At 40.9% G+C, this 288,358-nt stretch overlaps 11 protein-coding genes and 1 non-coding gene across 32 annotated transcripts in view; 6 read left to right on the forward strand and 6 right to left on the reverse strand.

Moving 5' to 3' along the window:
- The first annotated feature begins 13,687 nt into the window (after window positions 1-13,687).
- On the forward strand, window positions 13,688-61,648 carry rasgrf1 (Ras protein specific guanine nucleotide releasing factor 1). The gene is made up of 27 exons (XM_013138860.3): window positions 13,688-14,308; window positions 40,394-40,500; window positions 41,685-41,832; window positions 43,987-44,082; window positions 44,187-44,440; window positions 44,810-44,889; window positions 45,049-45,242; window positions 45,677-45,786; window positions 45,939-46,057; window positions 46,538-46,698; window positions 47,038-47,101; window positions 47,327-47,469; window positions 47,923-48,005; window positions 48,127-48,375; window positions 50,514-50,884; window positions 50,982-51,101; window positions 52,676-52,852; window positions 53,034-53,140; window positions 53,250-53,362; window positions 53,501-53,561; window positions 53,737-53,840; window positions 54,001-54,085; window positions 54,220-54,417; window positions 58,811-58,890; window positions 59,026-59,143; window positions 59,226-59,294; window positions 60,158-61,648. Exons 1-27 carry the CDS (start codon window positions 14,033-14,035, stop codon window positions 60,248-60,250), a joined length of 3,780 nt encoding a protein of 1,259 aa, XP_012994314.2. The 5' UTR covers window positions 13,688-14,032; the 3' UTR covers window positions 60,251-61,648.
- Window positions 61,649-65,900: 4,252 nt separating this feature from the next.
- Window positions 65,901-69,718, forward strand: ctsh (cathepsin H). The gene is made up of 12 exons (XM_010896517.3): window positions 65,901-66,096; window positions 66,242-66,273; window positions 67,006-67,111; window positions 67,207-67,277; window positions 67,358-67,462; window positions 67,577-67,663; window positions 67,807-67,862; window positions 67,981-68,062; window positions 68,162-68,230; window positions 68,311-68,417; window positions 68,536-68,661; window positions 68,798-69,718. Exons 1-12 carry the CDS (start codon window positions 66,027-66,029, stop codon window positions 68,871-68,873), a joined length of 987 nt encoding a protein of 328 aa, XP_010894819.1. The 5' UTR covers window positions 65,901-66,026; the 3' UTR covers window positions 68,874-69,718.
- A 271-nt stretch (window positions 69,719-69,989) lies between these two features.
- On the forward strand, window positions 69,990-84,199 carry blm (BLM RecQ like helicase). 3 transcript variants are annotated; one of them, XM_010896519.4, is made up of 22 exons: window positions 69,990-70,789; window positions 71,378-71,438; window positions 71,529-72,198; window positions 72,423-72,558; window positions 72,698-72,804; window positions 73,207-73,339; window positions 73,420-74,141; window positions 74,288-74,467; window positions 76,312-76,430; window positions 76,514-76,627; window positions 76,722-76,820; window positions 77,052-77,200; window positions 77,661-77,767; window positions 77,865-78,025; window positions 78,106-78,301; window positions 78,459-78,649; window positions 78,815-78,959; window positions 79,042-79,241; window positions 79,383-79,578; window positions 80,640-80,762; window positions 80,885-81,095; window positions 83,781-84,199. In XM_010896519.4, exons 1-22 carry the CDS (start codon window positions 70,695-70,697, stop codon window positions 83,977-83,979), a joined length of 4,314 nt encoding a protein of 1,437 aa, XP_010894821.2. In that variant the 5' UTR covers window positions 69,990-70,694; the 3' UTR covers window positions 83,980-84,199. The 3 variants fall into 3 exon arrangements, with proteins under 3 accessions (XP_010894821.2, XP_010894820.2, XP_019896125.2); XM_010896518.4 differs by having other exon boundaries at window positions 71,378-72,198; XM_020040566.2 differs by having other exon boundaries at window positions 71,378-72,198; window positions 74,291-74,467.
- Window positions 84,200-84,399: 200 nt separating this feature from the next.
- On the reverse strand, window positions 84,400-167,326 carry LOC105025676 (FERM domain-containing protein 5). 7 transcript variants are annotated; one of them, XM_034288317.1, is made up of 17 exons: window positions 166,955-167,326; window positions 109,877-109,981; window positions 107,238-107,280; window positions 106,557-106,635; window positions 104,802-104,899; window positions 102,836-102,959; window positions 101,148-101,235; window positions 100,644-100,732; window positions 99,744-99,807; window positions 99,428-99,519; window positions 98,391-98,465; window positions 98,077-98,139; window positions 97,779-97,847; window positions 97,589-97,695; window positions 92,237-92,580; window positions 85,787-92,057; window positions 84,883-85,729 (listed from the first exon to the last, which is right to left on the reverse strand). In XM_034288317.1, exons 1-16 carry the CDS (start codon window positions 167,054-167,056, stop codon window positions 92,010-92,012), a joined length of 1,590 nt encoding a protein of 529 aa, XP_034144208.1. In that variant the 5' UTR covers window positions 167,057-167,326; the 3' UTR covers window positions 84,883-85,729; window positions 85,787-92,009. The 7 variants fall into 7 exon arrangements, with proteins under 7 accessions (XP_034144206.1, XP_034144207.1, XP_034144208.1 ...); XM_034288313.1 differs by having other exon boundaries at window positions 85,787-92,580; window positions 99,428-99,510; XM_034288312.1 differs by having other exon boundaries at window positions 85,787-92,580.
- An 859-nt stretch (window positions 167,327-168,185) lies between these two features.
- trnah-gug lies at window positions 168,186-168,257 on the reverse strand. Its single transcript has one exon. It is a non-coding gene; the product is annotated as a tRNA-His (tRNA).
- A 369-nt stretch (window positions 168,258-168,626) lies between these two features.
- malt3 (MALT paracaspase 3) lies at window positions 168,627-187,531 on the reverse strand. 4 transcript variants are annotated; one of them, XM_010896524.3, is made up of 15 exons: window positions 187,422-187,531; window positions 183,381-183,464; window positions 182,725-182,849; window positions 182,492-182,630; window positions 182,206-182,381; window positions 181,909-182,005; window positions 178,112-178,147; window positions 177,016-177,219; window positions 174,989-175,166; window positions 174,802-174,876; window positions 174,595-174,722; window positions 171,434-171,583; window positions 170,637-170,791; window positions 169,680-169,796; window positions 168,627-169,324 (listed from the first exon to the last, which is right to left on the reverse strand). In XM_010896524.3, exons 2-15 carry the CDS (start codon window positions 183,397-183,399, stop codon window positions 168,992-168,994), a joined length of 1,932 nt encoding a protein of 643 aa, XP_010894826.1. In that variant the 5' UTR covers window positions 183,400-183,464; window positions 187,422-187,531; the 3' UTR covers window positions 168,627-168,991. The 4 variants fall into 4 exon arrangements, with proteins under 4 accessions (XP_010894826.1, XP_010894825.1, XP_010894828.1 ...); XM_010896523.3 differs by having other exon boundaries at window positions 187,306-187,520; XM_010896526.4 differs by lacking the exon at window positions 178,112-178,147 and having other exon boundaries at window positions 187,306-187,521.
- Window positions 187,532-190,992: 3,461 nt separating this feature from the next.
- alpk3a (alpha-kinase 3a) lies at window positions 190,993-214,483 on the forward strand. Of its 4 annotated transcripts, none has more exons than XM_010896528.3 (15): window positions 190,993-191,275; window positions 191,586-191,864; window positions 192,164-192,196; window positions 192,638-192,759; window positions 193,646-193,763; window positions 194,042-195,461; window positions 206,199-208,794; window positions 208,928-209,075; window positions 209,666-209,793; window positions 209,886-209,921; window positions 210,044-210,318; window positions 211,604-211,692; window positions 211,847-212,064; window positions 212,158-212,206; window positions 212,371-214,483. In XM_010896528.3, exons 2-15 carry the CDS (start codon window positions 191,725-191,727, stop codon window positions 212,804-212,806), a joined length of 5,808 nt encoding a protein of 1,935 aa, XP_010894830.2. In that variant the 5' UTR covers window positions 190,993-191,275; window positions 191,586-191,724; the 3' UTR covers window positions 212,807-214,483. The 4 variants fall into 4 exon arrangements, with proteins under 4 accessions (XP_010894830.2, XP_019896088.2, XP_019896089.2 ...); XM_020040529.2 differs by having other exon boundaries at window positions 191,591-191,864; XM_020040530.2 differs by having other exon boundaries at window positions 191,772-191,864.
- Window positions 214,484-215,318: 835 nt separating this feature from the next.
- slc28a1 (solute carrier family 28 member 1) lies at window positions 215,319-227,139 on the reverse strand. Of its 5 annotated transcripts, none has more exons than XM_020040533.2 (19): window positions 227,122-227,139; window positions 223,517-223,607; window positions 223,213-223,292; window positions 223,052-223,125; window positions 222,642-222,733; window positions 222,217-222,406; window positions 221,979-222,120; window positions 221,591-221,704; window positions 221,248-221,322; window positions 221,024-221,104; window positions 220,829-220,909; window positions 220,578-220,703; window positions 219,499-219,629; window positions 217,840-218,008; window positions 217,117-217,314; window positions 216,628-216,709; window positions 216,413-216,511; window positions 216,176-216,284; window positions 215,319-215,572 (listed from the first exon to the last, which is right to left on the reverse strand). In XM_020040533.2, the coding sequence occupies exons 2-19, from the start codon at window positions 223,518-223,520 to the stop codon at window positions 215,461-215,463; spliced, it is 1,959 nt and encodes a 652-aa protein (XP_019896092.2). In that variant the 5' UTR covers window positions 223,521-223,607; window positions 227,122-227,139; the 3' UTR covers window positions 215,319-215,460. The 5 variants fall into 5 exon arrangements, with proteins under 5 accessions (XP_019896092.2, XP_010894834.2, XP_019896091.2 ...); XM_010896532.3 differs by having other exon boundaries at window positions 215,319-215,575; XM_020040532.2 differs by lacking the exon at window positions 227,122-227,139 and having other exon boundaries at window positions 215,319-215,575; window positions 223,213-223,289; window positions 223,517-223,534.
- A 12,999-nt stretch (window positions 227,140-240,138) lies between these two features.
- znf592 (zinc finger protein 592) lies at window positions 240,139-254,321 on the forward strand. 2 transcript variants are annotated; one of them, XM_010896534.3, is made up of 10 exons: window positions 240,139-240,410; window positions 240,947-241,032; window positions 241,131-243,433; window positions 243,529-243,707; window positions 243,821-243,994; window positions 246,825-246,984; window positions 249,532-249,786; window positions 250,791-250,903; window positions 251,187-251,328; window positions 251,437-254,321. In XM_010896534.3, the coding sequence occupies exons 3-10, from the start codon at window positions 241,151-241,153 to the stop codon at window positions 251,917-251,919; spliced, it is 3,789 nt and encodes a 1,262-aa protein (XP_010894836.2). In that variant the 5' UTR covers window positions 240,139-240,410; window positions 240,947-241,032; window positions 241,131-241,150; the 3' UTR covers window positions 251,920-254,321. The 2 variants fall into 2 exon arrangements, with proteins under 2 accessions (XP_010894836.2, XP_019896036.2); XM_020040477.2 differs by lacking the exon at window positions 240,947-241,032.
- Window positions 254,322-255,093: 772 nt separating this feature from the next.
- On the forward strand, window positions 255,094-265,561 carry kti12 (KTI12 chromatin associated homolog). 2 transcript variants are annotated; one of them, XM_010896537.4, is made up of 9 exons: window positions 255,097-255,304; window positions 255,773-255,824; window positions 255,943-255,995; window positions 256,185-256,240; window positions 256,499-256,578; window positions 256,881-257,040; window positions 258,121-258,183; window positions 260,958-261,026; window positions 262,664-265,561. In XM_010896537.4, exons 1-9 carry the CDS (start codon window positions 255,154-255,156, stop codon window positions 262,805-262,807), a joined length of 828 nt encoding a protein of 275 aa, XP_010894839.2. In that variant the 5' UTR covers window positions 255,097-255,153; the 3' UTR covers window positions 262,808-265,561. The 2 variants fall into 2 exon arrangements, with proteins under 2 accessions (XP_028971008.2, XP_010894839.2); XM_029115175.2 differs by lacking the exon at window positions 260,958-261,026 and having other exon boundaries at window positions 255,094-255,304; window positions 262,668-262,745.
- si:dkey-24l11.2 (ZnF_C3H1 and zf-CHY domain-containing protein) lies at window positions 263,938-271,751 on the reverse strand. The gene is made up of 12 exons (XM_010896536.4): window positions 271,581-271,751; window positions 268,417-269,106; window positions 268,208-268,267; window positions 267,938-267,990; window positions 266,506-266,650; window positions 265,981-266,318; window positions 265,610-265,838; window positions 265,335-265,449; window positions 265,109-265,229; window positions 264,907-265,018; window positions 264,718-264,830; window positions 263,938-264,606 (listed from the first exon to the last, which is right to left on the reverse strand). Exons 1-12 carry the CDS (start codon window positions 271,608-271,610, stop codon window positions 264,537-264,539), a joined length of 2,076 nt encoding a protein of 691 aa, XP_010894838.2. The 5' UTR covers window positions 271,611-271,751; the 3' UTR covers window positions 263,938-264,536.
- Window positions 271,752-273,905: 2,154 nt separating this feature from the next.
- Window positions 273,906-288,358, reverse strand: part of pstpip1a (proline-serine-threonine phosphatase interacting protein 1a) — a 23,918-nt gene continuing 9,465 nt past the window's right edge. The window contains exons 6-15 of the mRNA XM_010896538.4: window positions 283,177-283,239; window positions 282,237-282,341; window positions 279,164-279,209; window positions 278,733-278,812; window positions 278,507-278,605; window positions 278,246-278,342; window positions 277,959-278,046; window positions 277,763-277,845; window positions 277,399-277,508; window positions 273,906-274,826 (exon numbers count right to left, since the gene is read on the reverse strand). Of these exons, the coding sequence (XP_010894840.1) occupies window positions 274,695-274,826; window positions 277,399-277,508; window positions 277,763-277,845; window positions 277,959-278,046; window positions 278,246-278,342; window positions 278,507-278,605; window positions 278,733-278,812; window positions 279,164-279,209; window positions 282,237-282,341; window positions 283,177-283,239 (903 nt within the window). The 3' untranslated portion in view covers window positions 273,906-274,694. The remainder of the gene's footprint in view (window positions 274,827-277,398; window positions 277,509-277,762; window positions 277,846-277,958; window positions 278,047-278,245; window positions 278,343-278,506; window positions 278,606-278,732; window positions 278,813-279,163; window positions 279,210-282,236; window positions 282,342-283,176; window positions 283,240-288,358) is intronic.

A 288,358-nucleotide genomic window follows, 5' to 3' on the forward strand; every position in this document is an offset into this window, starting at 1 on the left:
TCCCAAAGAGGCCGTGCTTCTTCATCACTGGCCTACAGTCTGTGTACAGTGGATATAAAAAAGTCTACACACCCCTGTGAAAATGCCATATTTTTATGATGTAAAAGAATGAGACAAAGATAAATCATGTCAGAACTTTTTTCCACTTTTATTGTGACCTATAAAGTGAACAATTCATTGAAAAATATTTGTGGGGGAAAAATGAAAAATAACAAGAAACCAGGCAAACCTAGTTCAGCCGGGCCACAATAAAATATGTAAACCGTGGCTGCCCTCTCGAGAATTGAACCCAGGTCACCCACGTGAAAGGCATTATCATTAACAACTACACCTCCAAACTGCACACACGCTGGGCTTTAGTATAGCCTCTTCACATTATATTATTTTCACTCATTAACGTCACGCCAAGTGATGAATATTTTGTTAGACACCATAAGCTAGCGTTAAACTGAGTAACGTTTCTTATTAAGTTTACTTCCACCACAAATAGTATCTATGAACTGTATGACTTTTGCTACTGGCCGTTTTAAAAGCTTATTAGCAAGTAATATGTAGCTAGATGCCAGGCATTATAATGTGTTAAACTGAGTAACATTTCTTATTAAGTTTACCTCCACCACAAATAGCATCTATGAACTTTATGGCTTTTGCCACTGGGCATTTTAACAGCTTATTAGCCATTCGTGAATGACATTGATACAATAACTACTGTATCAATAAAGGTGAAATTAACAGACTTTATCGTCAAGTGAAAAGATGAGAGAATCATGTAGCCAGTGCGGTTTTTGTCTATCCTGAACAAATCCTCTTTGGCCACTGGCTGTTTTAACAGCTAATTAGCCAATTGTGTATGAATTAGATAAAGTATCTATCAATATAGGTGACAATAACTAGTGATGCACATTTGAGGCTTCATTCACATTATTTTAGCAGCAGGATATTATGCTGGCAGCACTCAGATTTTCTTTATCACAATAAAAGCCATAATTTAAATGTATAAGGCAACATAGTTAACAATATAGTCTGTGAAAAAGAACAGATAGGAATTATATTGGAACGGACATTAAACATAAGATGTACAGACAAGACTGTTAACTATATTAACTTATATTGTTCAATGATGGCTTTTATTTTGAAAAAGATAATCTGAGTTAACACTGCTAGCATAATATCCTGCTGCTAGAAGAACAGTAATGAAGCCTTGAATGGCCATCAAGAACAATAACTGACTTTTTTGTCAAGTGAGTAGACGAGAGAATCGTGAAGTGAAGTGTTTGTCTATCCTGAACAAATCCCAATATCCACCAGAACCGTTTTATTTTAGGTTTCCTATTACGTAGCTACATAAAGTTGTAGCCAGCGAAGTTTTTTCTGTCCTGAAACTCAGGCATGATGCATTTTGACTGTTGTTCCGGAGCCTGTGTCTCTAACCACTACGCTATTTAACAAGGGGTAGTCGATCAGTCAGTCAGTCACTCAGTAAGAGACATTCGCTCTTCTTAGCAGGCTCTGCTTTACGCGGTCTGTCAAAAACCTTACAATAACCTGGTTGTGTAATTGTGCACACCCTCTTATAACTAGGGATGTGGGTGTTTTCAGAATTAACCAATCACATTCAAACTCATGTTATATAGAAGTCATTACACACCTGCTGTCATTTAAAGTGACTCTGATTAATCACAAATAAAGTTCAGCTGTTCTAGTAGGATTTTCCTGACATTTTCTTAGTTGCATCTCAGAGCAAAAGCCATGGTCCACAGAGAGTTTCCAAAGCATCAGAGGGATCTCATTGTTGAAAGATATCAGTCAGGAGAAGGGTACAAAAGAATTTCCAAAGCATTCGATATATCATGGAACACAGTGAAGACAGTCATAATCAAGTGGAGAAAATATGTCACAACAGAGATATTACCAAGAACTGGACTACCCTCCAAAATTGATGAAAAGACGAGAAGAAAACTGGTCTGGGAGGCTTCCAAGAGGCCTACAGCAACATTAAAGGAAGTGCAGGAAATTCTGGCAAGTACTGGCTGTGTGCTACATGTGACAACAATCCCTCGTATTCTTCATATGAATGGGCTATGGGGTAGAGTAGCAAGAAAGAAGCCTTTTCTTACAAAGAAAAACATTCAAGCCCGGCTGAAGTTTGCAAAAACAAACATCAAGTATCCCAAAAGCATGTGGGAAAATTTGTTATGGTCTGATGAAACCAAGGTTGAACTTTTTGGCCATAATTCCAAAAGCTATGTTTGGAGCAAAAACATTCACTGCTCAGACTGCATAGACTGCTTAGACTTTTTATATCCACAGTAGCTAGCCAAACACTCCGCGTTAGCAGAGCCGGCCAAGAAGAGTGAATGTCTCTTACTGACTGACTGACTGACATGCTTTTTGGGTCAGGATAGACAAAAACTTTCCCTGCTTCAACCTTCCGTAGCTACATTATAGTAAGCCTAAAACAAGACTGTTTATATTATGACTATTTCTGGCGGATTTTGGAAGTACGCAAATCCGTACATGATTTTTGGAGTAATATAGTCTAGATAAAAACACCATGGATAGTAAAAGAAAAGGGGTTTCCACGATTATCTCGTCTTTTCACTTTTGTCAGTTATCATCACCTATATTGATAGTTATTGTATTATTGTAATTCACATTTTGCACCATGAAATAGCTTTGGCTGTGTTAAGTTCAAGTAGTAAGTTAGATGCAAGTAAACCTATTACTGGCTAATAAACTGGTTAATAAACTGTTCAAAATCCATACATTTTTGGCAAAAGCCATAAAAAAGCCATACATAGATGCTACTTGTGGTGGAGGTAAACTGATATGTTAGTCAGTTTAACACATTGCTTAACGATGTGTAACGAAATATTAAAACTTGGCGTGATGGTAATGACTGAATGATCTAATGTCGAGATGCTATACCGACACTAGTTTTCATGCCGGACAAAGTGTTCTAGACCAGCTTTATGTGTTCATGTTAAACAGCTGATCTAGGGATATCATGTCACTTCTATGTTGACTAAAACTAACCGCATTTTTAACCAGTAATTTGTGGGGTCAGAAATTACAATGCTGTGGTATTTAACATTACTGATGTAAGGATGTAATTTTGCACTGACCAGGAAGAAGTCAATTTGGTTTTGTGTGCACGTTGAGTAGAAAATCTTTCTAAGAATTCCAGCCGGCAGTTAAGATTTTGGCGACCAGATTAGTCTGAGCTATCCAGTATTAGGACTAGCATCTTTTTGAATAAGATGGGTTTAACTTTTTCTGCCCATAAATATTCAGAAGAGTTACTGAGGTTAATTTGATCTCACCTACTGTGATCAAACAGTTTTAATTTGTTGCAAGGGAAAAGCTTTCCATATTAGAGTAGCAGTACCTCGCAACTTAGTGAAGAAAGTAGAATTTCTTACCTGCTTAACCAACCCACATATATTTAAAGCAAGTATAGTGTATGAATCATTCTTCATATAGTTTTTTTGTAATAATAATATCAGTGAATTTAGATGAGCCGTCTGCCCTTATTAGCTAATTGAAAAAGGTTCCAGTAGGTGATTGCAATCCCTCCCTCGCAAACTGTACCACCAAACATAGAAGGGCATACTGATGTGCTTACGAATGTCAAGGGGAACGCTGACTGTCCCATTCAGGATCCCCCAAGTATCCTGTTACATTTTTTTTTTATAAAGACTGTTTGTATCGGCTAAATTATAAAAATAGTAGACTGTGAAAAAGCTGAGAAAAACAATGAGAGAGCCAATGAGAGAGCCAATGAGAGAGCCAATGAGAGAGCCAATGAGAGAGCCAATGAGAGAGCCAATGAGAGAGACAATGAGAGAGACAATGAGAGAGACAATGAGAGAGACATTGATGAGTGTTCAGTAACACTGTGCATCACCAAGTATATTATTCCATGTAAATCAACATCTGTATTCAACATATCTGCATTCAAAATAACCAGTCCATGGAGCTATCTTTGCCCGGGGACGAGGCCCAGCGAGAAGGAAATCATCATATCACAAAGTAAATTGTGGTTGAAAGCTGCATCCTCACCAATAACCCATCATGTCCCCTCCATAGCTGTCCACTGCAAGCCCGAGAACACAGAGGAGAGAGAACAAGCCTCTTTAAAGAGGTTTTGTAGCATTGCTGTGTCTAGTCCTGTGGAGGTTGCATTGTGTCTGCAGCGGTTTGACACATAAAGACCTCGCCCTCAGACTAGAAAGGTTGACAAGGTTATCTTAACGTTTAAAAAATGGTCTGGTCCACGTCTAATCGTTGAACACTCCAATGTTTCCCTCCGAAAGGTAACGATGACCAGGAGGCCTCTTTTACCTGAAAGTTATCCAGTAGCACAGTAGGTAACTGCAAGGCAAAACAAATATTTCCTACACAGAGGGCTCATTTAATATGTGAGAGAGGGTCACACTCAATCCCAACTATATATGAGAGCAAGCTGCTCATGAAACCGATTAGTACGTGCCCTGTGTGCCAACTAAGAGATTCCAGTACACCACACATTGGAGGGGCAAGAGTACATTTCCATCTAATCAAGGGCTTTGGTGAGGGAGTGCGAAATGGATTTTAAGCAAGGCACTTCTTTTCTACAGCGCTTTGATAGTGTCACTGTACTGTAGGCTGTGGAGATCAATGATGGATTGCCGTTAAATATCGGTGATGGACAAAATGCAAGTTAGACAGTTTTCCAAAACGTTCAAAAGAACCTTGGGAAGACACTGAAGATTCGATCATTCTTTTGCCACGTGACATTATCAACGTGTATAGCATTTGTAGGCCTTTAAGTCGTTCTTTGACTAAGATTTCCGCCATTTGCTTTGAATCTGTCACTGATTTGTGTTTTTGTAATTATTTATCTCTTCTATTGTATTGTGATCCTAGCGACGCCTCTGGTTATATCCTTCAATGACAACTGTGTGTGGGTGGTTATTTTACGTGTTAATGTGGTCATATTGAATGAGCTAGCCTCCAGAAATCATGGCTGCCATTGTTGGATTCCCAGTGTAAGCTCCCAAATTGATGGGAGAGTTCAGATGGAATATGATGCCACAAAATCACTGCATTGCTGCTTCCTCTGTATTCCCTCATCCTCTGCACGGGCCTCTATACCTTCGACATTCTCTTCCTGATTCTTCAGAGGATAATCATGTTTCAGTGATGTTAATTTGTACGTTTTGCTTACTCAGTGCTCCATCCACTCTGGGTATGCATATGAAGAACCCACAATGGGCATTAGAAGGGGCTTGAAGGAAAAAAAAAACATCAGCCTGTTTCTAAAAAAGGAAAGTGTAATTAGAGAATGTCGTTGTAAAAGTGAATGGTAAATTAGAAGCCCTCTCAAGTAATTAGGAGCCAAAGGAAGAGAAGACTAGGGATACTGCAACCACAGCATTCTCTGGACATTCTCTGAACAATGTGGGAATATCACAGATACATAATCATGACTACTTTCATGCAAGTGGAAAACATGGAAATACATTCCCTCAAAATATTGGATTGTAAATGGCCGTGACTATTCTATTATAGCCTGTGAATCAATATATGCATTCAACATAGTTTTAAATGCGCCTTAACACCACAAGAGGTATGGATAACTAGCTATCCATGCATTGTATAGACTGACGACCAACGTGCCATCTCCCCCTCTGTAGGAAATGTGCGTGTGGGTATGCTACAGACAGGAGGGAGATCTCAATTGCTTATACACCTCACATCCTCTCTCCTCGTCTCCTTCTCAAAACCCATTTGATGAGAAACCCAGAGGTCCCTCCCCTCTGACCTTCTCCTCCAATGGATTTTTGAAAAGTAAAGAGAAGAGCAAGAAAACGAGGCGCATGCAATTGAGAATCTCCCAATGGGTTGGTGTATGGGGGGAAGGGGGTCTCCAGCAGAGTTGCAGAGCCATTCTTCTGCCTTAGAGCAGTCGGGGAGACAGCCCAATTGGAGCTCCAGCAGCACGTTGCCTTAGCTACCGGAGGAATGCTGAATCAGATTGACTCAAACAAATAGTGGCTTTTCTCTGCTCTGAATCTGTTGAAGAAAGGAGTCGAGAGGCGTCTCTAAATGGACAAGTGATGCATGTGTTGATTATCTGTGTTGTGTATGTTTTGTGTAGCCAGAGTCCACCCATTACAACAGTCCAGATGTTTGATGCTTTCCCCTTGGCTCTAGGAGAGCATAACAACAATAGACCCAATGTTATCAGCCTCTCACATGTGTTTCTATGCAAATGTTTTTTTAAATGGGCCGTAAAGATTAGTTGTTGATGGGTGGCTTAAGCTCACATTGGATACAATTACAGAAAAGAAAGACATCTGCTCCTATTTTTTCAAATCTAGATACTTTGTCCAGTTCATCCATTAGATTCGTTTTGGCTTTCATTCAATTGCTGCATCAGGTCATGTTTACACTACGATATATTTTCAGAGACATATCGAAGAAGTATCGATATGCTACATTATTTTGTGTGTAAACTTGCAGATATAGATAGCTCAAGACGCCACCTTCCGAGGAAGAGTGAGACACATTTTCAGTAGAGCCACCCCTGCCCCCCCCCCCCCCCCCCCCCGGAGTTTTGCACATGTGAAGACAATTGTGACAGAACGGCATGAAGTTTCTGCACCGTGCACACATATCGCTTGATTTTGACCCAACTGTCGGCCACGGTCCTTCGTGGTATGTCTCAAACGTGCCTGTGTAAATTCAAAAGTTATGGAAATAATAATGCAAAATAGAATAAATCTATCCAGAATTTTATTCGATCTAACATAATGTAAACATGAGGGTGAAAGAGGGATTGACAACAGTAGCCTGTGGATGGTAGAGAGAGCAGATAACAACAGGGATGAAGCCGTAAATAAATCTCATAAGAGAGAGAGCGAAGTAGCCAGAGGACTGACAGCAGCAGATCAAAGGGTGTGCCTTTTAAACAAATTGGGTGCTCAGCCTGTGTGCTGGAAGATTTATAGCCCGGCTGTATATCCACTGTGAAACATAACACTAGCACAGGACACAGGACATTATGCCATGAGATCCAACAACCCCATAACGGGTTCCTCAGCTGATAATAATAAAAATTGTGAGCCATTAAATAGTACCAGTACGTATTTCTGTAAATAGAGTAGTGTACATAAATGAATGATCAAGGTCAGATTGAATCGGCAGCACAATCTATTGATATTATGTTTTTACTTTTTTGGTGCCTCGCTTATAATGAACAATGAACAATGAAAACAATTTGAATTAGATCCAGAGCGCGATGACCTTAAAAACTTGAATCCAAACATACTAAGGTTTGACTGATCTAAAATATTTCAGAGATTTCTCAAAATATTTCAACAATTCTGTTAACTCAGGGTTGTTAAAATATCATTGATATTGCTTTCCTACACCTAAGTGAACTGGACGTGTCCTACGTTTGAGTGAACTTTATGTAATGTCACCTCCATCATATTTATTATTATATTTTACACCCTTATTCGGCCGTTCTTTTTCATGACGACCAGTTCATGGTTGTGGCCATGCCTCATCACAGCAACTCCCAGTGGGCTTGCTACAGGTGATCGGTACTTGTCCTCCTGAGCAAGTGTCCTCCTGAGTCCTCCTAAACGCACCCAACGTGTTTCTACTTCTTATTAAACTGTACAATTTGGACATTTCTGCAATAACCTACACACATTCTCAGGCCTATGTCCCCAATTGCCCAACCCACCACAAGAAGTCACTAGAGAAAGGAGGCAAACGTGTAGATAGTTAAACAGCACAACGTTTATTGTACTCTCTTTTGTAAATTTTTGAATACATGTGAAATGTAAAACTAATAATAACAGTATTTCTATTGCCAATTAAATTGCTTCATTGGCACCATTTTATGCGAGCTGTGAAGTGAGCTTACGATATATTGTTACTCTCACCCTTTCTAAACTCGCTACACAGCGAGCTACCCCTGCCGTTGAGCTGAGTTGACCATCCCCCACTGACAGTCTGCCTGGCTCCACACTGGGTGGGAAATTGTGCATGGTACATGACCGCCCTCCTTAACCGCTTTCCAACCTTACAAAAAATTATTGAATAGCCTCATAAGCAAAATGTCTAACTAACCACGGAGTGAACTATGCTACATGCAGAAAATGAACTGCACAGGTTGAATATGCAGCTATGGCCAAAAACAAACATTTACGAGTGAGTCGGTCTCCTTAAAGTTAACATTGGCCATCATGATAACTGATATAAGGTCCAGAAATGTGTTGGAGTTCATGTGTTTCTTACAAATCTAAAGGCATCATGTATTGTGTCTAGAGTGTGCATATAAGACCCTGAGTTGTTCATAAATAGAATAGAATTTCCTAAGTTTACACTTTTCGGTGAGTTGTTGAATGCACACAGTTCCTTGATAGCAAAGCCACCTTTATTTAATTAATTAAAGTCTTAGGATAACTAACTAAAAATCAAGAGTATCAGCAGCTTCACAAAATACAAAGTTCCTCCCTAAGTTTCTTCCCAAATAAAGGCCCCTCTGATGTTTATTTTTCCTAGCCACTGTGTGTCAACATGTTTGTTGCTTGCTCCTTGGGGTTTCAGGCTGGGTGTTTTGTAAATGCACTTTGTGACAACTGCTGATGTAAAAAGAGCTTTATAAATAAATGTGATTGATTGATTGATACCTGCATTGACCTTTTATGTATAGTGAATATCTGAGGCAATCTGTTTCTGCCTTTGAATGATAGCATTATCCAGCAACAAATTGTATTTTATGAGGCTCCATCGATTAAATTGCATGAAATATGTCATAAAGCCTATGTTGTATAGCTGTCGAGAATCTGCTACCCTGGGACTAATCAGTGTCATGAAATATAATACAGGAGAAGAGAGCTACCAAAGGGCAATAGCACCTAATTGCTCTGAAGAATGTGGTGATAGAAAGAGAGAGTAAAAAAGAGAAAGAGAGGGTGAAAGTTTTAGCTCTTGTTCGGTTTAGGAAAAGAGACAAATACGAAGAGAGAGATAATGGAGGACTGCAGCAATCTGTTTGGTGCAGACAGAGTAGAGAAGAACAGAGAGCCGTCAGTGGTCTGAATGAGTCTGTGCCACTCTTGTATGTGTGGGTCTGGCTGGCTGGAGGAAGAGAGCCATGGTAGGGATTGGTGGAAATGTGGCCAGACTCTGAAGGAGGCCAGGATCTTTGCCATAAGAGGAACTAAGCTACAGTTTCTTACTCTTTGAATAATGTGTGAAGTTAAGATAATGGATTTCCTTTTATTCTGCTAGATCAGGGGTGTCAAACCGGTTCCATGGAGGGCCGAGTGTCTGCAGGTTTTTGCTTTCACCTTGTACTTGATTGATTAATTAGGTCATTAATTGGTTAGTCTCTACCCTCACCTGGTTGTTTAGGTCTGAACTGGGAGCCAATTTAAAGGAAAAAACTAAAACCTGCAGACACTAGGCCCTCCATGGAATCGGTTTGATACCCCTGTGCTAGAGTAAAGCACTTTGATCTGCAATAAGTGTCAAATGACAGCCTATGTTAACATTTTGGGTTAGGCTTAAAGTGTTCAATTTACTTTACTTTCTTAATATAACATTTCTAAATACACTGAAGTGTGTTGAAACAATTAAGAAAGGACAAATGGATGTTTTATGTGAATAAAGTGTGGTATTCCTTACTGTCCTTTAATGATGACTGCTCTGGAAACATCTCACTGCATCCCAGAGGGCCAGTACAGAAAACAATTAATTCTATCCCAGAGGGCCAGCACAGGAAACATCTCCCTCCATCCCAGAGGGCCAGTACAGGAGACATCTCACTCCATCCCAGAAGGCCAGTACAGGAGATTTCTCACTCCATCCCAGAGGGCCAGTACAGGAGACATCTCACTCCATCCTAGAGGGCCAGTACAGGAGACATCTCACTCCATCCCAGAGGGCCAGTACAGTGCAGGAAATCTGCTTTTTGTTACTGGACCATAATTTTCTGCAGCCAAGTCTTTGTCAGGTAAAAAGTACAATATCCTAAAGCACCTCAAAAGAATAACCCTGGTGCCTAAAGAAAATAATCAACTGCATTCATATTTGTTTACTTAAAGATATAATTTCTGTTTAATAAATGTAATAATTACTTATAAGCATATTTCACTCAGAAACCTGGCTTAAGCAGGCCTATGTTTCACCTTTTGATTGTGCCCCTCAAAAGGCAAAAAACATAGTACTGTTAACCCCACACTGGAATTTCTGTTTCTGCTTAAGCTCAAAAAAGATACACGAGCACAGTAGATCCTGTCTGTGGTTCTTGAAAATATACTTAAGAATCAGTATGGGAGATGCTTTCTTCTTGGCCTTGCTGGCAATCAACTGCAAAAGAGACAAGACCCTAAATGTTCATTAAATAACAGAAGCCCTTGTCCCCCCAGCCTGTAAAACTTCTGTCACCTGCTGCTCCCGCCACTCTTGATTGGAAGGTTGTGTTCTTGTGAGTGTTGGTGGCTGAACTGCCCACTTGCAGACTTTGGTTCAGTCCGTCTCACAACCCAAAAAGAACAGGCATGGCCAAGGTTTTCCGCAGTCTCCTGGGATGTGGTGCAGCCTAAACTGGATGAATGGCAGTCTGACTTGCTCCAGGACAGCCTCTCTCTTCTTTGCCCTACAGAACGCGTCACACTGGTAGTGGTTCCGCTTCAGCTGTTTGCTGGAAAGTCACACCTTTTTGCCTGAGCTCATCTTGACAGAAAATATGACATTGCGTTAGGAAGAATGTCCCCCTGCCACATCACAGCAGAAGGCAAGTGTTGCCCGTTTAGGGGCGACCACATAACGGGTGAGGCTCCATCACGTGGACCCATCCAGGCACACAAGGTGCTCTCAGGAGTTTGCTGTCATGCCTAGGCGCTCCCATGAGTAAGCTGCTTCAGGCCGCCACATTCAGTGACCTGCCCCTCTGGGCTTAGTTCTACTGTTCTACTATCCCATAGTGTGTTGCACAGAGTGACCCACCGAAAAAAGACCATGGTTCTCTGAGTGGGGAGTATAATGTGGAGTAATAACTTGTGTGGCCTATGCAGTCCTAAGTTGCTGTGGAGAGCTGGCCTGAATAAGAGCGATAAGGTGTGAGTCGTACACTGACCTAAAGGATTATTAGGAACACCTGTTCAATTTCTCATTAATGCAATTATCTAATCAACCATTCACATGGCAGTTGCTTCAATGCATTTAGGGGTGTGGTCCTGGTCAAGACAATCTCCTGAACTCCAAACTGAATGTCAGAATGGGAAAGCAATTTTGTGCGTGGCATGGTTGTTGGTGCCAGACGGGCCGGTCTGAGTATTTCACAATCTGCTCAGTTACTGGGATTTTCACGCACAACCATTTCTAGGGTTTACAAAGAATGGTGTGAAAAGGGAAAAACATCCAGTATGCGGCAGTCCTGTGGGCGAAAATGCCTTGTTGATGCTAGAGGTCAGAGGAGAATGGGCCGACTGATTCAAGCAGATAGAAGAGCAACTTTGACTGAAATAACCAATTGTTACAACCGAGGTATGCAGCAAAGCATTTGTGAAGCCACAACACGCACAACAACAGCAGAAGACCCCACCGGGTACCACTCATCTCCACTACAAATAGGAAAAAGAGGCTACAATTTGCACGAGCTCACCAAAATTGGACAGTTGAAGACTGGAAGAATGTTGCCTGGTCTGATTAGTCTCGATTTCTGTTGAGATATTCAGATGGTAGAGTCAGAATTTGGCGTAAACAGAATGAGAACATGGATCCATCATGCCTTGTTACCACTGTGCATGCTGGTGGTGGTGGTGTAATGGTGTGGGGGATGTTTTCTTGGCACACTTTAGGCCCCTTAGTGCCAATTGGGCATCGTTTAAATGCCACGGCCTACCTGAGCATTGTTTCTGACCATGTCCATCCCTTTATGACCACCATGTACCCATCCTCTGATGGCTACTTCCAGCAGGATAATGCACCATGTCACAAAGCTCGAATCATTTCAAATTGGTTTCTTGAACATGACAATGAGTTCACTGTACTGAAATGGCCCCACAGTCACCAGATCTCAACCCAATAGAGCATCTTTGGGATGTGGTGGAACGGGAGCTTCGTGCCCTGGATGTGCATCCCACAAATCTCCATCAACTGCAAGATGCTATCCTATCAATATGGGCCAACATTTCTAAAGAATGCTTTCAGCACCTTGTTGAATCAATGCCACGTAGAATGATGAAGGCGAAAGGGGGACAAACACAGTATTAGTATGGAGTTCCTAATAATCCTTTAGGTGAGTGTATATATACCTTATTCCTACACCCTGGAAGGCAGGGCTAAACCCACACATTCCACTTGCCAGTATTATTAATTTGTGCCTTGCATGTTAAACAGAGCAAAGAAATTATACTTTAAATTTTTTTTGGAATGGATCACAGCGCCATTTGGCACTGTCCCTACTGAACAGTCAATCAGTACCCGCCAATGTCTTTAAAAGCATTATTGAATTGATGATCAGGCTGTGTTCGTGCATTTGAGCATGCTCCTCTAATGTGTTTCCTCTTGTTTTCACCATCAAGGAAACTGAGGTCATAACCATAAACCCTAGTTTATGTTGAAGGAACTGAAAAAAGTCAAATCTATGTTTATTTACATATTCAATGATTCTTCATTATTTGGTTTAGACATGTACTTTATTTCATTCCTGGTATGCAATCATTGGAATGTTAATGGTTACCAGATGCTTCTGTAAGGTGTGAATGCAGGGACAAAAGGTTTGCTTGTTATTGCCTAGCTGGCTTGCTTCTTGAGATAACTCTACGTTGTCTTATGAGATGGTCCCAGAACAGATCGGAATGTGTCCCTGATTGATAATGGTCAATTCTTTAGGACTTGTTGGTTATTCTTTGGTCAGTAAACTAACCCCCATGCCTTTTGTTTTGGGATATAAACCAGAGCGGGGTTTGGGGAAGCTCACTCTTGCATTTCCCTCCCTTCTGGCTGCATCTTTGTCCTTGCAAACATGTTAAATCCCCAGAGAATTTCATCTTCGATTCTTGTACTGCAATTGCAATACTCTCTTTATATATTAAATTCATTTGTTACATTAATTAACTATTAATTGACTATTTGGAAATAATCTAAAACTGGTCAAAATCTAGTTCCTTCAATTTATAAGTGACATAATCATCAACCAAATGTATAAAATGTATATATTTGAAATACAACCCCTTTTTGAAGTGTGTGGTGAATTATACTGAGCTTTACAGTTGTTTGTTATTATGTTGGTGAAGTCACATGGACTTCTGGGATATTCAAGACTAACTTTAACCCTTAAACCCTGTGGCCCCTTGCCTTATGCCTACTCTTTCCTATGGGTAGCCTAATGAGTTTTATCTACCTTATTTTCTGAGTAACATACCTTTTCTGAGTAACATTGACTTATCCTCATTCAAATTCAAACTTCAGTGTTTATAACTAACAATGCATCTTCAATTTTAATGGGGAATGTTTCTTTCAAAACACCTGAGGAGAAAAAGGTATTACCTTCATGAAGAAAAAAAACAGCTCACCAAATGTCTTCACTTTCAATTGTTTTGAATTCGCTGTCCAGGGTTCTGAAATGTGCTTTTCCCAATGATACGTCACGTGACTTTGCTGTCTGCCTTGCTCAGCACGGAGTCCGCTGGTTTCTTAAGATTTCACGTGAGAATACGAGAAATTTAATCCCGTGCGCTGTAATCTTCCTTAGCCAGTATTATTTTAAACTGACAGTCGGTTTGCATTGTCTTTTTTTGCGGAGGAATGTGGAAATCAAAGCACTGACAAGCGAATTTACGATGATAGACCAGTGTTCTTCGTTTTGTTTCTCTCTTTTTCACTTCATCCAAATACCGTGAATGCAGGGCACACAGCGGACGGCTTGTCCGCAGTCAGAAAGTGCTCGTATGTCTGGGGACCGGATTTAAGAGGATGTAAGGATCAAGTAGCTTTTTTCAACCCAAGTCTCCTTATCAAAATGCAGAAGGGAATACGACTTAATGATGGTCATGTTACCTACTTGGGTCTTTTGGCAAAGAAGGATGGTACGAGGCGAGGTTGCTTGAGCAAAAAGAGCTCAGACAACACAAAATGGCACACAAAGTGGTTCGCTTTATTACAAAATATGTTGTTTTACTTTGAAAGCGAGTCCAGCTCTCGACCCGCAGGATTGTACCTGTTGGAGGGCTGTCTGTGTGACAGGGCGCCGTCACCTAAACCCTCACAATCATCAAAGGAGTGTTTAGAAAAGCAGGTAGGAATAACACACATACAGACATAAGTTGTAAAATGTTTTTGCATGTGTCATTATTTTATCGAATTAACATAAATTATGCATCAGATAGATGCTACCGACGTGCATATCAATGAAGATGGTGAAAACAGCTGATAATGTGAATAAGACGGTTTAGTAGTGTCGTTTTTTAAATAAGTAACATAGACTGCTTGAAGCTCAGGTGTTGGGCCCATTAATTGTTTCTGTTCCTCTTGATACGGCGTAATTATTACAATCAAATTATAACCTACCTAATCTCAGATGAAACGTAGAGCAGTTTGCTTGCTCATTGTGCTTGAGTTGTGTAATCTGTGCATCGGATTAATGATTCTATAATCAACACCTTATTGAATACCAAGCAGTCTCACAGTTTTGCTGCATTGTGCCTTTATTTGGGTTACTTGTTTTGGACATGCATTAGGCAACTAATGGCCAATTAAGTAAAAATACAATTAATTCCTTAATCCATATGTATTGCCTACATGTTTTCTTTTTTTTCATTTTGATGTGGTTAATCGCTCTGTTCCTGCCAAACATACCCAATGTAACGTTATCTGAGAGTTTGCTGATACTGTTTTTCCCTATTTGTTTCCGGCAAGAAAATTGCGCTAAAGTGTAATGCATTGCTTCCCAGAGTCGCCATCTTGTGGACAATTGACGTAAAATCACTGTTTGACGTATTGATATAACTCTCACTGGTATTAATAGCATCCTACCTTGGCAACTGCGTCTGCAGCAAATTGTGTTAAACAACAAGTCTGTAGGTCTATTTCAAGCGAGAACGGGTGTCATCATAACTTGTTTTTATGTGTTGATACACTGTATTTTGCGTTTAGAGAATCCAGATTAGTTATTTCTTTACATTGGGATAATTGAATGGTAGCTGAGACTGTTAAAATCTGGTTGAAAGAAAACGTAAACATTTATCTTGGTTGGATAATGAAAATAATAGTAAATAGATAACGACAAAGCAGGGCAGACTTTAAACGAATGCAGCAAGGATTATTTTAAATGGGATATATAGTGTTAAAACTGTAGTAACAATTAAAAGTCTGCTTCTTCCAATGTTGGTTAACTGATACCCTTCACCTTATTATGGTTCAAACCATTACTTACAGATAACAGCCATTAACTAATATGGTGTTTTCTATTACTGAAATAAAAATATATTATAAGTGATTGGGAGATTGGATTGAGGTGATGCTAGTGTTTTTTTAATTTGTTGTGTTTTGCCTGCAGTCTATGTAACTGTACAGGGCTACAATCCAAAGTGAGCCCAGGCCTTTCCTGTGAACAGCTGTCACTGTGCTGACAAAGCAGTATGTGGCATAGTGGCTAGTATTTTGCTCTCCCAGTTCCCCTCATAAAATAATGAAACTACTAATTTCATGAACTTGTAAATTGCTAGAGAAATGTACTTGTTTTGATTTATTATGTTGAACACGATTATTCAATGGTTTACTAATAAAAAAAAAACAATAGACTATGATGTTGTTTTGTAAGTGTTTGTGAAGTATGCATTTGAAGGAATGATCACTTACCAGTCTCACTGTATAGTTGCTAGTCAACAGGCCCGGATCACAACTCAGTACAATGTCAGCGGCATACAGACTGTACTTGTCCTGCCCCTTTGCATCTTACTACAGTCTCCAAGCTAACATACATTCCTGCTCATAGCAAATAATTATTAGAAAATCAAACTCCCACTATACTCTCACATATACACTCACCTAAAGGATTATTAGGAACACCATACTAATACTGTGTTTGACCCCCTTTCGCCTCCAGAACTTCCTTAATTCTACATGGCATTGATTCAACAAGGTGCTGAAAGCATTCTTTAGAAATGTTGGCCCATATTGATAGGATAGCATCTTGCAGTTGATGGAGATTTGTGGGATGCACATCCAGGGCACGAAGCTCCCGTTCCACCACATCCCAAAGATGCTCTATTGGGTTGAGATCTGGTGACTGTGGGGGCCATTTCAGTACAGTGAACTTATTGTCATGTTCAAGAAACCAATTTGAAATGATTCAAGCTTTGTGACATGGTGCATTATCCTGCTGGATGTAGCCATCAGAGGATGGGTACATGGTGGTCATAAAGGGATGGACATGGTCAGAAACAATGCTCAGGTAGGCTGTGGCATTTAAACGATGCCCAATTGGCACTAAGGGGCCTAAAGTGTGCCAAGAAAACATCCCCCACACCATACCCGGTACCCGGTGGGGTCTTCTGCTGTTGTAGCCCGCCTCAAGGTTGTGCGTTTTGTGGCTTCACAAATGCTTTGCTGCATACCTCGGTTGTAACGAGTTGTTATTTCAGTCAAAGTTGCTCTTCTATCAGCTTGAATCAGTCGGCCCATTCTCCTCTGACCTCTAGCATCAACAAGGCATTTTTACCCACAGGACTGCCGCATACTGGATGTTTTTCCCTTTTCACACCATTCTTTGTAAACCCTAGAAATGGTTGTGCGTGAAAATCCCAGTAACTGAGCAGATTGTGAATTACTCAGACTGGCCCGTCTGGCACCAACAACCATGCCAGGCTCAAAATTGCTTAAATCACCTTTCTTTCCCATTCTGACATTCAGTTTAGAGTTCAGGAGATTGTCTTGACCAGGACCACACCCCTAAATGCATTGAAGCAACTTCCATGTGATTGGTTGATTAGATAATTGCATTAATGAGAAATTGAACAGGTGTTCCGAATAATCCTTTAGGTGAGTGTATACACGTGTGTGAGTGTTCATTGGTCAGTCAGTGTTCATTTGGTGTAATTACATATAGTATGTCATGATTTAATATAGGATAACTCTATATGTCTTAGTGTAAAACCAAAGTTCATGTACTTTTTTCACACAAGTATCACATTTTGTTTCTATACATATACAGTGGGGAGAACAAGTATTTGATACACTGCCGATTTTGCAGGTTTTCCCACTTACAAAGCATGTAGAAGTCTGTAATTTTTTATAATAGGTACTGTTCAACTGTGAGTGATGGAATCTAAAACAAAATCCAGAAAATCACACTGTATGATTTTTAAGTAATTAATTAGCATTTTATTGCATGACATAAGTATTTGATACATCAGAAAAGAAGAACTTAATATTTGGTACAGAAACCTTTGTTTGCAATTACAGAGATCATACGTTTCCTGTAGTTCTTGACCAGGTTTGCACACACTGCAGCAGGGATTTTGGTCCACTCCACTCCTCCATACAGACCTTCTCCAGATCCTTCAGGTTTTGGGGCTGTCACTGGGCAATATGGACTTTCAGCTCCCTCCAAAGATTTTCTATTGGGTTCAGGTCTGGAGACTGGCTAGGCCACTCCAGGACCTTGAGATGGTTCTTACGGAGCCACTCCTTAGTTGCCCTGGCTGTGTGTTTCGGGTCGTTGTCATGCTGGAAGACCCAGCCACGACCCATTTTCAATGCTCTTACGGAGGGAAGGAGGTTGTTGGCCAAGATCTCGCGATACATGGCCCCATCCATCCTCCCCTCAATACGGTGCAGTCGTCCGGTCCCCTTTGCAGAAAACATCCCCAAAGAATGATGTTTCCACCTCCATGCTTCACGGTTGGGATGGTGTTCTTGGGGTTATACTCATCCTTCTTCTTCCTTCAAACACAGCGAGTGGAGTTTAGACCAAAAAGCTAAATTTTTGTCTCATCAGACCACATGACCTTCTTCCATTCCTCCTCGGGATCATCCAGATGGTCATTGGCAAACTTTAGACGGGCCTGGACATGCGCTGGCTTGAGCAGGGGGACCTTGCGTGCGCTGCAGGAATTTTATCCATGACGGCGTAGTGTATTACTAATGGTTTCCTTTGGGACTGTGGTCCCAGCTCTCTTCAGGTCATTGACCAGGTCCTGCCGTGTAGTTCTGGGCTGATCCCTCACCCTCCTCATGATCATTGATGCCCCACTAGGTGAGATCTTGCATGAAACGCCAGACCACGGGAGATTGACAGTTATCTTGAACTTCTTCCATTTTCCAATAATTGCGCCAACAGTTGTTGCCTTTTCACCAAGCTGCTTGCCTATTGTCCTGTAGCCCAGCCCAGCTTTTTGTAGGTCTACAATTTTATCCCTGATGTCCTTACACAGCTCACTGGTCTTGGCCATTGTGGAGAGGTTGGAGTCTGTTTGATTGAGTGTGTGGACAGGTGTCTTTTATACAGGTAACGAGTTCAAACAGGTGCAGTTAAAACCGGTAATGAGTGGAGAACAGGAGGGCTTCTTAAAGAAAAACAAACAGGTCTGTGAGAGACGAAATTCTTACTGGTTGGTAGGTGAACAAATACTTATGTCATGCAATAAAATGCAAATTAATTATTTAAAAATCATACAATGTGATTTTCTGGATTTTTGTTTTAGTTGAAGTGTACCTATGATAAAAATTATAGACCTCTACATGCTTTGTAAATATGAAAACCTGCAAAATCGGCAGTGTATCAAATACTTGTTCTCCCTACTGTATATATACATTTATATATATTATATATCCATTGATTTTATATAATTTTTAGGAAACAGGGTTGTATACTATATATATATATATATATAGTATACAACCCTGTTTCCTAAAAATTTGGACGCAACATTAAATGCAAATAAAAACAGAATGCAATGATGTGCAAATCATTTATCCCTATATTTAATTGAAAATAGAACAAAGACAACATATCAAATGTTGGGACAGGGGCATGTTTATCATTGTGTTGCATCACCTCTTTTTGCAAAGAAGAGTGAATGGCTCTTATTGAGTGAGTGACTGACTGACTGACTGAGTGACTAACTGAGTACCCCTTGTTAAATAACGTAATGGTTAGAGAAGCTGACTTGCCAACTATAGGTCCCATGTTCGCATCTTCTCGCAGGCGAAGCGAAGTATGCATAATGAATTCTTCCATATAGACGATAACTTCTCGCTGGCTAAAACCTCCAGTGACTACATTATAGTAAGCCTGAAATAAAACAGTTTACGCTTATAGTGCGACTGTTTCCGGTGGATTTTCGAAGTATGCATCCGTGCATGCGTTTTTTGGTCAGGATAGGCAAACACATTTGCTAGCTACGACATAGGCTGCAGTTGTTACGTTACAGTGAGCCTTAACGAACACTGTATACGGTTATATTGCGACTGTTTCTTTCATGGAAAAGTTTGTCTTCAGTCTCGCTAGCAATTGCTCAATTCTTATGACTATTCCAGTAAATTAGTAGATACTGGTAATACCTATTACTGGCTAATAAGCTGTTCAAACGGCCAGTGGCAATAGCTAAACAGTTCATAGACTCTATTTGTGGTGGAGGTAAACTTAGTAAGAAATGTTAGTCAGTTTAACTGTATCAGTATCATTTACGAAGCTGTTAAAACGGCCAGTGGCAAAAGAGGATCTGTTCATAGAGGATAATACTTTCTATTGCGGTCCGGCTGAACTAGGCTTGCCTAGTTTTTTGTTTGAACAGTACTCTGTAAGTTTTTAGGAACTGAGGAGACCAGTTGCTGTAGTTTTGAAAGTGAAATGTTTTCCCATTCTTGCTTGATAGAGGGTTTCTACAGAGCCCCGGAGGAGACATGGAGAGAACAAAATTGCAAAAAGTGCATGCCCTCTCATGTCAGTGAGCATGACAGCATTTATGTGCTCAGTTAGTGCCTATAATATCCTACTTGTGTATTATATATTACAGGTTACAAATGTGTAGTCATCTAGCTATTATATTAAACTTTTGAACTGTTTTACTCATTGAAAGAACCGAAACCATTGCAAAGGATGTCTTACTAAAGCACGCGTACGACTTAATTAAAAAGCACAAGCGACTGAGTAAAGCATTTGCGAGTTATAAAACGCATGCAAGCTTTAAATAATTTTTCTCCTTCCATGTTACCTGCGTAGCTCCATTGATTTCAGTTGCTCAACAGTTTGGGGTCTCCTTTGTTGTATTTTTCGTTTCATAATGCGCCAAATGTTTTCAATAGGTGAGAGGTCTGGACTGCAGGCAGGCCAGTTTAGCACCCAGACTCTTTAACTATAGAGCCATGCTGTTGTAATACATGCTGAATGTGGTTTGGCATTTTCTTGCTGAAATAAACAAGGCCTCCCCTGAAAAAGACATGATCTGGATGGCAGCATATGTTACTCTAAAACCTACAGTTGTGCTCAAAATTATGCATACACTTGGAGAATTTGTGATTTGCACTAACTTAAAGGATTATTAGGAACACCTGTTCAATTTCTCATTAATGCAAATATCTAATCAACCAATCACATGGCAGTTGCTTCAATGCGTTTAGGGGTGTGGTCCTGGTCAAGACAATCTCCTGAACTCCAAACTGAATGTCAGAATGGGAAAGAAAGGTGATTTAAGCAATTTTGAGCGTGACATGGTTGTTGATGCCAGACGGGCCGGTCTGAGTATTTCACAATCTGCTCAGTTACTGGGATTTTCACGCACAACCATTTCTAGGGTTTACAAAGAATTGTGTGAAAAGGGAAAAACATCCAGTATGCGGCAGTCCTGTGGGCGAAAATGCCTTGTTGATGCTAGAGGTCAGAGGAGAATGGGCCGACTGATTCAAGCTGATAGAAGAGCAACTTTGACTGAAATAACCACTGGTCTGATTAGTCTCGATTTCTGTTGAGACATTCAGATGGTAGAGTCAGAATTTGGCGTAAACAGAATGAGAACATGGATCCATCATGCCTTGTTACCACTGTGCATGCTGGTGGTGGTGGTGTAATGGTGTGGGGGATGTTTTCTTGGCACACTTTAGGCCCCTTAGTGCCAATTGGGCATCGTTTAAATGCCACGGCCTACCTGAGTATTGTTTCTGACCATGTCCATCCCTTTATGACCACAATGTACCCATCCTCTGATGGCTACATCCAGCAGGATATGCACCATTTCACAAAGCTCGAATCATTTCAAATTGGTTTCTTGAACATGACAATGAGTTCACTGTACTGAAATGGCCCCACAGTCACCAGATCTCAACCCAATAGAGCATCTTTGGGATGAGGTGGAACGGGAGCTTCGTGCCCTGGATGTGCATCCCACAAATCTCCATGCTATCCTATCAATATGGGCCAACATTTCTAAAGAATGCTTTCAGCACCTTGTTGAATCAATGCCACGTAGAATTAAGGCAGTTCTGAAGGCGAAAGGGGGTCAAACACAGTATTAGTATGGTGTTCCTGATAATCCTTTAGGTGAGTGTATGTACCATTTGTAAAGAAAAAATGAGTGAGCAGGCAAAACACATGTCTTTTATTTCTTATGGGATTCACATTCAACTGTAGATCATAACAGAATGGCACAATCATAAAACAAAACATGGCAACAAAGAAAAAAAAATTCTGAATACCCTTAGTTCTTATACTGTGTATTGCCCTCCTTAAGTCTTTTGTAATAGTTGTCTATGAGGCCCCAAACTCTTGCAGGTGGTATAGCTGCCCATTAGTCTCTGCAAAATGCCTCCAGGTCATGCAAGGTCTTTGGTCGTCTTGGATGAATCGCATGGTTGAGATCTCCCCAGAGTGGCTCGATGATATTAAGGTCAAGAGACTGTGATTGCCACTCCAGAACCTTCAGATTTTTCTGCTGTAACCACTGGAGAGTCAACTTGGCCTTGTGCTTAGGGTCACTGTCGTGCTGGAAAGTCCAAGAACGTCCCAATGCGCAACTTTCATGCAGAAGAATGCAAATGGTCTGCCAGTATTTTCTGATAACATGATGCATTCATCTTGTTATCCATAAATTTTCACAAGATTCCCCATGCCTTTAGAGCTCACACACCCCCAAAACATCAGTGAGCCACCATCATGCTTCACAGTGGGGATGGTATTCTGTTCACTATAGGCCTTGTTGGCCCCTCCTTAAACATAGTGCTTATGGTTTTGACCGTAAAGCTCTATTTTTGGTGTTGTCGGGCATATTGTCTTGTTTGCTGCATTGGTGCAGTAAAGGCTTCTTTCTGGCAACTCGACCATACAGCTCATTTTTGTTAAAGTATTGTCGTATTGTTCTCCTTGAAACAACCACACCGCCTTTTTCCAGAGCAACATGTATTTCTCCCAAGGTTATCTGTGGGTTTTTCTTTGTATCCCGAACAATTTGTCTAGCAGTTTTGGCTGAAATCTTTCTTGGTCTATCTGACCTTGTCTTGGTATCAAGAGATCCCTGGATTTTCCACTTCTTAATAAGTGATTGAACAGTACTGACTGGCATTTGCAAGGGGTTGAATATCTTTTTATATCCTTTTCATTCTTTATAAAGTTCTATTACCTTGTTACGCAGGTCTTTGACAGTTATTTTCTGCTCCCCATGGCTCCGTATCTAGGCTGCAGTGCATCCACATGAGAGCTAAGAAACTAATGGACTATACACAGACACTAATTGCAATTTAAAAAGCCACAGGTTTGGGAAATTCATCTTTAATTGCCATTTTCTCCTGTGTGTGTCACCTTGTCTGTAACAAGGTCAAACATTCAAGGGTATGTAAACTTTTGATCAGGGCCATTTCGGTGATTTCTGTCATCATTATGATTTAAAAAGGAGCCAAACAACTATGTGATAATACATGGCTTCATTTGATCACCATCCTTAAAAAAAGGCTGTTTTTGCATGATCAGTCATATTTTCAAAATCAATGCCAAAACTTCAAATATTCTGCTAGGGTATGCAAATGGATGAGCACAGCTGTATGTATATATATATATATATATATATATATATATATATACTGTATAGGATGTTGCACAGTGACCATCAGTAATAAGGTGATAACCTTGGGATTTAAAGTGTATGTAGATTACCTTCAGTGTTCATGGTATGTTGGCTTGTTATCAATGTGCTTTATAACATTCATAACATTCATAACATTCATATTCACCTCGCAATACCATTTTTGCAATTCTCATTTCACCCTTTGGAAGCTTTACTTAAAATGTTACTGTGAAGTGAAATTCAATGAAGGTAAAATATCAGATCATTAGACATCTCTCCGTTCTTTAGTTTGCATCCCGTCGGGTATATATAGTTTTGTTGTTATGGTCCTGTTGTTATGGTTTTTAATCAAACATGTATTTCCACATTTATCTCCATCCCCAAATGCTGTATTGTAGAATGATAATGCATTTGAGTCCAAGGTTCCCATGGATTTATTTGAATCTTAAAGAATGATGTGCGGAAGGACTCAGGGACTGTAAAGAGTGTTTCTGTGTCATCGTCCCTCCCTTTCCTTCCCCTATTAATACAAGCAATGCAATCTGGGCTAAATTTGTTCCTTGCAGTACCTCAGAGTGGTCAGGGCCCATTTATGGGAAACACAGTCAATCCTCTTTAGGGAACAGCAGCATTTTACAGCATTCAGCAGCCGGTGGTGGTTGATGTATTTTTTCTGTTCGTTCTCACCCATTTTAAGGAATCTGACAACTCAAATTACCTATGTTTTCTTGCTATCAGCAAAAACATGTTTACTATAGGTTGCCTCTACAGTATAAAGATATGTTGCATAAATATCCATTTGGGAGCATTCAAAAAATAACATTGTGTGTGTAGTTTTATCTTTTAAAAGCCTTTGACACTGTTGTCCTTGCCTTGCTACTGTATTACTGTATGTTGCATTTGTTTAGGCAGTGAAGCACTGGAAGGTTTACAAATAGACTGGCAGAATTCAAAACATATTCATCCCCTCTCTTAATTTGCTTCTAATCTGAAGGTATATTTTCAGGAGTTTGTACTTTGTGGATCACGACAATGAGGAAACATAGTGAGTGTTTCCTGAAAGAGCTGTGTGCTGAATTCAAACTCCACCAGAGGTCACAAACCTGGAGCACCTGAGGGCACAGACTGCTTTTTATCGATAATCTTTTGTCGATTAATTTAATGCTGACTCTTCCTAATGGACTATTTAAGCCATGAACTATCCCTCTTTCCCTCTCCTACATAATGCTTTGAGAATTCTTATTCCTTAAGCTCTAGGACTTCTACATACAGTATAAGGTATGTAGAATATAATAATATAATGATTTTGTACTTAGTTTTAAAAGTTTTAAAAGTACTGGTTGCATATTGGAATTTTAGATTAACATTTTAACATACATATTTACTCCATAGGCTTCAAACAGGTCAAATATGATGTATATAACACATACAAAATATTACTTCACAATATATCTGTACATTAAAAAACAGTAAAAGTGCTGACAGGAGAGGTGTCATAGCACCATCTATACATTGTTAAAGGTTGCTACACTCGAAATATGAGGAGAACAGCTGCAAACGTCAGTGAAGCAACAGCAGAGATTTTCTTGAGAGTTTTACTTGTAAACAGTTACATTTTCTCATGAACTACACACAGCAACAGTTGAACGTAGGACTGTTCTTTCTCTCTGCTCTCCAAACTTAGTAGTCTAAACCATTTGAAACAATATATTAATAATACTCATTATGAAGCTAATTAATTATTTTATTACAAATACATTTGATTATCTCAAGAAGCTCTCAGGCAGTGAAAGCATGCAGCTCTAAGCAGCAGGTTATGTGGAGCAGTTCACTGAAGACAAACGTTGTAGGAAAACATTAAGAAAGATCTTCCAAATTATGATCTAACCACCCATAAAGGCCAAGGATATGAAAGGTTATGCCAGCCAGGTATTTAAAAAGTTATTGGGCCACTATGTAGAATTCTGCCTCTAAGGTTTACAAGACTGAATTTAAAACAATGACTCCACTAGTCTTCTCCTCCTGTTCCCTTACCAAACGAGACCTGAATAGTATTAGCTAGTCCAGTGGTTTAGGGTGGGGAAAGTGTCTACAGTGAATATGAGGAGACTACAAGTGAATTCAAACTAATTTCAATGGGGAATATCTCAGGCACTTGGAACAATTTTGCAGAAAGAAATATTTGAAACATTAGCAGAAAACATTCTCTGCAGAAGTGTTGTATTCATGTATGCCACTGGTACAGTAAAAATCGTACAAATGTCCTTTCAAAGTCTGTAAAACAGGTAAAACCGATGTCTTTTAGCAACATGTAAATGACAACAAAGCATTAATTATATCTATTCATGACAATATTCCGATAAACAGGGACAAAATTAATCATCCACTATCTCTTAAAAAAAATAAGAATCATATAACAAACCTTTCATTCTGTGGAGGTGAATTTGTTACTTTTTCAATGTGGTTTATGATTATTAATATTATTATATTACAAAGTTGTTTTGGTGCATGTCTTTTCTCAGCAACGCTGCTTGTCCTTTCTCAGCAATGATGCTGCCTCAAGCGAGTTTTGCTCTGCAGATGCAGCACATATGCTTGCAGTGTAGTCTGAATTGACCACTGAGTTCTTAAAATCCAACACGAGTTTCGGAGTGGTATTCAAGACGTTACGATGACGGGACGTGACATATCTAGTTCAGTTTAGCCGTGAGTAGTAAATACAAAGCAGGAAGCAGGCTGTGTTGAACAGGTCACTCTCCCTGCTCGTAAAGAGAGACTGAAGGCCACAACAACAAGACTGCATGCCCGATACAAAAATATTCTTTTTGTAGGATGAATACCTAAATGTAAAAATGGACAATAATTTAGCCATGAATAATGATGAGGTTTGATAGCTGCCGTTTGGACGTCTGCTGGGTAAAGATTAGGGCCAGCTTTCACTCAACATGACTGCTGCCAAACTTAACATAAGGAGGCTTTTAACCTTGAGTGTGATTCCCGTGTGTGAGATGTGATAATGTCGAGTGTTCTGTTGCAAAGCAGCACTGATCTTTTTCTATTTTGCCATGACATTCTTTGTGGGTTTTGGTGTTGTCAATGCATGATTTAACAATGAAAGGGCTCCAAGATTTGTATTTGAAAAAGGAAAAACTATTTTAGTCATAATAACTGTACAACAACAGTGTGATTTAAAAAAATTAAAGGAACAAAACGGAGTCTGGCATGGCCTGAAATGAACTTTTTGTCCGCCAGCTAATATGGATGGTCTATGATCGTTAAGTAACTGTGACTGTTCGTACACAGACTTAGTGCTGCTGGGAGAATTCAGCACAGAGAAAGCCTGCTTAGTTAAAATGGAGTAAGACAAGAAGCGCTAAGAGCCTATCCATTCACACAGAGTGGAGTTGCTAGGTAACAGGTAGCGCACAGTTATGTAATTGGCACTGCCTCCAGCTTCCATGTCTTATGGCTTTTCCTCCTGAGAGACTAAGCCATCCCAGGCAGTCAGGGGGAGGCTTCCTACTGAAAGCCCCATCGATCGAGGTGGTGGGTGAGGATGCGGGTTTCCCTTTCCCAGCCCCTGTGTGCTGTTTACACTCCAACTGTCAATAATGAGAAAGGGTAGATACACGTTTAAATTGCGAGATGGTTATAGTGATGTGTGTTTGCAGTATACAGCAATCCCTTTCAATCCCAGTTTCAGTATTCGTTTCCAATACCTTTCTTTAAAAAAACGCATTCTGGTAAAATGTTGTGGTTTGGGGCAATTGCTCATTTATGTTCTTTTTGTGGGTGTGTAAAACGCTGCTACTGGGAAAGTGGTAATTCCTATGTTACTGACATCTCTTATTATCAGACTGGCTCAGCTGAATACACTAAGTCAAAGATCAAGAACATCTTCCCAGCGGAGTTCCCCATTTCAACATTATGCCAAGGCCCAGCCTGTTCAGAGCCATACCAGATTCCTTGGCACTGGCTCTTGCCCATCCTGGCACTGGAGCCAGAGTCGCTGGATTCCAGGCAATGGAGGGAGAAAGGATGTCCAAGTGGTAGCTCATATAGGTCATTTGTCACTAATAATGTAAAAGTTTGCAAGCTGTCACCCAGAGACCCATTAATATATGACTTTTTATTGTTATATGCTGTATTCCAATGAAGCCATGCAGGCAATTTGGGGAAAGCATTTAGCCTGCAGGCGCTTTAGTAACAAGGAATCACCCATTGGCAGTTCACCATTCCATCACTACACTGCAGACTCGCCAGTCTGTTGTATTTGGAAAAAGAAAATAACACCAAAAACCAAACTGACTATTTGGATAACTAATTTACAAGGGTAATTCTGTCTCTCACTGCTAAATATTCACTGTGTCACCTGCTTTCAAAGTATGCCTTGAGATTAGAATGGAATACCTTTGTAAGGTGCCTTATTGTCACAAATGTAAATGGCAGTTAAACTGTTATTTGCAAGTCCCACTAGGTGCAAACTGCTTGAATCATCATTGTTTAAATGTAATATCTCAAGGTAATGTTATGTTAGTTCTGTGTTTGAAACTAAGAATCAATCATTGATTTGTAAAAAGACACCAATGTGTGTGTTTTTAGTTTTTTAGTGTAACCCATACAAGGATAAAATCTGAACATGATATTGCCATCATTGTAAAATAATTTTGAACATAGAGAACTTTAATGTTTACTTTTAAAATAATGTATTATCTTCCACGGAAAACCAAAAGCTTTGTAGTACCTCCTACTGAAGCGTTGTTCAACTTACATCTCTATACAGGGTTTTAACCATACCCAGCTCTGATAATAGTTTTGATATAAAAACAATTCTACAACTACCAATGGGCCACCATGACAACGAATGTTGAGTGGTCTCTAAATAATTTAATAAATTCACTGTTGCTATCATTCCAACAGGTAGTTTAAAGAGAACTAATATAAATATTATTTATATAACAATAAATATATTGTTTCAATTCAACCCAGGGTTAAACTGAAAATAGACAAAACATACAAGCCTAAGGGGGTTTCAAGCTTAGGTTAATGCAAATGTTCATCTTCAAGGTGATTGTTCTATGTGCTTGCTGCAAGCTCACTATTATTCTTCCACTGCAGCAACCTCCAGGGCCGAATTCATAGAAGTTCTGCTAATGTTTAAAACGTGCAAAGTGTGTTTTAAATAATTTACACTCACTAACATGTCTGACACTACAACTATGATGCTGCAAAACTTTGGTAATATGTTTTAGATGACAGTGGCAACCCCGTTGTCATCACTTGATAGGCGGGCACATCAGCTGTAGAGCTTAAATGACAGCATGCTCAGTCTCGTAATGGATAAAGAGTTAGGGTGTTTAGCTGTACAGTTGCTGACTAGTTGAATGTTTTCTCGTGTTTCTTCGGAATTTCATTTATATACGAAAATGACCCTGCTGCTTGCTGCAGGTACAGTAGCTAACTATCTGGTTTGTTTGTCAGGTTACTTAGTGATGTTGGACAGTGGCAAACGTGTGCTGTGCTCGCAGAGGGTGAGGAGGAAGAAACAAGGAGGAGGCAAATGGTGTGGAGGTGGAAGCTGAGGGTGAGGAACCGTAAGAGGAGGTGGAACAGAGATGTGGAGGAAGAGGTGGTTGAAGAAGTGCAGGTGTAGGAGCACAACAGAGAAGGGAACCTACATACCACATTTTTTGTTGTGATGAGGGTGAATCGTATTTGACCATCCTGTGTACTGAGAACATTTATTATGAATGTTCATCAATCAGGTTGAATATCTGGTCATATCACAAACAATACAGCTTCTATGGTTTAACATTTTATTATTACTTTTATGGATAATAAGAAACACTGTGCAGTCCCTTTTATTGTCACTTTGGATAACCTATTACTTACAGTCTTTTATCAGTTGGTCTGAACATGTAGCTAGTGTAAAAAATATAGAACAATTATCTCCCAAAAGGATTGATACTTGGTACAATTCTTTTCACTATTTACATAGATGATAGTGGTTTGGTAGTGAAAATGATGATGTTGCCCATGTACTCAGATGAAGGGTTTGACTATTGCCCTCATGGCAGAACAGGCTAAATTAGAGCTTAGAAAGTATTTACTGAATGCAAATTGTAAAGAATATGTTATTTTCCAAACCTTTTCAGATAAATACAGTACCAGTCAAAGGTTTGGACACAGAAACCCATTCACATATCTATTCGACTGGTATTATATGTATGGGAAGGTTCATGTAATTATCCCGTATGTACATTGGATGTTGATTTCATTAATCATGCCAGTGGTTTTAAATATCTAAGCATCGGGATTGATGATAAGCTTTTTCTTCAAAAAGCATTTTGATGACTAAGTTATGGAAAAAGAAAAAATATATTTTATTTTATAAGAATATAAAAAATATTTCATAGGATTTAGAATATATTTTATAGTTTATATATAACTTGCCTTTTGTTAATGAGTATATAAGAAATAATGCAGTTGACTTTCATTACGCTTTTAGGTCTATATCAATGCAGCTCTCATTGTGTTGAAGTATCATAGTGGGTAACATGTGACAGTTAGGGCACACATCCATACACTTTGTATCAGAAAGTCTCCTAGATTGATGCTTTGCATGCTTTTTATGTATAAAGCTCACCGCCCCTGTTTTCTTTCTTCACATATGTTATAGAAACCTTTTAGATTCTTCAAAGTAGCTATGCTTTGCATTGGTGACCGCTTTGCACATTCTTGGCATTCTCTCAACCAGCTGCAGGAGTTAGTCACCTGGAAGGCATTTCAATTAACAGGTATGCCCTTGAATGAGTAGGTGTTTCCAAATGTTTAACTGGTACTATACATTATAATAGATATGGTCTCAGGGATGGCTAAATCTGGATATTCCTAATCTTTAATGTTTAAGGTAAACTAGCTTTTATTTGTATTTCACCTCAGTTTTAAAATAAGATGTATTGCAGTTCGCTCATTGGGTGTTTTGTTTTGCACATTGTCTATTTTGAGTTGTGCTCGGATGTTTAAATTGCGCATTCTGTATTGTTATATATATATATATATGTGTGTTTTTCTGAGTTGAAATGTTTTTATGCTGGGCATCTGTAAAATAGACACTTGATCTCTAAATGCCCCTTTACTAAAAATAAAGGTAAAAGAAAATGTATACATTAATTTGTTTCAATAGCAGAATGCAATTTCCGATGTTCTACGCTGATCTCACGTTCACAGAACCTTCAGAAGGTTCAGACTGGTGGCCTGGCATGGAACAGTGGTCTAAACTGCTGTTTGCAGGGCACAAGTACTGTGGCAGCACGGGTTTGAAATGGCCTGCAGCTGTCCCCCTTTATGTGTCCCTGATGCCATCATCAGTACGTTGTAAATGTCTTATTACACTAAAACAGCTTAAAAACATAGAATATGGCTAATTATGATTCAGCATTCACTTTAGCTTACTACTGTATGCAAACACACTATAAAGAAATGGTCATGTAGTCTTAGAAAATCCTACTGCCGTCATGAATCCTGCCGCTACCATTGCTCATATCACCTGTCAACCATAAGTACTTCAAAGGCAGTACATTGCATCTTACGTCTTTGTGGTTTGTTATGTGAGAGGCACAATCAACATGACATTAGAAACTCCATTTTGTTTACAACAGGCATAAACTGTACTGTCTGATTCTGCCCTGCCTCAGTACCTGCTACTCTGGTCAATTTTGCCATTTTTGCAATCTAGTATCCACTACTTACACAGGTCTAAGATTTGTTTCTAGGTCTTCCAGGGATAATTCACCTGTAAGGCTCCAGGATGACATCCCTAATGGGACATGTTTAATCCATTGCAGGGGGCACGAACTGCATTGCTTTAGAGTGCTATTAAAGTTAGATTTCATAAATCAATGTGTAGTTCAGCCGAACATGAGGACAAACATATTGTTTACAGAAAGAAATCTATGCCGTACAGGTGTGACTAAAAGCAGCTGATTTTAAGGCAAGTTCATAAAAAGAGAGTTTGGTTACGCAAAGTGTTGGTTCTGCTGTTATATTCAAAATGTACAAAACATAGTACATTTGTTGGCTGAAATGTAGATTAATACATAACAACTGTCATCTTTTACAGAAGAAAGTAGGCAATGTTGAAAAGAAGGCACGGAGTGCAGTGTCAGGACTCAACTCACAAAAAGCCTACTACCTATAAAAACATTCGGGGAAACGAGGAAGGCAATGTTATAAAAGTTGTAGTTACCATTAGTTGCAACCTACTTGCTCATGCTGTGTTGAATCATATGACGTTTGAGGTCATTTAACTGTCCTGGAAAAATATACTTGTTAGGTTTCTTGTCAAATTCCAGCAGGACAAGTCACTTTTTGTTGGTAAAATATATTGTCTGTATTCACAGAATAGGCCTACATTCTTTATGGTGAAGGAATTTTATACATTGCTGTAGATGCCCTAAATGTCAATCCGTGTTGCAGTGCCAACAAGATACTGGCATTGCTGACAAAGGTCTTTCTTATCATTAAAGAACATTGAGTGGAATCCATTTGTTGTTGCTGGCTGTGGTTTTGATTTTGCTTTGCGAGAATGTGCAAGCCGCAATAAACTCTGCTCCCACAGGTTCGGTTTTGATTAGATTCAAAAAGAGGCTGTCTATTGCTTATTATTAGCTGTAGCTTTCTATATAAGAGAAAAACTGTTTTCCTTCTCCTCGAAAAAAGGTTCAATCTAACTGTACCCTAAGACCAATTAGCATCTTAAATGAAGTAACAAAAGCAGTACCTGATGCTTATCAGAATTCCTCTTTAAATGTTATTATATCACCCTCTGGAATGTATCAGGCAAACAGAGCATGGGGATAAACGCAACACATGCATGTGCAGCAGCTTGCGGTTGACAAAATATGATCTCAACAGATAACAGCATTTGTCTGTGCTCTCTCCTTTGTCATGATCAATAAATCACACCAAGCACACTGATGATGTAGTAATGTACTATTTAACATCTAGCTTCAGTGTTTTGTGGACAAGTGGGCATCATTTCTTAAATGTTTTGAGTAAAATGCCATGATGTAGCTCAGACAGCCAGTCAGTCAAAACAAAAGGGAACAGAGATGCCACTAACCAGAGCAGGACTATTTAAGGTGTTCTGTGCACCAATGCATGATTTGTCAACATCAGCTAGGCTATCTCGTCAGCTAAAACAGCCAACACAGTTGCCAGCCAGTCAAACTTCTTGTGAACTTGAAGGTAATAAGGTGAAAGTGATGCTGTTTTTAATGTTTCACAGAAATCTAGCTAGCAGATTTAGTAAGTAGCAAGCAGACATTAAATAAGAACACAACTACCTCCAGCCATGAGTCCTGTTAGAATCCATCAACTTGAATTAAACAAGGTATTGCAGAGACAAAATGCTGACACTGACATTTGATAACAGTCCCTTTCATTTATTTGTATGCTTGAAACTTTATAAAAGAAAATAAACAAGACCTTTGTGTCAGAATAGGTAGTGTTACAACCTACAGTATAATACTACATTTTATTTGCACTTTGTATGACACCAAACACGTTACTACAATACACCTGGTCCACAGAACGTATTCCCTCTGCTGTGATCCTTGGGGGACAGTAGCTGAAATGTTTATCTAAAAGAATGACCATTCCGTTTAGAAATTATACTTATATATACAGCTCCGGAAAGAATTAAGAGACCACTGCACCTTTTTCTTTCCTTTCCAAAAAAGTCAATAATGAAGGTTTTGAGTGAGGAACAGAAGGGTTAAAATTAAGAGACCACTGCAAATTGAATGCTTCTGTTCCACGCTTAAAACTTTCCTTTTCAACTTCTTTGGAAAGGCAAGAAAAAGGTGCAGTGGTCTCTTAATTCTTTCCGGAGCTGTATAATACATTTGACCATCTGAGTTAGTTCAAAGTTAGTTTAAGGTACATAAATTATAGTCTGGGCATTTCAGTCATACATACATACATACACACTTCATGATAATGAGCCTGGGGCTGTTTGCGTATGTATTTTTGTGTGTGTGCGGGTCGAGCTGTCAGCCAAATGGCTTTTAGTTACACCATTGTTTTGGTGTGACAGCCGTCATGGCGAAGCCGGGACTTTAAAAATGGCTGTGTTGAGACTTGCTTCAAATGCAGATGGATGAAAAAGGAACACATGTAGCTGAAATCTTCTTCCTCTTCTGCAACAACACACTGACTATCTTTGAGGAGATACAAATGAAATTCTATCCTGTTATGAAGAAGTGCACCCAGAGAAGAAGGATTGGTTTCATGGCTACCTGGTGAAGGTGTTAAAGCATTTCTGACAACTTTAGGATAAAATTGCAACTCAACATGGTTATGTGAGTGAACAGCAAGCAGCAAAGCTGTGTAGAAGGAGAGGGCTAAAGGTCAAAAGACAAAGCAGCTAGGTGGACCGTTGTATTCCAGGCCATTTTGTACTGTTAACATACCAGGTAATCATGACTAAGAACACATTCTTATTTTCACTGTACCTTTTTTGTCTTGTGGGTTTGATCTGGCAACCTTTCAGTCAATGGTCAGATAACCAAACTACAGTACAATGCTTTCCTATTGCCCCATTGATCTTTCCCACATGCAAGTGGTGCTCTCCTACATTTTGTTTGTACCACCATCCACTAGCTCCAGTATGTAGAAAGGATTTTCTCCCACATGCAGAACAAACAGGCTGAGATCAGGAACAGATGTTCATTTGAGGGAATGAAGGGTGAGCTACTCGTCACTCACAACTGGGCTGTCCTGTCTGTACTTCCACACAGCACTTGGAGGACAATAGGCTGCCTTACTGTAACCCAAAGTACCCTTACTAAGGCATCGACTCAAGCACAGCACCTTGGGTGACTAAATATGAAAAAAACATATATACATTTATATTCCTGTAGGTTTTTATTTTTGTTATATTTATTGTTAGGAAACTACATCAACTTTTCTGTTCCGTGTACATTCCATGGTCAATGTACATTTTTAAGACTGAATAATTTGATTTTATGGATTTTAATTATGCAGTTTTCCCCTGGACCCCCACCCTGCATTCTTTTAATTAAAACACGGCTGTTTGATAACGACATTGCTCCTTCTGCTGGCCCAGAAATGACATTCCTGCTGTCTCTTTTGATGGTGTCCTCCTTGCTGGCCCAATCACAGCCATCTTGTCCTCGTGCCCTCAGGTCATGGCCTTTGACCCAGCCCCAACAGCATTTATTTTTGACTGTTCTATACCTTGAAAAATGCCATTGTCTTGAATTATTCCTCATGACTGGATTTCTCTAGAAGTATACGATTTTTTCAGCAACCATGTTCACAGTGGCTAGTTCTTTGGCCACAGAAATCATGAATGGTCTACTACCATCAACAAATGTCTCTAAATTCTACAAAAATAAGAGAAAGTGTATGGCTACCATGTACATTTAGATGCGTTTTATAGAATATTCTCGTGTTTTAAGATCATGTAATGTTCTTATATTGTCCTGCTTTTGCTAAAGCATAGAGATTCAGAGTACAGAAAACAGAATAGTCAGCATGCAGTCTGATAAGTTTACATGTTCGGAAAGTCCAGACAATTGATGCAACAGTACAATGGCGCAGGCTTGGCAATACTCACAACCCAGCTTCCTTCACTGTCATTCCATGTACAAGAACATTGCCAAGTACAATGTCCTGAATGTCATTAGAGATCATGGTTCTTCTTCCTCTTCCCCCTCCACCTCCTTATTCTTACTTTTCCACCATGTCTCTCTTTCTCTGTGATGTCATCATCCATTATTCCAACCCACAGGTGGGCTTACTTTTGGGCCTTTTTATTCATCATCCTGATTGCTTGTTGACTAACTATATGTGTTGAGAGTGTTAGAATTGCGATGGTTTAAGTTTGGAATATTGAATGCCATTGTTTTATACCTGAAAACATTGTGACAGTTGTGCTTAACAAATAGAGTGTGTTGAATAAAACAGACGTGTGTGAAAACAGGTGAATAGTGCTTTTGGCCTGGGTAAAATTATCTTTGTTCTGGAACATCACAGTTCATCACAATGGGTTTGTGGGTGTTATTCATAGAACCAGTTTTAGTGTTTTAAAAATTGTGAAAAACAGGCACCCAGCCCCATCAGCCATCGACCCAGCCCATCAACTGTAGATTGTCTTGTACCCAGCTTCATCTGCATTCAACGGCAACCTGTCTGCGTTTATCTCCACACCATGCAACTCAGCCTCCAACACAACCCTGCAGCCTAAGGCCTGCTTCTGATCCAAAGTCTCTGACCTGCTCTACATTCCAATAGTCACAGTTCTGTGCCTCGAATTGATTAACTCGATTGAAAAATTGTGACTTAATGATTTGTTACAAAAACAGTGTGTCGATCCGCCACCTACACTCCTGCCCGGTACCAGGGACCAAATAGAAAATAAAACATCATTGGGGATTGATCATTGATCATATTCAGTTTACAGTTTCCTCTAAATTAGCCTCCACAGCCTCTCCTTGACCTGACCCTTCACTCCCTGGCCAACCCATCCAGGGCCCTGCTAGGTACGCCCCTTCACTCCCTGGCCAACCCATCCACGGCCCTGCTAGGTACGCCCCTTCACTCCCTGGCCAACCCATCCACGGCCCTGCTAGGTACGCCCCTTCACTCCCTGGCCAACCCATCCACGGCCCTGCTAGGTACGCCCCTTCACTCCCTGGCCAACCCATCCATGGCCTTGCTCATTAGCGTTATTTTACCAAAAGTCCTATGGGGAAACTCCCCAAAGGTAACTCTGTTGTTACTTGTAGACTATTTGGATTGTATGTCAGGGGTTCTGATATAGAATGACTACAAAACATATGGAATAATTACACAAAAGTCTCTATTTCTAAACTATTATAAAAGTGACATTTATTTGCACACAAAAAAAATAGGTACATGATTCCCCTTTACAAATATCCAAAAAAGAAATGCTGTGGAGAGAACTACACTATTGTTGAAGTAAAAGAGGACAGTACCTTGAAAACACATACCTTGGGCTAATGCCCTTTGTAAAGGACAGTTTTAGTTTCTGTCGCATGTTGTTGCTCTGTAAGCTGAGTTTTGTAATTCTGGCGATGTGGGGCAGCCTTAACTTAAAAAACAGGGACACAATTATTTCTAACAGCATGTGGTGGTGGCTGTCTATCCCATACTGGTCTCGCCGATGTGCTCCCCTAACATATACATCCTCTGAACCGATCCTTTTTCGGCCAATGTAAAAAACCTCAAGCAATTTGATGGGCTGTGATCGTCTGGTACTGCCTGATGACTGCCGAATGACCCACTCTGCTGCCCTGACGACCATCACGGTTCCCTCTGATGGAATCACCAGACCTCCATTGTTTTTTAAAGTCAGCAGGTGGTAGCTCTGGTCCTTGATGGCAGATGCAGCATCTGTCACCAGGCTGGCACGGCAGACATCACACGATAGCTTCTTCAGAGCCTGTCGCACAACAAATCCTGAAATTTGAGTTAGTAATATCATAACTTATAACAATAATCATTAATAAGCATGGAGATATTAAGGGAACACTCTTTTTGGACAATTGTGAGATTGTTTTTCCCCAGATTTTGACTATTGGCACTTTTGGTTATAGGGAAAATCGACTTTGTTAGCCTTTACACGAGAGTGTTGTCCACAAGACCATCTAAGTGGACGGGAAGGTAGCAGTGGTCATGTACTAGGGCAGGAATGTCAGCAAACGGGGATGGAAGATCTTCTCCTCCTGCTGCAGAGGACACATCTACAGCTGACAGGCTTGTAGAGGTATCGATGACAGCTGGTAGGGACTCTGTGTCATCCGGTGCCGTCACATTGCCTCTGCATGGTTTAACAACCCCACACTGGGCCATCAGCATTACATCCTAAAGATGTACTTGAACTGGTTGGCATTAGGGTTGTTATTCCAGCCACCGTAAAAAAAAAAAAAAAATAGATATACGAGTATAGTACACAGATATTCAATACATGCTTTAAAATGTTTTATGCTTACATTTTTTTTTATAAAAAAATATTTATTAGAACTAGCCATCCCTGAATGATCTTTCCACATAAAATAAGTTGAATGACATTATCATACAATTCAGACTGTATCAGTGATGATTAGTTCTGCAAACAAATAGACAAACACAGGCATTTTTCTAAATACTCAAAATGGTTTGTGACACTTCCAGGTATTGTGTATGTCTTAGGGTTAGGGTGTATGTCTGTCAGAAAACATGTTACCAAAAGTAAAAAAACATATGGACCGACAAACTGAAAACAATACAAGCATTTGCTGACACTGTGTCACTTAGTGTTGCAGCTGGTAAATATAAATTATGAACCCTACCAGATGCTCTGATGGAGTTGAAGAGAAGCTCCAAGTGGTCCTGGCTGAACCTGTAGGTCAGGACATATCGCTGTCCTTCAAGCAGCACAGGAACCAACCTAATTGAAAATCATGTGCAACTTTGCTGGTTAGCAGTTAAACTGTAACGTTAGCTGCCATAGGTCTCACTCAAAGCTTTTTGTTATTAGCCAGCAAATTACTACAACCACATCCACAAATATTGTAATTTAGACAAAAGATTAGTTGTCATAAAATCGTTATTGGTGTCAGTAAGACCTTTATAATCGAACAGCTCGATTGTGATATCTGCCTTGATATCTTGCACAAGTAGACCTGATACAACTATGCTGCACGATTAAGTAGTTTTTAGAAAAGAAAAGCTGCACTTTCAACATTTTCAAACATTCAGAATTATAGCCACATTAATAACGTTTGTAAGAAACCAAACCGTTTGTAAATCAGTCAAGGTTTCAGCGAGATGAGAGTATTTGTGTTCGTGCTGATCACTCGCCTTACATCCGGTACCACAGAGCCCGCCTGGAAGCCGGCCTGTGACAAGATGGCCGCTGGTGATGCCGGAAGTGACTGCGCCATGAGACTTCTAGCCTTTATATATGATGTCTATGCTAGTGATGGCCATTCAAGGCTTCATTACTGTTCTTCTAGCAGCAGGATATTATGCTAGCAGCACTAACTCAGGTTTTCTTTTTCTAAATAAAAGCGATCATTGAACTGTATTAGGCAGTATAGTTAACAATCTAGTCTGTACATTTTATGTTTAATGTCTGTTCTAGTATTGTTCTTGTCTGTTCTTTTTAACAGACTATATTGTTAACAATATTGCTTTATACATTTCTATTATGGCGTTTATTGTGATATAGAAAATCTGCCAATGATATGGTGCTGCCAGCATAATATCCTGCTACTAAAATAACGCTAATGAAGCCTTGTTTGGCCATCACTAGGTAGAACAGTTTAGCACTGTGTGGGATCCAGTGTTGCCAGATGGGGTGGTTTCCCACTCAATTGGGCTATTTTTAATGGCGGTGTGTGGGCAAAAATGGGCTTGGGTGGGTCGATTTACAGATAGGGTTTTATAGGTTCTGGAGTCTGCGGGTGATTTACAGTCAATCAAATCTGGCAACACGGGTGGGATCACTTGTGTTTCTCCTCTAAGATTTGTGGCAATAGGCTAATAAACGTCAAAGTCTTGTTTACAGAGTTGTAGTCCTATAGTCCTTCTTGCGACTACTGGCCTTACAGTAGCATGTATTCAAGCCCGTAGATCAGAGGTGTCAAACCGGTTCCACGGAGGGCCGAGTGTCTGCAGGTTTTTGCTCTCTCCTTGTACTTGATTGGTTAATTAGGTCACTGATTGGTTAGTTTCTACCCTCACCTGGTTGTGTAGGTATGAACTAGGAACCAATTTATAGGAAAAACCAAAAACCTGCAGACACTCGGCCCTTTGTGGAACCGGTTTGACACCTGTGCCGTAGATGGTAAACTTGGTCTCATATCGTACTCTTTGTTATGACAAAAACTCGCAAACCCTTGTGATCCATTACTTGCTCTTTCTAAGAGTCAGCAAAAAGATCCTAAATGTAGTTTGGTGGTAACTCCAACCTGACCTCTGATACCCTGAAATGTCCTGGTGTGGTGCATAGTTGAATTAGAAGTTGGTACTGCCCACACATTTTTGTCTCTAACTAGCTAGCAGCTATTATATTGTTATACACTTTATAAGTAGCTATCTGGCTATTAATCCGTATATATTTCTGTTGATTTACTTAGGTTTTGTGCATGTATCATGACTTACAACTCCAGCACAGCGAGCAGCGGGTCAGCCTCAGAATTGTTTTGTTGCTGATTAGCTTGGTCTCTGCTCAGAGGGATGACGTCACAATAAGTCTGAGAAGCATTGGACTGTCTCTGAAACACAAACACACAAACAGTATGACACCTTTAACAGTGACCTAGTCCGCAGTAGAGAGAGGGTGTATGTGTGTGCCTCTTACCTCCTCATCGCTCCCAGGGTGGATGAGCTCTATGAGCCTCTGGGCCAACGGCTCTTGATTCAACCCCTACACAGGGAGCACAAATACCCTATTACCTTTTTTACCACACAAGTTGTGTACAGGTTTTAATCTACTGTTGAGGACCCAAATCTAAATAAATCTAAAACAAGGAAAATGTGACCTATACAGAACATCTCGCTCGTCCCAGTGAGGTATCACTACTCCCCATTGAGGAGCACGATACTTAGCAAACAAATCGTTATGACCAAGAACAATGGAGCTACTGTGTTTGCACATTACACTATGGTGATGCCTTGGCAACCATCTTACATTTTCTATCCAGTGATGTCCATGGAACAAATACTACATTGTACCTCACAATTTAACCACCATAAGATGCATCACAGTCCAACCATCTCATACAACCTCACTATTCAACCGTCAATCCTTGGCAGCAGGTACAGTAAACTAGCGGTTAGAACACCTGACTTGTAACTGTAAGTTGCTCCCCAAAATATTTTCTTCTGTCCTTTAACAAGGCAGTTTTCCCTGGTTGCTGCCATACCCTTACATTAAAGGAGGATGTGTTCTTGCTAGGTAAAATTAGAAGAAAAAAATAGACACAATGTGAGACCACTGCAAATTGAACCCTTCTGTTCCTCACTCAAAACTTTCAACTTTTTTGGAAAGGAAAGAAAAGGTGCAGTGGTCTCTTTATTTTTTCCCAGAGCTGTATTTTGTTTGTGGGATGTGCCCAAAATGTGAATAAGAATGTGACATAAGCAGACATATTTCCTCTGTTCCAAACTAGTGTGATAGCAAATACAGTCATGTTAAGCAGGAAAACTGGAACATTGCAGGATGCACCCTGGATGTAAACAGACTATTTCCGAGCTAATTCAACCAACCCTTGTTTTTCTGTTTGTTTCAGTACTACTTCACCGTAAATTTCACCCATGAAAATCAGAAAGCCCTGGAGTTGCGTACGGAGGATGTAAAGGAATGCGATGAATGGGTGGCTGCAATAACACATGCCAGGTACCAGGCTTCTGCCTTTAAATTAAATTAAATAAGGTGAAGGGTGATGTACTGCTGTAATGTTGTAATGATTGGTGGTCTTTATGGAGCTGGGACATTAAACCACAATACAGCTCTGGAAAAAAATCTGAGACTACTGCACCTTTTTCTTTCCTTTCCAAAAAAATTGAAAAGGATGATTTTGGGTGAGGAACAGAAGGGTTGAAATCAAGAGACCACTGCAAATTGAACGCTTCTGTTCCTCACTCAAAACCTTCCTTTTCGACTTTTTTGGAAAGGAAAGAAAAAGGTGAAGTGGTCTCTTAATTTTTTCCGGAGCTGTATATATACAGTTGTGCTCATAAGTTTTACAATTTTGAGTGAGGAACAGAAGTGTTCAATTTGCAGTGGTCTCTTAATTTTAACCCTTCTGTTCCTCACTCAAAAAATTTCTTTTCAACTTTTTTGGAAAGGAAAGAAAAAGGTGGAGTGGTCTCTTAATTTTTTCCGGAGATGTATATATCGATTAGACCATACAGGCCATAGCAGATGTTTAGCTACTGTTGGTAATGAGGTATACAATATATTAGAAATGATAATATGGGTAATAACGAATGGGACCATTGATTGCCACAACAATCAAACTAGTAGAAATAGCTTAAAGTTGTTAGTGCACATTAATGTTAAAAACTTTTTGTGCTATTTAGTGTTATCACATCAATTCAGTCAAGTTATCACAGTGGGTGTCTTTTGTCCATATTGCCCAGCTCTAGTCAATTATGTCTTTGGGTTTGTAATTTTAAACACATTTGCCTGCTGTCTTTTGGTTGCCTGTCTGCCAAGACATGTAGTGAAGTTGGCCTTCTGTAGCTACACTTCAGTGAGCAGAACTGATATTAATATTTACTGCACTCCACTAAAAGACTATAAATAGATCTTCATACACTGTATGAGTGTAAGGGGCTGTGTGGATTCATGTGTCTGTGAGGAAGTCTTGCATAGAGTCCAGTCTTGAGTGTCTGGACCTCTGAGGGGAGGGAAACATAGTGAAGTGGTTATTGCAGTGTGTTCAAATGCATATCCTATATGGAGTGTAGGGTTGAATAGGGGTTGGATAAGAACAAGGTCCTGTGCACTCATATCCACAATGTACCCTTGATGTCCAACCAGTCCATGTTATGATTGGGTGTGTTTTTTGTCCACAGTTACAGAAACCTGGCCACGGAGCATGAGACGCTCATGCAAAAGTATCTCCATCTACTCCAGATTGTGGAGACAGAGAAAATGGTTGCTAAGCAACTTCGACAACAGATAGAGGATGGGGAAATAGAGATTGAACGGCTAAAATCTGAGGTAATATTAATAATAATGATTCTGTGGATGAGGAATGTGCTGATCGTATTTGCTGGTTTTGATTCTGTGGGTCATCTGAAAGAATCGTTGGGACCCAATGGGAATGCTTTGAAGTTTTTGACCCTGGTCATTTGGACTAAATTTGTTACATCACAAACATTTCTAAAAGGAGGACATTCTTCTCTGCAAACAAAGATGATGGAACTTCTTGTTTGTTTTAGCATTTTTTGATATCCCAAACTTAGTTGAGTAGCACAACAATTCAAAAATGATGACGATAAATCAGAATAAATTAATCAGAAACATAGTCAAACATTTGACTGTTTGGTGCATTAAGAACAGGAAAGATTACAGTGGTTAGCTCAGCAAACGAACTGTTAGACCAAGGAAGTCCTCTACAGTGGATATCCAAAGAATTCCCACCATAATAATGAAAAAAACATAGAACTGTCCCGCAGATCCGAAAACCTCTCCAGGAGAAGGGCATGGACATGTTAACCACTACCATTCCCAGATGATAAGAATTGAAGAAATAACAAATAGAGCCTTTAGAGTTCGGAAAAAAGGTATGGTGGAGAGATGAGACAAATATAACATGTAACCGAAGGATGGCAGGAGGAAAATGTGGAGGGAAAACAGAACTTATCTATGAAACATGGTGGAGGGGGTGTTCTGTTTTGGGCCTGTATGGCTGCCACTGGAACTGGCTCACTTGTCTTCATTGATGATGTGACTGCTGACGGCAGCTGCGGTATGAATTCTGTAGTGTAGCAGAAACATTTTGTCTGCTCCAATACCACCCAGTTCCCCTAAATTCACTTGACGGCCCTTCACCTTGCAGCAGGACAATGAACCCAGAATGGGAATGTTCTTGACTGGCCAAATCAATCACCCAACCTAAATCCAACTGAGCAAACCGGAAGCGAAGAAGGCTGCAGTACACGCCTGTCTGGCAGAGCATAACCAGAGAAGATACCCAGCATCTGGTAATGTCTATGGGTGGCAGACATCAGGCAGTCAAAGAATAGAAAGGGTCTGAAACCAAGTAGTAAATGGTGACTGTATTTATGATTAGGTTAATTCGTCCAATTACATTTGGTCCCATAAAATACGGTGGACAATGTATCAAATGGGCTGTAATTCTTTCCCTGTTCAAGGTTTATGGATGTACAGTTAATACCCTTAAATTAAACTTGACAGTCTGTGTTTAACTTCTCAGACCAGGGGAAACACAGAATGTGTCAAGCAATATTTGTTGTGGTGGAAGTCCTATCATTCCAATGGAGTGCTATGCGTACCGCCGCAACCCCTTTGCTGAACTAGATTTCAGTGTTGCACACATTGGATTTTTTCAATTTGTACATTCCTCTGCCATGCTCTATCAGAAAACAAATGGACATAGATCAATAGCAAAAGTTGATGCTGATGTGTAGCTTTCAGCTAAGTGTTTATGGGGTTGATCCCGTTTGTGTTCATTATAAACATCTGGCCGGTTATGAAAAGAAAATATTCAATATTTGAGTGGGACTTTTTAACGGCATTTGGAGTATATTTTTGGGGGGAACATTTTCCCATCATGATTTGCTGGCTGGAATGAATAAAAATCTTTACCAGTAATTCTGCTTTCTTCACCTTACATCACTGGTGTAGACCCACCATGCTTCACTTTGCATCTCAACTCAAAACAATCCCTCCAACAGCGCTATGCTCCCCTGCTGTAGTCTTCAGATCAAATAGTCATTTGACTTTAATGTGCAAATGTGGGGTTTGAAATGAAATGATGTGCTGAATATGCATGAACTGGTTTCATTATATAAAGTAAATGGGGGACACTTGCCTTCAGACAGTGGCAGCTCCTTTTGTGCGACACATTAATGGTTTTTCAAAGTACAGTACAGCAGCAGAGTAATGCCCCGTGTGAGGCTCCATGTCGAACCAATTGAAGTGAATGTTGATGTAGAGATACTAGCCAAGTGAAGAGTGTTAGTACTGCCGCCACCATCACATGTCAAAGCTGGCAGCTTGGATATATCTACTAGTCTCATTTGACTCAGTCACTTTGTAAATATGCTGGGAAGTGAGGAGAAAACCTGTGAGGAGATACCAGGTTGTTGATGATGATTGGTTTATCCTTGTGCATTCCTTCTCTGGCAGATTTCCGGGCTGCACAAAGACAATGAGAAGATTCAGTCAAGCCCAGCTACTGAGCCCAACGAAAACGATGACACTGAACTAAAGAAAATCAAAAAAGTGAATACCTTCAAAAAACATTTTCTGTTTGAGGGGTACATATTTTCCAGTGTCGCGGGGGAACAACTGCCATTCCAACCCAGGTGATTGCTCTGCTCCACTAGGTGCAGAGTTTTCTGCGGGGCTGGATGTGCAGGAGGAAGTGGAAGACCATCATCCAGGACTACATCCGGTCGCCCCACGCCGAGAGCATGAGGAAGAGGAACCAGGTTGTGTTCAGTATGCTGGATTCTGAGGCTGAGTATGTCCAGCAGCTCCACATCTTGGTGAACAACTTCCTTCGACCGCTCCGTATGGCTGCCAGCTCAAAGAAACCGCCCATCACCCATGATGATGTCAGCAGCATCTTCCTCAACAGGTTTGCTGCTGTGGATGATCACGCCCGATCACTCAGCTTCCTCTCACCTGTCTATCAGGGACAAGTGAAATGACTGTCCTGATGTGGTATGAGTTGTTTTTGCGTTACTGCATTAGTCACAAGGACCTAAGATGTTATGCTATTATGTTGGGTCAGAAACACACTTTTTAAAGTTTCTTCATTTACATTTTTAAGTGTGGTCTAGATAAGTGAATTTAGAACATTCCTCTTTGCAATAACATCTTGTCACCATACTTGTGAAGCACGCTTGGACGTGAAGACATTTACTGTTGAATCTTTTTCACATAGCTATGCTTGTTTGTCTTCCAGTGGACGCTTATAGTCTTGTTGATTTTTTGTTTTCTTTAGTGAGACCATCATGTTTCTGCATCAAATATTCTACCAAGGCTTGAAAGCAAGGATAGCAAGCTGGCCCACATTAGTTTTGGGTAAGCTGACTAAACTCAGACAATATTTTTTGGGGCTTACTCCAAAGCATCAATGTGTAATTATGATAATAATATGTCCCCATTGTCCTCAGTAACATTCATCAGTTATTGAAGTTCATCATTATCTCTCGCTCACTTTTTGTTCCTCTCTCTCCACAGCTGACCTGTTTGACATTCTCCTGCCCATGCTAAACATCTACCAGGAGTTTGTAAGGAACCACCAGTACAGTCTGCAGATCCTGGCCCACTGTAAGCAGAACCGAGACTTTGACAAGCTTTTGAAGCAGTATGAAGCCAAGCCTGACTGTGAGGAGAGGACTCTGGAGACCTTTCTCACTTACCCCATGTTCCAGGTGGGTTGTACAGAACACTGACGCCTTATGATTGACTGGCCGGGCCCCACATCTCAGCTCCAACAGCCCACTTTGTTCTGTCAACGGCTTCTCCACCGATCACCGACAACAGCGGCCATTTATCTCACGTGCCTTATCCCTGTGGTGTTTTTTAGAAGCACGTGAAGCGTTTGCTTGTGACTCTCAGGGTTTCGTAATGGCTTTTGTTCTGCCACGGCGTGCAGTTTCACTGCGTCCTGCCCCACCAGGGTCTGCTTTCGCCTCTGCTGTGTTGGTAATACATTTATGCTGATGACTGTGCATAGAGCTCCCCACTGATCTGCTCGCTATGAGTGTGTTTGTGTGTGTGTGTGTGTGTGTGTGTGTGTGCGCACACAATGTTGAATGCAAGTGTGTGTGACTCACCTGCCCCTATTCATAACCTGTCACTCCAGATTCCCCGATACATTCTCACTCTCCATGAGCTCCTGGCCCACACACCACATGAGCATGTGGAGAGGACTAGTTTGGACTACGCCAAGTCGAAGCTAGAGGAGCTGTCCAGGTATTCCCAACCACATTATAGCACAAATGCAGAACACTGGACCCCTTAGTTTATCGTCTTTTACGTGTTTTAACACAAAACACAGTATGACAAAATTTAATTTGAATTCAGTGACATTTCAAACATGAGAATGTGAACTTTCCTGCCCCCAGAATAATGCATGACGAGGTGAGCGAGACAGAGAACATCAGGAAGAACCTGGCTATTGAGCGCATGATCGTAGAGGGCTGTGAGATCCTGCTTGACACCAGCCAGACATTCGTCAGACAAGGTAAGCTCTCAGAAACCATCCACAAAGGAAGCCCAGATCCAGCTAAGAAACAAAATGATACAGTTGAACTTTTTCAACTGTCTGACCGCCAGCCACTTTGGGTTCTTAAACTTCAAACCTCAATATCCCGACTGAGCCTCTAAAAAGACGATTTGGGCCTTATAATCCCGTCTTCCTCTGACGAACAGCGAGTAATGAAAGTGGGTCGACTCTTTCATTTCCAAGGGTAATTAGACCGTTAGGAGGCCATCCAGTGGTGAGTCAGGGACTGTAAATGTCATACAACCCCAACGGTCACTGACGTGCAGAGACGAAGAGGCTAAGCATGGCTGAGCTCAACCCTAACCGCTCTGTATTCACCCCCCCCACCACCAGTTAGTGAACAGGGCAGGATGGACCTCGACCAATCTTACAGCAGATCTGTGGAAACTCATAGTCAACCGTGCCACCCACTGTGTCTCTCCCCCTCTGGCCGTGTAGGCTCTCTCATTCAGGTGCCAATGAGTGAGAAGGGCAAGATCACCCGTGGGCGACTGGGCTCTCTGTCTCTGAAGAAGGAGGGCGAGAGACAGTGCTTCCTCTTCTCCAAGCATGTCATCATCTGCACGAGGGGCTCTGGAGGGAAGCTGCATCTCACCAAGGTGGGCCTGCCATGAGCTGTAGTCTCTCTAGCCACACATCCTTCAACACACTCCCAGGTCGTAATGTACAGCCAGATTTCATTCATGGAGTCCGAGTTGCAGCTGATTTTTTTGTGCATCGCGATACATTTTATATTGGTCCTTTTAAAAAATCGGCTCATTCTTGAGGAAATCTTTTATTGCTGAAAATGTGGGTGTTGATTTAGTTAGTTTATTGACCTGTGGTGGAAGATGTTAAAAGGTGTTGTGCTACAGGATAATGTAAGTGATATTGTTATTGATTGTTCAGTGGTGATTGTGGTCATGAGCATGCTAATGCATATTGTATGTTGTTCTCAGAATGGCGTGCTCTCTCTTATTGACTGCACTCTTCTGGAAGACCCAGAGGGGACAGATGATGAGTGTAAGCACCGGTTCATTCCTAGCCCAGCGAAATGCTCTGCTGCATAATGTACAATTACTGTATGTAGGGTGTAACATAAGGTACGATTTTATGGAGTCTTACAACTACTTTCACCTGTTTATCCTAAGCACAATACACCTCTTATTTGTATAATAATAATAATAATAATAATAATTAATATCAAGTTCCCCTATTCATTTTTTTAATTATTTTTCTTGCCCAAAGCCAAACCAGATAAGGGTGTACAGGACATGGAGCACCTGGACTTTAAGATTGTGGTAGAGCCTAAGGAAGGCCAGTCGTTCACAGTTATCCTGGTGGCCTCTTCACGGCAAGAGAAATCTGCCTGGACCAGTGACATCAGCCAGGTATGTCAGCTCTGCTGTCCAGTACCTGCATCATGTCCGTTTATCTCCAACAGGGAGACACAGGGCTTGGGTGCCTGTCTGTCTCCAGCAGGGAGACGTGGGGCCTGGGTGTCTGTCTCCAGCAGGGAGGCGTGGGGCCTGGGTGTCTTGTCTCCAGCAGGGAGGCGTGGGGCCTGGGTGTCTTGTCTCCAGCTGGGATGCTTGGGGCCTGGGTCTCTGATTCCAGCAGGGAGGCGTGGGGCCTGGGTGTCTGTCTCCAGCAGGGAGGCTTGGGGCCTGGGTGTCTGTCTCCAGCAGGGAGGCTTGGGGCCTGGGTGTCTGTCTCCAGCAGGGAGGCGTGGGGCCTGGGTGTCTGTCTCCAGCAGGGAGGCGTGGGGCCTGGGTGTCTTGTCTCCAGCTGGGAGCCTGTAGAAGGCCTGTGCTCAGACCTTCCATGTCCCTTCTCTCTCACAGTGCATAGACAACATCCGCTGCAATGGGCTCATGATGAACGCATTCGAGGAGAACTCCAAAGTCACCGTGCCACAGATGATCAAGTAAGCCCCGTTCACCAGCACAGCCAAGCCCTCACATGAAACCTATGGATTGTGCTCACGTCCCCGGCTCCTCGGTGTTGTTTCAGGGCCGTTGTGTGTTTGTGTGTCTCCCTGTGAGCAGGTCAGACGCCAGCCTGTACTGCGACGACGTGGACATCCGCTTCAGTAAGATGATGAACTCGTGTAAGGTGCTGCAGATCCGCTACGCCAGTGTGGAGAGACTACTGGAGAGGCTGACCGACCTGCGGTTCCTCTCCATCGACTTCCTCAACACCTTCTTGCACTCCTACCGTGTGTTCACACGGGCCGACGTGGTGCTAGACAAACTCATCACCATCTACAAGAAGCCCATCAGTGCCATCCCAGCCCGGTAAAGCCATATGCAGTAGGAGCTGCTCGTGCTTTACAATTTAGACTCTGGCCAACATATGCATAGTGCTTTGGCAGTAACTGCCGAGTGTTGTTCGATTTTTTTAATGAAATGTGACCTATAATGACATAGTTATTGTTCCTAAATGTGTTAATTATGTGTGTTAAAGAGACGATTTACTGTGATGGAATGGTGCGGGGCACATCCAGCAGCAGAATGGTCTGGGTGTATGCTGGTCATAAAAATCTTTTTCGTAGTATATTGTATATTATGGAGAATCGTGGGAAAATGTGTCTGTGCGTTTCAAATTGCACTGTAATTCCTCCCCGTGGGACATTTAAAAAACGAAAAACCTTTCTGACCGCTAGTGGATGGATTTTATTCTTATCTCTTATGCCTCATGAAAATATTTTGTGTAGTAAGAGGCTATGTCACTGCACTATTTGTTGCTCTATTGAGTGAGAATTCTTGTTCATATGTGGTTATAGTCCCACATCTGTTTACATATTGGAGTGGCAGCAAGTCTGAAACCTTTCCGTAGTTGAGCATTATGACATGATCTTTTGTTCTGTTTTGACCCGTAGTTCCTGCCAATTCAGAAGCATTTGCTAAGGCCAAGAAATTCAAGTGATATAAAAGACCACATAACACCACGTAACGCCTTACTTAGCAGGCAACTTGCTTGAAGCAATCCACGTAAAATACTTCCATACATATCCCTCCTCTCAATTCATTTAAGTAATTCATCCACTGATTCATTCTGTAGTATTTTCCATTTTGCAGTGTGAAATGCAGTCAGTTTTACAGCATTATACTATATGTCATTACACAGTACTTGATACTGTATTCATATTACAGCAGGTGTACTGCAATATGAAACACAGCATGTTAGTGTTCTGCCTGTAAGCTACTGTCAGATTCATGATAAACCCTTGACAGGGAGTATGTTTCCATGCCATATCCCCGACACAGTAAAGAAGGCTGATGATTATAACATCCCCTGACAGGCCCAGCAGCCTCTGGCCTCTTCTCGCTGCCTCTTTTCCTGTAGCCCTCCACTGATTCCCTCACATCCCACAGTATTAAGTCTTTACTGTGTCCTGTGTGTGTGTGTGTGTGTGTGTGTGTGTGTGTGTGTGTGTGTGTGTGTGTGTGTGTGTGTGTGTGTGTGTGTGTGTGTGCACTATGCATGCGTGGGTATGTGTGCCTCCATGTGTGTGCGAGGGGAGGTGAGGTGAGGAGAGCTGGGGAGAGGTCATGTCAGTGTGGTGTGCGTTCTGTGTGAGAACACAGTAATTGGGCCCAGACTCTTCGCCTGCCTGCCCGAGAGTGTCTCAGCGGGGCTCTGTCACTGTCACCTTAGCAACCGGCCTCTCTGCTGCAGGACCACGCCCTCTCCTGTTCTGCAGAGGATCTATAGTATGAAATATTTATGGTGCCTGTTGTTGGCCAGAGCAGAGCAGACCCCGACTCTGGCCGGGGAGTGTGAGCCCAGCTCCCAGGCTCAGACCAGGGAGAACTGCCTCCCCATGCCCACGTCCCCATGCCCACGTCCCCATGCCCACGTCGCCATGCCCACGTCCCCATGCCCACGTCGCCATGCCCACCTCCCCATGCCCACGTTGCCATGCCCACGTCCCCATGCCCACGTTGCCATGCCCACGTCCCCATGCCCACGTCGCCATGCCCACATCCCCATGCCCACGTTGTCATGCCCACGTCCCCATGCCCACGTTGCCATGCCCACATCCCCATGCCCACGTTGCCATGCCCACATCCCCATGCCCACATCCCCATGCCCACGTTGCCATGCCCACGTCCCCATGCCCACGTTGCCATGCCCACATCCCCATGCCCACATCCCCATGCCCACATCCCCATGCCCACGTCCCCATGCCCACGTCGCCATGCCCACGTCCCCATTTCTGCAACGTAGTATCATATTCATAAAAGACGAGCAGAGTGGTGGGACCACCATGTTGGCTTGCATTGTCACTGTTGACGATACGTTGATTAATCAATACCAAATGTTTCTGATCTCTTTGTTCTTTGCAACATACCGAAGAGCTGCAGTACCTACAGTAGCTACAGTCAATTATTATGACTACAATAAAAGGAAATCTTTTTCCCATCGGTAGGTCTCTGGAGTTGTTTTTCGCCAGCAGTCAGAACAATAAGCTACTATACGGTGAGCCTCCCAAGTCTCCCCGAGCAAGCCGTAAGTTCTCCTCGCCCCCTCCCCTGGCCATCGCAAAGACGTCGTCCCCCAATCGCCGGCGTAAACTCTCCCTCAACATCCCCATCATCACTGGGGGCAAGGCTCTGGACTTGGCCGCCCTCAGCTGCTCCTCCAACGGCTATGCAAGCATGTACTCGTCCATGTCCCCCTTCAGCAAGACCACCCTGGACATCAATAAACTCTATGTCACCAGCCCCATCACCAGCAAGATCCCTGATGAGGAAGAGGGCAAGGCCGAGAAGGTAGAAGAGACAGTAATGTCCAAACAAGGTAAGCTAATCTTATTGTATGAATTTAAAACCAGGGTGTAAATCATGACAGCGGTCTAAAATATCCCATTAAATGAACTGTTTTGTTCTTGGAGCAGATATTTCGGTTCCAGAAGAACGTAACATTGACCCAAACCAGAGCGATGACCCAGACCCAGAAACATCTCCTGTCAAATCGCCAACCACCCCAAAAAGCGTGAAGGGCAAAAACTCTTCAGGTACGTTGTGTCCCAGACAGCCCAGTGGTGTCATTACCACTCAGTGCCATGATACCAGAGCACCTGGATCTCATGCTGGCAATCCACATGCATGCTCCTCTCGGCCAAAATACCATATGTATCAATGGCTCTTTTGTTTGACAAGAAAACACAGAATTAAGAAACCAAAGCACGCATTTTCAAGGCAATGTTACTTTTATATACATTTATATTATTTATTTGATCCCTGTTTGAAACAGTCCACAATCAGAGAATGTTTGTTTTGACAGTTTGCCCGGGTGCATACACCGAAGGCATGCTCAGTTTTCTGTGTAATGCCCTGCCACAGAGATACATTTTCTACAGTCTGTAATGTGGTAGAGAGAATATGAACATGCAGGGAAAGCCAATGCGAGGAATGAGTAGGTGTTTGGAATACTTGTCATCATAGCAACTACAGTATGAGCGTGTTTCCCTGCCTGCCGCTCCCTGTAACCAGCTTGTTTTAGTAAGCTAAAATACAGTCAGTGACTAAGGCTTTCCCAAAAAATATCTAATTTACTAAACCTACAATCTTAACAGAAACAATTTGACATACCTTTAGTGTATTTAATGTTAACTTTGTTAGTGTTGTATTAGTATATTCTGTTAAATACATTTAAACATTTCTAAATTGAGACACATATTATTCTTAATTAAAAAATCTATTACATCCCAATGTAGATGATATTATATGTATTGTATATAGTTTATACCAATATACATAATTCTATTTTAATAAAATACAATTACATTATTATTACTGTTTTAGTTAACAGCTTGCAATGTTGCTCAGAACAGAATATATACCCATTCAAAGATGAATACAAAACTGACATCATAAAGAGTACTTAGATCAGGGTTATATTACTCTCAGCATCTCAACTGATTTTAGTTAATTCTCACATTCCTTCCTCTATATTGTCAGTCAGTGTGTACAGTCTGTAGAAAAAAACAGTCCATTCCTCCATTATGCTGATATTAGTGGTTATATTTAGCAACACACATCATGATTATCAGAGCCTCATGTAAGGTCTCTGTTCTGAGAGAATGTGGGGCTCTTGTGTTCTACTTCCCCCTACTGGACACGAAAGGAACAAAACTATGTCCTGTTACACAATGAATTATACAAACAAAAAAAGACCCATTACGTATGGTTCATAAGAGGTTCAATATTGTTTATTGTTAAACATTGTTCGACACCTCTTAAATCTCAGCAAGCAGTTAGAGGTGCATTTATTTTGGCTCTCGGATTAGAACCAGCTTTTACTGGCCCCATGCTCTTGACCCCTAGGCCACCAGAATGAGTGTAAGGACATAACTTTATCTTTTACTGATAGAACATTTGGGGTGGGGTATGATTGTGAGACATTATGGTTTAGAGGATGTCTTAGAAAAGTCAAAATCAGCAGTTTCATTTATTTGGCATAGAATTACTTCTCCATTTTATAGCTACAGTACTATTAAAAGGTGTCAAGTTGCAGCAATCAAGTTCTCTAAAATGAATCCTGTGATATTTTACAGCTAGTATAATGCCGTGTTCCATCTGCCTGTAGAGTTCTCTCTGTTCTCCTACAACAATGGTACAGTGATGTCGTCATGCCGCCCTGAGATGGACAACAACAACCGCAGTGCCCTCTCTGCAGCCTCCGCCTTTGCCATCGCCACAGCTGGAGCCAATGAGGGCACGCCCACCAAGGAGAAGTACCGCCGCATGTCCCTGGTCAGCACAGGTAGACAGCCTTCATAACATCAGTACTGGCCACATTTAAGCTATTTCGGCATGTCTCATTTTCAACGCACGAGAAACCTTACGCATGTCATTTTCGTTACCCCAAGAGGAGGAAAGTCTATACAGGTGTTTAAACTGTAAGTGTGATTTCCACGGCATATTTGAACCCATGCTCACCACAGGGTTTCCAACCGATCAGAGGAATGGGGACAAAGAGTTTGTCATCCGAAGGGCTGCAACCAACAGAGTGCTAAATGTTCTGAGGCACTGGGTGTCTAAACACTCTCAGGTAATGCCTCCAGATACATAGTGACCAGAATTCACTCGTTCCTATGTCAAATAGTGTCCTAGTTTCCAGCCAATTAGCTTTTTTTGTGTGTGTGTTTGTGGGACACCAGGACTTTGAGAGTAACACTGAGCTGAAGCTGAAGGTGATAGCCTTTCTGGAGGAGGTCATGCACGACCCAGAACTGCTGACCCAGGAGAGGAAAGCAGCAGCCAATATCATCAGGTAAACATTACAAAACAACATTGCCATTGTCTCAACAGCTTTTGGAAAATGATTGAAAACTGTTGATTTTCATTGACGTATTGTGTATAGAGAAACACGCACATAATGCGAATGTGGCTCTGTTGCCTGCTCTGTTAGGACCCTGACACAAGAGGACCCTGGTGACAATCAGATCAGCCTGGAGGAGGTGACACAGCTGGTGAGTGGGATGACTGTGTGTCTGCCAGTAATGAAGAAGTAGAACTGTTTTGTACAAGTTCTGTAAATTGAGTTAATGGACCACAATCTCTGACATGTCTAGTGAATGTAAAACAGCGCTGAAGCTGTTGTGATACCTGTTAGAGAGAGGTGATGCTCTGTTGTGCGTGTAATAGGCGTCTGTAGGGAAGGCAGAACCGTTTGAGAGCCATTCTGCCCTGGAGATAGCAGAGCAGCTGACCCTGCTGGACCACCTGGTGTTTAAGGTCATCCCATATGAGTGAGTGTCAAAGGTTGTATTCTCAGCTGATGCTACATACAGACATAAAGCATAGTAGATAGACAATTTTGTTTATATATATATATATATAACATATGTATGTTGTATGAAAAGGAACAATATGTCTATCTACTTCTAATCTACTGATTTTGTTTAACAGAGAGTTCTTCGGTCAAGGTTGGATGAAGAATGACAAGAATGAAAGGACACCATACATCATGAAAACAACAAAGCACTTTAATGATGTAAGCAGCCAACAATGCCCACCCCACAACACAACATAACCAGTGAACATGTTTTACTTTGTGTTATAGTGCACAACTTCATCGGTTGTTATACATTAGGAACGTGGCTACTCCTTGTTTGTCTTGCCTGTTAGATCAGTAACCTGATTGCCACAGAAATCCTGCGCTGTGAGGACGTGACCACGCGTGTGGCAGTGATAGAAAAGTGGGTGGCGGTGGCGGACATCTGCCGTTGTCTCCATAACTACAACGCTGTTCTGGAGATCACCTCCTCCCTCAACCGCAGCTCTGTGTTCCGCCTCAAGAAAACCTGGCTCAAAGTGTCCAAGCAGGTGACCCCATTTCCCCACCACACACCCTATACACTGAGGGCTTGTAGCTTAGCTGTGTCACATTACGTTTTTCATAGCTCCTGGCACCAAGACTCCTGTAAGTTCTACCAGCAGTAAACATATCCTTTGCAGGTCCAAGATTAAGAAATCATGTCAGACTAACACATTTCCTAAGACACAAATTGATCTCTTTAATACAAACATCAATTCTTTAATCTTTAATGTTCTTCAGGATGAGTCCAGAAATGTGAACGTGCAGCCTAAACCAGTCACCATAGTGGAACAATTGGGGATCTTACCACCGCCCCCATGAATTGGATATTTAGCTCTTGGTTTATATGGATTTCAAACAGGGGGTTAAAAGGCTACTGTATCTGAATATGTATAATGATGTCAACCCCAATAAACGTTCTTGCCGTTGTAATACATCTATGCATAAATAGTCAGAAAAGCACTGATTTTAAAAGGAATCAGAAGGTTGGAAAACTGTAGTTCGTCTTCTTTGCCACACTAAATTAATTCAGCCACAGGTTTCAATACTGATAAAAAAATTATCACAACATTTTATTTCAGCTTGCTATATATTTGAAATAAAATCTGCTCCAACTTTCAAAGGGAGGGAGCAGGGTGCAGTTGCAAAATGGCACAGGGTCTCTCAGAAAACGATGGCCAATATTTTTGTTTTCACCAGTTTACAGTAAATGTAAAAGTCTTCAAAGCCTTCCTAGCATACACATAGGAAGTCCACTGGGGCAGATAAAGTGGAGCTGGGTTTACTTACATATGCACCTCCATTTAATACTGGCTCAGTGACCCATATTTTTTATTTGACTCTAGTCTCTGGATTTATTCCAAAAGTTAGGACAGCTGCTCATGTTCTTCCACTTGATAAGGGTGGAGACTCCAGCAATGTTGACAATTATTGCCCAAACTCTTAATTATCCTGTCTGGCAAGGATTCTACACTGCACAAAATATCTCACTTGTTTTCAGGTTAAAACATCTAACCATCCTTAAAATAAGGTAACATTTTATTAACAAGCTAGAGTATGCTGCTTGTTTTTAGTAAATATGCCTTGAATATTGTGTAATTTGTCTTGTTCCATTGGTAGATTATTTCACTTATTTCAAGCAAATATCACCTCAAAAATAGTTAAATTGTCTTGTTCCATTGGCCACATCTTTTGCAGTGTAGAATCACTGGTGAATACAGATCTTTTCTGACTCATAATTGTATTTTGAATATGCATCATTCAGGGTTTAGACCAGGATACTGCACAATGACTGCAACCACACTGACTGATTTTGCCAGGCCCAACTTGACACAGTTGCTCATTCCAAGCTGATGCATGCTTGTTTGCATCGTGAACCTTCCTTTTGGAGGGAATTGCATGTATTATATTTTATTATGTATTGAACTTTGTGTTTTTATTTCATGTATTTTATTGTTTATTTCTATTTCTATGTACAGGCCATTATTGTGAAAAAGGATTTGCCCTTAATGACGTAATGCTTGATTAAAAAAATAGATAAATAAAGCCATCAATAATCAACTGAATTACACTTAAAGACATTTAAATGGAAACCACAACTGTCCATTTCTTTATGCTCTCTTCAGCCATAGCAATGGATGATTTCAAGACTGTAATTTTCCGCAGATGCATTTTATAAAATAATGTCAATTTTTTCTTTCCCCACACTTTATGGCCATTTCATGTCATCTATTTATTTATATTAATTAAATATTGTGAGGTGTGGCATGACAAGTCAAAGGCCTTTATTTTTATAAGTGCACTGAATAACATGCATCATTCTGAACAAAGAAATTCTTGTGACATGAAAATTAAGAAATATATAAAGCAAACATAATAACAGAAAATACAAAATATACATAACAATATTGACTAGAAGACATTTCAAATAATGTAGAAATGGGAATATGGACAGTATGAATAGAAATCTTAAATATTATAAATATAAGTGTTGTATTGCCTATAAATGAATACATTAAAATTTACTAATTTGCACAAACATAGAAAGTGACCAGAGCATATGAAGTGTCCATGTGATCAATAGATCAGTGTTGCTGGTTGAGAAGCTTTATGGTCTGGGGGTAAAAACTGTTTGTGAGTCTGGAAGTGTGTGTCCTGATGCTCCGGTAACGTCTACCAGATGGCGGCAGTGTGAACAGACCATAACTTGGGTAGTTGTAGTTATTTATGATGTTCCGTGCTTTCCTAAGGCATCGTGTATGGTAGATGCCTTGCACGGAAGGAATATGGCAGCTGATGACACGTTGGAGCTGTGTGTGGCAGTCATGGGTGAACAGGGAGTACAGGAGGGGCCTGAGTACGCAGCCCTGGGGGGCTCCGGTGCTCAGGGTCAGTGTATAGGAGGTGAGGTTGCCCATTCCCACCACCTGGGGTCTGCTTGTGAGGTGCAAAGGGAGGGTTTAAGTCGCAGGGTCCTGAGCTTGGGAACCAGCTTATTCAACAGCCAGGCATGTTCTTATACAACATTTAGTCTGAACAGCTAATAACCCAGAACACTTATTTTAATCGTAATGAATGGGTTTTGTTATGCCTAGTCAGAGCAGTATCTATTCAGACAGCTCAGATGCACTGTATGCTCAGCTTTCCCAACATTCGCTTTTTGTAATCTGTGTTAATACAGTTCGTTCTTAGCTGCAATTCATTTGCATAATCCTTATTACATGTCATCAGCTACTACAAAACCCTTCAAGTACATTACTTTAAATATGTTTCATATCTTCTCCAAAATGTAGGGATTGTGCTATTTTTTTTTATCAAAACAAACATTCTTATCAATACAAATACCAAGATTGTTTTGTAAATGGTTCCAAATCATTAAAGGGTTGCAAAATTGAGACATAGGAGTGGACATTTCACCTTCTGAATTCTGCAATTACACTCACCTAAAGGATTATTAGGAACACCTGTTCAATTTCTCATTAATGCAATTATCTTATCAACCAATCACATGGCAGTTGCTTCAATGCATTTAGGGGTGTGGTCCTGGTCAAGACAATCTCCTGAACTCCAAACTGAATGTCAGAATGGGAAAGAAAGGTGCTTTAAGCAATTTTGATCGTGGCATGGTTGTTGGTGCCAGACGGGCCGGTCTGAGTATTTCACAATCTGCTCAGTTACTGGGATTTTCACGCACAACCATTTCTAGGGTATACAAAGAATGGTGTGAAAAGGGAAAAACATCCAGTATGCGGCAGTCCTGTGGGCGAAAATGCCTTGTTGATGCTAGAGGTCAGAGGAGAATGGGCCGACTGATTCAAGCTGATAGAAGAGCAACTTTGACTGAAATAACCACTCGTTACAAGCGAGGTATGCAGCAAAGCCTTTGTGAAGCCACAACACGCACAACAACAGCAGAAGACCCCACCGGGTACCATTCATCTCCACTACAAATAGGAAAAAGAGGCTACAATTTGCACGAGCTCACCAAAATTGGACAGTTGAAGACTGGAAGAATGTTGCCTGGTCTGATTAGTCTCGATTTCTGTTGAGACATTCAGATGGTAGAGTAGAATTTGGCATAAACAGAATGAGAACATGGATCCATCATGCCTTGTTACCACTGTGCAGTCTGGTGGTGGTGGTGTAATGGTGTGGGGGATGTTTTCTTGGCACACTTTAGGCCCCTTAGTGCCAATTGGGCATCGTTTAAATGCCACGGCCTACCTGAGCATTGTTTCTGACCATGTCCATCCCTTTATCACCACCATGTACCCATCCTCTGATGGCTACTTCCAGCAGGATAATGCACCATGTGACAAAGTTCGAATCATTTCAGATTGGTTTCTTGAACATGAAAATGAGTTCACTGTACTGAAATGGCCCCCACAGTCACCAGATCTCAACCCAATAGAGCATCTTTGGGATGTGGTGGAACGGGAGCATCGTGCCCTGGATGTGCATCCCACAAATCTCCATCAACTGCAAGATGCTATCCTATCAATATGGGCCAACATTTCTAAGGAATGCTTTCAGCACCTTGTTGAATCAATGCCACGTAGAATTAAGGCAGTTCTGAAGGCAAAAGGGGGTCAAACACAGTATTAGTATGGTGTTCCTAATAATCCTTTCGGTGAGTGTATATAAAATCCTTTAACAATAATATATACGTTCCGTTGGTGCATTTTTTGCAATGTTCCCAGAAAATTGTTCCACAAACTAAAACAACAAATTACTCACATAACCTGAGGCTTAAGTAATTCTGAAGGGTATATTTTTTGTCCTAATTTGGATGTATTTTCTGGTCAGAACAGATCATCCTTATGGTTATTACAGATTACACATTAGTAATGGTGATTAAGTTTTTGACATAACATTAAAAACTATTTTCATTTGATTCCTCAGACTAAAACAGTAATTGACAAACTTCAGAAGTTGGTTTCATCCGAAGGGAGGTTCAAAAACCTTAGGGAGGCTTTAAAGAAGTAAGTGTTTCTTCTGCTTGTTCTAATAATAACAAAATGTGTATCAGGAAATGAATATTGATCATTCATGCAATGGGCTGCTGTATTGAGTACTAATAAACTGGGGACATCATGCTCTTTTGTTTTCCCTTCCAGCTGTGACCCTCCCTGTGTGCCATACCTGGGGATGTACCTCACAGATTTAGCTTTCATTGAGGAGGGGACACCAAATTACACTGAGGACAAATTAGTCAACTTTTCAAAGATGAGGATGGTAAGCAATTTCTGTTGTGTTGTATGTTATATTCAAATGCATTGTGTGGTTTTGTATTTTATACATTTTTCACTCTCTACAGATATCCCATATCATCAGGGAAATTAGACAATTCCAGCAAACAGCATACAAGATTGATCATCAGCCAAAGGTAAAGCATGTAAATCTCTTCAAGCTAATTTATTTTACACCTTTCAGCCATAACATTATGACCACTGACAGGTGAAGTGAATAACCCAGATAATCTTCTTATCAAGGCACCTGTCAGTGGGTGGGATATATGGGGCAGCAAGTGAACATTATGTCCTCAAAGTTGATTTGTTAAAAGCAGGAAAAATGGGAAAGTGTAAGGATCTGAGTGACTTTGACAAGCGCCAAATTGTGATGGCTAGACGACTGGGTCAGATAATCTCCAAAACTGCAGCCCTTGCAGGGTGTTCCCGGTCTGCAGTGATCAGTAATTATCAAAAGTGGTCCAAGGAAGGAAAAGCAGTGAACCGCCAACAGGGTCATGGCTCATTGATGCACGTCGGGAGCGAAGGCTGGCCCGTGTGGTCCGATCCAACAGATGAGCAATTGTGGCTGAAATTGCTGAAAAGGTTAATGCTGGTGCTGACAGAAAGGTGTCAGAACACACAATGCATTGCAGTTTGTTGGGTATGGGGCTGCATAGCCGCAGACCAGTCAGGGTGCCCATGCGTGCCGAAAGCACCTACAATGGGCACATGAGTATCAGAACTGGACCACGGAGCCATGGATACCACAGCACAACTTCAGAGGTCTAGTGGAGTCCATGCCTCGACGGGTCAGGGCTGTTTTGGCGGCAAAAGGGGGACCTACACAATATAAGGCAGGTGGTCATAATGTTATGGCTGATCAGTGCATATTGTATAAGATAGAGAACAATAAAAGGAAGAAATGGAATTCAACGTGAGAATGTCTGTATTTGTCTCACCATACAAATGAAAGTAATAGTAGCCAACCTGCTAAAACGGTATATGTGTCCTGATTTAGGCAGCACAGTATTTGCTGGACAACAGCTCTGTCCTGGATGAAGAAAGCCTGTATGAAGCATCTCTCAGAATTGAGCCTAAAGTCAACAACTGAAGTGGATGGACGAAGGTTTCCCAAAGTGTATTCTGTTAAAAATGATATCATACATTGTAGTCAATAACTTGTGTTAAGTCACGTTTAACATTTTTGTGTATTGATTTGAGAAGTATCTTATGAACACAAACATGTTTACTTAATCATCACATTGTTGTCAAACTTTTTCTCCTTTGCAACAAGGACCATTTCACTGGGTTTGTGAAAGTGATAGCTAAAGTCACAATGATCATGTGTAAGGGTGTGTCCTTTGTAAGCAATTACATTTACTGGCATATTTTCATACTGTGGACTTTGCACTTCCTGTAAGCACACCTGCTGCCAGGGTTATACTGTATATAGAAAAGATTGTTCTCTTTACTCAATTGTTCTCTGATCATGTGTTGATCCACAGCTGATGTAGCATTGTAAAAATCAAACCAGGTAAAATAACATGGATATTTTTTAACCCAAAAATGGATGTGGCTAAACCAATGAGTGTTCCTTCAAATGTTTTATACCAACCCCACCTCAGCCCGGCTTTGTTTGTTTTATTCTACTTTTTGTATATCTTTCAACATTTGACTCATCTTATCACAGAGAGACACCAGTGCCGCTTTTTCATGCAGAGTGATTCTTCATAGCAAAATATTACACATACATGATACAGGAAACCCCTGCTCCTCTAGAAGATACAGACATGTAGTGCAATAGTCTGTCTGCTCTATTATCAAGGATCACTGGCTGATTCAGTATAAGGGCATGTTCACACCACAAGCTGTGTGTTCATACTGTGCATCCTAACATAGGACAGGATAAACATGTGTAGCTTTATTGTATTTCATTACTGTTACATGTTGCATTGTAACAGGTAGTTAAATCACAATCCTCTTGCTATATATTTGCAAAAGTAACTTACGTAGCCTAAATTCCACTTGAAGAATAAGCTCTAATAATACATAATGCAATTCAAAGGGCCAGTAATAAGCCAGTGTTTGTTATATCCCCAATACAAGTGTACTTCCAGTTTGACAATAATTATTTTGGGGTTACATCTTGTTTGACTATACGTTTGGGAAGAAAATGTTGAGACCATTTTGCTGCTATTTTTGAAGCATGCTATTGTCGAATGACTTATCTGTAGTGTAATATGTATTTCCCTTTTACAAATCACGTTCTTTCAATTCAAACTAATTGGAACACACATATTAATCAAAACAAACAAACATCCTTGAAAAAACCCCTAGAAATTGTAATATTTCCAGGCTTTGTGAAATTTCTGTACAGAACAAGTCCGTTCCGCTATTATACTGTATATAATTAAAAGACAATCTATGTCCTTTTGCTGTTCCCGTGATTGTGGAACGTGACCGTATATCACTCTGTTAAATGCATTGTTGTTTAAGAGTATGACACAAATAAGTATACCTTGCAGCATTCAAAAGGTATTTTTGTAGTACTAGTATAAAGAACGGGGTTAAAAGAACACAGGAAAGTATTTTGTACTTTGTTGTTGTTTATTCAAATTGCGGAAATGTATGCTGTACATTTTGTACATGCAGCCCTACATATTTATTGATGTGGAACTGTCAAGTACACCTCTGAAAAGCATTGTAATCCCAGCTTTAACACAACATGCTACAACAATTGTGATTATGAAACTATGACTTAGAGGTAGAAGACAACTTTAAAGTGTTTTGCGCATATACTGTAATCCTGTCTATAATCATTTTCGTAGCAGGAATATAGTAATGTAGTGCTTATTCTGTGAATATTTCTATGTATTTTTACCATGTACAGTCTTGAAACATTTAAAACTCATGTGGCAGGCATGCAACACTGTATCAGACAATATTAAAACGAAACAATATTTATACTTATATATACTGTATACACATACACGTGCACATACTCTTATAAATGATATATTAACAAAAACGTTTTGCTGTTAGCAATACCCAGTGGTATGAGAATTATCTTTCAACCCTTATGTTTATTTCCATGGCTTGAGAAATATTTCAATTTTTGTAAAAAAAAAAAAAAAAAAAAAAGGTAAATAAATAAAATGTCTGTTTCCTGATTACCTCTTGCTAATAAATCTATTCTATCTCAGGGGCATTGTTGTCTCAAGTGTGTTTATGAGAAAATGCTCTCTTCTTTCATTCTCAATACACAAACACACACACTACAGGCATTCATTTACATTATGCATCACACATGCTTCATACTATATACAGTATATTTAAAGAGATGGGACAAAATAAAAGAAATACCACAATGAAAAGTAATGTTACTTTTAAAAAACTAAATCAAAATTACCAACGCAGCTACAGAGGTCACATTTGGTTGATTGGATGTATGTGTCAGCTGTAAAAGAGGTCTATTAGCACTTTCATGTTTGAGTTTTCAAAACCATATGAAGACACAAACAGAGGCCAAATAACATGTGCCGAAATTCTAGATGCATCCATCATAAAAACTGTTTTAATAATTAAATGTGTCGAGGGGACCAGTCTCAGAAATCATGAGAGCATGCTGAACATGGACAAATTGCATCGGCATAGATCAATAGTGGTTGCAGGACAAACCTGATAGACAGAGATAGGGGGGAAATCTCTGGTTGCTCAATACTCCACAAGCACAGCCTAAAAAATGACCTTAGAATGAATCAGCACAGTACATAGTGAGCTTCATAATACTTCGGAAACTGTTTGCAAGGTCAATGAACAATACGCAAGCAAGCACGTTTATTTACATAGCACAATTCATACATACAAGCAATTCAATGTGCTTTACAAAGAAAAAGGAAAAATCTAAAATTACAATTGCATAAAAAAAAATACTAAAATGAAAACATCAAAACAACATCAAAACCACAGAATAAGATAATAGAAATAGAATAAAAATATAAAAACATAGGAAGCTATGAAAGCTGTAAGGCTAAACAGTGCGGTTATGTTTAAGCTGCTCAGTCATTGGTGCGTGAAAAGAGAAGTGTTTATAACTTGGATTTAAAAATGTATATGTTTGGGGCACGTCTAAGATCTTCTGGTAGTTTATTCCAGATGTGTGCAGCATAACTGATAAATGCAGCTTGAATTGCGAGGTGGGGCCTCCGTGGATCGGACCTGTTTGTCCAGCACATCCCACAGATGCTCAATTGGATTGAGATCTGTGGAACTTGGAGGCCAAGTCAACACCTTGAACTCGTTGTTGTGTTCATCAAACCATTCCTGAACCATTTTTGCTTTGGGGCAGGGCGCATTATCCTGCTGAAAGAGGCCAATGACATCAGGGAATACCGTTATCATGAAAGGGTGCACATGGTCTGCAACAATGCTCAGGTAGGTGGTACGTGTCAAAGTAACATCCACATGAATGGCAGGACCCAAGGTTTCCCAGCAGAAAATTGCCCAAAGCATCACATTGCCTCCGCCGGCTTGCCTCCTTCCCATAGTGCATCCTGGTGCTATGTGTTCTCCAGATAAGCAATGCACACGCATCCATCCATCCACATGATGTAAGAGAAAACATGATTCATCAGACCAGGTCACTTTCTTCCATTGCTCCGTGGTCCAGTTCTGATGCTCATGTGCCCATAGCAGGCGTTTGTGGCAGTGGACAGGGGTCATCATGGGCACCCTGACAGGCCTGCAACTACGCAGCATCATATGCAACAAACAGTGATCCACTGTGTGTTTTGACACCTTTTATCAGTGCCAGCATGAACCTTTTCAGCAATTTGAGCTATAGTAGCTCATCTGTTGGATCGGACCACAAATGTTTTCTCTTGATTAACGCACCAAGGACAATAACTATTATGTTAGGATACTGTAAAAAACACATATCAGCCCCTGTTATCTCGAGATCTGCAGGCATTTAACCCACTGAATCACGCCTAAGCTTGACAAGGTATTGTCCTTTCATATTTAGGCAAAATGGGATTAGAATGGGGTTCAGATGGGAACCTGTAAACATTACATTTCCTGAAAGATGGTTAGCCACATATATTCACTCTATAGAGTCTCCTGAACATTTCCTACAATAAATTCATATAATAGTTTTTTTTTGTATGAGTTAATAGGTCAATAGGTATTTCATATCCATTGACTAACATTGTGGTCAATGGCATGTGCGGAGTAAAATGCCAGCAACAATTGCAAATACTTAGTGCCCGTAGATTTTTTGCATATAATCACATTATCCACTCTCCTGAACATTTACTACAATACTATTGCTTATTATGCATACAAGGCATAGATTCATTTAATATTATTAATATCGCGTTTTACCGCGGATATTCCCAAAAAAAATACGGCATTAAGTATTTCAAATTAATTGCACAAATTAACGTGTTAACTTTGACAGCCCTAGTTTATATCCATTTTCATTACTTTCGAACGGGACTTTTGTTTTGAAAGTGATACTAGGAGAATCCAGGAATCAACTATTGTGGTTCACGGCAATTGTGGCTAGATTTATTTTGACATGTTCGGATCAAACTCCCCGAGGAACCCTGACCGCAGTGTGCAGTTCGGGGCCGGGCTCAATGTGGGTAGAGTGAAACGCCTTTAACCCGAACAAGTCTGTTGTTCACTGCAACAATAGCAGTAGCTTGTCTCAAATACAGCATAAAGCAAAAAGTGTTACAACACGTTCTGGTACTACTTACATAATTGCCTGATTGAGATTATTTGAGCAAAATCTAAATTATTCTTTTTCGCACAATATTTAGATTCCAAATGTGGCCGTATGTTTTCAATCTGAATAAGGGTTTTACACCGATATTAGAAACTTCTCAAAAAATAACATGTGAATTTTGTCTGTTTCAATCGGTTAGGATGTCTAGCCCAGTGGTGCCAGAGCGTTCGGGAAGTTATAGGTGCAGATAATTTACTGAAAGTAATTTTCTTCTTAATTTCAGTATTTTTAAATCCGGTTTAGAATTGTTTTGCAATGTTATGTTATTTCACAATATTAGTTTATAGAAAAACGCATTTCAGTAGCTTATTTGTCATATCAACTCTGATCGACAAAAGAAAATAACATAAGCGTGTGTAAAATATTTTTACTAATAACCATATTTTCTAATTAGTTATTGTGCATTAAATGCATATATAGAAATATCTGTTGTATATTGCATATATAGGCCTACGTTTGAAAATAAAATGTAGGCTACATGTTTAACTGAATTAATAAACTGAGCATTGAAGCACGTTGTTCCAAAGCCGAACATAACTCCACAGCTCTGGGTGCATTTTGGTTTTAAGCCAAATGAGGCAATTATTTGGAGGAGATGAATTGTTGGAATGCGGTCTAAAGCGCTAACACCTCATATCTGAAGAACCATCTTTGAGATCCACCATGTGTATACTTCCAATATTATTTCACTATAATAGTGGCATACAATTAACAATATAGACAATAAGATTGTTAATCGTCATCTAAAATGGCATAATCGTGACAGTACCTCCATATAATATTTCTTACAATCTTCACAAATGAAATATGCTTGTATTCAATGTGTGCCTTGCACAAACGTCTGTTTGTATTCAGTGTGTGACTGTCAATTGAGCCTCACATTGAGCAAAAACAAAAATCGGTGGGCAGGGTGAAACGTTTGACTCCGCCCACATTGAGCCCCAACCCAGACTACACACTGCAGTCTGAGACTTCTCATCATACTGGTGTAACCAGCAGGCATTATATAAAACACGTGACTTTGAACGGGCTCGTTTATTCTGCCAGCTCTGTTTTATTGTTTGCAACAAGATAATTGCTTACAGGAATTGGAACAATGAAGTTTTTAATTTTGTTGTTATTTACCTTGTACACGATTAGTGCTTTACATCCGTTTTCTGAGGAGGGTAAGTTGCAGTTGCACCGGTTAACATTCTGAGTTTTGATACCAACTTATAGTATGCGCTTTCACTTTCATGTTAAACATATCGATGTTTTTAGTTTAAGAATCAGTAAAATATCTCAAGTGTACCTTATATGTATTCTTTACAGACGAATATCACTTTAAGCTATGGATGTCACAGGTACGTTAAAACTGGATTTCATTCGAAACCAGGTGCTTTCCCAAAACAAGGAACTGTTTTTTTCTTGTGTAGCAGATGTGGAAGCATGTTACTTTTAGTTTCCACACTTTCCTTATAACAATTTCAATGAAAGAATAAACGTTCAGTTTGCAATATGTTACATTCAGGATTTTACAATATAGTGATCAGTCAGTTCAATATAGTACATACATTTTATTTTTTGTCCGTCAAAACGCAATTTTAATAGGTTAATATAAAACACAGAATTGCATGGGTCTGGTCATGTACCAGTGCGAGACTCATACCTGTATGATCCTGGCTGTAAGTGTGCGTACGTGCGTATGTGTATGAAGAACTGTCAACTTTGAGTGTCTGTCAACTGCTCTGTTGTCATGGTAACGATGAGGTGCAGGTCGGGAAAGATAGCAAAGGGGGATCGATTCATATGTGTGTGTACCTTGTATATGATATTATATTTTATAGATCAGAAAGTATAACCTGAGAGGTGGTGGACAGCTGGCTAACAGCCTCTGCAGCACTTCCTTAATTCAAGCAGCACTTCACTGCCTTTGGCATTAGCGCTGATTGCAATGCTTGTGTTGAGTTTCGCTGTTTGTGACTTCTGGAGGTGGTGACCCTAAGGCTGTAATAACCTATTGTAACACCGTATCAACAAAAAATATCACCATAATCTATGTAACTGACCATTTATTATGTGGGCTTTTCGTGCAGTTTGGAAAGGTGTATGACATAGACGAGTACTACCACCGTCTTCAGATCTTCTTTGAGAACAAGATGAGGATTGAATATCACAATAAAGGAAATCACAAGTTCACGAGTAAGAAGAATTGTGTTATGGTTGAGTTTCTCTTCAGTTGCTATAAGTTTATACTCAAAACTTGTTTGTTCTAATAATTGACCTCTTTACCTTAGTGGGACTGAATCAATTCTCTGACTTGACCTTTGATGAGTTCAAAAGATCATTCCTTTTGACTGAGCCTCAGGTATTCGTATTCCTGTTAGTATGTATATTTTAGTTGATCTATGCTTGAAACCCCATTTTCATTGATGGTGTCCTTCTTAGAACTGCTCTGCCACCAAAGGTAGTCATGTGAGCAGCAATGGACCATACCCAGACTCAATAGACTGGAGAAAGAAGGGGAACTATGTCACCGATGTGAAGAACCAGGTATTCTTACATTCATACCACATTAAATGTTTTCAGATCAATGAACAATGCATTATGTGGAAAAGTAAGGATGTTTATGTGGAATGACAGTAAATGTACCTTTGGGCTGTTAAGGGGCCCTGTGGTAGCTGCTGGACCTTTTCCACTACAGGCTGTTTGGAGTCAGTCACAGCTATAGCAACAAAGAAACTCCTACAACTGGTGAGCTACATTTTCATCTACTTCTGTTCTCTCAAATATAGGAGAATTATCCTGAAAGGAACTAAGCCTCTTTTTGCCAAAAACGATTCTAGAAATATTTTCCTATTGCGTTGAACTTGTGTTTTTACCTTTATATTATCTAGTCAGAGCAACAACTAGTGGACTGTGCCCAGGCGTTCAACAACCATGGATGTAAAGGGTTAGTGCCACCACTTAAAATTTTCTTTTTTTCTATTAAATATTCAAACAATCTTAGTTCAACTGGACAATTCATTTCTGAATTTTAACTTAGGTTTCTGAATAAATTATTTTTTTAGCGGTCTTCCGAGTCAAGCATTTGAGTACATCAAGTATAACAAGGGGCTCATGACAGAGGGTGATTATCCATACACAGCCAAAGTATGTAAACTGCAATGCCGTCTTTGTAGCAACTACAGTGCTAGCACTTCCAAAGGAGACACTCTATTAACATAATTTACACTGACACTATTTTTGAAGGATGGCACTTGCAAATTCAAGGCTGACTTGGCTGCTGCTTTTGTTAAGGATGTGATCAACATCACAAAGGTAAGTAAATGAAGAATACATTTTGGATTATTTTGTGCAATGAACTGCATTGGCAGTCACGTTTGTTTATTCCTTGGCAGTATGATGAAATGGGGATGCTTGATGCCGTGGCCAGACACAACCCAGTCAGCTTTGCCTATGAGGTGACTCCGGATTTCATGCTTTACGAAAGTGGTGTATACACCAGGTACGTTAATGTCTACCATAGTGTTGTCAAAACTAGAACAAGAATCAGATGTGTCTTTTGTTTATGTTAAAAACTGTAGCCGTAAATGTCATCCTCCCTTCCACTTGTGTTATTGTAGCAAGGTCTGCCACAATACAACAGACACAGTCAATCACGCAGTACTTGCTGTGGGATATGGTGAGGACAATGGAACGCCCTACTGGATTGTGAAGAACTCCTGGGGAACAAACTGGGGAATGAAGGGGTAAGGGTGAAATGTAAAGTGGCTCCTTACCAGAGCGGTTCAGTTGACTTATTGTAGAAGTTTCCTCTGAGGAAGACAATGGTGATTAACACGGTGATATAACGTTATCAAGATACAGTATTTTGTGTTTTCACAGATATTTCTTCATTGAGCGTGGGAAAAACATGTGCGGACTGGCTGCCTGCTCATCTTATCCACTTCCTATGGTGTGAACACTGCCTAATCCATCTCATAGGAAAAAAGAGCTGATAAAGGGAAATTGAGCCAAATACCTTTGGGGTTTTTACAGTACAATAGTTTTACAGAACACAATTTCATTTAAATAAAGTGAACATAAAATGTTAATACGTCTTTCGACTCACAATAGCAACAAGTTATTCTCACTGTGCCATAAGGCGAAACATGCATGTGCAGCACCATGGGCAGACCACTGACCTGGAAGGCGTAAACTCACTGACAGTGTTGTTTACCAAGACACTAACATGTTACTTTTTGTAGGACAAATGTTCTTGCTGGTCAGAATATTTGCCTGTGTGAATAGTTTTTTGTTCCCCCCCCAAAAAATCTGATTCTGTGTATACATGGAACCGGACCAGACTTCACTGGTCACCGATCATTCAACTACAAAACACACTGAGTAAGACATCGTCTTTAGAAGTCTGGAGCTGCAGGGAGTGTCTGTCAGGAAGGTTTACCGCGTACGGTATCCTCTGGAAGTAGCGTGCAACAATTAAGATTTTCACCTATTTACACCATTTCTTTTATAACTCTAATGTGAATCTGGCCACAAGGTTTTTTTCATCTAGATCAAACTATTGTAGTGGAATGACGCTCGATCTTGGTCCAATATGTTTGCTGTGTGCCCCAGGAATATATGATACATTCCTACTGCTCATCATTTTGTATATTGCATTACTTTGCTGACAATTGTTCTAATGATTTATGAAAAACATTTCTAAAATGTTTAATGTTTTGTTTCAAATTGTATCTAAAATAAGATTTTAGTGGTATTCACTATCACTATTGTTATAATGAATAAAAAAATATTTCAATGCTGGCTTTCATTTAGAAAAATATATCTGATTGTGCTGCAGGGTGCCCCCCCTTAATAATATCCTGCTTCTAGCAGAATGGTTATCTAACCGTTAGCGTGATCCGTTTCAACTAATGATGTTACTATATTCCAACACGCATATTTGAAGAAAATAAAAATAATAATCTGGAAGGATTCGCTGCCACGTTTTTATTGTATTCAAACAGAACAAATATACATGTAACTGTTACAAACATGTAACAATGGAAAACAAGTATATATGAAAAGTATGCAATACATTTAAATGCTAGGGTGAACAATGATTTATTACATACAAATCGTAAGGGACAAACAACAATTTATGACCCTAAACTTTTTATTTGGTAGTGTACTTGATTGTTTTAAAATATTGTTCAATTTCCTTTTGTAAAATGAGAAAACCTTGTTTTCTGTTCATAAATGTACTTTTATAAAAATGTACGTTAATGAATGTGAAATTTGGCCAATACAATAATTAAACTGATTACATAAAACTGCTTCCTTTTACGTCAAACATGTTATGCAGCTTTCCAGGGTAGGATAAAATCATTATAAATATTATTTATTATATATTTTGCCAAAAGGTTTTAACAAGAGCACAACGTCAAAACAATGCACCACGGTCGACGGGTGTCCCTCAATTCGATCTTCGCTCGCTGGACTTTGTACGTACAAGCCGGGTAGGCACGTTCGAGGAAAACATATTTCCAGCCAATGGGAAGCGTTCTGGTCGAAACGGCGCAAAATTAGACCCAAAGTGACATTGGGCTTGAGAAACTGGACACGGTTTTTTAGCTAATATATGAAAGCTTTATTAACGTCAAGAAAACCCCCGCTGGATGGATTTATGTGTAACATTAGTGTCTCACGAAATGACAACAATATTAGCCAGCTAGCTATTAGCTACGAATGCTTAAGTTTAATGTTTGCTTGCTAGCCTCTGTTAGCTAGCTTGTTTAGGATGTCCAGTCTTCCTCAAAACAATTTGAAGGAACAACTCGAGAGGTATAGCAATGCTGCTCAGAGCAAATTGTCGCTCTGTAAACCTAAACCAGGGTGAGTATGAGACCACATTTAGTATCTTGATTACGGAAATATATTGCTAAAGAGTTGTAGCTAGCTAGCTAATATTATGAACCCTTTGATGTACCACAAGCTATGCAAACCCTTTCTAATGCACAACATGGGTCAACAATGACCTATATTCATTCCCTATGATATTTCATGCATGGCTGAGTGTTTCTTTGCTGTATATTTAATGAAATGTATGTATTTAATATTCCAGTAATTAAATAAATATCTTGTTTTTGATTACCACAAATCATTAAATGTTTTTCTTTTTCTATTAACAAAACCAGTTTACACACATGGGTCACAAATGAACATAAACATAAAGAAATAGTATAATAATATTTTTTGTTAAAACCCAGTTAGAAAATACAATATACCCCTAATCGTTTTTTTTACTCTATACCATATGATAATGTAGTTTCTAACGCTGTGACTTGAGCTGCAGTACATACACATAATAATGACTTAAAGCATCATGATCATTTAAAACTACAGCACACATTTTCTCTGTTAAAACTTTTAATGGCATCATCATGATAGTTATTTGAGTTTTTATCTCACTTTCCCTTGCAGGATCTTTTGTTTTAAAAAGAAGTCCACATCAGGCATCACTAATGTGGAAGTTCCCACTAAGGTAAACAGCTCAAATGGTTTAACAAACAGGAGTGTAAATGTTCCGTGTGATATTGCAGTAACTAAACCTCCTTTGACATTTTCAACCAAGCCCAAAAGACCTCTTGCCAAAGTCAACTTCTCCTCAGTCATTCCCAAAAGCAAGTCGGAAGTCATCAGTCCTTTTCTAAACCCCTTTTCAGTGAGCAAACCCATTTCATCTGTTGGGTCTTCTGCGACACACTCCCCTGCGTTGACAAAATCTGCAAGTTTAATCACTGGTAACAATGGAAGCCAATCCACAGGACTTGATAGCTGTTTTGATAATCCCTCAGATGGATGGGATGATTTGGATGACTTTGAAACCCCTGTCAAGGGAAACTGTAAAACACCAAGCCCAGGGACATCTGGGAAGAGTGGCAAAGGGACGCCTGTTTCCACTGTTGACAAAGTTCATTCGAATACACATGGGTCTGACAAATATGTCCCTATACAAACGCTGAATGCGACGGAAAACATCCATATTGGGAAGAAGAATAGCCCTATTGGGACAGGACAATGTATCACAATAAAGGACTCACAAGGTTGCTTGGGGCCTATCAGTACTGTTCCAAGAGACTGTCCCAAACAGGACCCAGCTGAGTGGGAGGACTGGGAGGTGGACGATTCACCCATTCAAACGGTGAGGAGACGACGTCCTGCTGCTCGTGCTGCGCCTGTGCTGAATGACTGTAAAGGGAACATCACAGACCCGCATCTTGGTCCAGTTGGAAAAAACATCAGTGAGTAGTACTCTGACTGTCTATCCTAAAGCCAATGTCTCAGGTCCGCACGTTTTTAACATTTTTAGCATTTGTTATGAGAGAATGCAAAGCTGTCATCATTTCATAGTTTTGAGTGTTCGCTATTATTCGACAATGTGAAAAATAGTGAGAGAAAAAAAGATTCCCTTGAAATAAGTGTGTCCAAACTTTTGACTGGTACTATACATCCTGCCCCACCCCAGGTCATCAAAGTAAACGGAATGACACCGATGTCATAGACCTTGATGTCAATTCAGAATTAGATGAAGACCTAGATTTCATCCCCCCTTCCCCAAGCCTGGAGAACTCTAGTCATTCTATTTCTACAAAGGAGACAAGGTACTGCACGTGTTTACATTTTTGTGGTGTGTGATTGTAGTTAGCAGTGGTCATGTTTTTCTGGATATGGTTTGAATTCACATAATTATATGATCTTAAGCATGCTGTTAATCTATTCTTTGTTTTGTCATTCTAACAGCCTGAAGTCCTCTTGTTCTACAGTCAGTAGAGACATCCGCTCTGTATCAGCACGAGAGTCAGTTTCAAGCTTGCAAAAAGTGTCTGGTTGGCCTTTTAAAGGAAGAGGTGGGGAACATATCTTGATGATTTGTTGTTAATTGGCTATACAACTTTTGTTATTGTAATATATACTTTATATTTGTCTTTGGACACAAGCACAGATATTGTTTTGCACATTTCATGAAAAAAAAATTCTCAGTTTAACAGCTTGGTTTGGGCATTACAGTTAGATTTCTTATGAAAACAGTTTTGACTGTTATTTATTTATTTATTTTTTTAAATATAGATGACTGTGTTCTAAGTTCTTTCGCACCTCCCCTGAAGCTCTCTGTGGCCCTTTTAGAGAGGCTCACCTCACACTTTGAAAACCCCTGGTCTAGACACACTGTTGAATTTGGATTATTTCTGTGTATTATGTGTCTTATAATGCTCTCTTACTGCCCTTTTCATTAATTGTTCTCTTTTTAGTTACAAATTCAAAGTCAGAGGAGCAGCTCCTCAGCATCATGGAGTCAATCTGTGCTCTGGTGGATTCCATCCCGGAGCATGAACTGATTGGCCTTTCCTGTGGGACAGAGCTCTTACTGCTGCGGGCTCACAGGTATCTGCCTGATCTGAACCATTGTGCTTGTGTAATATAGACACTTTACATTTTTAATGGTATTGCTCTGTTACCCTCAGGAAAAGGATTATTGCTACCAGCAGCTGTGATCCTTCTGCAATGTCACAAGAGCCAGAGAGCACAGTCTTGGAACGTGGATTAAATGAAAAGCCTGGCTTTTCTTTTGCTACTCCCATGTCTTCCACCACTTGCCTGTCCAAGAATAAAGGCGAATCTTCCATTAAACCTCTTCCTTTTACAAGGTCCTCAGTCATATTTGGGGACTACGAAAGCAATGTGTTTGAGGACACTGACTGCATGATCAATGATGTTCAGGATACATGCAATTCTTGGAGACTTAACACTCCAGAAAATCCAATTTTCACCAGAGACAAGGACAAAGCATCCACTAGAGGCGAAAGGAATTGTAACTCTCCCTCTAATTATAGCATCTCCAAGAACCAAACAAGTGATGAGTCAAACCTTTTCTTCTCACCGAAGACACCAGCAGTAGCAGTACACAGTAATTTTGAGAGCAGTGCCCAAGCCTCTGTGGCTCCAGCCCCACTTGACGCAGAACCAGATGATTTTTTCATTGATGACTTTGACATAGATGACTTCAATGATTCAGATATCCCGGATTACTTTGAACCTCCAAACTCAAACGCAAACTCAGCATCAAGGCATGGCTCCATTGCTGTGACTAAAACTGCGTGTCAGGGTGGACCAAGTACATCAGCATTGCAGAAGGCACTAGCAACCCCAGCCCCTGTGGCAAAGCCTCCTAAAATAACCACTCCTGGCAAGTACATTCAAGTAATTGATTGTCAGGGCGGACCAAGTACATTGAAATTTGATTGTATTTCCCTTTTACCAAACAAATTGTTTTTACATTAATGTCTTGGACTGAAGCCCGGACAGACTTATAGTTATTTCTCATATCATTAGCAGAGCCCACATACAGAAACCCTGCTCACGATCGTTTCAGAGGCTTTAACTTCCCCCACTGTCCAGAGATGATGAAGATTTTCCACAAGCGCTTTGGTCTCCATCAGTTCCGATTCAATCAACTGGAGGCCATTAATGCTACAATGCTGGGTGAAGACACATTTATCCTAATGCCCACAGGTAGGTGGGAAATCACTGTAGATGTATACGACTAGTGTTTTAATGCTTTCATTTACAACCCTGTTTCCCAAAAAGTTGGGTCGCTGCGTAAAATGCAAATAAAAACACAATGCAATGATGTGCCAATCATTTATCCCTATATTTAATTGAAAACCGTACAAAAACAACTTATAAAATGTTCAAACTGAGAAATGTTATTGTTTATGGAAAAATACATGCCCATTTTGAATTCATGCCAGCAACACGTTTCAAAGTTGGGACAGGGGCGTGTTTACCATTTTCTTGCATGACCTCTTCTTTTAACAATGCTCTGTAAGTGTTTGGGAACTGAGGAGACCAATTGCTGTAGTTTAGAAAGCGAAATGTTTTTCGCATTCTTGCTTGATATAGGATTTCAGCTGCTCAACAGTTTGGGATCTCCTCTGTCATATTTTTCGCTTCATAATTTACCAAATTTTTTCAACGGGTGACAGGTCTGCACTGCAGGCAGGGAAGTTTAGCACCCAGACTATTACTACGAAGCCATGCTGTTGTAATACGTGCAGAATGTGGTTTGGAATTGTCTTTCTGAAATAAGCAAGGCCTTCCCTGAAAAAAACGCTGGCAGCATATATTGCTCCAAAACCTGTATATATTGTTTAGCATTAATGGTGCCTTAACAGATGTACAAGTCTCCCATGCTATGTGCTCTAATGCACCCCCATACCATCACAGATGCTGGCATTTGAACTGTGCACTGATAACAAGCTGGATGTTCGCGGCATCCATGATTCCAAAAAATCATTTCAAATTGTATTTGTCAGACCACAATACAGTTTTCCACTTTGCCTCGGTCCATCTTAAATGAGCTTGGGCCCAGAGAAGGCGGCGGTGGTTCTGGCTCTTGTTTATATATGGTTTCTTCTTTGCATGGGTTTTAACTTGCATTTGTGGATGTAGCGACGTACTGTGTTCACAGACAATGTTTCCGGAAGTGTTCCTGAGCCCATGCAGTGATTTCCACTACAAAATCATGTCTGTTTTTCATGCAGTGCCACCTGAGGCCCCGAAGACCACAGCGATCCAGTATTGTCACTTGCGTACAGAGGTTTCTCTGGATTCTTTGAGTCTTTTAATATATAATATATAATGTGTGTGTGTGTGTGTGTGTGTGTGTGTGTGTGTGTGTGTGTGTGTGTGTGTGTGTGTGTGTGTGTGTGTGTGTGTGTGTGTGTGTGTGTGTGTGTGTGTGTGTGTGTGTGTGTGTGTGTGTGTGTGTGTGTGTGTGTGTGTGTGTATATATATGTGTGTATATATATGTATCGTAGCTTATGAGATCCCCAAATTCCAAATTTACAATTTAATGCTGAGAAATGTTATTCTTAACTATTTGCCTGCACAGTCTTTCACAGAGTGGTGAACCCCGCCCCATCCTCACTTCTGACAGGCCCATCCTCTCTGGAATGATCTTTTAATAGCCAATCATGTTACTGACCTGTTGCCAATTGACCTAATTAGTTGTGATGTTCCACCAGGTTTACGTTTAGTTTTTTTGCTTGACACAACTTTTCCAGTCTTTTCCCTCTGTCACAACTTTTTTGAAACGTGTTACTGGTATCAATTCAAAATGGAAACATATTTTTCCAGAAACAATTATCTCTGTTTCAACATTTTCATAAGTTGCCATTTTACTATTTTCTATTGAATATAGGGTTTAAATGATTGGCACATCATTGCTTTCTCTTTTCATTAACACTTTACGCAGCGTCCCAAACCTTTTGGAAATGGGGTTGTAAATCAACACAAAACCGGATTAAAAACTGTAACGCGATGGATTTAATACTTCCTGTTTGTTCTCTTTGTAGGAGGGGGGAAAAGCCTTTGCTACCAGCTGCCAGCCTGTGTGTCTGCAGGGGTCACGGTGGTCATCTCACCGCTGAAATCCCTCATAGTCGACCAGATCCAGAAACTCACTACTCTGGATGTAAGTGTTCTTCATGCCGCTGACCGTGGTAAATATTTACCATCCTGGCATGCTGAGCGCTAAAGATCTTTCAACGTCCTTAGATTCCTGCCACAAGTTTGTCTGGTGAAAAGACTGACAGTGAAGCTGCCAGGATCTACTTGCAGCTGTCCAAAAAGGACCCCATCATTAAACTCCTTTATGCCACTCCAGAGAAGGTGAAGACAAAATAAATCAAGCGGTAATATTGGTTTGATACCCCTCCAGTTGGAGATCCTCTGTTCTAACCTGTGTATTTGGGTTTCTCCCCAGGTGTGTGCTAGTGGCAGGATGATCAGTGCCCTTAATAACCTCTATGAGAGAGGTCTTCTGGCACGCTTCGTCATTGATGAGGCTCACTGTGTCAGTCAGGTAAAAGACAACATGAAAGGCACTAGCATTGACTTTGCTGATTAATACTTTGTTGGCGGAAAATGTACTTGATATGGTTTTGCTATGTGGCGATCTTAAGATGAGTATAGTCATTGTAATTTGCTTTGGAGAAGAGTGCAAAACCCCTCGGACATAGGTAGGTTGTTGTATTTGATGTCCTGTACGGTCTACTGTGTTAGGGAAAGACAATGAGCCTGTTGTTTCTCTCAGTGGGGCCATGACTTCCGACCAGACTACAAGCGGATGTACGAGCTGAGGCAGAAGTTCCCCAAAGTGGCCATCATGGCCCTGACGGCCACAGCCACACCTCGTGTCCAGAAGGACATCCTCAACCAGCTTCAGATGACCCGGCCACAGGTGTACGTGCTCTGAGACAGGCTTGACTCTACATACGTCTGTTTGATTGTATATTCCTCACATTTTCCACAATGATTTCTGAAAACGTGGCCCGATCGCAGAATCCTGGAAAGACTAAAGTGTTTAATATGTATTTAAGAAAGTAAGGAATTAACAAAATATTTTGAGAAGGTATGCATTTTATATTTATTATAAAATTATCAGGATGAATCAGGGATTTGGGTTTTCTGGGACTTTCTGAAAATTTAGATTTTAGTGTCAAAGAGAATACCCCTGTCTGTGCGTGGTGTAAAAGTCTACCACTGTGTTGCTGTTAAAAGTAATTCTAAGGGATCAACAGGTTTTATAAGACTATTGAGAAAGTAAACTTTTAAGAGCAAAGCATGTGATAATGGGGAAGCCTGGGGAAAGGGGATGAAGTGATTTTATAAAGCTCTAGTAATAGTGAGCTTTTTCTTTCAGGTTTAACATGAGCTTCAACAGGAGCAACCTGAAGTATGCTGTGCTGCCAAAAAAACCCAAGAAGGTTGATGAGGATTGCATTGACTGGATCAAGAAGCATTATCCTCGTCAGTAGTGTCCCCTAAGTTTGTCTGAGGTTTCCTTTGCTGTTGAATGTTTTCAGGAATGTTTTTTTTATTTTGTACTGTTTGTCGGTCCTCGTAGGTGATTCTGGCATTGTGTACTGCCTGTCTCGTAATGACTGCGACACCATGGCCGACCGTCTTCAGAGAGCCGGGCTACTAGCATTAGCCTACCATGCCGGTCTCAACGACAAAGACCGAGAATATGTGCAGAGCAAGTGGATCAATCAGGATGGCTGCCAGGTGAGGTCCTACTAGATGTTACCACTGTGAAACTTTTGTACTACATGAGCCTTGGTCAATGTTGTGTCCCTGTTATCCAGGTCATATGTGCCACCATTGCCTTCGGCATGGGCATTGACAAGCCTGACGTGCGCTATGTGATCCACGCTAGTCTCCCTAAGTCAGTAGAGGGCTACTACCAGGAATCAGGGAGGGCAGGCAGGGATGGAGAGATCTCTCACTGCATCCTCTTCTACTCCTACACTGATGTCATCCGCATCAAGAGGATCATCAGCAGTACGTATCTGAAGGTTTTCTTCTGTTTAAAGGGCTGTATGCACATCGTATGCACCTATGTTTTGGAACACTGCATTGCATGCATTTAGATGAACGCTTCAATGTATTCTCTGATGACTTGAGTGATATTCAGAAATGTCTCCTGATTTGATCGCAGTGGACAAAGATGGCAACCACCTCACCAAAGCAACTCACATGAACAACCTGCATAGTATGGTGCATTTCTGTGAGAACGTCATGGACTGCCGAAGGCTACAGTTGCTAGCTTACTTTGGAGAACACACATTTAATGCAGACTTCTGCAAGGAACACCCTGACGTTATCTGTGACAACTGTTCCCGACCTAATGTAAGATCCTGGCATCTATTTTTGGTGTTGTTATGGACTGCAGTCATGGTATTCAAACCTTTTTTAAGGGATTGTGTTTGGGTTTTGGACAGAATTTCAGAATTATTTTTAGAAAATAACTTTCAATATACATTTCATATCAAATCAGTGTTTTTGTGCTTTCAGCAATACAAGTTAAGAAATGTGACTGAAGATGTGAAGAAGATTGTAAGATTTGTCCAGGAGAACTGTGAAAAACCTGGATCCAGATACAGCAATTCTGCAAACCAAAATCGTTTGACTCTGAACATGCTGGTAGAGATTTTCTTAGGTAAGCAGTAAATTGGAGCATCACCTAGTTTAATGATTGAAAATGATTATAGTTTTATTGAATCAACTATGCTTTCTGACAGGCTCTAAAAGTGCCCGGATCCAGTCAGGGATGTTTGGTATAGGGAAGGCCTACTCCAAACACAACGCTGAGCGTCTTTTCAAGAAGCTTGTGCTGGATCACCTTTTGGTGGAGGATCTGTACATTGCAGCCCACAGCCAGGCTGTAGCCTACATCTCCGCGGGACCCAAAGCCATGAATGTCCTGGCAGGGAACTTGCAGGTGACCTGGCACACATCAAATCCTGTCCTCAAGGACCACATTGTTCAGCCTTAGAGAATGGAGCTGTACCTGTGTCATGATTAAATGCTTGTAAGGTCAGAGTGAAAGAAAGGAGAACCTAGTTGTATTCCTCTGTTCCAGGTGGACTTCTATGAGACTGAGAGCGCCTCTAGCATCAGGAAGCACAAAGCTGCTGTGGCCAAGGATGTCTCCAAGAGAGAAGAGTTAGTCCAGAAGTGCCTACAGGAGCTCACTGATTTGTGCAAGAGGCTGGGCAAGGTGTTTGGAATTCACTATTATAACATCTTCTCCACTGCCACCCTGAAGAAAATAGCTGGTGAGTTCTGAGGGCGTATAGCCCAGTGTTCCCATTAGCTGGAAGTTGTTAATACATTTGTAGCTTTCAGCAGTGGCTTTACTCTGCTGCTTTTGAGGGAATAAAGTGAAGGAGGAACTGAAGATTGCTAAGGTTAAGGTCTTTTCATTGAAGTAATATGACTAGTTCATACAGTTGGCGACTCCCTGTTCCCTGCATGCAATTGTGTGTGTTAAGGTCATTTTCATTTAGTTAGTCACCCAATAGCAATAATCTATATTCATTCTTATATACAACAGTTTGCTAAATCCTTCCATTTTTCTCTCCTGCCTACACAATGCACTCCCTTTTGCAGCAGCATTATCGGTTCTTTAAAGTAAAATCCAACCAATTTTGTGATACACGCATCCTCCCATGCAACCCTGAGACAATTTCCACCCTGACCACTAATTAAATGTACCTAATTGAAATCAACTACACCCTAACCGTATTTAAATGTAACCAAAAGAAACCCCTGCTTCTCCCTTAATACTATCTAAATGTACCTAATAGATTCCTTGCTACACCCTAACCACTACTTAAATGTACCGCACAGAAATCCTGCTACACCCTAACCACTACTTAAATGTACCCAACAGAAACCCTGCTACACCCTGACCACTACTTAAATGTACCGCACAGAAATCCTGCTACACCCTAACCACTACTTAAATGTACCCAACAGAAACCCTGCTACACCCTGACCACTACTTAAATGTACCGCACAGAAACCCTGCTACACCCTGACCACTACTTAAATGTACCCAACAGAAACCCTGCTACACCCTGACCACTACTTAAATGTACCGCACAGAAACCCTGCTACACCCTGACCACTATTTAAATGTACCGCACAGAAACCCTGCTACACCCTAACCACTATTTAAATGTACCCAACAGAATCCCTGCTACACCCTAACTAGTAACTACTATTTAAATGTAACGGACACAAACCCTGCTACACCCTAACCACTACTTAAATGTACCCAACAGAAACCCTGCTACACCCTGACCACTATTTAAATTGATCTTTCCTCTTCCAGAGACTCTGTCGGCCGATGCTGATGTGCTGTTGACGATTGACGGTGTGACGGAGGACAAGCTTGAAAAGTACGGAGCAGAGGTCATCGAGCTGTTGCAGAAATACTCTGCATGGATGCTACCTGGTGAGTGAAGCATTTCACTTAGGACACCAATGTTCCTATCACAGTCATCTACTCTGCTGGGTTAAGGCCTGTAACATGGTTGGTTTGACATAGCATGTGTCTTTCTGAATAAAACTCTGCAGTGGAGCAGCAGTCTGACAGCACCGGTGGAGGCTCTACTATGGCATGGATAGACACAAGGCAAGACCGTGGAGACCTAGAGGATAACTATTGTGATGACGACACTGGATCATCCAATTATTTCAACAATAACCAGGGAAGAGGCGAGAAGAGGAAGAAAGCCCCTGCTTTCAAGAAATCAAGAAAGAGAAAAGTATCTACGAACACAAAAGGGTTAGTGTCATGTAGTATCAAATGTCTAAGAAATGTCTGGACAATGCCAAGTGAGTCTAGACACAGCAGCTGGAAATTTGATTTACTCAAACGTGTATTGGAGGCAGAAAGAAATGTGATTGGTTCAGTAGAGGATTTGGATTTAAAATGTGTGTAATACCCTGAAAATTTGACCTGGGATAGTGCTTGTCCCTTACCTTAAACCCGACCCGACCCAACCCTAACTCCAAGTCTTAACCCCTAACTCCAAGTCTTAACCCCTAACTCCAAGTCTTAACCCCTAACTCCAAGTCTTAACCCCTAACTCCAAGTCTTAACCCCTAACTCCAAGTCTTAACCCCTAACTCCAAGTCTTAACCCCTAACTCCAAGTCTTAACCCCTAACTCCAAGTCTTAACCCCTAACTCCAAGTCTTAACCCCTAACTCCAAGTCTTAACCCCTAACTCCAAGTCTTAACCCCTAACTCCAAGTCTTAACCCCTAACTCCAAGTCTTAACCCCTAACTCCAAGTCTTAACCCCTAACTCCAAGTCTTAACCCCTAACTCCAAGTCTTAACCCCTAACTCCAAGTCTTAACCCCTAACTCCAAGTCTTAACCCCTAACTCCAAGTCTTAACCCCTAACTCCAAGTCTTAACCCCTAACTCCAAGTCTTAACCCCTAACTCCAAGTCTTAACCCCTAACTCCAAGTCTTAACCCCTAACTCCAAGTCTTAACCCCTAACTCCAAGTCTTAACCCCTAACTCCAAGTCTTAACCCCTAACTCCAAGTCTTAACCCCTAACTCCAAGTCTTAACCCCTAACTCCAAGTCTTAACCCCTAACTCCAAGTCTTAACCCCTAACTCCAAGTCTTAACCCCTAACTCCAAGTCTTAACCCCTAACTCCAAGTCTTAACCCCTAACTCCAAGTCTTAACCCCTAACTCCAAGTCTTAACCCCTAACTCCAAGTCTTAACCCCTAACTCCAAGTCTTAACCCCTAACTCCAAGTCTTAACCCCTAACTCCAAGTCTTAACCCCTAACTCCAAGTCTTAACCCCTAACTCCAAGTCTTAACCCCTAACTCCAAGTCTTAACCCCTAACTCCAAGTCTTAACCCCTAACTCCAAGTCTTAACCCCTAACTCCAAGTCTTAACCCCTAACTCCAAGTCTTAACCCCTAACTCCAAGTCTTAACCCCTAACTCCAAGTCTTAACCCCTAACTCCAAGTCTTAACCCCTAACTCCAAGTCTTAACCCCTAACTCCAAGTCTTAACCCCTAACTCCAAGTCTTAACCCCTAACTCCAAGTCTTAACCCCTAACTCCAAGTCTTAACCCCTAACTCCAAGTCTTAACCCCTAACTCCAAGTCTTAACCCCTAACTCCAAGTCTTAACCCCTAACTCCAAGTCTTAACCCCTAACTCCAAGTCTTAACCCCTAACTCCAAGTCTTAACCCCTAACTCCAAGTCTTAACCCCTAACTCCAAGTCTTAACCCCTAACTCCAAGTCTTAACCCCTAACTCCAAGTCTTAACCCCTAACTCCAAGTCTTAACCCCTAACTCCAAGTCTTAACCCCTAACTCCAAGTCTTAACCCCTAACTCCAAGTCTTAACCCCTAAATCCAAGTCTTAACCCCTAACTCCAAGTCTTAACCCCTAACTCCAAGTCTTAACCCCTAACTCCAAGTCTTAACCCCTAACTCCAAGTCTTAACCCCTAACTCCAAGTCTTAACCCCTAACTCCAAGTCTTAACCCCTAACTCCAAGTCTTAACCCCTAACTCCAAGTCTTAACCCCTAACTCCAAGTCTTAACCCCTAACTCCAAGTCTTAACCCCTAACTCCAAGTCTTAACCCCTAACTCCAAGTCTTAACCCCTAACTCCAAGTCTTTACCCCTAACTCCAAGTCTTAACCCCTAACTCCAAGTCTTAACCCCTAACTCCAAGTCTTAACCCCTAACTCCAAGTCTTAACCCCTAACTCCAAGTCTTAACCCCTAACTCCAAGTCTTAACCCCTAACTCCAAGTCTTAACCCCTAACTCCAAGTCTTAACCCCTAACTCCAAGTCTTTACCCCTAACTCCAAGTCTTTACCCCTAACTCCAAGTCTTTACCCCTAACTCCAAGTCTTTACCCCTAACTCCAAGTCTTAACCCCTAACTCCAAGTCTTAACCCCTAACTCCAAGTCTTAACCCCTAACCGTTTTAAATGTACACTACAATTATGTGACTTAGGAGACGGGTTATAAGTTCTGCCCTATCCGTTGAGTCATTCAAAGACATACATTTCTGGCTTCAGGACAGATTTGCATCCAGTATTTATATCTTATATCTGAGTAAAACTCCCAACTAGGTCTGTCACGAATAATCACAAATAATTTTTAGTATTTGGCAAATGTTAAGGAAGGTCTAACTGCTCCACTACTATATGTTTGAACGTCATTATTTACTTTAGTGTCAAGGTTTTGACATTGTTTCTTATTGATGTCATTGTTTGAGAAATAGATAGTTTGACGATTTTTCATTCCCAAAGTCCTTTAAATTTACAAAAGTGGATTTCTTTCCTTCCTACGTTTATTTTTTGTTAACAAGTAATACTTAATATTACCAACTGTTTACTGTAGTTATCTGATTTGATCTCTGATTATCTCTGTTTGACCCTTTTTAAATGAATTATCCGCACTCCTGTCTCATGGGATAGGGGTTACAGCAGCAACGGGTCGTGGACCGGTTCGAACTCAAGAGGTGGATCTAAAGGCCGGGGTTTTGCAGGACGGGGCTCAAAGCCTTCAGCAGCAACAACAGGACCAGTGGGCAGGAGACCTGGCTTCATGGCCCTTCCCACGCCACAAACCTATAACCGGCCTTTCCTCAAACCAGCCTTCTCACTGTTGGAGTGAAGGTCCTGGCCATGACTGGAGTTTTCGGGGTAGCAAGGAACCATCTAGCTAGGCAGTGACTTGGAGACAGTCAGTTCTTTTTTTGTGCATATTTCTTGTAAATACCTGTAATTTATTTACTTGTTTCATTTCAACTGTTACTTTATTGTGTTGTTTTGTGTGATTGCTATTTTAGCAGTATTTCTTCAATGCTTTTATCAATTGTGAAACACTTTTTTAATAAAGGCTAATGTAGATATGATTCATGCGTGTAATGTGTCTTTCTCCGTTTTTAATCTGGACAAATATTGCTGCATTTCTTTATTTAATCCCACTGCTACACTGAACCAAAATATGAATGTCATGTTGGTCTTGTTTGGTGAGTAAAAGTAAAAGATCACAGATGTTTTTCATTTGTATATGAAGCTTATTTATCTCAAATGTTGTGCACAAATGTGTTTACATCCCTGTTAGCATATCTCCTTTGCCAACATCATCCATCCACCTGACCGGTGTATTACACTGGTACATTGTGTTCTGGGGACAATGACAGATCATCCACCAGACAGGTGTATTACACTGGTACATTGTGTTCTGGGGACAATGACAGATCATCCACCTGACAGGTGTATTACACTGGTACATTGTGTTCTGGGGACAATGACAGATCATCCACCTGACAGGTGTATTACACTGGTACATTGTGTTCTGGGGACAATGACAGATCATCCACCTGACAGGTGTATTACACAGGTACATTGTGTTCTGGGGACAATGACAGATCATCCACCTGACAGGTGTATTACACAGGTACATTGTGTTCTGGGGACAATGACAGATCATCCACCTGACAGGTGTATTACACTGGTACATTGTGTTCTGGGGCCAATGACAGATCATCCACCAGACAGGTGTGGTATTACACTGGTACATTGTGTTCTGGGGACAATGACAGATCATCCACCAGACAGGTGTGGTATTACACAGGTACATTGTGTTCTGGGGACAATGACAGATCATCCACCTGACAGGTGTATTACACAGGTACATTGTGTTCTGGGGCCAATGACAGATCATCCACCTGACAGGTGTATTACACTGGTACATTGTGTTCTGGGGACAATGACAGATCATCCACCTGACAGGTGTATTACACTGGTACATTGTGTTCTGGGGACAATGACAGATCATCCACCTGACAGGTGTATTACACAGGTACATTGTGTTCTGGGGACAATGACAGATCATCCACCTGACAGGTGTATTACACTGGTACATTGTGTTCTGGGGACAATGACAGATCATCCACCTGACAGGTGTATTACACAGGTACATTGTGTTCTGGGGCCAATGACAGATCATCCACCAGACAGGTGTGGTATTACACTGGTACATTGTGTTCTGGGGACAATGACAGATCATCCACCAGACAGGTGTGGTATTACACAGGTACATTGTGTTCTGGGGACAATGACAGATCATCCACCAGACAGGTGTATTACACAGGTACATTGTGTTCTGGGGCCAATGACAGATCATCCACCTGACAGGTGTATTACACTGGTACATTGTGTTCTGGGGACAATGACAGATCATCCACCTGACAGGTGTATTACACAGGTACATTGTTTTCTGGGGCCAATGACAGATCATCCACCTGACAGGTGTATTACACTGGTACATTGTGTTCTGGGGACAATGACAGATCATCCACCTGACAGGTGTATTACACTGGTACATTGTGTTCTGGGGACAATGACAGATCATCCACCTGACAGGTGTATTACACAGGTACATTGTGTTCTGGGGCCAATGGCAGATCATCCACCAGACAGGTGTGGTATTACACTGGTACATTGTGTTCTGGGGACAATGACAGATCATCCACCAGACAGGTGTGGTATTACACAGGTACATTGTGTTCTGGGGACAATGACAGATCATCCACCAGACAGGTGTGGTATTACACAGGTACATTGTGTTCTGGGGCCAATGACAGATCATCCACCTGACAGGTGTATTACACAGGTACATTGTGTTCTGGGGACAATGACAGATCATCCACCTGACAGGTGTATTACACTGGTACATTGTGTTCTGGGGACAATGACAGATCATCCACCTGACAGGTGTATTACACTGGTACATTGTGTTCTGGGGACAATGACAGATCATCCACCTGACAGGTGTATTACACAGGTACATTGTGTTCTGGGGACAATGACAGATCATCCACCTGACAGGTGTATTACACAGGTACATTGTGTTCTAGGGACAATGACAGTTCATCCACCAGACAGGTGTGATATTACACAGGTACATTGTGTTCTGGGGCCAATGACAGATCATCCACCAGACAGGTGTGGTATTACACAGGTACATTGTGTTCTAGGGAAATGACAGATCATCCACCAGAGAGGTGTGGTATTACACTGTGTTCTGGGAACAATATGAGGCCACATTATAATGGAGTTTCATCTCACAACATAATGCAACAGTGATTTCTAGATATGAGGTAGTGTGCATGTGGCATGCTGACAGCCGGAACATCTAACGTCTTTTTAAGAGAATTTAGCAGCTGGCCTCACAGCCATAAAGATGTAATAATTCCAGCCCAGACAAACATCCAGCTTCTTTATCTGCAGGATCTTTAATGACCAGCCAACTAGACAGCTGATAAAACTGGGTTTGCACAACTAAAGAATTTCTGCACAAACTGTAAGAAACCATCTCAGGGGATCTTCTCAATGTAGTTTATGCCAAGAATATGCAATGTATGATATTTCCTCTAGATGGTGGTATAGCTTGAGCTTTCACAGATAGAAGTTTGCAAATATTACACAATTGTAATTTTATTGTATTTATGTAAATTTCTACGGAAGAACCATAAACCAGAAGAAGACTTTTTCAAGTTTGAATTGTTTAATGGCACCAGTTACACAGATCTATCAGGGAGAAACAATATTGTATATAGTTTTTTTTCAGGTTTTATACGGTACAAACATGAGTTCGGAATGGATCAGACTGAACAAGAACTGGATTTGGCACATGGATTTGTATATAGTTGTATGTTCATATATTACGTAAATAAACAGCAACCTCAACTCCGAGATAGAAAGATGCAGAATACAGGAATACCTAAGACATGCCTACACACAGCTGATATGCATCTTGTATTTGCATGGATGTGTAAGTGTTTGTTTGGTAGCCGGCAAATAGGCAGACGCATATTACATCGACGATGACATTTTAATGACTGGTCTTCAGCTTTATAGGTCAAAGTCTGTCCTCAATCTACTTGTTCAGTAGCATTAATGTGAGGGTGAAGGGGACCTAAAGAAATAAAAGCGTGCAGAAAAACTAGCTCATTGCTTTTGAAGGAGTCCCTTTTGTCTGACCTGTGTTCAAGTCACAGGCAAACAACCATAAGTACATCAGACCCATGACCCGTGCTGACTTTGGCATAGACGCACAGTAGAATCTGCATGGGTTTGGAATCGGGGCCCTTGCCCTTTAACCTGCCCTCACCAATCTTCCAACCTTCTTTAACATAAAAACTAGTGGAACTGCCCCACTCCTTAACAATCCCTGAGAATGTATTCTCAGAATAATGGTCAAGTCATTTCCCGTATTTTCGTGTGGTTTCCAGTTAAGACTTCATGGCTACACTGCAAAAAACATGGACAATTTAACTATTTTTGAGGAGATATTTGCATTAAATAGGTGAAATAATCTGCCAATAGAACAAGACAAATTACACGATATTCAAGGCATATTTCTTAAAAACAAGCAGGATATTCTAGCTTGTTAAGAAAACCTTACCTTACTTTAAGGATGGTTAGATTTTTTAACCTGAAAACAAGTGAAATATACTAGATAAGACAATATTTTGTGCAGTGTAGGGGAAATGTATTAACATGTTAAATGAACAGCCTCAGAATTCCGCAAATTCAACTGACATCTAGTATCTGCAATGTGTATCCTACAGTCTGAAACATCTACAAAACAAATGTTTAAAGGAACTAATGTAAACATGACATCAGAACAAATGTACTGTATAGATTAAAGGGTTCTCAGATGTAACACCTGAACGGGTTCCGACAGACACAGATAAGCCCCGTTTCTACATGCGTCTAAGGCTGTGTAACATGACTCCATCCTGAGCTTGACATGATCTGAACCATGAACACACGAGGCCTGATCAAAATCAGATAACACCTTTAAATCCTCAACAACTCTCCATAGAAATGTGTGCCCTGCACAATCAGAATGTGGACAGGATCCAGACAGAGGATGCAGGTTAGAACCAGGCATAAACAGGGTTTTGGCAACAACTTTCCCCCAGATACCCAGATGACACCACTGTAAGTGCACACCGTGCAATATGACCTGGGATCAGTAACTAACTTGTGCTGACACAACATTACAGTATGGGAAGTCAAAGCCACACTGATAACAAGTATTTTGTATGTCTGAAATGAAAGAGCTGTCCATATTATGAGGAAGGTGCAATGTATTTGTCCTCGTTCATTCACTCATTTGCCCCTTCCAAAAAATGCAGAGCTGTTAGGTACTCAAGAGTCCAGGCACTGGGAAAGACGCTTCCGTGTCATGGATGTACTGTGAAACAAATGAAAGCCAACATCCTAACAAGAACTCTAACAATGGAAGGAACACCATGTATAACATGTGGTAAATGCTAAAGAATAATAACTGTCTTTTCATATTATTACTGCTTCTATATAAAGGATAATGAGCGTACCATGAGCACAGTCATTTGTTGGTATTGTGGAAATCATGACAGTAAACTGATTTGACACAGCAAAAAACAACAGCTCAAAGTCCAGTGCAACACATCTCTTTACATTGTTATGTCTGTTTGCTCTTCCAATTTGACATGTTATTGCTCATTGAATGATGCTGCCTTAATGCAAGCTTGGAGAAACAAATAGCACTGGAGCTACATAACGCTGATAAAGTGTCCCTAGACCATCAATTCACATGTCCTTCTTATTTGCTCTTCCAGGTTTCTGAAGTAAACTTAACACGTGAGTTCCATAGTGGTTCTGTTGACCTTGATTTCGCATTAGGCAAGTAATAAATAGGAAATATAAATGTATAAAATCATAAAACAGTGCTGTTTCTTATACATCAAAGCTAGACTCCCAATCCTAATAAAGACAAATTCACCATTTAAATTCGCTGTTCATGCTGCCCAGGTGTCTCTTTCATTTTAAATGCATGCATGATACCCTAGCACAATGGCATGAACTCAAGACTCAGGAATTTATACCTTTTTGCAATGTGTAATTTACCCGTCACTTCACCAGACAAAGGGCTGCTTTTACTACCCATGTGCCTTAAACACAGATATTTCCCACTCAGATGTCGGCTCAACTCTGTAGGAGGGTTTAGGGTTTAATGCAGTGAATACAGTAGACACCCGGCCATAGCACTGACATAGATGCAGTGAATACAGTAGACACCTGGGCATAGCACTGACATAGATGCAGTGAATACAGTAGACACCCGGCCATAGCACTGACATAGATGCAGTGAATACGGTAGACACCCGGCCATAGCACTAACATAGATGCAGTGAATACAGTAGACACCTGGCCATAGCACTGACATAGATGCAGTGAATACAGTAGACACCCGGCCATAGCACTGACATAGATGCAGTGAATACAGTAGACACCCGGCCATAGCACTGACATAGATGCAGTGAATACAGTAGACACCTGGGCATAGCACTGACATAGATGCAGTGAATACAGTAGACACCCGGCCATAGCACTGACATAGATGCAGTGAATACAGTAGACACCCGGCCATAGCACTGACATAGATACTCTGTATCCTGCCTTCCCTGCTGGGTCTACATGAGCTAGCAGGGTGCTACTGGGGGACAGATGAACCTGAGGAGCTGCAGTGCTCCAGTTACATGGGCCCAGGTTGGGCTCACCAGGGAAGCAGGCAAAAGCACCCCTGGGGATCAGAGCATGGAGTAGCATGGTGTAGAATAACATGCCAAAACAGGCATGGATGTCTAGCCAATGGGGTTTTGAGAACAAGTGCTGACATTTGCATTCCCAATTGACTATCCTTACACACTTTAATGTGAGGGTGGTCCTTCCCCCGTTCCTAATTATTTTAATCTCTTCAGGCGTCCTTTCTTCCTCTTCTCTCTCTCTCTCTCTCTCTCTCTATCTGTCTTTCTCATCATCACTTTCAATCTCTTTTCTTAATCGTCCTATGAAAAAAAGATGTAATCCCTTTTTAAAATTAGAGCACATTTTTTCCTGTCAACACTTCACAATATCAGCTTGAAGTTTGTTACATTCCTACATACAGAGACAAAAAACACACACTAAACCCTGCATTAGGTACAGTACAGGAGGTAGACAAAAACACAAAAACAGACTTTACCCAGGATCCAGCAGCCATGACAGCAAGCATATTGCTCCCTTGAGTTATGAGGCAGAAGATTGCACATCCACTTCTAAAACTCTGGAAAACTACTGAGCATTTGCATTTGTGAATTTTCTCTGAAATACAATTTTTTCGGTTGGCATTTTAGTCCGGTCCAGCTTTTTAAATATGTATTTTCTGGGGGAAATAAATGAGTCTTGACGCCAAAACATTTGCACACAGTGACTGCAGTGACATTGCTGGTGGAGTAAGAGAGGTGGAATCTGTGGAGTGGATCTGGATAAACGCCTTGTTTTTGAGTCAACCCCCCGTTTACAATATATTTCCATAAATTCTAGACCTCACTTGAAACAGCGCTAAAAAAGGTATAATTTAATCTTCGATAACAAAATAACATTTTAATTCTGTTAAAATATACATGGAAAAACTGTCAATATATTAGGAAACAAACTACTTTGTACAAAAAGTACATCATTGTTATTCTTATGCTAACAGTTAATTCTAGCGTGATATACACAAATTTAAGAGCAAGGTTGACATGGAACTGAACAAAACTGTACATTCTTTATACAAAGAAATCCTAAATCTTCTCCAGATCTTAACATAATCAATAAATGTTGACAAAACAAAATCAAGAAACATGACAAATACACACTTTCTAAAGTACTGAAGTATTTAAGCGTAAGGGTATTGCACATCTAACTGCACACCTACATACCTAGAAGGGTTCAGTTGGTGCTAGTGAGTGTTTTCAAGAGGTTGATTATCAACAATTCTACCAGTTACTGACACTATGGGGCCACATAACACCATGGTTACTGTACATACATCCTTTATAAAACTTCAAAAAACTAATTTCAACTTCACAGCTTCTACTTATACATAATTGGATTTTCACAAAAGTATAACTTCAAAACATTCTGCCAAATTCAATACGGTCTTCATTTCATTACATTTTTCTTCATAAAAGGCATTTTTTGTTAGCGTCTTCACTACATTTCATAACTTTATCATTTAACATTGCTTGAATTCCACACTGTGTTTTGATCAATGAACCTCTAATGAAAACCAATCATAGATGTATTGATGGGGATGACATGATCTACTCCAGTAAAAACTTCTCAAAACTGTATCTAGCTCACAACTTTATTAATTATTTTAATGACTTCCCTGATCTCTTTGCATCACATTATTTCCCTATGCTAATGCAATTTATGTTCCAAACAATAAATAGTAAATAAAGGCAACTTTCATTTGTTGCAAGAAAATGCATTGTCCCTAAAAAGGAACTGTTTTAAAATACTTCAGTTCTTTGATTTCAGTTTCATATTTTTTCGTTTATATTTTTTGAAAAAATAAAATACCTGAAATGACCTGATCTGAAATTAAATACAAATAAAAAAATTCTCCTGGCTTTGTAAAAAAACAAACAGACGTAACTAAAAGTGAAGGAAGAGAGAGAGAGAAATTCCTGGCATAGTGATTCCAGGAGTATCATGGGAGAAGCTGGGTTCATGGTTGGGACGGGGCTGCCCTCCATCACTCCGGAGCCTCAATCGTCTTCTCAAAAACCCCAATGGGCTTTTTCACTCTACGGCCTCACTGTCTTTCACTTGTTAATGAGCAAACTGCCCGCCCAGCGGAGCTTGCAGGCAAACCACCGCCTGAGGGGACAAAAGTATTCGTAATGGAACTGTTCAAATTCGGGGGTCCGACGGATATCACGTAAAAATGCGACGTCAAGGTCGGATTCGGTGAGAACGATGAGGAGGAGGAGCAAGACAAAGAGGAGTCCAATGGTCACAAGGAGCAAACGGAGGACACTTAAAACAAACTTATTCACCTGTTCCACTTCGCTGAGCGCCGCCGCCCCCCCAGAACCCTCTAACGCCGCTCTACTGTCTGCCAAGTCGCCCGAATCCCCCACCGAGGGAGTACCCGCTTCCGACTCCCTCTCTTCCTCAATGCTGCGGGGGGCTCCGTTGACCTGCCGCGCCACAGCCAGGTCCAGGTTGTGCTCCGACACCGGGGTGGGAAGCACGCTGTCCGAGGGGCTGTAGGCTTCATCGGAGATCACCGCCGAACCCTCGTCCGTGGCCAGGCTGCGGGAGCGCGGCATGAAGGAGTCTCCGTGTGACACGGAGCGTACAGGTGTGGAGTGAGCACTGTCACGCAGCGACTCCAGACCTGCCCAGGCCAGGGGGAGGGAAAGGGGTGAGGGGAGAAACAGACACACTCTTAGGAGGAATAGAAACATGGCAGCAGTTGGAAACATACCCCAGCTATCTACCCACTCTGCATGCACTGGAGATCATACTTATGTATACAAACAGTCTGGTGATTAAACTGGTACGGCAGGCAGAGGAGTTTAAAGAGGTCTGGTTTTAATCTGGTACGGTCGGTAAAGGGGAGAGTAAAGAGGTCTGGTTTTTAATCTGGTATGGTCAGTAGAGGGGAGAGTAAAGAGGTCTGGTTTTAATCTGGTATGGTCAGTAGAGGGGAGAGTAAAGAGGTCTGGTTTTAATCTGGTATGGTCAGTAGAGGGGAGGGTAAAGAGGTCTGGTTTTAATCTGGTATGGTCAGTAGAGGGGAGAGTAAAGAGGTCTGGTTTTAATCTGGTATGGTCAGTAGAAGGGAGAGTAAAGAGGTCTGGTTTTAATCTGGTATGGTCAGTAGAAGGGAGAGTAAAGAGGTTTGGGTTTTAATCTGGTATGGTCAGTAGAGGGGAGAGTAAAGAGGTCTGGTTTTAATCTGGTATGACAGGTAGGGAATTGTGTATAGATGTATTTTACAGGCAGAAGATACTCAGGCTCAAGTCAGATCAAACTGAGAGATGAAACCTGATCGTACATCTTGCCAGTCAGTGGGGGGGAGGGTGTATCAGTACACTTCAGTACTACAGTGCTGCTAACGTCTAACAAGAGAGATCTTCATATGTGTTGGTTAATACAGTAACACAGATCATATGACCATGAGTCTGGACTGGACCATTGATCTGCATTAATGCCTGATGGCTAGGTAATGTCAAGAAAAATGAACATACACTATCCAAATAAGCAGCTAGTTCAATCCCACAGCACTTGGAGCCCTACCAGGTCAAAACCTTAAAGGTCACAGTGGCTGTGGGTGTTATCTTTCAGTCCGAAGCAAATATAGGCCTGGGAACATATGTATATGGACACTTACAGCTCTTCTACATACAGCACAGTAATAAGATTACCGCAAGTATTGCTAATTTCCACCTTCCAGCAGAAAACAATATTTAACCGAAATAGTATAGAAAACAGGGTCCAATCAGTAACAGGGAGAGAATACAATAATCCACAATACAGTAATACAAATACATTTGTAATAAGATACAGCAGCATAAGAAAGTATTCAGAACCCTTCACTTTCTACAGATTTTGTTTTGTTATAGACTGATACTTGATTTTTTTTTTTAAACTGAAATAAATAAAATAAGAATGTTAGCATGTATCTACAAAATGTACCCTGAAATGAAAAAGTTATTTCTTTTTATGAATGTGTGTATATGTTTTGAAAATAAAAAAAGGAAATATCTCACATACAGAAGTATTCAGACCCCTAACACTCCAAATTGACCTTAGATGTATCCTGTGTCCTTTAATCTGCCTGTGGCAAATTCAAAAGATAGAACATTTTGTTTTATATGTTTAAATAAGGTCCCACATTTAATAGTGCGTGTCTAAGCAAAAACCAAGCCAAAGAAATCTACGTAGACCTCCGACATTTTGTTGATGCAAAGACCTGGGGAAGGTTATAAAAGAATCCCTAAAGCAGTTAAAGTTTTCAATGTCCAATGGAAGAAGTTTGGAACCACAAAGACTATTGAAGAACCTAGCAGAAGAACAATTAACTCTGTAGCATTGCATCAATCAAGCCTTTATGGTAGAGTGACTCATCAGAAGCCACACCTGAGTAAAAGGCATATGACATGCTACCTGGAGATTGTCAAAGGGCAATTAAAAGACTCTGAGAGTATGAGGAAAATATTCTCGGGTCTAATGACACCAAAATTTAACTATTAGATGCCAAGCGCTACCTCTGGCGAAAATAAAGTACCACTCATCACCTGGCTAATACAATCACTATTGTGAAGCATGGTGGTGAGAGCATCATGCTATGGGGGTGCTTATCAGCCGCAGGAATTAAGAGACTGATCAGGACTGAGGGAAAGATGAATGGAGCAGCACGGCAACGACCCAAATCTCCCAACCAATGACAACGCTGGAGTGGTGTAGCTGACATTTAGTTTTAGTGAGTAAGGTTTCTAGCTAGCTGATCCGTGAACACAAGCTTAACCTGCTAAAATGTCTTTGTATAATCAAAGTCATGCAAATGCTTCTACATTCTTTTTATACAAGCTACAGGTTAGACTTCACTGCAGGAGAGGAAAAATTTAGCTGATGGTTCCATTCCTCAGAAAGCCACCACAGGGATTAACACATCCTCAGATGATGAGGCGTCACTTAATTCTCATATGTCTGCTTTTTATCCATAGGTGGAAATATACAGAGATTAGGCAAACTCTGTTAATCCATGCTGACTGCTGAGATTCTGTCAAAGAAAAAGCAGGACAGCTCTGTAGTGGGTGGCAGTGAGAGGCAATATTCACTTATTGGTAATCTCCTTCAGCACATCCCAAGATATCCTCGGTTGCAGGACAGACTTCAAAATGCCTACTGGCTCTATTATAATATATATACAAAGTATCTTTCAAGGGACACAGCATAAAGCCATTCAAAAGCCAAAATTAGAAATCCAATCATTACTGCACAGAAAATCAACACTTGGCATCACTTGGCTAGTTTCAACCGGAAATAATAAGACCCATGAACTTAACTTTCCTCTAAACCGAATAAAGATTAAATTAAATCACATTTCAACAAGAAATAGGTCAAGAAATGTATCTCTTTACAAAGACCCATCAAGGATGTTGTAAAAGCTCGGACTACAACTCCATCGAAGACATGACGGCACTTTCATTCGGTCTGCAAGTTGGAAGTGAGGTAAACACAGACAGCGCTGGTCCCCGTGGAACACAAGCTGACCAGTTTACCTGTCGGTGTCCACGACTGGGCTCGACCATCAGCAAGCAGGACCGGCGGAGGCAGGGGGGAGAAGCTGCCGGATTCCTGCTGCCCAGTCAGGGACGGGTAGAGGGGCAGGACGCCCAGGGCCTTGCCTAGCATCCGGGGCCCCAAGCTCAGCACGCGCACCTTGACATCTCGGTAGCAGTGGTTAATCATCCGCAGGTGCACGTTCACCCGTGTGGTGATGCGTATCAGACACTTCACCATGGTGGCGGCTTCTATGGCTCAAACCGCGCGCGCGTGTTCACGGTCCTGGTGGTCCTGGTGATCCTGGTGGTCCTGGTGGTCCTGGTGGCCCCGGTACCAGCTCCCTGGCTGTGCGCTTGACCTGGCTGCGTTAGGCCAGTGGCTGCTGTATTGGCTGGAAGGGTGAGCGAGAGCGACTTCACGGCCGTAGCAGTGTTCAGTCGGCCAGCGCTGGACCTTTCCAGGCCCCGCCCACGGCCGTGACATACATGGAGAAGAAGGCCCTGGCTATTTTAAACTGGGTGTATTAATACTACAGTAAGACACTCAGTCAGCACCAGCCGGGGGCTAATGGCCGAGCGTTCATCATAGCTCTCTGACACTCCCTGTACGCTGACCTGCACCAGGTTACAAGCAGGCCCGCAGACAGCCAGAGGAACAATGAGGACGGACAACACGGGCAGCTGTGGGGAAAAGAGGTGCCGCGGCCTTTCAGTGTCAGCTTGCCAGGTTAGCTTCAGGGCCAGGCCGGTCAAAGCACATTGTGTGAGAGGACGACTAGGTTCACTTGGAGGCTCAGAGCAGGGGGGACTGACGGACGGGTACTCCAACTGCCCTTGTCGTACAACCCCCCTCCCCGCATACTGAGAGCTGGGACTGTAGCCCTCACACACACACACACACACACACACAGCTCCAAGGGGTGGTGCTGAAATAGAGCAGCCTGAGTGACACACGTATCTGCAGCTTGGTCCCCCACTCCCAACAGCAGGAACCGGACCAAGCTCAGGTTACAGAGTGTGTTCTGTACGTGTGTGTTCTGTACGTGTGTGTTCTGTATGTGTGTGTTCTATATGTGTGTGTTCTGTACGTGTGTGTTCTGTAGGTGTGTGTTCTGTAGGTGTGGGTTCTGTACATGTGTGTTCGGTATGTGTGTGTTCTGTACGTATGTAAGCTGCCTTGGGAGAGTATTCGGACCCCTTCATTTTCTCCACATTTGATTGCGTTATAGACTGCATATACAACTGATGATAAACATGTTGTGCCCTCATTCTACACACAATATAATTTTCTATTTATGAATGTGTCAATTTATTAAAATATCTCATGTACAGAACTATTCAGACCCCTTTAGAGTCACAGTTTAGAGTATTTTTGGGTATGCCTCTACCAGCTTTGCATACCTGGGTAGTTTCAGTTTCTTGGTCAGTTTTTCCCACACATGCGTGTAGACCTTCCATGTCAGATTTTAATGCAGAGTGTAAAAAACCTTGATGATCTTTAGGTCTCCCCACAGATGCTCAGCTTGCTTAGGCTGGGCCACTCAAGGACATAAGCCATTCAAGCGTTGCCTTAACTGTGTGCTTCAGGTCGTTGTCAGGCCAAAAGATGAATCTTCACCCCAGTCTGAGGCCTTATGCACTCGGTATCAGGTTTTCTTCAAGGACCTCTCTGTGTTTTGCTCCATTCATCTTTCCCTCAATCCGGACCGTTCCCCCAAACACTGAGGCCTTTCTAAATCCTGTCCAATCAATTGAATTTGCCACAGGTGTGCTGCATCCACCTTCTAGAGACACACAGGGATGTTCAAGGGCCACAGGATGCATTTGAGTCACGGAAAATGGTCTTTTTTTTTTTCAATAAACGGGCACAAATTTCTACAACATTTTCATTATGGTGTATTGTGTGTAGACTGATGGCAAATACATATTCAATCAATTTAAACATAAAATGCGGAGGAAGTGAAGAGGTCTGAATGCTTTCCGAAGTCACTCGGTGTGTGTGTAATCGTTATGTTAATGTTTAGTATGAGTGTGTGTGTTCTGTAAGTGTGTGTGTTCTGAACGTGTGTGTGTGTCGACGTGGGGGACTGGCGGGTTGGGGGGAACTCTTACCCTCCATAATGGATATGTGAACTGCCCTCCGCCGTGTGCGTGGAACACTAGTGAGACGTGGCCCGTGAGTGATGGACGGACAGCTTCTACTGGGAACCAGACCAGCCCTGGAAAGACACAAACTCTTTTATTTAGGATCTTATTCATCTGAGATGTTCCACTCTCATCTAGTGAATAGAACTGATGTTACCTGTGTATTTCTGGAGGCTCTCGCTTGATTTTGGCACTCTGTTCCATCACTTCTTTTGCCACTCGTCCACTACAATAAACCACAATAACAGAAGTGAGGCTTCTCCCCACACACACTCCCCAGTCCGCTTGATGGCACACTACATTGTGCTGTTCAGTGTGGTATAGAAGGGGAGTACAAGAGAACAGATATCAGATGAACCTGCTGAACTCAAGACTCTCTAACTAAATTAACCAGACAACGCAATGTCACAAGAACAAAGGCAACCTTTTATCATCACATACTGGGCAGACTCAACTGGAATTCTTGGAAACCATTTAGAAGCTCAGATATCCAGTTGATTTTGGGATGACATTTTCGACTGAAAACAGTTTGAAAGTTTTAAAGGTTAGTTTTTCTCTCTTCACAGATATGAAAACAACAAAATGGAACCGGAATGCTTGAGGACTGTTCTTTAAGCAACTAAAGCCACTGTTCTCCTTGCGGTCCCCTCCAGCCTACTGTGTGATGTGTCAGGTTTAGGCTGACGTCCCAGCAGGGCCATGCGGTCCATTCACCGGCACAGCTTTCAGTTACCTGCATGGCCCTCTACTCCGTCATCATTTACTGTACCTGTAGCGGAAACGACTCCCCTTGAAGAATAGGTTGCTGCTGGACACTGTCCGCACCTGACTGGACTTCTCAAGCCTGAATGAGTGGAAGAAAGAGTCATTACAGGATAATAAAGAATGAAAGGACAGGTGACATTTGGGAGGTGTTTTAAGGTGACATATGTTAATCATCATTGCCCCCCCCCCCCCCCCCCCACCCACCAACAACATCAAGAACTGCTCTGACTATCAGAACATTCACTTTTATTTCCTACTCCAAAGTGTCTGGTTCTCTAAGAATAGTTTGAAAACTAACAATGATATATTATGACTGTGCACTCTACATACTGTAGATTAATACATACTAACTTTGTTGTTACTGAGGGAAAATACCATCATTCAAAAACTGATACAGATTTATATATTTTAACTTTCAAAATACATTTTGAAAAGGTGCGTATTTATTCATCCTTCTCTTTCTGCAGGATTTATCCAACACAGACAGATGTGTTTAATTACAGCAGTATAACGCTATGTGCCAATCAGCCAGGCATCCATGAAAATCTCCCAGTCCCCAATGGGATTCATTTATAGCCCTTTAGCGGATATCTCCTACGACTTCCATCTGTTTGAGTGCTGAGCTGCCCTCAGTCTGCCCTCTCTTTTCTCATTGTCCCTCCCCTTTCCTCATTGTCCCTCCCCTTTCCTCATTGTCCCTCCCCTTTCTCTGTGTCCTTTAATAACCTTGAGCACTCTGTCAGCCCAAACACTCATGTGCAACCTTCCCCGTCACCGTTCTCCATTACCAGACTCTCCAGTCATTCTTTATATAGTCCACAGGGTGGTGGTCTTTGAACGTCTCCAAGAGGTGCGGAGAGAGAGGACACTGACAGTCATTCATCCCTGAGAAAGAAGGAGCCCTTATTTGTCTGGAGGAGCTGTTAAGTGTTCGGTAAAGGTCACAGTTGCAGTGAGGAACCGCCTGACAACGCTGCTCCCTGGACACTTGAGGGCGAGAGGACAGCATCCCTCACAGGCACGCTGGAGGAAAACACTCACTTGTAGAAGGCCTGGTTCTCCACTCCACATTTCCACAGGTGCTTGCAGGCCTCAGGAGTTGGCGCAAAATACGTCAAGATGATCTTTTTGTCCTGCACATTTGAAATAAACGTGCAGGAAAATGAACCAAACCGATGCTTTTTCTTAAAGTCAGGAATATCGAAAGGTATTTGATGTTACTGACTACTATGACAATCAGTGATCAGAACTAGGTACATTCAGCCACGTTATCAGAGGAGACTGCCATTACAACAGTCACAGTATACACTCACTCTGCTTGACTCCACCAAAATACACCAATTATGAACGCTCTCACCTCCTTCTGATTTGCATATATATGGAATGTCTTTCCCTCAAACTTCAGTTTGGTCACCTCGTTCCTGCCCACAAAGATGGGTATAGTTAGACGGGTATAGTTAGACAGGTATATTAAGACGGGTATAGTTAGACTGGTATAGTTAGACAGGTATATTAAGACGGGTATAGTTAGACTGGTATAGTTAGACGGGTATAGTTAGACATGCATCCAGTTGCAATGAGAGCCACGGGCTCTTTAAAAATGAATGACAACCACAGGCAGGTAACAGAAGCAGTAGCAGAGCTCCATGTTCGGCTGACAAAACGAAACAACACAGCTGTGGGATGGCCATCAGTCTAAGCACTTTGTGAGAGCTGCAGATATAAAGACGGCTTTATGAAATGCGATTCATTGAGCTGTAAAAATGCATGGAACTACATTTCTATCTGTAGAGATTATTTCAGCTAACGGCAGCTGTGGGCATTCAGGGCCAGTGGTTGAGAACGTGTCTTTTTCTATATATTAAATTTGAAATCGACATGCGTTGACTCAATAGACAGACCTGCATAATCATTTTATTAGGATGCTAAAGTTAGCTATGATGAGCTGCCCGTATGGATTCTGGCCTCTAGTGATGGATCGAAACAGACTGTTGGTACCCAAGCCAAAAACAGAAGTATACCTAGTGTATTGTTTTGGATCCATCTAAGCTGTATTTTAGTATAAATAGTATTAAAATAGTATTTAAGCACTATTTAAATAGCAATACTTAATATAATTTTAGTACACTTAAAATATACACACAATGTATTCTAAAATATACTGCTAATTTATTTTCATTAACTAAAGTAGGTTTGGGAAGATACAGTGTAACCAGCTGTGCTATGTCCAGGGCTAGAGGAAGAGTAATCCACTCACCACTTGAGGAAATGAACCCTCTTGTTTCCCTGAAGCACGACAAATCCAAATGGAGTAAAGGCAAGAAAAGCTGGATTTCCAGACACATCCTGTCAAAAACAGATATTTTTTTTACAAAAAGGCATTGTGCAATACTGAATAAACAGTTATCAAAAACAGACAATATTTAGTATAAAAACAATATCAACAATACCGAGTAACAAAAAACTCATAATATTGAATGCACATCTCAAATACATACAATACAGAATACACCAGTAACAAAAACAAACATTACTGGAAACACCTGCATCAAACACATACAAGACCAAATACACCAGTGTCAAATAAACACAATACTGTTCATTATAAATAGTTGCATTTGCTGGTATTTGTTTTTGACATATGTGTTGCTTGTTCTGCCAAGAGAAACTCCAAAGCTCAAGTAGATGCAAAAAGGGTTTCAAAATGAAAATGTATTTTGAGTGAATCTGATCAATAGTGTTTAAGAACTGTTCACCCAACCTTGCATGGATGAGGATCCACTCCATATGTATCCAGCATTTGGGCTTTCTGAAGGAAATTCAGCTCGGATGTTTCTGGTGTCTGGCCCCTGAGAGAGCATCCGCAAATATTTATATCAACACACGTCTTTGAAAAGACAGAAGCAAAGTTTAAATGCAGAATATTAATTGTGACAAATGTGACAATTCTTCCTCTTCCACCAGACTGAGGTAGCAGATGCTTATTGTGATACGTCTGAGAAAGGGGAACTCGTTTTTTAAGAAGCTTGGCCTTTTGAACAGGTTGGTAATTTAACTGTTGTTCGCTTCTAAGCAAGCCCCAAATATTCTACAATCATGGAGTAATTTATGCCTGACGCCCATGGAGAAAACGGGGAAAATTGAGAAAAAAATGCAGTACGAAATGCCTGTGACTCTTAGGTTTGAATTCATTTCAGATTTAAAAAATTTACCTGTCTAAACCTTCCAAGAATATTTCCCATTCCTACACACCCGGGCATATTGACAGGTGCTTTGTCGCACAACTCACTAGAGGGCAGCAGAGGATCTTAGCTGTGATGAACGTCTTCCAGCCCCTACATCTACCAACCTGGTTCAGACTCATTTTGGTTGGTGAGCTGTGGCTATGCTGTCCACAGGTAGCGTCATGTCGCACACCCATCACCACCGAGCTGGGTGACTGGACTATGTTAAAGGACCTTCAAATCCCCTCTGAATTCATCTGCAAATGGCTGCTCCATGTTCCAGTTAATGTAGAGGGCACATTATCTCACAGTCATTATGATTGAAACAAAGGAACAGTGCCTTGTGGGTTGATAAATAGCTCATCAATTATGGCTAAGCCATTATCCACTTGGCCTCAATCATACGGCCTTCAGAGGGCTGACTGGGAGCGTGAAGGATCAGTGTGTGGAAATGTCTTTTACAGCCTTTGTATCATCATGAAGAAACCCAGAGATGCTTCCTCAGCTACCCTGCTGGTGTGAGCGCGTGCATTACATTCCCTGCCAGCTCGTGGAGCTAAGAACTCCACACTAATGACTGTGCAAATGAAAGGTCAAAAGAGTCTCACCATCTCAGCCCTACTCTCTGCAACACCCTCAAATGACAGAGAACACTCGACAATCTACCTGTTTGTTTCTCTCTAAAACACCCTGAAATTACAAACAATAGACAATCTACCTGCTTGTTTCTCTCTAAAACACCCTGAAATTACAGAAAACAATAGACAATCTACCTGCTTGTTTCTCTCTAAAATACCCTGAAATTACAGAAAACAATAGACAATCTACCTGCTTGTTTCTCTCTAAAACACCCTGAAATTACAGAAAACAATAGACAATCTACCTGCTTGTTTCTCTCTAAAACACCCTGAAATTACAGAAAACAATAGACAATCTACCTGCTTGTTTCTCTCTAAAACACCCTGAAATTACAGAAAACAATAGACAATCTACCTTCTTGTTTCTCTCTAAAACACCCTGAAATTACAGAAAACAATAGACAATCTACCTGCTTGTTTCTCTCTAAAACACCATGAAATTACAGAAAACAATAGACAGTCAACCTGGCTGTTTTTGCTGATCACAGGTTTTAGAAAATGTCCCCCCAAAAATAAAAAAAAAGTGGTGGGGAAGAGCATGAAGGATCACGTTTCTAAGAGAATAAAGAATAAAATAGCTTCCTTACATCAGTTCTGTCTTGTGTATGTCGGCAATACGTCGCTCCAACTTCTCTGAATGTTTTGGGAAGAACTGGAATTTAGAGCTGTATCCTTCAGGATGTTTCCCAGGATCATAGTCCCCGATCTCAGCTGAAACACACGACTGGAAAATGTTAGTAAAGCACCTCAACCTGAACATGCATAGTAACAAAGTAATAGAATAAAAAAATATATAATGTGATCCTAATACAATATCAACAACCTACATTTGAAAATGCTTTCAAAGTTCTGATATACAAAGTTCTTGAAAAAATATATTTAAATTGTGGTTTTTCTCAATTATGGTTCCATAAATGTTTGCCGTATTGTGGCCTGAGGAATTTAACTGAGTAAATGCTCTACAAACTGAACCATACAAGACACAACCACGACATAGTAGATTAGCCTCCATAGGAGCAGTGAGCTGAGCCCTCCCACCCGTTCACACACTGTGGCACGGAGAGGACTGCTACAATTACAATTAGACATTTTATGTGAGTAGATTCTAATAAAATCATACACGTTGATGTAGAATCTCAGTTTGGCCTTTGGCTGCTGGGCTGACCCCTCCATTACACATAGCCAGCCTCCTGACCCCTCCATTACACATAGCCAGCCTCCTGACCCCTCCATTACACATAGCCAGCCTCCTGACCCCTCCATTACACATAGACAGCCTCCTGACCCCTCCATTACACATAGCCAGCCTCCTGACCCCTCCATTACACATAGACAGCCTCCTGACCCCTCCATTACACATAGCCAGCCTCCTGACCCCTCCATTACACATAGACAGCCTCCTGACCCCTCCATTACACATAGCCAGCCTCCTGACCCCTCCATTACACATAGCCAGCCTCCTGACCCCTCCATTACACATAGCCAGCCTCCTGACCCCTCCATTACACATAGCCAGCCTCCTGACCCCTCCATTACACATAGCCAGCCTCCTGACTCCTCCATTACACATTGGCAGCCTCCTGACCCCTCCATTACACATAGCCAGCCTCCTGACCCCTCCATTACACAGCCAGCCTCCTGGCCCCTCCATTACACAGCCAGCCTCCTGGCCCCTCCATTACACAGCCAGCCTCCTGACACCTCAATTACACAGTCAGCCTCCTGACCCCTCCATTACACAGCCAGCCTCCTGACCCCTCCAACATGCAGCCAGCCTCCTGACCCCTCCATTACACAGCCAGCCTCGTGGCCCCTCCTGGCCCCTCCATTACACAGCCAGCCTCCTGATCCCTCCATTACATAGCCAGCCTCCTGACCCCTCCAACATACAGCCATCCTCCAGACCCCTCCATAACACACAGCCAGCCTCCTGACCCCTCCATTACACAGCCAGCCTCCTGGCCCCTCCATTACACAGCCAGCCTCCTGGCCCCTCCTGGCCCCTCCATTACACAGCCAGCCTCCTGACCCCTCCATTACACACAGTCAGCCTCCTGACCCCTCCAACATAAAGCCAGCCTCCTGACCCCTCCAGCATACAGCCAGCCTCCTGATTCCTCCATTACACAGAGCCAGCCTCCAGACCCCACCCAACATAGAGCCAACCTCTGTGTAATGGAACAAGCTTCATGCGTAAACAGCTAACAATAGAGGTGATAGCAAAATTCCCGATAATCATCTTATAATCTACCACAGCCACATGCTTCTGCATTCAGGGCATTCATCTTACTTTGATCTTAGCCTTTTCATCTTTGTCAGATATGGTTTTACATTGTAAATTATTGTGGAGTTCTGTGTGTTGTGGGAATACATTCCTAATTTCGTGCTTGTTAGTTTACAGTAGAGATCAGTTAAGATGAGGTAAGCGAAACCTCAGGGCTTATCTGTAGCCAACTGATTATGCTATGCCTATTTAAGGAGATCCAAGTCCTTTTTAACTTAAGGCTGGTATTATCTCTATGGTGGGATCAGGGGTCATGTGAAATACTTTACCTTGCAGGATAAATGCAGCCAGCATGGCAGCATCTGATGTTTTACACAGGAGGCGGCCGTGATACAGATCCCTCTTGATCTGCAGGAAGACTAGATATCTGGACCGGAATAAAAAAGGGGAAGAAGGTCAGCGATCATGGAACTATGTCACCTGCCTACTTTCAATCATCAATGTTCCAGACCACAGTTGTTAATTTAGATCTCCTGCAAAAAAGTAAATAAATGTCAAGACATAGCTACTGACAAATGTCGAAATAATGTTGATTTTCAGATTCCCATTGGGTACCTGGAATATTTCATTTTCGTCACAACCTTTGAAGGCACTGAGGCAAACAGCTGCTACCGTGGATTGATTGTGATGCAGTTCAAGCCTCCAAAGATAGTGCTGAACCCTAACACCTATGAAACAATGATTACTGTACAGCCGAATACTGATCCTGAAAGTGAATGTGACATGATATAAACCATTCAATGGGCTGTGGAAGATCATCCTGAAAACCAATTTCCCACAGCCCATACCCTAATAGAATGCCACTCAAGAAGCCATGTGTTAAAACAGCTATTTCCCCTTTTGAGCGACCCAGTTAAATGACAGATGCAGTGATTGTCTTGTAAATTCCCTGGTTTATATCTCTTATTTTCTTCTCTCTATTTCTTTCACCTGTTTTTAAAGACTTTGCTCTCGGTAGATTTGGACAGCCATGAATAAAATGTTATTCTGGTTTAATCTAAAAACGTAATCCCCCTCTGGTTTGGTGCATCCTGTCAGTATTTGATTATTTCAGATATTGAACGAAGGTCTATCCCACCCTACTACTCACAGGCTCTACCACATTCTTGCTCCGTTCCTCAGCCATCATTCCCTTTCTCCCCTTCCATAACTCCGTCCCGTCACACATCCATAATCCACACCATTTATTATCCATGCTCTGCATTCTGTGTTCACGTAATCTCACCTGAGTGTATGGACTTCCAAGACAGTAATGACTATGACTTGATCGGATCGGCGCGTGTCCACATGGACGCAGTGTAAATGACAAACAAACGCACAGACACAAGAAACTCTCTCACTCTCAGTTGCACACATACTTGCGTCTGTGATGTCATCATCAGGTTTCAGAGCGTACTCTGAGGGTGTTTAACAGCCCTATTGAGGGCGCGGTGAGACTTTTCTGGGTGACCTCATTGCAAACTGCACGGGGGATGCGGGAGTCAGGAGGAGAAATGTGCAAAAGTGATACCAATCTGAACTTGCTGGGGGCTAATCATGTATCATTTAGAGGAGTCTGCTAACAGTCATTGACCCTCAGCCTGCCTCATTCCATCAGCAAGCAGCCATCCAGTCGGCCAGAAAGCCAAGTACAGCCCAGCTACCGAGCCTTTCAATTTAGCAGCAATTCTTATTCCAAAGAGTAGGCTCTCTTGCCAGCTTACTTCGAAAGGCTTTTTACATACATCTCAACTTTACTTCAAACAGCAGTGTCTCTTTTTAATATTTATCACACTGGTTTTAGACAAAAAATGCTAAGATTTATTTTTATTATGGAAGCCCCTCAATAATGTCTCGAAAAACTAAGAATGTCATCTGCCCTTTCATCACGCAAACATCTCTGGGCAGAAAGTGTGGGAGAATGTGATAAACAACAGAAACTGTTCTGAAACTGCTTTTGAAAAGGCAGTTGTAACTGAAAGCTTTCTACACACCAAACCTCAACAGACGCAGTCCCTGACATGCAGCATCACACCAAGTCCTACCTGGTGATTTCCTCTTTGAGAGCGGCGGGGTCGGGAGGGTAAAACTTGACTCTGAGACACATGGTGAATGGAGGCTGGGCTGTCACCAAGGCAGAATAAAATAGTCAGGAACATTTCATGGTAAGAGTTCAAGTGATTATTCGTAAAAGACACTCTCGGAAAGGATCACGATGCTTGCGAAAGCTTAGTGTGTGGTAACCTGAACTCTGTGCGATTCGTAGACGGAAATGGAGTCTGACAAAACCATTTCAGTGAACATAAAAGCATTAACAATGGTAACAAATGTTAGAAAACATCCATGAGGCACTGAAACTGAATTATAATAGATAAAAAATATTATCTTAACTTCATATCACAGTATTATACAGCATATTAGGCTAACATAATCTCATTTAAGCTCCGTATCCACAACAAGCAAGAAACAGCTTGGGATGATATACAAAGAGTGCGGGTGAGAGATCTTGTGTCTAGATTATCTTTTGTTAGGATTTATGTGAGTTTTTATTCGGTCTACTTTCATATCCTCTCCAATGTAAAACCTTGATCTGTTTATATTACATTAGAAACTGCATATAATATAAACTACATGACAGTAGTCAGACGCCATCAGAGACCCCATGGTGATTATAACAACTATTTACTCAATTAAAATCATGATCATAAGACACTGGAAATACTTACATTTCATCTGCTTGGCAATGCACTTTGTGACCTCCAACCAGTGCTGTGTCAAAAACAAACAAGTCACGATCAAAGTGTGACAAAAATGAAACATGTCTTAAAAGCCTGCCACTACCGCCTGGATTAAACATGAGCTGTTACTGATGCTGAAACCACGGTCAAATCAATTCATATTACTTTACAAAATAGGTTAAACGCAATAGACAGAAATGACAGTTACACTGAAGACGTGTGAAAGCCAGTGTCATGTCAGCTTCACGCCTAAAACACACATACAAACACACATACACAAAGACACACACACCCAACTCGTTGTTCAGATCAAACACCTCAAACATCTCTAATCTGTCAAGAATAAAATAATGAATTATGTTCTATTCATATATTACAATACTGAAGGGACACAGTGAGAGACAGACAGGCATGTGGACAGATAGACAAACAGACAGGAGGATAGATGGATGGAAAGACAGACAGATGTGTAGACAGACATAGGGATGAACACACAGACAGGGACAAAATGACACTGTGTTGAAGCAGTCCTCTCTGGACTCAGGGGGTTGAAGGTCATTTATTGTTCCGCCAGTATACCAAGCCTTGTCACTACAACAGTCAATTCATATCCTCCATGTTCCAGGCCCCAATCAATAGAGCTGTAGAACTCACCTTGTCATCATGAACGTTGGCTTATGTACTGTACCGGTTTTGCCTCTGGCTGAGGGAGGGAACACGGTGCAACATGGGAAGAATACGCATCCACATGCACATAAGCCTATGACAAACACATTCACTCCTTTTGAAAAGCCATGCTTGTGTGAAACCAGCCAGGAGCTCCACCACCCAGACTGGAGGAGCCCAGCGTAAACCATCGCAACATTGAGTTTAAGCCCGTTCTTTAGCACGACTGGAACAGCATGGGGCCCCAATGGTGTTGCACCTGGTTCCCCCCCTAAGGAATGATGGTTGCATACATAATCCAAGATTCCCGGTCAGTCAGTCACCTCAGTGCAACATGAGAAGATAGTACAACCACTCTGCTAATCCGAAGAGGTGGGAGACTTAATGTGAAAATGATGAGGCACCACATCCAAAGACTTGAAGGGAGTTGATCAGAGCAGGTTTAAAACATTGCACATCATTGTTGACAGGTTTTACGCTGAGCTCTTATACACTGGGAGGTTGGGCTCCTGGCTACAATAGTCATGCATGAGAGTCAAACCCCTGTGGGATCGGTAGAAATTCCCTCAAGATGAACCTTGACCGTGGAAAAGGAATGGGCCTTCTCCAGAAGCTCCTCGGCACCAGGAGCCCATCCTATATGCATACCTCTCAGGGGCCCGACCCACAAGTCCAACTCACAGGGGCTCGACCCATACGCATACCTCTCAGGCCAGACTCACAGGTCTAACTCTCAGGGACCAGACCCACAGGTCAAACTCTCAGAGGCCCAACCCAGAGGTCAAACTCTCAGGGGCCTGATCCAGAGGTCAAACTCTCAGGGGCCTGACTCACAGGTCAAACTCTCAGCTGAGGGAGCCAGCAGCTGGGCCGGGACAACAACTGGCCGAGGAGACAAGTATATGGAAACCACAGGCATTTGGGGCAGCAAGGAGCTGCAAGATGCAGGGACAGACGCCCCCAAGCAACAGACCATCTGAGATGAGATCTAGAGGGGGCAAATGGCAAAAGGTGAGTCGTAAGCCTGTGGTGCTTGAATGCCACTTAGAAAAACAGCGGACAATGTAGGTTTTCTCACAAGGGGAAGAGATCAATCTGGGCCTTGCTGTACTTCACCCAGAGCCCCCACTAACGGGAGGAAGGAGCTTTCGAGGCAACAGGAAGACGGAACAAGGCCAAAAGCACCAGGTCTCCAAATAAAACCGGAGGTACTTCTTGTCATGAGGATAAATGGGCACAATAATGAAGCTTACTTCATATCGGTTGAGGTAAAACACTTCTGGGGCAAATTGTAGGAAAGTAGGAAATGCTCCATTAGCATTGTGAATTTGAAGGTGCAAAGAAAACTATAGAGAATACATCAGTCCAAAATGGGACAATGTCCCTTCTCTCTGTTCTTCCCGACAAAGCAATGAAGTTCGCTCTTTAAACCGCCAGAACAGACAACATTATCAGTTCCTGGAACTGGGGAGGTCTTGTGGCAAACTGAAGTTTGTAACCGGTATGATTTCACCATTTATGAGTACATGTAGATGATAAAGGTGATTGTGATGCCAGTCCCAATGTCTTCATGGGAACATTTACTCCCTTAATGTACACTACCCCCCTCCACCACCACTTCACTTCAACGTCTTCCACTAAATAGTCCTATGGTAGCACCAGAGATGTATTGTCTCAGAGGGTAAAACACACTGTCTGAGTGTCATGTTCATTCCTCAAGCAATGCAGCAACAACACATTCCTGAGGCATAGCCCTCAGTTCTCCACTTCTGCTGCTGATGAAGTGAGTGCCACTCTAAAAAGGTGTGTTATGAAATAAATAACATAACATTAATCTTCAATCTGGCCCTGTATATCATTGAACTGTCTACTGCAATTTGCTTCACCAAATAAAGACACACACAGACACACAGAGACACACAGACGCACATATAAATACACACTCAAATGTACACACTCACCCGCTGCTTATCTGGGTCCACATATCTGATGCCAAAGTAGTCTTTCTCCAGCAGATTGAGGTGGTGGCAGATGAGGTCAAACAGATATTGTCCTTTTGCATCCCGCTACAAGACAAGGAGCAAACAATTACATGACGGACTGTAAGTCATCCCAAGAAATCAGCACAAAAACAGCAAACAGAAAACAAGAAACCAGGCAAGCCTAGTTCAGCCGGGCCGCGATAAGAAGGAATGAATGTTGTTGCCCTGGCTGGATTCGATACGCGGTGTCCCATTTAACAGACTGTGTCTTTAACCACAATGCTATTTAGACAGCGAGTGTTGTTGCATGTTATATGTGTGTAGATTTTGGGTGTGCTTGTTTACCTCCTGCTTTGTCAAACCAATTAGTTGAAACTCCTCGGTTCTCAAAACTAGTTCCCTAAATGACCTATTAACATCCAAACCAACAACAGGTATAATGGGATCGCAACACAGTGACTCTGAAATGGTCCTTGTCGGTGAAGTTCGTCCATCGCAATATAACCGTAAACAGTTTTACTTGAGGCTTACTATAACGTAGCCAGAAAAGTTTTAGCCTAACCTGAAGTAAACCAAATGCCTACTTTGTTTGATCCATGGTGAGGATCAAACCCTGGTCAACTGCATGGCACTCTGCATCTCTAACCAGTACGCTATTTAACAACGTATAGCCAATCAATCAGGCACTCAGTAAGAGATATTCACTCTTTTTGGCCAGCTCTGTTAACACAGTCTGGCAAAAATAGGGATACTAAAAAGGGAAAGTTTTAGGGGTGGCTTTTAATAATAGTCGAATGTGCAGATTGATAGGATAGGACTTCAATATTACTGAGTCATGTCAGTCATCTGCAGAGTCTGGGACAGAAGCCCTCCACAGCTAAACCCAGGTGCTTAGATCTGAAGGGGTTGGGCTGATAGACTGGCCTCATTGACAACCCTCCCTCTCTTACTAAGATGTGGGTACACGCACAGGGCTGGGAACAGAGGCAGGGCAGGGAACAGAGGCAAATCAGGGAACAGAGACAGAGCTAGGAACAGAGGCAGGGTTGGGAATAGAGGCAGGGCTAACCACAGGGCCTTTTTCTCCATAGAATCACTGTTGCATATCAGATATCCCTGTTGATCCCAATCTACAAAAGGGATTCCTAAATAGCCCATCCCAGCTTCATTAAGGATGCCAGTGCCTCTATATTGATCTGGCACCAAATCTTATTTTCTCTCCCAAGAATACGATTAATCGAGGCCTGCACATTTCAAGTTGAAATTATTGTTATATTCTAAAGTTTAATAAAGTGATAAGGAATGGCTAAACCTAGTGTAATATATGTAACACTACAGGAAAGTGTAGGGAGGGTGATATAATTCTGAACCTTGAAGACTTGATGATAACTAACCAAGCCTGTAATCCAACACACTGTATTGTAGCACCGTTGGTTGAAACATATGGATGTGTTCATGGTTTTGCGTCACAGGTGGTGGCGTTGCTTAAGCCGCGTTTCCGCAAAAAGTACCCGGAACCTTTAGTCCCAGGAAGTACTTTTCAAGGAACTAAAATGCTCCTTCAGCCCAATTGTTGCGAGGGTTTCCAGGGCGGTCTAAAGACCTGCGAAAATCAGGCAAATAATTTCAGCGGACGTATGTTCTTTGACGCCATACAAAGCCACAGACAGGCATCTTTATTATATATGCGACACTGCAACATCACCGTAACCATGGAGGAGATTCAAGTTGTGCTGCTGTTGGTCGTGATTGAATGGTTTGCAAATGTGGTCATTGAGCCAACGGTGGCAAAGGGACGGGCAGTAGAAGCAAAGTGGATTCAAAATGATTCAGAATGATTCAAAATGCTACACTTAAAGCAAGTGAACAGATTCTACCAGCTATTGTGGAGATTGAGACTGATTCACGCCATCGCGCATTAATTTTTTTGTTCTTTATCTGTTGTGATTTAATAAATATTTCAGCAGTAAGCGAGACAGAGTGTGGGAGTTCTTCTGTTTTCAGATTTATACATACAGCCACTATACAAACATATTTGGTTCCACAACTATTTATTTATCTGCAAGAATATAGGTGTTAAAAACGAATGTGAAAAACACTGGTATAAATAACAACTAATAACTTACATTCATCAACCTTCTCCCGGCACTGTTTTCCGGTGTGAATAATGTTCAGCTCACTTAAATTGGATATTTAACAGGAAATTTTCCAATATTTTAACAGGATAACAGGGTATTATCCCATACACTTTATCATTACGGATCGCCGTTTCCAATTCCCGCTGGATTTGGTCCTAAAAACTCAATAAGGCCTGGATTTCGTCATCGGTGGTGTTCATGTGAATGGATAATGCATGCTGGTTCTCATCACTTTGTAGTTAATCATATCAAATGTACTTTAGGTTGCTGTCTGAATAGAAGACAGTGTCTGTCTGCTACACATGAGAAACAAATGCACAATAAGTTCCCTGGTCACTTAAATTATCCACCCAGCTTTTGTGTCACAGCTCTAAATACAACACAAACAATAGGCTTTGGAGACCAATCACGTGTTGAAATTAGTGCAGAGTTAAAATGTAATTTGGAGCTCCAAGGAAATGATCAAGAATCATTTAACTGCTTGCACCTAATCTAGAAATGTTCAGAAGGCAATATCTGGGTAATCATAGTTGGCAGCTTTTTTTATTTCACGTTGGAGTAAAATTAAATTATTTTACACAAATAATGAATCGTTGGAGACAGGAGAAGAAGGCACATATACTGTGTGTGATTGACATTGGCTGCTCGAATAGTTATATAAATGTATACATGTTCAGGATTTACCATTAAAAACAAATATCCTAACAACATCAGTTGCATGATTGACATTACCATGCAACAGATCACGTGCCCCAGAACATGTAAATATATAGCTATGACATTAATTAACTTTTATAGTTACCACGAAATAATGCATATTTCGTGGTAACGAAATACCCCTACCGTATTGTGCCTGTGTCCTGCTACCCCTGCCTCCTCGTGACTGTGTCCTGCTACCCCTGCCTCCTCTTGACTGTGTCCTGCTACCCCTGCCTCCTCTTGACTGTGTCCTGCTACCCCTGCCTCCTCTTGACTGTGTCCTGCTACCCCTGCCTCCTCTTGACTGTGTCCTGCTACCCCTGCCTCCTCGTGACTGTGTCCTGCTACCCCTGCCTCCTCGTGACTGTGTCCTGCTACCCCTGCCTCCTCGTGACTGTGTCCTGCTACCCCTGCCTCCTCGTGACTGTGTCCTGCTACCCCTGCCTCCTCGTGACTGTGTCCTGCTACCCCTGCCTCCTCGTGACTGTGTCCTGCTACCCCTGCCTCCTCGTGACTGTGTCCTGCTACCCCTGCCTCCTCGTGACTGTGTCCTGCTACCCCTGCCTCCTTGTGACTGTGTCCTGCTACCCCTGACGTATTTTGCCTGTGTCCTGCTACCCCTGCCGCATCGTTACTGTGTCCTGCTACACCTGCCGCAACTAAAGTTCTGGTACTTCGGGAATGTACTACCCCCAACTTTTTTTTGTGATAAAATAAATTCCCCAGAACTTAATTTAGACCCTGGTTCCTGCGGTGGAAACGCAGTGAGTTCCTCAAAAGGTTCCTAGTTCCTGGGTAAAGTTCCTGCGCTGGAACTCACTAGAATCCATTACAATACTAATGCATTACACCTTAATCCATTACGATACTAATCCATTACACCTTAATCCATTAAACTGAAGAAATGCTTATAGACATCAGTTGTGGTATGAAGAGATTAAGGCACTGGAGATCAGAAATAAGGCGAGGCCCTGACACCACTGAGAGACGCATCACATTCACTCAGGCCAACACGTAGTCCAGAACTCTAGAAAGACAACGTATTTGTATTTCCTGAGAATGTTGCCCTGCACCACACGTTGTCTTCCCTCTGCTGAGGGCTGCAGATATTAGCATAAGCTCACACCAGAAATGATTACAGTTTATTGGAGCACGGTAGTGATCTATCCGGCAGGCAGCAAACACATTTGCCCCCCACCCAGCCTACAACTGGAGAGATTCATACTGCAACCTCAGTCAGTCAGCTTAAAACTGCCAGTCAACAAACTAGTACAGAAGTGATCTGAATCTGGATTCTTTTACACTTTCTATTCACTGTAACACAGGTAACTGTTCTTCTGTTACCTGACATATTACTGTGAAACGTCAGGAAAACCACAGACCAAATCACTCAAATAACAGAGATCCATTACAATTCAAGTAATCGCAGAAGCAGTGCTAAACATGAATATGCTATCAATAAATGTGAATGGCCTGTTTATCTCCGAATGCCATTCAATTCTAATAGCAGAAGATGTGGACTGCCATCATGTCTGCTGTTAAGAGGATTGCGTCATAACTGTGATGTGGATATAGAGTGATAAATCCATGGAAAGGACAGAGATTAATGGTGGAGCTGATCACTGTCCTCCCTCCCCACCCAAGGCCCGCTAGCTATGGGGGACGTTTAACGCTAAATGGAGCTCAGTAATGGGATCACTCACTCGTCTTCATGTAAACTTTCAAAGGAACACGCTTCAAGGTCAATGACATGATGTGTGTAGGCAAGTGCTCATGCTTCTATTAATAAGATGCCAGCTTCTTAAAGCTGTGTGGGGGTTAGTCCAAATGGAACTCTATAAAGGAGGGGGAGGACATCTCTGCTTGACTTCTACAAGCTGTGTCTCTCTAGCACTATGTACAGTGGATGACAGTGAATCCATTTAGTGGCCTTGGAGGTGATGGCAATATGGTTAACCAAACCTATCCCCATAGCACATCCATGTATCCACCACGTCCCACTGCCTTAACTAGCAAACCAACCAGAGATGTTTCACGATGCCCTCAGAGCAGTTGGAGCAGTCAGAGTTTGTTTTTTATAATCTGACAGATGGGGAGCAGTGGACCTTGAATGTATATGCTTGAGCCATGCCAAGCGTAATGTGATGTGTTGGTGAACAGCAGAGGATTTTCGAAATTAGCTCCTGACACAGAGTGGACAGAGGCCTGTCGGGAATAAGATCCTTCTGGCCAAGCGTGGGAAACATGCTGCTGTTGGCCTGGACACAAGCTAACGGCTGCTGCTGGACAACAAGACATTATTCCCCTAAAAACATTGCGATGGTTGAGCTGGGAGCGGAGGTCAGCTTAGATCTGACCAGGGCAGTCTGGACTGTCAGTCAGCCTCAGTGACTCTGTCCTCATTGGCCTTGTGATGCAGTAGGCATGTCCCTGGGGGCAGCAGTCCACTCCAAGTCATAATCCAATCTCCAGATAACACACTTCATTAAGACAGGACCCTATCAGGCTTCCCAATTGAATCTCCGGCCAAATGTCAGCACAAGCACTCCTGCAGGTATGACAGTCTGACCTTTACACAGTAAGACAGAGTTCACGGGCCTTCATTGCCACAGTCCCTTCTAGATGGCTCCCTCACAGCCAGATCACAACTCAACAAAGAGATAATGCATTGTGTAAAGAGACAGTTATGAATTTTGGATAACACATTGGTCAAGATCACTTGATAAGATAAACAGCATTTCACTGGCATGATGAAACATATCCTATCACATATCTTCAGAATTACACTATATTTTGTTCAGTGGCTTTTGTTCGGAGGAGATTTGAATAAGTAAATAAGAAGTTGTGGAAAAGTACATTTTTACCAGGAAAAACAGGAAAGATATGTCTGAAGAAACTTTTAGAATCAAGATCACAAATTATTTGAATTTTATTTTAAAAAATCCAGTCTGCCCAGAGAAGTCACAAAAATGTCAGTAGGTTGTTCTGAAGCCACATTGTTGCTTTTACCTTTGTATACCCCTCCAAAACAATGTCTTCGGTTCAAGATACATACAAGAAAACCTTGTCCCACAAAACATGAAAATCAGATAGCACGCCACACTGTCATGACAACCACAGTTCCAGGTCCAAGTTAACCAACCTCCTGATCTGAACTACCACCTGTTTCTGTTTTGCCCCAAATGGAAGGACAGAAGAGACACAAGCAACTTCACCTTGGAGCTATCTGCAGCTGTGTAACAGATAAGAATGTTTTAGGCCTGGCGCCTTTGGTTCACGTCTAAGAACAGGGCATGCTGACCAAGGTCATTGGCTATCCTTTTCGTCCTTGAACAGTCTAAAGCATTTTTGGGCCCACTCTAACACAGTCCATTCATTACACTGGATTCTGCGTAGCAATTAAGCAGGTTTCTAATCAATAAACAATACAATACAATACATGCAGATGCCTATTGGTGTTCATAATTCAAGTGATATATGGGTACATATTTTCTGAGAAAATTCTGTCCCTAACAAAGTACACAGTGATTCACTGGCTTCCAAAAGCATCACCGGACAGCAAACCATGCCAAGAAGCAGCAATGAGAAAGCAAAAAGGTCTGAGAGACAGTGATGCATATGGGCGGACAATGACGCATTGAGGCTGACATAAAGCCTGGCTTTTGTTGCAGACAGTGATTGTGTTAGTATTCCATAACACTCCTCTCTCACCTCTATGGCTCTTATCCCTGAGTCTCTCCCTTCACCATACAGAACTCAACTGCATTCTTCTTCTCTAACAGGCTGTAATTGTAGGATCTGTATAATTGTGTGGTGGGAATAAAGGCTCTAATGACACTGGTGAATTCCAAATTAAAACTAATGGAGTGTCTTCATCTGGGCTGGTCATGGGTGATTAAAGGGTTAAAGGGCGTCCGACCAAACTATCAATAGATTCCGACCAATTAAATATGTAATAAAATCATATCTCTGATAGGGACACTGGTTGTTTGGTGTCAGCAGGGATATGTAGTGCTTGTTGTTGTGGCCTCTAGTACAGAATAGCACAGCATTATTTTACCCTAGGAGACATTTTCTAGTTGCATAGTAAGGGAGTCCTCTTTCCATACTTACTGTAAACAGACAGCAAACTCATCTGGCATATGAAATTATCATTGTAGCGATATCCAGAGAATGATTCATGAATTGTAAACTGTACTGACTGTTCTGCCATGGGAGTACAACAATGAAAAGGTGGGAATGCTTTTATTAGGTGTCAAACTACTTCATATGCAGTGGCTGCATTAATGTATGCTGGCTGCATTCATTTTGTCATTCTACTGTAATGCAGGAGGAAATGCTGCACCAGCAATAACAAATCCTCCATGTGATTCGCTTAATATGTTCCATGAAAATGGTTGCGCTGCTTTAACTGACAAAAGATAAATAGCACCAGTGTCCATAACGTTTGGGTACTTCCAAAAAGACAGCCAGAGGTCAGGTAAAGCTTAAGTCTTCACAACATTTTGATGGAACCGCATCCAGATTTGAATGGAACTGATTCCCAGTGTAGTTTCTAGGCATATATATATATTTACAGGGAGTTGTTTGGAGTCACACTATATTATTTCCATAGTTATTTCCATCAGAGGATACTAGCAATTTTGAAATTTGGTAGTGCATCAGCATTTTTGCTCTTTTTACTGTATGCCAGTTACTCAATTAGACCATGTCAGCTAAATGCAAAATGTTTGTTCTGTCTCATAAAACATTTTGTAGAATTGCAGAATGTAGATTGTACAGCAGGTGGAATCATTTAGTGATTATATAGCAATATTATCCCAAGGCCCAAACCAGCCTAATTGCTTCCCTATTTTCTAAGGTTACCCTTGAGTGAAATGTCCAGTTTCAGATGAATCATAAAAATGGGCTCCATGACAACACAGCAAAACAGATCATTAATAAAACATGATATTGTTTAATAGTGAGGGGGAGAGAAGCACGCCGCTGTTGACTCATGTGTGACTGGTGATTGTGTGTAAGGGAGGGAGGGAGGGAAGGAGGTGCAGGGAGAGGACAAGGAGCGCTAAACCCCTGGAGTAATTCATCTGGTTTCATTAGCAGATGACTTGCGTTAGCTTTCAGACCAAAAATCCATATTGCAGTACTTTCCCTACGTTAAAGTCATAATGATAATATAATGATACATTTTTTGCCCTAAATTTCCCATTAAAAGAACAGATTTTTCTCGGCTGATTGACCAGTGTGATAAGAAGCGGGGATCTGTATGGGAGGGTATGTATCGGTGTTTGACTGTAACACACCTGCCGTGCTCTTGTTGCAACAAGGGCAGTCCATTAATATTCATTGGATGGTTAAAAGGTGGGTTGCAACAAAAATGATTGATTAAAAAAGGCCTTTGGTATTGATCATTTTCTGTTTCTGATCCCAGCTCTACTCCGGGGCCCAGGCAGTGTGAGTAGCTGGAGTGGTTAATGTAGCGGGGCCTCTGTGAGGTTCAAGCTCAGACCCAACAGTCTTGACCAGCTGCATCACATCCAGTGGGTTGGAGCCCAGAGCACACAACACCATGCAGGCACAGACACGGCAACTCATCCAGGGTGCATTAAATACACTACACACAGCTCTGCATGGAAGGGAAAAGTAGATATATTGTTCTTAAGCCAATATCAGTAACAGCTGTTTAATGTTGAAAACAATTTACCATCACCCAGAAAATCCATATGTAGTTTTTCAATAAAAAATATAACATCAGACAGTCGTGACGAGCAGGTAGATATATGAAATGAATCCTTGAGCACTTATCACATCAATCAAGCAGTTAAGCTGTATTGATCCAGTAGAGTACCCTCCAATAGGGATGAGGGAGTTGGAGGGGGATGTACTGAACTGGCCAACCCAGCACTGCAGGAATTATATTCATATACAACTAATTACAACTAATACAACTAACACCATTTTGTTGTTGGGGAATTACGTTTTATTTGATAAAATCTGACTATGGTGTGCTACATCTTAGGCTGTCTTGTTCACTGGTTCAGTCACTATTAGTGTGATTGAACCAAAGGTGGTACCCCACTCTACCAGACACCTCTCTGTGAAATACTTTATATAATGTGGCTACACACTTGAAAAAGACTATTATAGTGTTCAATCTGCCCTGTTGGCCATGTCCACTTGAGCAGCTAATGCACACTACAATGTCCTCCCTAATATCAACCAAAATATGCAAGCAATATATTTATTCTTAACATAACCTAGAACTATTGTCATGTTAATTAATAAGAAATATGAAATAATTCATCAGCTGTATAATTAATCACAGTCAATATTATTGTTGTCTATTATTGATAAGCTTTGTTCTTGTTAATATATGTTGTATTTATTACAGCCTTGTCAAGTTTTTTCCTCATCCTTGCTACATCGTTAATCTCTCTCAACTTCATTCAGCTGTACTAGGTTCTGCTGCTGTCGCTGATCCAGCATCTTCACATTCATATATTTACATTGTTAGTAACTTAAATGTGTTAATTATATATTTTTTTACTCTATATATTGCATATATAGCCTAATGTTTTTGGTGATAGTACATACCCTAATCTGATGGTCTTTTCACCAGTCATCTTTGTTTGCCTCGCGATCTCTCTTTAAAAACAAATCTGTAATTTTAGGCTACTAAAAGCCACCTGAAAAGTTAAAAACAATATGTTATGCGGATTAGATGTAGTTTGAGGTTATTACGTTTTAATGGAATATTTTGACATGCTTGGGTGTAAAAGAAAACTGGGATCCAGTTTGTTTTCCCAAGAAAAACTACACGCCCAAGCCCATGAAAAACACCCCAATTGCTTAGGAAACATACCCCACCTGGCTATATAAAAGCGAAACACTCAATATGGAAAAACTTTCCTCCTACCGTAATTTTAGCTGCAGTGTTTCGCTTTTATATATGAGCGCAAAATCATTTTTTACCAGGCCAACACACAGAGGCGGTGTGAGATTTTGGGAAGGCTGTTGCCTTTGAGCTTTGAATGCATGAAAAACTCTGTGTATTGATATATAGAATGCCACCCGCCAAAGTGGCTAGTAAGAGTGACTGTGTTACACGCCACAGCCGAATTCAGCAGTTGCCAATGTCAAGCCCTGTTGTCCTCCTACCACCACCATGGGTTCCCACCAGAAGTATGACGCTCTCTGGATGGAGAAACAGCAAGCTGTTCACACTTACCAGGCTGAAAGTGGGCCATCAAAACACAACAGGAATGAGGCAGATTTGGCCCAGAAACATGAAGCAAAGCAACAGTAAGCAGCTTGGGACACACATAATACATTTTAATGTAAAGCACACAAACGACCTTGCATGAGCATCCATAAAAGTTGTTGCATGCTCAATTAAGCAAAGTATTTAATGTAGTTGTAGAATGAGAGTAGGCATGGGCAGAGGACACATGATAAGTCAACCCTCCACGGAGGCTGGTACCACCAGTGAATATCAGAATAATATTACTTCAAAAAAATCCATGGATCATAGCTCTTTGTTCTCCATTTGTATAAACATGTCATTAATTAGACACCTTTTAATAGGTGTCGATTACGTTCGTAGGACATACCTTGTGTTGCATACGTGACTCCTGAAATCCACATTCTACCCAGATTATATCCAGTCCGGTCAAGACAGGAACATACATGGACATCTTCAATCAAGTTCTAATAACCTGTACCATCTTTAAACATCCACTCTGGATCGCCACACACATTTGGATAAAGGCCTGGATTTCAGTCAAGAAGAGGTACAGTACTTCTCTAACGTGTCATGACTCCGTGTCCTAGGTTCTGTGAGGGAGCTGGATCTTTCTGAATCATTCATCGAGGAGACCGCGGCTGCCCAGGGCCTCCATTACAACATTGACACGCGGCGCCAACAGTGCGCATATCACGCCTGCATGCACATGGAGACAGTCTCCAGGGCCTAACAGCTTTATGCATTTTCATGCCTGGATTCACCGGTGGTAAGTGATCTCTCCTGGGGGTTAGGAAACAATGGAGGGGGTGAAGTGGTAACGTGGGAAGCCCTGCATCTCCACACGGCAGAGTGAGGTAGCCAGAGGAACTCTGTTGAAGATTTCACAACAGGACAACAGCATGACCTTAGACTCAAAATATGAGAGAAGAAAAACTATTAATCAAGAAATATTGCCAGACTTTTCCTATATTTTGTGATGACATTGGAGTACAACTAACAAGGGATCTGTGGACTCTATACTTCAGCTCAACCAAAATGTTTTACTTCTTCAACTGAGTGACTTACAGTATATCGGAGTTAACCCTGTAGTGAATACACCGCTGGGTCTGATGAACCCACTAAGCACCCTCTTTCAATGGGCATTCCAGTGGTATCCTCAACTGTCAGAAATGCTTAAGATATTACACACCTTACAGTATCACTGGTATTGGGACTGCTGTATTCACACCAAAAAGAAACAAAAACAACATCCTTTGTGTGCATAAAGATAGAAACAAATTAATGTGTGTGGCACAAACACACACAGACACACACACAGTCTATTAAAGCCAAATGTAGCCTGGCCACACCTTGAGTCCATCACGCTCCGTTGAAGCCATTTATCAAACACCCCAGACTAGGTGCTGCCTCTGTCATCCCTCCTCTGTTCAGTGGCCGGGGCATGCTCTGGGCAGCTCTATTTTGGACAATGTGGCCACATGTTGAGACTGTACTGGATAACTTTATGTGACAAGGAGTAGGACAGTCCCCTAGAGAAAACTCTGTAGGAGGGAGGGACCGGAGACAGCATGCCTATTGAAGGGAACCAAACTGCCTCTGATATCCCACTGTAGGCTGGTTTTACATAACATCTGTCAGTCCTCTCTGCCTGGACTTCACATCAAGACCAATTATTTTAATAGGCTAAAATCAGTGTCTTTTTGTCTTGAATAAATATAAATTTTGACTTCCAACAGATTCCTTTTCCCTAGGTAATGCCACTGTTTTTCAGAAAAGCTCTTTTTGCTGCCCTACTTTGTTTTTTTTCTTTGTGAGATCTCAGTTTATTGAGGAACAAACAGAATATCTGACCAGCTAGTTAATAAAAAAAAAATCTTAAAGTTGCAAATTTTAAACATGCAAAACTAAAATTGTCAATAATTAAATAACATTTGCATAAGCGCCATATAAAAGATAATGTTTCTGAACAGGGCTCATGGACAATTCCAGTATTATGGACTCTAAAGTTACATGCAAAACCACATGTGATGTCTTCAAAGTTTCACAGAATGGATAAAGAAAATATAAAATAATTTCTGATGTATGTGTACATAGCACCCCAAGGTGTTGGAACAATTATTCTAATTAGAAATGGAAAAGTGTTTTGGGGAGACTGAACATATGACCAGAAGTCTAAAAGTCTTATTTCCAAATTTAGATGGCTATTTTCAACAAAAGGGTTGGCTGAACACAAGACTTACATTTTAGAGTGACTAAATAACCATTATGGATGGTACACCCTATATTATGGATGTCACTGAGTTTAATAACACATTTGTTGTCATTTGGAATATTTTTAAAAGATCAGCAGAATGACTAGTACCTAAGTAATGCATAATTCTAGTTAGGCTGATTACTACAACACACAGCATGGGATTTCACTTTTTATATTTAAAAATGTATGCCTTGAATGTACACATAAATATGCCAACTTTTAGTATTAAAAACAATTCAGAAATATTGAAACAAGAAATATGAAGAAAAAAAGACTTTATTGTCAACTTATATTTTGTGGGGCTTTAATCTGAAAAGAAGATGAGGCTACAAATATGGGGTTTTCTCCAGTTCCATCCCTGCCCATCCTTATGGAAATTAAAAGTTACAAATATTACACAATGTATAGAAGCAGTCACATGGCAAAACTATTATTGTGTTGTGTGATGATGATATCATATTCTTAGTAATTTTGCTGTATTACCAGAGGTGCCAAAAACAAAAGCGCTGTCTCCCAATAGTCAATGTTTGCTAATTAATTTACTATTGAATGCCTGTCTGTCTTGCTTGTTTGATATGTTGAATACTAAATAACTGCATGTAGGTTACTCCCATCTCTCCAGCCTAGCTTGGCTGGCCCACGATTACAAGGGTTAGCGTCTCGACATTAGATCATTTTGTCATGCATTAACATCATGCCAAGTTTGAATATTCCACTAGAGACCATTAAGCATTGTGGTAAACTGACTAACGTGTTTTATTAAGTTCACTTCCACCACAAATAGCATCCATGAACTGTCTGGCTTTTACCACTGGCTGTTTTAACAGCTTATTAGCCAGTAATAGGCTACCTAGTATCTACTAACTTACTTTTTGGAATAGTCATAAGAATAGAGCAATTTCTTGTGAGACTGAACATGAATGTTATGCTGCCAAAGCTATTTAATTTCATGGCACAACAACGCTAGTTGTTCTTTCATTAGCGAATAACAGTGATACAATCACTATCAATATATGTGATGATAACTGACTTTTTCATCAAATGAAAAGATGAGAGAATTGTGGAAACCCCTCCACTTTAACTGCTCAAGGGGTTGTGATCTACTGTATATTACCCCAAAAAACATGCACGGATGCATATTTCGAAAATGTAACAGAAATAGTCAGAATATACAGTTGTGCTCATAAGTTTGCATACCCTGGCAGAAATTGTGAAATTCTGGCATTGATTTTGCAAATATGACTGATCATGCAAAAAACCTGTCTTTAATTTAAGGATAGTTATCAAATGAAGCCATTAATTATATAGTTGTTAGGCTCCTTTTTAAATCAGATTGATAACGGAAATCACCCAAATGGCCCTGATCAAAGATTTACATACCCTTGAATATTTGGCCTTGTTACATATACACAAGGTGACACACACAGGTGAAAATGGCAATTAAAGGTGAATTTCCCACAACTGTTGCTTTTTAAATTGCAATCAGTGTCTGTGTATAAATAGTCAATAAGTTTGTCAACTCTGACGTGGATGCACTGAGCAGGCTAGATACTGAGCCACGGGGAGCAGAAAAGAACTGTCTAACAAGGTCATGGAACTTCATAAAGATGGTAAAGGATATGAAAAGATATCCAAAGCCTTGTAAATGCCAGTCATAACAGTTCAATCACTTATTAAGAAGTGTAAAATTTGGGGATCTCTTGATACTAAGCCAAGGTCAGGTAGACCAAGAAAGATTTCAGCCAAAACTGCCAGAAGAATTGTTCAGGATACAAAGAAAAACCCACAGGTAACCTCAGGAGAAATAAAGGCTGCTCGGGAAAAAGACGATGCAGTTGTTTCAAGGAGCACAATACGATAATACTTAAACAAAAACTTGCTGTATGGTCGAGCTGCCAGAAATAATTCTTTATGTGCCAATGCCACAAAAAAGCCTGGTACACACTGTAATTTTGAGTGATAAGTCCAAAATAGTTTTTTTGGTCGCAACCATGAGCGCTATGTTTGGGGAGGGGTCAACAAGGCCAATAGTGAACAGAATACCATCCCCACTGTGAAGCATGGTGGTGGCTCACTGATGTTGTGGGGATGTGTGAGCTCTAAAGGCACACGGAATCTTGTAAAAATGTATGGCAAAATGAATGCAGTATGTTAGCAGAAAATACTGGCAGACCATTTGCATTCTTCTGCACAAAAGCTGTGCATGGGACGCTCTTGGACTTTCAGAATGAAAAAGGTGAAGGTTCTGGAGTGACAATCACAGTCTCCTGGCCTTAGTATCATCGAGCCACCCTGGGGAGATCTCAGACGACCAAAGACTTTGTGTGACCTGGAGGCATTTTGCCAAGACTAATGGGCAGCTATACCACCTGCAAGAATTTGGGGCCTCATAGACAACTATTACAAAAGAATGCACGCTCTCATTGATGCTAAAGGGGGCAATACACAGTATTAAGAACTAATGGTATGCAGAATTTTAAACAGGGGCCATTTCATTTTTTCTTTGTTGCCATGTTTTGTTTTATGTGCCATTCTGTTATAACCTACAGTTGAATATGAATCCCATAAGAAATAAAATAAATGTGTTTTGCCTGCTGACTAATGTCTTCTTTAAAAATTATACATATATTACCAATTCTCCAAGGGTATGCAAACTTCTGAGCACATTTTAGGCTTACTATAACATAGCTTCTGAAGGTAGTGGCCGGCAAAGATTTTGTATATCCTGAACAAATCCTAATGCATAATTTGCTTTGACTGCGGCGATGCTCGAACATCGGTCCCCTGCATGGGAGTCTGCACCTCTAACCACTACACTTTTTAACAAATGGTAGTCAAGCAGGCAGTCAGTCAGTCACTCAGTAATTCAGTAAGAGACATTCGCTTTTCTTGGCCGGCTCTGCTTAAGCGGTCTGGCAAAAAAACATGAAGTTAAAAAAATTATGTTGCGTCATGCTCATATTTGCAATAGATTAGAATTACAAGAGACAAAAACGTTGTTTCTTGGAACTTCCTTTCATGTCTTAGACATGGAGTCATGGCGTGAACTCTGAGAGAAACAAAGATAAGGCAATTTCTTTGAAAGAAAATAACGGTCCAAAACTATTCAGAAATGGTGGATGAAAGCTATTAACATCGTTCTATAACAATTGCACTTTAACACTATAAAACCTGACATTTGTGAGCAATGCATATCAGCATATATTTTCTGAGAAAAAACTAGAACACCAAATTTCCAACATACCAACACTGAACTAGAAACCAATTATAGATAGCATATTTAGTAATACCTTGATAAAAGTTGGCTTTACAAAAAAATTTTAACAAAGAAATGTTTAGTACTGTTACATTATGCAAACATGTCATAAAGATGGTGGCATTCAACTGGCATAGAGCGTTGACAATTTAACTGGTGCAGTGACCCACTGGAAGTTCTTAGCTCAACGGCCGGGGTAGCTCACTGAGTAGTGTGTTTAGACATGGAAAGTGTAACAAAGTTAAAACTATATCCTAACCTTGGCTAGCTTCAAATGTCATTGATTGGGTTACCCAATTGATAGCTTCTTTATAGCGCAAACAGCTGGGATGTTGTCAAGGAGGGTGGTCACAAGTTGTGAAGCAGAGGACCACAGGGTTGTGGCTGGAGAAGTACCAGAGGAAGCTGTACTGTTAACAGTAGACTATTTTAAGACTTAGCCTCTTGTTCTTTAATCACCTTATTGAGGTTCCACACCCCGGTAAAATAAAAGCTGCAGACATCTCACTTATTATCTCTAATAAGAAACATGTTTTTATGCTCATGTTGACCTTCCAGTCGAATCCCCCTTATCAGCAAAGCCAGGCCACAGCAAGTCCACAAGAGGTAGGGAGAAAAATGATCAGTAATAGTGAAATGCAGGCACCTCTCACAGGGACATCTCACACTATCTGCTCAGTAAGTGGCAATTATGCAAAATAGAGGCCGCAATGGAACTGAAAGAATTAGCCACAGTGGGTGTCAACGCGTATTTTAGGAACAACAGGCAAAATTCAAAGGGCCGATGAAGAGGAGAGGCACTGTAGGCCACTACTGCTGCCATGGTGAAGAGCTTGATGCAGAGATGCAGGACTGAGCTAACAGCCAGCCCCAGCCTGGACAGGGTTAGCCATTGTTTCTAAACAGTGAAGGGCCCAGACAGACTGTAGGCTTAATCTGTACCCTGAGACCATCTGGATCCTGTACTGCCACTTATACAGTCTTCCACATGAAAAAAGTCGGATATAACCTTCTGGTGAGGTGTTCCTACTGGGGATATTTTAAAAGGCCAAATTAAATGAAATGAAGCAAGGCGAGAGAAAAAGAGCCCTCTTAAACAGTCTAGGGTTTCATAACATCCGCTTCAGGGAGAAATCCAATGATACAATAGTGTCTGCACTCTGCAGGATTATGGCTGTTGCACTGCTAAATGCCAAGGAAGCATTGTTCAGACCGTGAAAGAGATCTTGCCGGCAATAGTTATTTGCAAAACTGCTGATGAGAGGTCAATCTAAAATACATAATAAAGTCTTGAGGCCACGCATACAGTGGCAGATTGTAGTATGCATGCAGTGAGGTGTGGGACCTGTGCACTGGCTCTATAATAGCTGGAGCAAGCATTTACAGTCTCTGCTAAATGCACTGATTCAAAGTGCAACACTGAAAGCCCCTCCATGCATTGTATGGGCATGCAACTCATTTGCATAATACCTCATCGTGGTTATATTTAATTATTGTCATTTTTCACTTCATAACAGTCACTAAAATATTAAAATTTAATAATGAACATACACTTGTTTATTTAATAATAATAATAATATTTTGTTTGCATTTGTAAAGCACTTTTGACTATAGAGGAATAATCCCAAAATGCATGAAAAAGAAAATGAAAATAATATTTGTTTCACATAGGTCTGACTAGAATTTAAATTGATTTTGAATCATTGTTAAAGGACTATTGGGGAATAAGCAAATACTGTTGAATGATTACATTGCATTTGCCCTATCCTATTACTGGACATTTCATTCATCAGCTGAACTATGTAAATGCCCACAGGGAGAGCATCCATTTCTAGCTAGCAAAGTAAAAAAAAAAAAAGGAATTAAGAAATCATTAAGAATGTAACATGCATACATTCAAACAGTAAACATATGTGGCCATACACTTTAATAAAACAACACATTTGTCAACAAATCAGGTATATCCTAATTAGGTATTCCTATGCCACTGAGCAGAATGAGGCACGGATCCAGAAACATCATACATCGGTTTTAGTACAACACTAGAAGGTTGAGGAAGAGAGCAGACTTCTCTGAACTAGTTATAGTAATATAATATATGGAATCACCATCACACATTTGGGTAAACCTCCTGTTTCATCAATGTCAACTTGATTCTAATTTTATAAGCAGTTAAATATATTAAATATATTTACAATAATCTTAATTCGACACAGTACCAAAATATTTTATAGTGCTGAATGTATCTATTCAAACAACATGGGTGTCTCTTTCACAATGGGCATTCAGATAATTTTTTCTTGGGGGGAGGACGGGTTTATTATAATGTGCAGTGCGAGCTCCCAATTGAGTAAACCTTGGCAGGATAAAAGGCAATTACATAGAACAGAAGAAAAGTATTGAGGGTTGATGATGCCATCTAGAAACCCCAAGTCATTGCCACAGACTGCCAGACACTACGTTGTCAGGGTTCTGCAGATGCCAGATAATTAGTTATTGTTTTTATGCTAATCCTGCAAATGACATCAATTGTGTGGCATGTAATTCTGTTCTTAGGGTATTTGCTCCACATTTTTTCAGAGCAAAATTAACTATAATACAGTGAAAGCATAACTCCAACCCAAACTAATGCATTTAGTGTGGGTGATTTTAGTAGCAAGAGAAGGACTTAAGAATAGGCAACCAAAATGCGAATTTCCATAACAAGTGCTACGCAAGACCAGGGTTTCCCAACCACCGAAGTCACCACCACAACATACTCGACTGGACTGAACGGGCATCATGTCTCTGACCTTCTAATGTGAGTGATTTCTGACATTTTTCAACAAACAATGCAAGAGACCAGGGACAACATAGCAAGCTTACATGGATGTGATTGATAAGCAATGTTATTAACAACTATAGCACATTCGCTAACCACGATTTTACTGAGAAGTTTAAACATACTTGCACTTTTCTACCAACATAAGTACTTCAGTATTTCAGCAAGCTAGCATCAGAGAATGCTCCTAGGGATCCTAGTGACCATACCCAGAATGCTGTGCAGTGTCCGTCTAAGATAGCGGATGGCAAAAAGCTATTACAGCAGTGCTTGCAGGGAGATCCCTTGTGGATGGCTTCTGGGATTCAGAAATCATCTATGAAAAACATGTTAATTTATTTGAGCCCGTGGTTACGGGGGACTATTTAAGGAGATGTGACGCCTCCTCAGGAAACACTGTTTCCAGGCCATATTTGGTTGTGTCATTAAGGTTTGTCACTATGGTTACTGACAATAATGCTGTTTACTGTACATTGTAGATGGGGACCTGGAAACTGGAGACATTACAGAACAGGAATGTGTGTCATGTCATGTTGCTCCAGTCAGTGGCATCGGACTGACAATGTAACTGCACGTTTAAATCCCTTTGGAATGATGATACCTTTTCCTGGATCCCTGATCACTTTTGATTCCAACAGAAGTAATCTGCACATCTGACCATAACCATAAGCCTTTGTCGAGATCATTCTGACAAAACATACAGTGTACCGTAACAATACATCAATGGGACACAGAACACAAGTCGTAAGAAACTGCACGAGGAACGAGAGAGTACTTGAGTTCTGACAGTAATAGTGCAGCACTTCCATGTAGGACACTAAATGTGTCTTGAGAGGGTGTGTTCCCATTAATGAGATTTTTAGGGACGATGTAATCTTAAACCCTGTCTCGTGCCACTTCTGTGCAGAGTGTAGAAGACCATGGAAAATAACAACAGTAATAGTAAGTTGTAATTTGTAGGTGTGCAACATTTTGAAAATATATGTTGAGTTATTGGCATACAATGAAATATTTTGGGCAACCTGTTCTTGGTCCAAGGTAACACACAAGGTGAATGGAGAAGAACCTACCAAGGGAAACCACCCGTTGACTCTGAATGACAACGAACATGTTCCTGAACGGATTACTCTCATGGAGTGGGTCAGGCTTTTACGAACTGCTGCCTGGGGGTGAGGTTACATTACCACACATAAGGACAGCTGGATGAAACAGAGCTGAAGCCAGAATACTAGACTATAGAGTCTAAGATAGGGACATCGCTTCTGACCTTCAGACAGAACAGGGCACTAGTGCCTGGAGAGAACACACTTGCACACTCTAAACAAACACACAAACACTTGCTCATAAAACCACACAACACGCCACTGGGTGCACTCTGAATACAGCAAGGTGTCAAATGTCTCAATAGAAGGAAATGTCGCAGTAGATACATTACTACTGGCAAGCAAACAAAGCTAAGAAATTAATGGAATATCCTGAAAATTGCCAGTGTAGAAAACAGTTGGCTTTAATCTAATTTTGTCTGGTATATTCTGCTGCAACATTAACGGTTAGTTCAGTCTGGTTTGGGCTTGACTAGGGACACCGTGACCTTTAGCCATCCCGCACGCTCTATAAAGATTAGCTTTAGAATCATGTTGATTCTAACAAGCTGTAAAAATAAGAAAATACTGTATTGGTCACATGGGATTCACTGGTGTGATACAAAGGGCCACTTCAATGCCTTTTCCCAGGGCCCTCTAACTTTGCCCCTCTGATAACCACCAAAGGACATTTGTGTCGAGTCATTAAATCACAGGCGACAGGGTGGCCCAGTGAAAACCCTATATGATTTGTCATCTGCTTCATTACATTAGAACTCCCTAAATCACAAGTCTAGTCAGCTTAGCTTACAAGGTCAGTGTTGCTGTAAATAGAACAGCAACACTGATTTCATCGAACTATGCCCTAAAGAAATATTACTAATATTACCAAAAATATATAACATATTAGTGACCGTTCTATTAGCAACATTATATCACATTACTTTGCCTCATTTATAAAGGAATTAAAAAGTGAGATTCCATACCACAAACCTAGGGCAGAAACCAGGGAAATGCCTTTCAATATTAATCCATTTACATAATAAGGTTCAATACATCAAATCTGTATACCTTCCTAGTTTAATCTAATCTGAAATGACATAATCCTTACATAGTCTCCACAGACGTGATTGCATGCCTGTCTCTGACAGCTTGAGAGGGTTATGGACTTGGATTAGGAGCAACATTTCTTTTTGTCATTATTCCAAAACAACATTTTCTGCAAGCTTGAATGACCAAACTATGAGTAAATGTATTTATTTTGACTATCCTATTCATTAATGTTGTTGATGCAGTGTGTGACAGCCATCTTCAAGAAAGTAAGGGGACTAACTGCTCTCTTGCCAGGATGCCTTGTATAACTGTTGACGTCATAATCAAATGCCAAAGTTGGACAAGACTCTGAGTTGGTTGGTGGGCATTGGAATGACAGCCCATCTGAGAGAATTACTTTGATGTCAGTTGCAATGCATCTCTTTATATTATTTATTTCTGTCTGACACATAGATACACCTATTCTTGGGGGACTGGCGTTGCTATACAATTCTAGACTACATACTGTAGAACAATTACTGAATGGAATTCTTGATGTGCCAATTTCATTAACCTCACACAAAACTAAGCACATCTTACATCAACTAGCCAAATAAAATGTATCTAAGGTTATGCTAGACTCAAGGCATTTCCTTATCAGATTGCAATTACCTAGCCCAAAAGGAATGTCCCCTTTCACAGAAAAGCAATCTAATGATAGAAGAGAGAAAGCTTTATAAAACAGGCTTAGTATGTCGCAGGGAACAAACGATACTTCACCACTGAAAGGTGGAAACAAAACGGAATATACACTCACCTAAAGGATTATTAGGAACACCATACTAATACTGTGTTTGACCCCCTTTCGCCTTCAGAACTGTCTTAATTCTACGTGGCACTGATTCAACAAGGTGCTGAAAGCATTCTTTAGAAATGTTGGCCCATATTGATAGGATAGCATCTTGCAGTTGATGGAGATTTGTGGGATGCATATCCAGGGCACGATGCTCCCGTTCAACAACATCCCAAAGATGCTCTATTGGGTTGAGATCTGGTGACTGTGGGGGCCATTTCAGTACAGTGAACTCATTGTCATGTTCAAGAAACCAATTTGAAATGATTCGAGCTTTGTGACATGGTGCATTATCCTGCTGGAAGTAGCCATCAGAGGATGGGTACATGGTGGTCATAAAGGGATGGACATGGTCAGAAACAATGCTCAGGTAGGCCGTGGCATTTAAACGATGCCCAATTGGCACTAAGGGGCCTAAAGTGTGCCAAGAAAACATCCCCCACACCATTACACCACCAACACCTGATGAATCCATGTTCTCATTCTGTTTACGCCAAATTCTGACTCTACCATTTGAATGTCTCAACAGAAATCGAGACTCATCAGACCAGGCAACATTCTTCCAGTCTTCAACTGTCCAATTTTGGTGAGCTCGTCCAAATTGTAGCCTCTTTTTCCTATTTGTAGTGGAGATGAGTGGTACCCGGTGAGGTCTTCTGCTGTTGTAGCCCATCCGCCTCAAGGTTGTGCGTGTTGTGGCTTCACAAATGCTTTTGCTGCATACCTCGCTTGTAACGAGTGGTTATTTCAGTCAAAGTTGCTCTTCTATCAGCTTGAATCAGTCGGCCCATTCTCCTCTGACCTCTAGCATCAACAAGGCATTTTCTCCACAGGCCTGCGGCATACTGGATGTTTTTCCCTTTTCACACCATTTTTTGTAAACCCTAGAAATGGTTGTGCGTGAAAATCCCAGTAACTGAGCAGATTGTGAAATACCACCTTTCTTTCCCATTCTGACATTCAGTTTGGAGTTCAGGAGATTGTCTTGACCAGGACCACACCCCTAAATGCATTGAAGCAACTGCCATGTGATTGGTTGATTAGATAATTGCATTAATGAGAAATTTAACAGGTGTTCCTAATAATCCTTCAGGTGAGTGTATAGGGTGACTGAGTGGACACAGGTGTTAACAAACACAGCTGACTAGTATTCAGGTGATGGGAGGTGTGGTCGAACAGGTTGGTGAGGTGGTGAGCTGAATGAAGGTAGTGACCCAGTAGAGAGCGTGGTAGGAAGAGCTTCATCTGTATTAAAGAGTAGACAGCTTTCTGAAAACCAGTATCCTCAAATGGCTTCTGTGTTTTCCAAAGGGGTTTCTGTGACACAAACTGGGTTACGCAAACTTTTCCCCAAAATATATGTATTTATTAATTATGTGACATTTCTGCCTCGGCTAACTTAGAATTTTCTCATGCTGAAAAATATCCCAATGCAAATCACATTCAACTGAGCAGAATGTAATTTGAGATTTCACAGCTGTTTACAGCTCAGAGACAGCCAGTAACAAAGGCACAACAAAAATGCTTGACGGGAGTATCTAAAGGCATAGAAAGCAATCATGAAAACAGAGTAGCACAGAAAAATCCTTGTGGTACAAATTTGCTGGACAAATCCGAGTGGTCTATCAACCAGAGCAAGAGGAAAGAACAGCATGGGAGCCTGACGCCTCTGCTGGACGTGAGGTTAACATCAGAACATTGACTGTCTCCTCAACATAGTGGCACATAATTGGTTGATGTAGAAGCAAGTTATTCTGAGACCAATTTAATTACAGTGCTAATATAATTAAAGCCTCTTAAAACAGAATCCCAAAAAGGACAGTAAAAATAGATCTTTATGAGATAATTATTAACGAAAAAAACAATCCCTGGGATATTTCTCAGGAGAACAGTCATAACGAGAGTCTCATTGTCCTAAGGCCAAAATGAGTGTTCCTATCTTGAAATATAGGCTAAATGACACCATGGCATCAGCCCAAGTTAGGTACAGGCTGAATCCTAAAGGATCTCCGTCCCCTTAGCCCTCTGTCCACCCATGCATTGCCTCCACTATTTGCCAAAGTGTGCCATAGCTGGAGTTAAGATGATCTTGTGTGTAGGGTCTAATTATATAATTCAGTGGCTCATTGCAGGAGGCGTGCGGCGACGATGAGGCCATAATGAATAAAGTGGAATTCCACACAAAGAATAGTAACCAGTGGTCCTCACTACAAGGCCTCTTTCTCAGCACTGCTGTGTTCCTGGATGTCCTGTTTCGCTCACGCTTCAGGAAACTCCTCAAATAACGATTACCGAAAAGATCAGGAATTGGCAGCCATCAGGTGAAACAAAAGGCTGGCGGTGTGTTCAGACACGTTTATATATAGTGGTTTGAGAACGATGCTTGCATTTGTAATTATTTCTTCCTTCTAGCACTGACTTTGCTACTTCGTTAAGTGGAATGTACAGGCTACTTATGATTTGCGTGGTTGTTCTACCATGCGATTCTCCCTTTATTTCTCCTTGTCTCACAAACACACCTGTTCACATATAACAAAGACGACAATGCAGATTGCAAATACCATGCACATCAGTGCTCACTCGTTGCCATCTTCTGCTCTGAAGGGGATTCTAATTAGGCTAAACTATAGATGTGAATGTGACAGTTACAGCGTTTATTAGAACATTTACTAGAACATTCCTTATGAGTTGTACCCAAAGCACCAGCGTGTGTGTTCCCATCAGAGTGTGTTATATTTGCCCGTCAGAGACCCAGTGGTACACAGAGGCTCAGACAAAGGATAACCAGGGGTAATAAACAGGTGGGAAGACGACCTCACAACCCTGACTCATCGTCACATTGGCGACCCACAGTGTCTTCCTGTCTCCAGCAGAACCAGTCCAACAAACACACTCTGGCATGTGACCCCAGAGCTACGCCATTCCCACCAGAGTGGCTGAGACAAATCCAAAACAATCAGTGGAACCTTAAGCATGTCCCTTCAACTGCTTCTCTCAACCTCATGACAACCAACCACAAACCCAGAGGGACAGATCTGGCCTTTTCTCTCCCTGTTACACTCTCCGTTAAAAAAAAAAGATCTCTCCCTGATAAAGAGGAAAGGGGGACAAAGGGTGAGAGAGAGGGACAGACATTGAGGAGATCAAGAGAAAGCTGAGGAGGGAGAGAGGGAGATAGCTGGAGAGAGGGAGAGAGGGAGAGAGGGAGAGAGAGAGATAGCTGGAGAGAGGGAGAGAGGCTGACTCAACCCGGCCCGTAGAGAATCTCAAAAGAAACACACAAAGTATCTTCACTCATCAAAGCATAGCCTCCGAGCACACAGAACAACACAATGTATCTATAGTACTGAGGCTCAAAGGTTTAAAGACACCTGTACCAGTCTCCCACACAGTTCCTTTATATAAGTCATTGATTGAGAAGTATGCTAACTTGTTTGGTCAAGTTGTGCAACCATTGCTGGCTGACATGTTTGTCAAGTAATTTGTACAGAAGTATTTATATGTGAAGATGTAGAGTAACTATCAATTGAAAAACGGTAATTATAATCCTTATCATATCAGACTGACAGTTAAATACAGGGATTGTTTCTAGACAACACCGTTACAGGTAGCAGATTGTGCACATATAAACCCTCCAATTATTCCTTTCCAAATGAGTTTGGATTCTCTCCGGGGGTTTTTCTCATTCTATAATAACATGGCTAAATACATCTGTGCTCAGGCATTGTCTCAAGCTCCCCATTTGCCGCAGCAGGGATGGAGAGCTGCCACCACCACTCCAGTTGATGAAATGAAATGATGTGGATGCACGTCCACAGTATAAGCACACTGGAGTGGAGTTGGGGGATCAGACTCAATAGTCCTGACCTAGAGCGGCTTCCTATTCTGTGTCCACTTCCATCCTCCTCAAGTCTAATAGTAATACCACAGAAAGCTATGTACACCATAGTTCTTAATGTAACTATTACCCTGGCTCTTCATTATATATTATCTACATAGAAAACAAGAGGCTTTTGATCATGTTTTTTTTTCTTTAATCAGATGGGAACCTGTGGAAAGCAGCTTTAAATAAGCACCATCAAAAGTTAGCCAAGTACTGCATTATTGAGCTGTGCATGCTTTATTTAAATTCCTGGGGATTAATAACGTACATTAGCCTCCACAGACTTCAGTTATACAAATTGAAAAGCATTCATAACAAATTTATAACAGCGTCCATCATTACGTATCCACTTAAAATGGCGTCATTTACTTTCATTATCAATACTCAGCAAAAAACTCCTGGCTGAGCCAGGGCTTTTTCGAACTTGACCGTTGAATGCTATGATTCCATGCTGATGAAGGCAGAGAAAAATATATATGCAAGGTCAATACCCTCTGATAAAAATCTTACTCAGCTAATATATTAGCATAACCATAGAAGAGGATCTCAGACCTACTGGAACAGGACACATATACACACATTAAAATACCTCCCGGACCAGCACAACTGCATGGTCTCCCAAAGCAGAATGCAACCGTACACAAGGACATGGTATACAACTTATCATGGCTGTGCTGGGGTCGCTAAGTGCCATAGATCAGCACAGCCGTCATAAAAAATGCTGTTTACCACACCCCTCCAGCGTGCAGCTGCTTTCCTGAAATGGATTACCAACATTATTTTAAGACAATTTGTGACATATTACATTTTCATGAAAACAAGAAGGGAAAACTAGGCAAGCCTAGTTCAGCCAGCCCGTGGGCAGAAGTGACTGTGCTGAGCCAGGGAGAGGGCTTGAAGAGCAGCTATGTATGGGCCAAGTAGCCGGTGGACACATGTTTTGGGTAATTACCATGACTTTTTAACACAAGAACAGACAAGCATTTTAATGAAGTAATCCCATATTGGCAAACTCCCACATTCTATCCAAGTGTCATGAAATAGATTCAAGCTTTGTCAGTGGGGAACGATGCAGTAAACATGGCCCTGCACATTATCCTACAACACGTTGATTACCCAGGTTCATATGCAAGGGTCCTATTTGTGGATTTTAGCTCTGCATTTAACACCATCACACCAGATCCTATGGAAACCATTAAGCCATGACTTTCTGTTCATTTCTGGAACATCACTTTATTTCATAGCTACAATGAGATTGTCAATTATTGGATTCTAACTCTGTATTTCAAAGGCCTGTAAACAGGACCGAATTTGTGGTGAATTTCCTGTGTCCACAGATGCTTACAGCCAGCTAATCCTCAGCTAATCTTGTCCCTTCCCAGATTTCATACCCAGTCTACAGGGTGGCAGTCTGCATCTCTAATCAGCAAGTAGTCAGTCAGTCAGTCAGTCAGTCAGAGACATTTGTTCATCTTGGCTGGTTCTGCTTATGCATTCTGGCAAAAACATTAGTTTGTATGGCAATGATGACTAGATGGCAATTATGTCTCATCCATAGCAATACTCCCTTCTTTTGTAACAGATACTGGTAGTATGCTCTCTACCACTGAATCTCTAAATCCTCTGCATGAAAATGCATACTTTTGATGTTGAGTCTTTTTACACTAGAAAAACGCCATGAAGTTGGCTTTGAAGTCATGGGACATGTTCTTTTGGAAAGAGACCACAGTGAACTTCCTTCCCCCAATATCTCATATATTGTGGCATTGGTTTGAAGAGTACTCAAATATTTTGTTTCTAAATAATTTCTTATATCCAGACTCCTAGTTATGCTAATTTCTTTATTATTTAGACAATTATACTGAACTGCTTTAACTTTTAACCATCTAAAAATGTCCCAAATGTCTTAACATTATTTTTCCTGCTTAATGGATTTTGATGTATTTTCTGGTTATCACTCTCAAACTCTCTTCACTCTGATTCTCATGAATCAATTTCTCAAAAATGATAAGATATTAATAAAAAACATTTACTGTGGTAGATTTGTAGAGAGGCTTCCACTACAGAGTCAATTCAGTTAGATGGCATGGTTGTTATGTAGGTTGACAGTCTAGCTGGCCATTACAATACCCTGTGTGTGTTCAATAATATCCCATTTAAAAAAAAGCTGACCTTCAAAGATGAAGACAGCCTGTCGTTCAAAATGTTGCTCCTTATGTGTGCAGTAGAGAGACTTGAGTGAGGACGGTCACAGAGGTCCTTCGTTGATGCTGGGTGTCTCAAATCGGGAGGAAGTGCGATTCGCTAAGAAAGACAGTATGAAGGTGACGTCATTCCCACATGCAGGTCCAGGTAGCCCTTGCGGGCCCTCGTGGCCTTTAGCACTAGAACTCCCGGGACAGTCATGCAGCACTGTCATTGAGCTGCCTCAACCCTTCCAGCACACGTCTCCTCTGTGTGAGCATCAACATCACCGCATCCTCATTTTGACATGCCAAGGGGCCCCTTCCAATGGTTCTGAAGTGGTTCGGATCCTGTTGGGGTAGTTAACTCGCTACAGGATCTTTGGGACCCTGTTGTTCTCCACGCTACTATGAGGAATGTGGTCAATGATCACACTGAGCGCGGTTGATGCCTTGTCGCAGGACCTGCATTGTTCAGCTGTGCCAGTGCCCTTTTATAAGATGAGACGAGCAAGGAGGGAAATCAAATGGCGAATTGAACTTGGCTGGTTGAGTGCTGCACAAAGCAGTAACTCAACCAGCCAAGTTCAAGCAGTAGCATGGAAATACCGGATCACTTCACATGAAGCAGCCAAGAGGAACAGATTGCTTCTGTTCATGGTCACAGAAGAGAAGGACATGAAAGAGGGCTTTGTTTCCCCTGGCTCTGGCCTAGGCTGCATGTGGTCAGCCAGACTGGGATTCTCTCTGACTGGGTGGCGTGGGGAGGGAGAATGTGCTTTTCTCTGCAGGCCCTTCACCCTATCTTTCCAACCACCCCTTAGCCAATGCCATGGAGGTTTGGGCAGCTAAGATGTCATGTAATACCGCAGAGTGGATATGTTTAAAGGTCTATAATGTCATTTAATACTGCAGAGTGGGGATCCTCACAGGTCTATGATCTCATTTAATATTGCAGAGTGGGTATGCTCACAGGCCTACAGTATGATGTCATTAAATACTGCAGAGTGGGGATCCTCAAAGGTCTATGATGTCATGTAATACTGTGGGTATCCTCACAGGTCTATGATGTCACTTAATACTGCAAAGTAGGGACCCTCACAGGTCTATGATGTCACTTAATACTGCAAAGTAGGGACCCTCACAGGTTTATCTCACTTAATACTGCAAAGTAGGGACCCTCACAGGTCAATGATGTCATTTATTACTGCAGAATGGGTATCCTCAGAGATCTACAATGTCATATAATACTGTTGGGTGGGAAGCTTTACAAGTCTATGATGTCATGTAATACTGCAGATTGAGGATCCTCACAGGTCTATGATGTCATTTAATACCGTCGAGTGGGGATCCTAACACTTCTATGATGTCATGTAATACTGCAGATAGAAGATCCTCACCGGTCTATGATGTCATGTAATACTGCGGATTGAGGATCCTCACAGGTCTATGATGTCACTTAATATTGCAAACTAGGGACCCTCACAGGTCTATGATGTCATTTAATACTGTAGAGTGGGGAGCTTTACAAGTCTACTGTATGATGCCATGTAATACAGCACACTGAGAATCCTCACAAGTCTATGATGTTATTTAATACTGCAAATTGAGTATCCTCACAGGTCTATGATGTCATGTAATACTGCAGAATGGGTATCCTCACAGGTCTACGATGTCATATTATACTGCTGAGTGGGGAACTTTACAAGTCTATGATGTCATGTAATACTGCAGATTGAGGATCCTCACTGGTCTATGATGTCATGTAATACTGCAGATTGAGGATCCACACAGGTCTATGATGTCATGTAATACTGCAAATAGAGGATCCTCACCGGTCTATAATGTCATGTAATACTGCAGACTGAGTATCCTCACAGGTCTACAATGTCATATACTACTGCTGAGTGGGGAACTTTACAAGTCTATGATGTCATGTAATACTGTAGATAGAGGATCCTCACCGGTCTATGATGTCATGTAATACTGCGGATTGATGACCCTCACAGGTCTATGATGTCATGTAATACTGCAGATTGAGGATCTTCACTGGTCTATGATGTCATGTAATACTGCAGATTGAGGATCCTCACAGGTCTATGATGTCATGTAATACTGCAGATTGAGGATCCTCACAGGTCTATGATGTCATGTAATACTGCAGATTGAGGATCTTCACAGGTCTATGATGTCATGTAATCCTCACAGGTCTATCTCAGCAGTGATCTCTGAGCTCTGCATCCTGGGATTTAGGAAGAGTTAAACAAAATTTCAAAACTTGTATGTTTTTCAAAACAGCATATTCTTGGTATTCAATTATGTGAGCACTTCTCCTTTGCCGGGATAATCCATCCACCTCACAGGTGTGGCATATCAAGATGCTGATTAGACACAGGTGTGCCTAAAGCTGGCCACAATAACCCATCCACCTGTGCAATAATCACACTGTCTAATCAGCATCTTGATATGCCACACCTGTGAGGTGGATTGATTATCTCGGCAAAGGAGAAGTGCTCACTAAAACAGATTTAGACAGATTTGTGAACAATATTTGAGAGAAATAGGCCTTTTGTGTACATAGAGAAAGTCTTAGATCTTTGAGTTCAGCTCATGATAAATGGGGGCAAAAACAAAAGTGTTGCGTTTATAATTTTGTTCAGTGTAAATCACTGCCAGGAGGTCTGAGCGGGTAACTTCATATTCTATCAATTCCAGTCAAAATTGTCCAATCTTCGGACATTTTGAGTCTACAGAAATGATCCTCCCAAGGTACAGAAGATAAAGCCACATGTATTACAGTGGAATTGAAAAGCGGCCTTATTGGAAGCCATTGATCAGCATTGACACAAGAACAGAGAGACAGATCTCAGAAGGAATGTCTTATCACCATCAACTCCTCCTTCATGTTCTTCAGTAAAGTATGACATATATGGTTGTAAAATGAAAAGCGTGCCACCACTCACAGGGACTGGTAAATTAGGGTGCCCAGATAAAGGTGGAAAATACGTCTGACAAAAAATTGTTATTCTACTATATAAATCTTGAAATGCCAATAAGGAGAAGGGGCTGAGCTTAGCTTTTTGTCCCATGGGTTTGAACCTTCACCGGGGAGCTAAAATCTTACTATTGCTACTGATTTCCCAACTGAAAGATTGAGGCAGACAATATTAATATTCAATACTCCCCCCAAAAAATATGCATCATAGACTTGTAAAGATCCCCAACCATGTCTTTGATGAATCGAAGTTTGTTATTAGGCAACGACAAAATGTACCTGCAGTAACAAAACCTTGTGGCTAGCTTCTGCTTGGCCTGGATCAAGCCCAAACAGTCACATATTGGTCAATCATACAAATGCATTATGAAATGATAAAAGAAATACAGATGTTTATCATTTCATTGTCAACTAAATAATCATGATATCCTTTTATTCTGCTTGCAATATTTATTTCAACCGTCTTGTGGGCCTTTGTGATTGGCCCAGAAGATAATATTTAGATAGTGGCTCATGAAACAAGGTGTTTTCTCTTCATATATCATTCATTTCATAATGTATCCATGAGGTGCAGAGAAGGAATAAATCATGAGAGGGAAATGAATGGCCCAGCTCCAGATTTAAATCGAAGTGAAGAGGTCAGGCTGACAAAAAAAAAGCAATTAAAAATGTCTCTCTGTCTGCGTGTGTTCTGCCATTCATATAGACAGTGAGAAAATTTTTCAAAACTTCCAGTGAAATGTAGAGGCATAGTTACAGACACGGAGTAACCGAGACAGGGAGAGTTTAAGATGATATGACCGAGATAAGTTCAAGACTCCCTTCACCACATTACCTCAGTCCATTTCTAAATGGTTCATTTCTACTCTATGCACTGCTGAATACAGTCGTGAGTGCTGACACAGAGAGTTTTATTTTAAGATTCTGCAAAGGCAACAGTTTCAAGGCATAGTTAACAAGGTAGGGACGTGACAGATGCAGCCTCCAGGGTGTCTGTCTGGCCTCTCACCATCTCTAAGACCAATGTTACAATCACATCTGTGATCAGCTCCGGGATGCTCAGCCTGACTTTACTGTCCGGCAGAAAAAAGGCCCTTCACAGCCCGGTACCACTTAGTCTGTGTACATAGCTTACTACTATGTAACTAAATGTCTAGTCATGTTGTTTTTGCAGCTTCAATAGTAATATTGTTACTGACTGGAAAATATTCTCTACTGTCATGATTATATTGAATTATTGGTATGCCGTGTGTATGCCATTCGGAATCCCACGATATGTACTGTCGCATGCGATAACATCCTTTTCCCTATCCATGTATCCATTCATTTCTTCACTATTCTGGTCGTCTTACAATTAAAACAACAATTCACTATCACTAGGCTACTCAGGCCTTTGAGTGCAGTCTTTGCCAGCACAAGCCTACGAGTAAATCTGGTTTAATCCTGTTGCATGAAGACATTGTTCCATTTAACTTGCCCGTTCCATTCCCGAATTAAGAAATACTTCTTATTAAATATGAATCCCTCCACTTGGTCTAGTTTCATGGAGACTTCTTAAAGCTATCTTCATCATTAGAACCTCTGTAGGAGTGTGGAGCCTGGCTCAGAGGTGTCCATCCACTCTCCAAGGACAAATACTGTACAAGTCCCTGCTAGAGACCAACATTCAAAAGCCATCTCCTTCCGTCACCACTTTCTGTCACGCCCTCCACCTCCACCTCCTCAGAGTCCGGGCCAGGCTCTTCCTCTCTCCTGTCTGTCTGTGTGTGTTTGGGCACCGGATCCAGGCTCCTGCATTCCTCCACTACCCCTCAAGTCTCACCACCTGCCGTTCATCCCCTCATCAGCTTGACGTCAAATACCCTGGTTTCCCGTCCGCTCGTCGCTAGATTGTTGTTGTTCACTACTTGGTAGCTGCTCTATACCCTATTCTGAGTGAACCTGTTTGAGTTGTTCTTCCCTACTAACATTCTCCTCTGTTCAATGATCCACCTTATCCTGCCTCCGAACTTGTCCACCTGCCAGCCAGCCAGCCTACCTGCTCTGCCCACGCTGCCAGCCCACCCCGCTGCCCTGTCTGCCTCACCCTGCCTACCTACCAGCCCAGCCCTCACCCCTCCGGCCCTGCCTACCTACCAGCCCTCACCCCTCCAGCCCTGCCTACCAACCAGCCCTCACCCCTCCAGCCCTGCCTACCTACCAGCCCTCACCCCTCCAGCCCTGCCTACCAACCAGCCCTCACCCATCCGGCCCTGCCTACCTACCAGCCCTCACCCCTCCAGCCCTGCCTACCAACCAGCCCAGCCCTCACCCCTCCAGCCCTGCCTACCTACCAGCCCTCACCCCTCCAGCCCTGCCTACCTACCAGCCCAGCCCTCACCCCTCCAGCCCTGCCTACCTACCAGCCCTCACCCCTCCGGCCCTGCCTACCTACCAGCCCTCACCCCTCCAGCCCTGCCTACCTACCAGCCCAGCCCTCACCCCTCCAGCCCTGCCTACCTACCAGCCCAGCCCTCACCCCTCCAGCCCTGCCTACCTACCAGCCCTCACCCCTCCGGCCCTGCCTACCTACCAGCCCTCACCCCTCCAGCCCTGCCTACCTACCAGCCCAGCCCTCACCCCTCCAGCCCTGCCTACCTACCAGCCCTCACCCCTCCAGCCCTGCCTCAGTCCTTCCACTCCAACCTACATTAAAACACCCCTTGAGTTTCATTGCTTGTGTCTGATGTTGTGCGCTTGGGTCCGCTAGCGGCAGCCCCCGTAACACTTTCTCTCCTCTAAAAATATACATTAAAACAAATGAAGAGAGTGGTGTGAACATCAGATATTAAAAAAATTGGATAAAAGGAATTAGTTAAAAGTAAGAAAATAATAATAATAATTGTAATGTAAAATAAAAAGATGAGATGACTCACAGAACAGTTAGGTGGGTTGTACAATGCATTTCTGCACTTCTGTGTTGATTTATACGTATAATATTTATACACATCACACAAACATATATTTGGTCAATTTTGGTCATTGTTTATTCTCACGTGTTGAATGCTCATTGGCTAATGGCCATGTAGACACCACCACAAAAACTACAACCCAAATAAATCGGCACTTCCTCTACACACTGTTTTACATAGACAGGTACAAGTGGGTATCTGGCCATATGGATGTGTTGGGTTGACTGAAGATGCTGTATTACACACTGTATCTGCAGGGAGGAGGACCACTGCTGATTAACCTAGGCAAGACAAACTAGGCTAAAGACAGTGATTAAAGTGCAGATCATTTTGGTCTTACCTTACCCTAGGCAAGCCATACTAGGCTAAAGACTAAAGAGACATATCTGTAGAACGTTCCTGTCGTCCACCACAATTCCAACACCAGCTATAATTTCACACAAGGACGACAAGAAAATGTTTGTTTTTTAACCAGGAGTGTGTCTAAGATTTGAAGACATTGGTGCTTTAGCCCAAAGTCATTAGTGAGCCATCCTATCTCAGAAAAAAACCAAAGAATTGTTATAACTCAACTTTTCTTCTTAGGTGTTTGCTCAGATGAAAATAATAAAATGTGTTGTTTTTCTTATTACTAACCTCCCAGCTTCCCTTCCAGTCCCACCCATATATATATATATATATATATATATATATATATATATATATATATATATATATATATATATTTAGAGATCTCTTAGCCCCTACCAACTGTTTGACTAAAGAACATGGTGCCCCATCACCTGACAATCACACCTGATTCACAGGACAAACTGTTGAGTGGTGCATGACAGAAATAGATAGTGGTTAGACATTTCGGGTGCTGGTCATGTTTATATTAGTAATTAAGTGAAGGAGATCAACAATACTTTTGAGTCTATCCGAGGTGCAGAAACTGAAACAAATGCTTGTACTCAGTTATGGTAAGTTTGTGCTTTAGACAATAACTGGTAAGGAGTGAACCTTTTCATTCAAATGGGAATGTTTTAATTGTGACCCAGGGAGTATTGCCAAGGAACCACACAGAACCAAAATGAAACAAGGAGGTACCTGTCAGTTCAATAGATTTGTGTAAGCGCAAAACTTTTCTGGGGGATATGATGTAGAAAAAAGGCCATTTGCTAATGGTTTAACATATTATAAAGGTGAAGTTGGTAGGTAAAGAAAATTCAATTTCAAATTTCACAACACGTTTAAATTTAGATTTTATACATTTTTATGAGATTAGTCATTTTCAACTCTGACTTGAAACGACAACCCACTAGTGCTTTCCAGCTGCATTGAGTGCAATGTTCTGCTTTGTTAAACAAAGCAGCAGTGTGAGTAATCAGGTAATTATTATAAAGTATACTTTTTAAAAGGGTTAGATACATCATACCATGAAAAGATCCCAGGCTAAACCAAAATGATCTAGGGCTGAAGAACTGGAAGCCCAGGCCTAATGATGCCACTGATTTCCAAATCTCCATTGGGAACAAACACCCTTCAGCAAATGTCAGGACTCAGGAGGTCTTTGAGATTAAAGAATCCTCTAAGCTTCATAACCAATCTGCCAGCATAACAGAACAGCATAGAACAGAATGAGAGAAGCCAAACCACCAACCTTGAGACCAAAACACTGATCCCATTAGCAGTGTGCAATTAGCCTTTGAAATTAGCTGCAGTTCCTTTCAAACTGTCTACGATTATGTAACCTACCCTCCCCTTTGAAACCTAGCAGTGCAGTTTAGAGTTCTCAAATTCATCCCAAACCCGAACAACTGTCTTGGGCTGGGCCTGTATTCTAAAGAATGTATACTTAAAAGAGTCTTTATTAGAACATGGCAAGTATTTAAAAAAAGAGAGACAGTGTTTAGACAGTTGGCGGTTGCATGAGTCTGTTGGAGTTGGAACTGACGGAATCAAACAACACAGGCAACAGAGCCAGCGGCATCTGTTAGATTTCCGAAGATACACAAGCTGTTGATGATTTATAATCCCCACATCAGTTGTTGATTCATTTTTTAAGGTACTTTTCCCCTATTCAATTGTTCAAGGCAACGTTCCTCTGTCTCTTCTCACTTTTCTCACTGCACTCAGCAAAATGGGGAAATACTTTTATTTTGTTTTTGGACCGGGCCTGGGCTTGGGCTTCAGTTAATAGGACTTGAGTTGGACTGGGCTCATATTTTCCAGACATAACTCTAGCCCTGTTTTTCTCGTTTAGGCCCAGTTAGCCTCAGCAGCCTGACAGACACACACAGGCAGACAATGGCCCACTGGAGCGCGAGAACCCAGATTTGCAGGATGTGCTAGCAGAACACTAGGCTCTTCGAGCAGTAATTACCTCAGGCTGCACTGCTCACACTAAAGTGCATGCCACTTGCTGTTCTCCAGTGTTTATTGGAACTACAACTTGTAAATACAGAAACTGAAGCAGACAGCTTCTGAGGAAGTTGAGATGAGGACATTTGGTGTGACAGCTCCAATATCTTTCACAGGGGAAATGGCCACACTGGAAGCACTTGACTGCCTCAGTCAAATGTCTATCATCTAGTGTCTCAAAGCTGAGGATGACTCACACAAATAAGACAAGGTGAGAGACAACATCAGACATCATATTGAGACTGGGTTCTGAGTTGGGGTGTAACGTTGTGTTTATTTATGTTATTTTTATTCATGTTTTTTGAATTAATGTTCTGTTTATTTTGCATGGTCAGTGGTGTAACCACAGGTGTTTATTGGGGTGTCCAATGAGTTAACAGGGTTTATGATTATATTACCCAGACACGCCTGGGACGAATGAAACAATAAAGGTATTCCAATGAAGATTACATGGCACAGAATCACAAAAACCTAAAGATGGGGAACTGGCATCTTCCTAGACTGCTGTTAAGGGGGACAACTGACAAATGAGAGTGACCTCAGAGATTTACTTTCATTCACTGATTGTGGGCCAATTTCAATGAAACTCAGACTTTTTTGGTCTGTGGTTGACGTTAAAGTGATAATGGTGCTGTCTACTGCACAGAATTATTGTCTGGCCCAACGCATGATAAACAACTGCGTTCAACAAATTCATGGTGATACCTATGCCAGAGCAGTCACCGCGTGAAATCAAGATATGTAGACAGTTGTCATGGTTGCAGGTAGCCAGGAAACGTGGAGCAGAATGAGGTTTCGGTAAACATCCTTTACTTCTTTTTATACGTGGAAAACAAAAAGAAACCAAGGAGAGTCACAACCACGAACTGATGCGTAAAACCAAGCAAACAACAAACTAAAGATCCAAAAGGGCAACTTAAATAGGGTCCCCAATTAGAGGCAACACAGGAAAGCTGCCTCTAATTGGGGACAATCAAAAACGGAGCGCAGAGACGCCAAGAGGCACCTCTGTGATCAGGCCATGACTGTGGCCCCTAGGCCCCCAAACTATGATGGGCTGTATTTGGAAAACAGATTTCAATAAACCAAGATTGCTGTGATCACTTGTGCTGTTCTGTCCAGAGGCTTTCCCTTCACATACATAGAAACGGACATTTTCTTAACTGTCTAAGCTAATTACTTGGTTGTTTGAACCAGACTGGCCGAACGACCAATATATGATGAACGTAAGACCAGTTTTAAAACTCTTATTTCATCTGCCTGACGTGTCTTAATGTGATACATATTTCATGCTGTCTGACTTTTACGTCCCTTTCCAAAACTGACCTTCTGCTTTCATCCAGCTATTTTCAGGCATGTGTCAGTCTCCTCTGATGTCTACACCCTGACAGATTGTGGAAAGTTCCATGTTAATGTGCCACACTCTCTCCCACCAGGCGCATTTAGAAGTTGACGCATCAAAAATGGTTCTTTGCATAGGAAGTACCTCTTTGAGGAATGACCATGACCTTGGTCACTGCTATCAAAGTTGACAGACATCTGAAATGTATACAGCATTTTGGAACTGGCCGGTGTCCTGTCATACAGAGCTGCCATCGGTCACAGATATCAGAATATATTGCAGAACACCAAAAGGAATGCCCCTCGTCCATCTGGTATGCACACAGAAAGTCAAACAAATAAATACTGGTATGCATGGCACTCCCACACATCACATTACAACGTAGGACATTTTGAATTGATTGGTCTTTAAAATGCTCCTCCCCCAGGGCCTTGGTTCATCCTTCTATGCAACTTCAATCTCACTTCTGGTGTGTTCTGATTATGAGGGTCCCTGATAATTCAGCAATGAAAAAAGGTTCCTGGCTACAAAAGTTTGAGAACCCCTGTTTAGACACTGTACCTGTTGTTCTCATGTTCAATCAGATATCTCCAAGACAGGGAATCAAGTTAGGAAGGCTATCAGATGCTGTCTGTATAAACTTGGTTTGAAATTAATATTCTTTCAATGTCAGTCCGAATAAATACCAACAGCCCCACCACAGTAGCAGCCACAATCATGTACAGAGGAAAAGTAGAGCAGAGCAGACAACCTGTGTCCTGGGGGAAGAATACAACGTTCAGCATGGATTTCGCAATCAGAAAAAAACATAATCTACCCACTATGAATTAAAAAGAAAAAGAATGCTGATGTCAAACACAGCATGTAGTCTGGAGGGAGAGCGGCATTCACACAGTTTGTCGGCGGTTTGGAAGGAGGAAAATATCCTTTCTCCTTTAGAAGTGCTAAGCTGTCACTCAACTATGTGGTAAGCAAAATATTGGTATCCATGGAACTTCACCAAATGTAAATAGAAACTTAATACATCCTAAATTGCAGCTCAACACTGTAACTGAAGTTTGAACACAGCAAAAAAAGAAGCCAAGGTTCACACTGGGGCACAACCTCTGTGTTGCTGGAGCATTAAGCAGAGCAGAATGTCCCAGGCTGGATCAGAAGATGATGGGGCTGTGTCTCTACAAAGGTTGTCTACTTTTCGATGCAGCAGTGTTTTTAACGGGCCAAGTATACCAATACAGACAACACAGAGGGACTATGAACATACAGACCAGTGGAAACATTGTTTGAATTTTAGATTCACCTGACTTGTATTAGTAATCCAGATACAGTCCAGCTTGAGCATACAGAACACGTAGAGGTGGTCCTAAGGCTGCCCAAACACTTCATAACATCTCTCTGGAATGTGCCATGACTCGTTGTTCAGCAGACCCTCAGCTTATGTAGTGAACCAAAACTGCCACATCTCCAAATTTATATTGCCTGGCCCATCTACATTTTTCAAGGCATCGGTTTGATGGTGAATCAATGTTATGGCTAGCAAATCTCACTAACACATCATAAAACTGGAATAATAAAGAAAACCAACTGAGTACGCTCAGCTAAAGTTCCATTCATATTTTTCACAAGATCCGTAAATGATTCCGAAGTTAATGGCAATAGCATCACATAGGGCTCACCAAAATGTTATATTCCTAGGAAAATGCTCAAATCGTTAGTATACACGGACATTTCAAACGTGACCAATTATAAGACTATTGTTCATGACTGACATAAGTATGACAAGTCTCAGCCAGCCAAATTAAATGTTGTGCATATCCATATGTCATTTTGCTGCTACCCCGACAGACAGGCAGATAGGAGGCACCGGTCCTGTTCTTATGTTCTATGAAAATTTATCATTGTGTCAAGTAGCTGACAATGATTTTATCTGCAGGCTAGAACACTGACTGCATCATTCTGATTAAAGGGAAGTACAAAAAGACACAATGGCTTCCTGTTAAATGGGAATAAGGGCAAATATGGGAAATGTGTTTTATAATGTGGTTCATAAATATATTCTGTCACCAAACTAATGTCATTGAGGTCCGACGCCAACAAACATAAGAACATGTCAGCCATTGTTTACAAGTACACTTTTTGGAGTTTTTCTTTCCACTCATCAAATTCGGTGTGGAATGTTTGCAAGCACTTTTGTGAGTGGACAAACCATTTGTTGGGCAACAGCTGTAATAGAGGTGATTGAGGATGGTGTAAATGAACTGTCCAGTGGTGTATTATATTGCAGAGTGGCTCTAATCATCCAGAAAGTCCTTGACAGTTGCATTCGCTGCATCCATTGCTATGGCAAAACCACAGGTGCCACTTCTTGCTGAACACATGAATGGTATTTTCTTGGTACACAGTAAACACTCAGTCAGTTTAAAACACTATGGAGCTCTTGGTGCTACAGCCATTTCAAAGCGATTGGCTTATGCAAACTGACATTTTTAGCTATCTTGCATTAAGTGCCTATATCATAAAAATTATAATAATCAAAAAACAGTCAATCAATCAATCAAATGTATTTATAAAGCCCTTTTACATTAGCAGTTGTCACAAAGAGCTTTTACAAAAAAACTGTCAACCTTTAATAAGAGTTTTGACATCCACTATAATTACTGCATTCCAGACTGAATATGAAGGGCAAATCACTGACTGGAGACAACTCAAATGCTAATTGTCTGTACATCACTACAGCAGAATATGCCACACTTCACTAGAAATGGATCAACTCCATTGAGTTCTTGAATATTATAACATTTCTGAAAAGGGAGTATTCTGATGCAAATCAAAATAATTTGTGAATGTGAACCAGTGGGAGGCAAAACGAACCAACTTGTGCTATATTGACTGAATAGGAGATACGCAGTTCACAATCGTTTAATACTTCTGATATCTATTCACCGAGGTGAACGGACAGTGTAACAAACACAGCTCAGTTTCAGTACGTTTCGTTAGGGAATAGACTGGAACCTGAAAACAGGGGGAATGCCAGATTCCTGGAGACCATGAGTCAGAGAGAGGGACTGCCGTCTATGAGTCACCATGTCTCTACCCTCTATCTGTCCGCCATTCCGTTCAGGGCTCCCATTCTGAGGCTCGGAGTTTGAACAACACAATTCTCCTTTCATTCCCCATCGCCTCAGCGCACCTGACAGAATACACAGGTGCAGTGAGACATTTCTCAGTGAAATGACTCCGGTCTGCCTGTGAGGAGAGCTAACATTCATGTTTGGAAGCAATATGGCTGGAGAGGAACGGAAACAGCAAAAGAAAGGAAAACCAGCTGTAAAAAGGGAGGGCCTGAGGAAACCAACAGGGGATAAGACGGTCTGAGAGTTCAGGTGGAGGCAGCTTCTGAGGAAAATCAAAGACTAAGGGGGGGTGAGGGGAATTCACTAGCAAAGACTGAGCAACACGGAGCTAAATGAATAGTAACTAAGGTGTAGAATTTATTGTAAATGTATTAATTGCTATTCATGATATTGGCATTGAGGCAGCTTGCTGAATATGAATGAAGCATGGCTTTAAATAGTATAATCTCTACACTGGCAATGTGGTCAGACAAAATCTAGATCCCCACCATCCCAAGAGTACACACTGCCTTGACTAAACTGCCCAGGAACTATGGATGTCTGTATTGATAGGACTGAAATTGGAAGTGTCAGTGGCTTTCGGTATATATCAGAAAATAAGCTGATTTTAGAAATCGTGTTAGTGTATGCAAGTGCAACTTCATTGACAACTCACAGAAACGACCAATAAAGAAAGGCAAAGAAATATTGTATTTGTGCTATTTGACCTAAGAATCCTTAAATGCATTTTTACTGAATAGCTTTTCCCCAAATGGAATGACTCAACAGAAGGGCCTGAGGCAAACAATCACCCCTTTCCTCCAAATGATTGGAACATATTGTCATGCAGCAGAGAGGGTAGCTGTGCAAACAGTGTTTGTCCCCCAGCGGCATCTCTCTGCAGCCCTGGGGAGTTCTATTCACTGACAGGGGAGAGTGCTCTGGCTGCTCCTGAACCAATCCCAGCTGACTCCCTTTCTCCTGCCATATGGCTCACCTCTGTCCCCCTTCTCAGCCCAAGCCAGCTACCAGTCTCCACTGTACACAGCCTGACAACGCAAGCCAAGAACTATGTAAAAGGTACCAACAGTCTGGTGACGGTCCTCTGCAGCCCAATTGTGTGTATCTGTTCAATCCCCTGATTTCTTTTAGACATTTTTTAGACTTCATTGGGACACGGTCAGAACACACCCCAATAGATTTGATAGCAGGTGGATGCCTGAAAGCCATTTGTGGAGTAGGCTTAAATGTATATTTTAGCTGGAGTTTAGTTTGCCAATTTCTTTTAATAATGTTTTTAAAAAAAAGTTTTGGCCCAAGGGGATGTACGTAACGGTTGTTCAGCTGTTGCCATTCCTCTGTCAAAGTGAGCGGCCACAACCTTGGGAGCACAAAAACTAAGACAAACAAAGGAGGTTTCTTCTGCAGCAGTGTTTGCTGTCAAATATAACATGTTGTGGTGCTGCTTTATGCTATCAGAAGCAGTCATGCAACCCTGCATTCATCTGAGGGCTACTCCATTCAGAGACACAAAGACAGACATCTGTCCATCGGCTTCCTGCTAGCTAGGTTTCATCTGGAAATGAAATTGCGGTCAATAAATCCTCAAAGATGTGTACATATGATTACAATTTCACTAATGTCCAAAGTGTTTGACCGAAAACAATGCATTTCATTTCAACACACAGCGGCTCTAAAAGCCTCCCCTAGAAATCAATATTTAGCTTGCGAGTTAAAGGACAGCGCAGCTGGCTGCTTTTGTTCAGATTCCGATTCGAGGTCAGTGTTTCCTTTCAACAGCGGATGTGATAGTCTTGTGGTTTACAAACATGAAATAAATCACGTTACATCAACACTAGAAGAACCAGTGTCACAGAGTTAAAGAGATGAAGCACACAGTAACAGCCGGTGACACGTGCTTTGCAGACAGATGCCACTCCCCCCCCCCCCCCCACAACTCCCGCTACCTCTGAGGACAAAGGCGGCAGGCCGGGGGGAGACAGAGGGTGGAGGGGGAGGCAGGTGGAGAGGAGACTGGGGAAGAGGTGTGTGTGTGTGTGTGTGTGTCTCAGACGATGCCGAACACGCATCAGTAAATGAAACAAGGAGAGAGGAAAACCATGCGACACCAGGGCTGGTCTCAGGCCACTGTCAGTGACAGCCCGGTGTGCTGTTGGGTGTGTGTGTTGGGTTAAGGGTTGGGTGTGTGTGTTAGGTTAGGGTTGGGTGTGTGTGTTGGGTTAGTGTTGGGTGTGTGTGTAAGGTTAGGGTTGGGTGTGTGTGTTGGGTTAGGGTTGGGTGTGTGTCTGTTGGGTTAGGGGTTGGGTGTGTGTGTTAGGTTAGGGTTGGGTGTGTGTGTTGGGTTAGTGTTGGGTGTGTGTGTCAGGTTAGGGGTTGGGTGTGTGTGTTAGGTTAGGGTTGGGTGTGTGTGTTGGGTTAGGGTTGGGTGTGTGTGTTGGCTTAGTGTTGGGTGTGTGTGTTGGGTTAGGGGTTGGGTGTGTGTGTCAGGTTAGGGTTGGGTGTGTGTGTTGGCTTAGTGTTGGGTGTGTGTGTTGGGTTAGGGGTTGGGTGTGTGTGTCAGGTTAGGGTTGGGTGCGTGTCTGTCGGGTTAGGTTTGGGTGTGTGTGTGTTGGGTTAGTGTTGGGTGTGTGTGTCAGGTTAGGTTTGGGTGTGTGTGTGTTGGGTTAGTGTTGGGTGTGTTTGTCAGGTTAGGGTTGGGTGTGTGTGTCGGGTTAGGGTTGGGTGTGTGTGTGTGTGTCGGGTTAGAGTGTGTGTTGAGGGGTGGGGCGGGGCTAAATGTGATGGCTCATTGTCATGTCAGGTAAGTAGACAGATTTCTATCTTTATGTTAATTCCCTTAGATAATTGGGAACTGGGTAACAAAGCACTCAAACACACCAGCAGTACATACACCCATATTTGTTTACATGCGACTTTAACATGGCTGTTACTTTGATGATCATGTAACATACAGCATACATTGTTGGTCTTTGGACTAACGCCTCTCTTGGCTTCCTGGATTTTCTGATCCCCATCAGACACTCACCTCCCATGAATGCTGTGCTGACACACAATGGAAGGATACTGATTGCATGAATGCATTGCTGCCGGTGCAATCTCCAGGCCCAGCCACACGGGTGACAAGAGGAGGTATCCAATCAACTATCACTATGGGAGGCATCATTTGTTAGTCTGGAATAAATACATACCATCAGCCCATCCAGTCTCATGGGAGACCTTAACACACATACACAGACAGAGCCACATCAACTGGATTCTATCCACCGAAAACAGAAATTACAGAATAAACAAAGGAGACTTTCGGCATATGAATGAATCATTCATTGCATTACTGTGACTTCTAAAATCAAACCTGCCTTTTTATTGTGCAGAAACAAGACCTATCTTCATGCTTTCTCCTCTGCTCAATTGAATTTTTACAAGAGGATTTGCACACTTGAGAAAAAGAAAGTTTTGTCACTTCCATCAACAAGATGAAAGGGAGGGATAAAGGGATCCACAGAAAGCGAACAGACACGGTTCTCTCACATCAGCTCAAGCAGTCCTTTTTAATGGCTGGCATCTAGTTACATCTGCACAATTATGAGTATGACAGGGCAGTGTTGGTGACAAAGGGTGGGTAAAATCACTGGGGAAGCCAAGCCAGGACAAAAGCCTTATAACGCCCTATGTTGTTATAATAGTGTTTGCTCTATGCTGCTTTTCATAATCTACACAAACAGTTTGGGTCATCACAAAACCAGAGAGACAGTCTGTCTGGAGAAGTTCATGAAGACATTGTAGCATCATGTAACATAATCTTTTTAACATGGCAAAGAAGGTTAGCGTATCCAATGTTCGGACTACTAAACAAATAAATTAGGCTTGTGGATTTACACTCACTAACATTTTCGGTCATTTAAAAAAGAAAACAAAGTGACAACTATTTCAGAATAATTTCCACTTCCACAGTTCAGCACAAAACACCGCAAAAATCAACCCACTAATGAGCCAAATGATATAATGCTGTGGTCGTCTACTGTTGTGTGTGTGTGTCTCTGTGAGTGTGAGGTGAGCAAGGGAAAACAGTTCACACATTCATCACATTAATAGAGGAAAACTGAAACCATTTCCCAACTTACTACCATGTTCTGTAAAATATACCTGCCCCCTGCCCTTCACCTCTGCCAAGCATTGTCTGATTACCTACAACCCAACATGCTGCTTGCACAGTGAGCAGAGATCCAAAGCCATTCAGATGAATGGTCCCTCTCCAGCAGTACCTCTGACCTGGCCTGAGACACGACACCTCCACCAGGGAGCATTCAAACAGAGTAGAAATCACTACTGCTGACGCTGGCACTGTAATGCAACGAAGGGATGGCAATAAACAGATGGACAATGAGGAAGATATGAGGGCAGCTTGTACAGGCATCTCCACCATCCATCTCTACAATACTGGCTGTACTAGATCCTGAGGTAAAACACATACAGACCCACTGACCAGACGCACTGAGTGCAGTGGTACAAGGACCTCCCTGGGTTCCCTGATTAGTCCGCAGAGGCAAAGGGCTCTACGGGAGAGAGACGGGAAAAGGATGGAGTCTTTTATTTAGTGGAGAGCCTGAGGCCTAAAGATCAGCAGGGGCAGAGAGAGGAGTGAGGGGAGGGACATAGAAGAGAGAAGCAAAGAACTCCTTCAGCATTGTTCAACCATGTGCCCAATCATAACAGTTGTAGTATGTGTAAAATTACATTTACGTTATAATTCAGTTTAAAATCAGAGGCTATTCGCCTGTTATAGGTCAGCTTTTAAATTACAGGTTTTTACTCACCAAAGTAACAACAGAGCATATTCAAAAGTTTTGTTGTCTCAAACTAATTCCCTATAATTCCCAAAAGAGTTATTTTAGGTGGTTTTGAAAATAAGAAAACATTAAAAAAGTTTTATCTTAAATTAATGTGGTTTTTTAATGGTTTTAATATGCTCATACCAAGTGAGTCTACTCTATTTTACAGAGGATCCGCTTCACAGCTCCTCAAGCCTGTCCTCCCAGGTCTCTCCCAGATTTTTCCTCCCAAGCTTCTCCCAGTTTCTCCCAGGATCTCCCAGGGCCTCTCCAAAGCCATTTCTCCCACGTCTCATCCCGGCTGCTTGTGGTAGTGTGGAAAAAAGACTGCTCTCTCTATCTGCTCACAGCCTCAACAGACTGATGGAGTGCTCTGCCAGATCCTCATGTGTTCGCCGGCGATGGCAGCAGCTGACCAGCCCTTCAGACACTGTGTTTACAGATCATCACTCTGACTGGCACACTGTTGCTCCTCTGCCTTTCAAATATTCAAATGTGGGTTACGGGTGAATGTTTCATGAGGGCTAACCTCAGGAATACGTCACGCAGCCACTGTTTGCCAGCATCCTACCACAGCAGTCACCTGACTGGCTAGATACACGCTTGTGAAGCTGTCGCGCTCAGTTATGACATCACATCAAAGGGCCCGTACGGCAGAGTAGCAGAGAGAAGATTATGAGGGCTCCCCTTTATGTTGACATGAGCAGTGTTCCAGGGTTAAGATGCCGTCGGATTAACGTCTGTCTTTGGATGGGGGGCCTGACCTCCGTCATTACAGTTCCATGGCTTTGGTCATTTCGCTAGTCATATGAAACTTAGGGTCTGAACAGTAATGACTTGAAAAGAGCTGTCTCCCTGTGTTTGTGTGTGCTGGACATTGGACACATCGATGACTGTCTGCCATGTCCTCTTGCTGTGCTGTCTGGGGTGTGTTGTGTGAGAGAAATCTGAGAGGGGTCAGAGGTGAACATCTAGCCGGGGCTATGAATACTAACACCCAAAACCTCCTCTATGACCGCTTTGACCACTATATACTGACCTGTGGAGATCGAGCTAGGACCACAACAGGACCATACTGAACGTTGCTAAAGCTTTGTGTAGTGTAAATGGAGAGGGCCTGTGGCTATGGCAGGGCTAACGGATTGCACAGCTTGTTGGTGATGTTTATATGCTCCAGTGGCATCAGAAATGACTTAACATGGTGCCCTGCAAGCCTCTGGGGGGGAGGGAGAGCCAGAGCCACCGTCACCCGCAATGAACCACTGTGTGCAGAGAATCAGGCCTTCTGATGATTGGAAGTGAAAATGATAATCTTTCCTCATCTACCGTAAAATGTGAGCTAACTTTAACCAGATTGGACGTATTACTTTAACTAGTTTGGAGTAAATTGTAGCAGTGTACTCATCAAAGGTCTTAGTTCAGAATTACACCTTGGAAATAAATGAAAAAAGTTGTGTGGTGTCCTAAAGAATCCTGCAGCCAGCCAACTGCTTCAGTGAGTAATGTGTACTTGCTATTACTGGGTTATGCATTTGTCCCAATTATTTATCTAAATCCAATGTGTACACAGTTAGACAATTTCCTGGGATAATGCATCACTATGCAAGCTTTATTTACACTGGAAAATGGTCTAGAAGCATATAATTTGTAAATGTTGGGTTGAACATTTTGTTGAATAAACAAATTATATAATTTAACATTTGTCGAATACCACTGTGAATCAGGCAGCAGAATATCATATGAAAATGCAGCTGGAAAAAAGGCGCATATATTGGACTGCAGCAGGCCAATCAAAAAGTTTGGATTGAGTATAAAATATATTTAGTCTAACAAAAAACAACAATTAAAGGGATTAATAAACAGCCCCTTTCACAATATGCAGACTGTGTCCTCACTGTGGCACCAAACCCAAACACGCACTCTATGCTTCAATGTTAACCGGAACTGATAATTAGTTGGTTCTCATTGATGATAAAAGTTGTGTCACAGTAAGAACCAGCAGAGAGGAGAACACATTAGTACTTGTCATAGAGAACACCATTGTAGGGAGAGGGAAACTGGGGAACTAGGTCAGGGGAACAGTAGGACAGGACTGGGGGTAGAAGACAGTAGGATTAGCCACCTCATCACCAGAATGCTCCACTAACATCCAGGGAATACATAATCATATTCTCTTTCATACTGTGAAAATCAATGGGTTGTCCGCTGTTGGAGCTTCTCCATTACACTGGGATATCCTCACTGAAATTATCTCACATTTTGGCAGTGTTACTGGGAAGTCACCGTAGCAACAGCTGAGACCCTGGCTGCCAGTGGCCACAACGTTTAAATGTAAGCCCTTGTTCCCCTGCCTGCCATGTCACCAAGGAGACAGACCCTAGGCTGTACAGGCAGTACAGTACTCTTTCAGAAAATGTATCCAAACCTTTCTCAAGGGAGGTGCAGTGTTGGGGTCACTAGAAAAATGAATCAATTACCTATTACTCATTAATACAATTACAATTATTTGGTTTCAACGTGTTTCAACAACAAGAAACCAGGTAAGTCTCGTTCAGCCGGTCCGCGATAAGAAGGAAGGAATGTTGTTGCCCTGGCTGGATTCGATACGCGGTGTCCTATGCGACAGACTGCGTCTTTAACCATTATGCTGTTTAAACAGCGGGTGTTGTTGTTGTTATACATGAGTAGAGATGTGGTGTCTGTTTACAACCTGCATTGTCAAACCAATTAGTCGAAACCCCACGGTTCTCAAAACTAGTTCCCTAAATGACCTATTAACATCCAAACCAACAACAGGTATAATGGGATCGCAACACAGTGACTCCGAAATGGTCCTTGTCGGTGAAGTTCGTCCATCGCAATATAACCGTAAACAGTTTTACTTGAGGCTTACTATAATGCAGCCAGCAAAGTTTTAGCCTAACCTGAAGAAATCCAAATGCCTACTTTGTTTGGTCTGTGGTAAGGACCAATCCCCGGTCCAATGGGTGGCAGACCACATTTCTAACCAGTACGCTATTTAACAATGGGTAGTCAGTCAGCCTGTTAGTTAGTTTACCCATTCAAGTCCTCACTTAAACCGATCATGTCCTCACTTAAACCGATCATGTCCTCACTTAAACCGATCATGTCCTCACTTAAACCACTCATGCCCTCACTTAAACCACTCATGTCCTCACATAAACCACTCGTGTCCTCACATAAACCAATCATGCCCTCACATAAACCAATCATGCCCTCACATAAACCAATCAGGTCCTCACTTAAACCACTCAAAATTACAGTGACAAGCCATATAGCTTTAGGTCAGAGGATCTTTTACCGAAAGTTTGAATCCCCAGGTTGACAAAGTGGGGCGGTTGGACTGTTGCAATAGTCCATATGTAGACATGCCAAAACATCAATATTATTCAGTACACTGTTTAAGTAGTGCTTCATTGACTTTGTAAATACTGCACATCTCCCAAAACAGAATTACATTTGTCATGAGTGCAGGTAGATCAGCCAGGGAATCCGAGTGGGCATTGGCTCAGTGATGCATCAGCTGACCTTGGGACCTCTCCTACCTAATCTAATATGGAGGTCTATTTAAGTCAGTCAGGGTACTCACTCTGTCTGCTACTCTGCTGGTCGTCTTGTGTGGTCGCTAAACCCACCCACCACCCCAGCCTCCACCTGTTAGTTCTGTTTCCTTCCGCGGGGGGATTGGTACTGTGTACATTGCTCATCGCCATCGGTATTACTATTGTAATATTACAGTGTTAATGTTATTAGGAGTATTGTATGCACCATCATGTGATGGTGATGAGTTATTCCAAAGAAACAGAACCTAACGTCAAGATGTCGTATGACTATTGCTGAACATTGTTTCTTTAATAAATACGTAAACGAAGACATGGCAATTCCTGTCTGAACTCCTTGTTTTCTCTTCTACAATGTTGCAAACTAGCCTATGAAACAAACATCTCTGCAAAACATTTTCTTATTAGCTACCCTCTTGCCCATCTACTCAGAACCAAAACCTCAGAAAATAATTTTCAGGTTCTAAAGTATACATTGGACCGGTCCAATTAGAAAAAAGGCACTGCTTTAATTTTATTACAACGACACCCCAGGAATGTGTTTATTAACTGCAAAATAGCCCATTTGTGTCTAATACACCAATAAAAGGTGTTGTGAGATCAACACAACTACCGTAAACAGAAACAGGTATCAAATTAAATTAGAAAAACACCTTCAACACATCTCACTACACTCAAATGGGCCTCTAATGTAGCTGCAACATATGGAAACAAACAAACATGAAATGAAAACTCCTGGGGCTTGTGATGATAGGAGACATGACACGTGCATTCTAGACTTGTATTCATTACATTATGAATTAATGCATCAGAAAGTAGAAAGGTCCTGGATTACAACATCAGAAAGAGGCCTGCGATACTGCATCAGATAAAGGAAGAAGCCTGTGATACCACATCAGACATAGGAAGAAGTCTGTGATACCACATCAGAGAAAGGAAGAAGTCTATGATACTGCATCAGAGAAAGGAAGAAGTATGTGATACCACATCAGAGAAAGGAAGAAGCCTGTGATATTGCATCAGATAAAGGAAGAAGCCTGTGATACCACATCAGAGAAAGGAAGAAGTATGTGATACCACATCAGAGAAAGGAAGAAGCCTGTGATACTGCATCAGATAAAGGAAGAAGCCTGTGATACTGCATCAGAGAAAGGAAGAAGTCTGTGATACTGCATCAGATAAAGGAAGAAGTCTGTGATACCGCATCAGAGAAAGGAAGAAGTCTGTGATACTGCATCAGATAAAGGAAGAAGTCTGTGATACTGCATCAGAGAAAGGAAGAAGTCTGTGATACTGCATCAGATAAAGGAAGAAGTCTGTGATACCGCATCAGAGAAAGGAAGAAGTATGTGATACCGCATCAGAGAAAGGAAGAAGCCTGTGATACTGCATCAGATAAAGGAAGAAGTCTGTGATACTGCATCAGAGAAAGGAAGAAGTCTGTGATACTGCATCAGAGAAAGGAAGAAGTCTGTGATACTGCATCAGAGAAAGGAAGAAGTCTGTGATACTGCATCAGAGAAAGGAAGAAGTCTGTGATACTGCATCAGAGAAAGGAAGAAGTATGTGATACTGCATCAGAAAAAGGAAGAAGTCTGTGATACTGCATCAGAGAAAGGAAGAAGTCTGTGATACTGCATCAGAGAAAGGAAGAAACCTGTGATACAACTTCAGAGAGAGGAAGAAGGCTGTGATACTACTTCAGAGAGAGGAAAAGGCCTGTGATACTATTTCAGTGAGGAAGAGGTCTGTGATACTATTTCAGTGAGGAAGAGGCCTGTGATACTACTTCAGTGAGGAAGAGGCCTGTGATACTACTTCATTGAGGAAGAGGCCTGTGATACTACTTCAGTGAGGAAGAGGCCTGTGATACTACATCATTGAGGAAGAGGCCTGTGATACTACTTCAGTGAGGAAGAGGCCTGTGATACTACTTCAGAATGAAGAACAGGCCTGTGATACTACATCAGTGAGGAAGAGACATGTGATACTACTTACGTTTTAAGGATATAACTGGTTTTGGAATTATAATTTTAAGAATCTGATGATATTGATGATGAAAAATCATACTGTATTATTTTGGGGACTGAAGGCTTCAGTTGCCCACATGTCCTATCTGGATGTTGAAGGAGGCCAACCTGCACCAGAGGCAACCCTGAATTGGGTAGTTAAACAGTTTAGGGAAGTGATCAGATGCAGATGCAGATGAGACTGAATCCCAGCCAAATATTGGGAAAAGGATCTATGCAATAGTGAAAGAGACACAAAATCAGGTGAGAAAAGAATGAGAGAAGAGGACGTGCGAGGGAGTGAGATGAAGACAGAGGGAGAGATAAAGAGAGAAGAGAGAGATGGAAGATAAAGAGAGAAAGGAAGACAGTGGGAGAGAGAGTTGGTGACCTAGTTAGGCCTTTCACTGTTCTCTCCCTGATCCCCAGATTAGGTGTCCTGGAATCTCGGGTGTCTTTGGCAGACTAGCAGCCTGGGAGGATGGGCAGGAAAATTAAATGACGAACATGTTCTTTGGACCTCCACTGCCATGACAAGGCAGGTGTATAAATCCCCAGCCACATTATCATAAGGCCCACCGAAATCCAACAATATATACACCAAAAGCTGGCCTTTTTTATATTTTTCATTGGTTGAGATAGGTGGAGATCTAACCCCAAGGTACTGTTTGTTGAATGAAAACCTGTTTTCAAATAGCACTGGGGATACGTTGATAGCAAACATAATTCCATAATTTATGTTCATACTGAATGAAATCACATTTTTCAAATTAGTTGTATATTAAATTAATTCCTGAGAGATACAGTTGGTAAAAATAAAAATGCTATTTAATAAGGAGAGCTTTTTTTAAATGTTAAAAAACGTGCAACTAGCCATGGAGGTTTAAAAAACATGGGTATCTTCCAATTCAGGAATTGAAGAAGAATTAATTAATTATATTGGTGGAAAATTATGGTTGATATGCAGTATCTAAACTGCAACAGCGAATGGGCATCAAATTTACCTTTTACAATCTGTAAAAAAAAGACTGTAGCTACAACTCAGACTCCCAGAGCACAGAGTAAACAGAAACTCCTCATTCCCATGATGTCACCGAGGGCAGAACAAATAGTGCTACTGCAAATGTTAAACAGAGCACAACAGCAATGCATCTTATTTATTTTAATGTCTTAATAATGTTGAAAAAAAATGCTGCATTGACTTAAATCCAATTTAAAGTCCCCTCTGTTATGTCACTTAGCAGAAATTATCAAACTTCCTTTTTTATATCACACAAAGAATGGTCATAAACATAATCATGTATGTACATAGAGAGACTGTTCCAGTTATGTGTAGTCAATGACAAGTTACGTGTGAGTCATTATGTAGACTGTGGTTCAGAGAGGGTAAGTTGGTCATATGGAATCAGCCAGAAAGCGGGGATGTCCCCAGACTTGAAAAACACACTGGGCTCAGCTTGATGGTGATTGGGAAGGGGAGGAGGGCCTGGGCAATTGAAATAAAGTGCACATCGTAAAAACAAAGCAGCTGTCAGCTCTCCTTGTGCGTATTTAGTTGAAAACATCCCAGCAGCGTTAATGACAATTTGCTAAACGTCCGTGACTGGCCAGAACACATCCAGGACTAAAGACCTGATTTGTTGAGCTTCTGCCAGGAAGAGAAAGGGATATGATTTCTTGGCATTCAAAGCACAGCATTGACAGTGGCACAGAGAAGCAAGACACCGCATGCACTTCATCTGTCGGTAGTCCAAATTCATAGTTTTCAGTCACGTGGTTGCTCTGACAGCCTGGCGGGCAAAACATTGTTGAAATATTCTATGGAGCTACTGCACAAGCTGGGCAAATGTTCTACTTTTACAGCCCATGGGTGTTTAGATCACCTCACCAAACATGAAGAACAATGACAACAAAGGTACGCAAACAACCGTCAAGTCTTAGGCACTAGTGACCCATATACAGCAGCCGATGCGTTATTTACATTGTTAAAAACAGCTATATCCCTGTCGGGGCCGAAATTTGGGATGTGTACATATACCTTGTAGAGAATCCATCCCTTTACATTGTTACCAAAATGAAAGCGTACAAAAGTACAGACAGCTATCTGTACATTCGATCAGGGTGGGTCAATAATGGAATTGTTTGAGAGGAGAAGGAGAATAAATTACTCATTGTCAAAGCAAAGAGTGGGCCAAATTGTGATGGCTATCTCCAAAACTGCAGCCCTTGTGAAGTGTTCTGCCGGTATGCAGTGGTCAGTACCTATCAAAAGTGGTCCAAGGAAGGAAAAGTTGTTAACCGGCAACAGGGTAATGGGCGACCAAGGCTTTTTGATGCACGTGAGGAGCGAAGGCTGGCCCGTGTGGTCCGATCCAACAGATGAGCAATTGTAGCTGAAACTGCTGAAAAAGTTAATGCTGGTACTGATAGAAAGGTGTCAGAACACACAGTGCATCACAGTTTGCTGCATATGGGGCTGCGTAGATGCAGACCAGTCAGGGTGCCCATGCTGACCCCTGTCCACTGCCGAAACCGCCTATAATGGACACATGAGCATCAGAACTGGACCACGGAGCAATGGAAGAAGGTGGCCTGGTCTGATGAATCACGTAATATTTTACATCACGTGGATGATGGGTGCCTGTGTGTCGCTTCTCCTGGAGAACACATGACATCGCATCCAATGGAATTGCAACTATCTGGCATTTTCAATTATAACTAGTAAAAGTTATGGAGTTGTCAATGGAGGGCAATGGAAGGAGAGTTTGTTTTAACCACCAAGTGGGCTTTCCTTTATGCCGTAACATCACGTGAAAACTATCAATTGTGCTAACATATGGGTAGTACTGCAATGACGTGGATGCGGGCGTAACACAACTTGAATTTATAAATACTAGGCACTGTGAACATGATGCTAACCTATGGAATCATTTGTAATCTAATCCACATGAATCTATCGTCACACGAGCATTAATGTATTATTATCCCAATGTCATGTCATTGTGTGTTGCCTGATTCCATTATGTTTGTGCAAGCCACACCATTTTTCTTTTAATGCGTTTAGCATAATCTTGAGAAATAGGCGTTATAAGCCATTCCCAGAAACACAGAACTTTAGAAACAGTATAGCCAAATACGTCATCACTGGCAGTTGTCTTGAAACATACATAATCGCCAGTGTCCAAATGGTTGGAGCTACAAACTCATTCTAATCAGGAGTCTCAGGAACATTTGAATGTGTCTAGTTTTGACGTGAGACATCCACAAGACCAGCTATCAACCAAAAGCTAAGAAGTCAGTGGAAAATCACCGCCATGAGGTGCACTTAGAAATTACCAGTTAGAGCTAAAACATTATAAAATAAGTTCTATATTCAGTATAGTCCCTGGAACAAGGAGGTTGTTTTGGTTTTGCACTACAACACCCACAGGCTGATCTAAAATGGTAATGGTCAGCAAAGTAAGTTGTGAAAAAATTGACAATTAGGATTAAAAAAAATATCAAAAATGATGTAATACTTTTTTTTTTCTTTCTCATCTTTTGGATACTAAATAGGCAAAGCAGGAAATAATTAAAACTTGACTTATTTCCAGATTTTATGGAAAACTTGGTACATTTTGTAGAACCTGATTTTATGTGTAATTACACTCAAGGCACTTTCATTGTATCAAATAATTGTTCAATATTTTTCAGGAATGCTACATATATAGGTCCTACAACTCCCAATCAAAATACAAAATGGTTCATGCACACTAAATCTTTTGTAAACTTTGCACTCACAGAATGTAGTGCCTTGCCTGTATTAAATGCTTCCATTGGAACAATAGAACCTAACACATCCCAATATAACACGTCTCCCCCTTCACACCTAGTTGCCATATCACGCCATGTGTCCTCACGGGAGTAAATAAGCACCCTTCTCTCTCTCCCTCATATATCTCTTGGATGTTAGCCTCCCTCCGGGACCACTAAGCCCTGGGCTGTTTATGTTGCTATAATCTGTCACCCGGTCTACAGTGGTCAGAGATGGTTCAGGAGCATTGTAAACAGGAGGCTGAAGAACAGGTTTTCCTCCCATTCTAACAGACTGATAAATTGCTGGCTAACTTCCCTCCACACTGATCTAGGTTTTGAGCTCTTTGTGCTCACTCAAACAAAAATGTACTTTGTCTCGTTTACGCACGCTCACCATGCACATACTCAATTCTGCACACTCCCCATAGTTTTTATTATTATTTGTATTTATTGCCTTGTTCAGGATCCAAGACACAAGAGCTTTGCTACTCCCACAGTTTAAATGAGTTATGTTGTACTTCTATTTACCCCATTGTTTAGGAGCAGAGACACTAGAACGTTGCTACATCTGCTTTAATGTGTACTGTATGGGACTAATATCAAACGTAGAAACTTTAATCTGCTGCAGGTAAGGATTGTGATCCTCAGGCCTGCAAAGGGGCCTTTGCTTTCAAGGAAAGTACTAGTAACTGAACATTTTGGTAAATTAATAAATTCTGGGGAACCAGCATTTTTTAGTACAAGAGTTGAGAATCCATGTACAACATATAGAGCCATTTCAGAGAGTTGACATAAGACAGTGGTTCCCAACCAGGGGTACTAGGACTCCTGGGGGTACTTGGCCTCTCCACAGGAGGTACTTGAAAACATTAATGACACCATAGGCTTAATAGTGAAATTTACATGAAGGGGTACTTACGGGGTACCGAAAGCAGTGCAAAATATTTGGGGGTACAGTAACTGAAAGAGGTTGGGAGCCACTGACATAAGACATACAGAGTAGACAGAATGGTACCTTGAACAGGACTGTATGTAGAATATTCTCTGTGTGAAAACTAGTTAATTTGCAGGTTCACATTTGAAGCAACTACAGTATTCACATTACATATAGTCAGGTAGAATGAGTTTTACAAGAGACATTTAATATTTGCTTTCTCTGTACACTAGCGAAAGAAACTGAATCTCCACAATGTCCACTGACCATTTTGTCAATCAACTAACAAAAACAATTTATTAATTTTTATATATGTTAAAGATATTTCATAGGATGGCATAATGATTAGATGGCATAATGATTCCCTACACTATTCAACACTTGAACCGAGGCAAACAAATAGAGCAGCAAGGGACAAAATTTAAAGAAGGACCACTGCATTTCTTGTTATTCTGGTAAAAAACTAAAATATAAGGCTGTTCATCTGTCCTTTATACAACATGGAATCATTCTCATTGGAGCTGTGATATTCTATCATCTCATCAATTATATCAGGAAAACATGTACCTGTATGTCATAAAAAGGGAAATGTTTCAGCAGAATATCAGAAACCAGGACTGCTGCTTTAACATTTATTTGCTTCATATTGTTGTCATTACATCAATATATTTTTTACTTCTTAAAAAGTTGATCAATGTTGGAATGTGTTTAAAGTCGTTTGAATCCTCATGGGATTCCCTCAGTCCAGGAGAGAGCCGAATGACAATCAACGGATGAACAAAAACACATACACAAACTTAGAGTAATTAATTTTGATCGGCACTATGCCCTGCCGTTAATTCAGACTAAAGATAAAACGAAACATCAAAGTTAGACAAGCCGCAATGAAACTATAAGAAAAAGAAACCAGCCCTTAACCCCAGTTTCTTCCCTCAAAGGAAATTATTCAGGCTATGATTCAATCTACATTATTGAATTATATAAAGTATCACAACTTCGCAGTGAACAAATGGCTCTTGACCATCTATGTAATTTAAGCAGAAATAGCATATTACTGTATTGATTCTCTTGAATGGATTATAAAACCTGACTTATGTTTCATTCGAATACATTGTAACCAGCGCTGGCTAATCCCTCTATAAAACGACTAATATAGAAATTGAAAATAACCTAATAGCTAGGCCTATAACTCCAAAGTGCATTATTCTTTAAGAGATGGTTGGTCATTTTACAACATCAACTTCTAGCGTGCATGGTCATAGTGAATAATAACAACATCAGTGGTAGGCTAGCTGGGTTATTGTCTGTGGTTAAGCATTTTGTTTTTGCCTTGTTCAAGTCAGCCACAACGTCAATTTAAGGACAGCTTTGTAGTGGCTTGTCAAACAGGCTGGAGAATCAGTTCATTGTACGTTCAGTATATTATCGTCCATGTGAATGGAGTCATGGCAGAAATGTGTTAGAAAACAAATTATTAACACCACAATAGAGTCGACCGTGACTATCGCGGGACCTGCGGGATGCACTTGGTGTAGCATCAATGCTTTTCTATATGAAAAACACTTGCAGCATATATCTTCCTACATAATCACAGGCAATATAGTTAGGCTACTGTAGAAATATAGTAAAAGTGATCTGACCTGGATTGTGCATGTGTATTCCGTATCATCCAGCAGTCTGACGGTGCAGTCGTATTCTCTATCCAGATTCCTGATGCTGCCACTCATTATTCGGCTCAACATCTTTTTGCAGAATTGCTGGTCTGCGTCTAGGACCACAACAATAAACTGAACACAGCACAGAAGTAATGTCACATTAAATTACTACATTTTCCGACCAACCAGTCGAGCAGCAGCTGAAGATTCTACTGCCGATACACTGAGCATTGTCTATCCCATAAAAGTATACACAGCACAACCAAAAGCAACAGCACGGAATCATTGAAGGATGCCCGCATCTAGCTCCGGCAGCAATCCACCCTTGTGTACCCGTAGTCGAACGATTGGTGAACATTCACCATTCACCGCTTGCAACTTGAGCTAGAGGGGGCGGAACCTGTAAAAATAGACTGACGTCAATGAGAACCAACCGGAGCGATTTTCTAGACTAGACAGTCAAAAGTTGATTTCCAGGCTACAGATTCACAACCTATACATGCTTATGATAATCTGGTAATCCTATTTCATATTGATCAAGATCAAAGTAATACATGGTTGTCTATTCTATCCATATTGACTGACATTCTGACACATTTTGTTTAAAATGCATGTGTGTGTGTCTGTGTGTTTGTTTGTGTGTGTGTGTGTGTGTGTGTGTGTATGTGTGTGTGGGGGGGAGTAATTTCGATAAATGTCGCATTCCCATACAGGATTTTGTTCGTTTTCCATGCCTTTTTCGTGAAATTTTTATATCATGCATTTTATTTTTCTTTACAATTAAATGGTACCACAACACATGATAAAATAGTAGGCTAGTAGTGGCATTCTTCTCATCCTACACATGCCGAGTTGGTTACTTTTCTCAGACGATCTGTGGGTATTTATAATACATTATTTTCTTGCAGCCGACCACTCCCAATAACAAATAAATTCAATATTACTTGAATTATATTAATGAACATGGGATGGCTTTTCACGTCTCCCAACAACATATTTCAGAGACGCGTCCACCTCCTAGTGGACGTATCGGGTATGTATAACACCTGGGCCGTCTTCATTGATTTACTGTGTCCAGAAAATTGGTCAGAAAACTTTTGTAAGCGATGCAGAATAATGTAGAACATTATTTGGAGTGTATGTGATTGATAAATTCAAATTGAATTGAAAACATCGAAAAAAAACTGACCCTTGTGCCGTGACATTGTGTTCGCAATGCCGTGACCCGGATTCGAACCGGGGTTGCTGCGGCCACAACGCAGAGTACTAACCACTATACGATCACGGCGAGCTACCAGGGTATGTTGCTCAATTGAAGATTTTAGGTTTATAACCCAGATTGACATACACAATAAGTTAATAATTGGATGACGTTGCATGTACGTTCAAAAAAATATTTTCATACGTTTAGCGGTGAATACGACTATACAGTTTCACTAATTAAGTTAACGTTAGCTAGTTAGCCAGGAGTAACTCGGTCCTTAATGTAAATGGTTTACTCATTGATTTTTCAGTCCTACAACAGATTATTTAATTATTGTCTGCTTATATTTCTTTATGTAACTTTTAAATAGTCTCTTTATTAATATTTCAGTTGTTAACAAACTGTAAAAACCCTAAAAAACCGATACGCTCATCGACATAAATAACACAGTAATAGTTATGTAATTCATTTTATTGGTTACATACTGGTACATTATTGTTTTATTATTATTATTCACAAGCAGGTAGAAAAGTTGCCTTTTCTGGGGGATAATTTAAGAATAAATATTGCTTGAGTGTCATGATGAATGAGAACAAAAAGACATAGACAGACAAACAAACACACAGACACCTCATTACCACCATTAAACTGATGGAATTTAACCATAGAAATTGAATGTATCAGCGCTGACATTATTCTTGTACATTGATTAAAGCCTAAATAGAAAATAGGCTATAAACACTATTATAGAGGAACATATACAAGAGTTACACTGAACACAACTTAGAACACAACACATTTCCAAAGATAGAGGGAAGTCAAAGAGTAAAATCATGAAGCTCTGATTCATCATTCTCCTCTGGTTCATTGCCCTTTACAGTGGGGACTTTAGAAGCACACTCTGCCTTCCTGGTGAAGGGGCGGCCTGGCTTGTCCAGTGTCTGATGTGGGGGCTGTATGCTGTGTGATATGTGCCCCACATGCCGAGCAGGGTTTCCTTCTTGTCTTGGGGCCATCAATGTTTCCTGTCCCTTGTACAGATCAAAGGATGCTACCAAAGGCTTCCCTATATCCAGTTGTTTGCTCTCTTGGAGACGCAGCTTGTTGTCCATGTGGGTATAGTGTAGGTCCACCTTAATCACTAAGGATCCCTTCAAAGCCAGGAGAAAAAAATACATTTTAACAGCATACTGTAACATTAATGCTAGATGGCTAATTGTAAACCTTTGTACCACTGCCTAAAGACGCAGTCTGGGATTTATGGCCACTGGTAAGGAAAGTGGCAACGCCAAGGCATAAAGGGTCCCCAAAAATGGTGTTCTATGTCCTATGTGCTGATTTGTGCCCCATGTCATCAAAACCACTCACTTTAAAATGTGGAATATCATGACTAAATGAGGTATGTTAGTGAGTGTAATTATAGATTAGATTTAAAAAAAAACAACATATGAAATAAAGTAATACATTTTGTTCATGGCAAAAGCAATTTTACCATAATATACATACCTGGAGCTTTTGAAGGCCACAAAGTCTGAGGCTACAGTCAGAGGGTTCAGCAACCAAGTTGTTTAGCAGAGAATCCATTTCTCCTGATCTGCTCGGACTAAAGATATCCTCCATTACCTAGACAGGGGTGGGAAAAATAAGACACACAAGGCCACTTCAGATAACATGCCATACTCACTTGTTATTGAAAACAGTGTAGAAGTAATGTATGCTTTCTGTCATCTTACGAGTGAGTAGGGCATATCCTGCATCAAACCACTAGGTGTCAGTATGCTACAATACTTCATTATTTCTCAAAGGAAGAGGCTGATCTTTTTCAGATATTCTCCAGAATAATCAAGTCCTGCCGATTTGTATCACACTAAAAAGAAGTGCAAACTAGTTCAGCCATGCATGCTTATGCCATTCATGCTGTGCACTTGTGGCTAAGCCAATATCCGCCCCCAAAAAACAATGGGAATGAACAAATATCATCCTGGGCAAAATCCCCAAAAGCCTGGTCAGTCGACAGCCCTGTGCAGTTAAACAGCAATTTCGGTCTATTCTTTTTTTGTCACTACAGTCATCTTTAAAAGCAAGGACATTTGTGTAAAGGAATAACATTATTATGAATGGGATACATCAGCACAGCGCTTATGTAAGATATTTTGCCCCTATGTATGAAAAGTGATGTAATTTGTAATTGGTGGAACCAATAAAGAGCCAAAATAGTATTAATCAATATGGGTAAAAGTATAAATACTGTGCAATTTAATTATTAATGAGTTAGAGATGACATCCAGATACTGTAAAACGATAGCATGTTGAAAGGTTTTCAGTCATATTAAAGCCTGTGTTTTCATTGAGAGATCTCCCTAGTCTCATTCAGCCATCTTAAGATAAATGCACTAATTTAAGACACTATAAATAACAATAAGATTTAACAATAACAAAAGTGTAGAAATTTAAATCACTCACAGGTGTGGTCCTAAGTGTAACTGTGCAGTCCTGTGCTCTGGGACCAGTGGTTTTCACAGTACCAAAGACAACCATCACATTTGAGAACAAGGCTGAGAAGCTGACCTCCACCACAACCCCACATGGAAAAATAAGCTGCTTCTGACGTGGTAACTCTGTGTGGGAGGACAACACAGTTTTAGGATGGAAATCCTATTTCAAGAAAGAAATAAGTTAGGAACATTTGTGATGTGATGGTGGTGGAATGATAGGTGCATTACCTGCTCTAATGCTTACAACGTATTCAGTGTTAAGTTAAATACAATCTCTGTCTGCCACAAATAAACAGTTAGTTCTTGAATGGTGGTGTGCTGACTATGACTCATGCTAAACCACACTGTATGCACATGGAAACGGGAACAACTATGTCACATGCACAACTAAAGAGTTGTTGGGGGTGGTGAACATACTTTTTCTCTATTGTTAAAGCATACTTTTTCTCTTTAGTTCTCTTTTGTTAAAGCAGTCTATGGGCAGGAAACTGATTTGACACTAAAAAAGACACGTGTAATGGGTATTATGTACACACACACAGAAAGCACAATTTGACGTAGACAATACCTTACAAACACACATTTCCTGATTTAAAAGAATCATGGGGAGATCATCTATGAGATCGGGAACATGACAAGCTATCAATTATTTTGGTAAATCAAAATGAGCAAAATAAGAGATTTCCCGAACAATAGCTATTGATGTAAACCATAGCTGGCAACTTCATTCCAAGTGCCCACAGAGACTTTCCCTTTGAAGCTTACCGTTGGCCTGTTTCCAGCAGGCGTCTCTCACACGTAACTCCCTTGTATGGCCTCTGGTCCTGACCGGGTCTGTGAGGGAGCGAGGCTCCTTTAGCGTGTGTTTGATCTCCACCACCTGCTTTCCTGTGACCAGAGGGTCTCTGCCCAGATCTGAGGAAGAGGTTAAAGGTTAGCCAATGCTGCTGATGTAACACCTGTTCATGGGAGGATTCAGTGGTAGGACTGACAGGATGTATAGACATGTTTAGGTGACAGGCATGTTTAAGGCCAAAGGAGAAAAGGAACAACTGATACACTGAAACCATATTCAGGGACCTAGATACAGGTTCACTCTCAGGCCTTGTAGAGGATTTGGCTTGAGTACATATGTATTTTAAGCATGTTCCCATTACATTTGATCTTGACAGCAGTTCATCATCAACTTACTTTCCATGCACAAATAAGACAAGACAAACAAGGCAGATCGTAGTAGCTACAAGGAGACTCTAGGAACACTGTTCAGAAAATGGTCTTATGAAGTAATCATGACATGGTCACTTCAGGGTGAATGACTTCCTAGACATTCATACAGTTAAAGCAGTCTAGGTGCACTAGGTAAAACTAGGTAAGGCTAGTCAGCACTAGTCAGAAGTTAGGAGAGCCACATACATGATGGAGCACCATAAAACTTGTTTTTAACCTTGTATTTTAGAGATTTGTCTTTTTCTGTCCCACCAAAACGTTTCCACATAAGGGTTACCAGATTGTAAGAAGCGCTGCACAATGACCCAGACATATTTCTACCAAAGAAACTTAGTAGCTTTTTATTCAGTATACCCATCTACTGTGTTCAAGTCTTGGTTTCTGTGTTTTGGGTTACTGTGCTCTCAGACAGATCACTGACAGATGAAATTCATTATTGATTCTTCAACGATGGCACATCTTCCAACTCATTATGCAGCAAAGCAAATTGGCGACGCAGTATAAATCAAAACACTTGAGTGAACTGCTACAAATCATTATCTAATTAGAATGAAGATGTAATAGTTTGGTTAGTGTTTGACGTGATAAACTAAAAAGCCAGAAATGGCTATGACAGGTAGGGAAACAAAGTTTTGGTCAGTGTTTACCTTAATCCCATTTGAATAGATGCAACAAGTATGAACTAGGAAGATTTCAATGGCTTACTCTTTGCATCCCACATCACCGACTGGATTAGAAAACCAGTGAACCATCTGATTCCAAGGGATTTGAAGGGGAACAGTGCATTTAGCTAAACGCAATAGCAAGTAAGCAATTATTGTTATGTTAGGCACATGTTCATTTTGTTAGACTAACTGCAGTAACTTATATTTTGAGAGTACAATATACAATCTAACTGTATTACAGATTCATTTGTAGGGGCACCATGGAAGGCAGCATTTTTCATATTATAAGAATCTCAAGTTGATATATTGACAGGATGCGAAGGGAAACCGGGTGAAGGTCATGGAACGTGCACGGTCAATTTACTGACAGTAGGCGGGGCTTGGTGTAGACTGGCCAGGGAAATGGGAGCAAGTAGCCATGGAGAGAAGATTCGGAGGCTGTGGTGAACTAAAACCTTATCATTACAGCTATTACTATCTGGGGGGACTTTGACAGGCTATCTGGTTTGAGCAGAGTAGGGTTGTTACTCGGTGTCACCCTCGTGCTTCCACAATAAACCTCCAGGTCACACAGTATGCACGCACGCACACACACAGTACGCACGCACGCACCCAGCTGTCTTTAACTTCTGCTCTCAGGTTTCCTGCTGTGCTATAGCCAACAGTGTGAATTTTCAGAGAATGAGGTCACATGCTAATATAGCTCTGTACCACAAAGTTCTGTTACCAGAGAGACCCATCAAACAACAAAACAAGCACCTCCAAACTCCACCCACTGCTACCTACAGCGGGGTAAACACCAGGGGGAGTAGCTACTAACCAAAAAAAACTAAGACCAGTACACAGGACAAGACGTTCCACACTCACCCAGTATACAGACACTACAGTAAACGTCCTACAGGAGAGCAGATTTTTTTCAGTGACAGCTTAACTGTCGACTTTGCTACATCCCACCAGAAGTTGTCACTAAAAGTAGTCACATTGAGGTTTACCTTAAATTTCTCCCAGCAATGAGTATAATCCGTCCCAGAACAGATTGACTGAGGTCAGGTTCAGATTCTGAAGCGTTCTCCTTTCAGTAATATTCAGATTTGACAATATCTTAATTGGAAAAAATGTCAGCCTGCGTAATGCTTCGGCTGTCCTCGTCTGCCAAATTTTATGCCGTTACTGACAAAGACTGAGCTCGGTTACACTTAAGTGGACTGTGGTACTGCAAGAGTTGAAAACCAATGTGTATGGCTCCGCCTGGCCCTGCTTTCAATGTCGTCAGTCGTTACAGGCCGGAAGGTAAAGGGGCTGGTATTATGGCTCTGTCTTTGCAAAGGAGCTATTGCTCGGTTTACCTTAGGAGCAGAGGGCTACATGGTCGGAGCGGCATTCAGCCAGACTAGCTGGAGAAACAGTCTGTGGAACTGGAAGGTAAGGAGAAGGCGGAGCTGCATGACATGATGACAAGCTACCTACATTGTACTCCAAAATTATTGGGACCTGTCTCATTTTCTTTTTGTTTGGCTATTGGTTCCAGCAGATAGTTATGTGGTGAAAGTGGAGACCGTCAGCTTTGCATCCATATCTGATGAATCTGGAGAATCTGGAGAATATGGCTCCTCCGGGCCTGTAGCGCACCTTCAGTTCCTGCTGTATTTTGGCTTCGTATTCACATGGGAAAGAAATGCTCAGTTGGATTCAGATCAGGTGATTGACTTGGCAAGTCAAGGACTTTTTGGTGTTCATGGCAATGTGTTTAGGGTCATTACCCAGCAGCATGATCAAGCGTTATTTAATGACTTCAGCAGCATTTTGTTGCATCTGAGCAGACCAAGACTTCACGCACACTTCAGAATTCCTCCTGCTGCTGCCTTCATACCACGTTATACCACGCTCGTGCACGCACTAAGGACGCAAACAAACGCATCTGCCTAATAAAAGAACGCTGCGAATCCAATTGTTTAAATGCTTTTGCAGCCGTAAATGTGGGGACTATGTAAAAAACCTGCTACTTCATGAGGCTAATCACACCGTAACACTGACCCTCAGAGACCTGCTCCAGGATGTGCGTGACCTTCTCTGGCTGAAGGATGTGCTTGTTCAGGTACTTAGTGAAGATCCCAGTGCTCTTCCCCCCGTCCTGCACCTCAAAGGCCTCTGCATCCTCACATCTGTTAAGGCAGCAGGTTATTTGGATTTCACGACTAAACACTCAATCAATTGTTGTTACATAAGAGCAGAAATACGTACGTGGCATATCCATACACAGTGTTTCCCATGGGTACTAAGGGCCTGATTTCAGAAGCTATGCAATCTTGGTTGTACCTTAAAATACAAAAATACAAATTAACCGTGCCATTCCTTCGACAATCAGAGATGTATTGTTTTGCATTTATTGCATATTTGAATATGTAATGGTGCACATCAGAAGGCCTACCATGTTCTGCAGGTGTCTAGTAAGACCATGCACAATGCTGTCTGTCTCTCCTGCATTTTGCACATGACTCTCTGTACACAGACACAGTTCTCTGGACTGTATGGCTGTGGAGCGTCTATGGCAACCATATAGTTTCTCCCTAAACGTTCGTACCCATGACCAGCATAGTAGAACAGGGCTGTGGGGGAGAGCAAGATGATACTTTAAATGTAGTTTAGTGGTATACTAAGATATGTTTTTTTGTTATTCAATCAGCACAGTTCATTCATTACATTAAATTAAAACAGTCAAGTAAGAGCACAAGATTATAATCCACTTCAGAGAAATACAGATCAGGAGGAAGAACATTCGAAAGTGGAAATAAAAAGTAGTAGGTCAGGGGTTCATTTTAAGTAGTGTTACAGGCCTTAGGGAACAGTTACAGTGCTGCTGTAAAGCATGTAAATCCCTGGGGCAATTACAGATTTGTTCACCATGAAATCTTTATTTAATCAGAACCAGTCTTTTTTTCTGACATAACAGGAAGTTATAATTACCAATTCCATATGTTGGTTTGGAGGAAATCATGTATGCATTAGATAAAACTAAATTCAAATGGAATTAATGCAGGTGCAAAAAGAGTGATCTTTGGCAGAGATTGGGCAGGACTCTAATACATGGAGACGCAACATGCTAAGAAGAAAGGAGGCATCAGGAAGAGGGTAGCGAGAGTACATCAATCTGGAGAAGACTATACAACCATCATAAAAAGATTTGAGCTCCATCAGTCTACTGTGAGGCAAATCATTTACAAATGGACAGAATTTAACATGATAGCAACTCGGCCCAGAATCAGACATCCTTCCAAAATATCCCCAAGAGCCACAAGAAAAATTATAAAAATAAGGGGAAATGCCAACCCAAACATAAAATAAAGAGATTTGCAGACCTCTCTTGATGCATTACTGTGCATATTTTAACAACACAATAAGAACACTGAACAGAAATTGCATTCAAGGGAGGGTTGCTAGGAAGAAGCCTCTGGCTCCTTTTCCTCCTCTGGACTTGGTCGATTGCACATCATTAAGGGAACCAAGAATGTTGAGGTACACCAGGAGACACTTGAACAGTCAAGGAGCTAACTGTGGGGCAAACATTGGTCTCCCAACAAGAAAACAAGCCAAAGCATCCAAGGAAATCTACCAAAGAATGTCTCAGGAAAGAAGATTTGTGTTTGGCCAAGACAAAGTCCTGACCTTAATCCAATCGAGATTCTGTGGACAGGAAATTAAGTGGGTAGTACATGCCTGACAACCGTCACACTCACTCAACTGGCTCAGTTCTGTAAAGAGAACTGGGCAGAAATTCCTCAAAATATCCCATTTTAGTTTGTCTCTGTTTATTTTAATCATTTATAGAAAACGCTCTCCTTTTAAGGTGCACATTCTTTCAAGCACACTGTAGATCCTGCAGTCTTTTCAAATATAAATTACAAATATAACAGCAGCAGCATAGGATTACGACCAAGGACAGAAGCAAGGTCAACAGAAGAAAGGGCAGAAAAGTTTCAAAGGGATTTTAAGATGAGTAAGATATTTAACACTTAACTGAGAACTCTTTCTTTATACATTTGAAACTACAATATTCAGGTCGGAGAATAGTGTCATAGACATCAAGTATCTGGAAACTCCTATATTAAGTACACTAAAATAAAATGTTCTTGCAGGTTTTCTTCATTGAAACTGTGGGGGAATCCGTATATATTTGCTAAGGGAAATGAAAAATGGTATTTAAAACAACACTTTCAATTGGTTTTTAAAATAACAGACTCCCTCAAAAGGGTAACCCAAAAGGTTCTTTCAAATAATCTTTGAGGAACCATACAAAATGCGTTATTTGAAGAACCTTTAAAAAGGATATTGAGAGAACCTTTCGTTTTAATTGAGAGAACCCCTAAAAAGATCCTACAGGGATGCTCTTTTTGCGTCATCCAAAATACATCCCCCTTGCAATGTGACCACCCACACAGTACTGTACAGTGAACTCACCATACACGCCTTTGTCAAGCAGGAGCAGGAATTTGTCAATGGCCGCAAGCATCTCCTTCCTGGTTAGGTCCAGTAGGGACAACACTCTGAAGCCTAGTTGTTGCAGCAGGTTGGCTAGCTCGTGGACATCCATAGTGGGGGCCATCAGGTCCGGGTGGTGGGAGTAGTTGAGGTTACCAATCAGCAGGGCTACTTTATCAGATGCTGAATGAAAAACCATACTGGAATTTAAAATCTGAGTGAACTTACTGTACTTTTGGAACAGACAGTCCAGAGGAAAATGTTTTTTTAGAGCCTTATTTAGAACATTTTGTTATTTGGACTAGGAGGGTAGGTAGTGTTCATGCCAATGGTCCAGTCGACAACCTAACATTTTAGAGGCTCTCTTCTTGGCCACAGAGGCAAAATACAACATGATGCAGAGATAAAAATATATTAGTTTATTTCCTGTAATACTACATATTTAATTATAAAGCTCATAGGGCATTATAATATGGTAAAAAAAAAAAATTCTGCATTAATTCACTAATTTGTTAGTTGTCTTTGTATGCCTCAACTTTCTGAACAAATAGCTTTTCAGAACAACACAATGCGACAGTAGTTCGTAATTGATGCCAAGGGGCTCAGATTGCTAGAGTACTTTTGACACCAGGGCATCCTCTCAAGCCCTGTTCAATGCACACAAAAAGTGCACACCTTGTTTTGAGTTTAAAAATATCTGCCTTAATACTTAAAGCATACACAAAAAACCTTTAGACCGATTCATTAGTCATAATAAAGTAAAGGGCACAATATTAGGTGCTAACAAATACATTTGGTTAATTAAGGACCTAGTCAGGTTCTGACTAAAGAACCCCATGAAAGGGTTCTACATTAAACTTTTAGGGGTTCCATTTTTCACTCAAGCGAAATAATGCTTTTTGAATCTACTTGGATCTCTTTCTTAGTGTGAGCTTTAAGAACAGGGAATAATACTAGTAACAAGAAATTGTCATTGTCAAGAAATAATTGTATCACAGTTCAATGATATAATGATCAAACTGCATTCTATAAATACATTAAGCAGGTATTAAGCAGTATTTCCACTGAAACATACCTGTGGGTGTTGGACCTGTGAGTTGATTAGACAGCACTAAATGACATTGAAAAAGAAATGAAAGACTAAGGTTAAAACCCAGTACACAACTTTACACTTAAATCTGTTTATGCAACAAAACAACATCAAAAGCGATATGATTGCTAGAGGTCCCAATCTCATATACACTGCTCAAAAAAATTAAGGAAACAGAATCAGCACAGTATAACACCAAGTCAATTAAACCTCTGGGGTATCAATCTGTCCAGTTACAAAGCATAAGCGATTGTGAATCAAGGTCACCCTGTTTGGTGCAAATGAAAGTGACAACAGGTACACTGGAGAGGCAACAGCAAGACAACCCTTAAAAAGGGAAGGGCTTTTCAGGTGGTGGCCACAGACAAATGCTCTCTCCTTATCCTTCCTGATTGATTCTTCTCTAGATTAGCATTTTGCTAGTGTCCATGTCACTACTGGTAACATGAGGCAGTACCCGCAGCCCGTTCAGGTTGCACAGGCAGCTCAGGCATCCATACGTGCCATTGCAAGGTTTGCTGTCTCCCAAAATACAGTCTCATGGACCAGGAGATGGGTCATTACACAAGGAGAGCTGGACAGGGCGGTAGAAGGGCATCTGCCCAGCAGCAGGATTGGTATCTGCTCCTTTGTGTGAGAAGGAACAGGAGGAGCAATGACAGAGCCTTACAAAATGACCTCCAGCGGGCTACTGGTGTGCAATGTTTCTGATCAAACTGTCAGAAACAGACTCCATGAGGGTGGCATGAAGGCCCGACGTCCTCTAGTGGGACATGCGCCCACAGCCCAGCACTGTGCAGCTTGACAGGCATTCCCCAGAGAACACCAGAATTGGCAGGTCTGCCATTGTCACGGTCTCCTCACAGATGAGAGCAGGTTCACACTGAGAACGTGAAAGACGCAAAAGATTCTGTAGATGCTATGGTGAACATCATGCTGCCTGCAACATCATCCAGCGTGACCAGTTTGGCAGTGGGTCAGTAATGGTCTGGGAAGACCTATCCTTGGAGGGTCACACAGACATCCACGTGCTAACCAATGGTACCCTGTAAGGTACCGGGATGAAATCCGGGATGAAATCCAGACACATCGTCAGACCTTACACTGGTGCAGTGGGCCCTGGGTTCCTCCTGGTGCAGGATAATGCCCGGCCTCATGTGGCCAGAGTGTGTAGGCAGATCCTGGATGACGAAGGCATTGATGCCACTGACTGGCCCTTACGTTCCCCAGAACTCAATCCAAATGAAAACCTCTTGGACGTTTGTATCAGTGCATCCAATGCCGCCAAGTAGCGCCAAAGACTGTCCAGGTGCTCACTGATGCCCTGATCCAGGTCTGGGAGGAGATCCCCCAGGACACCATCCGTCGTATCATTAGGGAGCATGTCCAGATGTTGTTAGGAGTGCATACAGGCACTTGAGGGCCATACACACCGTGATGAAAATGCTTGCAAAACAATAAAAATCTGAAAAGGAACCAGGCAATCCAGCCCATGATTTAGAAAGGATGAATGTTGTTGTCCCTGGCTGGTATTGATCAGCGGTTTCCTATGTGGCAGACTGTGTCTTTAGACGAAGAGAAGAGCATTCACTCTTCTTGGCTGGCTCAGATTACGTGATCCGGCAAAAATGTAAAACAGAAATGTATAAGTATTCCCTTATATAAATTAATGATTATACTCAAAAACTAGCTAAGATCCAGACTGCTTCAAGTGTTCATCCTTGAGATGTTTCTACTTCATTCACATTAACTTTCAAATACTTTTTGTGGATTGTAGTCAAATGCGATCCATTTTTTTGAGGATTCATTTCTTTGGTGTGCTATGTAATCAAACATGCAATCTTGAGGGGTGAAAAGCGTATTGCCTCCATAGTTAATTCAACAGAACAAAAGGATTACTAAAGTTAGGAGTTTGAATACCTTGGTAAACTGGCCAATAGAAATCAGAATATCTTTGTGACGTACCAACAGATTAAAGTTCTCAAAACAGCTTTCAAAGACACAACATGTCACAATCAAAACAAAGGCCTGAACACCTCTGGAAAACAGTTTCTGATCTACACTGCCGGTTAAGTTGTAGAACACCCACATTCTTCCAGTTTTCATAGAAAAGTAAGCAGGTCCAGAGAACGACCTGAAATGGTAGAAAATGAAGCAATAAACTGCCAGAAGTTAAAAAATTTACATTTCAGAAATATAAAAATAGGCCTTTTTCAGGGGAAAAGTTATGAGTTAACAATGTAAAGCTGTTCTGGAAACATGGAAGTAAATTAAGCCTTGAATGTTGTCCCAACTCATGTTGAATGCTTAAAACCCCTCTGTCTGTATAAAAGCAGTGTTGGAACAAACTGTGTTATCACACCTTCTTAAGCATTATTTGGATATTATTGTACTGCAGGGAGTCATATATTGCTCTCAAAATGGTGAGGAAAAGGCAAGTAACAAAGGACGACAGACCATTATAACCCTTAAAGGTATAGGATTTTCCTTTAAAGAGATTTTAAAGAAAGCCAAAGTGTCAGTGAGTACAGTTTCCTACACCATCAAAAGGAATTTTGAAACTGGAGTAAAGTGACTGGAAGAGGTCTGGCAGACCCAAAGCAACAACCGAATCAGAATTCATCACACAGGGTTTTTTGTACGCAGTAGAGTTGGCGAAAGGATAGTTCCTCAGTGTGTGAAACCAACTCTCAAAGAGGAGGAAGCGTGATGGCATTTTGCAGCGCAATGCAATACCCTCTGGTGTACATTTAGTTGGTCAGGGGTTCAGACTTTCTCCAGACTCATTCCAAACCCCATTGAGCTGGTTTGGCATGAACTGAGCAGAAGGGTGAATGCAAAGCATCCTACAAGTGCAACACATCTTTAGGAACTTCTGCAATAACGTTAGGAAGAACTTTCCAAACAATATTTAATTTCCATTATAGTAAGAATGCCATTAGTGTGTTCGGCTATTATATCTACAAAATATAACTACTAATGAGTCAAAAATATAGATTACATTTTGTTAAACAAAATTATTCCTTAATATTTTTTATGTCTCCCAACTGTTTATTTGTTCTGTGATTTAGTTTCAGAATACATTAAGACATTAAACTGTGTGAATTTGAAAGAAGTTCTGGAAAGAGTTACAAAGCCATTTTGAAACCTTGGGGCCCTACAGAACCCCAGTTAAGCTGTATGGAGCAAATTGTGAGGAGCCAAAATAAATTAACTCTAGAATGACATTCTGGATCTTCAGGCCTCTCTCGCCTCAGCTAATGTTGGCGTTCATGACTCCAAAATCAGAAAGAACTGGGGCAAAAATGGGATTCATGGCAGAGTAGCAAGGCGAAACCACTGCTCACGAAGAAGGACATGAATGCTTGTCTTGAGTTTGCCGAAAAGCACCTGAATTCTACTTCTGGAACAATATTCAAAGGAGAGTAGGGTCACAAGTCAAAGGTTTTAGGTGACATTGGTACCATTATGTCCAATGACAACCAAACACTCAACTTTAAGAAACTCATACCACCAAGAATAATGGTGGCAGTGTCATGGTTTGTAGTTGCTTTGCTCCATTAGGACCAGCACAAATGGTGGAGGTGCTGCAAAGATATAAATTGGGGTCCAATGAGTCTTGTTGAATTGTTTCAGCACGTCCCTAATATTTATTATATCCTATATTAACAGAGACACTCGTAGACGCAGCAATATGGATTTCACAGTGGCGTGACCTCCTTCAACTACAACCATTTCCTTATTTGCTCATGTCCTTCAAGCTCCATCACGTGTCCATTTACCTATATCAACATCAGCTGGCTGTGTCCATCTCTCCTCGTGAACATTGACAACAGAGCAGAGATATGTTCCTCTGTGATCTGCATCAGCTTTCTCGATCTACAAGAAATAGGTTTAAAAACATTCACCACTGTTTAGCTTCACTCATGAACATTAGACTACTCTCATACAAATCAGACCTTAAGTGACATATTAACCAGGTTTGATGTTTACATACTGTAGACCTGGAATGGTTAGCTTCCAGCCAGATCAAATAACAGGATATAGTCAATAGTCAACAGTGTCCCAATTTTCATTACCTGCAGTGTGTCAGTAGTCTTGCCATGCAGTGGATGACCATTTCTGTACCACTGGTACTTGGGGATGGGAATGCCAAAAGCAGAGCACAAGAGAGTGAGTCTCTCCCCTTGTCGAACATTCTGGGACACAGGGTGTACAGCTATATGGGGCTCTCCTCGCCATGTTCTTGGGAGACCTAAGGAAATAAAGACATCAAAAAGTGTTGAAGCAATACATTATAAGGAAAATAGCACTCTTCATTATATATACTTTGAAACATATTTTAATAGTTATAACATCCTATACCTGGTTTAGCAATGTCCAGGACTTTTACTTTGACCCAATCACTAAACACACAGTTGCAGAACTGGTCATTCACACGGCAAATGTACAGCTGAGATCTCTGGGCTGTGAAAGTCAGATCCGGACTGGTCCCACCAAATATCTAAAATCAGATTGTAATTTAAATGGTTATACATGTCATTCTATAAATTGACAACATAATATTGTCAGACAAAATTTTTTTTATAACACTGTACCTCTTCTTCCTCAGATTTGAACCACTGGTAATTCAGGATGCCTGTCCCCTGTGCTCTCACACTCAGAGTCACTGTATAGTTCAGTGGTACACACACAGAAACTGGATGCTGTACAATGACAATGTCTGAAAATATAAACAGATTGTGATAATTTCAAGTTAGGTTAAGTTCTTTGGAAAGTAAGCAGATTTCTTAAGGCTTATACATCAAACCCCAAAAATGCTTCCCAGCAGGTTCTAATGCAGAGATGTCATTAAACATCATTTGAAATATCTGTTTGTTTCATGTAAATTGAACACAAAGATAAGTAAATAAATAATACATAAAGATACATATTGCTAAACCAATTTAAATCTGTTAGTAGCGGTAGTTATTGCATTGCTAACCGGTTGCTCCAGCATAAATGATTAAGGTAGTCTCTGTAGAGAATCTTACCCACACTGGCAGTAATTCTGAATGCATGCTGTGGGTGAATGCATGCTGGATTGTTTTAGGTATTACGCATCACTTTGCAACCAGCCTGATTTGACTTGTTGGCCTTAGCACACTTTATGTAAGACTGGAACATTTCGCAGCGTACATTCTAATATTCAAAATACTATTGTAAAGAAGAAATATAACCGTTGATTTGCACAATAAAAGGGGGAAATACACACCTCTGATCATGTTTTTCATCACTTTAGTGTAGCACACAAGCTTCTAAAATATGGTCTGTTCTGGTCATTACTGCACCGTGATTCCTATTAAAGCAAAAAATAATACACAGTTCAAGCTTCAGAGTTGTACTTGAGGTGAGTGAACATGGTATCAACCAAACCTGGGATCAAATACTAAATAATATTTCAAATAATGATCTCAGTTACTTTTCCATACATCCTGAAGTACTCAGATGAAGAAATACAAATTACTGAATTATGAAATATATTTGGAAATACACTAGGAATGTATTTGAAAGAACAAAATTCTCTGACACAAATACTTCCATGCACCTAATTTAGTAAGCATAATTGAAATGTGTATTTTTTTAATCAATTGGTTAGTATTCAGATAACACTCAGATAATTACACTATTACAAATAAAAGGTAATTTATTTTATATTGTTATAAATTATATTTAAATTGGCTGAAACACACAGGAAAAATATAATCGAGACTAGATGTTTAAACACAAATATATGAACCCAGTTCTTGTATCAACTAACACAGGTAAAGAAACAAACAAAGACCATAGGAAGCTATTGAGATCTTGCTTGAGAAAGACCTAGAACATGAATGTGGACCACATGAAAAAATTTACATAGGTATGTGTGACTAGTAGATTTTTCCCCCCACATCCTGTTTCGCAACTGTGCATGTGATCACGGCAAAATATAAAACAAGGAATGACTGACAAATTTACAAAGAAACTGAGAACAGTAGAGAACATCTGGGGAACATTGTAGCAACACAATCTGTGTTGTAAATGGTCAGCCAAAAACTGAAAAGCTGTCTATCAAAATCTTCTGGAAAAGAACTTATTACAGTGTAGTAACAGAGACAGGATACTAAAATATACTTGAAAAATCCATAGCTCAAATTGTGACTCTTAATTAATATATGGTTTACAAACTAGACCATTGTCCTTTTGCACACATTACTACCCAATAAATGTCAAGAAAAACACAGTACATTGGAATCTTTTGATTCATGTCTATTGTTTGGGATCTGGATGTTTGTACGGGTAAAATCCAGGCGACATATACACATCTGTATAACCGTTATTTGGTGCCTTTGTATCTGTTAAGGTTTTAAATTGTTCAGAGGTCTGTAAGTGCAATGTTCATTTGGAGTCTTGTGATATAATTTAGAAATATTGGTGTATTAGGAATAATACTGCAATTCCAACCAACCGAATACATTACCATACTATATGACAACCATACCTAACAAAGGTCAAAAGCTTGTGTATTAACCACATTGTGTGTGGTTGTTCTGGGGTATATTCCTCAGACTGAAGCCATTGGTGAGCTTGAAAACAACGTGCTCTAGCTAAGATTTTCCTGAACATATATTTATTCAACAATGGTTAAGGTTGCACATCAGTCACTAGAATAATGCATTCCTGAACATGTTAAAGGGGTTATCCAAAATGTACTCCCATCTTGTGGACATGAGCTGAATTACTGTAACAGGGCATTCTAATGCTGTTCCACTCACTTAAATTTCACTTTTGGTTGACCAGCTCATGAAAGCTGTAAAAACTATACTTTTGGACATTTAAAAACAGAGCAAAAGCAATTTAGATGGACAATGATTCCCAATAATATTCAGTACTTGTTTTCTATCTTGTACAGAAACCTAGTGAACTGTATAGAGCAATGGGGTCAGTAGGCCTGGGCGTCCGGGGCTATACTATGGAGTTAGATATCTGCCAAAAGGCGTACGAATTGTTAGGATTGTAAGAAAATCCTTACGTTAATTGGTATGATCGTAAAAAAGTCATACATAAAACATGAAATGCAAGCGTGAAATTACATCTGTGAACTTACAAACACCCTGTTACTATGATGGACAAATTGTTTTTGCTTGTACAAATCTAGTTTTACAATTCTAAAATACAGCATCACGATCTGGAGTTTTGGCGGTTTCATCCCATCCTCCCCAAAAACTTGACCAAAATTTTCCGGGATGAGTGCTAGAATAACAAGCAGAGGCTGTGTGAACAACACGAAATCAGGGAAACTGGAAATAGGTATCCTGCAAGAATTCAATTTAAAAGTCTCTTTCTTCATGCATGCATAGTGAATGCTGATTTTCATGTGCATAACTGCTCTTTGTTTGTGCATAAGTTTCATGTGTAATAAAAATCATGTAAACTTATAGACATTTTATTGTGTAGGCCTACACATTTGTTGTGGTCCCAAATACACACATTTGTGGTGGTCCCAAATAATATTTATGCTAATTGTAGTATTGTGCACTTTCAGATAGCCTTGTCCAACTACAGTAAGCTTGTTGTCCAGAGTTGTTGCTTTTGAGTACTAACCTCCAACAAAATCATTAATTCCAGCCAGTGCCTCGCACAAGTTGGCTGATCCAGGCAAAAATATGTTTACATACCTGAGTCACCTGAGCAGGCTGGTACTTGTTACGTATTGAAGGATCTTGGGCTAGGAGAACCCAAATTTAAAACCTAAAGTCAGGTTGGGTACCTGTGCAAATGTATTTTTTTTACTTGAACTACCTGAACTGAACCGCCACCAAACACCATTTAAATGCAACACTGTAACTGCACCCCTCCCCCCACATGCCAGACAATAAAATATTTAAAGAATATTTTGACCTAACCCCCGAATGTATTGTGATCCTAGCCTCTGGCATAGACTTTTGATAACCAGGAAATTTCCAAATAATTTTGTTAGGACCCACGTGCCATTGCTCATTGAGGATGATGACAGAAGATGATCAGATGTCTTAGTGACGCCAATGGATGGGTCATGCTCATGGACGTTGACGCGTTTCTGTTTGACAACAGAATATGATAGGCTTTCTGTTGACTGCTAGCAGTTCTGCATTTTAGGATGCACTTTGGCATGCACCCAAAATAATATATTTTAGTATTTAAATATTAAAACTCTGTAAGCAGAGCCTATTTAATGAAACAACAAAAAAGATTGACGACTAATTAATTCCAGGCAACAAAACTGCATGGAACAATTGATATGGTAGTCCTTGCGTCATCTCTCCTCTCCTTCTCAAAACCAACAAGAGGGGAAACATAATTCTGATAGCCTTGTGTCAAACTAAGACCGAACTCTTATTCTCATCTTACATTTTTGTAGTTAACACATTTTGAATACCTCTAACGTAATAGGTTATTTAATAAAACAAAATGAATTACTGAAATGTGGCTAAAATGACTGTCATAAAAGCCTGTCAATAAAATGTTTTCGATTAAACTAATATTTATGCTAATTGTAGTATTGTGCACTTTCAGATAGCCTTGTCCAACTACAGTAAGCTTGTTGTCCAGAGTTGTAGTTCACTAGAAATAACAAAAAGACTAAAATACGTGCCAAAATACTAACTTGAAAAAGTGCCAGTAGAAACACAGTGACCATATTCTCCACTTTGTTTTGAGAATGAAACAAAGCAAGAAAGAAAATATCCAGTTGAGAATCTTTGCAGGCAAAGAATTTTCAGTTGCTTTTAAATTATACTTTTTTTAAGCCTAACCCTAACCGCGCAGGCAGAAACAAAACTTTACAACAATCAACGCTATCACAATTACTGAAGCACCACAAGTATAAACCACTGTCAAATTCACGGAAAACCCCTAGTCAGTGTAGGCTTCTATAACTGAGATTAGAGAACGGGATTTTTGTTCCCCTCGGTTCGACGGAGTTGAGGATACAATTCTTAAATTACAAATATCAAAATATGGAATTAACTGAATGAATGCTATATAAGCTATGTTGTGTTTTTAAATATGTAAACTATACACCGCCAACACACGAGGGGAGGCTATGTTGTTTATGAGTACTAACCTCCAACAAAATCATTAATTCTAGTTGGCTGATCCAGGCAAAAATGTCTACATACCTGAGTCACCTGAGCAGGCTGGTACGTGTTACGTTTTGAAGGATCTTGGGCTCATAGGAGAACCCGAATTTAAGTCAGGTTGGGTACCAGTGCAAATTGTTTGGTTTTTTACATACCTGAACTGCCACCAAACACCATTTAAATGCAACACTGTAACTGCATTCCTTTGACGGCCTCAGACCAGTGATTATATACAAACTAGACAGAGGAATATAAATCATCAATAAAGTATGAAAGGACATCCCTTTCCCGGAACAACGCAAGCCTTTTACCGTAATTCATATATTATGACAATAATTTGTTTCGGTACATTTTCACAAAAAGTTGGAATTGGAAATCAAATCTACAGCATTACCTCCTGACCACATTTAATACTTATTACATAATATATTTTTACTACTGCAATTAGGATAAGGATTAGTTATTAAAAACCAGATTCATCCACAAACAGTGGCCCAAAATACCATAATCTGACATTACGGTATTGAGAGGTGGATTCAAACAGTTCATCAAACAGTTCCTTGAAAGACTCGCCACTCTGGTCTGCTTATTTTCCCCAACCCCGCTTTCGGGGGTGCCCCAGAGCAAGACATCACCCACCAGAAAAAATTTATCAATGAGATATATTCCATTACAAACTACAAGTGAAGCAACCGCTTGATGAAAATCAATGGAAGAAATGTAAAACATTTTGATAACTGTAATTAGTGTTGTTTACTCATCAAGTGTTGTGGCCAAATACAAATTTGTAGATTTTTTTTTTAAAAACATGCCTCGAACTTGTTTCGCAACCAGACCGGTTAAAAAGTATAATGGAGTATAACAAGAGAATGAGCTGGCCAATAAGAGGTCTACAGTAGGATGAACTGGTCAATGAACGGACTTCTTGCATTCATGTTTTTAAATCTGTAGCCTATACACCACACAATTCGTAGAGAACTGTTCGTAGGGAATGGCACACCATTCAAACACAGAAAATATATTTTTTAACATATTGACCTACAACAATTGAGAATTAAAATGATTGTACGTTAATCGAAAATAATTGTAGGAAAATATTGAAAGTTGCCTGTCTGAAAATTGCCTGTTGGTCACTTCTTATGTACCATGTGGTCAAGCTGCCCCCACAACAGCTCTATAGGTTTGAAATCCGATGACTGTGCAGGCCACTCCATTAAAGACAGAATACCAAATACTTCTTCACTAAATAACCACGCAGGTAGAAATAATTATTGCATAGTTTGAAGGTGTGCTTTGGGTAATTGTCCTGTTGCAGGAGGAAACTGGGTCCAATCAAGTTCCGTCCACAGGTTATGGCATTATGTTGCAGAATGGAGTGATAGTCTTCCTTCTTCAAGATCCCCTTTGCCCTGTACACATTTTCCACTTAACCACCACCAAAGCACCCCCAGACCATCACATTGCCTCCACCATGCTTGGTGGCATCAAGCATTCCTCCAGCATATTTTTTCATTTGATCTGCATCTCACTAATGTTCTCCTTTGTGACCTGAACTCAGGTCATAAATCCCTTGTGACCTCAAACTTAGATTTGTCTGTCAATAACACTTTTTTCCCCCAATCTTCCTCTGTCCAGTGTTCTTTTGTCCATCTTAATATTTTCTTTTTATTGGCCAGTCTGAGATATGGCTTTTTCTTTGCAACTCTGCCTAGAAGGCCAGCATCCCGGAGTTGCCTCTTCACTGTTGACATTGAGACTGGTGTTTTGCAGGTCCTTTTTAATGAAGATGCCAGTTGAGGACCTGTTAAGCATCTGTTTCTCAAACTAAACACTCTATAGTATTTGTCCTCTAGCTCAGTTGTGCACTGGGGTCTCCCACTCCTTTTAAAATATGCTCAATCAGTCTATATTTATTTCTGTGTAGGCTATTCTGTGGCCAAGAAGGGTATGAACAAACAAAAACAAATTTAAAACACACAACACAAACACAGGGATATCAAAATACAGCAACCTTACCATCGAGCACCAATAAATAATAGGTGCATTATTCTATTCAAACATTATTTAGCATTGAAGACCCAATGAGAAATGTACAAGTGAGAAATGAATAGTTGCGCGATGAGGCAAATGCAAGTACAAATGACAAGTCTGACTGTGTCATCAAGCAAGTTAGAGGTGTATGTGCATTTGAAATGTAGGGATGGTAGCAAAGAGGTCCCCAAGTTAGACACTGCATGAAAAGGCCTGTTTCACAGTGTGTCCATACAAGTCAAAATCTTTGTAATGATGACAAGGGCCAGTACAGAGAAGTCGCAATATATATATTTTTTAACCAGTCATAAGAAGTCAGCTCTTGACATTTCTGGAAACTCCTCGATGTTTGCACATGCAAATTAGCTCCTAACAGTTAACACCTTAAAAAAAAGTTAAAAAGCAGTACACTTAAAGTGTATTATTTTGGAACAACTGCTGTACTTTAGGACATAAATAGTATTGAAATAGTTCAGTGAGTAAAAATGGACCCAATTATTTCAAAATGTTGCATACTTGTATATAATATATTTTAAATACAGTAACTGTGTCCATTTTAACACACTGAAATATATTTAGTACATTTCATGGTTTTAAAATAGTATTTAAGGTACAACAAAAGTGGTTCCAAAATAATATATATTTTAACAGAGATTTATGAGTCCCATTCAAAGTGTAAAGTTTGAACAGGAATTATAGATTATAAGGTAAAGACTAAATCTTTTTTGTTTTTGGAAGACCATGTAAATTTGAATAGCGTGATTATTTGACTGTTGTTCCAATTTAAGAATAAGTTAATTGATTAGGACATTGTAATAACGAAATATATGGCTTTTTTGGGTCAAAGACCCCAGTGGGAAGCTTGAGAGTTATGCAGCTTATTTTCGTTTAGATAAAATTTTATTGTCATCGAACAAGTACAAGTACAGTACAACAAAATACAAGTATTAAATATATGACTGACTATATATGCATACACAACAGACTATATATGACATCTCAATGACTGTCATACATATCCTCCCATTAAAAATTATCCAATTGTCAATGGGCAGGAAAAAAGGCAATTTAAATAGCTCCAAGAATCTGGCCTCTGTTTCAGTCTCGATTGACTTCCTCTCTGCATTATGTACATGTAACAACTGAAAAAAAACAGAAAAGCTTTTTACATATAGTACATGTTTATAAATGTGCACTTTTAAACTCATATGAAACGGCACCATTCTTGCTCTTACTATAGTGTTTTTAAGTTTTGTATAGTATAGTATAGTATGTTTGCAGATTACTTGGCCAGAGCTCATTCGCATTGTTACTGCATTCTTTTATGTTCTACCCTACTTTGCTGGTAGTCATCAGCGGGATTGTAATCTAAGAAGGCAATCTTATTTCTGGAATAAATTCTGATGTGATCAGATGGCTGAATTTAAAACCCACATTCTCAAGGCTGTTTTGGAAGAACTATTGCATGGCAGGCAGTGTCAAAATAGAGGGCTGTCCGGGTTAAGAACCAAGCATGCTTACTTACCAGGCCATAACACAGGCCGTCATCATGTACCTCATGAAACAAATCCCAAGGTATCTGAACACATGACATATCAGTGTTTTGCCATTAGTCTCCGCCCACGCAGTGTCCCACCTACATGTAGGTCTTTACCAACCATTGACAACATGTTAGAATTGTGTTTTTGACTTTACCCTTCATGGTCAACTTTAATAGAATATAATAATCAGCAATTTCTTTAGGTATTTTATTTAGCAGATTTTCTTGAGATTTGGAGAATGTATTTAATACCTTCAGCTTTGTCTTGTTGACTACATGTCTGAAAACTAGTTTCGGAAAATGTGATGGGCACTTGTGCCTATTTGTAGGCCTGCTATAAATAGGGCCCTGCTGGCAACACAAGCACGCCTAAGTTTGACAATTGCAGTCAGAGCTTTGCCTCTGGGACTCCACAGGACACCGAAAAGCCTATTAATGGTAAGCTTACAAAAAGATCAACTTGAATGATTCTACCTAAAATGTCTGCTTTAAATGTGAACCTCTCAATTGTATTATGCATACTGTTAAGTATTAAGTTAATGCCTAACAACCTAAGTAGAGCCTCATTGCCTATTTATACCCTTCTCCACTGCAACTATTTAGCTTGGTAAAAGGAAAGCAATGACAACTGTCTGAACTACTTTTGTTTCAGAATTGTTACATTGCTTTAAAAGGTTCACATGCCATTGTCAAACAACTAGACTAACATTTAATAGAATTCACAGATATGTTCTCCCTTATTTTCCAGCAAAGCTCACACAAGTAAAATACAGCAACTTCAAACCTGGGCTTGGATATATGACAAGCTGAGCATTTTTTACTCAAAGAGCACTCTTATGTAGTATACATTTTTCTGTACATTTTGTGGAATATCTGTTGAGTGGACAATGACTTCCAGAAGACCAATGACCCGTTCTTACTCTGGCAATGGGAGGTCCGGGGGCAGCAACAATGAGGAAGAGATCAGCACCTCTAATGGCCGTTTGGAGAGCTGCAACTACCTCTCCAATGTGAGGCCAGAAAACAGGTAGATGGCCTCTTCTTCTTTACTGTAATTTTGGGTGTTTCAGTGCGACAATCCATCACATACGATTATTCAATATTTTGGCCAGAAAACGTCCCCAACACACAAAATATAGATTTTGTATAGCAAGTAACCATGTAACAATATTTCAGCATAAAACAGAAAAAAGAGCAGCATAACTCTTAGAATACCAATAAAAATTCCATTCCAAACGTTCTAAATCAGAGTCCTGTACACAGAATCTAAGACAACAAACCATCGATATGACTGATGGGCTGCTTTCATATGACCCCTCTGTATAGCTACTCAAGGCATTCTCAATCCAGGTCATCGAGGTAATAAACACTATTATAATACCCAATCCAACTAACATCTTAACCACACACTCTAGTTTATCCCCAAGATAAACAGAACAAATCTACACTTGTTTTTAACACTGCTGTAAGTTAACACGTTACATTGACTTTGATGTTATTGAACACTGACGTCGCTATACAATTTTTAATTACAATGGTGTCGTTGAAAACACATACATTTGGAAATATTGTTACCATGTCACTTTTTGATCTGCTGAGAATTTGAAAATGCTTCAAAGTCAGTAATGATTATTAACTGGCATCACCCCCACCCTGGAATAAACAAGTGTGGAATGAAACCTTTACAGAATAACGATTAGCTAGACGGTCCTTGAATTGTTGTCTTTTTCTTTGGAAAAGTAATTGAGCACATTCTCTGAAGAACAGACACACAAGCTGAAGCACCCTGTCTCTCTCCAGGAGTACATTGTTTGGTGTGATGGCTCAGCTGACTGAGGACACCCAGCCAATATTTGAAAGCACCTTAAAGTCCAAGGCAGTGTCAGAGAACTCTAATGTCAAGTTGACATGTGTGGTTACAGGTAGGCCTACGCCAACAACCTCCCTCTGAGTTGGTTTACTTACAATTCTGTTTGGGTTTCGGAATGCATTTTTGGCCCATGCGACAATGAGTTTCATCAATGTCTGGTTACTTGGAAATCAAAGCTGAACCTAGCTATTTTTAAACAGCTATGAAACATGAATTATGCAATAAATGATGATAAAAACCTTATTTTAAAATGTGTATGACTGCATATTCTATTGCGTAGCTCAGAATTTCATAATTCAAACTAAAGGCTTGAACAGGTTGCTTATGTCAATCAAGTGTCTAAGTTGTAGGGTAACATCTAAATCAGGTGTGTGACTGCTAGGGCAAAAACAAAAACATGCACCCCTTTGGGTCCCCAGGACCAGGATTGGGAAACACTGGTTTAGCTTATTTAATAACGTGAATAGTAAAAAAAAGTTAAAAAGTAAAGGCAGCTGAAACTAAATTTGGAGTAGTATAATGTTGGCACTGACATAAATAGAATTGAAAATGTAAGCAGGTTTTGCTGTTGCCTTCCCCCCAGAACTCGGGTTGGCCTGTATTATATATTAAACCATAGCAGTGAATCTTGTGGCCTTGTGCCCTGCTATGATGCAATGGTCTAAAACATGCTTTTGTTCTTTCAAAACTGTTACTTGCTATTTTTTTGCTGATTAATGAATTCATACAATGAAGAACAAAAACTAGTAGGCGACTGTGTTCATACCTCAAGTATAACCTGTAAATTACAATAATGAGAATGAGGAGTAAACATGAATCATGAACATGAACATTCATGTTTAATCAAAATTACATTTTTCTCAAAGATAGACAAATAATTTAAACAATTATATTACACTGTAAGTCTGTGATGTACACTGTCCATGTGTTAACCACAGGTAACCCAGCCCCAGACCTGAAGTGGTATAGAGACGACATGGAGTTGGACCGATACTGCGGACTTCCAAAATATAAAATTGTCCGCAATGGAAAAACCCACACACTCTATATTTACAAGTATGTAAGACAATAAGAACACCATATACTCCAACTACACCTTCTATACTATATGGGCCGATTTCACAGAGACAAATTAAGCCTAGTCTATAAAAAAATTAAAATCAAGGTCAATAGAGAACTCCATTCAGCTTGATTTTTTTGGCCTAGACTAGACATAATCTGTGTCCATAAAACTGGCCCTATATGTTAGAAATTCAACTAATAGAATACAATTTAATTTTGGCTTCCTGCTGTCGGCCCTGTTCCAAAATGAATTGAGTGCCTTTGTTTTTCAGCTGCACAGTGGATGATGCGGCTATCTACCAGGCTTCAGCCAGTAACAGCAAAGGCATTGTCTCCTGCTCTGGGGTTCTGGAGGTAGGCACCATGAGTGAGTTCAAGATTCACCAGAGATTCTTTGCCAAACTGAAACAGAAAGCAGAGAACAAGAGGAGGGAGTTGGACGAGAGCAGGAGGAGAGGCAAAGAGAGCATCCAGAAGGAGCCTCGTGAACAACAGCCTCTCCGGTGCAGCCCAATCCCCCCTCTGAGGAAGCGTCACACCCAAATCCCTCCCTTTTCACCATTGGATGGGAAGGAGGACCCATTCAGTCGGGGGGGAGCGACTGCAGGGCAGCCAGCAACTGCTGTTACAGAACCTAACTGGGTTAGTGATGAAGTCATTGAACTGCCTGCAGGGAGCAAGATTCATAACAATGATTTTGACAACATGAATATTGTTACCCCGAAGCCCCCAACCCCAGAAACTGTTGCCAAAAAGAAGATGAAGATCTCAAATGGGGTAGATTCCGATGTTGTCAGCAGTAACAGCAGTCATACAGGATCCAGCTCCAATGAAAATTCATATGACGGAGGGATGAGTTTGGCACAATTTTTGTCAGAGGCTCTTCATTCACAGACTGATGAAGAAAAGATTGCTGCACAAGGGGATGGCACTGCGACAGAGGAGACAATGGATCCAACGTTTGCTGTTTCTAAACCAGATGCAGAGAAAGGGATAGAGGAGAAGTGGAGAGAGAGGGCGGACAGAGAAAGGATGTTTGGAAAAGAACAGGAAAGAGAAAAAATGATAGAGAAAGGAATATCATATGAAATAGAAAAAGAACGAGCCAGAGAAGTCGATCAGTTGCAAAGGAAAACAGCACATAACGCTTCCTCAGATGTCAAAACTGAGGCAAAGATACACACCCACGATTACCATGACCATCACCCCATTCAAGAAACTCTTTCCAATGTGCTCCACTCAGTCAAAGATTTTTTCTTTGGTAAGAGTAAGAAGGATAACCCTTCTCTTGATCATCATGTGAAAGCTCAGGAGAAAGGTCATCCAATTATCCCATCACAACCATTTGTGCATCAAAATCCCCATCCACGGGAGCTAGATACTCAACTGGAGGTGTATCAAACCATCACGGACAAGACTGTATCCATGGACGTAGATGAGCCACAGAAAGCCCAGATAGCTGTGATACCACAGCAGCAACCGCTGCCCTTGGAGCAGTGGAACCCAACAGAACACAAACATGGAATTACAGTTTCACACTCAGAAAAAAAACATTTAGCACCCCAAACGGCACTAGAGAGTGGGCTTGATTCACTGGAGCATGCAGAGCGGACGGCCTTGAACGTGTGTCTGGAGGTGATCAAAAATAATACAGAGAAAGGACCAACATCTGGCCCTCCAGCCCTCTATGGGGTAAGTTGTGCCTTGTTGCTTTTGAGATCACATTGACTGCTCAGTCTCACACTGCACTAGGCAGCCACTTAAAGGCTATTTATAGGTTATACATTTGTGCAGCAGGTCTTGAGTCTAAATATCCCTAGGCTAATCTCGTTCCCAGACACTTGTGCGCATTGGTGATAAAGGTCTGGTGGAACAACACGTAAACATTTGCCAGATTTACTCCAAAAGCAAATGGTGAGAAATACCTGGCATTCGGCATTGGCTTAAACAGTTTAGTATACCAATCAACCTCTCTCATTACATTTTTCACAATGTGTTTTTTGCCCCCAAACACCAGTAGTTTAATTGTAATGTTGTAGTGGGACAGCTGAGCATACAGCAAACTAAATTACTGCTTTATTAAAACTTATTCATTGTGATTAAATAATGATACTACAGTAGCTAGCTAGCTCATTGAAGGAACATTACATTCAGTATTGTATGCGACCTGATGGTCAGCTTTGCTTTTGTAATATGAAGTGGTTGGCTCAGGCTAGAATGGCTCCATTTGGACTCACATCTTGCTGTATACTTTATTAAGCTCACTTCCATAGAATTATATTGTCACTCCCAGCTAGTATCAAATACTTGTTGTGCCAGGCTTATATGTGATGTATATAATATCTTGGCGAATGAGGTTACCCCTTGGCCAACAGCTAATCTGTAATATAAACTAGAAAACGTCATTGCAGAGTGAAAAGTCATAATAGAAAAATCCACTGTTTTATTTGTAACCACTATATTGTCTAGGGTACACAGAACCCATTTATCTGTTAAAGACACAGAAACTGGCAAACAAGGAACTGAGTAAACAAGGCTCTGTTGAGAGTGTTTCAATACATCAGTATGACTCAAGAGTTATATCACAAATAATGAAGTATATAGTGTGGAAAACAAGGAACCTTCCCAGATGAACATGCCATGTTGTGGTAGTCTGATGTTGACTAATAATATTAATTTTCAGGGAGAATGGATGAGATTATGTAAAATGGGTTTTTATAAAATGTTCTAGAATCTCCTAATGTTACACATTTTCACTGTGCTTGAAAGGTAATGAAAAAAACACTGGTTAAAATTGGAATGTTGTGATCACAAACAAAGTTGCCTAAATATCTCTCAGCCCCAGCATGTGAGTAGGGTGTCTTTACATTGGGTAAATTCCTCTCTGCCACCCATATCTTATAATTTTTTAACAATGAGATTAGCTCAATGATGTAATGGTTGATCAATTATAATGTGGCTCAAATTAATGGCTGACACTTTTTACAATAATGTCAAGTTTTTTTTAAACGGGACTGCCTAAAAAAAAATCTCTGCAACATGGGAAAACATGTAGAATGGAAAGAAAAATAAAATGTCTTATATGCAGAAAAGGGGACTTTAAGACGTTATTGCCTTGATACCTTGCTTTTGTTAGCCTGGTCATTGGCTGCAGCTATTATAGCTTGACATTTTATAAGCTTTATAAGTCAGAGTTCTATTAAAATGTTTCTGATTTTGGGGGTGGAACCCATGATGCAGACTAGGCAACAGAATGTCATTAACTTCACTGACAAAGTGTTTTTGTTTCATGGATTTAAGTCTGCTGCAATGCAATAGGACAAATTGGCCATGTATCTTGCAATGTACCAAGAGTAAATTGTGACTGATGGAGTGATCTATAGATAATACAGCTCCGGAAAGAACTAAGAGACCACTGCTCCTTTTATTTAGTGAGGAACAGAAGGGTTAAAATTAAGAGACCACTGCAAATTGAACACTTCTGTTCCTCACTCAAAACTTTCCTTTTCAACTTTTTTGGAAAGGAAAGAAAAAGGTGCAGTGGTTTCTTAATTTTTTCCGGAGCTTTAATAATGAGCAATATTTGTTTTGTATGGTGATTTGTGATCCATCAGTTATTTTGACCCTCTCAATACACTCAGCATAGTCCAATTTCTAGGCAAATTTACACAGGCTATGCCATTCTGATATTTGAAAATAAGCTCTTTGAAAACATTTGATTTGTCAAAAGACCAAAAGTGAGAAATATATCAGTATTTTTCTGCCTCAGTAAATGTCGCTTTTCTAATGTTTCTAGAATCCACATCTCTCTCAATACCAGTGAAACACATGATCACACATATTTATTCAATAGTCTAATGTTGCACATATTTTAACCTCCAAGACTGCTGTCTAGTGTGTTTGTGTTGGATTTTAAGTGTGCAGTAATGAGTGCTGCTCTCCCCTCTACGCACACCTGTCAAGCAATGTGTTTTGGGTCAGGTTTCTTCATAATGTGGAACTGCAACTCTTCCCTCCTGACGTGACCAATAAATGTTAAATAGTGTGGCAAATGAATTGGAGGAACTCAAAATGTTTAACAGAACTTTGTTCACATCACTGAGACTTCTGTAAAATAAAAGCGTAGTGCTCCATTTTTAGATTAAACGTGGTTTCATGGTTGGCCCTACTGTTCTAACATGTTGTCATGACATGGGGCTTGTCTCCATCAGTAACACCATCCGTCCTTCACATTCATCAGCTAGGTGGTGTGCTTGCTAGATTGGGTTACAGTGTTTATGCTTTTGAAAACAAGTTATAGTAGTAATAACTGCAGAAATAAAGTGTTGATATTATGAAAACTACTTTGTCTAAACTATTTGTAGGATAGTTGGTTGATTAAATGTGATAGCAGACAATTTTGAAGTTTGTTCAATGTCTCTACCTTGATCAGTTTAAGCAATTTCAGGTATTGTTTGGTATTTAAGCAAAAAGGCATGATGTAATATGGTATAGGGTGAATGTTACATGATACAACACCCTCACGGGTCTACAAACAGTTCTCAGCCATTTATAACAACAAACCCCTGAGGTGTGTAACTGCTATGACAAACTACTGAACAATATACTTACAAAAGTAGAAATGTTTTTCATAATCATGAAATACGTTATCAAATGTCATGGCTTTCAGCTAATCAGCAAGGCTTGAACCTGCCAGTTTATAATTCCCAATAAAGCATGGTATATCAACACAATATAATTCAGTGGCTTGGAAGATCAATATTTCTGTTGCTTTTGAAAGAAAAAGTGAGGCCAATTTAAACTGAACAAAATTATAAATGCAACACTTCTATTTTTGCCCCCATTTATCATGAGCTGAACTGAAAGATCTAAGACTTTCTCTATGTACTCAAAAGGCCTATTTCTCTCAAATATTGTTCACAAATCTGTCTAAATCTGTGTTAGTGAGCACTTCTCCTGTTGCAGAGATAATCCATCCACCTCACAGGTGTGAAATATCAAGATGCTGATTAGACAGCATGATTATTGCACAGGTGTGCCTTAGCGTGGCCACAATTAAAGGCCACTCTAAAATGTGCAGTTCCATCACACAGCACAATGCCACAGATGTTGCAAGTTGTGAGGGAGCGTGCAATTGTCATGCTGACTGCAGGAATGTCCACAGACAGTGTGTATGGCATCGTGTGGGTGAGCGGTTTGCTGATGCCAACGTTGTTGATCGAGTGGCCCATGGTGGCGGTGGGGGTATGGTGTGGGCAGGCGTGTGTTATGGACAACAAACACAGGTGCATTTTATTGATGGCATTTTGAATGCACAGAGATACTGTGACAAGATCCTGAGGCCTATTTCTGTGCCATTCATCCACGACCATCACCTCATGTTGTATCATGATAATGCATGGCCCCATTTTGCAAGGAAGCTGAAAACATCTCAGTTCTTGCATGGCCAGCATACTCACCAGACATGTCACCCATTGAACATGTCTGGGATGCTCTGGATCGACGTATACGACAGCATGTTCCAGGTCCTGCCAATATCCAGAAACTTTGCAAAGCCATTGAAGAGGAGTGGACCAACATTCCACAATCAACAACCTGATCACCTCTATGCGAAGGAGATGTGTTGCACTGTGTGAGGCAAATGGTGGTCACACCAGATACTGACTGGTTTTTGGACCCCCCCATACCATACCATACCATCTTCTTCCGCTTATCCGGGGCCGGGTCGCGGGGGCAGCAGTCTAAGCAGGGATGCCCAGACTTCCCTCTCCCCAGACACTTCCTCCAGCTCTTCCGGGGGGACACCGAGGCGTTCCCAGGCCAGCCGGGAGACATAGTCCCTCCAGCGTGTCCTAGGTCTTCCCCGGGGTCTCCTCCCGGTGGGACGGGACCGGAACACCTTCCCAGGAAGGCGTTCCGGAGGCATACGAAAAAGATGCCCAAGCCACCTCAGCTGACCCCTCTCGATGTGGAGGAGCAGCGGCTCTACTCTGAGCTCCTCCCGGGTGACCGAGCTTCTCACCCTATCTCTAAGGGATCGCCCGGCCACCCTGCGGAGAAAGCTCATTTCGGCCGCCTGTATCCGGGATCTTGTCCTTTCGGTCATGACCCAAAGCTCATGACCATAGGTGAGAGTAGGAACGTAGATTGACTGGTAAATCGAGAGCTTCGCCTTGCGGCTCAGCTCTTTCTTCACCACGACAGACCGATACATCGACTGCATTACTGCAGAAGCTGCACCGATCCGTCTGTCAATCTCCCGTTCCATCCTTCCCTCACTCGTGAACAAGACCCCTAGATACTTAAACTCCTCCACTTGAGGCAGGCAAGGGGCCAACACGACAAAGAAGGGGCCAACACGACAACATCATCTGCAAAGAACAGAGACGAAATTGTGTGGTCCCCAAACCTGACACCCTCCGGCCCCTGGCTGCGCCTAGATATTCTGTCCATAAAAATTACGAACAGAACCGGTGACAAAGGGCAGCCCTGCCGGAGTCCAACATGCACTGGGAACAAGTCTGACTTACTGCCGGCAATGCGGACCAAGCTCCTGCTTCGGTTGTACAGGGACCTGACAGCCCTTAGCAAAGGACCCAGGACCCCATATTCCCCAAGCACCCTCCACAAGATGCCGCGAGGGACACAGTCGAATGCCTTCTCCAAATCCACAAAACACATGTGGATTGGTTGGGCAAACTCCCATGAACCCTCCAACACCCTGTAGAGGGTATAGAGCTGGTCCAGTGTTCCACGGCCCGGACGAAAACCACACTGTTCCTCCTGAATCCGAGGTTCTACTATCGGCCGTATTCTCCTCTCCAGAACCCTGGCATAGACTTTCTCTGGGAGGCTGAGAAGTGTGATCCCCCTATAGTTGGAACACACCCTCCGGTCCCCCTTCTTAAAAAGAGGGACCACCACCCCGGTCTGCCATCCCAGAGGCACTGTCCCCGACCGCCACGCGATGTTGCACAGGCGTGTCAACCAAGACAGCCCCACAACATCCAGAGACTTGAGGTACTCAGGGCGGATCTCATCCACCCCCGGTGCCTTGCCACCGAGGAGTTTCTTGACCACCTCAGTGACTTCAGCCCGGGTGATGGACGAGTCCACCTCTGATACCTCATCCTCTGCTTCCTCAATGGAAGAAGTGACAGCGGGATTGAGGAGATCCTCGAAGTACTCCTTCCACCGCCCGACGACATCCTCAGTTGAGGTCAACAGCTGCCCACCTCTACTGTAAACAGCGTTGGTAGGGCACTGTTTCCCTCTCCTGAGGCGCCGGATGGTTTGCCAGAATCTCTTCGAGGCCAGCCGATAGTCCTTCTCCATGGCCTCACCGAACTCCTCCCAGGCCCGAGTTTTTGCCTCCACAACCACCCGGGCTGCAGCCCGCTTGGCCTGTCGGTACCCGTCAGCTGCGTCAGGAGTCCCACAAGCCAACCAGGCCTGATAGGATTCCTTCTTCAGCTTGACGGCATCCCTTACTTCCGGTGTCCACCACCGGGTTCGGGGATAGCCGCCTCGACAGGCACCGGAGACCTTACGGCCACAGCTCCAAGCGGCCGCTTCGACAATGGCGGTGGAGAACATGGTCCACTCGGACTCAATATCTCCAGCCTCCCTCGGGATCCAGTCGAAGCTCTGCCGGAGGTGGGAGTTAAAGATCTCTCTGACAGGAGACTCGGCCAGACGTTCCCAGCAGACCCTTACAGTACGCTTGGGCCTGCCGAGTCTGTCCAGCTTCTTCCCCCGCCATCGGATCCAACTCACCACCAGGTGGTGATCAGTTGACAGCTCCGCCCCTCTCTTCACCCGAGTGTCCAAGACATACGACCGCAGGTCAGATGAGACGACAACAAAGTCGATCATCGACCTGCGGCCTAGGGTGTCCTGGTGCCACGTGCACTGATGGACACCCTTATTCTTGAACATGGTGTTCGTTATGGACAAACTGTGACTAGCACAGAAGTCCAATAACTGAACACCACTCGGGTTCAGATCAGGGGGGCCGTTCCTCCCAATCACGCCCCTCCAGGTGTCACTGTCGTTGCCCACGTGGGCGTTGAAGTCCCCCAGTAGAACAATAGAGTCCCCAGTCGGAGCACTTTCCAGCACCCCTCCCAGAGACTCCAAGAAGGTCGGGTACTCTGCACTGCCGTTCGGCCCGTAGGCACAAACAACAGTGAGAGACCTATCCCCGACCCGTAGGCGCAGGGAAACGACCCTCTCGTTCACCGGGGTAAACTCCAACACATGGCGGCAGAGCTGGGGAGCTATAAGCAGTCCAATAACTGAAGAAGTCCCCCCCAATACAGTGAAACTGCACATTTTAGAGTGGCCTTTTATTATGGCCACCCTAAGGCACACCTGTGCAATAATCATGCTGTCTAATCAGCATTTTGATATGCCACACCTGTGAGGTGGATTGATTATCTCTGCAAAGGAGAAGTGCTCACTAACACAGATTTAGACAGATTTGTGAACACTATTTGAGAGAAATAGGCCTTTTTTGTACATAGAGAAGTCTTAGATCTTTGAGTTCAGCTCATGATAAATGGGGGCAAAAACAAAAGTGTTGCGTTTATAATTTTTTTCAGTGCATGCCGGCTGACAAAGTATTTATCTAGAGCTGGTATGGAAACTTGTGTGCGTGAGCTATTCAGATAAACTCCCACAGGACTTTGTTGTTAAAAAGGTAAAAAAAACAATCAATCATTTATTCCACATAGTTTTGTACATACAAAATCCACCTTTGTAATAACTCTCATCAACAGAAGATCATTTTAAATTAAATGTAACTAAAACGACAACGCACTACGGTAAGAAAACCATATCGCTCCACAGCTAAATCCTTACCAATGACCCAGAGTAGCAAAAACGCAACTTAAAAACAATAAGTGGCACGTAACCAATTTTCTAACCAAGTGCTAGTTCCCCTATTTACCTAGTAAATACACATTCATCGTAATGGAGATTAACCATGCACAGTAATTTAAAGACTAATAGTATATGATTACAAATTATTAACAAATAATAAAATACACCATAATGGCATAACATTACAAAAAACACATACACAGCAGTGTATAATCTGGCAGAATAAAGCTTGGTTCCTACACTTGTTTACCTTAACAACGCCGCAAATGCTGAACATCGAAAAAAAGAAGAAACAGTGGTCGCATGTCAAGCTGACCAATAAGGATCTTAAGAGAATAGATGGTGAATTTCCCACAGCTACAAAAATTACAACAGAATTTTATCAGCACCTGTGACCCAGTCTCAGTTGTGGGCATTAAAAAGCTGGCATTTATGTCAGTGCTGCCATTCAGAAACCGCATGTATCCAAGGCCAGCACACAAATGCATAACTTGATGTAAGGAGCACAAAACCTGGACCACTGAGCAATGGAAAAAATGATATGGTCTGATGAATCATCTGTCACCCTATTTCCTTAATCCAGATGTGTTTATGTTTGGAGAAAGCCAAAAGATATCTTCAGTCCACAATGTCTACTGCAAACTGTTAAACATGGTGAGGGATCCATCATGGTATGGGCAGCCATCTTGTGGAAGTCATTGTGTCAAATGAATGGACTGTATAATGGTGTCATGACTCCATCCAAAGCTGCCTCCTTGTTCAGGCGGTCTTCGGTATTCGTCTTCACCGGGCTTCTAGCCCCTATCGTCTCTCCTTTCATCATTCCATTTGTTTTGTCATCTTCACACACACCTGGTACATATGCCCTTATTAGTCTCAGTATATAAACTCCCTCTGAATGTGTGTGTTATTGTTACATGAGGATGTTTTGCTATCTCATGTACAAGCTTTTTTATAAAAATATCTCCGGGATATTTACCTGTGGGTTTTTTACGTTAGTATGCATATGTAAGTTGCACTGTATTGGTTTACGCATTACTGCATACTGCTGTATTTTTTTTTTATTCACATCATCCTGAGCCTGGCTCTGTCCTAATCACCTGCTACAAATTGTATAAGGGCCTTTATTAAATATGTAGCCATTTTACAGGGCCAAGTGAAACTTACAGTGCAACATCTGTTTTCTAACAATGTTCCAAAATTCCAGGAGGATAATTCCCCCATACACACTGCTAAACAAATTCAAGAGTGGTTTTATGAACACCAGGGTGATGTCAAATGCCTTCTATGAACTCCTCAATCACCAGATCTGAACATCATTGAACCTATTGTGGGATGTTCTGGAGCACCTTGTGCTAAGTAAATTTCCACCTGACTACTTTTCTACTCAAGGAATGGTTCAGTATCCCCCTACACACAGTGCAGAAATGATTTAATAGCATTCCAAGGCAAATAATGCAACTAGGTATTAAACTAGAGTCCAAAGTGAAACCTGATGGTTCTATTCATAATATACCTAACCAAATGAGTTAATGTACAGTAGCCTATGTGCAGTGACAATTACTGGCTCGCTAGCTAGCTGGAGAATGGTAACAAACAAGCTGGGGTGGGCTTTGCAAATATCCTTTTTCTTTATATTTTTCTTTAGTGAAATGCATTGGGAGCTCAGTTATAAATTTTTATAGTTGAAAAGTATAAATAATAAGAAAAAAATATTTCTCAGGCAACATGTGTCTGGTCATTTTACACAGTTGTGGTTTTGTTTATATCTTAAATTGTTTAAGGTATAGTGTGGTGGAAGCATAATAAGTATGAGGGAGATCAGTAATTTGCATGCACACCTAATCAGTTGTAAATTAATTTATAGAAGTAAATGGTATGCTTGATAGTTTGGTTTAATAGCTATATTTACTGTTTCGAAATACTTTCATTTGTGGTAGAGACTGCAGTAGTAATAAAAATAACTGTTGTTGAAAAGTTAGATGACCATGTAAAATATGAAGATGTAAAGAAAGGACTGCTTGAACATGTGAAAGTTGGAGTTCAAGTTATTGGGCTACTTTAGGGTTATTAAAAGCAAATGATGCAAACATCTGCAAATGTGTGCTAACCAAATATGCAATTATGAACAAGTACGATTAAAAATGTCCTAAATGTATAAAAGTTAGTTGGTCACATAATGCTTATTAAAATAGTTTGTTGTTTATGCATATAGGTTATCCTAAAAGTTTTAAAGTTAGCCATTGTAGTTTAATTAGCCAAGAAGAATAATAATTTTGAATAGAAACCATTGTATTCCTGTGGTTTTCTTTTAAATCTATGATAATTTTTGCACATAAATTGCACGTAAAATTTTCACAAATTCAAAATATCCCTTGACAATGACTCAAAATAGGGCCTGTCCGAACATCATAATGTTTTTTTTGTCCCATGTGCATGCAGAGCCCATTTAAATATATGCATAATTCAAAAAGTAGAAATGCTATGGACAAAATATTTTTTTGCAATCTAATCAGAGGTCTTCTGCAGATGAAAAGTCCACTTTGGCTTTCTATCAAAACAGGTTTACTAAAGTGCTTGACTCTTATAAGAAATCTAGAGTTGTGCTTTGCATTCAGGAAGCACACTTAATGGTCTACATTTTCGGCTGATAAGATGCTTGTGCTGTGTTTCTTGAAGACGCCCACCTCCTATGACCCCACATTGTCCCCAACACAATTGACAGGCACTCATGCATTCTCTTCATTTAAGTGACATTGTGTAGCTGGGGACTGTGGAAATCCCCAGTTGTGACACAGCAGCCACAATCGGTTGACCTACCTTTCAAACACGTTACTGCAACAAAAACACAAGAAATAAAATAAACAGTAGATATAGATAGGTTAAATGTATTATTTCATTGTAATATCAAAACATGAGGTTCTTTTGTTGATTATATTGTCATGTAATGCTGGAGCAGTAGAAAAACGTAACTTTTTACATTTATAAATAAATGTTGGTCTTAAGCCGTCAGTTTTTATCGTCTCTTCCCAATTGTTATCATTTGCTTAACTCCATTCTATTGAATATGGAAACTCAAGTGTCTTAGAAAGAAAAATATACCGTTTCACTAACACCACTGTGGATTTAAAATGTTTACACAGGTTATACATGTATGTTCATGTATGTTGAAAATGTCCCTAAATGTAGGTTATGAGAATCAGGCATTAAACCATATCTGTGGTTATTCGTAAATTTAAATCAACTTCTATGATTCTGAAAGAAACACATTGTGGATGATTAACATATTGGGCCTTGATCACATAGTTTGCTATTACAAAATGTTTTTCAATGATTTGAAACCCCTTGGTATTGCAGGTGATCAGTGGTTGTGGTACTTCGCTAAAGCAAAGTTTTGATAAACATTCACAGTTTTAAGATAAAGTGATGGTGAACATAGTAATCATAATGTTATTATGAATTCTGTTATTATTCAGAACATTCCAGATAGCATTTGATTGTATCGATGTTATGTGGTACTAAACAACTGTTTGTTACTTCCTTAAGGCTGCCGAGGACCAGTTCCAGACGGACCCTGTCCCCGAAGTTGTTGTGTCAGTCCCTCATGAGCCAAACATCCATGTGATTTTTTCCAGGACTGATCAGGTGACAAAATATGATCACAACACTGAAGATTTCAAAGAGCAGAGACTATCTGGCTCATCATGGAGCCCAAACCCTATCTTTGGAGAAGGTCTCCATGTGTCAAATGACACTTGTATCAGTGTCTCACCCAGTGTCTCACCCAGTGTCTCACCCACAGTCAGCCCGGGCCTAGTGACAGTGACCACTGAAAGTGAGAATGAAAAGGAATTGCCAGAGAAAGAGAAGGAATTGCCTGAGAAAGAGCAAGAAATGCCAGAGAAGGGCACTGAAAGTGTTTATGAGACACATGAAGAGAAAGATAATGTCAAAGAAGAGAATAAACCATGGCCTGCTTTAAATGTGAGTGCAGAGATATTTGCTGCTGTGGAAGAGAGAATTGAAACAAGTGATTTTAAAACACAAGAACAGCCCACTCTTACTTCGGATCATAATGTTAATACACAAGATTTTATATCACTAGACAAGTATGTTGATGCTTTGCAAGAGAACGTAGAGACAATTTCGTCAAAAGTACACATAGAATACATCCCCGTTTTAGAGGGTGGAGAAAAGATAAAAAATGAGAGCCTGGAAGCATCTTCTCCTACTTCGCCTCAAGAAACTTTTAAAAGTACAGATGTAAAAATACCAGAGGCAAGTCCTTCTATGACAGCAGAGTGCATAGAGGACCATGACCTCAACACAAAACTTGCGGCAAATTCAAAGGAAAGTATTGAAAGTGCCTTTAAAGTTGAATGCATTCCTCCTTTAAAGAAAGATTCAGTGAACTGTTCCTTTGGCACAATGACAATACAAGAACAGGTCACACCTCATGTGTTGAAACAGTCTATGGAACAAAATGTGAGCTTGGAGAGAAAGGAAGTGTGGACCCACACTATTGACAGACAGATTGAAATAGAAGAAACAGTGAAAGAAATAAAGGAGGGTGAATCGAAAATCCAACAAGAGCCACAGTTTGAGAGAGACTCTGCCCTTGTGTCCACGGTAAAACCAGTAACTAGCCAAGAGGCTGATGACATCTATCTGGGCGGGTCCTTTGGAAATTTACCAGAGATAACAGTCATGGATCCTGCTCTTAAAATCCCAGATCTCAAATTAAGTCTGCCAGAACAACAGATAAAAGAAGAAGAAATTATTATACCAAATATAGAAATTACGGAACCCGAAGTCAAAGATCATATACAGCCATTATTACTTATCAGACCTAATGAATCTCAAAATGGGGTTGCAAACAAGCTGTCTAACACAATGATCACCGAAAATAGTGCATCTGTCATCCCTGTGTTTATAGATGTAACACCCACACAAGAAAGTATGTGGAACGATGATATCCTCCATCCAATGGAGAAAGTGCAGGAAGTTACACAATCATTTGAAGAGGCAAAAACACCCAAAGCAGAGCAACCAACAGTGATAAAGAGTGAGTGTCTCACAATGAAAGACACTAAGTTAATTCCTACAATAAATGTTTCCTTTACTGAAGACAGTCAACATATAAAAAAAGACAATGAACACCCTCATGTCAAGTCCACAGTTTTAGACACAGTAAAGAGAGAGGAAGCTCTCAAATTACCTCTCATTGTCACCCTTCCTATTTCTGCAATCTGTGAAAATAGCCTTTCTGAAAGCTCAGAACTTCCTAAAAATGAATATAAAGATTCTGATTCAGTGAGGCCTATGCAAGGGGGGGTCAAAAGTGATTTTGAGTATTACATTACCGTTGAGCCAGACAAATCCCCTAGTATTCCACAGAAACAGACTACAGAAACAAAAGAAAAGAGTGTGACAGCGTTGTCGCCAAAAGAAGTAGCAACAGTAATCCACAAAGCTGAGGACACCGGCGTTACTGAAACTGATAAGGTGAAACCACTCAAAGAGTCAAGGATAGAGTCTTACATCATAGGCGATGAACCAAGAGAAAGAACCTCGATTGAGAGGCTGGCTGTCAAACCTCCAACACCCCCCAGGAGTCCTAGCAGCCTCCGCCGGTTGATGTCCCGGACTCCCCCGGCAATTACAGTAGACGACCTAGCTAACAACGAGAAGGCGGGCTCAGAGCCGAGTGGTGGAGACACACCCACATCCTCCCTGTCATGTGAGAGCAGCCCCAGGCTGAAAAGGAGGGACAGCCTGACCCTCATCCGCTCCGCCACACCTGAGGAGCTGGCCTCTGGAGCTCGACGCAAGATCTTCATCCCCCGGGAGGGAGAAGGGGTGGGGGTTGTGGTGGCGTTAGGTGTGGGTGGTAGTCCACTGGACACCCAGGTCAAGAAAGAGGCTCCCTACATGTCGCCCAATCAAGCTCGTAGGGCAGCGTTCCTGCAGGCCCCAGCAGGCTCACAGACCCCACCGCTGGAGAGGCGCTCCCCTCTGCTGGGCCGTAAGAAGGCCACCCTGGAGGTTCCCAAAGTTGGGGACCAGGCCAGCACAGAGGAACCAGAGAGCCCCAAGACTGAGATCAAACCTGCCGAGAAGGAGAAATTGAACCCCTTCAAAGGTAAACATTTCAAAGCATGCCCAAAACTGTTCTATTAGGTTGGGTTCATCTGTAATCTACCACTAAAGGGAGTGGCAATGTTAAACATGTACCATCTATCTTCTACTTGTTGTCCCCCGCTCTCTTTCACCAGCTCCTCAGGTAATCCGTAAAATCAGGGGAGAGCCCTTCCCAGATGCTTCAGGACATTTAAAGCTCTGGTGCCAGTTCTTCAACGTGCTCAGTGACTCTATCATCAAGTGGTACAAGGACGAGGAAGAGATAGTGGAGGTGAAAAGAAGGTAAAGCCCTAGACAATCTCCCATTCCAATTTATAGTAACTGCTTTTAAATGCAATCTAATAAGATCCCATTTATCTTAAATCTGATCAAAACCATCATGTAGTCTCTGTACGAGTCATGCCCTGTGCATACAGTTGTTGTATACAGTTTTACTGCATTCATTTACAGCCCCATTGTTTAGTTGATCTGGGCCATATGCTATCCAGACTAATAAAGACTAATGTGAAGATGATCAGCTTTTGAGTATACCTGCGGGTCAATTATACAGCCATCATTTCATTCTCACACTGGAAGTTATCCAGCTCAAGTGACCAGGGGAGTTCACCAGCTGTGAGCCTGACTGTGACACATGGGGTTTTAAGCTTTGGCCATACACAGTCACTGTAAACTGAGACAATCTATTTCGCCATCACCAGACAGCATTAAAGTCTACATCTGTGCTACTGACTGCTGTATCAGCAAATTCCCCCTTCGTGCAAGCATGTCTCAGTCTCACAGTGACCTCTTGTGGAGGTGAATACATTATTGAATGTGTTGTGTGGTTGTGCCACTTGTCACTTGAACCTGTTTATCTTCCTATATCTTCTCAGTGCTGGAGATGAAAGCCAAGTAGCCCTGGCCATCGTCCAGACATCCAGTCAAGATTGCGGGGTGTACGGCTGCACAATCAAGAACGAATTTGGGACTGATTCCACTGACTTCCTTCTCAGCGTAGACAGTAAATTACGTCAAATAAACTCTATTTTATAATCTCAAAAATATGACTTATTTGTAATGGTTTTCTTTTGTTTTATTGATCTATTCCTGCAGTTCTTTCAGAGTACTTCTTGCGGGAGGATTTAGAAGGTATGCCTCACAGACACCAAAAGGTTTATGAAGTTTAACATTAACTTCTTGTTGTTTTATTGACTACCTTATAACAATCATATACATGTTTGAGATTGTTTGTCTGCTTCTGTCCTTTGCAGTTGGAGAAGAGATAGAAATGACTCCAATGTTATTCACCAAAGGCCTAGCAGACCCAGGTTACTGGGGGGATAAGTTATTTGGACGCATAATGACACTGGAAGCCCACCTGGGAGAGGGCTGTGTGCACAAGGCCTGCAGGGCAAAGGTCATCTATGGCCTGGACCCTGTTTTTGAGTCTGGATCAACGTGTATCATTAAAGTACAAAACCCCATTGCTTATGGGACCAAAGAAGAGAGCAACCTTGCAGAGAGAAACATGGAAATGACTAAGCAAGTGAGTGTTTCTACAGTAGTGTCCATTACAGCTGAATTCTAGAATTGTCCATTTCATCACAACTGCAGTACAGTCAATTACATCACATCTATAATAATGTAAATTACATCACAGCGACTGTCTTAGATATAAAGCATAGATCAGACTTATAGTTCTATCTGACTCCCCAATATAACTGCCATCTAACCTAGAACGGGTATGGAAAAGTCAAGCCATTTAATAGAAGTTGTATTTTGTGCTGATGATGATGTGTAGTTTTTGTTCCCCAAAAAAAGTAGTCTTGCGATTTCGATTTCTGCCCTCCAATAACTACGCTACACTTTGCATACCGAATTAAGTTAGCTAGGTAACGCCGTAACTAAAATAGTTATCTGTAAAATTCAATTCAATTAACATACAAAACATGCATACATTATCATGTAAAATCACAGTTAACTGTTCACCAAAGGAAATTAAGAAATATAAATTTGCACTGAATTTAAAGTACTATTCTGTTTTTTTATACCATATACCCATTTTGTACAATATAAATTTAAATCTATTTCAAATCTATTTGTTTTTAATTTTGAGAAAGGTACAGTCACTGTATGCATTATGCTATCCATACCAGTTGTTATTTATATAATACTAAGAAAAAATATACATTATTAAAAAGCTTAAAAAGCCACTTCTACCATGGATTTTTATTACAGTTGGTTTAGAACAGGTCCCAGTAAGATGGCTGTCAAATATTTCCATTCTGATGTATAGGGGCTAAATGACATCAGCCTATCTAGTGTTCTATTATTTATGGTTACTGTAATGTTAATTCCATCACAGCTACAGTCCTTTCCATTACATCACAGCTTAGGTAGTCATTACATTACACATACTGTCCATTACATTCCAAGGATATCACTCCTATTGTTCTGCATTGCTCCTAATTAAACATTAGCATGTAAAACTTGCAGAATGGTACAAATCTTGGCAGCTGTTAGAATATAATATGTTATTTGTTCTGAGACAGATTTATTAGGCATCAAACAGAGTACAACAGAAATATTGAGTTATTTATTTAAGGTTACAAATTGTTTTGCTATGTGTGCATTTATATGACTCTGGTGACCTGTTGTGGGCTTACAGAATAACAGCAGTTGATAAAGATTCAAGAAACCAAAAAGGAACTGTCTGAATTAATTACTGGCTTTGGTTAATGTAAAATAATTTCATAGAACCCCAGATGTTGAGAAAAAGCAGAAGAAAATGGGCCAGTAATGCAATACATCTTTGCATTTTGTTTCACCAGGAATGCAAAATCCAAAATACAGTTCGGGAGTATTGCAAAATATTTTCTGCTGAGGCGAGGGTGATTGAAAACTTTGGCTTTTCACTGGAGTAAGTAATAAAATGTCTGCAATTCATATTTGGATCATTATTAAAATGCTTATCAATACATAATAGTATTTTTAATTCCATGACGGAAATAAACAACAGTATGGTTATTTCCCTGTACATGCCTACATCTTTGTTTTGCTGTATGTTTACACAGAGTGAGCCCTCTCTATCTGATGTACCGCCCTGCCAACTCAGTCCCATATGCCACTGTGGAGGTTGACCTGAAGGGCATCTTCCTTAAGTATAGCACGATGGACGCGAAAGGCAGGCTGATCACAAGAGCCACCTCTGAGGTGGAAATGAAATGCTGTTCCTTCCAGCATTGGATCTACCAATGGACAAATGGCAACTTACTGATCACCGGGCTGGAGGGTGAGTAAGATAAGCACAGAAAGTCCTTCTCAAATGACATAAATAAACCAAGTCATTTTAAATAAAATGACCCATTTGCTTTGTTTCTTTCAGGTGTTGGCCCAAAGATCACAAACATCAGAATTGTTACAAAATCAAAGGGGTTTGTATATCTAAATATTAGACCAATGTATTTAATTTGTCATATGAAAATGCCTACCTATTCTATTTAAATATACGTGTGTATACACTGTGCTGAAGTTGTACCAGTTGGTTGAGAGCCTCTTAACCAAGTCTTAGTTATAAAATTACTTTGGCATTTTACAGCTATCAAGGCCTTACAGAAGATGGCTCTCCTAAGGTGTTTGAGCAGTTCCATACCCAGCATCAGTGTAATTACTACTGTGGGCTTCTCAGCCTGAGAACCCTGAAATCCATGGACACCTTGCTGCAGCCCCCCAAGACCAAAGGCTCGCGGAGTCCCTTGCTCAACAAGAAGTTGGGCTCAACCAGCCCCCAGCTCAACAAGAAGTTGGGCTCAACCAGCCCCCAACTCAACAAGAGGTTGGGCTCAAACAGCCCCCAGCTCAACAAAAAGTTGGGTTCAACCAGCCCCCAGTTGCAGAGAAAAGGACAGAACAGCCCCTTGACAGGCAGAAAAGCCAACTCCAGCCCTAAAGTTCCTAGAAAGGCTGGGGAGTCGGAAGAAAACAAGTCCACAGCCGAACCCAAGTCAGAGGAGAGTATCGGAGTTGTGGTATGAGATAGAAACTTCAAAAGGGAATACACCTTCCTTTTCCTTCCAGACATAAAAAATATTTTTGTGTTTTCCCATCACCTTTTGCTGCATTTAGTTTGGTTGAAGCTGTAGGAAAACAAGCATGGCCATGAACACATCTGACAAAACTTATTTGTTTAAATCTAGGGAATAGAAGTGACTATCTGGTGGTTATGTTACATTACTGTGAATCCCCATCAGTAGTGAAATTCTCAACTTCTCTAATTTTACTGTTGGACTTCTGAACTGATTTTAATGAGTACAGCACATTTAAGATATCTTCAACGTACAGTACAATGGAAATTCTACATATGGTAGTTATTCACCTCAGGTCCAGAATCATGTACTCTGTCCTCTGCTAAAGGAAAAGAGACTTATAAAGTGGCTTTAATAATGGTGTTGGATTATAAGTAATGTCCATAAACAGAACTCTATAGCTAAGTGCTTCTTTTTTTATTATTACAGTATTTTGTTTACGCATTGCATTCTTCTGAATAATATACAATTACGACACTTCTCTTTTGTCTTTACTGGGAAATTCTGTGTGTCAATCTTTTTTTGTTTTTTGTCTTTTAAAACTTGGCAGTTTTTTTGTGGTTCAGTTCATTATTGTTGAACTTTTTTAATATAACTGTAATGTATTAATTGGAATTTTTTATTTTTTCACAAAACTGACAGTAACAATCCCTTCCTTTTGTTCCTCAAAGGACTGGCATTAGTTGTGACATGGAACAAAAAAGTATTGCGTTGTTGAAGCACAGTAAGGGCCTAACAGATGTTATGTAACTTGGGATTTCTGTGTTATTTTAACACATGGGTCAACTTACAAAAGTGTAGAGCTATAATATTAAAATGATGTAGAAACGGTTTCAGTGTGGACTCCCGATGGCACAGCAGTTTAAGGTCACAGCATCACAGTCAACGGTGTCATTGCAGCTGGGAGTTCAAATCCTGCTTGCAGTATACCAACAGTGCTAGGGGTCTCGCTAATGCAAATTGGTTCAGTACTGTTTGCTGTGGATGGGTAGCAAGTCGTGGTCTAGCAAATCCTTGTGGCATCTTGTACCTGAAAACTCAAATGTTGTTTTTTGCTGGAGCGTGCACTCCTGCAAGTGCATATGTTCTGGTGAATATTTACTGGTTGATCTTTCACTGAAACAAACCCGCTATGCATTGTTGCTGAGTTTGTTGCTAAAAGTTTGCAAAATTGGGAGAACATTTCAGAAACTTGTTCCAGTCCTATGGTCTCAAAGCATTCAAATAATTTACACTTCGATAGTTTTTGTATTCATTTATAGACAACAAATCTGCTGATTTTTCTGCAACTATATGATATGCATTAAATTGTAGATCACTGTGGAAAAAATATTGTTTCAGAAAATTGTGTCTGATGTGAATTGATCACCCCCTTAATGGGGTGATATCGTCAGGAGTTGAAGCGTGTACTGACTGACTGTTTGACTGTCTGACTGACTGTTAGTGTGTGTTTGTGTGTGTGTTTATGTGTGTGGGTGAGTGAGTGAGAGAGAACACAAAAGGTAGACAAATAGTGTTTGATATGTTGTTGGAGTGCTATGCTGTCCATGACACTAATATTTGGTATGTTATGTTGTGCCAACTGATTTTGTAAAATAAATATGTACATACTATTATTGTCAAACATTCATACTCCTATGTGTATTTATTTTATTTACATATAATACAGATATGTACTTACAGGGTTACTTAATGCAGTTATTCCACTCTTAAAATTTACAATTACACATTAATATAATTTTTTTTCAGCTATTCTGCCTGATTCTTAAGAAATATCACACAATATTTATCATGAACTGTTAAAGGGCTGTATTGATCTTCAAATTCAGTACTTTATTCTCATTCCAAATCTCTGGGCAGAATTTAGACTGCTTTACTTGCAGTGTAAATATTTGCAATTAAATGTGAATACAAATAATGAAACACATTTGATAGATATTGGGCATGAAAAGTAACTGAATTAAGCTTGACTCAATGTAGGTGAGTAATTACTATCTCTATACGAAGAACACAAGTTAGGATATGTAATGCCCCATTTCTAATGGGTTCCACACATCCTGTCCATACCTCCTGATAGGAGTAGCCCCTTGTGACTGTCATAGACTCTATGAATAGACCTATGGACCGTAGGTTGGCACAAACCATTGTGAGGAAGCCTGTCTTTTCCTGATGATACGCATATATTTTAGTTCTATTCTCTTATTAGAAGAGTGGTTCGTTATCTTGTGCTATATGAGGTGCCGTATCGCAAGCAGTTGGTATCCAGTATTGAGGGGCCCCATACAACCTGATAAGCTGTGGAGTCAGGAAACTCAAGATGGAACACTACCAGGCCATGTAAGGTTAGGATATAGAATACACATATATGATATGAAAAACAGCCAGATATTGGAGGGGATGCGCTGGAGGATAAAAGACTGTGTTAACCTTGTAATTATTGGAGAACATGTAAGAACTATGGAAGTTCAACATCATAGACTCATACTGAATAAAGATGGCTCTCCCCTGACTTCCGGTTGCATTAATTTTGTTCATGAATCAAAAAACAGAATAAGTTAATCTACTCACTGATAATCAAAATATAATAATAAATTTATGAGTGCCTAGTTACAAACAGGATTATCAAAGAGACCACAACAGTTGTTAAAGAACAAAGTAGCGTTGGTCTCTGTGCTCCAGGAGCCCTCAAATGAGATGGTCCCATTCTTCACAGTGCTGCTACAAAGCATACAGTTAGATTTAGAGGATGTCTGAAGAAAAATCCCATATAAAACTACTATAAATAATAAAGTATATATAATAAGTATATTTATATGCCATAATATTCACTGTACAATTTACACAGACATATAGACTACTATGTGTATATATTTTGTCCAAATGGCTGTGAAATTTTGTTGTCCAGTTATTGTTATGAACATGCAATACCCCCGTAATTTACAGTTTATCCTATTCGACCTGTCACATGTAAAGTTCCTTTATACATATCGTAATTCAGATTCACATAGTAAACTGTATGTTTGATATTATTTGTGTTTGAACTTTCAATGTTTTAGCATTTCTTTCATAGCCTTCCCAATATATATGTGTGGACACAATTCTATATTGTAGACATGTGCATTTCTGTCCAATCTTGTCCAATCAATATATATTTAATAAATTTATGAATCAAGTCTATAACACAATACAATGTGAGGAACGTGAAGGGTTCTAAATCATTTCTAAAGGCACTGCATGCATGTAGAAACTGTATATCCATCATGACATAACTCTCTAGCTCTTAAATCCTCTTTCACTGTTGAACATGTTAAAACCTACCTTCCGAAAAGATTATTACAGCAGGTTTTTAAGTCAGAATTTGTGGTGTTGAAAGGAGAGGTATTGAAAACATCCAAACAGTCAAGACCAGGAGGAACAAAGAGAATACCTGGAGATGTTACAAAAAACAACAACATTATATTCATGCTAATAAAAATATTATAAAAAACATTTTGTGACATGAAATACCCAGGAGAAGCCAGATGAATCCTTGTTGAAGTGAAAATAGCCACTTACCTGCAACACAGGCATTAACCAGGGTCACACAGGTACCTGTGAACAGGGCTCTCAATACTAAAGAGGAGACGAGACCTCTTCTGGGTGGACATATTGAGGCTATGAAGAAATGTCACAATGTAATGGAAAGTTGTCATTCACTTTTGTCCTGATGTAGGGGAATAAAGAAACACAAGAAGAAAGTAGAATAATATATAGAAAACTATGATACTCACAAAGGCCTCCGATTACGATTCCCAGTGAGCTGAAATTAGCGAATCCACACAGAGCATATGTGCTGATAATCTCTGATCTGACCTTTAACAATAGAAAGTCAGTACATTAGAGGAAACAAAGCCATTTCCATCATATTTAGACAGTACACAGGTCTTTCACATGTGGATGAATGTACACAATGTCCAAATTCCATGTTTTTTGGGGGTAATCATAATTATTATACAAAAACAGAACTGGTTATGATACTCAGCACATACTCATTTCCAAAAGGTTATTTGCATCCCAGTTTTATAGGAATGGGAGCATATGTTAATTAAGTATTCTACCTACATTTTACTTGTAACTATTTATTTCATGTATTTGACTAAACCTTTTTGTGTTTTATATCAAACCTGGCTGGTGAAAATACTTCTCACCTATCTTTTGAATATCACTTTGTGTTGAACTTCTGTGTGTGCAAATTAATTAATAATAAATAAAATACGCACTGAGATCCATTGCCTCTTATCATCAATAAATTCATCCAGACCATTGACTCTATTTTTCTTCATCGCTGATAGCTTCTCATATGCCAGAAACTCATTCAAAAAGAGCTTGGTGCCAATGAGTTCTGCTACGGTGAAACTCTCTTCAAATGGTATTCCCATCATAAAGGCCACAGGCATGAACACGTAGGAACAGATCATCTATAGGTGCATAGTAGGAGCAGCATTACAGCATGATCAAAGGTAAGCAATCAAGTAGAGTATCAAATAATCTAAACCATTTTACACATTTTATAATGGTCCCATTCATTCAAGAAAAATGTATAAATAGAGCTATTAGATGACGTGGTTTAGTTATAGACAACAAATTCCCAGAACACATCCCTTTTGTCACAAATGTTAAAAGAATGCCTATAACTCGCTAAAACATTTTCTTCCAATAAGAATTAGGCAGGTCAGATGTCAACACAGAAAGGAAAGTATTGGCTATAACTTATTTAGTTTTTGCGGAAAGGTAATATGTATTTCCAGTACCTATTGGAAAACACTACCAAAATTAAATTGTAATGGCATTAATTAGCCATGCGTTGTACACTGCTGGTTAAAAAACAGTGAATGTCCATCCTTCATCACTAAGTATTGGAATAAGTCCTGGGTGTCAAATTAATACAAAGGAGTTAATGCATTTGTGATGAGCAAAAAATGTGGAGCTGCCTGGGAGCATACCTCAAAAGTGATGGAAGGATATCCCACCAGGCCTCCTAGCCACCCAAGAGATGCATTGATGAATGCCAGTATTGCCAGGAATGCTATTAAGTTAGCAGCTATATTAGCAACAAGGGAGATTGATGCAGATGCTCCACTGCTAGCTGCTTCCAAAATGTTCTTCTCATCACTGCAGTGTTAAAACAGTCCAAAATGTAACTTTAAAACTACAAACCCGATTCCAAAAAAGTTGGGACACTGTACAAATTGTGAGTAAAAAAGGAATGGAATAATTTACAAATCTCATAAACTTATATTTAATTCACAATAGAATATATATAACATATCGAATGTTGAAAGTGAGACATTTTGTAATGTCATGCCAAATATTGGCTCATTTTGGATTTCATGAGAGCTACACATTCCAAAAAAGTTGGGACTGGTAGCAATGAGAGGCCGGAAAAGTTAAATGTACAGATAAGGAACAGCTGGAGGACCAATTTGCAACTTATTATGTCAATTGGCAACATGATTGGGTATAAAAAGAGCCTCTCAGAGTGGCAGTGTCTCTCAGAAGTCAAGATGGGCAGAGGATCACCAATTCCCCCAATGCTGCGGCGAAAAATAGTGGAGCAATATCAGAAAGGAGTTTCTCAGAGAAAAATTGCAAAGAGTTTGAAGTTATCATCATCTACAGTGCATAATATCATCCAAAGATTCAGAGAATCTGGAACAATCTCTGTGTGTAAGGGTCAAGGCCGGAAAACCATATTGGATGCCCGTGATCTTCGGGCCCTCAGACGGCACTGCATCACATACAGGACTGATACTGTAATGGAAATCACAACATGGGCTCAGGAATACTTCCAAAAAAAAATTTGAAGTTCATTTTGGAAAACTGGGATGCCATGTCAACGGACTAAAGAGGACAAGGACAACCCAAGTTGTTATCAGTGCTCAGTTCAGAAGCCTGCATCTCTGATGGTATGGGGTTGCATGAGTGCGTGTGGCATGGGCAGCCTACACATCTGGAAAGGCACAATCAATGCTGACAGTTATATCCAAGTTCTAAAACAACATATGCTCCCATCCAGACGTCGTCTCTTTCAGAGACGAACTTGCATTTTGCAACATGAAAATGCCAGACCACATACTGCATCAATTACAATGCCATGGCTGCATAGAAGAAGGATCCGGGTACTGAAATGGCCAGCCTGCAGTCCAGATCTTTCACCCATAGAAAACATTTGGAGGAAGGTGCGACAAAGAAGACCTAAGACAGTTGAGTAACTAGAAGCCTGTATTAGACAAGAATGGGACAACATTCCTATTCATAAACTTGAGCAACTTGTCTCCTCAGTCACCAGACGTTTGCAGTCTGTTATAAAAAGAAGAGGGGATGACCTTGTCCCAACTTTTTTGAGATGTGTTGATGCCATGAAATTTTAAATCAACTTATTTTTCCCTTAAAGTGATACATTTTCTCAGTTTAAACATTTCATATGTCATCTATATTGTATTCGGAAATAAAATATTGAAATTTGAAACTTCCACATCATTGCATTCTGGTTTTATTCACAATTGTACAGTGGCCCAACTTTTTTGGAATCGGGTTTGTGTATTGCTGATAAAACACAATGCAGAGGAATGAAAATGATGTATAAAAACACAAGGACATACCCACAAGCCACTTTTATATTTTCCTCTGATTTAAACGGGCTCTCCTCAACCTCTGGATAGGAGAGCTTTGAGACAGCCAAAGCACAAGGGGCAGCCATCACAGAGGCAGATATGAGAGAGGATGCATCAATCTGTGGAGCAAGGAGTCATTTCAATCTCACACAACAAGTATATGATTAGCAGTCACTCTAGGATAAAAAGAGCCTACCAAATCTACACTGACTATATTTTGACAAATGCAGATAAATACAGTACCAGACAAAAGTTTGGAGACACGTAATAATTCAAGAATATTTCTTTCGTTTAAACATTTTTTTACATTGTAAAATAATAGTGAGGATCTAAACTATCGAAACTGTGACACATATTGCATCATGTAGTAACCAAAAAAGTGTTTAAGAATCTTCAAAGTTCCCCCCATACCACATGGAACTGATTGAGAGAATACCAAGAGTGTATAAAGCTGGCATCAATGCAAAGTGTGGCTACTTTGAACAATCTAAATATAAACGCATTTTGGCTTGCTTAACACTTTTTTGGTTGCTACATGATTCCATATGTTATTTCCTAGTTTTGACGTCTCCGCTATTATTCTACAATGTGGGTATTCCTGAAAATAAAGAAACAGTGCTTGAGCAGATAATTTTGGATTGTGTCTTTAAACAATGCAATTGCAGTTCATCGCAGACTTTTAATATACTACATTGTAAACAATCTTTATGAGAAAACTGCAACGCCTAACCTAAATAAAAAATCATGGTGAAGTACATGATGAATGGAATGCTCTGATATCATGATTAAAGGGCTTTCACTGAGTCTGTTCACGGAAAGGATTTCCATGATTCCTGACTAGTTATTGACAAAGAAATCTACGTGGACTGATGCTTGTTGGTAAGTGCCACACCATTTATCTCTGGAGTTTAAACATAATTTTTGTTTATGTGTTTTATTGTGGCAATACAGGACTTAGCTGTAAAAGAGACCCAGGTCTCAGTTGATGTCTCTGTGTAAATAAAGGTTTCACTGGGTGAATTGGTGAGAGGAATATTTGGCCTGGAGAGAGGTATGTTTGGCCTTACCCCAAATGAGATAAATGCACCCATCACACTCCCTGCAATGGTGGCAAATCCTCCAACCATGACAGCATGGACTTCAGATTTGGTCATGTTCTCCAGATAGGGGCGAATCAAAAGTGGTGCTTCAGTCTAATGAGGAAAAAAATGACAACATGTAATCACCATAACATGTAAGTATTCCAATAGTGTTATCATGAATATGTATTTTCCAGCAATTCTTAAATTGAATTAGGGACTGAAATACCCTAACGTACCTGTCCAACAAATATGTTACCTGCAACACTCAAGGTCTCAGTGGGTGAGGTCCCCATTGTAATTTGCATGACCCAGGCAATCTTTAAGAGGGAAAACATGCTTTCTTATCAACATACCCTACCCACACAAACCCAGAGCCATAGGTACAGGAAAACACAGCTTGGTATAGGGCTTAATATTTGAAGGTTTCTTACCTTGATAATGAGCCATTGCATTATTCCAAGGAAGTAAAGTACTGACATCACACTGCTAAAGAATATTACAATGGGCAAAGCCTGTAGAAATAATGTAGAAATGTATGGATTCAATTTGGATTCAATATTAAATACATATTGTACATAAGATAGGCCCTGGATGACTGTGTACATAATGACACCATCTGATGTGAGACCAGAACCATATATTGATTTTCACTTACCTGAAATGCGAAGATATCAGATGTCAGTGGACCAAAAACAAATTCCGATCCAGATTTTGTGTAGTTTAAGAATATCTTAAATAAAAAAACAAGGGGAAAAGATATTCAGGTTATTTTTAATGCCAACTATTTCAGTCAGTGTTTATCATTAAATGCAGGTCCAATTGGAATTTAGAAAATGAAATTAGTTTTAGATTAGATAATATTTAGCCCTTGTTCTGATTAGGCTCTGTAAGTGGTTGTAAATAACTGTTACTACCAGGCAAGAGATTCCACTAGACTCTTCCAGGTAGTCAAAGATAACTTCTCTAATAGGATAAGAAGCAATTATCAACAAAGATACCTGCACTTGTTCTCCGAGCCACTGGAAAGCTATGAGTCCTGGCTCTGTCCTTATGACAAACAGTCCGATACAGAATTGCAAACCAAGACCCCAAAAGACAGGCCTCCATGCAACCTGAAACAGAGACAAAACAAACACCGTTGACTATTATAATGTTGATATCTTTTATACCGGATTCTCCATAAAATGGTGAGTCATTGCCTGGAATGAATATGTGTAACTACAATGAAGGCCGTAGGGCCAAAAGAAATCCAAAGTCTAAAGAAAACAGTCAGAGATAAGAAGTTATACAGCCAACCATGTTATTACAGTTTGAAAATGTGTTTAGGGGAAACGCCTAGCTGCCTGGTAATGGAAACAAGCATCTGTTCTCAGACGTAATGCTTACTGATTTTCTATGGGCTGAGAAGAGGAAAATGACTAGGATGAACATGCAGACTCCTCCAAATGAGATGAGCTGCTCTGGTCGCTTGCTTGTGTCCACAACGAGCCAAGTCACGAGCAAGACCAGCACCACTATGACAAAAACACTTAAGAGACCATAACATGAGTCAACAGAAAATTGGACACCCATCAATAAATGCACTGTCTCAGAGTTTATTTCTGTCCATACTGTAGCTGCTCACCCTATTATCCAACCCCTGAAACTGTTGAAACATCTTTGAGCTGGTATGAAACACTTGGTTATACTTTCTCCCTTGTATTTCTTTACAAGATCATAGGCTTTGGAGACAACAGCAAGACTTGTGAGCACCACAAGGGCAATGGCCCTCTCAAAGTCCAATACGCAGGCAGTGATGAAGTATGCTACATAGCCTGCGACATTGAAACAACATTACGTTAAAAAGAGCAACAAATGATGAGAAACTGACAGAGCAGCGCACCGTAAGAACATTTCACATAAATATTTATTGAGTCACATGCTCCAATTCAGTGTGGTTTTATGGTCTGATGAACGCACAAAACACATGCTTTGGCCAGATAACCTTTATATAAATTAGCAGCCCAAAGCTATCCAATTGTCTATGGTTAAAGAAAAAGTAAGAGGTACCTGCTCCAAGTAAGCCCAGCACAATGTATTTGATGGTTTTGGAGTGAGCTTTAAAGTAATCCTCTATGGCATTAATAGGCTTGGAAACCTTCCTGAAGAAAAGATCCAATAAGTGAGTTACCACTGCCTATAACAACTGTTAAAGTCACCATATAATTACCAATTTATAAGCATGGATCAGGAGATTGTATGAGTTTAGAATTCAATAAATCACATTTATTTAAGTAAAGATCATATTGTCTCTCACCAAAACGTAACATTTAATTAAACTTATAATACCATGTTATTGAATGGGTGAGACAAAACAAAAATCAGCAAACTCAGTAAAACTTTTCTACATTCTTACTGTTAGGAATGTGTGCACCTCAATAAACATTATAAGCTTCAGTCCTTTAGTTTTATTTACGTACCTTAAACATCCCAATCCCTTTTTTAACTTTTCCTTTTTGATACTACTTCTGCTATCAAATGAAACAACATCCTCCTGAAATGAATGAAGTGTCTGTTTGTTAATCAATTCAAATACTGTACATGTTGAATAATAAAAGCATGCATTTTCATCGTTAACGACCTGCATTTCAAATCCCTTATTGTCCTCCCCATTTTCATTTGCATGGGACACAACATTACAGGGCATACCACTTGCTTCTGCTGAAAAACAGAGACAGGAAATGTTTTGTCATTTGTAACAGCTGTTTGAAAACTAATGTTTTCACCACAATCAAGAGAAACAACATATCTCAGCACCCAGGTACAGTGAAAGCATTTCCAAACTAGTTACGGTTGATATCTTGAAAACCGTCCTTAAAATCTCCTGTTGTATTCAGAAAGCCTCAAATATTAAGTTCATGAAAACAGGAATTCCTGTGGCTTACTCATTGTGTGCTCATAGTCCGAGGGCCAAATGTGGTGTGGTTAAACACTGTGCTGGAAAATATACTCCACCCTCCTTGGAAGATCTTATCACTAATTAACAGAAAAGGCTTTAATCAGTTCCTCGGGTAGTCTTTCACATAGGCATGAATGTTGTAATGTTTCCACTTTGCCTGTTCAACAATTACTGACATAAGCCTAACAATGTAATAACAGCTAATAATCTATGATTGGTTAGACATATAGTCAGGTACAAAATGATTAGCACCTGGGTAAAGATTAGCAAAATAACTGTATATCATTAATTCTAAAAACACAGAGCTAGTTATGTTGAAAGTTATATGCCTATGTTGTCCAGTAACATAACTGGTGTGCACAGGGCCGGAGTGGGGCATCTTTTCAGCCCTGGAGTTTCAGGCCCAAGATCGGCCCACTTTTTCCATGGTGGTGGAAATTGGGTAAATGAAGCAACAGTTCAGCTCTTACTATATTGTAGTTTTTATTAATACCATGGTTCAACAAATAAAGTAAAGCTTAAATAATAATTCAATTAAGCTGAGAAATTAACAAAACATATTCCAATACTCTACAAGGATAGGTTGATAAATTAACAAAAGCAGAAAGAAAGGAAAGCATTTGAAATGTATCCCACTCTTCCACAAAGAGGCATATTGAACTAATGTTTACAGTTCAATTCACAGTACAGTTTACAGTTCCATTGCCAATAGCACCAACAGCATCTACAGCATCAGTAGCCACCTAAGCAGTGCACCGGTTTCAGCCACGTAATTTATAACTGTGACATTGCTTATAGACATGAGGATTTACTTCTCTGTGCACATTAACATGAAAGCCTCCAAGTTGACCTAACACAATGAGCTTTGTAGCCTATTCTTCACAAATGTTAAAGTTGAGACGCTTCTCACACATGCAACCTGCGCGATGGACAAAGTCAACAGAAACGTATATGCTAACTCAATGACATGGTAGGCATCTGTGAGGAGCTTATACTTTGAGAGTATTAAATGGACACAAATGGCACTGTTTTTGCAGGAGGAACAAGTCCTGCTTTCAAGCTCCATCTCTGGTTCTTCCATATATGGCAGTCCGCCACTTTTCTCCTGACCTTCCTGTGTCACCTCAATATATGTCCAGACAGTATAACCTTCAAGAGAGGACTTTTCAGGCTCTCCCACTGGTATGCCAGGCTAGACAGCTCAGTTTGTATTGTGCTAACAGTAGCTCTGTCATCAAACCTAAGCAGACATTTACTGATTTCCTTGAGTGCTGAGTTAGGTAGCCAATTCATCTTTATTTCAGGAAGGTTTTTAGGGTCAAGACAAGCAAAATCTGAGGCAAGTTTGGCATTTGCTGAAAGCCTCCTATCTATGCTACCGGCCACAGTGTCCAGAATTACATTATGGACATTCACCTCAAAGGCAGCATCATATGAGGCTACTGGTTCATTATCTAAAAGTTCTCCTGGCATTATTTTTTCAGATACGCTTCTCTGGAAGTGCAGTCTGCACAACTGATTCAGAGTTATCTCTTCCAGCTTTTAATTGGCCCAACTCACAAACTTATCAGCTCCCTCAAAGTCCCTGGCATATTTTTTGAGGTTATCGTTTGTCCCCTCAACCAGACGCTGAGCTGAAATATCCATTCCGTGTGTCTGTAGGTACTTGGAGAGGGGGGATGTATGTTGGAAAATGCGAAGGAAAGTTTGAGCAATGAGCATAATCTCATATTTCTGAAGATTTTCAATTAATCCCTTTGCTTTGACCCTCACTGTTGACTTCATACTTCTATCTCCCTCAACAGAGGCTAGGGTCAGCAGCAGGCCAACAAACAATGCATCCTGGGGATTACCAAAACACCCAAAGACCTTAGTAAGAGCCTGATCCTTAGCCCACCACCTGGTTTCAATCATTGGACTCAGTCTCCTGTGACGTTTGTCCTCACTTGTCTCTTCCCAAGTCTGCATACGTTTATAAGACTCCCTGAGGAAAACTGCCACATCATTAAGTAGTGAGAAGAGAGATGCACTCTCTATAACACTGCCTGTTGTGTCTGCCAGTACCAGATTTAAAACATGTGCATAACACCAGACATGCATTTGTGTTGGAGACTGTTCAGACTGGAATGCAGAGAACCCTTCATACGGTCCCTGCATATTTGCTGCACCATCAGGGGAGTTGCCCACACACATATTTACCTGTGTATTTTTCACAGTTCACCACAGCAACCAACCGCTCATGAACTACATTTGTGACATATCTGACAATGGTAGCACACTGGTCCTTTGATGTGACATCTTGAGCTGTATCAATCTGAACCGAAAACAGTCCCGCCTCTCTAACCTCATCTGAAATTGCGCCCTTTATGACCTGGCTGAGAGCATCCACAACCTTCCCAACAATGTCCTTTGATAGCAGAGTCACAAGAGACCCACTACCATGTACACCAGGGTCATGATGCTTCTTGCTTTGCTCAATACCACTGCTAATGTGCTGTTGAAGGCAAAGATCATAACAACTCAAAAGTATTACTAGAAAGTTGCCATGATTGACTGCAGTATCTTCTAGTGTATCAGCAGCCTCTCCTCTATCCCCTCTCTAACTAAGTCCACATTTGCCTATGACTTTTATCACTTCTATTATGCGTTCCATCACCTGACGCTTCTTCTTCACCGGCTCATGATGTAAAGACATTTGTTTGCCTGCCAGAAGGCTTTTTAAATCTGCCCTTTTAGCCAACAGGAAGTAAGCATCAGCACTATCTCTATATGGATCGTACTTTTCTCATGCTCTTCTATCCGCTGATGAACATGTTTTCATTATCTTCCTTTATGAAAGGACTATCACTTGGAGCAGGTGCAAATGCCAAACACACAGAACAATATAGTGATTATGTTTTTTCACTGTATGTCAACTACTTGCAGTTGGTGCCGTGCTTGCTGTGAAAAACTTTAGCTAGTAGGTGGTGTTTTGTGGGCTGCTGTGGATGGTAATTGAAAAATGTGTCTAGATCCTGTGCTTGAGGATGAGCAAAATAATCAAAATGATAGGCTTCCTCATCTACACTAGCATCTACCGGTGCCTCTGGGATCTTTTGCTGAGCTGTTTTTTCAATGGATGCTGTCTCTATATCTCCTCTCTCAGCATATGACTCACCTGTATTTCATAACAAAAAGCGCAGGAGGGCATATACCAAGTGTGTCAGACTCAGATTAGGCAGTAGGCAGGGATGTTTTAATGAGACCTCATGGGGGCCGTCATTGTCATGGTCATTATAATTTTTCTGCATGGGTATCATATTGTAGTGATTTACTCCTTTACTACACACACTTCTGAACAAACAATGCATATTGTCATATACTGCTTTTTCTTACATTTTTCTTACAGGGAAGACGAGACAGAGTAGGCTACTCCTATAATTCACTGATTTGATATTGCACTTAACGCGTTAGCTAACAACTGAAATAGCGTTCTCTCAGCTCGCACAATCCATGATACCTTGATTTCAGACGGGTACACTATCAAACATTTGCGATACAAATATTATAGCTAGTTGACTAAAGCACGAAATGGTCCCAAAACGTACCCACCTGGAGCAGACATCACAGCTCCAGGGTGCTTGCGTTTAAGATGTTCAGGCATCACCGTAGTGCTGACGTGAAATTTCAACTCTTCAGTGACCATGCGAATTCAGTGTGCCTGTCGAAAGTTAGCGGGAGCGTGTGATATCTCGGGCACTTGTGGCTTCTCTTATAAATGTATAATCTGAATACACTGTATGTCAAACTGTTGCAATTGACTGCTTCAAAATGTTGACAAAAAATTTATTGATATAAACGTTGTGTGGGTGGTGTTTTTTTTTTGCAGAACCAAGAATACTGTACCTGTATGTTTGAATAAATTATGTATTTCAACATTAAAATGTCAGTAATGATGCACATTTTCAAGGTGCTGGTTGCAACAAGTCATAATTTTGGACTGTGAACATCAATTGTTTTATACAGTATGCTTAGCATGTACGCCTCAAGGTGAAATACCAGTTTTTATATGGATAAAGTTAAATGTGTGTATATATATATATATATATATTTGTAATACTTTTCAGAATAAAATATATGGAATAACGTCTTTAAGCCTGTAATCCAGTTTAGACTAAATCTTCATCAGCTTCTATTGAAAATACACTGAGTGACTGCAATACATTAATATACATCTATCTTCTAAAATAAAGTGGTCACCATTGCAGTCAGTCACTAGACAAATCCCCCCATTGTAAATCAACCTGGATTGTCCAAAAAACATCTGTCTGTGTCCCTTTGTAAATCAAAATACATAATACCTAAATTTACCAAAGTCATAGAGTTAATTATCCTCTCCCTCATCATCATATATAATAGCTTTAATTCAATTTGGAGTATATCTTCATTCATTAAATAGGGGGACATCATTTACGCCAGGCACTGGGGAAATCTGTGTCCCCCTGTCAATCAAAATACATGTCCCCCTGTCAATTACCCACACATTCAATGTATTTAATTCACTCTTGATAATGTGTTGAAAAGAGATTTGGAAAATGTCAATATCTGTAAGAGATTTGGAAAATGTAGGTGCTATGTGTTAATATTGACAGGGGGACACATATTTCCCCGGTGCCTAGCAGAAATGGTATCCTCCTCTTTAATGAATGAAGACGTTATCCACATTGAATTAAACCCATTCAATGTGTTGGTGAGGGAGAGTATTAATATGTCTTTATATTTGGTCAATTTAGGTACTTTCTATTTTAATTGAAAGAGGGCCACAGATTTGGCCGGTGCCTTGCGGAAATAAGGCACCATTTCTTTCCTGAATTAAATATGCTCCTGAATAAAAAAAACGATCAATGTTGATGAGATATATTTTGGACAATCCTGGTGGATTGATGATGGGGGGGGGCAGAGTCCTCCAGTGAATATTGTTCATTTAACATTATTCAGCTACCCATATGAAAAGATAAATATATAAGCCAGTTTCCAGATATGCTGGAAGGCTGTGTAAAATGCAAATATAAAAGGAATGCAATGATGTGTAAATCCTTTATCCCAATATTTAATTGAAAATAGTACAAAAACAAGCTATAAAATGTTAAAACTGAGAAATGTTACTGTTTTTGGAAATATACATGCCCATTTTGTATTTGATACCAGCAACATGTAACAAAAGTTGGGACAGGGGCATGTTAACCACTATGTTACATCACCCCTTCTTTTAAAAATACTTGTTTGGGAACTGTAAGCGTTTGGGTACTGAGGACACCAATGCTGTAGCTTTGAAGGTGATATGTTTTACCATTCTAGTTTGATATAGGATTTCAGCTGCTCAACAGTTCGGGGTCTTCTTTGTTGTATTTTTCATTTCATAAAGCGCCAAACGTTTTCAATAGGTGACAGGTCAGGAATGCAGTCAGGACAGTTTTGCACAAAGATTATTTTAGTACAGAGCCATGGTGTTGTAATACGTGCAGAGTTTGGTTTGGCATTGTCTTGCTGAAATAAGCATGGACTTCCCTGAAAGACTTGATCTGGATGGCAGTATGGATGGCAGCATGTGTTTCTACAAAATCTGTATAAATTGGTCAGAATTAATGGTACCTTCACAGATGTGCAAGTCACCCATGCCATATGCACTAATGCATTCCCATACCATCATGGATGCTGGCTTTTAAACTGTGCACTGATACAAACCTGGATGCTCCCTCTCCTCTTTAACTGGGGGATGCGACATCCTTGATTAAAAAAATAAATAATTCCATTTAGTGTATTTACAGACCACAGGACAGTTTTCCACTTTGCCTCAGCCCATCATACATAAGCTTGGGCCCAGAGTGTTCTGTGTTTCTGGATCTTGTTTATATATGGTTTCTTCTTTTCATGGTAGAGTTTTAACTTTTGTCAATGCAGAAATGTACTGAGTTCCCAGAAAATCGTTTTCAAAAGTGTACCTGAGCGCACACAGGGATGTCCTCCACAGAATTGTGTCTGTTTTTAATGCAGTGCTGCCTGAGGGCCCAAAGATTACAGCCATCCAATACTGTTTTTCGGGCCTTTCCCTTGCGTACAGAGATTTCTCTGAATCTTTTAATGCTATTATGTACCATGGATGATTAGATCCCCAAACTCTCTGCAATTTTATATTGAGAAACATTATTTTTTAATTGTTGCATTATTACACAGTGTTCCAACTTTCAACCTGATTCAAAATACATTTCAGGTTTTAAAAAATATTTCAAAATGTATAAATTAATTACATTTTGTTCAAATGTATTTCACTGACAAACATGTTCTCATTACAATATGTATTTTGTGTGGAAAATTCATTACCGAATGCATTTTTCATGATGATATGTATTTACTAGATAAGATGGGTCACCCCTCTGACCCTGGTTCCTCTCTAGGTTTATTTCAAAATTTCGGTCTATAGGGTGTTTTTCCTAGCCAATGAAATTCTACACTGTTGTTGTTTGTTTGCTCCTTGGGGTTTAAGGCCGGGTCTTTTGTAAAAGCACTTTGCTGATGTAAAAGGGCTTTATAAATGCATTTGATTGATTGATTGATTTACCTGTTGGTCCTTTTATTTTCTAGTGACCTTTCTCATAGGCTTGTGTATGTTCTAGTAATGTAAGCAATCATTTCCCATCTAGTTCTGTAACAGTATTCATTTTTTACATAAAATGGTGGGTTAGAATGGTGGATCATTTGATAACATACAAAAATGCTACCATTAAGGCTTATTTTATTATTAATTGATTAATATTCTGTAGACATTCTGGCTATTTTGTTATGTTTTGTAATAGCGGACTCAAAAACAAGCTCAGACGACGGAAGTAAAAATAAAATAAGATTTAATGATTGAGTCTTGACAAAAGGCCATCCCAGTTCTGGGAGGATGATTCATGAGGTATTGGTCTTCGGCTGTGGTGTGGCAGGCCAACCCACTCTCTTCCCTTTGCGTACATATAACACGGGTTTACACTTCACAATTTTGTGCTATGCATACGCCAAAGTACTTTTTTGTGTGCAGTTCAGACGCGATCTCCTCCAATTAAGAACAATGGTGAATAAATGCGATATTAAAGTTTTACCTTTACCCTTTTACGTTATTTCAAGAAAAAAGTTAATCTACGCGATTAGTCACTCTTCGGGAAATCCGTGCCTCGATGATGGTGACGTCAAATAGGTTTCAGTTGGTGCGTGTCAATGAAACTATTTTATTGACCACCATTATTATGCATCTCAAATGCACGCATCTCAAATGCACGCATCTCAAATGCACGCAAAAAAGGACTTTGGCGTATGCATAGCACGACATTGTGTGAACCCGTGTTATATGTACGCAAAAGGAAGAGAGTGGGTTGGGCGGGCGGGTGAGAAGGCAGTGCAGAGTCCAAGGTATCCAACTGGAACACGAGAGGAATATCAAGGTAAGTAACAAACGTGGATTATAGAATATAAAAACCAATGCTGTCACACACAAGGTTACCACGAGAGGACGAAGAACAATCTGGCGCAGGCTGGCTGGATCAGGAAGTTCTTATACAGGTGGTTGATGAGCTGCGCCGAACGAGGGACCAACCCCTGCACAGCCACACCCACCTGCACCTACCAAGCACACACAAGCAGAAGAAAAACATCCAGACTCCAACCAAATATAATTTTTCCCCAAACACACAGGAACCTGACATATTTAATTATATTTAATGATAATAATGTACAGAACTATAAAAAACGTGTATTTCACCTTGAGGTGTACATGATTAATATACTGCATAAAACAACGTTGACAGTCCAAAATGACATTGATGTAAGGTTATATTTGATATCACTTCACAGCAGGCCTGAATATACAACCACACTTTAAACATTTTAATGACTGACATATTTTAAATACAGCTAACCCATGCAGAGGCTGCGGTGTCAGAATGGCAAGCCGTTTTAACATTTATTCACTAGACCGGATATTCCTTACAGATATCTGCAACATAATTTCGTCTAGTCAAAACTCCAAGTCAATATATCTATAACGTCATTCTAAATAGTCAAAACGGCAGTTGGAGATATCTGTAATACAGTTTTGACTAGTCAGTTCTAAACCACTATTGCCATTCATTTCTATGAGGTTTCTCATTACGGGAATATTTAAATCAGTTGCAGATATCCGCAATGTCTATTGTTATCTTCAACTGAATTATGACTAGTTGTAATTACAGTTCCAGATATCTATAATATCCAGATATCTTTCAAAAGTCGATTATAAAAAATAAAATAAAAACTCTTGTTCGCCACAAAATTCCCTATGATAAGCTCGTTCAATTTCATGATTTTTTTTTAACTATTTTATCCACAACTGAAACCGCAGTTCCTGCTAACACTGAAATGCGTTGCAGGGCTAATATGATCTGATGCCTCGCATGAGAAACGTCATGCAAACAATAGTCATGACGTTTGAGATATCTGCAACTATTATTTTGACTAGTCAAAACTAAATTACAGATATATTCAATTTCCATTTGGGATGTGTAACGAGTCGAGTGTCGTTTTCAGCGAGGTCATTCCTGATATCTGTAATTCACAGATATATTTTACTGTAGTTTTGACTAGTCAGATAAACAAATTCTGATAGTCACAATGTAATTACGATCTAGTCAAAATTACGGTGTTGATATCTGTTATGTTGATTATAGTCAAGTATATAGCGAATAAATGTTAAAACGGCTTGCCATATTAGCCCACTTTAGGAGAAGATAGACTAACGTGACAAATGTTATAAATTAATTCCACCGGGAATTCTCCCGATTACCCACCCCGGGTATTTTTCTGTAATCTGACCATAGCACCATTTCCAATACGTGCTGAATGAAGGGACAGTCAAAAAGTTAACTCAAAAAGAAAAGTGTTAGTTAGTACCAAAGGAAGGTTGTTAATTTTTCCATGTAGTGTACAACATTAATTCAGTTGTCGTTTGTATAACAATGTATTGTATTTGGTTCTTTACAACACTGAACATTTATCTGCTAATGGTTCCACTGAAAATAGGCTAAATATAAAATGTACCATATGTGTATGTATTATTGCTGTAAGTGGGAGTTCTAATTATCTGAGTCCAACTCACATGAAAATTGGAATTTAAATTCATAATCATTCAGTGGCCAGTGACCCAACATTTCTGTTACCTCACTACATCTGTGGATATGAACAAGATAATAAAAAGCTGAAGAGTAGGAAGTTTTGGGACAATTGTCATTGGAAAGTTTGAAAATCCTGATGAAAAATGTAGTCTTGTTCCATTACAATCTCATCCAGACAAGGCCTGGACATCTCCAAAGGTTTTTAACTTTGTATCCATTCTACAGTATATGAACACGTCATACTGTACCTTGAAGGACTTTAGATACTGTATCTGTAGATTAGAGAATATATAAATACCACTGGTCATTCATGCCAAGCCCTCCATGTTTAAAATATATTTCACAATGTGCCTAACATAAAGCAAACCTAATCAGCGGGATGGAGTGACCTTCATTTTAGTTTTTTTTATAATGTCTATTCTTCATTTATTTGTGTTTTTATTTTACTTGAGTAGCTTTAAAATACAAATACATACTGCTTACCTAGGTTCTGCCAACTCAGCTTCACACGCCTCTGATTGGAAACGACGGCTTGTTTGAGTTATAAAAAAAATCGGGTAATGTGGTTGTTCTGGAATCTGTTATTACACAATTAGAACAGGTCATAACACATTAAAGTGATCAGTGTTATTCTACATCTGTTTGAAACCAATGTCAGCTATACCGAGGGTGTTAGGTAGAAATGCATCTGTAATCAGACTCCATTGTTTCAATTAATAGCGTTTTATAAGCATCATAATATGTCAGTTTGGCCTAGCAAGGTAGCTACTCTCATGTCACATGCTTATACATTATAAGGACCTCTGTCTTAATGCTTTCATGCACATATTGCAAATAATTTCATAGGACACATACTAGCAGTCATCAATATATCAGTCTTAGTCTAAAAAGCATGTATGTATGTTTGCCAGGAGAATTGTTAAAGAAAATATTTATAAATATTTATATTTGTACATAGCATTAAAAGCCAACATCATTTTACTTTTAACTTATTTTGGAAATATTTTTAATACATGCAGGTGTTTTAAAATTACAATTAAAATTTATAAAATACACATTGATTATTCACCGATCAGCCATAACATTATGACCACCTGCCTAATATTGTGTAGGTCCCCCTTTTGCCGCCATAAAATAAAATGTAGAGGCATGAACTCTACTAGACCTCTGAAGGTGTGCTGTGGTATCTGGCACCAAGATATTAGCAGCAGATCCTTCAAACATTATCCTGCTGAAAGAGGCCAACGCCATGAGGGAATACCGTTGCCATGAAAGGGTGCACATGGTCTGCAACAATGCTTAGGTAGGTGGTACATGTCAAAGTAACATCCACATGAATGGGAGGACCCAAGGGCAAGGGCAATGTCCCAGCAGAACATTGCCCAAAGCATCACACTGCCTCCACCAGCTTGCTGTCTTTCCATAGTGCATCCTAGTGCCATGTGTTCTCCAAATAAGTGACGCACACGCCCCAGGCATCCACATGATGTAAAAGGAAATGTGATTCATCAGACCAGGCCACCTTCTTCTATTGTTCTGTGGCCCAGTTCTGATGCTCACGTGCCCTTTGTAAACACTTTCGGCAGTGGACAGGTGTCAGCATGGGCAATCTGACTGGTCTGCAGCTACGCAGCCCCATATGCAACAAACTGTGATGCACAGTGTGTTCTGACACCATTCTATTGGTACCAGCATTAACTTTTTCAGCATGTTGAGCTACAGCTCATCTGTTGATGACCACATGGGCCGGTCTTTACTCCACATGTGCATCCTCACTGTCGCTGGTTCACCACTTTTCCTTCCTTGGACCCCCTTTGATAGGGCTGTAGTTTTGGAGATGCTATGACCCAGTCGTCTAACCGTCACAATTTGGCCCTTGTCAAAGTCGCTCAGATCTTTAAGATAGCCCATTTTTCCTACTTCTAACACTTCAACTTTGAGGACAGAATTTTCACTTGCTGCCTCATACACTCACCTAAAGGATTATTAGGAACACCATACTAATACTGTGTTTGACCTCCTTTCGCCTTCAGAACTGCCTTAATGTGGCATTGATTCAACAAGGTGTTGAGAGCATTCTTTAGAAATGTTGGCCCATATTGATAGGATAGCATCTTGCAGTTGATGGAGATTTGTGGGATGCACATCCAGGGCACGATGCTCCCGTTCCACCACATCCCAAAGATGCTCTATTGGGTTGAGATCTGGTGACTGTGGGGGCCATTTCAGTACAGTGAACTCATTGTCATGTTCAAGAAACCAATTTGAAATGATTCGAGCTTTGTGAAATGGTGCATTATCCTGCTGGAAGTAGCCATCAGAGGATGGGTACATGGTGGTCATAAAGGGATGGACATCAGAAACAATGCTCAGGTAGGCCGTGGCATTTAAACGATGCCCAATAGGCACTAAGGGGCCTAAAGTGTGCCAAGAAAACATCCCCCACACCATTACACCACCACCACCCGCCTACACAGTGGTAACAAGGCATGATGGATCCATGTTCTCATTCTGTTTACGCCAAATTCTGACTCTACCATCTGAATGTCTCAACAGAAATCGAGACTCATCAGACCAGGCAACATTCTTCCAGTCTTCAACTGTCCAATTTTGGTGAGCTTGTGCAAATTGTAGCCTCTTTTTCCTATTTGTAGTGGAGATGAGTGGTACCCGGTGGGGTCTTCTGCTGTTGTAGCCCATCCGCCTCAAGGTTGTGCGTGTTGTGGCTTCACAAATGCTTTGCTACATACCTCGGTTGTAACGAGTGGTTATTTCAGTCAAAGTTGCTCTTCTATCAGCTTGAATCAGTCGGCCCATTCTCCTCTGACCTCTAGCATCAACAAGGCATTTTCGCCCACAGGACTGCCGCATACTGGATGTTTTTCCCTTTTCACAGCATTCTTTGTAAACCCTAGAAATTGTTGTGCGTGAAAATCCCAGTAACTGAGCAGATTGTGAAATACTCAGACCGGCCCGTCTGGGACCAACAACCATGCCACGCTCAAAATTGCTTAAATCACCTTTCCTTCCCATTCTGACATTCAGTTTGGAGTTCAGGAGATTGACTTGACCAGGACCACACCCCTAAATGCATTGAATCAACTGCCATTTGATTGGTTGATTAGGTAATTGCATTAATGAGAAATTGAACAGGTGTTCCTAATAATCCTTTAGGTGAGTGTATATCCCACCAACTGACATGATGACGAGATAATCAGTGTTATTCACTTCACCTGTCAGTAGTCATAACGTTATGGCTGATCGGTGTATAGCAGGGGTGTCAAACCGGTTCCACGGAGGGCCGAGTGTCTGCAGGTTTTTGGTTTTTCCTATAAATTGGTTCCTAGTTCATACCTACACAACCAGGTGAGGGTAGAAACTAACCAATCAGTGACCTAATTAATCAATCAAGTACAAGGTGAGAGCAAAAACCTGCAGACACTCGGCCCTCCGTGGAACCGGTTTGACACCTGTGGTGTATAGCTTTAAACGAATCTATAATGTCTAGATACAAAAAACAACCCTATGTATAACCGAGGAAGAGGAGGAGTTACCCTGCCCGGAGGAAGCCCCGGGCCCCCGTCTGGAGCCGGCGAGCGCCTGTTGGCTGGGTTTGCCATGGACCCCAGTCGGGCATAGCCCAAAAAAGCAACGTGGCACCCCCCTCTCCATCCTATGGGCCCACCACTCATGGGAGGAACCGCTGGGGTTGGGTGCGCTGCCATATGGGTGGCAGTGAAGGCCAGGGGCCTCGACGGACCAGACCCGGGCGGCAGGGGCTGGCTCTGGGGACGTGGAACATCACCTCTCTGTGGGGGAAGGAGCCGGAACTTGTGAGGGAGGGGGAGCGTGTTATGGAAATTCTGAAACCTGATGCATTCTTAATGATTAAAGGACTGAGTCCCCTTGTTTAGATAAATAGATGAGTGTGGGAGAGGGGATCTGGTATATGTCTTAGGGGGCATTCTTGATTGGTAACAGTAGATTATAGGGTTAATTGTAAATCTGTAGGTTGTCCAGAAGAAGTCCCTCTCGAGGGTTGAGAAAGTTAACCAGATGGGTGAGGACAACATGTGACTTGTTTGAAACCTAGGACATGTTATAGAACAAAGAGCATGTGTTTTATTGAAATAGAACAGATGGGCAACAACTTACCACACCCCTTTTTGTCTGTAATATATACGGATTGTGCATGTATTGAGTCAGAGACTCAAGCCCCCGGCTATGTGCCACTATGTTGGAGTTTACCCCAGTGGATGAGAGGGTCGCCTCCCTACGCTTACGGGTTGTGGGGGGGGAATCTCTGACTGTTGTTTGTGCATATGCCCCGAACAGCAGTTCAGAGTATTTGGCCTTCTTGGAGACCCTGAATGGAGTCCTGTATGGGGCTCCAGTAGGGGACTCCATAATTCTGCTGGGGGACTTCAACGCACACGTGGGCAATGATAGAGACACCTGGAGAGGCGTGATAGGGAGGAAGGGAGGAACGGCCTCCCTGATCTGAACTCAAGTGGTCGTTTGTTGTTAGAGTTCTGTGCTAGTCATGGATTATCTATAACGAACACCATGTTCAAACATAAGGATGCTCATAAGTGTACGTGGTACCAGTGCACCCTAGGCCGAAGGTCGATGATTGATTTTGTGATTGTGTCATCGGATCTGAGAGCGCATGTTTTGGACACTTGGGTAAAGAGAGGGGCGGAGCTGTCAACCGATCACCATCTGGTGGTGAGTTGGGTCAGGGGGTGGGGGAAGACTCTGGACAGACCGGGAAAACCCAAATGGGTAGTGCGGGTGAACTGGGAACGTCTGGAGGAGGCGCCTGTCTGAAAGATCTTCAACTCAAACCTCCGGCAGTGCTTTTCTGGCATCCCTGTGGAGGTTGGGGGCATTGAACCTGAGTGGTCGATGTTCAAAGCCTCCATTGCCGAAGCTGCGGCGGGGAGCTGTGGTCTAAAGGTCTTAGGTGCATCAAGGGGCAGTACCCCTCGAACACCCTGGTGGACACCGGTGGTCAGGGAAGCCGTCCGACTGAAGAAGGAGGCCTTGCAGTGTACCGACAGACCCGATGGGCTGCGACCTCTGCTGGGAAAAAGGCAAAACAGCGGGTGTGGGAGGAGTTTGGGGAAGCCATGTAGAAGGACTTTCGGTTGGCACCAAGGTGTTTCTGGAAAACCGTCTGCCACCTCAGGAGGGGAAAACGGGGAACAATCCAAGCTGTGTACAGTAAAGATGGGACACTGTTGACCTCAACTGAGGAGGTAATTGGGCGATGGAAGGAACACTTTGAGGAATACCTAAATCCCACTAACACGCCCTCTATAGTGGAGGCAGAGCTGGAGGCTGATGGGGAAGCATGGTCAATCTCCATGGCAGAAGTCACTGAGGTAGTCAAACAACTCCACAGTGGCAAAGCTCTGGGGATTGACGAGATCCGTCCAGAAATGTTGAAAGCTTTGGGTGTGGAGGGGATGTCTTGGATGACACGCCTCTTCAACATTGTGTGGGAGTCGGGGAAAGTGCCTAAGGAGTGGCAGACCGGGTTGGTGGTTCCCCTGTTCAAAAAGGGGGACCAGAGGGTGTGTGCCAATTACAAGGGTATCACACTTCTCAGTCTCCCTGGGAAAGTCTACTCAAAGGTACTGGAAAGGAGGGTTCGGCATATAGTCGAACCTCAGATTGAAGAGGAACAATGCGGATTCCGACCGACCAGCTCTTTACTCTTGCAAGGATCCTGGAGGGGGCCTGGGAATATGCCCATCCTGCCTACATGTGTTTTGTGGATCTGGAGAAGGCATATGACCGGGTCCCCCAGGAAATACTGTGGGAGGTGCTGCGGGAGTATGGGGTGAGGAGGGCTATCCAATCCCTGTCCAAAGTCCAAAGTGAGAGCTTTGTTCGGGTTCTCGGTAGTAAGTCGGACTTGTTCCAGGTGGGGGTTGGCCTCCGCCAGGGCTGCCCTTTGTCACCAATCCTGTTTGTAACTTTTATGGACAGGATATCGAGGCGTTGTCGGGGTGGGGAGGGGTTGCAGTTCGGTGGGCTGGGGATCTCATCGCTGCTTTTTGCGGATGATGTGGTCCTGATGGTATCAACGGTCTGTAACCTTCAGCACTCACTGGACCGGTTCGCAGCTGAGTGCGAAGCGGTTGGGATGAGGATTAGCACCTCGAAATCTGAAGCCATGGTTCTCAGCAGGAAATCGATGGAGTGCCTCCTCCAGGTAGGGAATGAGGCATTACCCCAAGTAAAGGAGTGCAAGTATCTTGGGGTCTTGTTCGCAAGTGAGGGGACAATGGAGCGGGAGATTGGCCGGAGAATCAGAGCAACGGGGGCGGTATTGCATTCGCTTTACCGCACTGTTGTGACAAAAACAGAGCTGAGCTGGAAGGCAAAGCTCTCGATATACCAGTCAATTTTCCTTCCTACCCTCACCTATGGTCATGAAGGCTGGGTCATGACCGAAAGAACAAGATTGCGAGTACAAGCGGCTGAAATGGGTTTTCTCAGAAGGGTGGCTGGCTTCTCCCTTAGGGATAGGGTGTGAAGCTCAGCCATCCGTGAGGAGTAGAGCCGCTGCTCCTTTGCATCGAAAGGAGCCAGCTGAGGTGGTTCGGCATCTGGTAAGGATAACCCCAGGACGTCTCCCTAGGGAGGTGTTCCAGGCACGTCCAGCTGGGAGGAGACCTCGGGGTAGGCCCAGGACTAGGTGGAGAGATTATATTTCGACACTGGTCTGGGAACATCTCGGGATCCCCCAGTCAGAGCTGGCAAATGTGGCTTGGGAAAGGGAAGTTTGGGTTCCCCTGCTGGAGCTGCTGCCCCCGCAACCCGATACCGGATAAACGGATGAAGATGAGATTTAATGTCAAGATTTTCAAGGATTATAGGAACCAGGTGTATAGCCATAGTCTTGTAAAATTTGTGTTCAGTGAGTTGTTCAGCATGACCCACTAGGGGACTAATGCCATCACACCCCTGGACAAACCAGCATCCCCCAAAAACCAACACTACGTATTCATCTGTTCCTGCCCCATCAGGAGCACACCCATCAGCAGTTACTCAGCCTGAAACCACAAAGACCAAAGCAAAGGTGAAGATTATAGAACTAAATGATCTTTTGGGCCACATCAATGTTTTTTGTATGTTCAGAGGACCAACAGCAGGGCAAAAATGTCTGTTGGCATTGTCTAGAGTCTTTAGGCAGAATCTGGATCAGCTGTTGGCAGTGACAGCAGGAATCATCAGGCAGAAACTAAATCAGCAGCACAACCAGGAGAACTTTTCAGCTCTAAAAAGTGAACATTTAAGCATTTTCGGGAGAGGTAACATCGCCCAATATCATATATGTTTACGATCTCTGGTAATAACGACTTCCGGTCAAGCATAATTCAGTTTTCGGATATTACGTTGAGACCTTTATTTTGAAATGGTTTGACCCGGAAGTAACTTAAAATGTTGCTAACAAGACGCTGCTTGCGTTTTAATTTTTTCATTAGTTGGTAGTATTAAATATCGGATCGATTTTGGATCAACATCACTTGACTGATGGCAGATGTATTTAACTGTCATAAGTTGGGTAGCAAGCTAGAGAAAAGCTTGCAACTAGCTATCTATGCAAGAAGTTAGCTATGTTAGCTACCTGGTGTTATTTTGCAATCCAAGAAGTACACTAAAAATGATGAGGCCTGGGGAGAATTATGAAGTTGCAACGTGGTAAGTAATTATTCCATCGGGGAATAATCGAATGTGTCTTTTAACTTCAAAGCTGGATGTTCCAACTTGTCGTTTAGTTAACTAGCTAACTAACTATACCTGCAAGTGTGAAAAATGCGAGCCAGCTAGCCAGTTTCCAAACTGTCAAACGTTAGTTTCACATCGGTTAGCTAGCTACATTGCGAAATATTTTACAAGCTAACTGCACATTTTCTTTACAATATTTGTCCACCCTCGACATTTTAGTTGCTAATAGCTGTATTTACAGCTTGACTTTAAAATGTTCTCATAGCAATATAATACGTTGTTTGGTGATATACTGACAGTATTGTATGATGTTCGACTTTAGTTCGATTTTCTTATAGCTTCCCAGTGTGCTAGCTAACCGTAACTAGCCATACACTTAGAGTACAGAACAATACGCAGTTTTTTGACAGCTAGCTTGCCAGCGAGCTACAATTGTAGCACGAATGGTTAACAGTATGCCTGTCTTTAATGTACTTCAACTAAACGTAATTTCTGTTAATTGACCTCAGGTATTTGCACAGAGGGAGCAGAAAAACATGAGGCCGACTGAAAACCCCGCAGATTTTTAGCATCAAACATAAACACGGGCCAAATGGTATATTGTGAAATATCCTCAGTTTTATTTCCTTCATGGATTTGCCTTATCTCTGGTGTCCCAGTTTTTGCTTATGTTCGACATTGATGTTTTCTCAGGTTTTTATAAACATTCAAACATGGGTGACATGAAGACCCCTGATTTTGATGATCTTTTGGCTGCTTTTGACATCCCTGATGCCACCAGTTTGGATGCCAAAGAGACCATCCAGGAGAATCACGATGAGACCGAAAGCCAACTGAAACACTCCGCGATGTGTATCGATGACCGCTTATCTGTTCACCAATCTCTAGGTGTGTCTGATGTTCCTGCTGTCAGTGTTATAGTGAAGAACACAAGTTGCCAGGAGTTATCTGATAGTGGTGAAAAAGGAGAGGGCCCATACTTCGGACACCCATTGCAAAATGGGTTGCAGGGATCAGATGCCTCCATGGACTGTCATGAGATAGGCCACTGTGGTTCAAAATCTTTTGTATGTGCTTTGAATGGGGACAGATCAAGAGGATTCTTAGGGAAGACCTTTGCCCAGCACAGTCCTGATGGAACACTGTCCTTTTCCAACTCATTTTCCCAGTTCAGCCCCATCTCTAGTCCAGAATCTGAAGAAATCCAAAGCGATGGGGTTGATATCTATCCAAAACAGAGGCCATACTTCCCTGCTGTCTCCATGTTTATGTCTGCAGAACCCCCAATATCAGAACATCAGAAAAAAACACTGTCCTGCACCATGGTTGACAAGTGCCATAAAGTAGACTGTGACACACCTGAGAAGCTTCCAAGAAGCCAAGAAGAATCTGTGAAAGCAGAGAATACCAGGACAGAGAAGATGCCTGACAGGAATCTCATTGACCAAAAGGGCAGCAGAGATAGTTGTAGTAGTCCGGTGGTCCCCACGAATGAGCATAACAATATTGAATCAAGCAATAGCTTTAAAATAGTGGCAGCGTCTAATATGCCCACCTGTAATCCATGTGTCAAAACACCAACATCCAAACTATCATCTTGTCTTGAGGCATTAGTGGCTCTGAATGCCAGACGGGATCCCAGTGAACTACCAACCTCTAGAGACATGTCAGTGGCACGTGATGGCAACACAAAAGTTAATCTGCAAGTGCCCATGTCGCCATCAAGTCCCAGGAGTCTTGAAGCTGTGAGATGGTTAATGAAGCCACCTGACAGTCCTATCAGCATTTGCAGTGACAGTAGTGGCAAGCGATCCCCAGCTCAGGCATCTGGCTCACCCCCAGCCATACCAAGGGTAAGAATAAAGACCATTAAAACCACAACTGGGCAAATCCAACGCACAGTTACCAGTGTAGTCCCTGACTCAGAAAATGAAGAGGCCCAATCTGTGGAATCCTCTCCGTCCCAGAGTATGATGGTAGAGGAGGTCTTTAGTTTGTCTCCCTTTCCTTCTCATAATGTGATACGTGATATTATTGTTGATATGCCCGTTAAAAGTACCCCAGTTGATCCTGTGCCGTCCAAGATTACTGACAACGGATTAGAGTGGAACCCCAAGAGGCCAGGACCAATGCCATCCCCGACTATTTTTCATAGGATAAGTAGTCCTGTTTTGAAATCTATGCCAGTTGCCCAGCACGGGCCTTCTACACCAAAAAAGATTCCATCAACTCAAGCTGGTAATTCTACCAATACAGGCTTCCTTCCCAAGGCAATGCACTTAGCTAACCTGAACCTGGTCCCTCACAGTGTTGCTGCCTCCGTCGCGGCTCGCACAACCTCCCATCAACAGAGCCAACAACAACCACTGTCCACATCTGTGGTGTGCAGTACTGTTCCGCTAGTGCATCAAGTGAAAAAAGCTGCCCCTTATCCACGTGCTGCCATTCCCAGCACAGCAGCGGGAACCTTAAACAGGCTGTTAAGTAATGGCAACCCTCTACCCACATATGTACCCAACCTGAGCCCACCACCTGACTGCAACATCAGCTTGCCCCCACGCGGCTATTGCTGCCTTGAATGTGGTGACTCGTTTGGGGTAGAGAGGAGCCTGTCCTATCATTATGGCAGGAGGAGTGTGCACATTGAGGTAGCCTGCACCCACTGTGCCAAGACCATGGTGTTCTTCAACAAGTGTGCTTTGCTGGCACATGCCAGAGAACATAAGAACGGAGGTGTGGTGATGCAGTGCACACAGCTCATCATGAAACCTATAGCAGAGGGGCAGATATTTGCACACACTATGTCGGAATCCTCTGTACACGTGGGCTCCCATGTGCCCCCATCTGCCTCTCCTAAAAGCCAGCCAGTCATGCCCCTCTATCCAGACAAAGTCAACCGTCACAGACTCTGCTGCCTGGAGTGTGATAAGCAGCTTTCCGACTACAGAGCGCTGGCAGGCCATTACCAGAGGCTTTCGGAAGATATTGATGGGCTGGTGAGTGTAGATCAGTTTGAAATTATGTTTGAAATGTTAATTACAGAAAGATTAGTACTTCTGAATGTTTTGCTTTGTGTACTTTTTTCACGTAGATGTGCAAGGTGTGCTCAATGCTGCTTCCCAACAAGTGCAGCTACCGGGCTCACCAGCGTATTCATACACACAAGTCCCCTTACTGCTGTCCTGAGTGCGGTGCGCTGAGTCGCTCCATTGACATACAGAAGCATGTAAAAGAGAACTGTCTTCACTATGCGCGGAAGGCCGGCTTTAAGTAAGTCAATAGTGAAGTTTATTCCTTTGTTTAGGACCTTAAAGGGGACTCAGTGGAAATACAAAACTGTTCTATACATTTGTCTACATTTTGTAAATCCTTTGCTTTTTCAGGTGTCTTCACTGTGATATGATTTTCATGTCATTTAATGTGCAGAAGAGTCACATTGAGGACAAACACTGTGAGGTCTTCTATAAGTGCACCATCTGTCCAGTTGCCTTCAAGTCTTCTGATGGATGTCAAATGCATTTGACAACTAAGCACAATGCCAGCAAAGAGTCTCCTCAGTGAGTTTGTGTAACTAAGTCAATGTTGTGCAATTCCATACAGTCAGTAGTGCATGTCTACGAGCAGTTTTCACATTTTGTTACCTTAAAATCTTCTCCATTAAAATATAAAAGTTACAAAAAAATTACAGCCCTGTTTACCAAAAAGTCGGGATGCTGGGTAAAATGCTATTATCCCTGTATTTAATAGAAATGAACAAAGACAACTTATCAAATGTTGAAACTGAGAATATTATTGTTTTTGGAAAAATACATATTGAATTTAATGCCAGCAACATGTTTAAAAAATGTTAGGGCATGTTTACCACTGTGTTGCAACACTCTAATTGTTTGGGAACCGAGGAGACCAAATGCTGTAGTTTAGAAAGGTTAAATGTATTCCCATTCTTGCTTGATACAGGATTTCAGCTGCTCAACTCTTCGGGGTCTCCTTAGTCGTATTTTTTGTTTCATAATGCGCCAAATGTTTTCAATAGATAACCGGTCTGGAATGCAGGCAGGCCAGTTTAGCACCCAACCTCTTTTACTACGGAGCCATGCTGTTTCAATACGTGCAGAATGTGGTTTGGAATTGCCTTGCTGAAATAAGCAAGGACTTCCCTGAAATGCTGTTGGCAGCTGGACCATGTGCACCCTTTCAGCTGGTTGGCAGCATATGTTGCTTCAAAATGTCTATACAGTTAGGTCTGGAAATATTTGGACACTTTTGTCTCTGTACACCACTACAATGGATTTGTCATACAAATCAAATCAAACAACCGAGATGCAATTGAAGTGCAGACTTTCTGCTTTAATTGAAGGGGTTAAACAAAACTATTGTATGAAATGTTTAGGAATTTAAACTATTTTCATCCACAGTCCCTTCATTTCAGGGGCTCAAATGTAATTGGACAAATGAACACAATCATGAATAAAATGGTCATTTTTAATACTTTGTCAAGAATCCTTAGCAGGCAATGCCCTGTTGACATGCAGGATCCATGGCTTATGGGGTTTTCTTCAAACATGGATCCTTCCATCTGCCCAAAACGCGACCAGGCTACTCGTTTCCAGTGGCAGTGTTCCCGAGCCCAGGCGAGGCACATAGCTGTGTGTCGAGTATTCACCAGGGGTTCTCGAGCTGGGGGTTCTGGTCACATACTCCCAGTCTTTTTACGGCCCACTGCTGTCGTGAGTTCATGTTTTGCCAGAATTCTTGTATTTATGGTACACCCTTGAAATAGTAGTATGTGAAAATCAGAATTTCTCCAAAATGCTAGGACCCATCTAACAAGCTCCACCTATTAAACCAACTATTAAACTATTAAATCATGATAACTTCTCATGGCGTAAACAGCTCTAGATGCTTTTACAGATGTCTATTGGTTTATATATGCACTGGCAGGCGCAACCAATGACATGCATGGGTGGCGTTGTAGTATTTTGTATGGGCTCATCTGTACCAGTTTTTCTGGCCCTTCAGTGTAGTTTCATATGTCCCAAGAATGTTGTTGCAGAACTGGGCTGGCTTTTTAAGATGTTTTTTGGCAAAGTCTAATCTGGCTTTTCTGTTCTTGAGGCTTATGAATGGTTTCCACCTTGTGGTGAACCCTTTGTATTTGCTCTCGTTAAGTCTTCTCTGCATGGTGGACTTGGATAATAATATGCCTATCTCCTGGAGTGTTCTTCACTTGGCTGGATGTTGTGAAGGCGTTGTTCTTTACCATGGAAAGGATCCTAGGCTGATTCTGGATCTTATTTATATATGGTTTCTTCTTTGCATGGTAGAGTTTTAACTTGCATTTGTGGATGCAGCGACGTACTGTGTTCACAGACAGTGGTTCCCGGAAGTGTTCCTGAGTCCATGCAATGATGTCTACTACAGAATCATGTCTGTTTTTAAAGCAGTGCCGTCTGAGGGACTGAAGATCACATCCCTCCAATATTGGTTTTCAGCCTTGTCCCTTGCATGCTGAGATTTATCTGGATTCTCTGAATCTTTTAATGATATTATGTATCTTAGGTGATGAGATCCCCGAACTGCAATTTTACATTCAGGAACGTTATTCTTAAATTGTTGCACTATTTGCCTGCAGTCTTTCACAGAGTGGTGAACCCCGCCCCATCCTCACTTCTGACAGACCCATAATTTCTGTAATGATCTTTTAATACCCAATCATGTCACTGACCTGTTGCCAATTGACCTAATTAGTTGTGTGATCTTCCACCCGGTTTAGTTCTTTACCATTACACAACTTTTCCAGTCTTTTGTTACCTCTGTCTCAACTTTTTTAAATTGTGTTGATGGCATCAAATTCAAAGTGGGAGTGTTTATCAAGAACCAATAAAATGTCTCAGTTTCAACATTTGATATGTTTTCTTTGTACTATTTTCTATAGAATATAGGGTTCAAATGATTTGCACATTAGTGTACTCTGTTTTTATTTAGGTTTTACGCAGTGTCCCAACTTGGAAACGGGGTTATATATAAAATATTTCAACTGAATTATGTTCATAGCTGTTCCTTTATATCCCCAGGTTTAACTGTTATAAATCATTTTTAATAAGCTGCTAACTCCATTTGATTGTGCACAGAAAGTTTTAGTAGCTGCCAAAGGGGGTGTGGGTGTAAAGAGATGCAACTGAGAATTTCTTTTCAGATGGTACTATTTTTAAATGTGTTAATCAGTAGGTGAAAAGTGCAGTGTTCCCTCTTTTTAAGGCATCAAAACGTGTGTGCAAGGAGTGTGTGGTCTCAGTATTGACAGCATTTGCATCCCCATCTTGGTTTCTTATGATTGTTTTTAATGTTATACATTTTCTAATTTAGTTTTTTTTTTTTTTTTTGCAGGTTAATCTTTAAATGTTCATGTGAGACTATGTTTAAGAAAAAGCAGTTACTGTTTCAGCACTTTCATCAGAATGCCAAAAAGCTTTCTACCTGCGTGTTCAAGTGCCCTGAGTGCACCACAGTCTTCACCCAAAAGCAGCTGTTAATGCAGCATTTCAAGGTTTGCTATCATCAACCACATATTCAACCTAGTTCAAATATGACCGTCACTGTTTAGTTTGGAGCTCTGGGCAAGGTCACACTCCTTCACTCTGCTATTGAATGGACAATGCCTGCACCGATGTCTGTAGGAGGATATACAGTGAGGGAAAACATTATTTGATCCCCTGTGGATTTTGTACGTTTGCCCACTCACAAAGATATGATCAGTCTATAATTTTAATGGTAGGTTTATTTGAACAGTGAGAGACAGAATAACAAAAAAATCCAGAAAAGCCCATGTCAAAAATGTTATAAATTGATTTGCATTTTAATCAGTGAAATAAGTATTTGATCCCCTCTGCAAAACATGACTTTGTACTTGGTGGTAAAACCTTTGTTGGCAATCAGAGGTCAGACATTTCTGGTAGTTGGCCACCAGGTTTGCACACATCTCAGGAGGGATTTTGTGCACTCCTCTTTTCAGATTTTCTCCAAGTCATTATGGTTTTGAGGCAGACGTTTGGCAACTCTCCCTCAGATTTTCAATGGGATTAAGGTCTGGACATTGGCTAGGCCACTCCAGGTCCTTAATGTGCATTTTCTTGATCCACTGCTTTGTTGCCTTGCCTGTGTATATTGGGTCATTGTCATGCTGGAATACCCATCCACGACCCATTTTCAATGCCCTGGCTTAGGGAAGGATAATCTCACCCAAGATTTGACGGTACATGACCCAGTCCATCGTCCATTGATGTGAAGTTGTCATGTCCCCTTAGCGGAAAAACACCCCCAAAGCATAATGTTTCCACCTCCATGTTTGATGCTGGGGATGGTGTTCTTGGGGTCATAGACAGCATTCCTCCTCCTCCTCCAAATACAGCGAGTTGAGTTGATGCCAGCTTGATTTTGGTGTTTCTTCCATTTGCGAATAATTGCAACAATTGTTGTCACCTTCTCACCAAGCTGCTTGGCGATGGTCTTGTAGCCCATTCCATCCTTGTGTAGGTCTACAATCTTGTCCCTGATTGATTGATTGATTGCTTCTGTGGACAGATGTCTTTTATACATGTAGCAAGCTGAGATTAGGAGCACTCCCTTTAAGAGTGTGCTCCTAATCTCAGCTCGTTACCTGTGTAAAAGACACCTGGGAGCCAGAGATCTTTCTGATTGAGATGGGACCAAATACTTATTACACTCATTAAAATGCAAATCAATTTATAACATTTTTGACATGCGTTTTTCTGGATTTTATGTTTTGTTATTCTGTGTCTCACTGTTCAAATAAACCTACCATTAAAATTATAGACTGATAATTATTTTGTCAATGGGCAAGCATACAAAATCAGCAGGGGATCAAATCATTTTCCCCCTCATTGTACATAGTTTCAATACAGTTAAAAGTCTAAGGCAGTTTGTTGCAATATGAAATATTACTAGCAGGGACATCACTAGACCCAGGCTTTCAAGGCTCAAGCACAGACATTTGAGGGTTTTCAGTGATGACATTCGATGAGCTTGAAACACAGATTATTTTTCAATATAATTTGTGAGATGAAAATAATTGGTGCAAAGACAATTTGATTAAGGCATGTAAGCTACAGTCCCCAAATACATGATGTATGCAATATACAGTGTAGAAAATTTACAATGAACGTATTTCAGTCACTTACAAAATAAATATATGTACGTGAAGTAGCTGGATCAGCGCAAGCAGCAGAACCAAGCCCAGCTGAAGGTAATTGAGAGACGGAGATTAATGGCAAGTGGCATCAAGGCAAGGATTGAGAAAAACAATGCATCATGGCTATAATATATACAGCTCTGATGCGTTTTTAATGCAAGTTAAATTGACAAGAACATAGTAACAATGAAAATAGAAAATGATGTTAATAATGACTGTAATTAATAAAAAATCTTAATGAATGATTTCTTATTTTATAATGTGATTGCTAGATCTTCGAATAAACATAGTTTTGATGCTCAATGGCAGAATGTTTTCGGGTGCCTCAGACATAATGAAGAGGGAATGATATGCTCTGTATGCTAGAAGCGTTGTGGAGCCAATGTGTTTGGGGGCTTAGGAAAATAGCCAAGCAGAAACTAGGCTGGATGCACCTAACCACAATAGAATGTCTACTAGTCTAATATGTAGATGGACACAGTGAAGGCATTCATGGACATTACATTTCCATAATGTAGAAATCTTAAGTACAGTAAACCAAAATTTCTATAACCCAACTTAGAATAATGAAATCCATTAATTTATCATTTAATTCCTGTCCAATAATTAACAAAAGGATAATAATATTGACACCAAACACTGGATATGTACTGTAGCTAATTGGCTGTAGAAAAAAGAACACTTACAACACAGTGATGCTTGATGTTGTGCTAAGTAACAATGACGTTTAAACCAAACGTCTGATAAGATCCAGTATGAGAAATAATGAAGTGTGCTCCGGAGACATTTTAGGGAACAAGTGACTGCCTTTTTCTTTTTTTTCTTCTTTACAGTATATGTTAACCATGGACTGACCTGGGCTCTTGTAAATACTGTTTATCACAGGGGGTACATGGAGGGATGTTCAAAGAGGAGATGGAGAAAAGCGCAAAAACAACAGAGATGACTGCACAGCACCAAGAGGTTACCTTAGCATTCCACCAGCCAAAGGTAAACACTGGAACCAGAAAGAGGGCCAACTTGGCTGGTCAGAACAGAAAGCTCCATTTGAAGAATTCTGGCTGGACCTGTGGAGAGTGCTTGCATTGGCTGCCTGATCGAGAAGCTTACATTTCTCACATGAAGAGCAGTCATGGGAGGGTAAGAAGTCATTTGTTTCTTTACCTTAGTTAATAAAACAAACATTTGCCTCATTTTCATCTTTTAATCTTTTTATATGACTTGAGTGTACATCAAAAATATAAATTTTGACTTCAGTGTCCCAATACTTATGGAGAGTTCTGTCAATACCAAATATTTTCTGTGTGTGTCTGTCTGTGTGTGTCTGTGTGATTTTGTCCCCATACATTTTTTTACATATGTATTTCCTTGGTTGAAATAGACCTGAAAATAAGTTTTGTAAATACTATTAAAATTCCAATCTCACATGTTTACATATGATGATATACCATGTCATTTAAAAAAGTATACATTTAAGTCGTTTTTATAACATAGGCTCCTATACGTTTGTTGTTTACAATCATCAATCAAAGCAGTATAGTGTGGTGGAAAATGTACTTTTAATTTCTGAATGGTTTATTGTATCACCTGAAATCCATAGTATACATAGCCAAAAAAAGAATGTCACTGTCAAGAGTTTACTGTGTTGCTGTGTTTTATAATTATTTTATATAAAAATGATCCTCCACAATAACAAATATTTTGTGGTGATTGTTGATAAAACAAAAATAAGTTTAAATCACACGTATATCAACAAACTGTTAAAAAATGTACGGGCTGAATACTTATGCAATTCACTGTAGGTTCCTTCAGTGGGCTTGTTGGAATAGGGACCTGTAGACCCTGGTAAGGTTTAGAACAGTGGTATTCATTCAAATCTGGAACTCAAAGACCGTTCTTCAATTTTTTTTTGAAACCATCTAACCTGGGAATTATTTAGATGCGGGATATCAGGTGGATGCAGTTAACGATGAGGTACAACAGAAAACCAGCAGGCTTCGGACCTCGTAGGATACATTTTAAATAGCCCTGGTTGAGAATGTAGATGTTCCAGGCTTATATGCAGTGCACAGTATTCACCAGAGGGTTTTTACTCAGCACTTGATTTACATTTCTGTGTACATTTGAATTCTCTGTGCTTTCAGTCACTAAAGAGGTATCCATGTCGGCAGTGCGAGAGGTCTTTCAATTCCTCTACAAGTTTGAGAAGACACATTCGCAATGACCACGATGCAAAGAAGAAAACCTTTACTTGCTGGTGAGAGTACATTATTGTCCTTTAGGAAAGATTGGGGAAACTGTAGTTGCCCCCTCGGTGTCTCTACAGCAAATGTTGACTGCACAGGCCACTGCAACTTATAATTGATCACTCCTTTGCTGCTCCTTAACTCAGGGTGAAGTTTCAGTGCTCATTGCAACCAGCATTTTAAAGATCTTTGTACCCTCTTGTGGGTTTTATCATCAGAATATTTTATTATTCTGACGATGTACTGTATTTTGACTGTTTTTAGTACATGATGTAATCTATTCTTATTTTACAGGTATTGCACAGATAAAATGACAACATTCACCACAAGTATCATGTTGAAGAACCACATCAGTTTGATGCATGGGATAAAAAATCCAGACTTCAGTCTAATGTCAGTGTCTGCCCCCCAGGATTCCTGCAAACAATTGGGAGAGGTGATTATTATTATACATTTTTCTATTAAAAAATAATACAAATTTTTATATTGGTATTTATATTTCTGTTTATACAAAACAATTTCAAAACAGCATTCTAACTTGCAGATTTCAAAGAGACCTGCCGTGCAGTCTAAGGAAGATGGACAGGATGCTGCTGTTCTAGAAGGCTCCTCTGTAAAGCGTCTAAAACCTCATTTTCGCTGCTTTAAGTGTGGATTTACAACAGAGGATGGTGCACATTTCCGGCAACACATTCCTCAGCATAAAACAGATGGAAACACTCCCCAGTGCCTTCACTGTGGATTATGTTTTGCATCTCTCCTTTCTCTCAACAGACACATGTTTATTGTGCACAAAGTCAAAGAGCCAGAGGAAGACAAAGAAACAATGGATGTGGAGTATGAGACCAGTAATAAGCAGGAAGAGGATGTGGGTAAAGCAGGGGTTGTGGTTGAGAGGGAGGACTTGCCACACCTATTAGTTACATCTGAATATTCACGTGCAGAGGATTCAACCAGGTTGCACTGTGAAACTGCATTACTGAACTCCCATTCCACATATACCTCTCATCTAGAGATTCATGAATAGTGTCATCAAGCAAAATTACATTTTTGACAGCAATTTAAAACTTTAAGCTGCTATCTCCATTTCCTTGGTTTAATTTTAAAAATTCTGATGCTTGAAATACTGCACAAAAGTGGTACTTTTTTTGACACCTTATATGACACCCCTGGCCCAATTTTGGTATATCTTGTTATATGCTATAAAAAGTGATTTAAAAAGCTCATTTGAAGGGTAACACCATTTATCCCTTTTGACCAAAAGTCATAATATATGGAGCATAGGTCCCTCTTCTCACAAGGAACAAATTAGCCCCAGGGACCTATAAGGTATGCGATAATGGATTTTCTGCCCCCAAATATTTTTATTTAAAAGATATTCCACTTTGAATACTGTCAATGAATGATTCAACAATATGCCACATCTATTGACAAGCATCACTCCATGCAATATTTTTCAGATTGGTACCTAAAATGAAAAGGCTGCTATTAACCCAGAACCATCCAGATGGCCTGTTTGTGCGTAAATTAAAAATGTAAACCGATTTAGTTGAGATTTTAGTGAATATTGTATATTGCAATAGAGAGCTATTATTTACAAAATTACAAATTTGGCCAGATAGTGAAGATATATCAAGAGCTTACAAATGCAAATTGCAAGGTCACTCACTTCACCCTGCTTTATTTAAAGCAATAAAAATTCGGTACGTAGGTCTGTGAGAGGCCCTATTTAGGAAATACGTTCTTGCATGGTATTCACCATTGAAGGGATTTGTAACTACAATGAAGTCAACTGGGTGGGACTTCTGACTTTGACTTTGGATCCCTCCTGAAAATCCAGTTGATCATTAGCGTATCCCTCCTAATGAACTAGAGAGGAACAACAGTCACATGATCTCCCTATGTTTAATGGTTCCTCCGAAAACACTCAGTTGTTAAAAATATCTCACCTTATCGAACAGTGAACTCATCCCACCTCAGACTTATTACTACCAATCCCAATTGCACCTGAGCCAAGTCCCTTGGGGAGGAACCATTGATGTGCTGGCAAGGTAACTATTCACTTTTAGATGGAAGAACATGGGGATGACATTTAAAGTAGTTTACTTTCTTTTATATAAAATGTAATTTTAGGCAACGGTTATCATACATTAGTTTATTTTTTATTTTTTTTACCTGGGCCAGCATGTTTTGTATTATACAGTGTGTATGACTGTGTATATGTACAATGTATGTATGTGTCTGTATATAGGCATACACACACAGCAACCACACCCACCTGGTAAGGCAGTTTGGTTAATCTTCATTGTCTTGTGTCTCCAGTTAGCTTATACTGACAAGACACTCTGCATTTGGTTTGATAGCCTAATGAAAATGTATTTACTTTAGCTTTTGGCAGCCATATCATATGCTTGGTTTAATATTTAAGTAATTTTTTGCCTTACTAAATAAGTGGCGCTTCAGGTTGGTCAAGACAATGCTGATGGTATGTAACAGCATTGCCACTTCTATCTTACTTTACATTGATATTTACTGTGACCTAGGTAATTATATCAAATCAATACCAAAAATTGTTTAACATTCATTTATTGTCAAAGCGGGTTAAACCACCAAAACAGCACTTTTATTTACATACGTGTTGGAGTTGAATGCCTTGCTACATTTTTTTTTACTCTTGCTTTTGTCGGCTGATAAAAGTTAGCAATTATTCATTTGAAATCAATGTTTTTTTATGTGATCGTTGGTGACTGTTCATTGATTTTAAGAAAGCGTCTGCTTTGCAAGCAGTGTGCTTAGGTTGTTGGAAGAGCAGTGATTCGGTTTAAAAGTTTATAGCATATTTGAGTGCATGTGAAGAAAAAAAAGCTGCAGTGACCTGTCCAGCTTTTCCTACCTCCACAGTATATGGCAGTGATTGTTAAATTTCAGATGCATTGGGAGATTTCTCTTTTTTGTGTTGCCACAGTGTAAAATGTATTGTTATTATTCTCAATGTATTATCTCCCACAGTACTCAATTTTATAAATTACTTTGGAGATTTATATTTATAGTCACATTGACTTATCTTTGGAACTTTATTTAAGTGCTGTATAAAATGTTCATTTCATAATGGGTTAGGTTATTTCAGTCAGCATCCATCCTTAAGACAGATCCACTGTTAAACTACAGTGGCTGATACAAAATCTTACAACTCAGTGTTTTTATATAGGCTGTCAAGACAAATTTGTACTTTTGATAATATACAAAATATTAAAGACTTGTAAGCTAACCCATGTACACAGTAGTTAATGAACCTTTTCTTAGCAGCATTTCTTAAGCCATCACATGTATTCAACCTGCATTGGCCATTGTGCCTTGCTGTAATGTTTAATTCAATAATTGCAAATAAACATGTACATGTCAGCATCAAGGTGCCTTGTACTCAAATGATATGGCTCATATCCCTTCCTGATGATAATAAGCCTTGTTTGTTTCAGAAGCTTCCTAGAGGCCTTAATCCAAATCTTTATGGAACCAGTGACGTACACCAAACAGCCATAACATTATGACCAATGATAGGTGAAATGAATAATATTGATAATCTCGTTATCATGGCACCTGTCAGTTGGTGGGATATATTAGGCAGCAAGTGAACGTTCTGTCCTCAAATCTGATGTGTTAGAAGCAGGAACAATGGGCAAGTGTAAGGATCTGAGTGACTTTGACAAGGGCCAAATCCTGACAACTGGGTCAGAGCATCTCTCTATAAACCATCAATACATATTACACCCACTTCATAGCCCACTGCAACTTATAATTGATCACTCTTCAGCTGCTCCATAACTCAGAGTGAAGTTTCAGTGGTCATTGCAACCAACATTTTAAAGATCTTTGTACCCTCTTGTGGGTTTTATCATCAGAATATTTTATTATTCTGATGATGTACTCCATTTATTTGACAATCATTCTTTACAACTGATACAAAGGATTCGATTTCCTTTTTTACCATGGTCATGTTAACACAATATTGCTTTCTCTACACATATTTGTGTCTTTAAAATTATGCTGTCGGATCATGATTTTAGACAGTTTAAATTGTAAATTAAAGTTTTAAACGTTTTTTTTTATATATATAAATTGAAACCTTTTCCCGCTAACCTTAATTTTGCAGGAAAAACCCTTATTCTGAAGGATTCCAGATATCGCTGAAGGATTCCGGAAATGCTTAATTCTTGTTTTTGTCACACTGACAGAATTTCATCTCTGATACAACGCGGCCAAGATGCCGCTAATAATAATGTGTGGTTTTCCGTGTAGTGGCAAAACACGAAGAGCAGTAGAATTAAAGGAATACTTCGAACAGAATACAGGAAAAAGTGTTCACATTGTAGGAGATAGAACGTTGGGAATTGAGAAGAACGCGGTATACTCAGGTATGCTGAAGTTGGTAAATATTGTAACGTTATTGTAACAGTGGTTAGCTAGCTAACGTTACTTTTGTCTAATACTTGACGTTGCCATGTATTGTACTTTTTAATTCTGATCCTCATTAGCGTTTGTCGAAGCAGAAGTTAGACTATTGCTTATAAGCTATATGTTTTCAATGTACAAGCCATACCACACGTCCCTAGGGGATGACGTCCTCAATCTGGCGTATTCAAACTAACCACGAGGTGGTGATGGGGAAACCGTCACCCCAAACAACCCCACACAGATACCCCGAACTACCACCCACCCCATAATTCCACAAACCAATAACTATATATATATGACCAGAGTGACAGAGACAAGTATCAGATTTCATAAGCAAACGTACATACCCTCAAATTATAGCTGAGAATCTATGCATTTGATTCAAAACAATTACCAGCTCACTAACATTGATAATACATGTTTCACAGATTCACAGATTGAAAAAAAAGTGAGAGGATCTTTAAGAGCTGAAGCAGAGAGGTGGGTGTACTGCCCATAGATTATCTAACATTGCTGTCTTTCAATTTGTAGGAATAAAATGTATTTGTTTGGAAGTTGAACATGAAGATTCATGACAATTCTTGCTTTATTGCATTAGGAGAGTCAATAAAGAGGACATAGTGATTCTGGATTCATTGAACTACATCAAAGGTAGGCAAACTAAACCTTTTTCATTTGATTATGATTTATATGCAAAATGTATCTGTTATTTTACTGATGCGGTTATACATTTTGCCAAAACCTGTGTGTGGCTTTGGAATTGAGCTGATTTCTCTACATATCGTATACCTGACCTTAACATGTTTATATTGGTATATTTCCTCTATTACTATCCCATAGGTTACAGATATGAACTTTTTTGTCTGATCAAACACATACAGACGCCTCATTGTCTGGTATGTAATACGTTTTTGATGGGAGAATTTTATTTTAAAAATGGTTGCACTGCCACTTGTTCATTGTGTGCAAGTTGGGGTAGGCTAGTAATTTCTTACCAGGCTGGGTGGAGTGTACACTTAGTTTTAAACATACAATTATTAGTATGATGATTACATAGTTAAGGGGTTTGCCGCTATTTAGAATGTTTTCTTAAATTAATGAGATGAATGCACTTGGTGACTCTGAGATTTACCTTTTTACTTGACCTTATAAAGGTTTATTGTTTGACATCAGCCGAAGTGAGCTCAACTTGGAATACACAAAGGAATGCTGAAGAGCAGTACACCCAGGATATGTAAGTACATTAGGCCAAATTGCATTTTTTGCTTTTCCTTTGACGTTTTTTATTTTTGCTCACTTGATTTATTGGAGCTAGCTAATGGCATGTCCATTGAACTACTGTGTACTCAATAAGTTAATAAAGGATGTCTGAAACCCACAGCCAATTCATATTTTAACATAGCATTGGTGCGTAGTGGTTGCTTTTGTCATGTTATGCTTAAATTAGATTGTATGTATGAGGGAACATTTTGGTTAAATGTCTTCCATTTGTCAATGTGACTTGCAGACTCATGGTCTTTGGTTTTGCTTTCACAGCGTAGATGCACTGGTTCTCAGATTTGAACCTCCGGACTCCAGGAACCGATGGGACAGCCCACTTTTCACCATTCAAAAAGAAGATACACTTCCATTTGAAGCCATATCTGATGCTATCTTCAAAAGAAAACCCCCCCCTCCTAACCAGTCGACACAAAGTGTAAGAAAACCTTCTATAAACGTTTGTATGTAAACAAAGCATACTTATAGACAAATCCTTAACCTTTGTATGTAAACAAAACATACTTATAGACAAATTCTAAACTGTACTGTAAATTGTAAAGTATATTTAATACTTTTTGAGTGCATTGTTAAATGTGACACATTTCATTATCAATACCTCAGCTGATGTTTAATGTAGATCTTTTTAATACATTTAACAATTATTAACACAACAAAGGTTCAGTATCAAAGGTGTGTACTTTATTTACACTGAACAAAATTATAAATGCGACACTTTTGTTTTTTCCCCCATTAATCACGAGCTGAACTCAATCTAAATCTGAAAAGATCTAGGACTATCTCTATGTACACAAAAGGCCTATTTCTCTCAAATTGTTGCAAGGGTTGTTGCCCCATGTTGCAAGGATCTGTACACAATTCCTGGAAGTTGAAAACATCCCAGTTCTTGCATGACCAGCATACTCACCGGACATGTCACCCATTGAGCACGTTTGGGATGCTCTGGATCGGCGTATACGACAGTGTGTTCCAGGTCCTGCCAATATCCAATAACTTCGCAAAGCCATTGAAGAGGAGTGGACCAACATTCCACAGGCCACAATCAACAACCTGATCAACCTATGCGAAGGAGATGTGTTGCACTGTGAGGGAAATGGTGGTCACACCAGATACTGACTGGTTTTCAGACCACCCCGGACCTCTCCAACACAGTGAAACATTTTAGAGTGGCCTTTTATTGTGGCCAGCCTAAGGCACACCTGTGCAATAATGATATGCCACATGATATGCCACACCTTTAAGGTGGATGGATTATCTCGGCAAAGGAGAAGTGCTCACTAACACAGATTGACAGATTTGTGAACAATATTTGAGAAAAATAGGCCTTTTGTGTAGTCTTAGATATTTGATTTCAGCTCATGATAAATTGGGGCAAAAACAAGGTTTGCGTTTATAATTTTGTTCAGTGTAGTAACTAAACTCTTTACACTGTTGATAAATGGTTTATTAAGGGATTATAATATAAATGGTTAATTTGTTTTTAATCCATATTTTACAGCAACCACTTTCATCTACTAACTTCTTGTATGAGCTGGACAAAGTCACACAAGATGTGTTAATGGTGAGCCTTCTTTATTATTAATTCTTACACATTTCTAAAACAGTTTGCTTGGATTCTGATTGGTTGATAGCAGGACGTATACACAGGACAAAGAACATACGTTAACGTACGCTGTCCTGTTTGACAACCATTTAGGATTTTTCTCCTATCATATTTTTTCAGGGGCCGTATTCACAAAACATCTTAAAAGTAGCTCCCAACTTGTTTTAGCACTAAAACCAGCTCCTAAATCTGTGAAATGATTGGGGTAGTGAAGAGGAGTCCTAAGTCACTTAAGATTAAGTCACAAACAATCCTGAAAGGGCTGCTGCTGGCAATTCGCCTCATAATCAGGTCGACATCTTATGATACTGAGATTTTAAGGTATAATTAAGGTATCGCCTTAATTACCATGGTATTAGTAGAGCAAGTCATGGATACAGTCAATTCACCAACAAACAGAAAAAACCCAATCACACCTGAGATCAAGGTTTTGAAAATTACGCTAATTGGTCACAGGAAAAATGCAGCTATGCAGCACAGACAAACTACATAAATCTCAGTCATCTGTCAGTAGAATATTACATCAAACAATAAATGCCCTCTCCAGACCCAACATCGTTTGACAAATTTTGGTTTCTTCTTTATGTTGGCCGACTACAAAGAAACAAATCCAAATTTATGGCCATAGCTGGACCACCTGGTGTAGTTGGTGCTGTAGATGGGACACAATTGCACAAATTAATCCACCATCAAAAGATGAACACGCCTTTGTTTACGTGCTGCCTGACATAGGTGACAATTAACTGAACATATCTTGACAGAGGTGGGGGACTCGAGTCACATGACTTACAGTTTTCAGGACTTGTGACTTGCTTGATTAAAGTATGAAAATGACTTGACTTGACTTTGACTTGAGAACAAGTTACTTGAGACTTGACTTGACTTGAAGTGGAAGACTCGACAATGACTTGAACTTATAATAAACAAACAGCAATAAAATAATTTTATATGTTGTGACATCAGCACCACTAATCAGCGTATGTGCCTTTAACGCTGCACAATTCAAACCGCGCCAAACATGGCAGACAGTAACGTTAGTCGAGCTCCACAAATAGTATCGTTTGGATACAAGGACTTTGAACTGGACCGGGTGAATAAAAAAAAGATTTGCCAGATGCAAAATATGCAACAACGTCAAATTTCATTCGTTATTTTAAGAACCACAAGGAAAGGTAAGAAAGTAATCTCTTTATGTTCAATTTCACTAAGATCTATAACGATTAAGTTACTATGAATTAATCTTTTGTTTGTCATAATTTGGCCTTGGTTGCATATTATATATATTTTTTTTTCTTGTTAGAAATGTGACCATTATCATTACTGAATACGTCTGGTAAATAGATGTAAGGGAATTTGACTATAACAGTGGCATAGCCTGAATTTTAATGTTGATGGGCATCTTAAAATGAGCGGGCATGTATATTATTACACGTAGGCTATAATGTCTGTATTAAATGTGGGCAAGTGTTTGTGGACTGCGTGTGGAAACTAAAAGTAATTGTGCTTACACCATAACAGTTAACTTTACTGCATGAAAGGCTAACATGGAGGCGCCGATGTGATTACTAGCACCTAAACATTTCGAAGAGTTTTTTTTTTACTCATACAGACAAGAATAATTACAGCGTAATTACATATTAGGCAGTTTTTCAGTCACAATAATTCGTTTATAAGGTTGTTATTATTAGCCCTTATTACATGGATTGGTGAATTCCAGTGAGGAATGCGTGTTATTTCTTGATAACAGACCGTTGCCATGAAAAACAGCGCGTTGCTATGGACGCAGCAGGATTCTAACCAGAGACGGAACGGACTATTTTCTTTAGAGGAAGCAATACAGTCGTTTTTAAATCAATAAATTCCTTTTGAAATCAATATTTTGTGTCAAATTATAGATTTATTTGGTAGGTAGCCATGTAATAAGCGGGATAAGGTATAGCGTGGCGGTTGTTATAGCGAATACAACCCCTTCAGGCTGATTCAAGATCCCTCTGCTTCGTCCCCCCCAAAAATTGTACCGCGGATGAGAAAAATGTTTGATTTTGAAATCGAGCTTCGCACCAAGCGCACATCAGAAACAGAGGACAGTGTGTGTGTGTTCATCTCTTTAGTACTGTGACTTGACTTGACTTGAAACTTTTAAGGACTCGACTTGACTTGCTTAGGGTGAACCCTTGACTTGCTTGATTTATCTGAACTGTGACTTGAGACTTGACTCTAGACTTGATGGTTAAGACTTGAGACTTGCTTGGACTTGACCATGTGTGACTTGTCCCCATCTCTGTATCTTGACTAGTCCGTATATCATTCTTGGTTTCATGTTTAATCAGTGACACTTCGACTACATTTTCATTTGAATATCTTTATTTCAGTGTGGCAGTATGACACAACCTTCCACAGTATTGCTATGATAGATTCACCGACAAGAGACCACTCCCCTATCAGCTAGTCACTGTGGGCATCTTAAGTATCATCCATAGCAACAGGGTCAACTCTGCACTTGGTCTTAGTTTTCTTCCCATTCCTTAGTAAAACTTGGTCTAAAGCAGCTTTGTGAATAGGTATTAAGAGGAAACTATTAGTGTGAGATGACTGCCACATGTTGATGCGTGTTTTCGTCATGCACAGGGAAAACAAATATGCTTGTTTTCAGTCTCAATGTTATTTGCATTTGGTGTCTGCAATGCGGTCTCTTAAAAGGATGTATAGACTGTTTCTGTTGTTTGTTCCAGGCGATTCTGAACTACCAGAAGACAAGTGTTGCAGGAGATTTTATTGCTGTTCCAGGAGCTACAGAAAAGATATCTTTTTCCACATATTGCTCATCCATACTCTGGTCAAAAGTTGTTTAAATGAAATACTAAGTTGATTGAACCATGCATACAACCAAGTTATTTGAGCTGTATCACACTTTATTTTATTGGAAATTCAAATAAATGGTAAACTTGATATGGACTACTAAGGTAGAGTTAGCTAAATGAATAGAACCGGATAGGCATTATTAAAAAGAATAGAGCATGGGCAGAGATTGTTGCTGAGCAGTACCCGAGGAAAATAGAAGCACCATAACATGGAAACTTGTCCCTTTCTCCCTTTATTTACAGTTGTGCTCAAAAGTTGGCATACCCCCGGAGAATTGGTAATATATGTACCAATTGTAAAGAAAACGTGAGCAGGCAAAACATGTCTTATTTCTTATGGGATTCACATTCAACTGTAAGTCATAACAGAATGGCACAATCATTAAACAAAACATGGCAACAAAGAAAAAAAAATGAACTGACCCCTGTTCAAAAATCTGCATACCCTTAGTTCTTAATACTGTGCATTGCTCCCTTCAGCAGCAGTGACAGCATGCAAGTATTGTAATAGTTGTCTATGAGGCCCGAATTGTTGCAGGTGGTACAGTTGCCCATTCGTCTATGCAAAATGCCTCCAGGTCATGCAAAGTCTTTGGTCGTCTTTCATGAACTGCACATTTGAGATCTCCCAGGAGTGGCTTAATGATTTTAAGGTCAGGAGACTGTGATTGCCATAGAGCTTATGGTTGTGACCATAGAGCTCTATTTTGGTCTCGTCACTTCAAATTAGTGTACCTGAAGCTATGAGGTGTGTCAAGGTGTTGACGAGCATATTGTAACCGGCTCTTTGTGACATTGTTGCAGTAAAGGCTTCTTTCTAGCAACTCGATTGCACAGCTCATTTTTGTTCAAGTATCATCGTATTGTGCTCCTTGAAACAACTACACCATCTTTTTCCAGAGCAGCCTATATTTCTGTTGAGATTACCTGTTGGTTTTTCTTTGTATCCCAAACAATTCTTCTGGCAGTTTTGGCTGAAATCTTTCTTTGTCTACTTGACCTTGGCTTGGTATCAAGAGATCCCTGAATTTTCCACTTCTTAATAAGTGATTGAACAGTACTGACTGGCATTTGCAAAGCTTTGGATATCTTTTTATATCCTTTTCCATTTTTATAAAGTTCCATTACCTTGTTACGCAGGTCTTTTGACAGTTCTATTCTGCTCCCAGTGGCTCAGTATCTAGCCTGCTCAGTGCATCCACGTGAGTGCTAACAAACTCATTGACTGTTTATACACAGACACAAATTGCAATTTAAAAAGCCACAGGTTTGGGAAATTCACCTTAAATTGCCATTTTAACCTATGTGTGTCACCTTGTGTGGCTGTAAGGCCAAACATTCAAGAGTATGTACACTTTTGATCAGGACCATTTGGGTGATTTCCATTATCAATATTATTTAAAAAGGAGCCAAACAACTATGTAATAATAAATGGCTTCATATGATCACTATCCTTCAATACCAAACTATTTCTGCCAGGGTATGCAAACGTATGAGCAAAACAGTATGCACAATATTAGATAATTCATGAACAAGTTAATCTGTATGTTTGTTAATTCTTTAACCTGATGTCAAACATAGAACTAACCAGAAGTCTGAACATGGCAGAGCTCCGGAAACTACGACGCCAGTTCATCAGCTACACCAAGATGCACCCAACTGAGAACATTGGACACATTGCTAACATGTTTATACAGTATATAAACAAGAGTATTCATTAAAAAGTTCTTATTAAAAAAAAAGCGTTTTAGTTCAAGACTGTTATTCGAAATGCCTTGTATGTTTATATTGTCTCAGTAATTTTGATGGATCTTGGCAGATAACACTGTAGCCGATATAGCCTATGAGTTAACAGTTGCAGATTAAGACGCTGATAAATATCTATCTTGGAATGTAGAGGCTGTACACATTCTGTAAATGACATCAGAATTCCGTTTCTGCTTTAATGTTGGCAGATGTTCTAAATGCTAATTTGGTTTATTTTGCACAAGTTTTGTGTGAATGAGTGAGACTAAGTCTTAAGTGTGTTGTGAAAAGTTTGATGTTTAGAACTGTGATAAATACCACAAATTTCATACCAAAAAAAACATGAGTCTAAATGTGCATGTAACATTTCAGTATTGTTCAACTCGTTCACATGATGCTGATGAATGTCCTGTACCATTTTGATGGGCACTAGACAGGAGAGGATCCTGATCATGACCAAGTTCCATCTCACAAGAATGCATTGTTGAGGAACTGTTGAGGTTGTCAGTGTACACATTTAGACCAGTCCATGTCACCCTATGGGTACCGGTATACTCTACAGTGGCTTTGGGAAGTATTCAGACCCCTTCACTTTCTACACATTGTTATAAACAGAATTTTAAAAAAGTCCTGTCTCAGAGTCTGGCCAACTTGCCATCATTGAATCAACTTGGATTCTTGATGAGAATGAGGGAGAAAAAGTAAATCCCAATAAGCCCAGCTCCCAAATTAGTAGAGTCCATGCAAGATAGTCCTCAAACATGATACAGTTGAAGAACTACTGTAGTGCAGTATTTCTCTGTTGATGTAGGAGACTGAGACAGTTATAAGAAACAGCTTCATGAAGTTATTTCAACCAAAGGGTTCCGCACCAGCTGTTGAAGCAATGGGTGTACTTTTCTTGCATTTTCTGTAGATGTTCACTGTTTTTCTTTAAGCACCTCTGTGAATTTTGCTTTGTTCATCCTTCACTGTCAGCAGGACAATAATCAACAAGGACAAATCTAAACTTCAGTTAATAACCAGGAATAGTTGACACAAACAGTCCTGTCTACAGAAATAAATGACTGAAAAGAGCATTATTTTGCCACAGAGGATAAAGTTGTACAGGAGAGAATACAGTAAAATAAGCTTTATTTATTTTGTATCACAGACAGGAAATATCAAACAGCTGATTTTTAAAGGTGTGATTGCCAATATGGCTTTCAATGCACAGCAAACAGCAACTAAAAGACCTTTTGGAATATTTCAAACTATAAATGCTGTAAAAACAGTTCGGAAGAATTTGTCACTGGAAAGTATGTGGACTTATTTGACTTCAATATTGGGTATGCCGTGTTTTATCCTTTTGTGGTAGGCCTGTTAAAGAGTATTCCAATGTCTGTAGTCATGTAAAATGACAGAATTGCATGCATGACTTTAGAAAAAGCAGCCCATATTGATGATATTTATGTAATGCTCTAAAGATCCTTCTTGCTGCCCCAACAAGAAAAGTAATCAATTTTAACAGATTAAATTAACATGACAATAACCATTGAATTTATTAGACAAAGAATTAAGCATTGATAAAATTGTTGCTATTGAATCACATATAGAGCAAGCCTAACACCCAGTCATCAGTGTCTTGAGACATCTCAAGTCATGGCAATGGCTGGGTTTGAAAAACAAACCACTGCTAGGTTAGCATATAGTCCATATTCTTTTTTATTTCTTCTCACTAGTTGCTTTCCGTGATATGGTTTTGTTTGAGTTGGAATATTTGTGTTTATCATTTCTGTAAATGAGAGAAAAACATATGAATGCACAAATTCTTTGTATTTGAGTTTTAAAGTAACATGACATGTTTAGACAAATACAGTGTGAATGTGTAAATTCAGAATAGTACCTGCTCATTTTGACTTTACTCCTGCAGCCTAGTCCTCCCTCCCAGTGACTGGTGAAGGCTCCTCTCGTCATCATGTTGCCACAGCTGACACACGACTTCCCATTGCTGTACAGCTGCAGGCACAAATAGCAACAGATTGAGGGATGGAATCTGGCCTACAGAAGACCCCATGACAACAGGATGTCCCACCTGCTCTTTACAGCAGTGTCCACAGATCATCCTGGTGGCCAACTCCATGGGGTGGTCCTGGTCCATGTCGTGACAGACGTCACAGGGGTAGGCCCGGCCACAGCACGGGAACCTGAGAGCACAGCCATCAGATGTCACTCACAAGAAGAGTCCACGTTAGCACATTTAACACAACGTTAAAAGGAACTGGGTGTCTGGGAACCTGAGCCAGCGATGACTCTGTCTGTAATGTTTGCAGGCTCCCTTCTCAGGAAGGGCTTTCCCCAGCTGTATTGCAGGGTCCCTGATGTTCCGCCGATAGGTCCATGACGAGTCGCTGTGACCTGTGCAGGACAGACAACTACATTTCACACGTCATAGCCGAAACAGATGTTTAAATTAGTTGCGTGGTTCATCATTAAAATCCCACAATAGGCTTTATTTCTGACCTGTTTTAACTTCACGTGGCTTTATGTACTGGAATCGTGTGCTGTCAACCAGAATGCTTAGTTTGCTGTGGCAATGTTGGCAGTTGAACTCCTTGCTTTGGCCATATGAAAGGTTCTGAAGACAAAACATCATTAAAAAACAAACAAGCAACTGACTGTCTTAGATTAGGTTCAACCAGATAAAAATAATTTTGAGTCTAAGATCTCTACAGCCATCTCAGTCACCTGAATAAGACAAGAATGGAGTAAGGAAAAGAGGAGTTACAGTTTGAGACCTGCACAGGGCCTTCTTTGGAACAGTTAAGGCAGCCCACAACCAGTTCACAGTCCTGTAGGACCAGGTCAACAGGAGCAGTGGTGCCCAGATCCAGATAGCCCAGGACATCACTGTACCGGTGCAGCATGCTGGGTCTGAAGGCAGCCTGGATCCCTGCGTTACACTTCTCACATTGGGCAGTGCAGGGTTTCCTGCTACTTAGAGTCAGGTCTGCGGTCACCTTACACCTGCAAAAAAACACACAGGCCCGACACAAGTCACATCTCCCAATCCCATAAAAAGCAACAGATTTACCACTTCCCCAGGCCAGGATTGACATATGATGTACAGTAAGCTCCAGTGATTGAGGTGGAGGCCCCATTGTCTGACCTGCTGCACTGCAGACATACAGTGATGTGTGTGGCAACCACAGTGGCCGTCTCCTCTCCCAGCCTCAGGCCCAGCAGTTTCACCTCTGTTCCTCTGCGGGGCTCACTAATCTTAATATTTTCCACCTTCCCCCTGTCATCTTCCTCATCAGAGCCAGGGTTCCTCAATTCCTCCCACTCTTCTTCTTCTCTCTCTTCAGTTCTCTCTTGGTCAGTTTCAGTGTTGAGGACAGGGTCAGTTGTGTACTCTGGGGCATGGTCTTTGCACACTGTTACTTGGAGCTGCTGGTATGGCACAAACTGAATTCCAGACTTTGCTATCTCCACATCTTTTTTCAGCTGAGGAGAGATTTAAATAAAAAAAGAATAAGAAGAACTCTGCCTTCAACTTGCTAAATTGTCTTTAAAAAAAAAAAAAACAGAAGGATATGCAACAGAAATTGAACTGTAGCATATTTTGTCTTTAGATCAGGTCATCACTGTATATGACAATAGGTTCTCACAGACCGAAAAAGAAAAGCCTGACCTGCCTGGCTCCCTCAGTGAATAGTCTCTCCATGCTGCGATCCAACCAGCGGAGGAATGGTCGGAAGAGCAGCTCCACCTTTCCCATCAACTGATTGGTGGCATGCTTGGCACGCAGCCACTCCACTGAAGCTTGTTCCACATATCTATATAGATAAACACAGAAAATCTCAATGTGTATTCATCTCAAGACTGTGACACAAAATGTGAGTTTGTGGAACGCTTTGTTTATACGTGCATGTCTGTATTCAAGAGTACTGTGTCTTAACCAACAGCGGACACGTCACAAAAAACTCAAGTGACCACACGGGGTGTGAGTTACAACAGAGAGTACAATAGTTTTGTTCATATATTATTAGGTGATTGGCATTTAAGGGTAGCCATACAACCCATACAAGGGCCTCACGCTTTTTTACAACTTTTGTGTGATTTGCTACCAAAGTAGTCATGTTTAGCACACGGTCACATGTCCTGTCCATGCAACCATGGACATGATGCTAGGTATCTTCCCTGGTGACACTCTGCCAGATTTGTTCCTGCTGGTTTCTGGGATTTTTGTCTTCAGTCTTGTCTTCAGCATGTGAAAGGCATGCCCAGTTGGTTTCAGTGTGTCATAAAATGTACATTACAAATGTCACCTGAAGTACAATCGTTTACTTAGACAACATTATATCCCTAGAGCCAGAATGAACAATTGGACCTTGTATGCTTTTTATAAGATAATATTCCCCTCCTCGTCCTCTCTTCAATGGTTATGCCCTACTGGGACTTTGTATCTCAAACTAACCTTAAATGTTTCTATTGCTTAAATTCATTGCTACTCAGGATGAGATGAGCTGTACACATTTGTACAGCACAGATTAAAGCATGGGGTCTTGCCCTTTTTGTATTCTTTTTAAGAATGGTTTATATGTAATATCATTTTTGCATCTCTGCCTTGGATTATTCTTTGTTATGGTTCTGAGAGCAAGCACTTCTTGAACTTTTAGAAATGTTTCCACTAACGCACCGCCACTGTTTATTCCAGCAGAATTGTAAACCCTTATGCATGTCTCTATTCCATTATCTGCATTTATCGGTTTTGGTTTATGACCAAAGCCTCCATCTCACCATGTCAGCAATACAGATTTGAATACTTACAGTAAATGTTGCATATCAAATCATGAAGACGAGGTTCAAAACTCTTCTGTCAAAGCCCAGTAACAGTCCTCATCCACATCATAATTAACTTGATCATACTGTTCTATAATGCACACATTAATGGCCTATACAGAAATGCTATGCATACAAAGAAAAATCTAATAAATTCATATTCATAAAGCATTTACAGCCAAGCACTTCATTTTAATTACCTGTCTAGTTTGCCATCTTTAACTGTTAGTGTTGTATCTTGAATGAGTGAGCCAGTGAAAATAAAATACAGTTTTCCTCACCTTCCCATAATGGATGGTAAATCCTGGTCCAATGGTACATCTAATGTAAATACCTATTGGGGAGACAAATCAACCTTAAGTCTAACTCTAGAGTCAGGCTTCACAGACAGATTAAGTCTAGTCCTAGACTAAAATAAATCAAGCTGAATGGAAACTGAGTGTAATTTATTTGTCCAGGACTACACTTAATCCGTGTCTGTAAAACTGGCCCTACAGTAGATGCAAAACAATTCAGACAGATGAGATTTGTGGGTCAACAAAGTGTTTTACCTCTTGGGGGTATGTTTCCGGAAAGCTCAGCAATATGTCAATTTCTTTCAGGTCAAAAGGCTGTGAAACAGTATAAGAGGTGGCCCAGAAGAGTTTATGCACAATAGCATTATGATGCATTTACAGGATGTTCATAAAACTACAGTATATCATAAAACAAAATGGTAAAAGACAATGGCCTGGGTAGAGGACTGAAAGAATGTGTTTACCCAGTCTGGATCAGTGGGCTGAACTGTGATGCGGTAAAAGGTGACTTTGCCGTCGCTCCGTTCCTGCACAATCAGCTGTTCTTTGGGAAACCGCTTCATCAGCAGATTGATCTCAGTATCCCGTAGCTGTTTTGCAACACTGTCCGTCATGTCACTCAGCTTGATCACCTGAAGGCCACTGGGAGGGGGGGCAGGGGGCACCCTGGCCTTGGGGCTTCCTCCGTCATCCACATGCGGGTCGTCTACAGGGGGGAACTGGGCTGGATGCCAGTAGCGACATCTATCTTCCATGGTGCAGCAACCAGAGAGAAAATAGCGACAAGGCCGGCGGTTGTTGGCTCTCCCACCTCTGGTTGGAGCAGTCCTTGATTTGGACGGCAGCCTGTGACCTAAACCTCCAGGGTGGTCAACCACAGGGAGCTGCTCTGTGAGCCCAGGCTGGCTAGGAGGACCGGTCTGTTCCTGGAACTCCTGTTCAGACTTCCTGTTTGTCCTGTTCTCGGTCTTCTCCTGGGTGAGGGTGGCAGCACCAGCTCTTTGATGGAGAAAATGGCACTTCCTGCCAAAGTTGCAGTGTCGCCCCTGTGAGTAGAATCGGCATAGCAGTACCGGAGGGCCACTGTCGGCTGGTCCAGTCTTATTCCTGACCTCTTCTTCATTGTGACACAAAGCACCAGAATTGGGATTGTCCTGCAAAGAGCATTTCTTAAGTGACTATAGGACAATTATGAAAATGTTCAGGGAGTACCAAGTAGCCAACAGTGTATTTTATGTAATCATAGCAATTGCTGCATCAACCTACAAATGATCACACAGCACAGGGCGTTTGATTCTATTTCTGAGGAGAATGAAGTCAAGATGTTTACAGTAATTATAATGCCAAACAGTTATCTCGGCCACCTGCCTCCACGCTGCATTTTTTGTTTGCGTCCAATATCGAAAATATTGGAATATTGTGCAATCCAGTGCTATTGTACAGCTCAAGTTTCAAATTTTGTATCCACCTTCCAACGGAACTTCAATTGTGGAATTAAGTCATCTGCTCTTCCGTGTGGAGAGCGTTTCACAACCACCCTCACATAATCCCGTGACAGGCGCGTGTGATTTGCATGCAGTTATGAAATCTAAAATGTTTCTTCGCCTCCGAGCACCTAGTGATGGGAAGTTCAACTCACTTAACTGATCCGGATCTTTTCAAATAGTTCAGTAAAAAGGACCCATCTTTTGAATAATTTCGTTCATTTAGATTTAAAGATATCATTAGAAAATAGTAATACATTAATTCTAAACGTAATGATATTCATCCTATAATTAAAACTTTTAAAATGTACAAATATTACTATTTTAATCCACCACATGATAATAGACCAAATACCTTTTTTTGCATTAATTCAGTTTACTAAAGCTGATAATAAATGAGACATGGAGATCCAAAAGATTCGTTCGCGGGATGAAAAGCACCTTGAGAAAAGGTTTGTTAATACATCTGATATAATCAAGTCCTGACAGTGACAGTTTTAACAGACATGCACATAACGGTCACGATATCGAATGGAGGCAAGTCAAGTGAGGGTAGAACTGCGGATATTTAATAAATGAAACATAACGGACAGGGACGAAACAGAATAGGCTACTTGATAAAAGGACTAGGACAGAAACAAACACCTAACCACGTGACGTTGGGTTATAACAAAGACCGACAGGATACAATGGGGATGCAGGAACTTAAAAAGTGTCCGTGATCAGTGAACACAGGCGGAGAAATAGGCCTAATCAAAGAAAACAGGTGTCCATGAGGGAGATGGCGTAGGACTCAGGGCTGGCTGCCGTGCTAGAACGTGACAATAACATAACCACTTGACAGCTGAATAACAGCCTCTTATATTTATTGTAGCTAACGTTTCTTACTTTGGAACATTAAGGATGATAATAAATGAGATCCCCGGGGATCAGAAAGATTGAAATACTTATTTATGTTCAATATTTGTTAGCCTTCCACTGTTGCTTAAGGTGATCCAAAGTGCCGAAAGATCCGTGGATCATCATTCCTTTCGGTGAACTAAATTCGAAGATCGGAAGATCCCACTGAGGTGAATCATGAATCAGAAAAACAACAAATCGTTCACGAAACGACCCATCAATACTGGCTCGCCATATTTCCCTTTATTTGAGCCATGGCCCACGCTGGGTGTCCACTAGACCAGTGGTTCCCTCACCGTTTAGTTCTTGCCCTGAACCAGCTCACCTGATTCAACATGTAAGGGTTTGTTAATTAGTTAAGTTGATTCAGGTGTGCTAGCTCTGGGATACATCTAATAGATGGAATGGCTGGGGGGGGGGGGCAGGAGAGGTTTGGGAACCACTGCTCTAGACCTCGCCGCACGCCACTGTTAGCTGTGGTATATTGGTCAATATAAAACAAACCCCCGAGATCACGTGTCGCTTTCATAAACCGGTTACGCACGCAATGAGAGCCGTAAAAACTGATCTGACGTTGTGGTGTAATCTCAAACCACAGTTATCAGCATTCTGGATGCGAACCGCCAGGTTTATAACTGACAATACATTTTGCAGTGTATTCAATCCCCATAGAAACTATTTAAATTTTTTATTTGAAAAAATAAAATTCAAACCAGCGTGAAGTGTATCTACAATTTATCTTGGGTCGTTGCGTTCAGAAAGTGCAGAAGATTCTGATAGTACGTTTTGCGTGAAAGACATAAGATGATAATTCCTAGACCTGTCCTGATTTTGGCGTAGTCATGTGGAGGTTTATTACAAATAAATAAAAACCCAGATACCAGGTTGGATGTTTTAGTTTCCTGAACTTCTCTCTCAATGTAGATTAATGAAAGATTTCCAGTAAACAATATGCTAATTGTTACGTTCAACTGACCCGGTATCGAATCATGCACTAACACATTTAGAGCACTTCTCGCAGTTTATTAATATGATAAGATCAAAATATGACACTCCAACCAAAGCTCACTTTGAATGGTTGTTGTGTCAGGCTCTTACATACTGTGCGCAATAGCCTTGGAACGAGGTTAAACTAGTACACTCCTGAAAAAGACTCTAATGTAAACAAGGCGTTGGAAAAAAACTGAATGGTTACCCTACATCACGACACTTACACAGCATTTTTGAAAAGGAAACTACAGTACCGTATCGGTGTTCACGGAAGATTTGTCCATGGCGATATTCTAGAGATGTTCGTATCTGGGTGCTGAAATAAGACCTTTATTTTGAGGCATTCTTTGGGTGATATCAAGAAGTGTCCAAAGTCCAATGGCTGACCTATTTCTGCCTTTCTCTGGCAATGGCGTACATTATGCAGTGAATTTATCGCCCTCTTCTGTTTTGGAGTGAACACAACTGGATACAGTAGGTGTAACAAATTCAACATCTACTCTGATCAATTGAATAATACCACACAAATATAGCAATGTAAGATGGATAGGAAATGCCTTTTCAGACCTGTGAAATTACTTCAGGGCAAGTGTGCTCACAGGGACTACTTGAGGTGTCCTCTTTATTGTTTGTACTCTTCATACAGTGTTTTGTTTCTACACATCCTGGTATGTGATATCGTAATGGACAGGTGGCCATGGATCCAGTAGCCCGCTCGGCTTTATTCGTACTTCATATTAAACTGCTTCCTCAAGCAGGATGATTTCGCCAGGCACACATACACTTAAGGAAAACACATTGCCCTGTCAACAACCACAATTTAGTTATTTATGAAGAATAAAATGGTCATGTTTTGCACCCTGCATTATCGAGTTGGATAGGACCAATGGAGTAGGGCATAGGGTACTTGCTATCCATTATCATTGTTATTAAACAAAACTTTTCCCGGAGTTTACCGGAGCACAAACGATTGAGCCTATTATAGTGAATTTGACCTACAAAATATTTTGTAATTTCTAAAGAATTATAGCATCACAAACCAGCCCAAACGGAGCAGAAACAAACGGGACTATTTTGGTAAAATTCTGAGCATGTTGGGGGGGTGAGTGATCTCAGAAAATTTTACGTCAAAAACCGAGACAGTTCTACTCTCGAAGAAATAGAAAAACCATCCTAAGCCCGCCTTCAACAAGCCTTTATAAGATGTGCAAATGAGCGACTGAAGACCGATTACGATTTTGGTTGAGCGGGCACCTGGTGTCGCCCCCGGTAAGATGCTGCCCATGTCGCCCATACCAAAATCAGCCACAGAGTGGACTTAATACATTTTGTTGATAATAAAGTCAAGCGTTTGTAATTCATTAGTGGGTGAGGGGATAAATAAATTGTGTGTAGTCAAAAACATGCACTTTCAAACCTTACTTGTTTACAGAAAATAATGTTATACTGATAGACCTCCAGCGCAAGCGGTGTCTGGGTAGGGTGCGCGGTATCATCAGGGACCCTTCACATCCATGCTACAAACTGTTTCCCAGTTACTATAACCCTGCGGAAATCTGCACCCAACACAAATCATACCCGCATTTGCTTCAATGCACATTTATGCATCCTACTTAATACCGTACAGTTTTTGCACTGTTCTGTTTGCACTTCTGGTTTGATGTTAACTGCATTTCATTCTACTGTACTTGTACTTGTTCAATGACAATAAAGTTAAATCTAATCAAATCTGACTGAATATTCGTTGTTACTGGTTATATATGACAGTTACGTACATGTTTAGATTTTGTACATATTTGCAGTGCTGCTCATGTGAGATAATAAACATGAATGTGCTTAACAATAACACATTTCAATATGAAACATTTCTGTGAAACTTGTGAAATTGCTGTCCAGTCCAAATGAACTGTTTCGAGAGGAATGACCTGATGGATTTTGTGTAATAGACCCGCATGAAAAGCAATCAAATGATAAAGTTTACAAATGTTATAAATTATAGTCGGATCAACGATTGTTAGTTTTACCCCACAATTACCCAGAGTTTGTTTGCAATGTCTGCTCTGCGTGGCACAGAGGCTCCCCTTCCTCTCAGGTACTCCACCTCACTGGATTACTAACCACTGGCAGGAGAGTGATGGCAGCAGCACATCCCGAGGACACACCGGTTTCCAATCGCTGTTTGGTTGTGTTTATATTCTGTTGTTTTTGCCTCACGTTTATGCACTCGCTACACTCACACCGTCACAGTTTACCTACCCTTTTACCACTCCATCACTGCTGTTAAAACCTCTCGTCCCTATCTAGCACTTTGTTTCACATACCCACACACACCCCATTGGGATGCCAACTCTACATTCTCCCTGAACAGAGGACTTAGTCAGCGTGTGCCATACTTACACCTCCCACCTATTGGGAAGGCTGCAGGCAGCTGATCATCTACTGATACAAGATCCCCCCTTTCTCTATTTGATCGAGACCTTCATATTGAGCATCCAACATTTGTATAGTTCAAATTCAATAACAACGTATAATATTGTTATGACAAGGTTGGAAAATGATAAACTCACTTTTAGGACATGTAGACTCATGTAGCATTTATTAATATTAACATAATATTGGCATTAGGATTATCAAGAGATGGCATATGAAGGTGGTCCAATCATTTTGGAAGTGACCATGTTGTTCAGATGTAAAATGTATACAAACACTGTCTAAATACATCTCTGATAAGAAGTGTGATAAGAAGCAGGATGCCTATGCATGAAATGCACCAGAGGACACAAATCAATCTTCACGTGGAGTCGTTGCAATGAGGCACGGTCAAATTTGCAAATTGGACATTACGAAACTGGAAATGTGAGAAAACCTGGTAAAAATTAAATTACATTCTATTTTGACTACAGATTTCATTAAATAGACATTTCCCTCATAAAATAATTTACGCTTGCCTTAACAATAAAAGTAAATACTATATCTGAGTAGTAACATTTAGATTTATTCAAAAATATTTCTAGAGTTTAGTTTTACTTTCATGTCATTGAATATTCTGTTTGGATCAATTACACAATTTTTTAAAATCCCATTTCGTAACAAAGCACAATATGTACAAATACAAGTGGGGTAAACACTTATTATATCCATTGGTGGATGTCTCTTGTCCATCTTGACAATAAGTTGTCAAGATGGACATAATTACATTAATACATGGTCTAGGGTCAGTATGGTCAACAACACATGTAACCAAGACCAAGATTAGATTATCAGGACTGTTGTTTAGAGAAAAGTATCAAGCCTAAACATACAGTAGATTAAGCAGAGTAGGAGTATGCCACTGGTCCTACAGCCATGCTCCTCATGCCTACAGGATTTCATATTTTGACAAGATAGGATCCGGGGACTAGTCCTGGCAGGCCGTTCCTCTCCACTGTCCACCAGCCGTCAACACCCTGCTCAATGACCACAACCCTCTCCCCTTCAGATATGGAAAGCTCATCCTCACCCTACAGGTGGACAAGGACAAGCCCGGGTTAGTTCAAGTTCTAGTTCAAATATCACAGAAATGTTAACCCACTCATTCTTGGAGTTTGAAAAGTGTATTTTGGGAGCAATACAATTATTTTAAAACAATACTGTCAAGCACTCAAAGTTTTGAGACATCCAACAAACAATAGTAAAACATGGTACAGGCATCATGTACATCTCCTAAACAAGTTTGCATAAACAAAACAGAAAAACAGATGATGGGACAGGTGTTTAGAAAATTCAGAAAAACTGAATGCTATGAAGTGCAAATCATTTAAACCCTGTATTCAATATAAAATAGTACAAAGACAAATTATCAAATGTTGAAACTGAGAAATATGATTGGAAAAATATTTCCTCTTTGAATTTGATGCCAGCAACACGTTTAAAAAAAGCTGGGACAGGGGCAACAAAAGACAAGAAAAGTTGTGCAATGCAAAATAAAAACTGGTGGATCATCTCACAACTAATTAAGTTAATTGGCAACAGGTCAGTAACATGATTGTTACTGACCTGAGAGCATCCCAGAGAGGATGAGTCTTTCAGAAGTAAAGATCCCCCAAGATTCAGAGAATCCGCAGAAATCTCTGTACTTTCGGGACAAGGCCGAAAACCAATATTGGATGGCCGTGATCTTCGGGCTCTCAGGTGGCAGTGGATTAAAAACATCCACTATTTTGTAGTGGAAATCACTGCATGGGCTCAGGAACACTTCTGTCTGTGAACACAGTACCTCACTGCGTCCACAAATGCAAGTTGAAACTCCACCATGCGAAGAAGAAACCAGATATAAACAAGATCCAGAAACGCTACCGCCTTCTCTGGGCCAGAGCTCATTTAATTTAAAATGGACTTTAGTCCTCCAGACTAAAGAGGAGAGGGACCATCCGGCTTGTTATCAGTGCACAGTTCAAAAGCCAGCATCCGTGATCCGTGCACATAGCATGGGTGCCTTTGTAACGAGGACTCGCATGGGAGACGCACGCACTCCCCCCCCGGCATGGTGTTCGGTATGTGTCATCGCGGGGCTTCTAGCCACGCCGCTCCTCCTCCCACGGCACTGTCATGTCTTCTTATTGCACGCACCTGGTGTCCATTCCCTCATTAGGTTGCCTATATTAGTTCCTGTGCTTCTGGGTGTCTTTGTGAGGTATTGTTCTATGTTGGGTGTTGTCCTGGATAGAAACGTGCATGCTTGTTTTGAGCTTGTGCGCTTTGTTTATTTGCGTGCCATTTAAGAAAGAAAATTACAAAGCTACGTTTACCACCTCCCCGCGTTTGGCTCCTTTATTTTCATCACACACCACGACGACACCGTTGTTACAGCCTTGCACATTTGTTAAGGTACAATTAATGCTGAACAATATATACAGGTTTTGGAGAAACATATGCTGCCATCCAGACAGCGTTTCTTTTTTCAGGGAAGGCCTTGCTTATTTCAGCAAAATAATGCCAAACCACATTCTGCACATATTACAACAGCATGCTTCGTAGTAAGAGTCTGGGTGCGAAACTGGCCTGCTCAGTACCCAAATGCTTACAGAGCATTTTTAAAAGAAGAGGTGATGCAACACAGTGGTAAATATGCCCTCGTCCCAACTTTTTTGAAATGTGTTGCTGGCATCAAATTCAAAATGGCCATTTCTCAGTTTCAACATTTGATATGTTGTCTTTGTACTATTGTCAATTAAATATTGGGATAACTGATTTTCACATCAATACATTCTCTTTTTATTTGCATTTTATGCTGCGTTTTATACTACATTGAACATTTTGACTGGACAGGATAAAGATTCTTCCTGGTTTTGTTGTATGACCCAGAGTAAAGTAAGGTATGAGCTTCCGTTTCAGTGTTTATAATGCCAGAGAGCTTTGATACTGTGTGAAAAACAGAACACTCCTAGTGTTTTATATGTTCTGTCACACAGGTGCATTTATTGTAAAAGGGCATTATGTGCTAATTTTGTTATTTTTAGAGTTTCATCTCCTGAGGCCCTGTGTCCACATTTGAGGACACTATGTTTTTTTGTAAAATAAACCCAATGTCAACATACAAGGACATAATTGTTTCCGAAAAGTACTTCCTGTTCCAACACAATGCTTATATATAATAGTTATCAGGTGCTGCTAATCCTTAATAGCTAAGATAAATTAAAAATGCATTATTTATCAAAGCTCAGGCCTTAGGAGGTTAATACAATGTCATCTGCATATTTATTCTTAGTGTAAGCCTTGATCGGCCTTGATCAGGGGTGTAATCCTAGATCAGGGGTATTCAGCTAGATTCTGCTAGATGGTCAGGTGCCAAAACATAGTTACACTGTAACTAAACTATTGTACAGGGCAAATTGACTAAGCTCAATAAGAGACTGAACATAACATTGATTTTATACCTTCACTATACTGACACCATCAAATAACGTCCTTTTATTCAGTACTTAGTAACACTGTTCCTATTAAACCTTTGGTAGAATTCCTGGTGACTTAAGTGTTTTTGGAAGAAAATAATGCAGTTAAATACAGACTTTAGAGATACACCAGTATTCTGACCTGAGCCATATATTCATACAAAGCCTGGTACTCCTCTCTGTCTTCTGGGTTGCTTGAAATGTTGATCTGGTTACATTCAGGAATGGAGGCATAGACATCCAATGTGTCATCTAAGGAAATCGCAGAGGCAAGCAGACTCATCAGTTACTGGGTCAATCATTTCCCTTTCAGATCAACAACACAATTCATCGTTAGGAGCACGGAAAGGGAAAACCCATGATTGTCTCTATGTATTTACCTGAGAAGTAGCAACATAATGAAACATTGGGATTTTATGTTGGAATAATAACGTGGAAAAAACATTACCCCTCTGTCATCAACGTACCGAACTTAAGTTTAACATTTTAGCAGATACTGTACATACCAGTAGATGATGCTATTGGCTGTGAACCATCACTGACGTTGGTTCTGGCACCTGCAGAGTTGCCTTGCAAAAGGTTTGAAAACCTGTAAGTAATAAACAGAGTTGCTTTGCCTCACATAAGGATGTGAACAGCTTGTTTTGAAACTAACGTGTTAAAAATGTGCATCCTTGCAGTGCAAACATGTGAGTGCAGAACCTCTTTATAACTCCTCCAACAAAGCAGGCACTGCCATTGTTGTCTGTAGAGTGTTCCTTCTCATAGTAGCTCTCAAAAACTATGGGCACTGGGAAGAAATCACGGGCATTAAGCAAATCACACTCACAAGGCCTAAGTGTATACAATGCAATGGGTGAACTTGTTTCATCTCATTGCGGACACACATTTTCACCAATATTTAATTATGCTGACACTTAAAAATTCTAAGATAACATTCGGTATTCAACACAAACCAGGAAACAGTACAGTTGGTGTTGTGTATTTACCTGGTGGATTTGAGCCAGTGCTTTTCATCTTAACAAAGCAGTCGTTGTCCGTTGTGATATCACACAGCTCAAGAGTTTCCCTCACATCCTCATAACACTAAATACATTTTGGGCACATTCAGTTTTCATTCAGCATCCATATTTTTTTCATTCAAAATTTCTTATCAGAACTACAAAGCCCTATGTATTTATCTTGCACACTACTATACTGTTCTGTTCGGTTTAGCATGGTAACATGCTAAACCTTTACAAACAACTCACCTCATCATCTTTGACACACTGCATTGAGAGTTGGTTACAGTGGACCCAGATGGCATTCCTTAGAATGTTTATACGATCTTCCTCCAGCAGCTGAAAGGCCTGCAATCCAAAACTGAATTGGATGATGCATCTAGTATATAGAATGTACATCCTTTTTTACAAAGCTATACTGTACAATCTAGCTTTAATCAATTGCAGTGAGTAAGAGAATAATGCCTGAATCTACCTCACACGTTCCCTCATGTGTGCTCTCCCATTCTTGGCGAATTTTGTCTAGTTGTTCAATGTTTGACATGTACTGTTTTTCTGCAGACAAAGTAGAAAATGTGGTATTCACTTACAGTAATGCAACAGTTATTGACTCCTATGTTGGAATCATTTCAATGATTAATTGGATCTTTGTCACAGTGAAGACCTTTAAAAACATATATAAATTGTATGTTGAAAGCCAATCCCAGGTTGACCTAATGAAAGAGGATCCACATTTGATCACCATGGTGTAATATGGTGATGAAGGGGAAACAGAACCAAACAATAAAATCCTGCTATGACTTCTCAGAAATATTGATTTTAGTCACAGAGTGCTATTATTTGGAGTACAGCATCAGTACTTAAAACAGGAACAGCTAGGAGGTCAGACAGCTTAGTATTCCTTACCTGCCTCTACTGCTGCCTCCCTGCACTGCTTAGACTTGTTGTGTACCTGAAAAAGTAAAGTAACAAAAATATAATCACATGAAATACAATGTAGTTTTCTAAGAGTACAGAAATGATCATCCCATTATAATTAGATTTTTTGCTTTAGTTTCAAGTTGAAATTATAGGACAGGAATCAGAAATAACACATATAAATGGAAACATCCTAAGGAACACATGGTTATTGGCAGTGATTTTTAAGAGTTGACTGCTGTTTTCTGGAAGAGGTATTCACATCACAAAAACATAAATACACTACCTAAACTCAATATATAATAAACTCTGAAACATAAAGTTTGGTTTTTCATTACAACACCTTCATGGCTTGTATATTGTACAAAAGGTAAGTTGAGTAATGTTGTTGTAAACATTTATATCCATTCTTAAAATATATCCATCTTAAAAAAAACTGGACAGAGTGGCCACAGAATTTCACCCAGAAGATCAGGCAGCCCAGAGAACCAGCTGTTTGGTTTTGTCGTGGAAGCAAGTAATGAAAGGACATGGTCTGTGAGTTGTAACTGATCCCCAAACAGTTGGGATCCTTTGTGCATGGTCCAAACAGTTGGGATGCTTTGTGCATAGTCCAGTTGGGATCCTTTGTGCATGGTCCAAACATTTGGGATCCTTTGTGCATGGTCCAAACCGTTGGGATCCTTTGTGCATGGTCCACACCGTTGGGATCCTTTGTGCATGGTCCAAACAGTTGGGATCCTTTGTGCATGGTCCAAACAGTTGGGATCCTTTGTGCATGGTCCAAACAGTTGGGATCCTTTGTGCATGGTCCAAACAGTTGGGATCCTTTGTGCATGGTCCAAACAGTTGGGATCCTTTGTGCATGGTCCAAACAATTGGGATCCTTTGTGCGTGGTCCAAACAGTTGGGATCCTTTGTGCGTGGTCCAAACAGTTGGGATCCTTTGTGCATGGTCCAAACACAAGCAATGGGGGACATCAAAAGTCTTCCACAAAGAGATTAGTTGTGAGTCCTTCTGCATTTATTCAGGTTTGCTAACTGTTATTCAATTTTGTTTATGGATTTGCTCTCACATTTTGGCTATTAGCTTCTGGAAGTTTCTAGTTCAGCACACCTTTTCTCTTGTTCTTTGATTTTGTTGAATTATCAATGTCTTTTTTATGTTGGCTTGCTGGTTATGCGATACATAGATGAAGGCATACATTTCAGCATTTAGCACATTCAAAGCAATTTGGAGTTGTTCTTTAAGTGCAGCACAGATTCTCAAAGGCAGTGGATAAGATAAGCTAGTGCCTTTGGTATCCCCATAACCGTGCAAAAAACTATGGAACAGCCCTGGCCTCTGTTCAGTTCTCTTTGTTTATATTAGTGGGGCTATCACTTGACTTCTCCATTTGAGAGATGTATTATGATTTGAAAACATATTTTTGGGCAAGGGGGGGGGGGGGTCTTAGGTCGTTTTTGGCAAGTTTAAGAGCCACACTCTAACGCAATAACATATAACACATTGGAAGTTTCTGGACATATTTTGAGTGGATGAATAAAGTTTGAATCTCACTGATTAACGTCCAACCCAAATATTAGCACATTCAATGCAATACATATCCTGTTATTATTTCTTCATTTCCATTTGTTATTAGTTCTTCAGTTCAAATCCGTACCTAACAACCTACAACAACAACAACAACTGTATGTTATATCTTAAACAAATATTCTCAGGGAGCAGAATGTTAACATTTTACATTTTTGCGTGATCTGCTGCTCGTGTACAGTGTTATGAATATTGTTTCTTTATTTTATATTTGTCGGACCGTGTAAGCAGAGCAGGCCAAGAAGAGCGAATGTCTCTTACTGACTGACATAGGGAGTGAGTGCCTGACTGACTGACCTTGGTAAATAGCATAGTGGTTAGAGACACGGACAGAACAAAAGGTCCCGCATTCACCTCCCGTCACAGTCAAAACAGATTATGCCTCAGGATTTGTTCAGGACAGACAAAAGCTTCTTCGCTGGCTACACAATTCTCTCGTCTTTTCACTTGACGAAAAAGTCAGTTATTGTCACCTATATTGATAGATACTGTATCAATGTCATTCACAAATGGCTAATTAGCTGTCAAAATGGCCAGTGGCAAAAGAGGATTTGTTCAGGACAGACCACAACTTCGCTGGCTACACAATTCTCTCGTCTTTTCACTTGACGAAAAAGTCAGTTATTGTCACCTATATTGATAGATACTGTATCAATGTCATTCACAAATGGCTAATTAGCTGTCAAAATGGCCAGTGGCAAAAGAGGATTTGTTCAGGATAGACAACAACTTCGCTGGCTACAACCTTCTGGAGCTACATTATGTTTCTGGTGGATTTTCAAATTATGGCTTAGGATTTCTTCAGTGTAGACAAACACTTCGCTGGCTACACGATTCTCTCGTCTTTTCACTTGACGAAAAAGTCTGTTATCGTCAACTATATTGATACAGTAGTTATTATAGAAATGTCATTCAAGAATGGCTAATAAGCTGTTAAAATGGCCAGTGGCAAAAGCCATACAGTTCATAGATGCTATTTGTGGAGGAGGAATTCTTAATAAGAAAAGTTACTCAGTTTAACACAATGGTTAATGATGTATAAAGAAATATTCAAACTTGGTGTGATGTTAATACGTGACAAAATAATATAATGTCAAGGGGCTATACTGACAACTGGCAAATGTATAGCACAGTGGCCTAGTAATTAAAGACACAGCTTTTCATCTGGGCAACCCGGGTTTGATCTTGGGAGGGCAACAACCATCAATACTTTTTATTGCGGGCCGGCTGAACTAGGCTTGCCTGGTTTCATGTTTTTGTCTTGCTATATTTTTGCTTATATATTCTTCTTCTTAACTCTCACCACCTAGTAGTTGGGTGTCATGTCACAAGAATAGCATTGTTGAGGATGACGCTGTGTTGTTTGGTGCATTTGACAAATACACCTTGAAACTGAAAACTGAAAATGAAGGCTTATCTCTAAGCCTAGTTCCAATGTATAGATTGTGTAAGAGTTTAGTGATTTACCTTCTCAGCCTGCTTTGTTGAAATTGTGGTCACACTGGCAATCCTCTCAGCAGCTTGCTCTGCTTCATCTGCCTCTCTGCACCTCTGTTCATATGACTTTTTAGACTGGAAGGGAAAGGACATATGTTAATAGGTTTAAAGTACTATGCAATGTATACAGCTAAATGTTTGATGACAGCTATTGTTTTTGATACTATACAGGAAGCTGCTGCAAAATAAGGAACAGAAACTACAATTGAGAACATGAGATACATGTGCAAGCAGGAAGAATGAAGCGTGTTGGCTATATGCGGCTTCTACCACTACATGTAATGATCCTCTGATGAAGTCCTGATAACAAAACCTCAGCTTAATAAAAGGAAATTATGCATTGATCCTGACTTTGCAGTGATTATTTTTAATTAATTAATTACTAAGCAATGCAAAAAGTGCTACTCTATCTTTTGCAATTAAACAAAAGTTGGGCGTGGAGCAGAGCCTCTCTAGAACATGCAGGGAACCTAAAATAAAACAGAGCAGGATTTCCTGAGTTGAGCGTTTTGATGTGTCAGAATTCACACATGGGCATCTACATTTTTTGGCTTATTTCCACTTCAGCTTTAACACCTCTGCTTTTCTGTCCTCAGATTTATTCTTCTATCATAATGCTTATAACATGGCAGTAATGCTTATAACATGGCATAAGCAGTGTGGCCTTCTAATGGTTTGTGTTTTTCGGTTCCTATTGGTTTGCAATTGGTGGTGCACGGTGTTTTGTACAATACAGATTCACTTAACAGAATATAACTTGGACTGGCAAAACACTATAATCAAAAACAATGTGAACCATACTAACCATATTAACTTTCAAAGCATGTCTTAAGGGCCCCAACATCAAGCCCTACCTACAGGAACCATAACTATATAATTTTTGGTTGTGTTTAGTAAGAAATGTGCTCACCTCCATTGTTTTTTTGTGTATAGACACCTTTATCTTCTGAACTTTTTCCATGATGCATTCAAACTGAGACAAAGAAAATTCTACTGTTACTGATTTACACAGAGATCATCAATTACACATAATTTGTGGATTGATCTTATCTAACCATTGATACTTTTCCTTTGTAATCCAAGTATAATAACAATAATAATATAATAATAATATTATAAAAATGTAGATATAAACAAAAATATATTGTATTTTGTCTCATAAATTTGTTGTGCTTTTAAATGCTAAAAAATATAGTGATACAATTTTGATGAACTACACCAAAAATCATACATTGTTTTTTTTATTTGAGTGTAGTGGTAACAAATTGGAATTCAACACAATTCTGGCTGGTGAAACATCAGTCTGAGTGGGTGAATAAAGGTTGAAACGTTTTAGCCAAATGTTAACCATATTTCAAGTTGCAAGGATGAGGTGTGCCCACTGGGTAAATATCCATCCACCCTGGAGGTGGAAACGCCTGAGATACCTTGGTACATGTACTTCCCTCAGGTAGGATGATTTATATTTGGTGGGCAGAATCAAACCTTCCAATGAGGGTGATTCAGACAAAACCTTCCAACATAATAGGGTGATTGTAGTACATGTATTATTTTCAAATTTTCATATTTCACAGTCCTCCAGGTTGTATTGCAGATCAAGACGATACCTGATGATTTCAGCTGCCACTGTGCTGACACCTCCTCCCTCCCCCCTGTTGTCCCTGTCCTTGTCCATCTGGTCATGTTTTTGACCTGGTCTAAATTTAAATAGACTCTGGATTTAGCCCACCTGCTTTTATTAATTATTCCAGTTGGACTCTTAATATTTCACACGGCACAGCCAGAAGATGACTGGTCACCCCTCTGAGCCTGGGTCTTATCTAGGTTTCTTCCTAAATTTCGGCCTTCTTAGAGAATTTTTCCTAGCCACTGAAATTCAACACTACTGTTATTTGCTCCTTGGGGATTAAGGCCGGGTGTTTTTGTAAAAGCACTTTGTGACAACTGCTGTTGTAAAAAGGGCTTTATGAATACATTTAATTGAATTTGATTGATATCTATTTCATATCAAGTTTTTAGTTTTCTATTTTCACATGTTCACATAACACAATCCTTTACATACAAATCAGTTCATTCAATTGAAAATTGATCCACAGTTTGGCAATTAATGTTCTAATCCTCCCAACATTTGTAAGCAATCATTTATCTAAATCAATGCATTTTGGCATGATTTACCAAAGTACAGTGAGGAAAACAAGTATTTGATACACTGCCGATTATGCAGGTTTTCCTACTTACAAAGCATGTAGAAGTCTGTCATTTTTATCATAGGTACACTTCAACTGTGAGAGACAGAATCCAGAAAATCACATTGTATGATTTTTAAATAATTAATTTGCATTTTATTGCACGACATACGTATTTGATCACCAACCAACCAGTAAGAATTCTGGCTCTCACAGACCTGTTAGTTTTTCAAGCCCTCCTGTTCTTCACTCATTACCTGTATTAACTGCACCTGTTTGAACTTGTTACATGTATAAAAGACAGCTGTCCACACACTCAATCAAACAGACACCAACCTCTCCACAATGGCCAAGACCAGAGAGCTGTGTAAGGACATCAGGGATAAAATTGTAGACCTGCACAAGGCTGGGATGGGCTACAGGACAACAGGCAAGCAGCTTGGTGAGAAGGCAACAACTGTTGGCGCAGTTATTAGAAAATGGAAGAAGTTCAAGATGACGATCAATCTCCTTCGCTCTGGGGCTCCATGCAAGATCTCACATCGTGGGGCATCAATGATCATGAGGAAGGTGAGGGATCAGCCCAGAACCACACGGCAGGACCTGGTCAATGACCTGAAGAGAGCTGGGACCACAGTCTCAAAGAAAACCATTAGTAACACACTACGCCATCATGGATTAAAAGATCCGTCTGAAGTTTGCCAGTGACCATCTGGATGATCCAGAGGAGGAATGGGAGAAGATGGTCTGATGAGACAAAAATAGAGCTTTTTGGTCTAAACTCCACTCGCCGTGTTTGGAGGAAGAAGAAGGTTGAGTACAACCCCAAGAACACCATCCCAACCGTTAAGCATGGAGGTGGAAACATCATTCTTTGGGGATGCTTTTCTGCAAAGGGGACAGGACGACTGCACCGTATTGAGGGGAGGATGGATGGGGCCATGTATCGCGAGATCTTGGCCAACAACCTCCTTCCCTCAGTAAGAGCATTGAAGATGGGTTGTGGCTGGGTCTTCCAACATGACAACGACCCGAAACACACAGACAGGGCAACTAAGGAGTGGCTCCGTAAGAAGCATCTCAAGGTCCCGGAGTGGCCTAGCCAGTCTCCAGACCTGAACCCAATAGAAAATCTTTGGAGGGAGCTGAAAGTCTGTATTGCCCAGCGACAACCCTGAAACCTGAAGGATCTGGAGAAGATCTGTATGGAGGAGTGGGCCAAAATCCCTGCTGCAGTGTGTGCAAACCTGGTCAAGAACTACAGGAAACGTATGATCTTTGTAACTGCAAACAAAGGTTTCTGTACCAAATTGTGACGACTGCGACCTCTGCTGGTTCACCTCCCCCTGCAGCGGGCGGGCCCCAGCGGTCGACGTCACCTGCTTTCTGACACCACCGTCTCATCATACATTTCACCTGTGTCTCGTTTGTGCACCTGTTCCTCATCATCGCTGTTTCCCCCGGTATATATGTTCCCTCTGCTCCCCCTGTCTTTGTGTGTAATTGTCTCTTGCCATGTGAAGAGCTGTTCATCGCTTTGTGTTAAGCTCATGCTGATTTCTCTCGCTGGGATATAGATATATTAAACTATCATTCCATCACGCCTTCTCCGGTTCCTCCTTGCTCCTCTCAACCACCGAAGCCGTGACAGAATTACACACCTAAATAAAGACAGCAAGGATATGGAGCCTACGAGAGCCACAGGCGAGGTCGGTGTTGCGGAGGCGGTCCAGGTACATTCAACAATGCTGGCCAGCCTAGGCGCTGCAATGGACAATGTCTTAAAAGCGGTGCAGCGCCTAGAGCTGAGCCAGCAGACCCCCGCAGCACCGGCCGTTTCTCCGCCGCCTCCCCTTACCCAGGGATTTCGACGGGGCGGCGGACCGCTGCCAGGGATTCCTTCTACAGCTGGACATCGCGCTCCAGGCGATGCACCCTGCGCCGACCGAGGCACAGAAGATCACCTCGCTCGTCTCCTGCCTGTCCGGAAAAGCCCTGGAGTGGGCCACCGCCGTCTGGAACACCGAGCAGCCCACCCAGGGCAGCTACGCCGAGTTCACCCGCCGCTTCCGAGCCGTGTTCGACCATCCACACGAAGGAAGAGAGGCGGGTGAACGGCTGTTCCACCTACGGCAGGGGACGAGGTCGGCGCAGGAGTTCGCACTGGAGTTCCGGACCCTGGCAGCGGGATCAGGGTGGAACGAACGGGCTCAAATCGACCACTACCGTTGCAGCCTTCGCGAGGACGTCCGGAGGGAGCTGGCTTGTCGAGACGTGTCCCTCTCCTTCGATCAGCTGGTTGACATGTCCATCCGTCTCGACAACCTGCTGGCTGCCCGAGGACGTCCCGGAAGAGGCCCGTCCGTTCCACCCTGCCAACCTGACACCGCCGTCCCCATGGAATTGGGGACGGCTGCACTGCCGGGCAGATGTCGGGGAGGGCAGGTGCGGAGTGCCTCCAAGGGGCGACGAGGCCGTACTACTGCACCACACCGCACCTCCCTCCCTGAGTCGAGAGGCGACAGGCATGGCACTTCCGCGTCACCCCAGGTAGCACATGCACATTCGCCACTAACCTCTTCCCTCTCTATGTGCACTGTTCCTGTTAGGTTCCCCGGCTTTCCGCTGATTTCCCGGTGTAAGGCGCTGGTAGACTCAGGCGCAGCTGGGAATTTCATGGATAGGTCTTTTGCCCTGCGGTCACGCATACCCCTCCAGGTCCTCGCCACCCCCCTGCCCGTGAGAGCTTTAGACAGCCGGCCACTAGGGTCAGGTCTGGTCACGAGTTGCACTGTTCCCCTCCTCCTGATTACCGACAGCCGACACAGCGAAACCATTTCATTTCACATCATCGACTCACCCACGTTCCCAGTCGTTTTAGGTTTCCCCTGGTTGTCCCTACACGACCCCTTCATCTCCTGGTCTAGTCGACGTCTGTCGGGGTGGTCGCGGAAGTGCCAGGGTAGGTGTTTGGGTGTTTCCGTTGGCTCGACCTCGGTGGAAAGTCCAGACAGTGCGCCCGCCGTGCCCATTCCCCCCGAATACAGGGACTTGGCTACGGTTTTCTCCAAAGCCAAGGCTGCTGTGTTGCCACCACACCGGCTGGGGGATTGTGCGATAGACCTCGTTGATGGAGCCGCACTCCCGAAGGGTCACGTGTATCCACTGTCCCGCACCGAAACGGAGACTATGAACGCCTACGTTACGGAAGCGTTGGAACAGGGCTACATCAGGCCCTCCAAGTCACAGGTCTCCTCGAGTTTCTTTTTTGTGAAAAAGAAGGACGGTGGTTTGCGCCCGTGCATCGATTACCGGGCGCTGAACAAGATCACCATTCCGTTCCGCTACCCTCTCCCTTTGATCTCTGCGGAGGTGGAGAGGATGCACGGGGCCCGCTTTTTCACTAAATTAGACCTCAGGAGTGCCTATAACCTGGTGCGTATCCGGGAAGGAGACGAGTGGAAAACCGCTTTTAGTACCACGTCTGGCCATTACGAGTATTTAGTGATGCCGTACGGGTTGATGAATGCTCCTTCAGTCTTCCAGTCATTCGTCAACGACGTATTCCGGGACTTGTTGTGCGAAGGAGTGGTAGTGTATATTGATGACATCTTGATATTCACTGCCACCCGCGCCAAACATGTCTCGTTAGTGCGCAGAGTGCTGGCTCGACTGCTGGAGCATGACCTGTACGTGAAAGCCGAGAAGTGTCTGTTTTTCCAGTCGTCTGTGTCCTTCCTGGGATATCGCTTTTCCAGCACAGGTGTGGCTATGGAGGAGCCTCACATTGACGCCGTGCGTAATTGGCCGACCCCAACCACGGTTAAGGACGTGCAACGTTTCTTAGGCTTCTCTAATTACTATAGGAGGTTTATCCGGGGCTTTAGCCAGGTCGCGGCTCCGATC

The sequence above is a fragment of the Esox lucius genome, chromosome 19, assembly GCF_011004845.1.
Source record: "Esox lucius isolate fEsoLuc1 chromosome 19, fEsoLuc1.pri, whole genome shotgun sequence".
Taxonomy (NCBI): domain Eukaryota; kingdom Metazoa; phylum Chordata; class Actinopteri; order Esociformes; family Esocidae; genus Esox; species Esox lucius.

What these genes read in the sequence shown, in the direction of transcription:
- ctsh (XM_010896517.3), top strand. Translation starts at nt 66,027, where the DNA reads ATGAAGTTTTTAATTTTGTTGTTATTTACCTTGTACACGATTAGTGCT. An exon ending in ATTATCCATACACAGCCAAA is followed by an intron (nt 68,063 to 68,161) that starts GTATGTAAACTG and finishes CTATTTTTGAAG; the next exon opens with GATGGCACTTGCAAATTCAA. An exon ending in ATGTGATCAACATCACAAAG is followed by an intron (nt 68,231 to 68,310) that starts GTAAGTAAATGA and finishes ATTCCTTGGCAG; the next exon opens with TATGATGAAATGGGGATGCT.
- blm (XM_010896518.4), top strand. Translation starts at nt 70,695, where the DNA reads ATGTCCAGTCTTCCTCAAAACAATTTGAAGGAACAACTCGAGAGGTAT. An exon ending in ATTTATCCTAATGCCCACAG is followed by an intron (nt 74,468 to 76,311) that starts GTAGGTGGGAAA and finishes TTCTCTTTGTAG; the next exon opens with GAGGGGGGAAAAGCCTTTGC. An exon ending in ACAACTGTTCCCGACCTAAT is followed by an intron (nt 78,650 to 78,814) that starts GTAAGATCCTGG and finishes TTGTGCTTTCAG; the next exon opens with CAATACAAGTTAAGAAATGT.
- kti12 (XM_010896537.4), top strand. Translation starts at nt 255,154, where the DNA reads ATGCCGCTAATAATAATGTGTGGTTTTCCGTGTAGTGGCAAAACACGA. An exon ending in GAGCAGTACACCCAGGATAT is followed by an intron (nt 256,579 to 256,880) that starts GTAAGTACATTA and finishes TTGCTTTCACAG; the next exon opens with CGTAGATGCACTGGTTCTCA. An exon ending in CTAACCAGTCGACACAAAGT is followed by an intron (nt 257,041 to 258,120) that starts GTAAGAAAACCT and finishes CATATTTTACAG; the next exon opens with CAACCACTTTCATCTACTAA.
- LOC105025676 (XM_034288312.1), bottom strand. Translation starts at nt 167,056, where the DNA reads ATGTTGAGCCGAATAATGAGTGGCAGCATCAGGAATCTGGATAGAGAA. An exon ending in CATTGCCAAGCAGATGAAAT is followed by an intron (nt 106,636 to 107,237) that starts GTAAGTATTTCC and finishes CCTTGGTGACAG; the next exon opens with CCCAGCCTCCATTCACCATG. An exon ending in GGCTGCATTTATCCTGCAAG is followed by an intron (nt 102,960 to 104,801) that starts GTAAAGTATTTC and finishes CGTGTGTTTCAG; the next exon opens with CTGAGATCGGGGACTATGAT.
- alpk3a (XM_010896528.3), top strand. Translation starts at nt 191,725, where the DNA reads ATGACTTCCAGAAGACCAATGACCCGTTCTTACTCTGGCAATGGGAGG. An exon ending in GAAATTGAACCCCTTCAAAG is followed by an intron (nt 208,795 to 208,927) that starts GTAAACATTTCA and finishes CTCTTTCACCAG; the next exon opens with CTCCTCAGGTAATCCGTAAA. An exon ending in ATTGTTACAAAATCAAAGGG is followed by an intron (nt 212,207 to 212,370) that starts GTTTGTATATCT and finishes GGCATTTTACAG; the next exon opens with CTATCAAGGCCTTACAGAAG.
- si:dkey-24l11.2 (XM_010896536.4), bottom strand. Translation starts at nt 271,610, where the DNA reads ATGGACAAATCTTCCGTGAACACCGATACG. An exon ending in CTTCCGTGAACACCGATACG is followed by an intron (nt 269,107 to 271,580) that starts GTACTGTAGTTT and finishes TGCTCTTTGCAG; the next exon opens with GACAATCCCAATTCTGGTGC. An exon ending in GACACTGCTGTAAAGAGCAG is followed by an intron (nt 264,831 to 264,906) that starts GTGGGACATCCT and finishes TTGTGCCTGCAG; the next exon opens with CTGTACAGCAATGGGAAGTC.
- rasgrf1 (XM_013138860.3), top strand. Translation starts at nt 14,033, where the DNA reads ATGCAGAAGGGAATACGACTTAATGATGGTCATGTTACCTACTTGGGT. An exon ending in ATCAGTGCCATCCCAGCCCG is followed by an intron (nt 48,376 to 50,513) that starts GTAAAGCCATAT and finishes TCCCATCGGTAG; the next exon opens with GTCTCTGGAGTTGTTTTTCG. An exon ending in GGCTCAAAGTGTCCAAGCAG is followed by an intron (nt 54,418 to 58,810) that starts GTGACCCCATTT and finishes TTGATTCCTCAG; the next exon opens with ACTAAAACAGTAATTGACAA.
- znf592 (XM_020040477.2), top strand. An exon ending in GCCAGCAAAGAGTCTCCTCA is followed by an intron (nt 243,995 to 246,824) that starts GTGAGTTTGTGT and finishes TTTTTTTTGCAG; the next exon opens with GTTAATCTTTAAATGTTCAT. An exon ending in TGTTAATGCAGCATTTCAAG is followed by an intron (nt 246,985 to 249,531) that starts GTTTGCTATCAT and finishes TGTTTATCACAG; the next exon opens with GGGGTACATGGAGGGATGTT.
- malt3 (XM_010896524.3), bottom strand. An exon ending in CCTGGACATTGCTAAACCAG is followed by an intron (nt 182,382 to 182,491) that starts GTATAGGATGTT and finishes TTATTTCCTTAG; the next exon opens with GTCTCCCAAGAACATGGCGA. An exon ending in CACAGGTCCAACACCCACAG is followed by an intron (nt 177,220 to 178,111) that starts GTATGTTTCAGT and finishes TTTTTCATTCAG; the next exon opens with CATCTGATAAAGTAGCCCTG.
- slc28a1 (XM_010896532.3), bottom strand. An exon ending in GGCTCGGAGAACAAGTGCAG is followed by an intron (nt 221,323 to 221,590) that starts GTATCTTTGTTG and finishes TTTTTATTTAAG; the next exon opens with ATATTCTTAAACTACACAAA. An exon ending in ATAAGAGGCAATGGATCTCA is followed by an intron (nt 216,710 to 217,116) that starts GTGCGTATTTTA and finishes CTATTGTTAAAG; the next exon opens with GTCAGATCAGAGATTATCAG.